This window comes from Molossus molossus, unplaced genomic scaffold (assembly GCF_014108415.1).
Source record: "Molossus molossus isolate mMolMol1 unplaced genomic scaffold, mMolMol1.p scaffold_m16_p_23, whole genome shotgun sequence".
Taxonomy (NCBI): Eukaryota; Metazoa; Chordata; class Mammalia; order Chiroptera; family Molossidae; genus Molossus; species Molossus molossus.
Genome location: NW_023425359.1, coordinates 19,482,044 through 19,770,401, shown reverse-complemented (window position 1 = coordinate 19,770,401; position 288,358 = coordinate 19,482,044). Strand labels below are relative to the sequence as shown.

Here is a 288,358-nt window from a genome sequence, read left to right as displayed (position 1 = left end):
AAGATGTTTTTCGTGTTTTCCCTTTCCAGGCAGTCACGCTGTAGTTAAGTGTCTTCTCTTTAAGGCTTTTCTCTTTCACTGAATCCACTAAATTTGCATCCTTGGGCTCTGCTGCTTTTTGGTTCTTGCTGCCTGTAACCAACTAACCTGATTGCTTTTGTAGTTCTTCAATTTAAATGTTTTAAACATATTTTCACTCTTTGTATTCTACTGTTTCGACGTAAAGCGGAACCTGCAGACACACAAGCGGGATTCCCAGGGACTGAGAGGCAGGAGATGGGTTTCCACGGTGAACGGAGTGAAGGAGGAAACACATCGGTTGCGCCAGGAAAGCGGCTTCCTGGACATGTCACGAGGCATTTGCGCAGGGCCTGTCCTCAGGCAGAGCAAAATGCACCTGCCATGTTAACAGAGAGAGACATCAAAGGACGACACTGCAGGACAAGCCCGAGCTGCGACTCATCTGCAGGGCACTGGGCAACCCCTGAGCTCCTGACACGTCTGGAGCTCCTGCCCGGGAACCTCCCGCAGCCCTTTCTGTGGGGAAAACCTGCCTTTTGTAGCTTCTCCTGCAGGACTCCCTTGCCTCCCAGTAGGTAGTCTTCCCTCAAAGGGAGAGTGAAACTACTCTGTTTAAAGGCAAATCAATTTGAATCTTCTGTGACACATTTTCACAAAGCTCTATGAGACTGCGGTCCAAGGGTAAGGATGTAAAACGTAGAGACAGAAGCAGAGGGAAACAATTAAGAGGAACGATGGGCCCATTTTGGGAGCATCAATTACAAGTAAAAGGAGGGACAGTTTCTTGGATGAAATTGATCCGTCTATAATTGCATGCTGTAATATAAAAATCTATAAATTTCAAGGCTTCTCCCTCTACCGATGCTCACATACATGAGGATAAAATTGAAGTGGGGAAAAAACGAAAGATGAAACAAATATCCAGCAAACACTACATTTGTTTATACCTCCTTCTGTTTTATAAAGCTGTTGTTTACAACATAGAGAAATGGCAAATCACTCTTTAAATGAGGATCAGTCTTGCCATGATAAAAGTTAGTCCAGGTTGGCCCAACGTACTTCTACCAATGGATTATAACTCTTTACACCCAACCACTTAGATGGCATGGCTTCAAGAGATACTTTTACTAAATAGGATCTTTCTAATTATCATACAACTATTTTAACCTTGAATCGCATGTATCAGCCGGAGAACATTCTTAAGCAGATAGTAACTTCTTATTCTGCTTTCTTTGCTCCACTTAGAAACTCTCCATTAATTTCACGCTGAAAAGATTTATAGCTAATGGAACAGAAAGTAAGTGCACACCTTAAATAATTGGCCTATTTTCTTCAATGCAAATACTAGTCACATCCCTAATGAGGAAAGTATGATATTTTTAAATGCCATCTTGCCTCCAACACATTTTTATTTCCAGAGGATAGTTTTTCTATGTATCTTCCCATCAGAATCATTGGAAATCATTTTGTTTTTATTTTAAAATATAGCCATGCATTTCCACCTAACGTCCAGGTTCCTGGTGGACAAAATAAGACTGACTCACATTTACATCTTGCTTCTCAACTGTCAGTACATTTACTAGCTGTCAGTAACAGAGGAAAAAAAAAAGCAAAACTTGACTGTCAGTTTTTTTTTTAAGAGTGAGAAAGAACGTATACCGGTAAAGGTAGAGAAAATGATTCAGAATATATTTTTATCGACTTTAGCATGAGTGTTTCTTCTGTGTGGAATGTAAACTATATAATTTGAACTCTTTGATGCCTTAAAATCTCAGATTCTAGAAAAGAGGGAAATGTGTGAGCAAATCATGTTTGCTTGGATATCACCATTTACAAGCTAGGGTTAGCCCAGTGCAAAGACAACCACCTAGTTAAATCAAGGATTCCAGAGCTCCTCAGTGTTATTCACAGAGGACGGGAGACTTATGCACATGTTAAAAGATCTATATGTCCTTTAAATTACCCAACCAGAGTGGCTATAATGTAACTAAAAAGCTGAGAATCCAGTACCTAAGAAGAATGAATCCACACCAGAGCTACACCTCCTTCAGAAGATAAATCCCAAGTCTTAATTCTTTTTCCAACCTAAATATTCGGAAATGACAACAGTTTTGTTTCATCTTATCTTACAGTGATTGGGTTTATATGTATTTTATAGTTCGAGGAAAACATTTTAGAGTATTTTTTTTTTATTAATCAGATTCATTTTAGAGGGCTAAATATTTTTGAAATGAAGACTTCTAGACCTATGCTTTGAAGAGAACCTAAATACCAACAGCAGATAAACAAATAGCGAAATGGCAAATGCACGTGGATCTATTTCCTTGGCATTCAGAATCACACATCAAATTGTGAGGACTTTTAAGTTTTCAGAGATGCAAGAATTCCCGCATCACTTGGGCAATTTCATGCTGCAGCGTTGCAACCGCTCATCAAGGAAAACACTTTAAAACTAAACACCACTGATTGGATTTAATGAAATTAGAGCTGGTGAATGCAAGCTATTTTTATTAAAACAGTGAAGTTGAATCACAACAGCATTCTGTCCAGAGGTAACAAGTGGACTGGCGAGAACATCAGCTGTGAATATATTTAAATACGGATTTACACACGCAGTATTAGGGAAAGTTAAAAACAGAATATGAAATAAACATTAGGCATCAACTCCTAGCTCCCTGTCAAGCGTACGCCCAAGCTTCTCACCACAGAGTTCAGCTGAAGGTAACTATCTGTCAAATGTAATCTGTGCAAGAGAATATGCTTAAGCTGGTGCTGGGAATCCACCAAAATTGCTTTGGTCTTATTGACATTCAATTGCAAGAAGTTTCAGCTCTTCCAGTCCAACAGACAGTCTGACAACATCAGGGGTGCTCCCAGGGACACGAAGCTTTAAACAGAGATGCAACAACCGTCAGAATACACACGGAGCTATGCTTTCTGACCCTCCGTGGCATCCTTTGAAGTGGGTCAGTCAGTCATCACCTGGTCCGAGACGCCCCGAGATCCCCTCTCATTCCCCCTAACAGTGGCCAGCTTGCTCAGTGAACAAGCCATTAGTAATCTTCAAAAAAAAAAGAACCTAGATTTGATTGGCAGGTGAAGTCCTCCTGGATTAGTGTGAGCTTCCCTGGCATTGTGCTTCACCCCACTTCTCCACTTAGCAGATCTGCCTTTTATCTCCTCTACCATTTGAGACTTGCCCCCAGTACATCTTCATAAATAATAGCCAGGCATGCATGAAGCAATCCAGAGGGTCAATTTTAGACAATGCCTGGCGGATATTTTTTGACACGTATTGAGTTTGCATAAGCACCGCATTATAGCAACAAGAGAACTAAGGTGAGCGAGGTTAGATGACGTGCTTGGAGTGGTTTCCCCTTGGGCACTGCGACCTCTCAGGCACCCTCTGCCGGTGCTCATAGCTTTTGTTCAGGTCTTAATCCCATATTGAACAAAATCCCTGTCTGTCCCTTTTTTGTCGGCGCCTGGCTTCAATCAAGAACAAGGTGTTGCCTTCCAAACTGCTCGGGCCACTCGGCTCACCCGGTAAATATCCCCCATCTCTCCGGGCCTCGGTGGTCTTTTCTGTACCTTCTGCACAGGGGCCCCTAAGATAACACATGGAAGACCCCGGACGTGGTAGGAAACAAATAGACATAGATGATAGCTTACGTTTTTCATTGTTAAGTAAGCACTAGCTGTCCCTCTCAGAGCTGTTGTCCAAGAGAAATTGTCCAGTTCAAGAGAAGTTTGTACAGGAAGTAAGGACAAGTACATAACTTTCTACTTTATAGAAAGAGGGAGGGAGGGAGGGAGGGAGAGAGGGAGGGAGGAAGGGAGAGAGGAAGGGAAGGAGAGAGAGAGGGAGGGAAGGAGGGAATCCAGAATTTAGCAGGTTCTTAAATGCTCATGCTAGTTCCTTCCTTAGCAACTTTATTTCCTCTCCTCGAATCTCCAGTACTTCCCTCAAGACCAACCTTGACCTGTGCTATACGGAAATAAATGTGTGTGCAATGTGAACTTGAAAGAGAGGAGGATGCTAGACAAGAGTATATGCACTAAGAGTGTGCTGTGGTTAGAACGATATTGAATATGCAGAGGAGAGACTGGAGGAAATTCCACTGACACCACAAATTACTGGAGGGGCTCCGCTGGGTTTGTCTTTCCTTTCTTCTTATTTATTTTCTAAGCCTAAAATATCAGTTCCATAGCGTGATTTTTTTAAAAAAATCTCTCATTTTATTCAACAAGTATTTCCTCCAAGTCTCCACTCAATATCAGACCCGGTTTCTTTTCTCCTACGTACGACTTCTTGAGAGGATGGAGCCTACAGGTTCTCTATCTCCAGTTGCCCCAAGACCTCTGCAGAGGTGCACAGAGCAGCTGTCTGGGATTCTATGCTCACAAAGGTAAACTGCTCTAGGCAAGACGATTTGACTTGTCTGCTGGGCATATGTCCACCAAGGTTCTTTTCAACGGATTACATGGAATCGCAGGAGACACACAGGCCACTGTTGACCATAACACTGGGTCTTCCCTCAAGCCCACTGTGGACGTGCATGAATCATCTACTATTTGGTGACGTGGAGGAAGACGTGGGAGGTTTGTGACATGCATCTAATGGGTAGAGGCCAGGGATGCTTCTGAACCTCCGACCATGCACAGGATGTCCTCCGCATGGAGAATTATCCTAAGATGTCAACAATGCTGAGATTGAGAAATCATGCCCCAAAGTCCCTAAGCTATTCAAGAATGTCACATACACTAATAAGAATGTGAGCACCAACAGAATCAAAACTTGGGACAATTTTGAGGTATTTCACTTATTACTTCAACTGCTCCACAGATATATATACACACTAGTGATTTGAATTTTTTCAATATCAACTACTCACAGTACCTTCTCTACCATAGTACGTTCTCCTTCACAAAGGCATAAGATGGCATCAATTTAAGAAGTATATAAAATGTTTTTATTTATTTATATTTTATAAGTGAATGAGATTAGCCAGTCTTCATTTTATTTTTTTCCTTCATTGATTTGAGAGAGAGAGAGAGAGAGATGGATGAGAGAGAACATCGATTGGCCACCTCCTGCATGCCCCCCTTGGGGATCGGGACCACAACCTGGGCATGTGACCTGACTGGGAATCAAACCGGAAACCTCTTGGTGCATGGACCAACCACTGAGCCATACCAGCTAGACTAAAATGTTTTTAATAGAAAGAAATGTAGCCCAGCCAGTGTGGCTCAGTGGTTGACCATCGACCCATGTACCAAGAGGTCGCCAGTTCTATTCCTGGTCAGGGCACATGCCCAGGTTGTGGGCCCGATCCCCAGTGGGGAGCGTGCAGGAGGCAGCCAATCAATGTTCTCTGTCATCGATTTTTCTATCTCTCTCTCCCTCTCCCTCTCCCTTCCTCTCTCTCTAAAATCAAAAAAGAAAAAAAAAAGAATTAAAAAAAAAAAGAAATGTACTGTGACTTAAGGAACCAGAAAGCCATACAAAACCAAGTCAGAGAACAAGGAAACCTTGAATCAAGGTCTGCCTGCAAAGAGATTCATTCTGGTTGTTATTCTGTGGCTTAATAGGAAACCTAACACATTTGTATTTATGCTAATTCTGAAATTCCACGTCTATTTTCTATGATGCCGTTTGCAAAAGTATCAACAGTGTGTATTTACTAGCACAAGTAATACACTTATGGGAGCTTCCACTATACATTTAAAAATTAAGTAACCTATCATTAATGCTCAGTTACATGAGTGTTAATGATTTAGCACAGTATACCTAATAGGCTGCAACAAAAATTAACAACAGCTCATAATTATAGATGCTAATTTGGATAAGCTCTCACTAATTAATAGAAGAATTTATCCTTGGTATTTATTTTAAACATGATCAAGCATTGCTTATTATTTTAATCACTACATGAGCCAGTTACACATGGCACAAATGAACGTCAAACTACATATAGTAACACGCGAAACTCCGCGTGATGAGTTCTGCAAATGAAGACAACTGCCGGTGCACGGTGATGACTCCATTTTCCCCCATTCACAGGTCAGATGCAAACCAAGGTGCCGGTGACTGCGACACGGACAGACACCAGTCGGCAGGTTCACAGGCACCTTTGCAATTATGAAGTTGCTTCCGAGAGATGTGCCTGCCGAAGGGAACTGACCAACGTGGAAAAGAACACACCCTGCGTGATCTGCCCTAGCTCCAGCCTCGTGCTGCAGAGGAAACACGAGCAATTTCTCTTTCCCTTGAAGTGTTCGTGGTCCCGTAAATTAGCTAAAGGAGCGACATGTGGATCCCAGGTTAAACGTTGCCCTCGCTTCAAGCCTGTAGGTCTGACTGGGACTTAACCTTCTGCTTGCAATGCTCTCTGCGAACAGCAGTACTGAGCATAACCGCAGACAGCAAAGGACACACCATGTTGGTCTAGGCAGTGTTTCTGCAGGTGTCGACCATGGTATTTGATTCACAATTTCAAGCTACCTTTAACTTCTGACAAAACAGTTCCTAGACAACATCAAGAGAATTTGCAATCACGAGTAGGTTTCTCATTAACCCTTTATGATTAGCCAGGACCCCTGAGCATCCCTGCACCTCATGCCAGGTTTTTGTGTGTAAACAAGACACGTCCAGCTTCATCGGAATTGACTTTGCCATATTCAACCAGTGGAGCCTCTTCTCCTTTCTCCTCCATTCAGTTCATCATACAAAGGATTCCGCCTTCCTCCTCAGCATCTCAGCCAACATGCTTTGGACGAAATGCTGAGTTGGTAACATCAAGCATTAGAGAATGGAAGACAAGGTCCTACTGAAAACACTGACTGTCGGTTCTGACCAAGCGGGCACGGTACACTCTGTGATGCCCATGCAATGACAGCATGGCCCAAGGACGCATTACTCAGAACCATCCCTGTCGCAAAGCACCGGTGACAATGGCGCAAATGCCGCTTTGCAAAAGGTAACGTGTTGCGTGTGAGAAACTGAAAAACCAGTGTGGGCAGAGCTCGGCTAAGTGCAGCCAGGGATGAAAGGCAGACGGAGCTGCTGGAAGATGCTACCTTGTAACGAGCGCTGTCCTGACCATGTTAAAATGTTTCCAAACAACAGCCTAAGTGTCCATCAGTCAATGAATGGATAAAAAGCTGTGGTACATACACACAATGGAGTACTACGCAGCTGTAAGAAAGAAAGATCTCTTATCCTTTGAGACGACATGGAGGGACCTGGAGAGTATTATCCTAAGCAAAACAAGCCAAGCAGAGAAAGACAAATACCACATGAGCTCACTTATTTGTGGAATATAACGAACATAACAGTCTGAGGAATAGAGTAGACCCAGAGACATGGAAGTAGGGTACAGACTGACAACCCTCAGAAGAGGGGGTGGTGGTGGGGGGAGAGATAAACCACAGAACTTACATGCATGTACGCATAGCCAATGGACATGGACAACAAAGCTGGGGACAGGGTGGGGGGGGATGGGGAGGAGGCTGTCAATGGGGGAAAAATGGAGAAACATCTGTAATAAAAATAAAATAATAAAAATAAATAAATAAAAATTAAAAATAATAAAACACTTGGCTTCTTGGAAAACTAAAAAAACAAGACAAAACAAAAGTGTTTCCAATGGGACTCTACTGAAATGCTTCAGGCAGGAACGGGGTGTGGAGGAGGGAGAGGACGGAGGGAATCTGTATGACCTGAGCATGTACCTTCTCCTAAAGACCAGGTTGGCTGCAGCGAAGGAAAACAGTTTGTATGAGGACGAAAGAAAAGCACTGTCACGTCACTCTGCCGGCCCAAGGGTGCGTCTACCCTGCAGAGCAGAGGCCATGGGAGGTCCGGGAGCTGCTCAGGAACGGAAACCAAAGCACGTGGTGATGGAAGAAAGGAGCAGATGAAGGCAAAGGGACTTATTGATAAATCATGGTGATCTAAGTTCATGGCAATTTAGTATTTTTTCTTCATTGATTTTAGAGAGAGAGGGAGAGAGAGGTAGAAACATCGATGAGAGAGAACATCAACCGGCCGCCTCCTGCACGCCCCCTACTGGGGATCGGGCCCACAACCTGGGCATGTGCCCTGACTGGAATCAAACCAGCAACCTCTTGGTGCAGGGTCGAGGCTCAACCCCTGAGCCACACCAGCTGGGCCAGTTTAATACTTTTTTCAGTTAAAGGTCAGAGAGACTTGAGAGTAAATTTAGGCAGCTAATTTAACTTCCCAGATGCTCATTTTCCTCAGCTCTCTAATGGAGACAACGTACACCAAAGACACAGAACTATTACCAGCTTTTGAAAATTAAGCATGCACAATGATTAATGCAGTATACATCGTCAGCACTCAATAATGGCAGCTGTCATCATCATCATTTTAACGAATTATTCTGAAAAGCTCTGTTCAATTCTATTAATTTACTTAGTGTTGCATAATTACAACTGGTCCACTTGGGTGATATTCAGCTGGCTGGGTACAAACAGGAGGCTTTGCACAAATAAACAATGTTAGGCGCACAGAGGTTCATACACACGGTTATAGTTAAAAGCAATCATGATGAACGCAATGACACGAATTGGGATTCTCATGGACGCGGGTTTGACGTGGTGTTCCCATGAGACTCCCGGACACCGTGCTCACGGAGGCTGAATGGATGTTCTATGTTCCCTCCATCAATAGGGACATGGAAATACCTTTACAAAGTGTGTACGTAGGCATACACCCCAGAGATTAATTGAGAGACATGGTTTATCTATTCTAACAAATGTAGGCTAAATTGCATTTTCCCTTTCTCCAGAACTATCAATAGTTCTCCTTCCTTCAGATTGAATACATAAATCAAAAGAACATAGTTCATGAACAAACTATGATTATGAAACTCCTGCGTTTCACCTATTGATTTCTAAAACTTTCTTTACCCGTTCATTTTTCCTTCATTGTATCAGATTCAAACTGCTTTTTTTTTAATGTCATTGTAACTAGAATCATCGGTGGCTCTCAAATTGGCAGTGTACCAAGGAGCCTTCAAAATAGCATAGGGAAGGCGAACACCCCACTGCTAACTCTTTTCTTGCTTCCACAATGGTAGGAAGCAAGATTTATCAGCTTTAATTTTAATAATTGTTTTTACTGCATTTCAGAGCTTAATTACTATAGGGTTACTGTACTAATGACTCTCTGATGATATTTGCCCTATAAAATGTGTGTCACTGGTGAAGGGAAAACAGGATTTTCTCAGGAAACTGAGGTTTTACTTTTAAATGATATGTAATTAAATGTAACACATTTCTAAGCTGTGTTTTTTTCCCCAGCCAGTTTATAATAAACTGCTCAGGTATGATCTCTTCTGTTATTTCAAACCATTTAAAAAAAAATAAAATCAAAAGAGATCTCTTTAGTACCTATAGCATGTGCTGATGCAATATAAAAACGAAACTTAAAAAATCTGCTAATACTATCAGTGTTCCCTGTTTGATAATAAAAAGAACTGAATTGATTTTTTCCAGTTTTAGGACAAAAAAATACGACATAACGAATTTCAGCCCGATATAATTTGGAATAGCCAATATATTAAACCCCAAAGTGAAATTTAAATTGGCAATCGTGTCAGATTGAAGTCCCTGAGTGAATATTAATTTAAAAAAGAATTATATTCCAGCAGGTAGAAGCTCCACCATGCAAATTCTTGAATAAAAGCTCTTGGATCCATGAGCATGGCGTCAGTACTTTTGGTTTAGGGAATCAGACCTCCAGTGCTCGGTACGCCTGGCTCTTCCTGGCTCCTCCTTCGCCCAGGATCTGATTATTTAAAAAGCACTTCTTGTTTCCAAATTTGGGAAATTAGAATTCTGATTTTACTGATAGAAAGCCAATACTCAGTGAACTGTCTGAGGTAAGGTGACAGGTCAGATCTGCCTATTAATTTTATGTCACTGTGTCTTTGTAAGTTAAATTCTGGCTTCTGAGCCAATTCCATGAGTAAAGATGTATGTTTTATTTTTTTTTACACACACACACACCATACAAATTAATTGATTTGTGGCCATATTGGAGGATGAGTAAAAGAAATGCATGCATATTAATTACAGAGTTGCGATTCGAAATTTGACTAAACTAGACTATCAGCTATGGCTTCCAAGGGCATGCCTAGCAACGATGCAAGTCTCTAATCCCCAAATCAAACAATTTTCATAGGCTTCACAGTAATGCAACAGTTAAGTTACATTTTCTATGAAAATATGTCCTTTGCAGTTATGCAGGGAAACCATCACAAGCTGCCTTTGCCCATGATCTTGGCCCTAAAACCTGCCCCCAAAATGTTTCCGTGTAAAGAGCAGACAGCAGGGTGAAGCAGAGAAACCATAAGCCGGACGTCAGCCGAGAGGCTGGGTGTCAGTCACACCCAGACACCCCCGCCCAGCAGCGTCCCGCACTGTGATAACCGCGCCTCCGCACCCCACAGCCCGCTTGCTGTCCTGCGCAGAACTCAGGAAGCCTCTTGCCATGTGCCCAGAGCAATCGTCTTATTATGTGAGTTCAGAAACCAAGTCAAGTGAATTGGTTAAAACTACACAGGACCAGGACCCAAACCAGAGCTCCCTGCTCCTAATCTCCTCCCACTACTTTTTCTAACAACATTTCAGGAACGAACACATTCCTTGTTCAATATCCATACAATGAATTACTGTGACTTTCACAATATCTTCAAAGTATTCAGACCGGCGTCCACCAAAGAAACCCTGTGCAGAGCTCCCCTTTAGAGTAAAGAAACGCTCTTTCATTTTTATTTGAATGAATGGAGATTAAAATAATGCTGGGGCCTGGCTGGTGTGGCTCAGTGGTTGAGCGTCAACCCTGCACCAAGAGGTCGCCGGTTCGATTCCCAGTCAGGGCACATGCCCAGGTTGTGGACCTGATCCCCAGTGGGGGGCATGCAGGAGGCGACCGATTGATGTTCTCTCTCATCGCTGTTTCTATCTTTCTCTCCCTCTCCCTTCCTTTCTCTTTAAAATCAATAAGAAAAAATATTTTAAATAATAACAACAACAATAATACTAGTAATAATAATGATGCTGTGTACCCCTGAATCTATCAATACACCCCAGATGAACCAATGACTGATCTGTGTGGTTTTTCTCATGTTTGTGACTGTTTAGTTCTGCAGTTTTGACATGAAGTGCAGAATGGAGAGGAAAAAAACTGACGTAAAAATAAAAAACTAGAAGACGTGTACAAATTGGAGAGGACAAGTTTTCTCTTGGTAGTCAAACAGTTATGGGGAAAAAAAGCGGTCTCATTAAATCATAAGTACTTTCACATTTTCTTGAAAGAAGGGTAAGATTTAAAGATTTATAAAGAAACGTTGCCTAAACCAGGCAAGGCCCCCCGTTTGACGTGGGTTGAGAAGATAATGCTGATGTCAATGGGCATTCTAAGAGCATGTGAGCCCCGGGAGAAGCATTCAGTCATGGTCACCTCTTTGCAAGTGGATTTCCAACATCCTCTGCAAAGCTTTTAATCTGCTGCTGCCTGCCAAAACACGGCGCAGGCCTGCAGATAAGGTAAAACAAGGCAAGTCAAAAGAACCCTTAAAAGTCATTGCTGATTCCAAAATACAAAAACATAGCGTGGCAACGGCTTCTGCTATTTCCATTCCTTTGGAAATCTCTCTTGGCTCGCTTTCGACATCCTAACTCAACGCTGTTGCACTAGTCAGTGGTAGAATGGAAAATTTCAGGATACGGGACAAATTAGGCCTCCACCTGCTAACTACTGAACAAATGAGAGGCACGTTCTGACAAATTGAACCCATCTGTTCTGTCGTCCTGGCCTGGTATCAGACACGGAGACCCCTTTGTAGGCCTTTTTAATGCCGGCAGCAAAGAAATATTGCTCCCTGCCGAGTGAATTTGCTCAACTTGTACCCAAAAGAAAAGCTGAGCAGATAAGGAGCAAAATGCTGATTGAATATCACTTTGCCAACACCTTCCTGTAGAAATCAACCAGTGTCACCTCCCTGCGTCGCTCTGTTCAATGTTCTTCCTGAGACTTTCCCTGCGCGGCTATGCAAATGCAAGGCACGCAATCAGGCACAACGTAAAGGGATGTGGAAAGTAGACACGTAGCATCAGGAACGTGTCTGTGTTGAAATAGGCTCTAAAACCCAAGCCACAGTCCCCAGGAGTCTCCAAGGAAGCCTACCCACTACCTGCCTCTGGGTGGGATGGAGATGCGAGAAATCAAAGATTATTTTCATGAAACGAGTTTGGGTACAAATGTGCCGTGTTGCTGCTGTGGTTCACTGGGTTGAGCATTGTCCTGTGGACTGAGAGGTGCCGGTTCAATTCCCGGTCGGGGCACATGTGCCGTGTTGCAAATGGGTTCACAGGACCACTGGCCGGACGCCCCTCGGAGAGCACGCACTGGGAACAGCACACACAGTTCCCTGGGTATGAAGGGCAAGGGTGACTTTCAGCCACACTGGGCCACCCAGTGCCCCCCAGACAAGAGGATAAACTGTGTCTCTTCCCAGGGACCATAAAATAACAGCCATCTCACAGTTATCTCAGCGGTTAGCAGCTTCTAAGGTTAATACAAACTGTGGTTGACAAGTAAAGTAATAATGTAACACCTTTCACGCGTCTGATGTGCAAGTTCATTAGTTCTAAGGTCAGCATTTTAATGCAACAGCCCAATTTTCTTCACCTCATCAGATGCTATCCTGCCAAAGGCAGCTGTAAAAACCAGCCAGGGGTCTCAGCACTGCCATGACCACTAAAATCACTTCCAGATGCCCCCCAAAAAGCCCTCACACACTTTTGAATGAAATAAAATATACTAACCAAATGCAACAAAAATGTCATGAGGACATGATTACTCCAGAGAGCATTATCCTGAGGTTCTGTGGGAATTTTCACAGCACTTTTGAGAGGGAAGATGCTGATATATTAAGAGGTACATTGCTGGGTCATTTAAATATTGACTTTTTTGAGTCGTCATTGATACATGCTTGACATCTAAAAGACCCTGCTTTAGATCTTGTGGGAAGATGCCTTTAAAGAAGAGAAAGGAAGCTAGATTTGGATGTTTAATCAAATTTAATATGTGTTATTTCACTCACCTGCACACTGAGATGAATCCATTTCTTCACCAGAATTCTCCCCTGTGTCGTTACTTTTATTGGAGGCTGCAAACCATTTACTGTGTGATAGTAAAACACGGTCTCTTTCTCTGAAATGGTGAGTTTGAACACAATCTGCCCATCCACCGTCTTTTCCACGACACACCTTCAGAAGCAACCAGAAGGGACACAAGGTCAGCATCCGACCAAAAGACCCGCTAAGGCATCATCGCACATATAGAGGTGCAGGTAACTCCAAACTCCACTCCAAAGGTGCCCTGGGAATAAATGCCCAAATCTCACCCTGTTCAGAGCGAGGTCTATTTTAGTTCTGAAGTCCTTTTAGTCCAATAAAAAATAGGGTTCTTATTTATAACACATCCCCCAGAATCCTTTATTAGACATTCACAGTGCAGACTCAAGTGGCTGAATCATCCTGCAAAACTAACATTTAGCTGATGGGTTCATTAGTTCCTCTGCTATTTTTTTTTTTTTTTTTTTTTTAATAGGAAGCAGTACAACACATATCCTGGGTATTGAGTCACTAGTGCAAATCTTTCTTTCTTTCTTTCTTTCTTCCTTCCTTCCTTCCTTCCTTCCTTCCTTCCTTCCTTCCTTCCTTCCTTTCTTTCTTTCTTTCTTTCTTTCTTTCTTTCTTTCTTTCTTTCTTTCAATGTAAAGAGAATTTACTGTCCATAGAGCGCTCTAAATGACTGTCCAATTCCGATGGTGAAAAGGAGAATAGGCCACTCTAGTCTTTACCCACCTGCTCATCACTGGCCAGAAGCCAGTGTCTGTAAGATGACTGGCTGGCTGACCCCAGCCACACAGCCCAACTGAGGCACAGAGACCATGTTAATAATCTTAGATGAAGGATCATCTCATTTTGAACAACACAGTGAGATAATATTTTGATAAACAGAATTTAAAAAAATTTCTAGTCTTGAGTCAGGCCAGTTAACAAATCATTATTATTATTATTATTTTAAATATTTTTTCTTTCTTTTTATTTTATTTTATTTTTTCTTTAGAGGGAGGAAGGGAGAAGGAGAGAGCGATAGAACATCGATGAGAGAGAACATCGATTGGCCATCTCCTGCATGCCCCTCACTGCAGATTTGGCCCACAACCTGGGCATGTGCCCTGACCAGGAATCGAACCGGCAACCTCTTGGTGCATGGGTTGATGCTCAACCAGCGAGCCACACAAGCTGGGCTCCAAACATTATTTTTTAAAAATCACTTGTATCCTAATCACAGTGATACTCTTTTCCCATCCCTTTCAATAGGTTTATGGCATTTGTATTATTGTTATTTTCTATAGTAGTTTATGTTCCATATAAATTGTATTCTATATGAACTCTATCAGGTGTATTTCTGGCCAGTCTGTATTCAACGAGCAGAAACAGATATGAACATGAGCCCCCTTCCCCTCAATCATATTTCAAGCTAGTAGCTCAACTTTTCAGCAGAAGATGTTACAGATGCTTGCTGGGAAACTTCTGGGTGGCTCATTCCCCAAATCTGCTGTTTAAAGAGAAACAGCCCCGGCAGTAACCATCAACATCTCCTCAAATGACTAGCTATTAACGAAGATTATCAGCCTGCATCTCACAGACGAGAACTCAGGAAGGTGGTACATCCCCGGGAGAAAAATTCCATCAGAAATTGGAAAAGCCTGGGTCGCTTTCTTTATGCAGTTGCCTCCTACTCGGCCCAGAAATGTCCACAATTGTGCCTGATCCTGGAACTTCCCTCCCCAAGACTGCTGAGGGGTCGTCTGTGCTCATTGAACACACAGTGCTACCTCGCTAATAATACTGATCTGTCTTCCCCTCAGCTCAAGAGTTTTCTGAGAATAGAAGTATAGCCTGGTATATGGTAGACCCTTCAAAAATGATGAGTTAGAGATCAAATAAAGTAGGGAACATCGAAGAGGCCCATGTAGGATCGGGCCAACCAAAAATTATTGCTAGAGATGTTCTAAAACTTTTCTTACATAGCACAAGTCGCACGGATTACTCCTTCTGATTTGTGTTTATTCTTTTCCAGGGTTTGGAGGTAAAAGTAAGATTGGAGAACACTTAGTGGTCCCTATTGTACTGACACTATTTTATAATATTTTGTACAGATATTTGGTGATAAAGTTAAGAGAGCAAGTATATATTTGGGGCAGAGAGGTGAAGTTGACATAAAGGTTTGATATAAAGTAGAAATAAGGCTTTATAGAAATTCTACTACAATTAGTTGAACTGTTCAGCAGGTAGTTATTTCTAAGTCACCGGAATGAAAGAGTTTCGCTTTATTCCCCGCCTCCAGGTCTTAAATCAGCTGAGAAAAAAAAAAAAAATGTGCCTCTCTTATTGTTTCTTGAGTTTCAGCCTACAAGTTAGCATTTGACCATTACTCAAGAATGTATTTACCAAATGCAGGCTTATTTCCCCAAGCTTACTGAAAATGCATTTCTTAATATGTTATTGATTCTCTTCCTTGCTATTTTGTTTGCTTGTAAACACGCTAGCTTCGGTAGATAATGACTACGAGAGGAAGGCAGGTAGCAAAATATTTAGGAACTGGATTTATTCGGCTCCTGGATAAACAATAATTGGATAATCCCTGTTTTGTTTGTTTAACTTATCTAGTGCAAACACCCCGAAATTCCCCCAATTCCCGTAGGCATTTTAGTTTTGAGAATGAAAATGACCTTGATGCATGAAACTCTAAAAACTGCAAACCATGTACGATGGCTTCTATAAATACTCTGTCTTATTTATACAAAAATGATGCCAACGGAAGATGAATTTGGTAGGGACGTATCCTTTGGAAAAAAAAAAAACATTTTGTCTTACCCTTATTTGTCAAGAGGCAGTTTTTTAAAACTAGATTCTGGTCACTTAAACTGAGTAGGCTGGCATTTCAAACAGTAAGAACACAGGGTTTTCTTTTAGGGTGACACGGAAATTGATATGATGGTTTGTGATCATTTTCACTCCCAACTTTTTTCCCCCCAAAATGAAAATATGCCAACGTTCCCTTGGAAAGTCAAAAACTAAACATCCAAGTCATCTAAGTCCTATTTCTTTATGGGATTGTGAGACTTTTCTGCTTTGTTTCATTAAGTGTTGAGCTATTTGGCCAATAATCTCACACAATAAAAACATCACACCGCGTAAAGCCAAACTCCGTGCAGGAAGACAAAAGATAAGAAACAAATGTCTCCAGACTGCCCTGCTCATTCCAATTTCCAGCGGGCTCTAGACACTTAGGGAAAACACATGAGATATCAGTTTTAGAGGCTACTACAGAATAAAAAACATGGCTTATGTAGACTGATTTTTAAAATGAGGATCAGGAAACCACACTCCAAACTGAAGGTGTTTCTTACTGAGCTCCATGACATATAGTTTCTGAGAATCATTCATGCTTCCCCACACATCTCCTGAAAGACAAGAACTCCGCAAGGCAAAGGGCCACACGCTCTACCTGTTCAGGGATGAAGGGTTATTCATGTATTCAACTCATCTCACTGGGCATTTTGATGAGTCAAACAAACATCTCTTTGGAAAAATAAGGATGACTGAAACATTAAGCCCTCATGGAGTTATCTGCCTAATGAAAAGTTTATACTCTAGGAGGGGCAGGCTATTTATACAAACTTCAACCAAAACTGGGAGAAGCGCAATTATGTGGATTACTAGCCCCATGTTGTAAAACTCGCTGAGCCCGAGTCCGCCTCTGACAGCCAAGAGATGGAGCTGAATGGACTTTTGGAAATCCATGGGACAAGTGTCCACATGGCTGCCTGCAAAGAAACATTTCAACCTGCTTTTTGTGAGGGCTCCTTTCCTTGTGCAAAGGAGGAAAACAATTTTAAATTGAGGGGGGAAAAAATGTTTGGAAGGTAAGCCGGAGTAGAAAAAAGGAACACAGGAGCTGGTGGTCAAGTACGTGAATTTCAGCCTCCGCCTTTCTGTCTGGTCTGGAATTCAAGTTGCCTCTTTGCTGCACCTGATTTCCCAGGCTCCTGGGAAAACCTACACTCGCTCCACTACTTACATGACACCTTCCTGCTCGGGTTTCAGCCACACAGCTAAGGTAAAAGCTGCCGCCAGCCTCAGAGGAGGAGGAGAAGAGAAGCAATTCTTGTGATTTCCGAAAAGCAGGCTTGTGGAATTGGGAGGGGAGCCGGGGTGCCGGTCCCACTGGTCCAAGGCGATGCAGCTCCCCAGGCCTGCTGAGAAAAGGGAGGTGTGGCTGGGGGGCGAGGCTCTGTGTGGACAGTCCTGAACGCAGAGCCGCTGGGCGCAGACCTGGAGACTCTCCGCAGCCACAGGGCTGTGACAGAAGGTGCTTCTCTCTGCGAGTCCGCACGTCGCTTGGGCTGGCATGACCGCGACGGTCTTGAGAGCACCCACATTCTCCAGCCGCGGGAACAGGCCCTGTGAGTCAGTCCGGGAGATGAAAGCCACCAAGTAGGCAAAGAGCAACGTTTCAATGCCGCGCAACGAGCAGCCAAGGCTCAGAGGAAGAGCCAGGGGAGTCATGTTGACCAAAATGCATTCTCCTCCTGACAAAGCTCCCCTAAATAAGCAAGAAGGCCACGGCCGCTGGCCAGAAACACCTGAAAGTCGGGCGCTCTAAGGAGATGCTGCATTTTCCAGAAGCGGCAGAACGGGTTGCACACGGAGGGAACACCGAAGACGTCCGGGTGATGGCGAAGACATGGGTAGCACGTGGTGTCTAGGGAGCAAAAACAGAGTGTCAAGTAAAAGCGGTTCCATCATCCAAACATCCCTCCTTCCTAAGAATGAGGCCTTGGGCCCATGACAACAACCGCTATGGAACTTCAGAGAACAACACTGGGAAGGACATCGTCTGGAAGAAACACTCATTGTTTGTGGACCACGTCAAGCACTCTCAAGTCCACAGTCCACCAGGCTTATGTACACACACAGAAATCTAGCTTAATTGATGCATCTCACAGTGAATTCAGATACTTCCTCCACCGCCGAGGTCAAGAACTATACAGGCTTTCTCTGCACACGCACCAGGTGTGGACACAGAGCTAACGTGCACATGTCCAAAATCAAGCTGGCAAAGCACTTTGGGCCTCTCCCCCTTAGCCCAGCGTGTGCAGCAACTTTAATCTCGGAGCAAAGCAGCTTAGACACCCGACACCATCTGTCTGTCCTGCGCCTCGGTCTTTAGCAAACGTTTACGTTCCTGTTTCCTCCTATGGCTACGTATTTGTAGGTTACATATGGACCCCGAATACTGTGTAAGTCATTGTATTGATAAATAAGCTGAGTTACCATTTCTTTATTGCATTTCAACCAGTCCTCTCAGGGTGACAAATGGCTCTTCACAGGACCGCGGTCCCTCGTTGCCTGGCAACACTGCAGTGACCCCTGGTTCCTTCCAGCAAAGAGGCTGCAATCGTATCAAGGCTGCAAGGAAGACCGAGCTGCCCATGAAGGGGTTTCTGCAACAGCAAACCCTTGGTTACCTGAAACAGCGCCGTCAGCCTGGTGGCCGGCCTGGAACTGAGCGCCCCAAGCTTACAGCAGGTGCCTCGGGCAGTGGGAGGGGCCTGAGGGGCCAGGCGTGCATCATTTTAAAGTAGCAGTACACCTTATCCTTTAGTCCCCTTCGCCCCTCCTCTTTCCGCGATCACGCACCCCCAATCCATTTAATCACGTCTTCCAAGGGATCTACCACTGGGAGTCACCCAAGGAATAATGTCCGGGGCACTTTCTCTTTTTCTGGGGTACACATATATGGATACCCTAGAGGCTTGGTCCATGAATGAAAGTTTCTTTGGACTATTCTGTTACTGCCTTCTCTAGTCCAGACACCCCCTTCTAAATACACTCTCCTCTAGATCCCAAGGAGCATCTGAGGTTAGGTAAAGAGGCTACATGGTTGATCAGAGATTTTAATGACATTGTAGAAGCCACGAGATCGAGGCCTTTTTAACAACCTGGTTGGATGTGTGTGTGTATGTGTTTATGTTTGATATCAATTCTATGGAGTTTCCACTGCATCCAAACTCTCTCTTTTCTACTGTCTGGGATCTCTCATCTTAGATGGCGAGTATTCTAAAGCAACTGGCAGTTCTCTCCATTTTTATATTAAAAATAGAAAACACATTTCAGAAAGAAATCCGTCAACTGTGGTTTTGTCTTCTGGAAGTGATCATATTTAGAGACGTTCTTAGAAGTGGCAGAGATGTTTGTATGGTGTTTCTTGATAGCGAGAGAGCTAGAGACAAGCCCAAATAGACTTCTCTCAGGTCTCTCTTTACTGTCTCTCTGTGAGAGGTCTGGAAACCACCACCCTTTTAGGTCAACTTGATCAATTAGCCCAAGATGCTTCCAGCAGAAACCTTCACCACTTGTCAAAACATCCTACTCTCTACTTGCTGATTATTACAATCTTGCATTTTTGAGTTAAAACCAACCTTAAATATAAAACCAACTAATAGGCAATTATATATGTAACATGTAAATTCTCAGAATGTGGAACAATAAGTTTTGACTTATTCTCATAGGACATGAAGGACTATATAGGACTTATAGGACATATAGGACTTATTTTTATAGGACAAGAAGGACTATATAGGACTTATAGGACACATAGGACTTATTTTTATAGGACATGAAGACTTAGACAAATGGATCAGTCAAACCTGCTCCTCAACACAAACCAATGTTTGTCTCCAAACAAGTTACTCAATGGCTGTCTTCTCCTCCTTAGCCCTAGCGAATCCAAGGACTAACGTTAATTTTTAACAGCGCTGTCTTGGTGTATCTTCTGGGTCTCTATTCTGGAGATAAGAATTCTTCTGCCACATAATGACTCACGCTTTGTCATAGGAAGTCATGACTCCAAATAGATGATCTAAGTTTAGGGACTCCACTCTATTTCAGAAACCTGCCTGTAACGTGCAAAGGCAGGTGATGGACTGACACACCCCTCGACTTCTGTGCTCAGTACCTTCCATCCTGAGGACACTTCTGGTAACTGAATTGGGCACCAACAATGCCACTACCCCGATCAGTGCCAGATAAATAAGTGCAGAAAAAAAAAAAAGTAAAAGTGTATAGGAGGAAATTTTAGTTAAACATATGTGGCTTATGCTATTATTTTTTAAAAATATTTTTCATTGCTTTTAGAGAGAGAGAGAGACATCAGTGTGAGAGCGAAACATCTGTTGGATGGCTCCTGCGTGTCCCCCACCAAGGAGCGGGTTCAAACCCTGGGCATGTGTCCTGACCTGGAATCGAACCGGCAACCCCTAGGTGCACAAGATGACACCAAAGCCATTGAGCCACACCAGCCAGGGCTCATGGATTTCTAGGCATTCACTGGGCCGTTCTTCTGGTCCAGGGCAGCTCTGCTGGGCTGGGGCTGGGCAGTCTGACTCGGCCTCCGTCCCTCATTCAACCATTGGATTGACAGTCCTGGGAATCTATTCTAGGACAAATCTAATGGACAAAATCAAGAGCTATCCCCTATTTTTCAGTTCTTAGTCTCCATGGACTTACTATGAAAATGGGCTCACATCTGGACAAAAGCCCAGATTATCAAGGCTGAGCTAAAACTCCTTACCCTACTCTAAACCTGAACCAACCCAAGGCGTCGGGGAAGCGGTGGGGTGTCCCGGTAGGCCTGAGAGCTGACAGTGTTGATGGAGAGAAAGAACCAGCATTTCCAGGGACCGAACACCGAGACCAGTTTGGAAGAAGCTTGCCCTACATACACGGGCCACATTTCCTGCAGAAACACGTAGCAGGTACCATTCAGCCCTCTAAGGTAAGATTCATTTGCATTTTTTTATTCCTGAAAACTTTGGAAGCTTTACCATGGATAATATGATGATAACTTTTCGGAGCCTCCATCGGTGATTTTGATATCGAAGTCCTAGCCAACATCATTCTATTGCCTTGCTCAAAATTCTCGCACCCTGTTCTTCTACTTCTTAAATTATGCAGACTCCCGAGGCTCAGAGCATCGTGTTCGTCTGAGGCATACAACTTCGCACGGGTACTTCGGGGGACATTGGGATACCGGGAGAACGTGACACCGTGGTAAGCATGTGGCAGGTCATCTAATTCCTGTCCGTCCTTTCTCTGGGCTAGAGCCCAGACTCAACCTGGCAGGTACATTCAAGAGGGGCTTTCTCGACCCGAGCCCGGCAGCGAAGTGACAGCTGTGAGGCAGAGCGGGACAGGAGGCGGCAGCCAAGGTCAAGGCTGGCGAGCGGGACGGAGGGCGGGTGTGGGTCTGGAAATGAACACGCCACATGTGCCGAAAGACAGCAGGCAGGCAGCGCGCATCCCCGAGGGTCAGGTTTCCCCAAAGAGCTGTGTCCCCGGAACGACGTGGGCCCCTTCCACAAAGCAGGAACCCCTCCGCGGGCCTGAGACACAGGGGGTGTGCTTTCTAGTGTGTTAGAGAAAAAAAGGGCACTTACGACAGCAGGGTTCCGGGGGTGGACGGTGCGCTAAGTAGGCACCGTTGTTCTCAGAAACTCAATCCAGTCGAATAACACCTAAGACAGTCCCACCGCAGGGAAAACAATGCTGCATTTAGAGAGACCCGGAGGATGTAAACATCATGCTGCCGAGAAACAGTTTGCTTAGGAGGAAAAGTGAACTGCCTTTGAGAGGGTGTTTCTCAATCGCAGGAAAACACGGAATATGCAATATCAGTAGCCTGTCATTCTCGGGAAGGTCTCTAATTCTCCATGTAATTTATTTATGTGGTGTATTAATATGATTTTGGGGTTCAAGAGCCAAAGGCTTCATGAAGGGAAGAGCAAGAATTGGAAAAAAAAAAGAAAATGATTAGGGTAATAAAATCCGAGCAGAACACATTTGCAGAACAGCTTCTAAGACATGTGGACACAGGACCGTTGTCAGTGTAACTAAAGCAGTTCGAGAAATAAGACGTTTTACTTGGGGATCGCACGTGAGGGAGGGACGGGGGGCCCAGTTCCGACGGGACAAGCTACTGGCTGTGCTCCGAGCAGCACCCAGGTGTCCCGTCGGTGACATGGGTGGACTGTCCACCTCAGTCCACACTCAGCAGGGAAACCGAGGCCTTCGTGAGAAGGGGGTGAAGCAACCTGTGCTTGTGAGGTGTCCTCTGACATCGCCCAGATGCGGGGACCCCTGTCCACCGAGTGCACGCGTGTGTCAGGCTTCATGTGGAAAACGCGATCTCCTCGAACCCGAGTACAGACCCCACATAGTAACGAAGGTGGCCACTGTCTCAGAGACCAGGATGCCGAGCCCTGGATATGAAATAATTTCTTAAAGTTCGGCAGTTAATATTTAGGAACAAAAACAGGATTCGAATCTAGCTCCATCGAAATCTCTACCACAATGCCAGAGTAACCCTAAAAGCAATAATCTCAGAGACATTCTAGGGCTCGACATGTCCCTATAATCTAGACGTATCCCTTGAAGTGCTTTAGGTACTAGTACACGCCGACAGGTCCACCTGGCCCTCGGCTACGCTAACTGATGAATGGATCCTAAGGACACTCTAGACCGTAAAAATTGGCCTTTTGCTTTAAGAAATAAAAGATTTTTCCCAGTTGGTGGGGCACAGTGGTTGAGCATTGACCCCTGCACCAAGAGGTCACCGGTTTGATTCCTGCTCGGGGCACATGCCCAGGTTGTGGGCCTGATCCCCAGAGGGGGCCGAGCAGGAGGCGGTCAACTGATGTTCACGCTCATCAATGTTTCTATCTCTCTCTCCCTCTCCTTTGGAAAAAAGAAAATGACTGAAACATGGAGGAATTAGGCACAGTCTGGAGTGAGCACTTGGTAAGATGGAAGTTACTGGCAGTAAGGGAACCCCTCCCAGGTAGAGGCAAATGAATGGACGATCGTTTTAACCTCAAGTACCGCCCCAGGGGCTGTGAAAGTCTGTCCACGTGGATAAACGCGGTCGATTTCAATTGCAGTTTGCACCGAGAATGTAACAGGGAACCCAACTTGAGCAGACACTAGGACCACACAAAAGGACCAGCCTCCAGCACTGACATGGAATTTGCAGACTCTCTACAAAGGACCCATCTAAATCGGGGGAGAGTCCGGAAGAATCGAGTAGTCTGGGCAAAGGCACCACGCAGCACACGGTACGTCAGGAAACAGCATGGTTGCTTCCTGGTCGGAGTTTTCCATCCGAGGGTCAAACACGCTGCTTTCTGTCCTCACTGCTGGAATCGCAGATGCTGAGGGCTCCTCCCACTTGCTCAAGGTGACTGCGTGTCCACCCTCACACCTTCCCAAGCAAGACCACTTAGAGACCAAGTACTGGGTCGAACTTCTCTCTCTTATAGTCAATACCCGCCTAACTTTGAGTCCAGTAACCAAACTCTTGCTTCTTTATGAGTAAAACTGGGAAAATAAAACAGGAATATCCACCTCGCAGAGTCGCCGGGATAACGAGACAACGCCAGGTGAACGCGTTTGGTACCATGTCGGACACACAGCAGATGCTCCTTGGAATGAGCTGTTATTACGACGTAGACCCAGGAATAACGAAGGATGTGTAAGATCATGGGAGAGGACATGGGAACGAAGGTTTGAAAGAAAATAAGAGCTTTGGCTCCAAGCTAGACTGATGATCAGGTTTCTAGCACGGCAGGTGTTCACCTTAACTTCACTCTCTCGTTCGGCGATGAAGCAAAATTCTCCCCAGCAGCTCGCTAACGTCAGAGACATCTTCTACGGCCCTGGCCGGTTTGGCTCAGCGGTTGGAGCGTCGGCCTGCGGTCCAGAGAGACCTGGGTTCGGTTCCCACTAAGGGCACGTACCTCGGTTGCAGTTTGTCCCCGGCCCCGGCTGGGTTGTGCGGGCAGGGACCACCCGATGTGTCCCTTTCGTGTCGATGTTTCTCTCTCTCTTCCTTTCTCTCCCTCCCACTCTATCTGAACACAAAATAAAAAAAATGTCCTCGGGTGAGGAGACAAAAATATATATATATATCTTCTGCGGACTCTGGGACGTTAACATGTCCTCCATCAGGCTGCTTCCTGACCTTGTAGCCGTCCCGAGTGGCCACCTCATTTCTTCCAGCTGACCCCCCTGCTGCTATTCAATTAGGCCTGGAGGCCGGAGCAGAGGCCCCGGACAGCCCGCCGACCCCGGGCACAGCACGCCGCGCACAGTTGGCCCTGGATCTTTCTGGTTCACCCTGCCCCTCGGGCCAAAAGCCTGTGCTTCGGGGTCTGCTCGGTGTCCGGATGGGGTGAGACATTCAGTCACATAAAGCAAAGAACCTCACATGTTAAATGAAACTCATTAAATACCTTCATGGACGCAATTAAGATATTACGCACAACACAATATACAGATGATGGACTGTGGAATTGTATACCTGAGACCTATATCATTTCATTAACCAATGTCACCCCAGTAAATTCAATTAAAGAAAGAAAAAAAAAAACCCAGATAATTCAGTAACACTGCAAGGCATTTATTCAACTCCTAACAAATGCTGTTGTTCGATGAGATTACCAGCCTCCTCCCACGGCGGTGAAGCGTGCATTTGTCCCTGGGCCCATCGGGTCGGGAAATGTCGCCTGTTGCAGCCAAACCTTGGCATGTTGCTAAGTATTTTGCAGGTGTTATAGATTTTAAAATCCTGGATTTGAGTTCCTCTCGATTACCTACATTGTATCTCCTAGCATTGCTAAGGGGTTTAGGGTGAAAAAACAATGACATCTATAGGGGTGCGGTGGCATGACCAGAAGAAACAATCAGAAAGGAATCAAATGATTGTTGTAAAAACTGTTTTCTAAAAATAAACAAATTTTTTTTTTTTAAATTTTTTTTCCTTTATTGATTCTAGAGAGGGAGGAAGGAAGAGGAAGAGAGAGATAGAAACATCGATGAGAGAGAACATCGATTGGCCGCCTCCTGCACGCCCCCTACTGGGGATCAGGCCCACAACCTGGGCACGTGTCCTGACCGGAGATTGAACCGGCGACCTCTTGGTGCAGGGTCGACGCTCAACCACTGAGCCACACCAGCCGGTCAAAATATATAAATTCTTTAAAAGTACATACTTGCCAATGTTTCTATCAGTTCACTGTCTCCTCTCACATATACAAGCAGAAGGGTTTCCTCTTCGCTGTTTCCAGGACATTTGGGGAAGGCATCTGAAACATCACTTCTCATTGAGTCCTGGCAGTTTTCCCAGGGGTCTTGAGAGATCATGAGTGTCAAAGGACAGGGCGGGACAGCAGGTCACTCGGGGATTCGTCTTGGAAACCCAACCACCTTGACTTCTGACCTCAGCTCACCATTTCCTAGGTGGTCACTTAACCTGTCTGTCCTCTTTTTTCTAAGTTACTGGGAGAATCGAGAAATATAAATGCCTAATAAATGGTGACTACAGATGACGTTGCTGAAATAAGTTGACCTGTTTTTCTGACCATCTCTAGTAACTGCAACTTCGTGGCCTAAACTGGTATATGATTCTGGGTTCCATTTTACCCTGGTTTCATCCAATTGCCCATGTTTTTCGTCTTCAATACCTCAGTGACATACTTTTACTTTTGTAAAAGTGTGTGTGTGTGCGCGCGCGCGCATCACAGTGAATCTATGGTACAAATGATCATAAATCTGTGAGCAAATAAAATACATTGGAAAAAATTCTAGCTGGTACAATCCTTATGAAGTAGGTGTTCCACTCTCCTCAAGGAGCGTGTGTTACGTCGTGTTCACCATCCCTCCCACCGTTCCTGAGACACAGAGGAAGCCAGAGATTGTCACAGGGGAGCTTAGGTCACTGTATTGTGTGTAGTTTGTTTTTTGCCTTGACCAGTAAGAAATTTTACAAAAAGAAAATCTGGCCGGTGAGGCTCAGTGGTTGAGTGTCAGCCCATGCACCAAGAGGTTGCTGGTTCGATTCCCGGTCAGGGCACATGCCCAGTGGGGGGCGTGCAGGAGGCGGCCAGTCGATGTTCTCTCTCATCGATGTTTCTATCTTTCTCTCCCTCTCCCTTCCTCTCTCTCTAAAATCAATAAAGAAAAAGATTAAAAAAGAAAATCTCCTGAGCTTTATCTAAAAACGACGAATGTGTGTAGTCTTCACACTGATGTCCATTCAGCGCCCAGTAACCATGGCTTCTCAGAGCCCCTGCGGAACACAGCCAGGATTACAACTGGTACCCTGACCGTCCAGTGACCTTCTCCCCACACGGCAGGACAGTGACTCCAAGTTTATGAACAGGTAACATATATTCTGATTTTCAAGAGAACAGTAGAAACAGCTTTCTAATCAGCCTCAGAAAGTAAAGAATGAGCAAACTCAGACGGGGCAGTTATGCCAGTGTGGGGGCGTTTAGACATTTGGTCCTCGTTTCAAACCCAAGCTCAAAATTCAACTAATGCTTTTAATAGAATCTACATGGACATCACTTGTCTCAGGGAGAGGTAATCAATTGGTGGTGTAGGCAGCGACCAGATTCATATGTACATTAACGTCTTCATTTATAGAAGCCAATGTGTGTGATAAGGGGGAAAAAAAGTGCCATGCGTTTCTTAATTTGTTCCCACGATCTCATTCACTGTATGAGCATGTGTTATTATTTGTAAAACTAATGGATTTCCTTTTTGCTCCACATGTTCTTCCCTGTCTTTCCAGAAGGGGCCACGGCCCGGAAATGCTGTCCCCCCCTTGAAGCTCGGTCACATGACCTGAGAACAGAGGACAGGCAGACCCTGCCACTCTCAGAATAGATCGACACCGTGTACTCAGTTCTATCGAATTTGGGGGTCTGGACAAACACGCTCTCAGGACTAGGTGTGACTCACTTGGTTTCTCAGAGGTGCAGATAAATCCCCCAAAACACTTTTCAATTGTTTTTTTCTTTGTTGATTTTAGAGAGAGAGGAAGAGGGAGAGAGAGAGAGAGACATGGATGAGAGAGAACATGGATTGGCCGCCTCCTGCATGCCCCCCACTGGGGATCAGGCCCACAACCTGGGCATGTGCCCTGACCGGGAATCGAACAGGCGACCTCTTGGTGCATGGATCGATGGTCAACCACTGAGCCACACCAGCGGGCCCAATAAATATTTTTCAAAAGAAGTGTTCTCATGTCTCTACGGCTGTGTCTCCACCTCCAACCTTCTCTCCTTCTCTTCTCTTTGGGACCCAATCCTGGCTTCTCATCTAAGTTTGCTCACGTTCTCCCTACCGTGGCGGACGTAACAGAACACCCGTGCCCTTAGCACTGCTTTGAAAGGGGCAGTGTGGGCGCAGAACTCACCTGAGTCAGTTAAGATCAAGATGATCTTACCGCAGAGAATAATGAAGCTGCTTTCTGAAAGATATCACAAAGCCCCATTGCCCCCTAAATCCTCATTAAGGCAAGTTCAATGGCACCGGCACGTTAAATCAGGTACCGAGAGCGAGCGTCGGGGCATTACGACAGGTGAAACTCCCACCTGCCTGAAAAAAATTACATGTAGTAAGTTCGATGCCTGACATCGCTCAGTGTCCGGATGTACGGATGAGAAACAGCAGACTTTCTGCCCCTTCCTCTCTTGCCTGGCTGATGTTTTGTCGTCTCCCTATCAGTGTATTTTTTTAATCTCCTCTTTGGAACTTCTGATATATTTTTAATGATCCTCCAAATTTGACCCTCAATGTTTTTCTCAAGTATCTAATGACTCCCTCTTCTATATCCTGACCACCCCCCGCCTTCCATGAGTGACTTTCAGACCTGTGTGTTCAACCACCCAGGTGACATGTCTATCGCAAACCTATGCAACTTCCTCAAGGGCCTCTACTCTGAATCCACAGCCTCCAACAGCGAATCAATCAGCAATATCTATTGATTCTGCGTTACATCTAGCTCATCCCCCGAGGACCTACATAGGAACTTAGGTGACTGTCCTGACTGGTTTCTGACCAGGAGGCCGAGGGTGTGTCTCGCAGGTACAGCTCTGAGACAGCCTAGGCAAAAAGTGAGCGTCCTCTGACTTTCCTCCCAGAAGCTAAGGCCTTTGTGAGCAGCTAATTATGATTTAAGATGCGAGGATGTACCGTGACTTCTGAGCATAGCAGCAGTAGCTGCCCAATTCTCAACCTGCCACGTCCTGAAGCAACATTCATTTTCACCAATGGCTACTCTGCACGTATTTAGAAACAATGTCCCCATGGTCCCCCAAGTCACTCAGAAGACTGACAGCAAGTTCTCCTGCCCAGTTTCTCCGTTGTCCCCCTCCCCCCAGCCCCAAACCCTTTCCAAGGGGCCGAGGTAAACGCCGGCTGATAACATTCTGTGTTCCTCCTCAGTGGCTGGTCTATTATCTCCAGCTGGGCTGCTTCTCGCTGGTGCCGAGAGTCCCCTGGGCAATTGCTTGGACCCCCTCCGAGCCCAGCAGCCAGGGACTGTGGAACAGGACAGGACAGGAGGGGCTCTCCTGGGGCACCCGGTGCATGCAGCTCCAGAAGCCCAAGTCCCTGGCTGCTGTTCATGCAAAAGTTCTTTCTTCCTCCTAAGACACACCAGGGGCTCAGCGGGGGCGCAGGGACCCAGCTGTCGGATTGCACAGAAAGGGGGAGGGGTTTTGTCCGCTGTGGAGATTTCTTTTTAAAATGTGACCAGACATTCATATCCATATATAGACTTGCACTGGAATCAGCAACATGTAAATTGCATATTCATCTGGCTAGACGGAGGACGGGCACTGTTCAGAGAGATACGGCTGCTCATTGTAGGCACAATTCAGTGCAAGAACATCTTTTTTTTTAAGTATTGGAGGTGAAAACAAACAAGTGTTGTAAAAGTGAATACAGTTTGAGACCAGGGCTTCCAAGGTGTGGATCTTATTTCTGGTTGCCTAGTAAAAAGCCAACAAATTTCTCATAATTTTTTTTTCTTTATTGATTTTAGAGAGGAAGGGCGAGGGAGAGAGAGAGAAACATCAATGAGAGAGAAAGTCCATTGGCCGCCTCCTGCATGCCCCCCACTGGGGATCAGGCCCACAGCCTGGGCATGTGCCCCGACCGGGAATTGTATCCGAGACCTCTTGGTGCATGGGGTCGACGCTCAACCACTGAGCCACATCAGCCAGGCCTCTCATAATTGTTTCAAAAATATCAGAACAAATTCCACTGTAAGATAGCATGTAACTATTTGATTCCCAAATGTTTCTCTTGGCTGCACTGATGCTTTTCCTGCAAACACCTTCTAGTTGGTTATGAATGAGTCATAGTGCACGCTGGCTTATTTTTAACAACAAATTCCAATGGAGCCAGGGCTGTTTTTGTGGATGAATGGGCTGAATGTCATTCCCGAATCTGTCCAACTCATCGGTAACGTAATGTATACCTATCATATTTAATGTTGCAATAAAATGGAGAGTATTCACTTTGAAACCTTTTGTATTCCTCATGTAATATAAGAGACGGTATTTTCATCACATGCCTTTCTTTCGTCACGATTACCTCTTTCATATCCTGGGAAGAGTCAAATGTATACGTACTCAGTCGTAATACTTCATAAGTAACGGTGAACCTACGTTAATATCGCCACCCCATGCCTACAGGCCGTGGTCATGGAATGATTCAATTTCAGTGTGAGGACAGGTACATGGAACGACTACCTTTTCTTCTGTTTTTCTTTTTCTTTTTTTCTTTATTGATTTAGAGAGAGAGGAAGGGAGAGGGAGAAAAAGATAGAAACATTGATGAGAGAGAACATCGATTGGCTGCCTCCTGCGTGCCCTTCATTGGGGATCAGGCTCACAACCTGGGCACGTGCCCTGACCGGGAATCGAACCAGCGACCTCTTGGTATATGGATCGATGCTCAACCACTGAGCCACACTGGTTGGGCCCTTTTCTTTTGTTTTTACAACCCAGAGCACCTTCGGAAACTATGGCCAGAACACAGCCAACCTCTCTTATTCCCTCACTGCATTCTCCTTCGCTGGCCGTGCCTTCTCGTCCCTTTGCGAGAAAGCCCACAAACTCCACCACCGTGAACACCCTGACCTGCTTGCTCATTAGCTATATCTCCGTAGTCCAGAATAATGAGGGCTCAGAGAGTTCCAGGGGTGCGCCGAGAAATATTTGGACAATAACTTGAGAGACACTGAGTAAATTGTTTAGATGTTTGAGCCTCAGTGATAGATGTGTTCTGATGTGTTAACAGGCTAATCGTGAAGTACAGTGTGGAATGAAACATTAAATTGCTAGCAGATGTAAATAAATGTGCAAACATTGAAATGGAAGAACAAAATAGAGCCTAGTGCTGAGAGAGAGAAAGAGAGAGGAAGAGGGAGGGGGAGAGAGGGAGGGAGAGAGGGAGGGGAGGAGGAGAGGGAGGGGGAGGGAGGGGGAGGGAGGGGGGGAGAGGGAGGGGAGGAGGAGGAGGAGGGGGAGGGAGAGGGAGGGGAGGAGGAGAGGGAGGGGAGGAGGAGAGGGAGGGGAGGAGGAGAGGGAGGGGGGAGTGAGGGGGAGGGAGGGGAGGGAGAGGGAGAGGCAGGGAGAGGAGTGTGAGGGAGAGGGAGGGGAGGAGGAGAGGGAGGGGAGGAGGAGAGGGAGGGGGGAGTGAGGGGGAGGGAGGGGAGGGAGAGGGAGAGGCAGGGAGAGGAGGGTGAGGGAGAGGGAGGGGAGGAGGAGAGGGAGGGGAGGAGGAGAGGGAGGGGAGGGGAGGGAGGGGGAGGGAGGGGAGGGGGAGGGAGGGGGAGAGGCGGAGGGACGGGGAGAGAAGCTTCAGACCCAGTTCTCTGCAGGTGCGGTCAACAAGGGAGCTGGAGGACTTCCAGGGGCAGAGAAGCAGAGGTGAACCCCTCCCCTCAGCAACCCCAGCTGCACCCCCTCTTACCCTGGCCTTCACAAGGGGAAGGAAGCCCAGAAAGAGCGCAGTTGCTCCCCTGTGGAGAGCACTGACTTCCATGAGAGAGGCACTGTTACAGCCCCCTGGCGAGATGGCCAGACCAGCACACACAGCCCCCGCCTGTCCCTCCTCTCTCTACCTCGGCCCTTTCTCCTTTCAGGAGAGCCCAGTGCTGGGGACAAAACCACCACCCTCTTGAGCCACGTCAAAGCCTGCAGCCCAGGTGTCAATGCCCGTCCTGGAAGGGAAGAAGGTGACCGTGTGTGACCACCCAGAACCCGTTCTGCGCTGTGCTCCATCCAGCCCCGAACACCTGCTCTCATCTGAGGCTGGAAAAACACGGCCTTCGTCCTGGGAGGGGGAGGGAGCCAATCCCCAGGTCAGTTGGCCTCTGTAGGGCAGGAAGGCCATGAGGTCCCTTCGGTGGAGCCGAATAAAACGGCTGAGATTCGAGGCCGGAAGGAAGAACAGCGTGTCAGTCGGGGGCCCTGAACAGGAGCAGGTTTGGGAAGAGAAGACGGGAGAAATATTCCCCCAAGACCCCCCTTCACTTGCACAAATCTTCAGAAGCCTAGAGGGCACAAGGCAATACCTCCAAATCCTCCAAAATGTGTAAGTGTAGCGATTTGGTCAGTATAGAGAAACGGGGCTTAACTTTAGAACAAAGACTCTACCAAGTACACGATTGAAGACTGGGGACCAGGAAGGACTGGAGGCGTCTCAGCCGATGGCGTCACGACAAGACACTTTTGCATGATGTTGTGTGGCCCCAGGACTTAAAAGCTACCACGAGGATGGAATAAAAAAGGGATTTTTCTTTTTCTTTTTTTTTTTTTTTTATGTTTTCTTTTAATTGATTTTTTTTTTTAGAGAGAGAGAAACATAGATGTGAGAGAAACATTGATTGGCTGCCTCCTACACGCCCCCTACTGGGGGATCACGCCCACAACCTGGGCATGTGCCCTGATCAGGAATCAAACTGGGACCTCTCCATCCATGGGACGACACTCAAATCCACTGAGCCACACCAGCCAGGCGAGAAGGGAATTTTCGTAATTAACTGAGTTAAAACCCAGAAGGACTGAGAAAGCCCAGTACTCACTAAAACATGTTCAGCCATTGGGGGGCGTGGAGATTCACTAACAAGGCTGATGGCATATGGATAAGGTTCCCAGTATAGGCAGGAAGCATTCAGATCTATTAGCATATATTATAACTCCATTTGGCAAGCTACATGCTGAGGATGACAAGCTTAAGTGTATCTAAACAATCTTTAAAGTGTCATGAATACCTGAGAAGAGATAAACACACCTTCAACGCATTTTATCTAAATTGAAGACAGCTAAAATAAAGGAGGTGGCAGAATGCAGCATGGACACAGATGTGACCCATCATTTCCTGGGAAATACAGTTGAACTCCTTATTAATGTTTTATGTCAAATGAAAATATTATGATACTATTTAAAACTAGCTGTGCCCAGCTACACCGTCACCCGGAGAGGAAATGAAATGTTGACCCACGGTGTCAGGATGCGTATGTTAAATTTCTGCGCACTGAGTCATCCCCTTACTTTGCCAAAAACATTTCTTCAGAGGCTGGGCCAGTGATGAGGAGCACAGGGTGACAGGAAGAACTTGCGGATCCTTAAAGAAAACGTGCGCATTATTTTGATGGGATTATTATTATCATGATCTCCATCATTAGCGTTGCTAGTCAAGAATCAGCATCCTACTGTGGACTCTGGACTGAAAGTCTGGCTCATTCTTGTAGCAGCTGTGTGACCCTACAGTGGGTTGCTTAACCTCTCTGTGAAGCGAGTTGCTTCACCCGTCTGTGAAATGGAGATATTCCTGAGAAGGATCGAAAGAGGTTTAACACACTAAAACACTTTGAGTCCGGCACATAGTAGATGCTATTAAGGTGTTTACATTCACATGTATTCTTACTGGTAGCAAGTCTGCTGACGTCTAAAGCTAATATGACCCAGGCCGGTGTGGCTCAGTGGTTGAGCGTCAACCCCTGCACCAAGAAGTCACCAGTTCGATTCCCAGTCAGGGCACATGCCCAGGTTGTGGGCCAGATTCCCAGTGGGGGGCCTGCAGGAGGTGGCCAATCGATGTTCTCTGTCATTGATGAGTAAATAAATCAATAAAGCTAATATGGTATTTTATATTTCAAAAAGCAAAGCTATGCACGCTTATCTGTTTGAATCTTCCTCAGAGCCCAAGAAGAAGCTGACACTGATGTGTCCATCGTTAAGAGAGAATGCAGACATTTGGAGGGGTTAGTGCCTCCCTAGCAAATGAGAGAGCAGAGATAGTAACCCCTGGCACCTGAATTCAAATACACAACGGACGCCCCATATTTGCACTTTCGGCTGCACCTGACATAAATTATTCCCAGTAGGAAAACATAAGTGAAGGTCAAGAAAACCAACACCACTCTGTCCAGAGATGCCTACTATGGAGAACGTCTCAGCCCTGGCGTTGGGTGTGGGGAAGGGCAGGGTGCACAGGAAGGAGCATGGGTGCCCTGGGTCCCTGGTGGAGGACACCAGCCAGCAGAGCCAGCTGAGGAGGCCACACCTGTCGGAGAGGTACCCTGTGCACAAAGCCCCCTGCTGCTCGGGGCTGGACGTGTGAACACAGACACCTTGGTAGACTCGGCCTGGAAAGAGCCCTCCAATCATTGTAAGTGATGTTGGGTGCAATTTACAGTGACCGGACGTCTCAGCTGGTAATTGGAACTCCTAGGACATGGGGCTTCATCGACATCCGTAATTGAAGAGAATATTTAAAACAGAACGTTTCCAAAAAACCTAAGATGCACGGTCATGGAAGGGACTTCGGGGGACTGGGGTCCGCATAATCCAGGGCATTACATGCCGGCTGGCTTTTGTCCGACTTTCCGATCAGTGTGGTCTGGGTGACCCACACTGAAAGGCTGGCTATTTAAGAGTCACGAGTCTCCACTGGTTCGATCCCGCAGTGGCTCCCTCTCTATCCATCTCTCTGCTTGTCTCTGTTTCTATTTCATTTCAGAGAGACTTCAAATAGCAGGAAGATTCATAGGGTTCTTCTATGCTACAAATGTTCTGGGTAATAGCCCGAACAAAACAATCAGCTAAGCGTTTGAGATTAGGGGCTTCGGGTGTTCGAAGAAAACAAAACAACACATTTCACCATTAAACAACTCCCACAAATATAGTCACACTGCCTCCGACAAAGGAACAAACAGACGTGGCACGGTGGAGCAGAGGAAGTCTCTCCGACAAATGGGAAAACTGGACATCCACACACCAGAAAGTGATCTAGACAGACGTTGCACTTCGCAAAAACGAACTCCAAATGGACCATATTCCAACATGTAAAGCACAAAACTCGAAAACTCCTTGGAGACCAGATAGGGGGAAACCTAGATGACCTTGGGGAGGACGGTGCATTTTTAGGTACCTCAAAGACAGGACCCACGACGAAAATAATTGATCATCTGGACTCATTAAAGTCAACAAGTCTGCTCTGCAAAAGACAGTCTCGAGGGAAGGAGAAGACAAGCCACCGACTGAGAGGAACTATTCACAAAAGACACACCTGATGGAGGACTATTATTTAAAACTAAAACCAGTCTTATAACTCAGCAATAAGAAAACGGGCAACCTCGCAGACCAGAGAGTCCGGGTTCGGTTCCCGCTAAAGGCACGTACCTTGGTTGCAGTTTGTCCCCGGCCCCAGTTGGGGTCGTGTGGGTGGCAGCCACTCGATGTGTCTCTCTCATGTCGATGTCTCTCTCTCTCTCTCCCTCCTTCTTTCCCTCCCGCTCTATCTGAAGATAAAATGCAAAAATGTCCTTGGGTGAGAGTAAAAAAATAAAATTCAATAAAATAAAACGGGCAACCTGATTAAAAAATAAGCCAGAGACATTAACACTTCCTCAGAAAAGATATACAGATGGCAAATAAAGACATGAAAAGGCGCTGCAAATCATACGTCACCAGGGAAATGCAAATTAAAGCGGCAATGAGATAGCCCCGCCTACCTGTAAGGATGCTCGTGACCCGACCACGGCCGCCTGGGGGAGGACCTGGAGCAACGGGAATTCCCGTACCCTGCTGGTGGGATGCCAAACGGCACAGCCACTTCGGAAGACCGTTTGGAAGCTCCTTATAAAAGTACGCATTCGCCTACCGTATGATTCAGCCACCAGGCTCCTTGGTATTGACGCAAAGGAGCTGGGAACTTATGTCCTGAGGAACACCTGCTCGTAGATGTTCACCGTCGCTTTCTTCACGATCGCCGACCTTGGAAGCAGCCCAGTGCCCTTCAGTAGGTGAATGGACGGATCAACTGCTAACTCCAGACAACGGAGCCTGCAGCGCGCAAAGGGAATGAGCTCTCGAGCCACGAAGACCTGGAGGAACACTAAATGCATATTACACAGTGAAAAAAGCCCGTCTGAAAAGGCTACACACTGTGTGATTCCAGCTACGTGACATTCTGCAAAAGGCAAAACCAGAGAGAAGAGAAGATCCCTGGTTGCTAGGGGAGGGGGATCTGGGGGCGGCAGATAAAGAGGCAGAGCACAGAGGATGCTTAGGGCAATGCAGATACTATTTCCACTGCATTTCAGGGTCTGCTCTCCTAATTACGGACACGTATTATACACTTGTCTAAACCCGTAGAACACCCAACACTGAGAGCGAACCGTATTGTCAACTGTGGGCTCTGGGCAATGACGCTATGACGTAACCCTAAAACCGTGCTCTAAAAAAGTCTTTCAAAAAACTTTTCAAGAGCAAATACTACTTTGAGTGATGTCCTGAGAAATACCCAAGGTTAAACATCTGTCCGGTCAAAGGCATATGGAAGCCAATATTGACAGAGATCGTGCTGGTAGGTCATGGAAATAATCCTCCCAATTAGGTAATACATGTTAACGTAAATGATATTTAAAAACTGAAACATTAAGCCCTGGTAAGCATAAGCTCCAATATTAATGGGGCACATAAACAGACAAAAAAAAAAAAGGTTTTGTGCTATTTAATCTCAAAAAATGGTTTAATGACCCTTATCTGATTATGAAAACAGCGTAAGCAACTCTATTAGATAAATAGGACACTAAAAATACTGCTAACTGGTAAGCAGCTTGGAAACATCCAAATGAATGTATTTTTAAATCAGATTTAATAGCCACGGAAGGAATATTAAAGAGATGCCCTGGATACAGCTGCGGCTGTGGCCAACGTGAAAGTATAGGAGAAGGAAAGTCACAGAAAATCAGCTGGGGGACACACCACAGAGCGACAGGAGAGAATGTGGTCAAACCAGGTTAGTCATGGTTCTGGCTGTTCAGCTGCAGGTATAGACTCAGAACAATAGAACTGGGGAATAATACAGCACGTTTTTAACGCATTATCACACCATCCTAATACTGCACACATGTGACATGCTTTTCTCTGAAATTTGGTTGGTTTTACGTTAGGGGTCAGCTCTTCCTTTGAAGTGGGGAGAAACCTCTGTCACGCACCACAGTTGAGGTTACCTCTCTGCTCTACCACGACTCATCTCGACAGCAGCAGTCATGCCCCCTAATGAACGGACATCAGTAAGCCTTCAATATGTGAGTATCGCCCTGGCCAGTTTGGCTCAGCGGTTAGAGCGTCGGCCTGCGGTCTGGAGAGACCCGGGTTCGGTTCCCGCTAAGGGCACGTGCCTTGGTTGCAGTTTGTCCCCGGCCCTGATTGGGTCATGTGGGTGGCAGCCACTCGATGTGTCGCTTTCACATCGATGTTTCTCTCTCTCTCCCTCCCTCTCACTCTATCTGAACAAAATATCGAAAAATGTCCTCGGGTGAGGATAAAAAAAATAAAATAAAATAAAATAAAATATGTGAGTATCAGTGGCAATAGGGGGATGTAGTTTGGGATGATTCTGGTTTCTATGCTGAAGTGCTCACTCCTCTGCCCTTCTTTCTTTGTATATATGTTTTAATTTTTATATTTCAATTATAGTCGACATTCAATTACTTCACAATAGTTTCAGGGATACAGCAGAGTGTTAGACATGCATGAAATGTCTTTCTTTCTTCTTAGCATTAGCATCAAGAAGAAGCATCCTCGCCTAGGAATCAGCTTACCAGGCGAAGGATGCAGCTAAGCCTCAATCCCCTAACTTGTAAACAGGAGATAATAGTATCTCATGGGTGGCTTCGTGATTGGAGAGGTCACTGCATGCCTGATGGGACCAACAAGGCCAGTAAGTGTCACTGGCTGTTATTATTTCACACCACAGCTCTGGTTCCTGAGCTTCTCCATCTGGCTCCGCCCCAAGGTTTAACCCTCTACTGACCGCCACCTGAGAGCATCCTAACGAGAGCCATGGAACACGCAACTGCTCGCCTGCTACCGCAACAGCGCATCTGAGATGCGTATGTCAGATTAATGGCTGGAAATGAGAAAGAATGCAACGTCAGAGATGGTCCCAGAGAGCCAAGGTCATTACCCCAAAGCACGCGCCTCCATCCCGAGAGCAAAATTAGAATCACTAGACAATCTTAGACCCAAACACGGAGGCCCTGGAGCCAGAAGGGAAATCTGACTTGCGTCAGCTGGTCAAAGCCTCTGTCTATTGCACTGGCCACTGCACTGTGGTTTTACACGCGTGGTCAGTGCTGAGGGGGCACCCCTGGGACCTGGTGGCTGAGGCAGCAGAGAGGTCGGAGTCAGAAAGGGCCCAGATGCCCCCTACCTGTCATTCAATGACATGACATGACACTCCCCTGCTTCTTACTTCACAAGGGCCCAATCCCTCCCCATTGCTCGTGGTCTAACATGTTGAACTGTCATTTGGAGAAATAGACCCAAACCCATCTCTGTTCATCAAACCTTGGTCTATTGTGATTTGTTTTCTCCAGGGAGCTGCACGTGTTCTGACATGTTCCCAAAGGACATCGTTGTCTTGACCGGTCCGTTTCCCAGCTGGAAAACAGAAATGAAGCCAAGAAGAAAGGAGGAGGCAGTAGAATGGTGTCACATCACCTGCCATCCCTGCTCTGGGTGCTGGGACCTCTCCTGGGAAATCCCAGCCAGCACGGTCAGCTGCCGCCGCCGAGTGGCCTGTGGCACGTGTCAGAGCCAGCACCGTTTGAGCGATTACTCCTCCTTTTCCTTAGGAGCCCCGGAATCCCCCATCACCCGCACGAGTGCTCGTGAGCAGACGCAAGGTTGCTGAGTATTTACCATGATGCGGGCGCAGCCCTGAGCCAGAGGACAATCAGAGAACACTGTGGTGGGCCAGCCCATGAGCCTCTCATCTGCACCTTCCTAAACTACACCATGACTTACATACAGGACACGCAGCAGCCTGTGACGTCCACCTGACAATTCTGCGAATTCGTCTTTTGCTTGTTTGTTTTGTTTTTAACCAGCCTCTGGAACTGCTCCACCACATGACTGTATCTCTTCCCTTCCTTCTTGTTCCAGTTCTTTTTGGAACACAGCAGGCTACAGAGAAAAAATCCACTTTGCAAATCAACACTATTCCCCATAACACCCTTCGCAAAAGGGAGAAATGTGAGCCAGTTCGGCAAACAATAGTCGGGTGTGACACGTTCCCTTAGACAAAATTTCCTCCTTAATGGACAATTACAGACCGTGCACTGAGTAGTGATAAATACCACTGCTCACTTGACCTACCAAATATATTTGTTTGGGAAAATATAAATGACAAATTGACCTGCAGATTAATAGCCACAGTATTGGTAAAGTACAAATCACTTTTAACGGCCACATTACGTTCGTAAAGAGCAGCTTGCTAACTTCTCTTTAATTAAGTACACTTAATGACCTTAAGGGGATTAGGAGTCTTGTCTGATAATCAATAAGCATGGCGAGATTGCTACCTCATAAACTGGGGTGGGAGGGCCAAATTAATCTGCAAAGATTAGCTCCCCTCATTTTTTATTTTTTTTTGTATTTCCTTTTAGTTTATTGCATCTAACCCAATAGGAAACATAATCCCCGGCGAGGACATACCAGTCATCTATTTATTCTAAGATGCATATTTATTTTCGCAAACACAGTTTAAAAAATAATGCCGAGAACCCAATAGGTCTTGTCCTGCACATCGCTGCTTGAATGATGCTCAAAATATCAGCCACCTCATCTTCCAAGTGACTGACTAATGAGTTATAACTAAACGTGCCACTGTGGAGTTCTGTTTCCTCATCTGTAAAATGAATGAGGAGGCCCCCAAGATCTTTTCCAGTGTCCACATTTTATATTTTCCGTAGATAATCATTCTTGAGTTACTTTGTGAAGTACCCATGTTTTAGTGGCCGGTCAGCCTTGTGCACTCAGAGACTAAACTCTAGACGAGCTCTCGTCTTCATTTTCCTCTACCACTGAGCGACAGCAAGCAGAGAAGGCCAAGGAAGAATATTTGAAATGCACTATCAAGGCAAAACAGGGCAAATAAATAAAAAATGCATGCAGTGTTTGATGCAGGATGGCGCAAGGGAGACAGGAGGAGAAGGGGGATGAGGTGGAATGGGGAAAGAATAGCTTTGGAGCCCCAGATGTTTGGCTCAGTGCTTATGAGATGCATAACCTTAGACAAATGCCTCTTCCCTCTCAACCCCAGGACGCGTGTACAATGGGAATGAGAGTGCAGGCCATGAGAATCATGGTCTGTAAATACCCTGTGTTTGCATCACATTCTTTCCAGCTAGAAGTTGGCTTTCCCTACTGATATCACATGCAATTTTATATGTATGTATGTATATGTATGCACACAAACAAATATATAATTTTACAGAATATATATATATATTACATGCAATATAATTAGCTGTGATATATAAATTCCATACTTGTATTTGAGTACCCATCCAACCCTTTGAAATAGGTCTGCATCTTTAAATTTTTTTTTATCTTTTATTGATTTTAGAGAGAGAGGAAGTGAAAGGGAGAGAAACAAAAACACCAATGAGAGAGAACATTAATTGGCCGCCTCCTGCATGCTCCCCACTGGGGAAAAGGCCCACAACCTGGGCATGTGCCTTGACTGGGAATCGAACTGGCGACCGCTTGGTGCAGGGTCGACGCTCAACCACTGAGCCACATTTGCCAGAGGACTACACCTTTTTATGTGTTTTCAGCTCTAAGTCTAACTGGCACAGAAACACACATTGATGAATTGAAGTAAGTACCTTTTGTAATAGTTTACTGGGGGTAGTCCATTTTAAACCTTCAATATCTTTTTGTTTGGTTTTGTTTTCTCCAGTGAACTGAGGGTCGCGGAGCAATCAATCTACTCGCTAAAACGAATGCTCAGCATCTGATTTTTTTTTTTTCTTTAAACGCGTGTTATCAATTTTATGCACATCTGTTTACTTATACAACAATTAAGCCCTACTATGTCGCAAGGATTGTGCCAAGTAGTGTTAAATATTCAATGATGTTAATCACAAAATTATACAGGTATTTGATATGTGCATTCATAGTAGATGGGCTTTATCTCAAGATCTTTTCCTAGTTACATTCAATTCATTGTTATAGACATGTGTCAATTACTATCCAAGCCGTGCTGGGAAGACTTCCTGATGCAGAGGCTGGAAGTGTCAGGCAAAGCTGCATCCCCGCATCAGATAACCTCCTGTGTACTAGGAATGTGAGCGTCATATACCGAGTTACAATTCCCGATCATCTCAGACCCTTCAAAAGCTCAAACAATACAGACAGAAACAAAAAAAACCCACTGAACTTCTAGAAATACTGCTGGCGTTCCAGAGACCCCTTAGGAAGGGGCGGTTGTTTAACTCCTTGAAGGCTAATCACACAAGCGACCCCTCTGTGCGAGGACACTGCAGAAAGGGTCTTCACAACATCTCGGAGCAGAGAAGAGAGGCCTCTTCCTCCAGGTACGGACACTGCCGACACGCCCCGTATCCTGACGGAACGTGGTAGCAGGACGTTCCCACCGGAGAGTTGCGGCAGCTGTGGCCCTTCTGAAATTCTCAGGAGAGATGGCAGGTTTTCGGCTCTGCTGCTCAACGTCGTGCTCCATATTTTTAGATGCCGCTGCAATTCAGTTTTTCCCACTTCTGCCAAAGCAGACAGAAAGGTCAGCCTGCCCCCAGCACTGCTGGCCTGTAGATGCTTCAAGACTATTGCACGTGTCTCCCGACAGCTTGTGTCCAGACAAATGTCTCTGAAGCAGCGACTCAGCTTGCTCCCAGGTGTCCCGGTGCAGCTGACTACCGGAGGGGCTTGGACTGCTGCCCTTTCTCCAAGAGCATACTCCGCAGTACCTGTTCTCATGGGCAAGGAGATGCCAGTCTGAGCCCACGGCCCACGCTCGGGGACCCACTGTGTTCTAGGAGGTTGCTCTCTTCTGCTCTGATCTTCTCGTTGATCTTTAAAATGCAGAACTATCTAGACGTAGGGGGTCACTTAGGAAGTCCTGTTCTCAGAACCATGAGACACCACTCTCCTTGAAGTCATCAATTGAATCAAGAGTGTCATGATAGCCCTGGACAGTTTTGTTCGGTGGTTAGAGCCATGGCCCAAGGATCAAAGGGTTGTGGGTTTGATTCCCAGTCAAAGGCACATGCCTGGGTTGTGGGTTTGATTCCCAGTCAAAGGCACATGCCTGGGTTGCGGGTTTGATCCCTGGTCCCAATCAGGGTCATGAGGAAGGCAACCAATTGATGTGTCTCTCTCACACCAATGCTTCTGTCTCTCTCCCTCTCCCACCCCTCCCTCCCTCCCTGCCATTCTATTTGAAAAATCAATGGAAAAAATCCTCCGGTGAGAATGAACAACACACAAAAAAAGTGTCTTGATAAATCTCAAAATACTATGCTTAACGGTCTCTTCATGGACTTGCTGACCTCAATATCCATACAGTGTAGTAGGTCCTGAGCTGGTCTTAATCTAGTCCTTCCTGAACACATGGCCATTAAACACACACACGCTAACCACTCACACTCATAAAGAAGTTCCTCAAAGCCCCCCGGCAATGGGATAAAATAACCGCATTTATAACATCATCCTACATTTCTGCTGCATCTCCCAGGCCAGTCCCACAGCATCCAAATGCCCAGGGGGCAGAGTTACTGCCTGTCACAGCCCCCCAGGGGCAGCTAAGAGAAGGAACTACTAGCGAGGCCAAGATCTCCTCCTTGACACAGGGAAACCGTATCGTGACGTGTTGTGCAATTCTCAGAGGTTGATAGGCTAGTGTAGGGTGATTACGCTGCGAGATTCTGTAGGCAGGGACAGGCGAACAAGGATGGAACATTCCAGAGTGGTTGCAGTTGAAGAGCAGGAGACCCACCGAGCATCTCTCCTCCTTTCCCATGCTTGCCCGGGGTCTTCCTGACTCTTGAGAAGCCTACAGTTTTAGCACCATCTCCAATGGCCAGGGCTAAAAAGTCATGGGGAGTCTGGCCGGTGTGTCTCAGTAGTTGAGCGTCGACCCACGCACCAAGAGGTCGCCGGTTCGATTCCCGGTCAGGGCACCTGCCCAGGTTGTGGGCCCGATCCCCCGTGGGGGGCATGCAGGAGGCGGCCAATCGATGTTCCCTCTCATCGATATTTATATCTCTCTCTCCCTCTCACTTCCTCTTTCTCTAAAATCAATAAAGAAAAAAAAAGTCATGGGAGAAAATGCAGAGCAAGGGGAAATCACCTCCCACCGAGTCTCCGGGGTCTCAAACCAATCAGCTGTCCAGGCTGCCCTTTCTCTTCCCCTTCCTCTTCCACAAACACCCAGCTCCTGGGGCTCGAGGGAGATTCAGATGTCCTCTCTCTACAGCATCTAACATCATACTTAGTTCAGAGCACCACTTTTCAACAGCACTTTAATTTTCAAAAATTAAAATTAAAAAGGCAAATAATTCAATGCCTTGAATGGGTGCGCATGACCATTCACATGGAATAATTTTATTAGTAGCAAGTAAGGCCCAAGGAAACCTAAACGGAGAGCAGAGGCGGCTCAGAGAACAAGACTTGTCCCCGGGGCCACTGGGAAGGGGACCTGAGAGAGACCAGGCAGCAGGCACGCGTGGAGGGTGAGCAATGGGGAACCCCCCGGAGGAGTGTTCCGAGACACCCGTTTCTTCTATAGTTTGGCTCCGGACTAGCTCTGAGCTTAGGCAAGGATATTCAATCAGAACGCAGTGAAGTGTCACCAGCATGAAATTACAGATTTTTACTTTGCAATAATCTAGTTTTCATGTCCGTCTCCCTCTCTCAGGAAAACACGTTTCTCGGCGTTTTCTGGATGGGCATCGTCCTCTCTACTCGCGTGGTGTCGGAGGGGCCAGTGATGGAAGACTTGCCCTGAGGGATGGCGGAGGAGTGGCCCTGACTCCTACATCTCTGTTGGACCTATTGATACACTGAACTGAAATCCAGCTGCTGATGCCTCCACCATAGATTATAAACCGGGCACCAAGCTTGTGAAACTCCCAGCCAAGAGCATTCGTCTTATGTTTTTATTGCCTACAAAATGCCAGGAGAGTTTCCAAGTAAGAGCAATCACTGTTAAAGAAAATAGGACATCAAATAAACTGTTATTACCTGCAAAATAGCTGTATTTCCTTTTCTTCCCAGAGGAGCACATCAACCCTCTGTCTGCTCCCACGTGAAGAAATGTGAGAGAACTGTTACTTCCGTAAACATCAGGTGTTTGCCCGGTGATGGGCAACATCCAGATACGAAGCCGTTCTCGACCTGCTGTCGGCTGTCCCCTGACCTCAGAACGGAAGACAGGATCTCACACATCGATCTGGTCCATTCTTGGTCTGAGGCAGGAAGTCGTCAAGGTCAAGAGCAAGTGCTTTGCACCAAGTCCGACAGAGGTCCGGCCTCAGCTCTGCCTCCTCGTATAGACATGACCTGAGGGGAGAGGAGTCACCTCAGCCCCACAATCTTCAGCATCCTCATCGTCAAAGTGGGGACAATAATAGCACCTACCTCGTAGATCTTGAGTATTCACGAAAATAAAAGCTGTAAAGTGTTAAATATAGCCCTTGGCCCATTGGAAGCACTAAGTAAATGGTAGCTATTATGGCCAAGCTGCCCCCAGCAAACGGTTCTGTCCTATGAGATCTAAGGGACCGCAAATATAATGTAAGGCGATGAGAGAGTTTTTTGTTTTGTTTTCAATTTTCTTTTCTTTATTGATTTTAAAGAGAGAGGAGGGAGGAGAGAGAGAGAGAGAGAGAGAGAAACATCGATGAGAGAGAACATCTTGGCTGCCTCCTGCATGCCCCCCACTGGGATCAGGCCCACAACCTGGCATGTGCCCTGACAGGGAATCAAACCAGTGACCTCTTGGTACATGGGTCGATGCTCAACCACTGAGCCACACCGGCCGGGCGATGAGACAGTTTTAATGGCATCCTTTCTGTTCCTTCTATTTAAACCCCGTGTTTTCCTGACTGGCTTCTCTGAACACTATGAATGGTTTCTCAGCACCCATCTTATAATCATCCCCTTACATATCTAGAAACACAACTTACCAGCTGGGAGAAACCTCATGTATAATTTAATGCTACTCCCTTGTTTTGTACATGATGGAATCATTGTCAAGAAGATGCTGTGACTTGTACAAAGTTATAGGCATAATCATCAGCAAGACTCCAGAATCTCTCTCAGGTAAAAATGATTAAATTTGAACATAACCCTTATCCTCCCCTGGCCTTGTCCGCTGACGGGGGATTTTTTCCCACCTGTTTTCTATCCCTGTGATTGCTTAGCCCGTTCCAGGTTCTCGGACCCATTTTACAATTTGAGGACTCCACATTAGATGCATTTCCCCCACTAGTGTCTGAGTACAGACAGGGGTTCTTCCCTGACCCCTCACTGTCCGTACCGCAGCGCCAACTCCAAGGACCTCCCTGACACCTTTCCCCAGTCGCCCTGGTGAAGGTTATGTTAATTTCTGGGCTCTCACGCTCCAAATGCCTGCGTGCGTTTGCTCCTTCTTGTTGGATCCTAGGTCCCCAAAGTCTGGGTCCCTGCACTGATCACCCAATAGATCCCTGTGGAAGAATCCAGAACCATCTCTCTTCCCTTTGTCGAAAACCAAATCCCAGAGCCCAATCGGGGCTCACCAGGGCCAACCTCCAACTTCTAGGAAGTCAGTCCAAAGGCGAGAGAATTTGAGTGTGAGTCCCTCCACCCATCCAGCCCTGACCTGAGTTTGCGTGGACATGTCACCTCTCCCGTGGCTTTGCCTATTGGCCACTGTCCACTTTTCTGCCACATCCCATGGACACAACATTCGAGTGCACTGCTCGGTTGAAAGAAGGGTCCACTGACATGCTAATTTGATGCTTTAAAGTAAAACGTGTTCAATGTCTAGCAACGTTATATTCGGAAATAAAACACTGGTTCCAGGATCGAGAGCAAAGAATACCGTCGTAGGAAGAAAACATGGAATTAGCCACAGTAGTTCAATGAAAGCTTAATAGGGAAGAAAGGAATGACTGCCCCTCTTTTTACCCAGTTTCTCTTACTTTCCTCTCGTCTTCTTCACGCCTTGATTTGTTCTTAGAGGCTCCTTGGCATAATGGATGAAATACAGATTTTAGGGGCAGGCTGGATGCAAGTCTCATTATTTGCCATGTGCTCTCTACATGATTTTTCCCCCCCTCCGTTTTCTAATCTAAAAAGTGAAGATAATCACAGGTTCCTACAAGGGCCATCCTAGGAAGATTAATTGAAATCACTATTACTTTTGTTTTCCTTTTTAAACAATTTTCCTTTCCTTAACAAGTCTGTCCCCTCTCTTGTGATTAAACATATTCTCCTCCCATTTGCTGGCGGCTGGGGCAGCGTGGCTGCGGGGTGGACGGTTTGCTACATTGACTGTGTCACTTGACAAACACGGATGTGACGTTTCGAAAGTGACTTCTTACAGAACTGCGGTGCAGCTGGTCTGCAGCAGTCATTCAACCCCTTCCAGCCCCACTGGGCAGGGCTGTGAGGGGCAGACAGAGCACCAGGTGAGGGCAGAATCAGAATCACATTCAAGAAAACCACCTCTGCTTCTATTTTCTTCTTAATTTTTTTTCCTTTATTGATTTTTAGACAGAGAGGAATGGAGAGGGAGAGAGAGATAGAAACATCGATGAGAGAGAACATCGACTGGCCGCCTCCTGCATGCCCCGCACTGGGGATCGGGCCCACAACCTGGGCATGTGCCCTGACTGGGAATCAAACTGGCGACCTCTTGGTGCAGGGTCGATGCTCAACCACTGAGCCACACCGGCCAGATCTACCTCTGCTTTTAAACCCAAACAAATGCATATAAACCTTAAACTGGAGGGAGGGCAGTGGGCAGAGGGTGAGACCAACTTCCCCATCCACACGAAGCATCTGGCGCGAGGGAAACAGGAACAGTCCAGGTGGTATCCAGCTGACCCAGGCCAGGGGACACGCTGTGGACAGATACACCCCACAGAGTTTGTGAGAAGCACAAAACGCAGTCTCCAAAAGTTAACGACAGGACCGTCCAGGGCCCGGTAGAGGGTGAGAACCATCACTTCGGCGACATGCTGGCGGGGATTGCTCTGGGAGACCTTCCCTTTGTACTTACTCCATGTTGCTGCGTCCTTCACGAGGGAGGCATGGCGCAGTCTCAGGCTGGGCACTTACACCCGCAAGGTGCCAGGGTTGTTGGGGTTGACAGACCAGTCGCAGAGGCGCGCAGTTATTGCGCCCAACTCATGTGTCTGCCATCAGATACGGTTTAAGGGACACCCGCGAGGTCATCAGCTGGACTCTAATGTGATCACTCGGCCTATATCGAGCGCCTCGCTCTAGGATCTCCTGTATCAACTCATTTCCTCTTCCTTCCCTCTTTCCTCGGGGCAGCTAACAGCTAGTTTTTCTCAGTTCAAATGCTTCCTATTCAGGGACGCCTTCCTCATCCCAGACAGGCTACATCCTGGCTCCCATTTCTCAGCCAGCTGCTCAGATTTCCATCACCCGCTCAAAGCCTCTCCTCCCTCGGGCCAGGACGGTGAGCACAGAGCTGCCTCTTTCTCCACACCCTTCCCCGGAACCACAGCCCGCACAGGATGCTCCGTCCACCTGTACGCCTTCGGCCTGTGGGGCTGGCCCTGCGCTAGGCACCGGTCCTACAGTGAGGAGCAGACAGACACACACCCTGCTTCATGGCGCGTGCCTGCTACAAGGGGACATGCACAGCGGGGTGCTCTAAGGAGAAAGACTTGACGGTGACCACTGCTCTGCAGAAAAATAAAAGGGGTAGTGAGGCTGGGAGGGCGTTTCTGGCTTAAATGCAATGATTAGGAAAAGCCTCATGGAAGGTTTGAACAGAAAACTCAAGTTGGTGAGCGGGCCAGGATCTTGGTCAGTAGAATGTTTATTTGTTGCGTAAACAAATGGAGAGGAGAGAAGGAGAAATAATGCCACTTGCTGGTCCAGGGGCCCAGTCATGGGCACAACACCATCCCCTGAGCTGGGAGCACTAAGCTGGGTTCAAGGATGCACATTAAAACCTGAGAAAGCTGCTCTGGCTTGGAGTTATCTGCTTTCTAGTCGGAAATACACAATACAAAGGAAACTCGATCACGTGGGCAGATCCACAAGAAATCAAGGGAAACAAGCGTGAACACAGCTGGGCCACCTTCATGGAAACCAGGGGGGAAGGACCGTGAGCAAAGGGGGCACTGAGGGGAGGAACAGGAGACCTCCATGCGTTGGAGACACACGGGAGGCTTGGAGCTCTGGGACATTTGGCGACAAAGTGGGCTTGCCAAGGTGGGTCCGAGATAGAGAGCACTTAATGCCCAAAAGGAAATGTTGTGGCCGGTGTGACAGGCAGTTGTATGAACTCGCAGATTTTATGACAATGAGCCTGAGACCCAAGAGAGATAGACAAGGAGGAGAAAGGAAACAGAAGTCAATTAGCATATATACAGCAGTGTCCCTCACAGCATGGACCAATCAGAGTGCAGCACCAAAGAGGAAGAGGTCAGTTTGCAAAGTGAAATGGCATCGCTTTAGTCAAAACAAAACCCAAAAAACAATTCACTGATCCAGGAGAAAATATGAGCCAATTTTCAATAGGCACAAATCTATAAAGCATCCAGAATTGACTCAAGGCAAGCATGAGACCTTATGGATGTAATTTAAAAATGGTCTCGGAAAGAATAAAGCAGAGAAGAATAAATGGAGAACTATACCAGGCTCATCGGATTGGATTTGTAAAAATGTTAACTTTTTCCAAGTAATTTTTTACATGAAATATTCGAATAAAATTTCTAGAAGGATCCTTTTGGGAACTTGCAAAGAAACATTTTTAAATTTAAGGGAAAGACTAAAATTCCCACCCAAAACTAAGAATTTGAAAAATAAGACACTATATGAGGGTAAGTGGAGATATGTTCTGTCAGCTATTAAGACAAACTAGAAAATGATAGCAATAAAATATTATGGCAGTGTGGAGTAACAGATAGATTGTCCAAAAAGCCAAAAAAAAAAAAAAAAAAAAAAAAAGAAAGAAAGAAAGAAAGAAAGAAAGAAAGAAAGAAAGAAATAGACATCTCTATACACGACTGTTTGGTATAATCTAGATGTGACATCATACATTGGTGAGGATAAAAAAAGATTGGGGGGAAAAAGTTGACTCTTATATTAACAATCAAACTGGATTTTAAAAGATGTAAATGTGAAATTTAGATTCTAACAATGGCAAAAATATTTAGAGATTTTTCTAACTATGAAAGCATGATGGTGAAATTGATGAATTATACTCTATAAAAATTAATTTCTAGTGAACAAAGCAAAGGTCAAGTTGCTAGATGCATGACAGACTAAGAGAAGACATTTGCAAAGCCTAAAACTGACCAACTCAAAATCTAAAATATTCTAAGAACCCCTGCAAATGAAGAAGAAAATCATAGGCAGCCTGATAGAAAAAAAAAAAAGAACAAAGACTATGAACAGACAATTCACAGTAAAGAAAGCCTGCCCTGGTACAAAAATAAGAGCAGATATTCAGATAAATGAGGGCAAAATAATAATATACCATTTTTTTTAAATAATGCTAAAAATTTAAGAGCAAAATAAAAAGATATGCTTCTATGGAAAGAGGCAACCTCAACACTCTGCTAGAATGAGTTCAAACTGATCTGATTCTGTAAAATCATTTTTTGGAGTGAAAATAAACATATAAATGGTCAATAATAACGCTCTCCTGGGTATATAACTTAGAAAAATAATTACATTGGTCCATAAAGAAAAACATCCCAAGATGTTCATTGTGGCATTGATTGCATTGAGAAATTAAAAGCTACCTCATCCCTCATCACAAGGGGAATGGATAAAAGGGGATATGGTTTATTATGCAGATTTTCTCCTAAAACATGGACAAAAAACTAAAAATCTAGTGAAGAGTAAAAAGTAAAAAACAGAACGAGAGAGTCAACGCAGCACTATTTCTGCGTATTAAAATTCTTATGTACACAAACCAATATTGTATTTTCTCCAAGGACTCACAAGGAGATTAGGGTGGAGGAAGGAAATGAAGGTCCTATCAGCACATGAAGAACTGTATTTCTGAACCTAAGCATTAATTGAACCCTGCGGTCCATATAAGAAAAAAAAAAAAAAGATGTCATATCTAATTTTCAAATTTGAGAAACTGTTAAATACTGGGTGGATATTTTCAGATATCGGGCTCAGGAGATACACATTTAGTTGCAATATCTACTAGCAGTATTGTCCTTGGACAGGTCATTTGCCTTCACAAAGCCTCCTTTTCCCATCTATGAAATGGAGAGATGAATAGTACTTATCTCATGAAGCTATTATGAGTATTCAATTCATCGTGCATTCAGGGAGCCGGCTTAGCACCCGGCACAGGTGGGCCACGGCTTGGCTCCCAGCCTGCATTGCTCACGGCCACATCCCTGCTGACTTTGTGGTACTTTAGCTCTGTCCACTCAAAACAGGCGACCGACAGCATTCACAGGTTCCTATGAATGCTGTGATCCTATGAAACTTTCCATAAGCGGAAATGCCATCAAGTGAAGAAGCCATTATTAATTTACGCGGAAACATCTCTGAGTGTCCCCAGGCCCCAAACTCAACTCACGCACGTGAACTTTGTTCACCTCCATCCAAACGCTCAATGAAGTGTCACTTCAGGTGGAGAGTGACAGCCTCCCTGGCTCGGCCAGGCTCCCGGACACCTTGGGACACGTGTTGCTAACAGAGGCACAAAATCGACCAGGACAAAGCACAGGTGCTCCCAGACACAGCTCTGAGCTCTGGTGGCTCAGATGGAGCCGCTGTGACCGTGGGGTGCACGCTGTCCTAAAACAGGCACCCACGAGAGTTTCACACTGTGGCTCTTATTGTAAAAGGGGAAACCTTCTCAGGATTTCTTTCCATAGTGAGAACAGGCACTCGTGTAGGTCTTTCGCAAAAGCCAAGGGGTATAAGGTAAACTTTCTCTTTTTTTTTTAATTGAATTTACTGGGGTGACATTTGTTAATAAAATCATATAGGTTTCAGGGATACAATTCTTTTTTTTTTTTTTTTATCCTCACCCGAGGACATTTTTCCATTTTTCGTTCAGGTAGAATGGGAGGGAGAGAGAGGAACAGAGAGAGAGAGAGAGAGAGAGAGAGAGAAACATCGACATGAAGGGACACATCGAGTGGCTGCCACATGCACGACCAACCAGGGCCGGGGACAAACTGCAACCGAGGTACGTGCCCTTAGCGGGAACCGAACCCGGGTCTCTCCAGACCACAGGCCGATGCTCTAACCGCTGAGCCAAACCGGCCAGGGCAGGATACAATTCTTTAATACATCATCTGTATATTGTGTTGTGTTCTCCACCCCAAGTCAAGTCTCCTTCCATGACCAATTATGCCCCTTTACCCTCTTCTCCCGCCCCAAACCCCTTCCTTCTGGTGATCACACACGGCAGGTGCTACAGTCTGTGTCTGTGAGTCCGTTTTGTTGTTGTTTTGCTTGGAAAAGCAAGGGATGCTTGTCCTATGCATCTGGATAGGAAATGCAACGTATGTTTTGCCTCATGACTTTTTTGCTCAGTCTCGATTAGATTATCCTGGAGTCTTACCTATCCAGCCTCTTTTGGAAAAAGAAAGAAAAAAGTTAAAAATAAAAATCAGATAAAAGCATGAATTCTCACCATGTTGAACCAAGTAAGGTGTTTTCATTAATGATCTCATTTAATTCTAATAACAACCCTCCGATAGGATGTTTATCCCCATGGCTGACATTGACTGGCCTTGGGTAGCAGGGGAACTCAGCTAGTCAGTGGCAGACCTGGAGGTTAAAGCCAGGATGACGGAATCAAACACGTGAAACGATCATTTATCATTTGTCATTTTCCCCAGACTCCGTCAGCGCCACCAAGTCTCAGTAAGGTACAAGGAGGAAGTCACATGCCACCGAATTCCCTGTGTCACATCGAAACGTCATATCTGAACAGCAGAGCCAGCCTAGAAATTACTCTGAAGTACACACCGGGGAGGGTAAAAGTAGGCTTACGGTTGTGAGCATGCGAAACACAGTCTTTATTCTTGTATTATGTTTTATTAATTCTTTTATTATTTTTATTAGCTATTATACTATTTTCCATACAAATAACTGTAAACCTACTTTTTGTCTACCCCTGTATTTATTTCTGTGGAGAAATGGATAATTTTTTTTTTTCAATGCATACATTTAAAATAGTAGCTATGTATCTGTTTTGATTTATAAGAATAAAGTTGCTACTTTGGGCCTGCTCAACCCACTTTGTTCAACAAAGGAAGCCCAAAGCAAAATGAAACTTTAGTGGAAATCATGAATTTCAGAGAGATCAATACAAAAATGCCCGGCCTGTATGGCTCAGTGGTTGAGCATCAACCCATGTACCAAGAGGTCACCGGTTCGATTCCTGGTCAGGGCACATGCCCAGGTTGTGGGCCAGATCCCCAGTGGGGGGGCATGCAGGAGGTGGCCAATTGATGTTCTCTCTCATCGATATTTCTCTCTCTCTCCCCCTCTCCCTTCCTCTCTCTCTAAAATTAGTAAAGAAAGATAAATGTAACAAACAACAACAAAAAGAACAAAAGTACCTGCAGGATATTTGGAAACATTAATGTGCAGTATTTTTCATTTGTAAAAATACTTAATCACGTATTTAAAAAGACAAAAAGCAACCCCTGCAGAACTCTAGACATCATTTTGGAAAACGCTTTTGTGGCTTGAGTTTTCGATGTCTTTCTTTTTTTTTTTTAAGCAGCCAGCTCCTCACTTCCCAACAACACTGTGACACTCCGCCGAGCCTGGCGGGTTGAACTGGAGGGTGAAGAGGAGGATTTAGGCTCGTGTTGGTTTGGGTCGCTTTCTTGTCCGCTCCTCTTAGCGACCTCTCCCAACAGTTCGTTTGTTTTTCCTAAAACCAGCTCTCCAAAGTCCAGTCCCTTACGAATCACACAGGTCACTGGGATTTTCACAAAGAAAATGGCCTTTTTCGGGGGGTTGGGGGGTGGGAATAGGTCCAGTTCTCATTGACTGCCAGCAACAACATTTGTATTGAGGAACCCATCACTGCTTCGGAAATTTTGTCAAAGCCGCGGTCTAGGGCCTTGAGCAAAATATGATCCAAATACTCCCATAGGGTCTAGGACATTCTTTTCATTTATTATTTATTTATTATTCTTGTTACAGATGTTTCTCCTTTTGCCCCTATTGACACCCTCCTCCTGATCCCTCAATTCTTTTTAAAGACAATATTGAAAAGTATATTTATGTTTAAAGAGCATTTTCATTCATGGCTTGGGCTTCTGTGGTTATATGGCTACCATGGTGCTGGTTAAAAATAGTTTTACACACACCGACACACACACAACACACACACACACATTTGGTTTACAATCTGAAGTTTAAAAACCCTTCCTACGTGGGGCAAATGTTTTCATGGGCAAGTTCTTGTGTCATTCCAGGGCACACGTGGGTATGTTGGGACAGCTTTCCTTTTGTAAGGTGGCAGCATGGATGCACCAGGTAAATAACCTGGCACTGAAGAAGGAAGTTCTCTTGCTTTTAGGCCGCGGACTCAGCATGTAAATCTCTTGTGGGGATGTCGTCATGATATTCCTACAGCTACAGCATCACCTACTCTACTTCTTTTGCTAATAGACAAGTTTGAGCCAGCCAGGAACCCCACAGTTTGAGGCTAGTTGTTTTTCTCAAACACACTTCAGAGAAATAGTAATGCGGTTTTTCTGTGAATGTAATTTAAACAGGAACAGGCCAGACAAATCTCTATGGAGGACTTTTGACAATAATAAAATATTTCTCCCAGCGGGGGAGCGGGTCGAATCGCATTGTTGCGATCCGAGATCAGGTTTCGGTCGGTCATTACCATCATAACAAGCCCTTGGACCAACTGGGTGGGACATGCAACATTGAGCCCCTGATGGGCACATTATTTCAGACCTTTAACTTCATGGAGAACAAGACAAATACTCCTGGGGGAGGGGGATTCTAGTTTGAAATTCCTTTCTTTTCTATTTTGTTTCATAATAAGATGTAGTGTGCAATCCATCGACTGTTACTTGCCCGGTTTTATTTTTTCTCCTCGCTACCAAAGAACACGAGGCCAGACTTAGAGGTTTGAAAGGGTCGGGGACGCTGATTTTAACACTTCTGTGTCTGTGGGACTACGGGACTATCCATTCAGTGCGTAAACCACTGTGGATGAAACAGAAACCTACCCAAGCGTGCCTCGCTTGTTTTTTACAGATGAATCACAGAGTAAACTTCACACTTAGCAAAGTGTACCTAGATTTTTGGCACGGGCCCGAGAATGACGGAGCCTGTCTTATTTCTACCTCTTACCTAAACCAGCACCCTGGAAAATACAGGTCAGATAAGTCCTTCTGAGAAACCAATTTTGTTCTCATTTTGTTGCTGATTTTGCTTTTGATAGCAGGAAAACAAAAACAAACAAATAGGTATTTTTGAACCACACCTAAATCCATTTTAAAGCAGATGAAAGGACCAAAAGCATAGCATTAAAAGTTTAAATAAAAATAAGATTGTGATTATTCTGCAGAAGTTTCTAAACAGGTGTCTCCATTTTTATATGGTGCGTGACCAGAAGGTGTGGCTTGAGGTCAACAATAAGACAGCTCTGAGTGTGCGGGAACACCTGGGGATGGGCAGGGCAGCGAGGGGGTGGGGACAGTGGAGGTCAAAACAATCCCAGTGGCTTGCGTGGCCTTTGGATGCGTGAGTTAAAAAGACATTCTTTTGTCTCGATTGTCTATAAATGGTCTAAAACCCTCACAAAAATTCAGAGCCAATGTATGAACAGTTTAAAAAACAAGTTAGGATGCTCGTGGCTGATTTATGTGTAACATCAGAAGCAGTGCTGTCGCCCTGGCCAATGAGTCGCGGGTCTGAACTGGTCAAGGGCACGTACCTCAGGTAGCAATTTGGTTGGGATCCTGGGGGAGGCGGCCACTCCATGTGTCCCTTTCACACCAATGTCTCTCTCTCTCTCCCTCCCACTCTATCTGAAGAAAAAATGGAAAAATGTCCTCGGGTGAGGATAAAAACATAAAAATAGAATAATAAAGCAGTGCTGTCTTCACCTGGAGGGTTTTCATTCCATTATCCCAAAGCCTGGGTCACGCCTGGGACCAATTCAACCCCAATCTCAGGGGCTGGGGCTACCATGGCCTTCTTAACACTGTCCAGGTGACTCCAACTTGCAGCCTAGTTGGGAGCGCTATGTTAAGAAAATTACTTGTAAACAACAGGTGCGAATAAAAGTGACCCTTAGCCCTGGCCGGTTTGGCTCAGCGGTTGGAGCATCAGCCTGTGGACCAAAGAGTCCCAGGTTTGGTTCCTGCTAGGGACACGTACAAGAAAAAAAAAAGTGACCCTTAAACAGAAGAACCCATTTGTCCCAGGACTGGCTGGCTGTGTATCCAGAAACACAACATAAAATGCCCAAATGGGTTGTTACTTTCTTTTACCCCTGAGGCATTCCTGAGTGACAAGGCAGGACCAAGACAATGCTCGTAAAAATCCTAAGGCATAGAACGTATGGGACGTCAGCAAAAGAACTCCGACAACTAAGTTCTTGAAAGGCATCCACATGTAACCTATTTTTAAACAAGGACGACCTGGAAGGTTCCAGGCAGGACTTTATCCTTCCAGGATTGTCTGTTGCTCTGTCCCTGTTCTACCCGAGCGCGTCCGATTCTATGGGCCCTCAGACGAGGAGGAAGGAAGAGTTCTGGGGCTGGCTCCCGCGTCTTAGTGACTCAAGCCATCTCGTGTCCCTAAAACCGTGTCATCAGTTTGCTTCTCGAGAGAACCGGCACCTCCGGAAGGTGAGAAATACAGCGGACCAACACGCTGACAAAAACTCACACGCCAGGCAGAGAAGGACGCACATATCAGCACCTTGGTGATGGCTCCAGGCGGGTCCAGGGGACGAGCGCGGCTGTGACCTCCGAGTGGAAAGGCGAGGGGAGGCTATTTGCTGTCAGCACCCTGCTGACCCTCTGGAGCCGGGAGACAGCTCCCCTCCCCCACGCTGGCCACCTGCAGGCCCGTTGATTTCTCATTCAGGAAATCTGGGCAGCGAGGACTCCACGCTCCTCCCTGAAGCCTGCAGCTGGGCCAGCCGGTGCACACACGTGACTTCACTGTGGCTGGAGGGAAATAACAGGCACCTCTAGTTTTAACGTGATCCTAAAACAGGGGGAAAGTTCTCTGTTATGACACTGCCACAGAGGAGATAATTCTGAGTAACGCAGGGTGTGGGGATGCTGGAAGATTAAGTAAGAGCTATATAAAGGCTTGTCAGAATGGATTCTAATGTGCCAGGAGACACTTTGCATCCTCTTAAATATGCAAAATGTCTCTTGGCACCCTCGAATTCATTCCGACAAGCCTTTATATAGCTCTTATTTAAACTCCTACTTTATTTTTAGGGAACAGGTACTCAGAGACACTCTTTCGATGGAAGCCACAAAGGGCAGTGTTGATGGATCGGCTTCTTTTGTGGGGGAAATAAAGAAACACCACGGAGAGGAACAATCAAAAGTGGAAGTGTGTTTAATATTGCTCTACCATCATCCTGAAAGGCATAATAATTTGAGTTACACATCTGAACTGATTGGGAGTTACAGAATCATATCTCCTTTTTGCATTTAACAATATATACAATATAAAATAAATACATTTACACAAATGGACATTGGTTGGAGCACACGGTATGGTACACATCACAAAAATATACAGTTAATTGCTTTAGAGATGTGAAACTCATCTACAGCTATAGACATGGTTTTATTATTATTATTATTATTCTTTTTACTACTGGCTATAATGCAACTCCTGGATTATTATAAGCAGTTTAAATTTTTTTTTTTTTTGTCCTTTTACGATCTTTGCACATAAGACTGCCATAAAATGTTTTCCTAGGCAGGTAAACAGAGACGCTTAAATAATTAAAATACAATCACCAACACCCATTTTCTCTTCTATAAGAAAAATAGCAGTTTTAAATTTTTTATATCTTTTATGTTATCATTTAAATGCAAAATAGTGGCATAAATACAACAATCTGAGCTGATTGAAACACAAGTGTAACAGCAGGTAGTCACACAATCATATTGCTTTAAATAAGAACAAACTGAAAAAGAAGCAAAAATCAAAATTAAAATCATATGGCTAAAACATACACCTTTGTAACTTCCCAGAACTTCACATTAAGTAAATGGTCTTGCTTGAAATTCGCAAAGACTTACCTCCAGCGAGGTGCAGGATGAGCATTTGTCCTAAAGCCTGTGCAGTCCTGTTACATCTGCATGTTAGCTGTGTTTCCTATTTATGGGATACTTGTTCCACTTAAACTGAAAACAAAAAAGTGTATCTCTTTTTATATCTCTCCATCTCATGTTTTCAGTTAGTAGGCTCTTACTTCTGAAGCCCAAGTACTTTAATGTGATACAGTTAAAAACGATGTATCTATTGTATATATTTTATTTATACCTAGTGTGGTTGAATAGTAGCAACTTAAACCCTGCACAGACTTTCTGGAAAAGAATCTTTTTCAACACTTACATATATAAATAATCTTATAGAATCAGCACCTTTTTATTTTCCCAGGAGTTGGATTTTTCTCTTGTTAGTTTTCAAGGGATGTGCCAATTTCTGAACCCCTATCAGAGCTATAAATTTCAAGTTATTGACCATCTGAATGAATTGCTAATGATGATTTATCTAGAATCACATTACAGACACTTCTCTACTGAGAAACCACGATCTACATATAGTCCCATATAGCTAATGATAGATACACAGTATTTCTAGCATGAGGGTGATGGAACATCAACCCAAGGTATTTTGTTTAAATCACACAAAGTAGCAAGAGTTTTGGAAACGTATCCGCACCAAAAAAGTTTTGCAAAACACAGAGCGAGTTAATAACAACGTCGGAGAGATGAGTGAGTGAAAGCCATATATACAGCGTTTAAAAATTAGACTTATCTCTATTCTTGAAATAGTCAAAGTTTTATTTCTAAGCTATACATTGGTATTCTATAATAAACCATTAGAGAAATTATTCCTGTTTTGAAAATATTATTATGATTTCGATGTGTATCTGTTCATAATGAATACTTGTTTGGAGTTTCAATCTCTTAATTATTATTAGGAAGAACCTTATCACTGGTAAGGAATCGGATATACTACGGTAGTCTCCTGAGGAATTGTACATCCAATAGTGTCTCTAATTCTACCCTGTGTCTAAAAGCACACACCACAAGAATCCAAATACCACAAGAAGAACAAGACAGACAGTCTTTGAATGCAACATAAAAGTCAGAAAAAGCACAGCAAACATGAAACATTGAAAAGCTGAACTACACTTCTTTTGTTTGTTAGGATTACAATTTTAATTACATCTGTGTACATAGAGTAAGACTTCACAAAGTACAGGGAGCAGTTACTAACACTGGTCCATTGGTATAGCATTTGATGGAGGTTACTGTTTCTTGGTTATTCAGCGACTGTAGATTTCGGGGGCATCTAATTGATTTCTTCATTAGATTTCACCTCTGAACAGTCTGGAACCTGACTTTCTTGCTGTGACAAACACTGGTTGAGAAGCAGATCTATTGGCTTAGCTCTTGGCAAAAAACTGCAGATTAATTTAAACAAACATTCCCAAATGAATCAACTCCGACAGACGGGTTTCGAATTTGGTCAGGCATCCGTTGTCTTTGACGATGTGCAGTGGTTGAAACCCTGGCATTCGCCTTAGTGCCTCTTCAATGGCTACTGCTCACAGCTCCTTCTGCAGCAAGGTCTGGAACTTGGCAAACTGGCAGGAACTCATCCCTAACACCGGGACAGCCAGAAATCACGTGGCAGCTGCACCTCCCAGGGGGGAGAGCGCAGTTCTGAAACTTCTAGCATCTGCATCCCATGTGCAGCGCGGGTAGCGTCACCACCCAGAGTCCCTGCAGGTACATCGAACCCTTTGCGTCAGAGGACATTTAGGTAAACTGGAGCTCATGTTAAGAAACTGATGTTTGGGACCAGACTGGCACACAACATAAATTGCATCCGTGATAATATGCACCTTCCCTTCAACTATTGCTTAAGTTAAATTCCCATATTAATAAATGGCTGAAAAGTGGTAAAGCTGGTACAAAAAAAATCTCCATTTGTAAGAACAAAACGCTTTTAAAAATCTTCCTTCAGGATTCATTTGTCCTTCATTTATTGTCCGTAATTGTTCAAAGCCAGCACGAAAATTGCAGTATTCTTATTTCTCTTTAGTATTGCATGAATGGATAAAGCTTAAACTATTCCCTGAAAAAGTTACATAGTAGCTAAACTAACAAATACCTGGAAGACTTGAAAAAACAATTAAGGAATCAAATGGCTGTAACTGATCTAGATGGAAAAGCAATGATAAGAAGCAGCCGATGCAAAGTTGCTGAAGAGGTTGAATTAGAGGCTGCTCCCATGAAATCTAATACTGCACTCAGTCAGTTCGTGTATGCCGCACTGTGTCTTAGGTGCGTGGGTTCTCTCTTTGATTCCTTAGTCATTGGGGACGTTATGGTCCATAACAAGTTCACTGGCATCCATAATATGGATTTCCATCCTTTGGCAGGGCTGGCTTCCACCTCTTCAATTAGAGACCACTTTTAAAAGTTCAGCAGCAGAAGGGAGGGAGGGAGGAAGGGAGGGAAGAAGGAAGGAAGGAAGGAAGGAAGGAAGGAAGGAAGGAAGGAAGGAAGGAAGGAAGGAAGGAAGGAAGGAAGGAAGGAAGGAAGGAGGGAAGGAAGGAAGGAAGGAAGGAAGGAAGGAAGAGAAAAAATTTTTCTTACATCTAGCGCTATTAAAATTTAGAAGAAAGGGAAAGGATGAGAAGAGAGAAAGGAGAGTAGAAGAAGGAAGGAAGAAGGAAGGAAGGAAGGAAGGAAGGAAGGAAGGAAGGAAGGAAGGAAGGAAGGAAGGAAGGAAGGAAATTAGAGAGGGAACCGATAATCAAGAAATGAGAGAAAGGAGGAGTAAGAGAGAGAGAGAGAAATAATAATAAAGAGAAATGAGAAAGAAAGACGAGACATCTGAAAAGCTGCTTTATAGTCTTGCTGCTAAATGATCAGTGCAGTCTTTGCTGATTTTCGATGGTGTTAACTACGCTCTATGTGTCTTCGACATCACTCTTAGGTTGTCCCCTTTCGGCGTGCAGACGGCCCAGGGCGCCTTTCGTCAGACCTTGGCCTCCAGCATCTCCAAGAACAGTTTGTGCATGGGGACCTTGCCTTCGAGTTTGATGTTGTAGAAGTGCTGCACGGCCTTGGTGGAGGTCTGCCTCAGCAGGGGCAGCGTCATCAGCATCTTGCCGGCCCTGCGCGGGTCCTCCATGTGCTGGCCGGCCTCGTAGTCCTGCAGGGCCTCGTGCAGGACGTCCTGCAGCTTCTGAACGGCCTCCACGTCTTCGATGTGCATGGAGTCTGTGCAGCAAAGCAGAGAATGGAAACAACACGATTAGCCAGCAGGAAAACCCGTGCGTGTGAGGGTCATGGAACTCAGATAGGATTCGTGAACTCCTCTAAGCTGTGACTGGCCCAGAGTCTCACCTTTCCAAATCTTCTATGGTTTGGGTCTCAAAGTCCCTGGAGATGATAGTTATCAGTGCTCCAGGAGAACATAGGAATCATTACGAGAGAGGTATGGGTTTGGCCCTGCTGGTGTGGCTCAGTGGTTGAGCATCAACCCATGCACCAAGAGGTCACCGGTTTGATTCCCAGTAAGGACACATGCCCAGGTTGTGGGCCCGATCCCCAGTGCGGGGCATGTAGGAGGCGGCCAATCAATGTTCTTGCTCATTGATGTTTCTATCTCTCTCTCTCTCCCTCTCCCTTCCTCTCTAAAAAATCAATAAAGAAAAAAATAAAATAAAATAAATAAAAAGTATGGGTTTATTGTTTTCTTTCCCTCATAAGACTGAGCAAGAGAAACCTTTCTTTTAACAGATTACGATCTTGGCTATTTCATTCATTGCCTCATGCACTATTTATTCATTCATTCAACAATTAGGGAAGACCATCTATTCCAAGTATTACTTTCTGTGCTAAAGTTGTTTAAAATTCTGACCTTGCCCTGAAAAACCTCCTAGTTCCCAGAAGGAAAGGAAAATGCTGATGATCAAGATTTGAAGAACTCCGTGTAAATACCCTGCGTGTAACACTGTTCCGTGGTAGACTTTTTAGTTTACGAGTCATGGTTCCTTCAACGTGCCTTACATAGTCTGTGTCTCTGCTGAACGAGCCTTTAGATCAATGAGTTCCAGAATGTAATTTAAAAATCTAATTTGATCAAGCAAGGAAAGGGTTAACCGTGTTACCACACTGATTCCTCTGAGACTTGTGCGATTTGGGGGAGGGGAGGGGAGAAGTTATAGCTCTAAAAGTTATAGCTCTAAAAGAGACAGTTAATTATGTACAAGTTTTAATCATTTAGCACGTTTTATTGATTCTGATGACAGTTTATCTGTTAATTATACATAATGGGGTCTTTGGGGGAATTCTGAATGTTTAATAATTCTGGTTCTCAGAGAATGCAGAGTTCTAAGATATATGTAGTCAGCCTCATCCTTCCTATAACTCACATACCAGATCACATGCACCAAGAGGGGAAATGTAATTTAAAATCAAGTGGCTAAACATATGATAAAAAAAAAAAAAAATTATGGCAAAGTAATTAAAAGACTGCACTGTAAGTGGCTACGTGTTTTTAAACGGTCTCTGCATTTTGTGTATTGTTTTATTCTTTTCCATGGTCACTTATGGATCATTTCACCATGTGATTGGTGAACTGACCCCTATTTGCATTAGGCAGTTAATGACATATTTCTTGGAAGGAGTTCTGAATAATCTGGAATAAGTTGTTTATAAGTGTTCACTACTCAAGACTTGATTCCTGCCTGAAGAGGCCAAAAGAAAGAATTCTTCCACACTAGACATGATGATAGTGGCACTCAGGCATTCTGCAGTGTACCCCCCGTCCAGCCCTGCACCTTCCCCCCTGTACCCCCGGTCCGGCCCTGTGGACTGTTTCTCTCCTGACTTCTCTCCCATCTTGTTCCTGGATGGACATCAATCCCATCCCTTCCTGTTTGTCTCTCTTTAAAACAAGCACATGGTTTTTTGAGGGCTGGTAATGTTACTGAGGGGAACATAGTCACAGAGATGACAGCTATAAACTCTGACCGTTTTCTCTGTTTTGGGGTCAGATGCTGTTTGAAGAGAAACCGGCGGTCTGCTTGGCCGGTGTGGCTCAGTGGTTGAGCGTCGACCCTGCACCCAGAGGTCGCTGGTTTGATTCCTGGTCAGGGCACATGCCCAGGTTGTGGGCCAAATCCCCAGTGGGGGGCATGCAGGAGGCGGCCAGTCGATGTTCTCTCTCATTGATGTGTCTATCTCTCTCTCCCTTTCCCTTCCTCTCTCTCTAAAAAATCAATAAAGAAAAATAAGAGTTGAAACTGTCCTCTGAGCTCATTCCGTTCAACTTTGCATCTTCCTGGAAAATCTTCTCCCCCCTTTGCAAGAAGATATTTGCAGTTATACGTAGAGCACTCCACTTGATAAGGAACAGAGCTAATTATCAGAAATATCTTCTTCATATTTTCCCAAATCTGTCTCCAAGGTCCAGACTTGGGTCCTGGTCCCAGCTATGGGAACCCCATTGGGTGATTTCCTCCTTCTCCACGGTGGACCTTCAGATGCCTGAAGTCAGCCGCAGTCTCGGCTGTGCCCACACCCAGGCTGGCCTTCCCTCCCACCCAGGCCGGCAGGAGATATATTCTAGGATGTCACAGGAAATGAGGCGAGAACAAATAGCAGAGAGATATGCTCACAAACAGCAATTAAGACTTCAAACTATTCTTTAAAGGCTGTGATTTAGCGTGTGAGATTTAAAAATGATTTAATCAAATTACTATGATAATTTAACTTCCCATTTACAGAAAAGATTCTAACTCATTTTAGCTTTACCCATTCTCGAATCTGCTAATACTTTAAATGCAAACTCACTAAATCTGAACTGTTTAATTAGACCATGATTCAGCTGGCAGACTGTTGAAGAAAATATTAATCTCCATTAGAGATCCTAGTTCAAATTCTGGCTCTGTAGCTTTAATCTCCATTCTGTTCTTTGGGCTAAATTTATACATGCATGCCAGGGTCAACAGACCCAGGATTAATTTATGTGATTATTTAGCTTTGGTGGTTGGTGATGGTTTCTCTTTACTTAATATTTTTCAAGAAATAGTCCCAGTATGCATGCTAATTTGAGCCAGCTAAACGTAATAATGAAAACCATAGATTTATGAGCTAACTAGATGAGGTGCGGCTATACTTTTAAAATAATGGGTAAGATGGTACAAAAACAAAACAAAAAAACCCCAAAAAACTATCAAGTCATTCAAGAAGATACCAGCAGCTCACCCAAGACTGACCCAAAGTAGAACTTGACCAACACTAAAGAAAATCACCAACTGTGACCCAAACTAACTGACCCCAAATGGACAGTTTGAGCTTCAAAAAGGCATACAATTGCAATTGATTGAAATCCACTGAATATGTTTAAATGCATGTGTTTATAAATGACATTAAAAAAAGATAGAGTGCCAATTCTTTATCTCGAAAACATAAAGAGAAAGAATCAAACATTTAGCCTATCTTTCCTACAAATGTATCACTGGTAAACAAATAAGGATGAGAAAAAGCACCACTTTATATAAATATCCTAACTACCGAATGAAAAAAAAATTGATAAAATTACAAATCACCATTTTGCAAACTCCAGTGATTAATAGATTTGGTAATGAGCATCAAAGAGAGACAACCAGACATTACATGCCTCCCAATGAGCAGCACACCATACCTTTGGGTGCTACAGGAATTGAACCCGAGTCTGATTAAGTCTCTGGATGAAGCTGCCGATTGGCACGTAATGTAAAGGGCACAGAAGTTTGCCAAACTGCACCCAGAGTAGGCAGTCTTCAAAGTCCAGGCTGACTCCTCCAACAGAGAAATTGTAAAACGAAAGAGAAACTTTCATATTAAAAGAGACTTCGAATCCCATTAAATTTTTTTTTCTAAAAAGGTTTTAAATAGACAAAACGATTGTGTCAGGATACACATTTAGCATAAAAGCATCACAAACCACAAGGACTTCTCTCTGTCTCTCCCTCTGGTAGCTTACACTTTCTAAGGAGCTTCTAATTGCATCTACTGGAAGAGATAAAGACAATTATACTCAGTAAGCGAATGTTGATACCCACTTGAGTGGTACATCTTTCCACCTTCCACAAATCACAAATGGTCTGTGCCATGCTAATGACCTTTTGCAACAGAATGCTCATCATCTTAAGGCCTGTGAATGAAAATGATGTCATGTCACTCTTTAGGAGTAAAGCAATTACAAACTATTGTATATGCTTATTACCCAGGTTGGAAGCACAGGTACACTGGAAGCAAATATTTCCTCTCTTATGCCAACACAGTGATCACTGAGCACAAACACACTGAAGAACCAGTTTTTATTTTTCTACATAAAAATTTGAAATATACTATATATGAAATTTAAGGGTTGCCTTAAAGTGAAAAAAAAAAAAAAAAAGCCAAATATGCTATCTTAAATAAAATTAAAATAATCCGAATAGTGATGGCAAATCTGAGCAAAAACCAAGGAGCAGCAGACTAGGAGAAGCGATGTTGAAATGTTGATTTCTTATTTACTTGATAGTATTCATTATGGTCTGGTCTGAGTAGAAGTGAAGAATAAATCTCTACCTGCCACAAAAAAACTTACCATATTTATTTCTTATAAAATGCTACAGTCTGGTAAACATCTGGTCTCCAATTCCTTGTTACCTTCTTGGGTGGTTTTGTACCACTGTAATGCCAAGGAGACAGCAAGATGAAGGAAATGGGCACAAATTTCTCAACTAGATAAAAAATACCGATTTAGGTAGCAGACGTGAAATTTCAATGGCCAAAGCCTTCTGCATGGACCCTATTAAAAACATGCTATCTTCATATTTGTGGGACAAGACATAGGTTATTGATAGCAAGGGTCCACCCCTCTGCCTCAGGGCTGAGTGTCTTCATCAGCTCCCCTCAGTGACCTGTAAAATGCAGTTGCACAAGCCCACCTCCCACGTGTGTTGTGGAAATCAAATGAGATTCCCGAGAGAAGGCTAAAAAAAAAGTCTCCGGACAAAAATTCTAAAAAAAGACACTCTATTGAGCAATAGCCACAACCATCGCCAGAATATCCAATCAGCCAATTTAGCCCAAATTTCAGTAAAATTGCTTGATGGCCCAGTAGATACTAAAGGAGAGAAGAGGTTTTACACACTTATACTAGTTGTTTAGATTTGTGAATATGTTCATAGTCAGCACAAATACAGGCCACACTCGAAACAGATGACCAAACTCACCGCTCTCACTTAAAAGCACCTGACATTAAAATGTTAGGCCGATTGGGAAATTGCAGGCGTTTTGTTTAATTCGCCTGCCTCGTTTTACAGAGAGGAAAACTGTTGTATGACTACACCATGCATTCTCAAAGGAGCTGAAATATGGATTTTGAGAGTAGAAAAAAAACCTCTCTCTTTTCAGATAAAATGCATACATATATACACACACACATATGTATATATATAAAGTATATAAACAGATACATAGTCTTATTTGTGCTATTACTATTTCACTGGGGAAGACAGATCTAAAAAGGTTACCCTAAAAGAAGAATAATGAAAAAAGAATGAGAGGCACTAATTCAAACCTATAAGAAGGTCCGAAGGGCCTGATTAAATATGACCCCATTTTGATCTCCTGCAGCAATCGTAAACTTTCTATCCTTGAAATTACGCCGCAGTTCCACACATATTCCATCTGTCCTCAAGAACCAAATACTGTCACGAGGTGGTTACAATTACTTATGATTTAAAAATGATGACCAACATATTACTTGCGGCTTTATATCAATAGATGCTATTATTCCAGAAATACTACGTAGAAGTAAAATCTTAAACTGCTTTAATCTTCTACTATATAAAAATGAGTATATTACCTTGGGGGCAGTACCGCATCAAACAAATTCTTAGACATAAGGCACAATGGAATCCCATGACAGAATCATACCCAAAATGCTTGTAGTCGTATTTAACTGTATTTTACAACAAAGACGTAAAATTAATTACAGCATCATAGAATTCCCCATACGAAAAAGAATCTACGCATGAAAAAGACTGGGCCTAACATCTGCAGTGTTATAACAGCGACTTTGATTTTACTTTTAAAATTCCATCCCACTTAGATGTATCAGGTCGCTGACACTGAAAAATAAGACACTGCAGAGTATAAGTGATCCTCTGAGTTCTTTTACCTTCAAAATTCACTGAGACAGTTACATAGAGTTTCCAACTATTGAATGGGAGAAATACAGTATTAGTTTATGATCTACTGCTTTGTTGGTTTTTTTGGGGGGGGTCATATACCTGAAGAGAGGGACTATCTATCCACCGGTGTTCTGGTGTTATAAGTATTCCTGAATTCGCATGACAGAAACACAGCCACAAAAAATATGACAGCCATTATAAGGAAGCCAATTCCCTGTTTCCCAGGCATGAGCACAACATTTATAATTATTGAATAAAGACAGATGTTTAAAATAAGCTGAAATTTAGATTAATGAGACAATGGTTGTTAACACCTACAGCCATACAGGGAATGCTAAGATACCTATAAATTGAATAACACTGAAATAGATTTTTCCTTTATTTTTGCACAAAAAAGTCATTGATCTGATCTGAAATTTCTAAATACCAAAAAGAGAATCTATGAGCTTCTTCGGGAACCTAGGACTAGAATGAAAACATTTTCATATTGATGCATTTATGAGCAGTTGAAGAATCACTGGGTTTAAGCAAGATCAAATCTATAACTTTATCAGTGGCATCCCAATAGTAGAAAAAAAATAAAATAAAATGAATAGCATCATATACAATATCAAAGAAAATGACTTTGAGTCTTTTATCCCAAGTTAAAATGTGGGAGATGCCAGGTTAGCCTCTCTTGGTATTGAGAAGATAAAGACTGTTAAAATGACACACAGGAAAAATGTGTGACATGGAGACATTTTCTTAGAAAAAAATGCTACTCAATACTATAATAGAGGGAAAGGAATGGGCTTGTTGATTATTTCCTGCTTTCAACAAGAAAAACAAACCAACTAGTTCTTTAAATACTCTAATCACCAGTCTTGCATCTAAAGTAGGTCACTTACTCCCCATGACAGAAGAGTGTGTGGGAGTCAACTACTTATCTACAAAAATATTAAAGATCATATTTCCCCACCACAGAAATGCTGCCATGTTTGGGCTCTCTAAATTAGAATCCATAGCCATAAAGGACCCCCCCCTAACTTCTAAAATTATAAAAATTGCAGTAATTTTGATGATAAAATCTTAGCCCTGCTCAGCATTCATGATTCATCATCGAAAAAAAAAGAAAAAAAAAGCCATTTGAAACATGAAAGACACAAAACAGGCTGTTCGTCCCCAAACAATCACGCAAGGAATTGTTCGCATGTGAATCACCATGAGATTCCCAGATAAAAATTCTTACCCCAAATCTTGCATCTAATTACGAGAGGGGCTATGAAGAGAAGTCTCTGCAAACTCATACGTTCTCAGAAAATATCTGACCCGTTTCCCACTCTGGCTTCTTAGAGAGCAGGGCCAGGGAGGGGTCCTTGAGGGTCTGCCCCAACAGCCACGCCATTTGTCATCACGCATCATCATTTACAGTTTCTCAGGGAAACGGGACAAGAGGTTGGGGTGACGAGGAAGAGGGCCGTGTTCACCATGAAAAGTGCGAAATGTTCGATTCCATTAGAGCGCCAGAGAGGAGAAAGTACAACTTCATTGTTGAAAACAATTTCCCTCCTATCAGTCCACGGATGCACGCATCAATATTGTAGATGAACTGTTAATTACAAAATCAATTAAAAATTATTTCTAAAAACAGTCACGCGTCCCCGGCTCTCAGGGGGGCAATTTGGGCAGACGGGCTCATCTCACGAGGACCGCGCCAAATCACAAAGTCGTCATCCCCAACTCAGCAAAAGCAATCTGGTTTTTCATTTTTCAGCGCGGCTGAGCCCAGCCTGAGATTGATCGTCACATATGGCCCCAGAAAACAAACTGTCAATACCTTGAATGCTGCAGAATTTGAACAAATAGCCATCCGCCCATTCAAGCCACTCATTGCATCCCATTTAACAGATTTTATTGACAGTTTCCTTCTTGTAATTAAAGGGAAAACTACTGGCCGGCAACCAAGATAAAGTTCAAAGATAGGGTCAAAACAAAAGCAGATGGAGGGGCGCCCTGTGGCTGTCAAAGGCACATAGCATCGGAGCGTGTTATTGACACGCAGGTATCTAATGATCGGCACGTCATTAAGGAGGGATCTATCCGGGACTTTATGCAAATACTGCAACAGACTGAAGACCACAATAAAAGCCTTCGCTGAGGCATCCAGGGAAAAAAACACAAAGGGCCAATGATTTTTACTTATCAGAGGTCGCTCCCTATTTTAGTCCCTTGGAGTTCAAAGGTAAAGACTGTGTATTCCCATCATTCTTAACCCTTCCTGCATAGGTGAGTCCTTGGAAGGGTCTACTCCCTCATCAGAATTTGACTTCTAGAGAATCCCACAAGGTAAAGAAACAGAGTGTGCACTGGTGACCAAAATTAAAAGCAACACTAAATATGCTTCTTTTTTACAACTGCAAACTATGCATTTTTTTTTTTTTTTTTTGGATGGGAAGGAAATAGTTTGTGGGTATTGGTAATTCACACTGATTTGCACTTATGCACACGAGACAACGGAGCTAATTTTGTTCTGAGAATTCCATGTGCACTACAGGTTAGGGAGGGACTCAGGTGAGCAAGAGCTCACAGCTTTCAAAAGGCAAATACAGCCCTGGCCGGTTTGGCTCAGCGGTTCGAGTATCAGCCTGCGGACCAGAGAGACCCGGGTTCAGTTCCCGCTAAGGGCACGTACCTCGGTTGCAGTTTGTCCCCGGCCCCGGTTGGGGTCGTGCGGGTGGCAACCACTTGATGTGTCTCTCTCACGTTGATGTTTCTCTCTCTCTCTTCCTCCTTCCTTCCCTCCCTTCCGCTCTAGCTGAAGATACATGCAAAAATGTCCTCGGGTGAGGGTAAAAAAAAAAAGCAAATACAATAAAAATAATACCCCTGAAGTCGATCTTTCTTATTTATGAACTGTTCACCAGAATACTGTAATGATTCCCATGTTGCTGATTCATCCTTACAACGGGGTCTAGCAACTCTCTGGAGAAGGTGAGGGGAAAGTACAACGGACACGTTATAAAAGGCAACAACGAGCACATCAGTATGCCAACCTGAATTAGCGAGAGCTATTGCTTTGAGGGTGACAAATTCTTCTTTCTCCAGCTTCATGCTCTTGTATTTCTTGACCAGCTGCAGGATAGCGTTGTTGAGGTCAAGGAGGCCTGCTAATTTGGACTGGTCTTCATCCATGATATAATCGTCTGCATAGACAAGTTCATCCTCAAAGGAGAGAGATCGGTAGACGACACCCAGGATCAAAATTTCCATCCAAGCGCTCTGTAGGAGGCTCATCTGGTCGGCCAGGGACAGCGTGGAGAAGCCTAATGGGAAGAAGAGCAGATCAAGTCAGTCCGAAGCCATAATTCCGTCACGACACCTCAGTGCGAGTGGCGGTCAGCCTCTGCGTCCAGGCTCAAAGTTAGGCTGCGTTTCCGTCAGATACTCTTAAATCCTCCCTTGATCCCTCTGTGAAGGGCAGAGTAAGAATCACCAACAGCTTCAACACGGTGGTGTTTTCCCACGCTTTTATAGACTGGGCCTGAGAGGGATACAGTAGAGAATTCTGTATCTCTCACTTGAGAAGAAAACACGATGTAATCGTTAAATATGCTTGATTTTCTGGCTGAAGTCTTAATAACGCTCTCACTACTACTGATAATCACATAAATGTTTCTTTTTGAAAAGCCAAAAAATAAAGGAAAACAAATCATTTAGGTTAGGCAGCAGAGGGAAAGTTGGAATGTTTCTCTATAATAATAGGCACAAACACAGAGATCGATGTGTATACTTACGCCCCAAAGAGCCTTTGGTAACTGGATATTTGTCCCCACTGATGTTTATCCCGAACTCATTTTTAAAATAGTCACTATTGGTACAAAAGCGAGTAGAAGACTCAGCATCCTGGCCTCCTCACCACATAGAAAAGCAAGTTTACTCTTGGGATTAAGATCCAGTCATTTAGAAAGTTACATATGAAGGCAAGGGGGTTTGTGGAGAGGATATGAGCAGAGCCAGACCTGACTGTAAATATCGGCTCCACTGAGACCCTGGCTCTCTTGAGCATGACAACTTACTTGTAGCTTCATATTTTATTGAAAAATATAAAAACCATCCAATAAAACATGAATTTGTAATATGCATTCAATAAGCGTAGCTACATTAGATATTATTTTATTCCAACATACCTGCATGACTGTTCTCAATTCTTTACTAAAAATCTGGTCTACATTTGCACATGTATGTCGACAGTTCCTTCTGAGCTTGACAAAACATATGCAAATATATATAATATTAAAAAGAAAATGAGGTTCAATAGGAAATAATGAAGTAGTACAATTAAGCCTACTTAGGAGTAAGGAGATATATTTATAGTTTAGCAGGACTAGATCACAATTCTGAAACAAAGTTAAGGAATAAGATCTTGATGAATATACCTGATCATCAGCCACATACTTTGCCAACAATCCTAAAAGAAGCGTCTCTTTTGAAAAACTTCACTCTCTTTTCTAAGGTTATGCCTAGCGATCCCAAGTGTAACCCGCCACCCCTGTGACTTTTGAGGACAACAGCACCATGATTTAGGTACCATCACTAGTAATTCTATAGAAGGAAAATTGTTGGATAGTGCAACTTATAAAATTGATTTTTGCTCCCCTTCTAGACCCTATTACCCAAATCAAAAACAGACAGTTCTGCCCAATCTTCTTAGGCTCTTGCTAAGGTCATTGCTTCATCGTTTTTATTCACCTAAAATTGTTCACTTCCGATGTCATATTAGGAACGACAGCACAATAAGGAGGAGAAAAGATTTCCTGGACTGTTGGTGGTAACTAGTAGTTGGCCATTTGGAGCCACTAACTAGAAGTGTTTGATAAAATCGTCAAGGGGGACTAGTCAAGCTTCACTTAAGACGTTCTCAGGCACCTGTGAAAAGCATTTCTTTTATTGTTTATCAAGCTGATGACACATTGCAGGACAGATTTCCTTGGGACCTGGCAGTGTACATCATTTTTTCCACTTTTTTTGGTGTGTGTGTCTTTGCAATGTGGATTAAATGAATAAATATCCTCATCAAATCAGCTATACAATTGATACCACCTGAAACACGGATTCAACAATAACACTAACAACAATGATCTGACCCGAGAAGGTTTGGCTCCATTTGCGTTTGATTTTGAGCAGGTGAGACTCCCAACCAACAAACAATACCGGTCCTTTTTCTGCCTCCTTCCCCCCTACCCAAGGGGGAAAAAAAAAAAAAGATGCAATGCACATTCAAAAAGCTCTCTCAAGAAAAAAAGGCAACGTAGGAATTTCTTTTGTCAATTAAACGCTGAAACAATACACGGTCCTGCAGGAAGTGATGGGCAAAAGGCGTTTTCCGTTTGCCGAGCGCTGCTCTGCCCGGTCACGCGGCCGCGATGGCCGCAGCAGCAGATGGACAGAGCACGTAGCCCCGAGCGCCTTCCGTGACAGCCCCGTTCTGCCTCCCAGACACTGCTGTTAGTAAATAGATTTACACATTCTCCAATCTCCACACATCTTTCTGCCGAATAATTAAAAGCAGGATGATTAGTTTATTGAGTGGAAGGAGGAACTTTTTTATTGAGGTCCATCCACGATTTTATCAGGGCCAGCACTTTGCTGACTGTCAGGAGGGTGCAGCATCCAATTTTTCTTATCTGCCTGATTAATACAAACGCTGTTTCAGGACGCATTAATTAACAGATACAAATCTACGTTCTCATGGAAGGATCAATACGGAGAAGAAAAGAGGCATCAATGTGAATTTAGTGCTGATGATGGAGAAGCCACGCTATCGACATTTCCGTGCCCGGAAACTCCAAAGTTGCACCGGGCCCCTTTGTCCCTGCGATTTACAAATGAACAATTTTTTTTTTCTTCCTGCCATAACAAGGTTTCACACATTTCTTTGGGGTTCAATCAAGCCAAAGAAACAATTAAACAAATACATAAGTAAATAAATAAATCTCAAAGTTCTTTTTTTTTTCTCTAGGTGGATTCTGTAATTTATTTTCTTCTATGGTATTGGCTCTGTGTGTGTGTGTGTGTTTGTGTGTGTGTGCACCCTTCCTATAAACCTAACTTTCCCCCCTCTCTTTCCCTTCTTAATGAAATAAAAAGAAGGGGAAAAGGTAAAGAAAGAGTCTACTTTTTTTTTTTTTTTTGGTCAGGGAGGAGGAGATGATTTGACAAGTTTTCTTGCCTTCTTCAAGTCGATTTCAGCTGATGTAAGGAGGTATAATTTTACCAAAGGACAGAAAAAGAGCAATCCACAGTTTACGCAATGTAAATACAGGTCTGACTGTTCTCTAGAAATAGCTGGATCTCAACCCGTTAACCCTTTCCTACCTCACCTCTGCGATCCGCCCCAACGCGCTTCCTGCCCAGATGCCCAGGTAACAGCCTCATCACGAGGTGGTTGTGCTCACCTCGTCCCTGAGGAAGCCGAACACAGAGCAGACACGGTACCTTCCTTCCCCAAAGTTCTTCTCCCTGCCCTTTGGAGTATAGTTTTATTCCACACACACACACACAGACACACAGATACAATCCTATATTTATCAGCAGATCCGAGCCCTGTATAAAAACTTAACTGGCCAAGATCTAAATGAAAAAAAAAAAAAAATGCGTGTCTTAATAAACCGAGTGCAAGACATTCTGTAGGAACACAACTGCTTTCCCGGCAACACCTACGTGGACCGAAGGGTAATTACCTGTTTGTGCTCTTACCAGCATTTAGTGATGTTTTATAGCCATTGGGCTGGAAGTTAGAGGTCCTCACCATCGATAACATTTAGCCAGCTTTGGAGAGAAACCTCTTTCCCCGGCGAAATAAAATACGCTGTGGGGGCGGTGTTTACACTTCGCGCTGTGCACATCCCGGGATCTTCATCTTTGGTGTGTGACAGGTTATGGTTTTAAATGCTCAGCCGTATCACGGCTTTAGAAAACGCAGAGTCTGCCTCACATTCTTTTCGTCCCCAGCCGCAGCCCAGGGCCTGCACGTCACGGACAAGCCCGATCTCCCTTTATCTCTGTCCCAGAGTCAGTGTCATTTAATGCATCTCGGGCGTTAGGTAGCAGAGGGACTCCCTGCCTTGACCCTCAGCTAAATGGCGTGTTTATCTGCAACCCGGCGTGCTCCAAATAAACCAGATGACAGCTGGGGACAGCATCCTTGGGAAGGACTGAAAGCTACTCAAAAGGCAGGTACCCCCAAGTAACAGGCTTGAAGTAAGTATGTTCTGTGCCAACTCTCTTGCCTCTGTGACCTGGAAACTTCGGAGCATGGCAGTGGTGTCCTGGGTACTTGTCACGCACTTTTATTTATTTTTTTCCTTAGCCTGGCAAACGGGTGCACTTGGCAGTCAACTTGGGAAAAAAAAAAGAAAAGGCTAAAGCATTTGAAAGTGTGAAGGGCAAAAAATATCTGACGGCGAGTCTTCAAAAATACACTCGCATTTCAGAAAGCATAAATGTTTATTTCCCGAACGGAGCGGTGACAGAAGTAGGCTGCCACACGGGCACTCTGGGTCCCACCCCCGCCGGGCATCTGCTTCTCGCTGTTCCCTGACACAGAGAGCAAGCACCCTGCCTCTTCGGGGTGTCTGCGGATTTCGGGGCACCGTGGCACTGACTCTGCCCGCTTGCCGCTCCTGAACCATGGCTCCTCTGTCCCGCAAGACAAAGCAAACACCGACCAACACACTGGCACTTTTCAACACACAGCGGGGCATGCGAGAATTCTCCTGATGCCCCGATGGCTCACTGAGGACGCCGAGTTCATCCAGAGAAGCTGACTGAGGAACATGGGAGAGGCGAGGGGTTTTCCTGCCCATAAAATAAACCTGGTGTTGCAGGAACTGGGGAGAGAAGAAGAGCTGGGGATGAAGATTTGGTCCCAGCTACCGATCGGAGCTCAGATGTATAACGCTTGTTGAAGATAAACTTACTCTGTATTTTTCCAAATGAGCAGACATATGTTCTATGATTCACAAAACACACAGCGCTGGGGGTTGGGGGGACAGAGACAGAGACAGAGAGAGATGGGGGAGGGAGGAAAAGAGAGAGAGGAAGAGAGAGGGAGGGAGAGGAAGAGACAACACATGTGTACATACTATATGTATGAAGACCTTTTTTTCTGTTTTCTTCATTTTCCCATAGAGATGGACTAAATGGACCAGATCTCTGAAAAGGCCCAAGTTAAGCATCTACAAATGGTCAAGTGCTGAGGTGAGAGCTCCAATATCTACCTGCTGCTATCGGAAGCATTTTATGTAACAAAAGATGCTGTCAGGGATGGTCATTATTCTCTATTTTATTAGGGCGTCAGCATCAGATTCCTACAGCACCACCCTTTGAATCTCTTCTTCTGTCTCGGACTGTGTTCCAGATTCCAATGGTTTCGAATCTGTCGCGACTGGCTGGGACCACGGGGAGGAACACAGAAGAAAACGTAAGAACCGGCAAACACGGGACCGCTCCCTTGCTTGCTAATGCAGTCACGTGTTTCGACCTCTGCTGATTCCTCAGGAGATCTGTTTCTTTGGTTCTGTTTGGATCTTCCAAGCGGGGCTCATGGGGATTCGACGCAGCCCTTATTTTTCAGGATACATGTGAAAAGCGGGAAGACACAAGTTGTATTCCAAATGCACTTCACGCCTACGGGGCAGAACTGACCATGACCACCACCTATAAAAGTCAGCAGATGAGCTGGGGGGTGGTGATACATTAAAAGGAGGGAGGACGGAATTGTAAAGGTGATACCTACCCGTTCAAAACAGAATTACGCCTCCTCTCTGGCTTCACAAGTGCAGCTGGCAGATGACTTTACAATCTGCCTACTCTGGGCACAGAAATGGAAACCGTCCTCCGTGCACTGGGGAAAAGCTTTGTTTAACAACTGTCCCTTGTCTCCCAGTCCAGCTTGCTGGAGAAATTAAAAGTATAACAGCAGCTAAAAAAAGGAAAGTCTCTCGTGGCAACACAGGAAAGCCACAAAATGATGACAAGGGTTTTTTTGTTTGTTTGTGTCTGTGAGTGGGCGGTTTTCAACGGCCAACCTTCTTTGAAAAAAAAAAAAACAAGAGGCCTGGGTAGAGGGCAGATGGATGTAAAATCAGGATGCAGAGAATATGGTGCAGAGACGGTTTCTCCTGCAAATCTCACTTTCCTACCGCTTCCCGATGACTGCAGAGGATCTGAAATAATCCCCTTCGCTTTTCCCAAGCTCCCTCCTACTTGACCTCAACTTAACTGCTTCCTCCTTTCATCTAAGCCAAGAAGAAAGAGCATGATTGTTGGAAGGCAGGGAGGCAAGCATGGGCTGAGCCAACGACCTTTCTTCCTACCACCTTTATTGTTTACCCGTCAAAAACAAGAAAGTTCTGCCTGGAAAGGTCTCCTTTTTGATGTGAGTACATCTTGCCCCTCAAGAATAAGGCAGTGCCGTATGCAACAGGGCTCTAGAAAATACCTCGGAAAAGGGCATTTTCAGTCTGACTTTAGGATTAGATGGATGCTGGGAAAGGCATTGTTTTGAAGCCATATTTCTGATTTGGAAGAAAACGAACCTGTGTTTGAACCTGATTTGCTTTTATCACTGGTAAGAAGGGGTCAAGAAATACTAGAGGCTGTCACATCCGCAATCCAAGCAAAACCAGTCCAGCCTGGCCATCAACCATGTGGGCATCAACCTCTTTGGGAAAGTCCCAAGCAGTCCGTATCCAAGTTAGCCTAACACTTGATTTGAAATTCAAGACTGCAAAATGAATGCATCCTGACTCTATCTTATATTTGGGGGATTTTAAAGCTGACAGACATGCATTGCCAAATACATTTAAAGAGTCTGTGGGAGCCCAGCCAGTGTGGCTCCGTGGTTGAGCGACGACCCATGCACCAAGAGGTCGCTGGTTCGATTCTTGGTTAGGGCACATGCCCAGGTTGTAGACCTGATCCCCAATAGGGGGCATGCAGGAGGCGGCCAATTGATGTTCTCTCTCATCTAAGTTTCTCTCTCTCTCTTCCTCTCCCATCCTCTATCTCTCAAACCAATAAAGAAAATAAATAAATAAAGGGTCTGTGGGAAACATTTAATGTCAAATACCCAAAAGCGAAGGGCTTACTATCCTTGAGGGACACAAGACAGAAGAAGCTAATGTGGGGAACCTTTGAGGTCTGGAGATCTGGGTTCTAGTTTCCTCATGTTACAACCAATGATGTCAACTTGGCCCCTGTTGGGGTCGAAGTGTGTCTCTCCCAAGATTCTGGAATCCCACCTCCCAGTACCTGAGAACGCAACCTTACTTGGATATAGGTTCTTTGAAAATGATGACGTGAAGATGAGGTCATCAGGGTGGGCCCTAACCTAATACGATATAACTTTACAAGAAGGGGACAGGTAGACAGGAACTGAGAGGAACCGATGTGAAGATACACAGGGCGAATGCCATCTACATGCCAAGGGGTGTTGGAGACCACCAGAAGCTAGCAGAGATGCTGGGACAGGTTCTCCCTCATGCCCTTCAGAAAGAGTCCACCCTCCTGGAACCATGATCGCAGACTCCCAGCCTCCAGAATTATAAAATAATAAGTTTATATTACTGAAGCCACCCAGGTGGGGGTCCTTTATAGCAGGGCCAATGGACTGATGCAGACTCACAGTGGATCCTCCTCCACCAAATGAGACCTCTGCAGGACCACCCGTTCCCAACCCTGTATCATGAGCAAACAGAAATGTTTGCATGGAGCGCCTCGCTGTGTGGGCAACGTGGGCAGCTGAGACGAAGACCACTGGACAGGGAGTGAGGGGACCCAGTGCTGGGTGCTCCCTCTGGCCACCACGTAACTGTGTGACCCTGAGAAATGACTCCACCTCCCTGGTTCCGATTTCTCGTCTATGAAATGGGAAGGTGAGGAAAATGTTCCCAAATTATTACGTTCCCAGTGGTTCCACTGGGCCACAAGTCCAAGCAATCGGTCCTTCGTGCATCTATGGTAAGTGAAGCTCTACGCTCGGAGCCACAAGAACAAACGAGACGAGCAGGATATACCCTTGCCCTCGGAGACGCTACCGCACAGTAAACGCACATTGGACCCCACAGAGGAAAGCGAGGGAGGGGCCATGAAGAGGACAGCTGAGTACACACACGCAGAGGAGGAAAGGTTGCTGTTAGGTTGCACACGTCCTTCTCAATGTGTCCCTCACTTTCTCTCCTTCCCCCCTCCATAGTGTGCTGCAGGCCTCCGCCATCTCTTTGGGGGTAAAGGAATACCCCAATCCTTGGATCGGCTATTTTCCTCTTCTCTCCTACTTGTGGTGATTGGAGCTTCCTTTTAACTAGGGGATCACAGTGTGCCATCGGCCAAGCGGAATGCCTCCCTGGCTTCACATCTAAACCGAACCTCTCCAGCTACCCGGGAACAGCTTGCACTGGTCTGCATTCTTCTCCTCTTCCTGCCGTATTTCCCAGAAAATCTCTCCCCTTGCAACTTCTCCACAGAGGGTCTAACATGCTGAAGAGCGAGCTCATTACCCCACGCCCACTGTCTAGCCCCACAGCTCATCAGCTTCCCGGAATCACCGCCTCGGTGTCTGCCAGCGGCCTCCCCTAGCCTTTCAGGGATCTCTCACCAGTTCTTCCCCTCCACGCCCACTGACATTATCCTTGTTCCCACGCAGCATCTGGGGGAACTGACAGCTGTAAGTCCAGGTAAAGACATAAGCAGCAAGGCGTGGACGTGCCGGTCTGCCACCTAGCAGACCGTTCTGCATCCTGCTCAGTGGGCTGCCACGTTCTCTGAGCTCTGAACAGTGAGGCTTCCTCTTCCTGTTCCTTCCTGTATCCCCAGCCCCGCCCTGTGCCTGCCACATAGCAGGTGCTCAATTAAATACATGCCAAAGGAATGAATGTCTAATCCCTTAATAACGCTTTGCCTGGCTTTCAAAAAAAATGAAGAGGGTATTCCAAATATCAGCCTCTTCCTCAACCCAAACATATTTGATTATATAAAAGAAAAAGTTACCTATTTTTTTTCATTTTCATTTTTTTTGGTAATTCAACAAGTGTTTAAGGCACCGTTTATATGTAATACTCTGTGCTTGTAAATGCCTATATTGTGTAGGGTTTTCGTCGAAGCCACTTACAGTCTGATAAACTCCAGCCTAAATTTCTCCACCTTAGCTAGTTCCTTTTAAATTTGTAATTAAAGTAGACATTTTTATCATAGGGTCTGTTTTCCCTTATATTTACAAACGGCTATTCACAACAGACCCCACAATAAGGTCACGATGACATTTTTATTATTCTCAAGTATCCGTAATTAATTTCTCCACTCTACTCTAGCTGTATAATTATTTGACAACGTGCAAATTTATTTTCTGCAGCTAGAATTCCAAACCTCTGCAATCCTAAACTGGCCTGGTCAGAAGTGGAAACAAATGCTCATTGCTTCTTTCCACCTGCAGGGATGAAAACTCGTACATCTACATATTTTGCCATAGATTCTTAGCAGATTCCACATCTAGTTTCTGCAAAACCCAAGCAACTGATAAAGGCACTTTCTACACTTAAAAATATAAATATAAATATACATATAAATATAAATATATATATATGCAAGCAGACTCAGAAACTCCGGGTTTTCATCATTATGGGTTCCCCTCCCCGAACTAAAGAACAACAAGGAAATGCAATAAAAAATGCGTTCATATGGCATCTCCCTCAGTCCCTCTCAGAACAACAGTCTCAGTGAGTAAACAGTCACCTGTCAGAAGTATTTGTAACCTACTCACTGAGCAGCAGAGGCAGTGAGGTGACTTCCCATTTCGAAGGCAGCGAATTAGACATTCACAAACAGGGACAGTGGTGCTTGCTGGCTGTGGCCTTTCGCGGTGTCCGCGCACGTACATGCCAGTGTGATTCGAATGCCATGCAGACACGTTCGCGTTTACCACGCTGCTCTGTGTACCTGTTCTTGTGTACGCCTAATGGAGGGGACCCGTGTTTACCGGCTGCTGAAACAGGCGGAGCTAGAGAAAGACCTAGGCAAATATTCTGGGCAAATCCCGGACGATCCATTTGGGTTTGCAAAAAGTCGGGTCGGACCTTGAGGAAACCGCACAGGGGACCAAAAAGAATTTCGATAAGCTGGGCGGTTGGTCCACATTACTTCTGTATACACTCTGTTTCCCATTTCTTTGTATGTACTTAGCTGAGAAGATGAACCAATGAACAAACAAATCATGGATGCTGGAGACCATAATTTTTCACTTAAAATAGAGATATGGAGAAAAATATAAGAAGATTAATTTTGCTCACATAAATTTTAGAATCAAATATGTTTCTTTAAATCATACAAAGTTCTAACCGGTAAGTTATTAACAAAGCATGTTATTTGTCTGACTGCAATAAGAGATAAATGTGCCTTTATTACACTTTTTAGCTGTTGGAGAAACAACCCAACTGTAATTGCGCTAGTAGCATTTTTTTAAACAACAACAAATGATTGGCATTTTATTTTTTATTTTTTATCCTCACCCGAGGACATTTTTCCATATTTTTTTTTGTACAGATAGAGTGGGAGGGAGAGAGAGGAAGGGAGAGAGAGAGAAACATCGACGTGAAAGGGACACATCGAGTGGCTGCCACCCGCACGACCAACCAGGGCCGGGGACAAACTGCAACTGAGGTACGTGCCCTTAGCGGGAACCGAACCCGGGTCTCTCCGGACCGCAGGCCGATGCTCTAACCGCTGAGCCAAACTGGCCAGGGCATGATTGGCATTTTAAACTCCCCTTTAAAAATTCTGATATTTGTTTACTTTAAATTAAAAACGCAATTTTTTTTTTTTTTTGGCGAATTTTTCTTTTGCCCACACCTGAAGTTTAATAACATTTTTTACAAAGATGAACTGCTTCTCTTGGGAACATTGAACCATTAAAGAAAATCTATAAATAATAAGTTAACCATGGCTGCTTTCTTTCTGTTATACGTGACCAAAGTAATATTCTGATGTGGAAGAACCTAACAGGACATTCCACGCATTGCAGAAACGAGGAATACGCTGTAGTGAAGGAGGTCACACACGCACACACACGTATAATATATACAATTTCCTGAGACAGAGTTGCTAACGTTAAGAGCACAGTGTCTTGTTACAGGAAACTTTTTGTTATCCTTCTCCCATTGTGAAGGCCACACCTACACCCGAAGGCACAGAATGATACTGTGAACACCTGAGCAATTTCAGGAGCTCACCGAAAACTCTGAAAATTTTATTTCAGCCGCCAATTACAGAAGAACGGACAGGGGGCGGGCATCTCATACACCTTCGCTGAGATGACCAAGAACAGATTCTATCGGGGGCCTATACGAGAAAACCACTTACCTACCATTTCTGTATTCATTTTAAACAACACGCCTTCAAATCTTTTCAAATTTACCTAATTGGTCCCTTGGTGTAGATACACAAATTCCAACAAGAGCACTAATTATTAAAGACCTGGTGTCTTTGGCGTTAATATTAATATCACCCCTACCCTCACTTCGCATTGTTACAAATAAAACCGGAAAAAAAGGAAATCCTTCAGGTGTGCTTTGCTTGACTTTTCTTCAAAAGAAAGACACTGTGACTCAGCGTCGCCAACATATGGCCCAGAAGCAGGAGAGGCAGGGAAAAATGAAATCAGGAGGTCTTCAGCAGAGATGCAAGGTAAAGGATTTATAGCTCAGGCCATGAGAAACAAGGTACCATCTGTATTCATGAAAGAACGTAGGAGAAATATGTTATCCATGAGATGCATGCCGCAGACATGGAATTATGGCGTGCTGACCTGAAACTCACATTCAAATAACATTAGAAATTCCCACCGTCTGTGCATGAAGGCCTGGGAAGACTTCATGCTCGAACCGTGGGGCCAAAACAGCAGCACCTCTGAATTTTAGCCTCGAGATGTCTGCGGAAAGTCAGTGCCCAGCATCGCTTTCCTCTGCAGCTGGTGGGGATCTGCTCACGAATATTTACTCCCAAGTTCAGGGCTGGTGTTTGCTGGCTCCAGAGGAGCGAAGTCATTACAGCTTGGCATCCGCGCCGCTGGGGAGGCCAGCACTCATCTTATTGACAACAGGTCCAGCCCCGTCGATTGCTCCCTGCCTCCCCTTCCTTCGCTCTGCACTGGCCCTGCTTTGGATAACCGGCCAAGTTAAAAGGAAACAAAAGCACACACACGAAACCACAGAACTCTCGGAATCCCTCAACCCCGTGGACGCAGCAGCTCATTATCAGCCGTGAAAGCCACCTGGTGTTCCGTAGCCTGGATCTCTGAGGCACAAACCGAATCTGTGCCTCTCCCCACAACTTGCAGGGACGCTCCTCCATTCAAAAGTCGAATGCAAGGGGGAACCTCCTCCGTGGGGACAAGCTCCCCGGCTGCCATCCCTCTGCTCCCTGAATGAACACGGGCACCCACAGCACCGCTCAGGGCCCCCGCTTTGATCTCTTACAAAGTACATTCGGCTTTGTATCCCCTGCATCCTCTTTGCTGCGACCGGTCCCTTTCATGTCACTGAGATGCTGCAAAGAGATGCAAGAAATCCTAGAAATCCTCGCATCCGGCAAAATGAAGGAAATAAGGCCAGAGACACACGGGGGGACCGTGCACGGATGCGTCTATTCGGAAATCAGTTCCCTAACTAGACCGGAGTAGCATGCGCACGACTTCTGCAGTCAGAGACTCTTAACATCTGCAAGAGTCCAAAATAAAAGTGAGTGTGTGTTGGAGGGGGAGAAAGATGAAAGAGAAGAAAAAAAAAAAGGCTGCCCGATTCTAATACACCTAATTAGCCATCGGCAGACTCTTAATTGCATACATTAGGATGATTCCATAGTGGAGATTAATTCTAAATATACCCAAGCAGCTGGTTAAGACGCCATGGATTACAGTGTGGACTGTACTTTTCCACTTAATTAGATATCAAAATTAAGCAGCAACAAGCATTTTGACATAACGGGGATCAAGCCGCCGCTCGGTCTCCCAGAGCTGTACTAAAGTGACCGCTAAACAGAGCCGCACAGATGGAGAGATATTAACTGCCTCACTGGAAAGTAATTTCAAATAATAAAATATCAATATTTACATTTTAATTACCCCTACTGAGAACAGCTCTGTCATCTTGGCGGTCGCCGGCGCAGCGAGGGGTAGTGAAATGACATTGCCGCTCGGCCTGCAATGACTATTTTGTTTCCATTAGAGAATGACAAGTGGTTTAGAGGCAGTGACACTCGGTGTGTGAACAAGAATGACAGCTGATCAGAAAATTCCTATTAAGGGGCTAAATGCCTCAACAAGAGAATTCACTCTGAGCCGCCGCTGCTCCTGGACGCACATAATCCTTTCCAAATTTTCTGCTGAAAGTTTATTATGGGGGATGCCCAAGGGGAGCGCGAGTCTCCCATAAAATATTTAGATCCGCAAAGTGTTATCCGATGATGGTCAATTTAAAAACAATAACACCTGACGCGCGCGCGCGGATGGCCAGGGGTTACGTGCGCATCAGGACGAGAGGAGGAGTTTCTTTCCTACGGTGATTATTTTTCTCCCGTTTAAACAGACAATGCCGTTGATGGCGTTTCCCTGCAACATGTCTCTTTCCTATGGAATCCATGGACGAGGGCCTGGAACGGGGCTCGGAATTATCATCATAAAATGGCTGAGTTTGCTTTCACTGTTTTCCATTAGTGTTTTATTGCACGGAGCTATCTCGGCCATAACCGCCTGGACGTGGAAAATAAAGTGAAGAACGGGTCACCGTCCGCACGTGGACGCACCCGGCTACGTGGACGCACGCCGGGTATGTCTCTTCAGCGTGTTATTATCGAAAGAGAGCCAGTTCCTCACTCAACTTAATTACTCTTTACGGGGTGTGAGGATGAGATTATGGAAGAAAAAGTAAATAAAAGGTATATATTCGAGGTGACACGCTGCGTCCACAGGATAATCATAAAGGAAACAGTCAAGTCTTCCTTTGGGGATGTCTGTCAATCCTGGAGAGATCTTGAAAGAATGTTAATGCCTCAAGGTAGGAGAGTGTATAAGAGAAACTCCACAGTCAGTATCCTGGAGTGGGCAGTTAACTGACCCCCCGTCTCTGAGCCTGCATTTATTTAATGGGTAAGATGAGCAACCATAAATGTGATAGATGGGCCCCAGCAAGAGGCGGAATAGGATTTTTCAAAGAAGAGGAAAGAGAAGTCAGGGCATTACCTAGGCGCTGAACGTTCTTTGACTCCTATTTTTTATTTTAAATACCAGTTTTGAAGTTGGAATACCAACTTGATAATACGCAGGATACATGCATGCTTGTTTTCTAAGTAGGAGATGTTACTCTTTGCAAAAAAAAAAAAAAGGCAAAACAAAAACATGCAAGGGCCTAGGATAGGATTTCTTAAGCATCCCTAATGCTTTTAGGACAAGACAGGTTCCCATTTCTCAGCGACTAGCACCTTTTAATTTCTGAAAGAGCCACGGTTGAAAATCTTAATTAATTGTTCCATACTGCTTCAGGATCATTATGCAATGTAATAAAGGCCGTGTAATTATGAAATTTTACAGCCATTACCGAGGCTGATGGCTCGTATTTCATCCTCAGCTGGACCCGATAGCTTTTAGGCACTGTGCTCCCCTTTGATGAACTACAGACAGATCTATCAGGCCCGAACAGTATCCAGGCGAGGCAGCTATAATAGCTACCTACAGATGAAGCCACAGATAAAGATAAACTATAAATCTACACACACAAATGCAGGCCCTCGCCTGGGGAGGACAGAGAGGGGTGAGTCGCCTGGGACCCACGCTGCTCCCACGGAGCCAGCCTCCTGCATCTCTGCTCACTCACTCCCGAGTGGGCTGGGTTTCATAAAAGACAGAGAAACCCCAGTGAACGTCTCATTTATTCTCTGTATCTCGACATCAAACAAGAGAAGAAAGGGGTGTGTGTGTGTGTCCATGGAGCATTGTGTTTACTGCATTGTTTAAAGGGCAGAAATGACTCAACTATCCTAACATCTATTTCAGTGGGGAGGGGAGAGCATACCTGGGATTTTTTTCCCCTGCACATAGTACGTATGCAATAATCCAAAATAAGTACTTTGAAACTAATCTGGTCATAGCCCATGATATCTTTCCTATAGACCTTAATATTAAAAAAAAAAAAAAATTAGCCCAGCTGGTATGGCTCAGTGGTTGAGCATCAACCCACACACCAGGAGGTCACCAGTTTGATTCCCGGTCAGGACACATGCCCAGGCTGTGGGCCTGATCCCCAGCAGGGGGCATGCAGGAGGCGGCCAATCAATGTTTCTATCTCTCTTTCCCTCTCTTTTCCTCTCTCTTAAAATCAATAAAGAAAAAAAAATTAATCCGAGAACAATAAACACCCGTCCTGAAATGTAGATAGGAAAAATAACACCATATTCTCGTACAACTAAAACGTTTGTAGCTCACAAGTATTTTCATTTGGGGATGTAAGAACACATAGAACCTAAGAAGTGATAAAAAACAAAACAAAACAAAACACTAAGGTTTGTTTAACGTATTTGCAACATGTCTCCCTTCGCGAGCTAAGCGTTTGTGGAGACCCTTTGAAACATCCAGTCGAGTGGAGAAGGACCGTCCGGGACCTTCCTCTGACAATGACAAGTGCTACACTCCAGAGAACATGCAGTTCAACTCTGCCTTTGGGGCACGGCCGTCGCTTCACAGAGCTCATGCCTTCCGTCCTCAGGATGGCATCAGCCTCACGCTGGCTCGTCGCGTGAATATGACCCGACAGGCAGTCGGCGGCGGACTTCTCTGGGAGAAAAGAACCATCTGAGGGTCAATCTGATTCAGGCTGTGAGCTGAGATGGTGGACCACGCAGAGCAAGACGGAAAACACGCAGGATGCGCCAGGTGACCTGGACATTGAAGACTGGCCGGGGGGCACCGTGTATGTGTGAGTAAGGGGAGGAGCGGGTCAAAAGGGACGTGATGCTGTTTTAAGTGGCATTCCGTCTCTGGAGGGCACAGCTTGAGACAGTTCACTGAAAGTACAGGTTAAGAGTGAGACACACTGGTTTTAGTACTCTCTCAGCTGCTAACTAGCTGTGTAACTTTGAGCTAGTCACTGAATCGCTCAGTTTCCTTTCCTGCAAACGAGGTTGCTGGACAGAGGTACCAGTCCACAGTCCGGTCCACCCCGAACTTCTCAGCATCTCTGCTGCTCTTTGTTTTGGGCAGAAGACACCTTCCCTACACGCACAGGTGGTCACTCTGCCCTAATCCCCTCCTACGAGTGGCTGCGATTTATTCTTTCCATGTGATCACACCTCCCGTTTTTGTGAGAGATGGAGAATATTGGGTACAAATACCCTTACCCACTTCCCCTTCTTATATGTATGAGGATCAACTCCTAACACCTTCCCACTGGTCCCTGGAGAAAATAAATTGCTCCTTCTCCCCAGGGAAGGTCTTTACTGTGTTCTTAGGCCCCCCTGCTCTGGCCACTGTGATGCTTTTGTCCCAACAATGTTCTGCTCAGCCCCAGTCCCTTCCTGGGCGTGTTACTGTCTCCTCCTCCTGTGGTCCTATTGCGTCATCAAGCTTTCTCCTAAAAGCATCGCTGCACACCCACAGCGAGCTCTCTGCCTGTGTCTGTCTGTCTGTCTGTTTCCCTTCCCACTCGCCCACCCTCTCACCATCAACATTCCTGACGAAGGAGCCTACTCACACTCGTCTGCGATCGTTCATGTCGTCCAGGGGACCTGGGGTCATGTCTCAGCAGCTCCACCAAGGTCACATGCCTGCCTGCTCCATGGCCCACCCTCCCTCGGATCCTGTTTGGGCTTTCTGAGATATTTTGTCCCTTCTCTTCCTCAACACCCCCTAACCCCTAATTCGGCTCCTGAACATCTTCTCCTGCTCTCCCATCCTTTCCCGCTAATCCTCACCGTGCGACACGCTCAGTGAGTCTGCCTTGGCCTCCTGGCTTCTCCCTACCTGCGCTCTGTCGCCGTGGCTAGAAGCCTGTGACACCAGCAGACACATGTCCCCGAAGACCCAGCTCCCTGCAGGCCATTCCCATCAACATGCACCATAGGCAACTCAGCTCCAAACTTCCGAACTTGAACTCACTGTCCCTGAGAACGTATCCCAGTGTTTACCAGAGCACGTCACTTACTAAACAAGGGCATCAACGCATAGGGGTTATCCCGGGCTCCTATCCGACGTCCGATTTTCCGATGACGTCTCTCTTATTCCACCTCTAATTTCCAGTCCCCCTGCTTGATCCAGTCCCTTGCTGTCGGCCATCTGAGCCAGACTCGTGGCTTCCCTGATTCCGCCCGCACCCCTCCCAGCCCTGGACCGAGCAGGGCTCACCTACCCCCGGCTCCTTCACCACCAGGGCCCAGCGCCCTGTTTCTGTTTCTCGTTAAGAATCACAGGGAGCGTCAACGTTTCTAAAACCCATTCAGGGCTCTGACTACCCGCCAGGAAGCACACTCAGCACTTCCGTTGCTCAGGAGCCATCCTGAGCAGGAGTCAGGGGTGCAACAAAACACAAAGTCCTGGCCCTTTGGGGTTTACCTACCGGGGGGTGGAAGACCATAAACAACAGTCCAACAGGCGGTAATATGACAGTGCAATGGAGACAACATACCCCGAATTAAGAGAGAAAATCAGCACCAGGAAGGGGCGAAGGGAACGAGGATTTTAAGGAGGGATGTCAAGGTAAGCTTCCTTTTAAAAAACAAAAACTGTTTTTATTGCTTTTAGACAGAGAGGGAGAGAGTGAGAACCATCAATGAGTGAGAAACATCCATCGGCCACCTCCTGCACGCCCCCTACTGGGGATCAGCCAGGAACCGGAATGTGCCCCAGGAACTGAACCGGCGACCTTGCGGTGCAACTGATTGAGCCGGAATCTGTTGGCTGCCTACTCAGCTGAGCCGCACCAGCGAGGGAGGCCTCCTGATGCAGGACCGCTGAGCAGAGACCGGAAGGAGCCGAGTGACAAACTCTGCCCCCATCTATCTGCGGAAGGGCATTCCACGCACAGGGAACAGCAAAGACACACGTGGCGAAGGCGGAGCCCCCTTTCTGCCGCTCAGAGAACTGCAGGGGTGAGTGGGGCTGCAGAGGGAGCAGAGGAGGTGGGGTTGGAGGACTGACGGCAACAGGCATGTCCCAAAGGCTTTGCAACCCTGCAAACTTACGTAGCTTCTACTCTGAGCGAGTCGAGAAGCCACGGGAGCTCTGAGCAAAGAGGAACAGGGACTGACTTACATTTGGTGAAGATGATGGCGTGGAGCAAAGAAAGGAGGTAGATGCGAGCATGTCATTCTCACTGAAAGCTTGTGGAGCGTGGACTCTTCCCTCTCCCACTGGACACGTGAGGAAACTGAGGCATAAAGCCATCGCAGGTCATGTGATGAAAGGTCATAGAGCTAGGACCTGCGCCCATGCTACCCGAGTCTAGACCCTGTCATTTAACCACACGCGGCAGGGTTGCTCCTTAGCCTCCGCCCACCTTTCATCCTCTCGGAACAAGCCAGGCTGGTTTGTACTCTGGGCTGTCGGTCTCCCTGTACCTCTGTGTGGATGCTCTTCCCTCCTGTCTGCAGGGCACACGCCTCCTAAACCATCCGTACACCATCAGGAAGATTTTCGTGCATGACTGTGGGAGATGTTTCCTAAGTGCCTCCCTAGTGACGTCAGGCAGGGACGCTCCGTCTCCTCTGCTTCTCCTCCACGACCTTGCCCTCTTTCTGTTATGACACGGAACCAACACATGTCCTCCAGGACATCAGATCACGCATTCATCTTTGCATCCCCGGTGGCTGGTAAATAGCAATGTGTTCTTTAACTCAATGCGTGTGTGTGTGTGTGTGTGTGTGTGTGTGTGTGCGCGCACGTGTGCCCACAGTGTGCATGGTCTCAAGAACCTAAATGGCTCTCATCCATGTTCGGGGAGTGAGAAGTGCGTGACTGGTGCGCAGGGAGTGTGAGGGCAGCCTGGGTAAGGGCAGAGCAGCTGGAGAGATTCCTGGGACCCGCCCCTCCCGTTCCTGGTCCCACCTGCTTCCTACACCAAGGGCTGAAAATCCGGGCCCAGTGAGGAGGTCCCCGTGACTGCTCAGCCAGGTGACAGGTGGCTGGGTGATTCCTCAAGGGAGACACTGGATAAGCCTGAGGAGCTGAGGGCCTTTGTTTTTTGTTTATATTTAATTTTTTTTTTCTCTATTGATTTTAAAGAGAGAGGAGGTGAGAGGGAGAGAGACAGAAACATCGATGAGAGAGAACATCGATTGACCGCCTCCTGCACGCCCCCCACTGGGGATCGGGCCCACAACCTGGGCATGTGCCCTGACCGGGAATCAAACCAGCGACCTCTTGGTGCAGGGTCAGTGCTCAACCACTGAGCCACAGTGGGGGTGAAGCTGGAGGACTTTGAAAGAGCAAAAGCAGCAAATGCATTCCTTAGCCCCAAAAGAACATGCTAAAAGCTATTAAGAGGACCCATTCCATCCTCATGTTCCCCACCTTAACACCAAGATGCAGCTCCACGTTCTTGGGTGGCGTTCTCCAGTCGGCCAGATGCCCGGTTCAGAGCAAAAGTGCTGTAAGGAAACTCCGAAAGTCTGAAGGCCACAGTGTGATGAATTTACCAGGTCTTTATTAAATGAAGTCCACACAAATACAGGATAGATGTAAGCCCAGGGACTGGATTTTTAAATTATCATATTCAAAATGATCATTTAAAAATGTTATTTATTATATATATATATATTATGTATTTCTATCCTCACCCAAGGACATTTTTGCATTTACCTTCAGATAGAGCAGAAGAGAGAGAGGGAAGAACAGAGAGAGAGAAACATCAATGTGAGAGAGACATCGACTGGTTGCCACCCACACAACCCCAACCGGGGCTGGAGACAAACTGCAACCGAGTTATGTGCCCATAGCAGGAACCGAACCCAGGACTCTCTGGTCCGTGGGCTGACACTCTAACCGCTGAGCCAAACCGGCCAGGGCATGGATTTTTTTTTACAATAAATACTTGCATTGTGTTCTATCCATAGTTGGGATGCAAAGGGAGGTCTGTATACATTGATCTGTGACATTTTATATAGGAGACTTGAGTATCTATAAATTTTGGTATCTGAAGGGGAGAGGAGAGGTTCTTAAAACCAATCCCCTGAAGCAAGAGACAACTTAAATTTGGGAGGAGTCAAAAGTTATACATGGCCCTGGCCGGTTTGGCTCAGTGATTGGAGCACTGGCCTGTGGACCAGAGGGTCCTGGGTTCGGTTCCCGCTAGGGGCACATACTAAAGGAAAAAAAATATTATACATAAATTTTCAGCTGCACAGGGGGTCAGTGCCCCTCACGCCTGGGCTGTTCAAGGGGCAACAGTACTCTCGTCCCCCACAGTGCGACCTAAACATTTGTGGTTACGATATATGCGAAAAATGGATGTTGATATGGACCCTGAATTCCTGCGATATAAGCCCAACATTCCAAACGCAGCCTAGAAAGTGAGGATGAACATCCTAATCGTCAAATCAAGTCTAACTTCACGTCTTTGGAGGAATCCCTGCTCTGACCTAAGACAGGGTGGAGTCGGCACAGACAGTTTGGGCTAAGCCACATGCTGCAGAATGGTGGCTTCTGACAATTTCTCTCTCCAATGAACTGAAAGGATTTTCACACATGGAATAAACCTTTGACAAGGATGGCATGTCCCTTGCATCACTTGAAAGTGTAAAATTTGCCTGGCCAGTGTGGCTCAGTGGTTGAGCGTCAACCCTGCACCAAGTGGTCGCCAGTTGGATTCCCGGTCAGGGCACATGCCCAGGTTGTGGGCCCGATCCCCAGTGGGGGGCCTGCAGGAGGCGGCCAATCTATGTTCTCTCTCATCGATGTTTCTATCTCTCTCTCCCTCTTCCTTCCTCCCTCTCTAAAGTCAATAAAGAAAAAAAAGAAAGTGTAAAATTTAACTTAGTTGCTTATTGAGGATATTGACATAGAGGTGATTAGATTAAATTATATACTTGAAAACACCATGACAGTCTGATCCGCACCCCTCCCTACCTTATTTTCTACTACCCTCCCCCATCCCCAGCTCATTCTTTTCCAGCCAGTTGATCCTCTTCATTGTTCCTATAATATTCAAGCCCTGCCTCAGGACCTTTGCACATACAGTTCATCCTGTCCAGTTTCTGTTCCCGTCAGTAAAGTCTAGGTCCTGCAAAGGCGGGGATTTGGGACACTTTTGTTCACTGCTACAGTACTAGTATTTAGCAGAGCTTACCCAGACTATATGCTTCATAAAATACCTGACTAAATAAAGCTGGGTGTTCAGCACTAGCACTGCATTGTGAATTCAGCAGGTTTTTAATGGAAGGTGTTCAAATGCATCTGCGTCTCATCCCATCTCCAATGCGAAGGAAGGCCAATTAACTGAATTGGAGATTTAGGAAACACATACCGAAAAATGATTCTTTCACAATATTTCTTCAATCTGCTCTCCGAAGAGCAGTTGTAAAAATGCTATTTTAAATTTTAATTAGATTAGAAGAAGACTTGAGGTGAAGTAAGAAACCAGAAAAAATACCCTCATTTAACCAAAGGAATTTAGAATGGTCCCTATTCCCCTTGCCTGCTGTTCTAGGAGGAGCGGTCTGGCCACGCCTCACGGAGACTGCGTGGACTTCAGGAGTTAATATTTCCAGCTCATCGCCTACCTAAGAGAGGCAGCCTTGTGACCTTCCTCTCCGATTAACACTTCCCACAGGTTTCAGATCCTGACATTTTCATGTTCTAAAGAATCTCAACAAAGCCAATGGACTCAACAATTCATGTTATGAAATGGGCGTAAACTTCCATAGTCCATGCAGTAAAAACTTTACAGGTGATTCATCACCCGTATTTTTCATGCACATTTTAAATTAGAGGAAAAGGTCTGACACTGGACTCTTAATTCCTGCCTCCCACTGAAGACTGTGGCCACACTCAAAGGACCGCCTTGAATTTGTTGCAGATCCGGCTGTTACATCACCAAATAAGTGCTCACAGATGCACTAAAGGCATAAACGCATGGGAACCAGTTGTCTCTACCAGTACCCATCAGGTTTAAAGTAATGATGTGTTTCACCATTTCCATTTCTAAATCCAATTATAGTTTAAACAAAAACATTCAAGTAAAACCCAGCTTTTAAGCGTCAGCCAAAATGTGGCTAAACTCAGTTTCAGTTTCTCCAAGTTCAAGGCCTAGAAGTACTTGAGTAATTGAACTCGGGGAAGAAACAATAGCAAGAAATAAAGACTCATTCAAAGCCAATTACATCCCAATAGGCAGCTTTCTTTATGCGGGTGCTTTTAGGAAGGTATGTTCTTTAGACAGAATAATTCCTTTTGTGCTTGATTAGGATTTTCACTACTTAAAATTCAACAGTTGAATAATTTCTTTAAAAAAAAAAATAAATCAAAGAATTTGCTTTTGTATTCCTGTTGAAAACTGGCAGTTTTTCAAGAGGTTCCTTTAGATCCCAGGAAGATGACATTACTAGTGTGACGAGTCATGGATCTGTTTCAGAGACAGGCAGCACTAAGAAAAAGATGTGGTTTAATGTGCTCTTCTTCCGAGTTTTATTAATTAGGTGGAAAGTCTTTCCCACCGGAATAGCACAAGGTATTTATTAACACTTCTTCCCTCAAACAGAACAAATGAACAGCAAAGGAGGTAATTATGAAACACACCAATCCCTTTATCAAACTTGGCAGGGGCTACCCAAAAGACGTTTTCTGATTATGATCTTTTTCATGATATTTTAATTGTGCTTCTTAACCTGCTAAATTAAAAACTACAGGGCAATCTCCCTTAGATCACAGACAAAGGAGATCATATCAATTTGCAACAAAATGTATGAATTGCGCCTATCTGCTTTAATTACACCAAGAATTTAACGGGCACATTCAATAGGATCACAGAAGGATGGAGAGCTAAATGTTATCTCTTAGCCAATGGCATTATCATCTCCCGTATGTTGTTACACATTGTGGAGTGTGAACTTCTGTTTAATAATAAGTTTCGGAAATAACGGTATTTCAAGAAGAGAGTCTTGCTCCAATATTTCTGAGTCCGTTGGTTATTTCGTGATCAGCTACTTTATACACGCTGATCATAAGCATAAGATGAGAGATATGGACACTATCTAAACCTTCCTGCCTCTTAGTCAGGATCTACATTCCAAGTATGTTTTTGAATTTGTATTTCATTCTATGTCTGAATCATCTTTACAGTGAAATCCTGCCAGAATTTCTCTCAAACTTTGAGTTTTTCTCACAGAGTACATACACCTTTTCCCTAAAATGCTCACCCCAAACCTCCTGGTCATCCCCGCGTGTAACCACGGGCTCCTGAGTGTTCCAGCGTCTAAGGATTTGGGTTTTCTTTCTGTCCACAGCATTGGAAGCCGAACCCAGGCCAATTTTCTGGCAAGAAATTGACCTAAGACATACTCTTCGGTGAGATTCACGAACTGGATATGCTACATTCTGTGGGTATTTTACGTGTGTGTGTTTATTTTGGGGGGGAGGGTGACAGATGTTTCTGCCTCTACTAATCCTGGTTGATCAATTCCCATCCTTTTTGTGCTACTAACACAGGACATCCCTCCTAATGCTCATATTCTGCTGAACTCCATTTGTTTTTCTTCCTTCGGAACTTTTTTGTTTTTTGTTTTTGTGAATCCTCACCCGAGGATATTTTTTTCCCATTTATCTTCAGATAGAGTGGGAGGGAAGAGGGGGGGGAGACACTGATGTGAGACACATCAATTAGTTGCCTCCCGCACGACCCCAACCACACCACAGCCGAGGTATGTGCCCTTGGCTGGAATTGAACCCACAACGCTTTGGTCTGCAGGCAGATGCTCTACTGCTGAGTCAAACCAGCCAGGGCTATTTTGTTGTTGTTTTTTAATCCTCCTCCCAGAGTGGGAACTTCTTATTTAACCAATTCGGCAAGACTCAAGTTTTTTGTTTTCCCTGGCGATATACTTTTTAAAAAAATTCCTTATGAATAATCCTTAAAATTAGATCTTTTTTTTTGTCACCCGAGGACATTTTTCCATTTTTTTGTTCAGATAGAGCGGGAGGGAGAGAGAGGAAGAGAGAGAGAGAAACATCGATGTGAAGGGACACATCGAGTGGCTGCCACCCGCACGACCAACAAGGGCCGGGGACAAACTGCAACCGAGGTACATGCCCTTAGCGGGAACCGAACCCGGGTCTCTCTGTACCATAGACCGACGCTCCAACCGCTGAGCCAAACTGGCCAGGGCTTAAAATTAGACCTTTTAAATACACAGAAAGGAGACATCAATATACAGTGAGGTGACAGAGAGCACATCCAGGCAAGGACGGATGCTGCATCACCTGTATCCCTAAAGGTCTCTATAGTAACCAACGTAACAGAAGAGAAGAGATGGAACCCCATTTAGAAGCCTACACTTCAAAACGATTAAGAAAGCTACTGCTTTCCCCTCCTGAGTTGAAAAACATTGTAGCATCTATTCCACAGGTATCTTCAACTGTCCTTGGAATCACTGGTTTTTTCAAACAATCCTATTTTTATACTGTTTTTCCAAATACATTTTAATGCATAGATGGTATTTTACAAACAGTGCATTCCATATAAAAAAAAAATTCAGTGCAGGATTGAAATTTTTTCTATCTCGTTATTTGTCTGTTCATTTATGAATATAGGTCTGGCTCCACACTGTCGTGTGGTTCGTACAGTCCCGCATGTGTCCTGCATGAAAATGCCCATTTTCCTTTGTACCAGTCTGAGTTTAGTGTTTATTTCCACTCAAATTATTCTCCAGTGGCACTACCCACCCTGCCCCCCTCACCAACCACCAGAAGGCAGTTGGAAATACATGCGAAGGGTTTTTTGAAATGAGACTTTGTGTGGGAGAGCCAGAAAAATGCTAAAAATTCTGCAAACACCGTTTTGAACTCAAAATGACAATAACACCCCATTGAAAAACGCATGGAGTTAAGGCCCTGGACACATGCACCCAGAAACTGACGACACAGCTGCCTGTGCAATGACACTCAGGAGACCATCTCCAGCCACTGACAAGACACTGTGTGAGCCCACGGCCCTGGACATCCATCCCACGTCCACAGAAGTATACCACTTTTCAGGTTGTAGCTTTTTACCAAATCTTCTTCCAAGTATATCACGAGTAATATGAAGTTCTCTATCACCATTAAAAAACAGTTTAGGGCCCGGCTGGGGTGGCTCAGCGGTTGAGCATCAACCCATGCACCAAGCAGTCGCCAGTTTGATTCCCGGTCAGGACACATGCCCAGGTTTTTGGCCCAATCCCCAGAGGGGGGCCTGCAGGAGGTGGCCAATCAATGTTCTCTCTCATTGATGTTTCTGTCTCTCTCTCCCTCTCTCTTCCTGTCTCTCTAAAATTAATTTAAAAAAAACTTTTTTTTAAGTTTGAGGATAAAAATATATTTCTTTGTTTAGCACAAACATCCAGGAAATTTCTCCGTTGCCTCTACTGCTCCCCCACAGTGCTATAGAAGCAAAGAACCGCTTTCCTTGAACCCCAAAGCTGGGAGATCATCTTGGTGACTCAGCTTATGTCACATTAGAATTCTAGTGACCTTCTAATTGTATTTTGTTATCTCAGCATTAATATCTAACGTCGCCTCTTGGAGGCTGACAATTTGGATTAGAAATACACTGCATTTCAACATGTATTATTACCATTATTTCATTTATGTCCATTGGTTCACCATCAAAACTATGATTCTACTTACTGTGCATTTTCTCAACCTACTGAACAAAACCATAGTGCTCACTATCAAGTGAACAGTGTACAATACCATTCTGAACTTTGCGGGACCCCGTTCGTACTTAACATCACAGTGACAAACGTAATCAACACATTTTTCAGAGAGATAAACCGCTTTGGGGAAAAACAGAGAGAAGAGATCCTAGAATCTAACCTTTTTGGGGTTGACGCTCAGCGCCTGTTAAAATACAATGCAACACAATACAATACAACGTAGTCAATTAATTCAAATATCGAAATAACAGAAACGTGAGCTGCCTTGAATTCATGGCTCTTGCAAGATGGGAACAGCAATTACCTGAACACTATTCAGGAGACAGATGTGTGAAGGGAGTCGACTGTGAATCCAAAGGAAACCACTTAGTCTTTCTTTCCTCACCGGAACCAAGTAAGAGCGTGACTATGACAACCTCCAGGGCTCTGTAGGGTATCAAGTGCCAAGGAGCATCCAGTTTATTTGGAATCACGGCGTAACCTGAACATCACTGTGCATGCGGCGACCATCTCATTACTGTTTCATTCACAGCAAAAACTCACAACTGTAGAGAAAGGCGGTACCTCACCTCGGTGAGTTTCATTATATAAAACTCCAAATTATCTTTTTCAAATGTGAATCGTCTCGGGGAGATTCCTTTAAAACACGATGAGGTATCTCTTGGTCTTCTTAAACGAGGTCTATTCAATACATATTTCATGTTGCTGATGACTGAGAATCAAAGGACCAGACAGAAGCAGAATCCCGGGATCAGGAGCCCACGGGGCACAGAGCTACGTGCAGAGGACCGGGGGAAGGGGGGCTCCCACTACTTGACCTGCATGTCATATTTCTGTGCGCAGACTTTTATTCTCTATTGCTGCCCCTGAGATTCCCTTTGATGTCACCCTCCCCTCAAGTTTGCTCAAACAGAAGAAGCAGGGAGCTTGTTGGACTGGTTCACAGAAAGGGTTCACATAGCCTAGGAGTGCGAGGCTGAGGGGCTCCCTCACAATCACAGTACCTATGGAGGTTACCAGAAAACTCTCTCCTGTTCTTTCTCAACTACACTGTAGGGAATCGGACTGTTGGAAATTCGATACATTATCCTTTAGACAGAGAAACTGAGCTGAAAGACAGTGACATCATATTCACTTAAGTGGAAATTTCTGTCTAAATAGATGGTAATTATGGCTTGTTTTTCCGCGTAAATGGCTAGAGAAACAACGTAAGAGTTAGAAAACGCCAGTAAGAGTTGAATTTTATAGCTTCATAGATGTTTGCACGTAACTGCCAAAATAGCAATGCAACGTGGCAAGAAATTTACATATAGTAGTTTTATATAAACTTTATGCAAGGCAATGACAAGCTCATGACAAACCCAACTGAACTCAACATATTCTAAGACTGTCCAGATTCATACTGACGTACTTAGAATTTTTCCGATGGTGTGTGTATGTGCTCATACTAGAGATTTCTCTGCCCCAAATTCAAATGTCTTTAAATACACACAGCATCCACCTGAGTGCTTAGAACATTTATCACATTTAAATGTTTACAAACATTTACAACCAAATCTCTAAGAAAATGTTTCTGCCTGATGAAAATGTATATATATGTATATATGTATATGTGTATATATATGTATGTGTGTGTGTGTGTGTGTGTGTATGCATACTGCTCACTCACTGGGCTGCAACTCCTTTGTATGTGAATATGTAATTAGCCACATAATAAATATCTCTATAAAATTTCCAAGAAAGCTCTTAATTCAAATGCACCATGGTCCCTGTTCGGAGCTGACTAACCTCTCTGTTCGCGAAGGGCCCAGATGACACGCACGGGCCACGCGGTGCCGGTGAAATGAGCCGGGATGCCGGCTGAAGATTTCCTGGTCTTGTCAATGTCAATGAAAGGGCTTCTCGCGAACGAGGCCTTCTCATTGCTAACAAAGCTGCCATAGTATTTATGGATTAATTTATGAGATTTGCAAAACTGAATGCTAAACTCAAAAATACCCCACCAGGGAGCCCGGCCGGTGTGGCTTAGTGGTTGAGTATTGCCCCATGCACCAAGAGGTCGCCGGTTCCATTCCCGGTCAGGGCTCATGCTCAGGTTGTGGGTCAAATCCCCAGTAGGGGGCGTGCAGGAGGCGGCCAATCAATGTTCTCTCTCATCGATGTTTCTGTCTCTTTCTCCCTCTCCCTTTCTCTCTCTCTAAAAAAAAAAAAATCAACAAAGAAAAAAAAAAAAACTCTTAGAAGAAGACATAGGTTTATATCTTTAAAACACACACACACACACCACCAGGGTGGTGGTTTATGACAGCTTTCTCAACCTCAACACTACTGATATTTTAGGCCAAATGATTCTTTGTTGGGGAGGAAGGGGTGGGGGCTGCCCTCTGAATGGTTGAATATTTACCTGCCTCCCTGATGTGACCATCGACATGTCTCTAGACACTGCCAAATGTTCCCTGTGAGGCAAAGTTGCTCCCGGGAGGGGGCACTGGTTAGGGCTGATGAAAAACATCTTTTCCTTCCTAAATGGATTATTCATTATTGAGAATGAGGGTATTAAAAACTCCTTGTCTTGGCCTATGCAGCATTTTTCCACACCGCACCACACACAGAATTCAACAAGAAGGACTCCTCTATCGACTAAGCTTGTCCCCAAGCACAGTGTCCGTCCCTTGGGGCAATAGCCGGCCATCTTCACAGTGTGCGGCCTGGGCGGGAGCCACACTTGACTTAACGCTCTGCTGCCGCCATCTTGAAATTCAAGATAAAGTCAACGATGAGTTTTGCTTTTTCATTTGTCACTGGACACCATCCGTTAGGTAGCCTGTTCTGTAATAACTTTCCAATCAACATTCATGAGATGCACCGATGAAATCTATGTTGTAAGATCCCATTGGGCTAAGAAAAAAAAATCAGGTTGGAAAAAAGGCGGGGGGGGGGGGGGCTAGTCTATATCAATAAGTTGGATTAGTCTAGTAAATAAAAACCAGGGTTTGGAATCCAGTGGATCTGAATTTAAATTTCATCGTCACAGCCTTTCTCGCTTTGGGATCTCAGGCAAGTTATTCGACTCCTCGAACCTTCCATTTTCTCCAATGTAAAATGGTTTCAGAGGTGATTCTCAACTATAGGGCTGCTTTGAAGAATAATTGGAGATAACAATGAACACGGGGCTGTCGCTCCATCAGTATGATGATGTTGCCAAAATCCATTCTGGATGGGGATGAGAAATAGAACTCAGTTTCAAAAGCTTCACCATACAGTTCTAGAGGTGTGTTTCCAAAGTTCGAGGGCTAGTTCTTTAGACTGAGTCATACCTGTCCAATATTTTCCAATCACGATTCATAAATAAAGTCTCCAATCATCCGGTCAGTGTGGCTCAGGGGTTGAGCATTGACTCATGCAGCAGGAAGTTGCTGGTTTGATTCCCGGTCAGGGCGCATGCCCAGGTTGTGGGCCTGATCCCCAGTGGAGAACATGCAGGAGGAAGCCGAATGATGTTCTCTCTCATCGATGTTTCTATCTCTCTCTCCCTCTCCCTCCCTCCCTCTCTCACTCTCTCCCTCCCTCCCTCTCTATCAATTAAGAAAAAAAAAAAGTCTCTAATGAAAAATTTAAATATGTGGCCAGGGACTTCAAACCTGGCCCTGATTTGCCGCACCCAGGTGTCCAGGAAAAACATCAGAGCGGGGCTGCCTGTGCTTGGCTGCTGAGTTGAGGGTGCAAGTGTGCGAGCTGACACATTTCACGCATTCAAGATGTAAATGTCATCCTTCAAGCCGAAAGCCAGGGGGTTAATTCCCAGAGCATCCTGATCGACAGGTGCAGGTGCTCACCTGTGTTCATGTTTGTTTACGTGCATCCGTCGCGGGGGCGCACCGATAACACAGGTGTCTGCCACCGCGCCACACAGCACTCCCTGTAGCCGGCAAACATCGCAGATCCGTAGTCAGGTTGCACGCGGCACTGCCAATTTTTTCAATTAGACCCATTATTGATTTGATGAAAAAGCAAATTAAACATACCATGGTGGTATGTAAATCGGTTAGAGAGAGCATAAGGTTCTGGTGGAAAGTGTCAAAGGCAGGAGCTGTGTACCTTTCCACAGCTGTAACTCATAGGGTTCTTGCCAGTCGCTGCTACGGACGGGGCTCCTTGAGGTCCGCTGGCTGGCTGGCCAGACCAGCCCCTGGAAATGCCGGAGCCGTGTTTGAAAAAGTCACAACCGTTTTTGCAGAAGGGAAAAACATCCCGGAAATCTAACTTCAAGTGGATGCTGAGATAGGAGCGGGCACAGAAGCCACGTACAATGGTTTTCCTGAAGGGAGGGTGTATTTGGTCTGCCCACACGTCTGGCCTGTAGTACACACGAGGCATCTGAGAAACCCATTACCCTGCTTCCAAACGTTGTCTTCACCTCCACGGCAAGCTACTGCAGGTTTGCAATGTCTAGATTTGAAAGCTCCCGGCCAGTCATAATCAGAGTCTAATCCAACTTCTAGGTTGTAGTTTCTTAAAATGTGAAAGATTGTGCGTCATTCTCCAAAGAATGATATTCTTCAGTCCTGCTAACAGTGGGAATGATATATTGAAATGGTCCAGTTTAACCTTCACTATTGGTTTCATTAACCGAAGGAAGTTAATGTTGAACTCAAACTTCACCTTGCTATTGCCCATACCTTTATCCTCATTGGATTCCCACCCAAGAAGCCTTCCCTGACCCCAAAGTTAGAGTCCCCACCACTATGCACCCCTGGTACACTCCACTACCCCATCAGTGTACTTAGAACATTGTTACAACTGCCTCTTGGCTCACCTGTCCCCACTCGACCCTACCTTATAATGACGGTGCCATTACATCTTTCCTGGGTCCTTTTGCATCCCGCTGCCAAGCAGAGTGATTCGAGATGCCAACATATTTAAAATAAATAAGTAATGCAGTCGAAAATCCAACTCTGACAACTTTAAGTAAGTTATTTTTCATTAAATAATAGTCCAAAGAATTTGCTTTCCGCCCGACTTACTTTTCCCTCGTTGGCCAAAGGATTGGCACTGCCACAGGCTAAGCTCTGAGTTCAACCGTAAAGAATATGATCAGTCTGTCAAGACAAACTGGAACCAGCCACCGAAGACTGGAAATGCCACCAAAATAAGGAGCAGGTGCACTAAGATCATGGAAATATGTTCTTCACGTGCTGTTTAGCAACGCACACTGAAGAGAGCAAAGAGCTTTTGCAGAAAGGGAAGGAGCCAGAGAGATGTCGGTAACTAGCGAGGGCAGGAGTGAAAAACAAAAACGTTGCAAATTTTAAATATCATCCTCTCAGTGGTTGAAAAGTGGGGTTTATTTCTTGTTAAAATGTTAGAACTCACAAAAAGAGAAATAGATCGACGAGGGACAAATACTGAGTTCAGGATGGTAAAGTCTGAATATCGATTGCATTGAGATCATCAAATAGAGCCAGGAGATATTGGACGGGATTCTCCATTTGTGAGAATTCTTGCGAATGAATGAATGGATCAATGAATCGATGAATCAATGAATGGGCAATTGTCACAGTTCATCAGAAGATATTGAGCTGCCAAGCAAGCAAAATTTAAAAACATTCAGATCAGCCCGACTGGTGTGGCTCAGTGGTTGAGCATCTACCCAGGCACCAAGAGGTCGCCGGTTCGATTCCCAGTCAGGGCACATGCCCAGGTTCTGGGCCCGATCCCCAGGGAGGGGCATGCAGGAGGCGGTCAGTTGATGTTTCTCTCTCTCTCTCTCTCCCCTCCCCCTCTCTAAAATCAATAAAGAAAAAGAAAAAAAAAAATGAAACATTCAGATCAGATATTCCATCCAAAACTTTCCTTTCTTGTTCTGCGAATTATACCATTTTATGCATATCAACATTTCACTGCGTGCCAACAATGAACACACGCTCCCCCGCCGCCCCCGGCCACGTGAAGACCCTGTATTTGTGCACAGAGAGCGACTTCGGTGAAAAAGAAGACACCCCCGAACAGAGCGCCACTCACAATGTGAAACTTAGACACATAAAAACGTCTGTGTTCCCTGCTCCCCTTGGGGAACCTATTCTGTCCACACAGACGAGGATGAAATCAATCATCCGAAGAGTTATTGGTTTGTTTTTGGTTTGCTTCACTTTTACATTTTGTGAGCTCCTTTTCTTTCTCATGGAACATACAGAAGATCGGAGCTGGCAGTGCCCAGTTCCTGATGGGCGGAAGTGGATCTGTGCCCCGTGTTGGCATCGGCTGCCGAAGTCCGTTCGAGTCCTTCCATCAAAGTTTGGGCCACTGGAGGGACAATGTTGGAAGTTGAAAACAAGGCAATGTCCATTTGAAGCTCGTCTGTGAACTTTGCATGAACCGCTAGGAATAATGTAGTGTGATGACAAGCCAGTTATACCTTCCACTAAATTTGCTGTCTGGAATGAACTGAAATAGTGTTTGGTTTGTGTAATTACGTCCATCTATCTTTATATTCCAGCGGCATATCGCAAATTGAAAATACTAAAAATTGACTGTTGGTTCTGATATTTAATGATTGCCGAAGACAAGACGATGATTTATTGGTTACTTACCGATGTGACACATTTGCATCTTATTAGCCGGAGATTACTATTCCTTAAAATGCGGACGAGGCCTGATCATGTCTGATGGATTGATTTGATTTGCAAATGTAATCAAACTAATAAGAGGGAAAAAATGAGCAATAATGCCTTGTTTTTCAACTGGCAATCACCTCGCTGCCAACTAAGCTGATATCCCTGACTAAGCAGCCTCGACTAGGGCCTCCTGTCGCCTCGAATAGACAAAGGACTGCTAAGAGCTTGCGGACAGGATAACAGCCAAGTAGGGGTGCAAGACGCAGGCCGCGCCTCTGAACCTGCCTGGGGGCGCGGACAGGAGCTGACAACAGAGACCCAATGCGACCCTTACAACCTCCAGCAAAGCCGGAGCCGCAATCGGTTCTATTTTCCCACGTGCATTCCGTAAATGAAGGGGCTTTTCTTAAAGGAAGGGACCCCCACTCCCTCGTGAAGGGATTCTGCTTCTGAGGTGGTTCAACCATGTCCATACGGTTCAAGTCCGAAGACCCTCTCTTTAGCCCTTGGAATAGCCCAGGGATGGGGAGCTGTGCAGCCGGAAACTGGACCCTGAGGCGTGGCTGACACTCGACTGAATCTCTCTCCAAACACATCTGCTAAAGGCTGGAGGACATGTGACAGGCGCGTGAAACCCATGATCTTGAAGGAGCAGCAAAGCCACGCTCTTGAAATCGAAATTCGGAAAGTATTTTGATAGCCGATCGATGTGGCCTCATTAATCATACGGTAATGACAGAGGTGGCCTCCTAAGAATAACTTTAGTGGACGGCCTACGCACGGTGGGCTCTCGCTATGTATTTTGTTTCGGTGCGTGAATGAATAGGTATTAGCTTGCTACAAAAATATATTCCACGTGATATTTCCATCGGGGAATTGAAGACGACGACGTGTTTAGGAAAATGTCAAACTGAATTTATAGAGCTCATTACCATATTCAGATACCTCAAATGTTATCACAGTTGATGTTTGGAAGATAACCCATCACCCATTCTCAGCCCATATAAAATTTATTCAACCATGCCAAGACACGACGGTCAGATTCAAATTAAATAATAAATAATCCCATTCTAACTATATAAAATTGCCTTTAAAGTCTGAGTTAGTTTCATGGCAAACACAGACATGTTAAAACCTCAACCCCTACTGAGTATAAATGGGTCAGATAAGTGACCAGGTGAACTGAAATCCATAAATTATCCACAAGCTAATTTTAACCAAAGGATATATACAGATCTGCCACAGATATTATTTTCAAAGACCAGTGTTTACATAGAAAGTATTTCCAGAGATGCTTCGTCCATATCATGTTGCATGTATTTGTTTTCTTTTATCCTTATGTTACCCAGACACTTAGCTCAGCAACAAGACACTCCACTGAGCATAGTTTTGGCCACTTGGGGCTGTTGGCCGTGTTGGTCAACCTTCAGCCTCAGCCAGGGATTTCTCTCCACTGCATCTTCAGATCTTTAGCATGAATTAGAAGGATGCTGAGCCAGACCTATACATACGTCATCCTTCAGGGAGGGCTCCGATCTGACACACGAGATATTACACATCCAGCCTAGATCCAAGATTAACAAAAGACGGGTTTCTTGCTTCTAATCTGTGGTATGAAATTTTTAAAAAATATACCACAATAGCCCTGGTCTATTTGGCTCAGTGGTTAGAGTGCCAACCCTTGGACCAAAGGGTCACAGGTTTGATTCCAGTCAAGGGCATGTACCTGGGTTGCAGGTTAGATCCTCAGCCCTGCTCAGGGTCATGCAGGAGGCAACCAATCAAAGTGTCTCTCTCACATCAATGTTTTCTTCTCTCTCTCTCTCTCTCTCTCCCTCCCACCCTTCTACTCTCTCTAAAAATCAGTGGAAAAATATCCTCAGGTGAGGAATAACAAAAAATAATAATAAATAATAGTAATAAAAATGGACCACAATACTGTTTTCTCTAACTTTCTCACTGCTAGCTTATCTTTAAGAAATATATTATCTGTGTAAATATATGTGCATTTGTACATAGTGTAATATCATGCGGTAAAATACAGAAAAGAGCTGAAGTTAAAATGAATTGCTAATATTTAATACCATGCATAAGAATGTACACACTTTTCTGGTAAGCTGGTAGTGACCATGATAAATGTCCATTGGTGCCCAATTGGTAATTAAAAGACCTGAGTTTTAGTCTCCACTAGCTTCTGACTTTGGGTAAGTCATTCAACTTTCCTGGTCTTAAGTGTCTTTATCCGTAGGGGAACGTTCTCGCAAAGGTATTTAACGTTTACTGAACACCTAAATCACAATGACAAAGATTGGACTGGGCACTTCCTGTACATTAGCTCATCCCATTGTCCTAGCAACCTATAAAGTAGACATCACTCCCCACCTTACACATGCACAAACTAAGTTCACGCAATACAGAAACACCACAATCTAAACCAAGGTCTCCAACGCCAAAGAGGGTACACTGCCCACTGCAACAGGTTGTCGTGCCTCTTCTGAAGATGCCAAGTTCCAGGAAATGCTCTCTAAGGTCCATTCTGGCTCAATCATCTGAGAATTTTTTGTGGGAGCAGAGGAAGGGTTCTCTCTGTGGTATTATTCCACTTATTTAAAAAGGGTGACCCAAAGCTTCCTCTAGACATGAGTCTCAATAAGCAAGCATATTGGAAACACCTCAAAAACTCGATCATAAAGCACCTCCCATCAGAATAACAGCAACAGAACGGAATCTGAAATGCCTTCAGTAATAATCCCATGTTTCTCCCCAAAAGGTGAGCCCAGGAAGACGCGCAGTTGAAACAACCTTCTGGGGTGTATTCCATTATCAGGTATACAAGATTGTTTGCAGACCCCCGCCACGTGGTTCTGCAGGGACACAGAAAACCACCAACGTAAGTACGGTGGGACTTTTTCTCCCCTAATGTGCTGAGGACATCAGGAGGAGCCAGTGTTTCCGTGAACCCCCAGCTGCTCCTTCCCCCTGTCCCCCTCCTTGGCCCAGGTCACCGTGTGCCCTGCCACAAACATGCTGACTGGCTGGGAGGGCTGGCACTTCAGGTAATTAATCCTTTCCTAATGTAGGTTAAACAGGTGTGGATGCTCCTTCCTACGGAGAGGAGGGAGCCGCTCTTCAGAGACACCCCTGCAGTTACGCTATTTAATTGGGCTCCGATGACTCTGCAGCTGGGTAGCTGGGCCAACCCAGACGCCAGCTCTCCACGGGCTTAATGCAGACCCAGCTGAAGAAACGGTCCTTTCTCCTCCTTGATTTTATAATGGAAACTGTTTCCAGTTAGACTTTCATGCGTGTTCGGGCATTGGGAAGATCATTTCCGTCCTGGAAGCAAAGCTGTGTGATCAATGGACCCCAGTGAAGTTTCGGGATTAACTAGTTGGATGGGCTAGCCAGCCAGCCCTCAGAATCACCCAGGAGTGGTCTTTATCTCCTTCACTAGATTACAATGTGCCAGTACCTTTCAGTTCATACAGTCAGCATGCTGATCTGCACCCAGAGACACCCAAGTCTAAAACGAAAGCTGAGCCCTGGCCGGTAGACCTGGGTTCAGTTCCCGCTAAGGGCGTGTACCTCGGTTGTGGTCTGTCCCCAGCCCCAGTTGGGGTTGTGTGGCTGGCGGCCACTGGATGTGTCCCTCTCACACTGATGTCTCTCTCTCTCTCCTCCCCCCTTCTCTCCCTCCTGCTCTATCTGAAGATAAATGCAAAAACATCCTCGGGTGAGGATTAAAAAATAAATAAACAAATACATGAATAAATAAATAAAAACAATAAAATGAAAACTGAGTGTCCTTTCCACTTGGAGTTTGGACACTTTGTGCATCACTCCGGACTCTTGCTGAAGGGACAGAAACAATAACCTGGTACAAGGAAAAACTGTTGATTGCTTCGGAAGGAGGGAAAAAAAAACATTCTTTTCCTGGGAAAACAGGAAATGTTCTTCCTAAGAGAAATATCAAGGTATTGTTTTTAGAAATGGAGGTGTTTTTTCTGCTTATTATACAGCACACCCTTCCTAGAGAGCTTGGTCAGGCAAGTGGCTCAGGCAGGTTAAAGAGGGTCTTCTACTGGATTCTTCGAACTGATGTTCACCCAGGAGGTCTGCAGACTGGCCCGAACTCAGAAGGAAGGGGCTGGTTTTAGGAAAACATAAGCACCTGTGGACATACCTGGGCCTGTGGCAACGTGTCACCTGGTTTGTAAAAGGCTACTGATACGGAGAGCGTGGTTGGTTCAGGACACAGATTTGCCAAAATTAAAGGAAAGCGAGTAATAACCTACATAGTTAAAGGGAGGACAGAGCCTTGACTGTGGAGACTGACGTCGCTTAATAGGAAAATCCATCCGGAACAGGAACGGGGTGAATGGACGTTACATTCCAGCTCCCCTCTGCTCTCTCGGCCCTCAGGAGCCCTCAGCAGAGGAGAGGTGACAGTCTGTCCGGCCCCAACAGCAACACCCGTCCCCCGAGACCGCTGGGCCCTCCCTGCCCCCCAGGAGCCCGCAGAGCGCTCGGGTCAGTGCTCCCCGCTGCTTCTCCCCCCAGCGCTCATCGCAGCCCTCGGCACCCTGGACACGACGGGGACTGTCGCACGGACACTTGGTCCCACAGGAAGGCAACTGGCTCCGTCACATTCAAAAAGCAAAAACAAACAAAATACCCACAGCCGAGGCCGGTGTTCTTGGGGGGAAAGTCATAGCGCAGAGCAAAGGTACACGGCTTTTCCGTACTGACGTTGGTGATCCAAATTAATTCCGATGCTCCTCTTGGCAGAAAGCTTCGTTCTTTCCAACACACAGGCACGCACACACACGCGCACACACATGTGCACGCACACATGCATGCACATTCATGTGCACACATGCACACGTGCACACATGCATGCACACCCATGCACACACGTGCGCAGTGCACGCATACGTGCACGCGCGCACACAGGCACACAGCGCACACATGCATGCACACACACGCACACACACACGACAAGCCCCAGCACTTTTAAGTCCACCATTCCATTTTGTGGGAGATGACTTGAATATTTATTTTTCCCAAGTAATTAGGTTACTTCCCCGGTTTCATGAACTCATTTTGATGTATACAATCCGGCGCGAGGCAGTTATTTTTATCTACGAAAATATGAATTGTACCAGAAATTCGCAGTTCCGCTGAGTAATACTTACACCCCTCTTGCAAAAAGAAAACTCAGCAGTTACCGTGTTTCGTTGTTTTTGTTTTCTTGTGTGTGTGTGAAGAAATCACTTCCCTGTGTGTGTTTCAATAGCGCTTGTCAGTTGCTCTGGATTCTCCAGAAAACTGTGTCTGATGCCTGAAGACTCCAGCTGCCATGCGATTTATATCTCTTTCCTCTGCTCTTTGTTTTTCAGCCATTTTCCCTGAATGTCAAAGTCAATTTAGTGCATTTCACTTTGCTGAATAAATCAGAGGCGAAATCCTTGCTAAAAGTGAAAATTTGATTTGCTAAAAGGAGCTTAGGGCAACTATTAATCAATATATCCAGAGTGTCAAAACCAAGGCCAGGAGAGACACGCATTCATTTGGAGATTGGCTGAGGCAGATAAAGGGGGACATGGGGGTAACCGTGTTACCAGCCCACAGGAGGGAGGTGGGATCGGGGTTGAAGACAGGGTCAAGGGGGAGCAAAGTGAGAAGCAAAACATGTTGGAATCACTCTGCTCTGTCCTCCCTCCGATTCTTTCGGGGGGAGGGATTTAATTAAGCACTGAAGCGTCTACGGGTGATACCAATCATACCAGCTTTTCATATAATACTTTTTCTCACAAGACACAAAAGCCTTTCTCTCTCTCTCATCAAGTAGGCTTGGGAAGAACCTAGAAGTCGGAGGTGACAAACAGCTCCCTTTACAAACAGAACTCCAGAACAGGACATGAATGGGCCAGGTCTAGATAAGTTGCCAATATTTTGATAAGCCTCCGCTAGACCCAGGCTATTTCTGGCTTCTGAAAGATTTTGATACATAGTAAACTGAATGACTGACCTTATCATTCCCAGGAGCTTAGCGATTACCAAGATCCTGCTGAAAATGATACCATTTTAAAACACAGTACGTAGACATCTGCAACACTCGGGGATGTAACGTATTTTCAAAAGTACCAGGCAACCTTTCTCTGTATAAGTCGGCTCCAAAGCGATGACCTTGTTATTTATAAGGCGGTTCCTTCAATGAAAAATGTCAATGGCTCCCCATTGCCTTCAGTATAAATGTTATTTCCTTGGCAGGAAATTTGGGATTTTTCACAATGGGGCCTCTGCCTATGCCTCCGGGCTCATGGCATCCTGCCCCGCATCCTGTCCCGTCCCTTCTATCCGTCCACGTGACTCTGTGTGAGAGAACTATCACAGCCCTCATCCCGGGGCCATAGTTGTCACTCCGTCTTTCTGAATCACCTACTACGCTGTGAGGATCTTACAGGCAGAACCTGTGCTTCATCTGTGTGTGCCCCTCTCGGGCACAGAGTCTGAGAGCCCACTGGGTGCCTGTGATAGGGAGGGAGGGAGGAACTGAGGAAGGAAGGGAGGGAGGGAGGGAGGGAGGGAGGGAGGGAGGGAGGGAGGGAGGAAGAGAGGAAGGGAGGAAGGGAGGAAGGGAGGAAGGAAGAAAGGAAGGGAGGGAGGGGGGAGAGCAGGAGGAAGGAAGGAAGGAAGGAACTGAGGGAGGAAGGAAGGAAGAAAGGGAGGGAGGGAGACAGGGAGGGAGGGAGGAAAGAAGGAAGGAAGGAGGGAGGGAGGGAGGGAGGGAGGGAGGGGAGGGAGAGAGGGAGAAGCTTATTCCAGGCTAAGTGGCGGGGCTGAGGTCTGTGACATCTGGCTTGGTGGCGAGCACTCAGCTCACTTCTGCCCAGTTTGCCCAGAATTCTCAACCAAATCCCATGACCCGTGAATCTCAAGAGTCAGGGAGGGGACGCATCCAGCTGCAGCCACCTGTCACAGAGGGCTTCTCCAGCCCCTCCAACGAGGGACAAAGCAGAGACCACCTCATTTGGTTAAAGTCTGTGGTCAGCGCCTCTGGGGTAGGCTCTCCTCCCAACACCTGGGCGTTCCGAGTTGACGATGGGTCGCACATTTCCCTTCTTGTCCCTCTTCCTCTCCTTGAACCCTTCCTTTAGTAACTGCATAGACGCAGGTTTAGATGGGACCAGCATGCTCCATCCACGCAGACCCCTTAGGAAAGGAAGTCAGTAATGCAGCACAGACGACAGAACCAGGGGTGGGGGAGGGGAGGGGAGGAAGACACAGTGAAGCTGCCCACACAAAGTCACCTAGTGGAAGGTCCTGTGGGTTCGAGCGACAGTCCTAACAATGTGAGTCAAACTTCCTGACCCTCCAGCTGGCTCATGCATCACGGAGGACAGGAGGAACAAAACCCGCTACGGAGTACCCACAGGACACCAAACGAAAGCGTGCGCGGTGCTTCGTGAGCCACGGAGACACAGGTGCGTGACTCGGGGTGAAGATCGCGCCCCATGTCTTGTGCACCTTCCGCAGTACGGGACTGTGCTGGGCACCTGGAGACAGTCAGCTGCATGACTGCATGCTTCCTCCTGATCAGAGCTACACAAGGGCCTGGCTGTGTACGGAGGGCAGTGGATGTAGGGATGGATGTGGGGAGACCTGGTCATGGAGCAGCAGGAATGGGGAGCAGCAGTCACAAGAGCACAGGTAACTCAGCCAGGTGACCGCCGGTGACTCCGATCACACGAACATGTCACCGAGCGGTAAAGACAGATCCCTGTCAGCATCTTGAACGGCAGCATTTCGGTGTCTCTTGAAGCTGGGTGGGTGTCTAAGCAACCGAAAAACTTGTTATTGAAATTTGTCAACGTCTTTTTGTTTCTGGCAAGTTATCTGTGGAGCATGAATTAGTCCTCAGGAGATACTTGAGATTCTTCGTTTCACAACGTATTTCCTAACGTACTCATTTCTATTTGTGTTTCACAGCTGTAGGAGCAGAAACCTATGAGCATTCAGTTATTCTAGGTTTGGTCGAGAAGGATGGACTGAATCACTTGGGACAGGACGACAGCAATGTCCATCCATGCTCCTCTCGGGGAATGAACTGACCCCCTTTCTAGTACAACCAATATTTATTCTGAATTTTTTTGGATCATTTGGTTTTAATTGCAACCCAATGACAATCTTCTTGCAGCATCTTAGAAACTAAAACGAACACTGAGTATTTTTACGTCTAGAACATGCTTTATAACTCGCAAATCATTACACGCATGTGTATGACTTACGTGTCTATTTTTCCCCTCATTTGATTTTTATAACATAACTAATGGCTACAGCAATTAAGTAATGCACAAAAGAAAAAATGACTCCTCTCATGCAACTGAGTTTTTCTGATTTTACTTGCAGAATCACTCTACCCTTACACACCACAGCTGAGGTCTATGACTACCAGATCCATGAAATGTAACCTCCACGTACTGGATCATTGAATATACTTATAACTTATAATAGCATTGGTGTTATTAAGTTCTAGGGCTGTGATCTTAAATGTGTATTTTTTTCCACTTCTCGAAAAGACTCCACTACGTCCTGGTTCGGAAACCATGAAGCCGTAGGCGCCAAAGAGAACTTGGTCCCGAGGACAGAAGCTGTTGTCCGTTCATGTCCACAGCAAAGTAGAAATTACACCCCCATGTCAACGCCACTACGCCGTGCTGATTAACAGTTCTGCGCCGTGCATTTTTTAAATCAACAAATCAACAAATCAATAAAAAATGTATCAAGTGCCAATGATACAACCCCAAGCAGAGTATCTGGTGCTCTTTATGAATACTCTGAGTCAGCGATGCCCCGTTTCCTACACCGCAAACCGTAACACACTTACACACATGGAAGCAGGCTTTGTGTTACAAATAGCACTGGAATCTCACGGGGATTCTCTCCACCACACTTTCTTGTGCTTTTGCACATATCATAATCACTCAGTGTGCTACCAGTTTAAGATATATAGTGAGAATTAAAAAACAACAAAAACAGATCTTCCACAATTTTGGTTGGAGGATGATTCAATCTTAATAATTGGTCTCTACATAGAATGCCTTAGCCCTGGCAGATTTAGCTCAGTGATTAGAGCGTCGGCCCACGGACCAAAGAGTTTGAGTGTGATTCTGGTCAAGGGCACGTACTTCGGTTGCGGTTCAATCCCAGGCCCTGGTCAGGGTCATGCGGGAGGCAACCATTTGATGTGTCCCTCTCATGTTGATGTTTTTCTCTCTCTCCCTCCCTCCCTCTCTATCTGAAAATCAATGGAAAAATATCCTCAGGTGAGCATTTAAAAAAAAAAACACAATGCTTTAGAACAATAAATGTATCTTTACACAGCATTATTAGCAATAAATGTTCTAAGTTATTCTCCCACGAATTTATATCCTAACGTAGAACTAGTTCGTCCATGTTCTTGAGAGATTTCTGTCCTTTCTAGAACAGTCCGAATACTTCTGTTGGGAAAGATTTAAAAAGCCAAATCCACGAGCAATTTTTGATACATGCTTCCAGTAAAGTTTTCACAAAACACGTTTCCAATAAACGGAAACACTAGCTTCTGTAGTTCCGATTTGTTTCCAACATGAATAGCTGTACATAAAGACCGTTTTATCACATTATTTTCCTGGTGTGGCTTTTCTTTTACAGTTTTCTGTTTCCTGCTTTCACTTGGTATGAAGCAAAACTACAGGTTGTTTATTTATTTTTTTCCTGTTTGCTGTCATTACAATGACACAATTTAAAAAAATGTGACTCAAGGCCCCCAAACTTGACCAGTAGGTAATTATTTAATTTGGCATGTGAAAAAGAAACAAACCTACCCAGAAGAAAAAAAAAAAAAATGTGCCCTATTTGCAAAAGAACAAAGGTGTCTAAAATGTTCCAATGCCTCCCTCTGCTTTTCAAGTCAACTGTCCACATCCATAAATATATTTACGCTGCTTCTACAGGCTCAGCTGATATGGGTTATGCTCCTTTGAGCCCCGTCGGACGAAGGGCACTTTGCATTTCGCGCACCGAGTTCGAGGACACCGCAATATTTTAATCAACAGCAGAGAGACAATAACAGGTCTAACGGTGGGGCTGATCATCGTCTTATCACACCCCGTGAAACCTAGCTCTGATGTGGACGGGGCCTCTCTTCCTTGGCAGCCCACTCTGAAAAAAATAAGGCCCACAATGGCCAGAGAAGGAAGTGGAGTGTGCCGAGCCTCCGTATCTACATAAAAGAGATTACAGACGACAGCGCCCCGTTTTACAGCTCAATCATATTGTGTTAGCACGCGCTTATCCGAGCGCGCACGGAATTGAAAGAGAAATAAAAAGGAGTCAGCCAGATAGGAGGCAGAAAAGCGAGGCAGGAGCAATTTCTAAGGATATAAGAGGATGCTAATGGCAGGGCCCTGTCATTCTTAAAAAGGGCTATTAGGGTACCATCATCTGTTCTCGTGCCCTTACCCTCCTCCAGCTAAAGTCAAGCATTTTCTAAAGCACTTGTGTGTGTGTGTGGTTTTTTTTTCCTTGTAGATAAAGGATGGTCATGTTTCATAACAATCCCCTTTTCCATGTCTGTGATTTATGTAAGAAAGTCAACTAATTCTATTTACTGATAAAAAATAAAAAAGGCCCACTTCATATGTATTTTTTTCCTTTTTTTTTTTTTTTTGTTGAATGCGTCCCCTTTTCATGGAGCCAAAGCAAGTATACGGAATAGTACGTTCCGAGTGGTGCAGACACTACCGATCTTATCTTAGATGTTACACTTGATTTTTTAAAAGTGTGTGTGTATGGCCCTGGCCAGGGGGCTCAGTTGGTTGAGTGTGATCCTGTCACCGAAACGTCACCTGTTCAATTGCACCTCAGGGCACATACCCAGGTGTCCGGTCTTACATCGATGTTGCTCTTTCTCTCTCCCTTCCTCTCTCTCTCAAATCAATAAAAACATGTTAAAAAGTGTGTGCATCTCCCTGTGTGTGTTTGTGATATTTCACACAATGAGAACACAGTAGGATAAAGCGAGCAAAGGCTTAAATTTGAGTATATTAAACAAAAAAAAAGGTTTGCCCGGCCGGTGTGGCTCAGTGGTGGAGCATCAACCCTGCACCAAGAAGTCGCTGGTTCAAGTCCCGGCCAGGGCACATGCCCAGGTTGTGGACCTGATCCCCAGTGAGGGGCGTGCAGGAGGCGGCCAGTCCATGTTCTCTCTCCTCGATGTTTTTATCTCTCTCCTCTTCCTCCCCCCTCTCTAAGATCGATAAAGAGACGATTTAAAGAAAGGTTTCTCTAGTGTTACAAAATAAAGAGTTCTGAAGTTAAGACTAACGCTGGTGTCATCCCAGCTCTGATCCCAGGTAGCAGGTCTGGGTTACGTGATCAGCAACTCATTTTACTTCCGTCGAGGCAGAAATGTGACTGTAACCTGCATATTCCCTCTGCCATCACCCCTCCCACTCTGCACTGCTGCTGCCCCCCGCGATCGGAACCCAGGTCTACCAGCACTCTGGAGAGCGGAGCATCCTTCTAACCCAAAGCGCCCCGTGGCACCCCTATTGCTAAAAAGGTAAAAAGCATTCCAGTTAATTCTTGTTCAGCTAATCCCTTTCTGAAAAGCCAAGATACTCCTTGCAATCATTGAAAGCGCCCTCGGGGTATCACAGAGAGCACAGCTGCGAGTCATCGCTCCACAGTGACCTGCGCCGGCATTTTCCATGGAGGGAGAATAACGTCAGTGCTCACCAATGCTAAGCCTCGGTTTAAGTCTGAACACATAATCGTGCAGTCATTGTTTCCAGCACTGCCACGGCTGTTACCCAGAGTTATTTAAAGTTACTGTCTTCACAAAAGTCACTCGAGTCCCCATATGGTGACAGGTTCCTTTGTAAGCTGACATTTCTACTTGATGCACAGGGGACCCACACATTCGTCGCTGACTTTCTTAGCGGAGCGCGTGGAAAAGAGGCGCTGAGCTGTATTGGTCCTCATTACGGAATGTCTGTCCCAGCTCCGAACATTGGCTTAACCACTCCCTTAAACCAGGGAGGACTTGGGGAGCATTCTCTGAAATAATGGATGGTTTGGAGTCCTAGTGACTTAGCCTTTCATGCTGTCATTATTATTATTTTTTCTTTATTCATCTCCAGAGAGAGAGGAAGGGAGAGGGAGAGAGAGACAGAAACATCGATGAGCGAAAACATCGATTGGCCGCCTCCTGCATGCCCCCCACTGGGGATCAGGCCCACAACCTGGGCATGTGCCCTGACCGGGAATCGAACCGGTGACTTCTTGGTGCAGGGTCGATGCTCAGCCACTGAGCCACCCTGGCCAAGCATCATGATGTTGTTATTAATAAGTATATCATCATTATTATTTTGAAAGAGTTCTTTCCAGTGCAACCAACCAGGGCACTAAACTATCCTGATTCGACTGCAGGAAGCAATGCTGAGGATGTGCGTTGAAGGCACCGGGTACCGTTGTGAATCTGGGCCCCTGTTTTCACCCTCTGCTCAAATCTCTGAATTAAGGGCAATAATAAGCCATCCCTGGGTTAGAACAATGGTTCTCAGCTGGGGACGGGCACATCTACCCCCAGAGGACATCTGGCAATGTCTGAAGACACTGTTGCTTGTCACAACTCAAGGGTGCTGGTGGGCAGAAGCAAAAGGTGCAGATAACATCCTACCAATAACAGGACAGTCGTCACAACAGAGGACGATCTGGTTCCACATGTGAATCGTGTCAAGGCTGAGAAACTGAGTTGCTCAGAATAAAGAATAATGATATGTTAGTCCAGCTGGTGTGCTCAGTGGTTGAGCGTCGACCCATGCATCAGGAGGTCGCCGGTTCGATTCCCGGTCAGGACACATGCCCAGGTTGTGGGACAGATCCCCAGTGGAGGGCGTGCAAGAGGCGGCCAATCAATGTTCTCTCTCATCGATGTTTCTCTCTCTCTCTTCCTCTCCCTTCCTCTCTCTCTCTCTAAAAAGCAATAAAGGAAAAAAATAAAAGAATAATATATGTTAAACATATGTGTGTGTGTATAAAATGATAAAGTATACAAATATAAATGACAATATATATTGATTATCTAAAAACGTATCTCTGGAGATTTCAACCAATGTTACTTTTGTTTCTTTTGGCTCTAAAACCCTTCATAGCACTTTCCTTCCAGATAAGTTTATATTTATTGTTCAAGCAAATCCTAAGTGTTCTCACTGCCAACATTCTTAGTGTTGTGGGGCATATTCTTCTTTCTTTCTTTTTCTTGAGTCGCACATGTGATTACAATCCCAATGCAATGTCAGCCACTCCTATGACCCAGGTCTCATACTCTTTGTACGTGCAGTGACCCTCGTCTAGGTATCATCTGAAGAACACACTCAAGCTCACCTATGTAACTAGTTTTGACTTAATTTGGGGTGCTTTATTAGCAAACAGTGTAAGACAAAGTAGCTGGTATAATACAGAGTGATGTTTAAATTAGTTTACAATTTGCTTGGCCTCATCTAGAACAGCAGCGAACAAAGCCATTCAGAAATGTCAGCTGTGTTTCTAACCACTGTAACAAATTGTCGCCTGAACGCCGCACACCTAATGACTTCAAATTAGCTTCACTGCGATACTGCCTGACAGTTCGTTACGACTGTTAGCAACATAGCGGGCGTATCATGACCAATAAATTGGTTTCAGTGTGGGCTGGGGAAGGGACTTCCATCAATTTCATTAAAGAAATTACTGTAGCATTCAAAGCATAAAGACAAACTAGTTTAAGGAGACAGAAATAAGTTAACTGTACCAGAAAAATATTGCCCATCCTTCAAGAATCGTCTTATAAACTATTTGAAGATCAAGATGCAAGCCAACAAAAAATAATAATTCTAGACTACTCAGCATCTCACAACATGTGATTAGACATAGGTTTGATATTATAGGATCGGTCAGGAAAGGGAAAGCAATAGGCAATTTTTAAATGCTACGTTTAAGTTACCACATGAGAAAATTTCTGATGTCAATTTAACATTTCCAAATTTCTGTATAAATCCACGGTAAACATCTAATTGTAAACCAAGCATAGCTTATGAATAGGAACAGTATATGAATGAGTAGTATAAATGGCCACTATGAACAATAAGAAAAGTTATCCTTAAAAAAGAGAGAAAAGGTACATTAAACTACTCTTGACAGAAACATTTTTTTTAACATGAAAAGAAAAAGCAGAAGCATTTTCTTAGGAGAAAGCTCTGAATTTTAAAAAAAATACCCCCCACATTTTTTAAATTCTATTTCCTTTATCTTACATGGGCAATAGCACCTTCATATGAGAAAAAAACATAACTGACAAGAGTCCAAGTTGGCACAGACACAGAAAGGTTTACGGTTCTGTGAAGTTCAGCAAAGCGCTAACTTAAGTATGATAACAGCAAACGCAAAGGTTAAAAACGATCCTAACGAGAAAATGTAGACTTTGCCTAAATGTACATATAATACCTACGGAATTAACTGAACCTTTTCCTTATTCTTTTTCCTTTCTTTCTTTCTTTTTCTCAGAAAACGTACCTGGAATATGTTTCGCCCATCCAATGATAACCACCAGCTCTCGGTCGGCCAGGTCGCACAGTGTCGTGAGGGCTTTGATGTCACTGTCCGGGACGGTGGGGTCAGGCATGGCATAGATCTTCTCCGGTTCAGCCACCAACAAATGGGAAACAATCTTGTTATCTGCGGGATCAGACCAGAGCACTACACGGTCACTAGTAGCATCATCTTTCTTTCACAAACCTCAAAGCATGTTGTGTTTTGAAAAAAAAAAAATAATAATTCCAATCGTCTACAATAAACCCAGCATATTCTACTCGTGGTTCAATATCAGAACATGAAACGGTGCTCCGGAAGACTCCTAGCAAGACAAGCTCCCGCAGTAGCGTAACAGGGTGCATTCCTCTCTTCCTTTGCTCTGCCCGCCTGTGTGGGCATGAAGCATTGGTCCTAGAATGAAATTTTTTATAGCAAACAGATAAGAGACGTTAGAGGCTCTCCAGGTTCCCGCTTTGATTCGTAAGTGGGATTTGGGGAAGCAGATTAAATAGTACACAACAGCTTGAAAATAAAACTACACAGCAAACCACTGAAATCTAGAATATAATGTAGAAGGCTTCTTACTACGAATGCCCATCGTCCTAATAGGCATGAGCGTCGTTAATTGTCTTAATTCCTTTAAAGAAGAGTAAAGGCCAGAGCCTTCTGCCTGGGTGAATTACAGACGAAATCACACTCTCTCTGTGGGATGCATTAAACAGGAATTTCTTTTCTATCACCCTCTCCCCACATCCTCAGCCAATCTCTCAAATATAGCCAATATCGGTTTCCAGAAAAATACTCCTACTTAAATGTTACACCATGTTCCCTGTGGACTGTCTAATTCCTGAATCCCCTATTTTCATCTGTTGTCTTTAGTTCATTTTCTGGTTCAGATTTATCTGCCTGGCATTTATGATATATGTTTTTAAAAACCTTCATAAAATAAACACTAGAGACAAATGAAAAGCATCCCATCAAACGTGTTTTACTGCTGAGGGGCGTGACGGGGTTTATGGAAGGGTTGTAAAGCTTTGCTAACAGAAGGGTTTTTCTTCTCGGCCTGATTTTCCATTTCTGTGTGTAGCTTTAGACGTTACACTTTCTGCTAAGTGAGGCTCTAGCAATGGGTAGGAATAAACCGGTGTATTTCAATGTTCTATGTACTACTGCTCTGGAAAATGGAGTATTAGACGGGATTCTGTGTGCAAAGCTAACGTTCCCTGTTCACTACATCATTTTTCTTTCACCATAAGATCTTAACTTTTTAACCCAAATTGGAAGACTTCTGATACATTAGAACGGAAAACATAGCTTTCTGTGCCTCTCCTTTAACACAATCACAAGGAGACTTATCCAAACTAGAAAGTATTTTTTTCTGACATATTTTAATATTTTATTATTATCGCCGCCAGAGGGAATATATTTACTGCAAATAATCAACAGATAACCATTCATTGGCAGAGATATTCAATTATCATTAAACTGCGGCTACGGGAGAAAATACTCCCCCAAATGCCATATTTTCTAGTAAAAAGAGAAAGTCAAATAGAATTTTTTTTTTTTAATTTGCAGGGACCGCAGAGAATGACAGTTGCTTCTTGTAGGGGCCATAGAAACAACACCCTGTGTTTTCAGTTATGCTGGGAAAAGTGTCAGCTTTCATTGCTCTGACCATGTAACAAAACCTGTCAGCAACCCCCAGATTCTCAGGATTAGAGGAAAACGCAAGGATCAAGTGCACAGACACACAACCAGAGAAAACCCTCGTTCCAGTTCTCGCTGAACACAGGAGACGTGCTACCTGTTTCCACCAAATCAATGAGAACTTGACTCGGGGTCAGAGAAATTTGGTAGAAGCCGGGAAATTCCCATCATTCAGAAAGAGGAACAGCCAGCAGCTAGGTAAATCTTATTTAATGTTTCCCTAATTAGAATCAATAGGACCCAATCTCCATGCTTGGGCTTTGGTGGTTCATAATCAGTCAGTGTGCAGACATCTCTCCCAGCCCTTTCTGTGCAAAGCCTGGGCATCGTCTCTTGACACTTATCTGACAGTATCTGAAAATTAAGTTTTATAAATGTTTGTTACAAAAACACACTAATTGGATGGACTCAGGAAAATTAACACAGGGGCCTTGAGATAATGAGTAATGATTTATTAGGAGTCCTCTTTATCTCGGACAAAGGAAGCTCCCTGAAATTGCTGTAATTTCCTTCAAGGTACTTGACGAGACACTTCCAATTCCTCGGGTTTACTCAGGAAACCGGAGAGACGTTCCTTTGTCGCGGGCTGGTGCGCATTTTTCTCTCAATAGAGGAAAGTATCAATGGTCTTTGTCAGTGTTTACATTAAAATGAATGAGCGATGGGCACTCCGTGTATTACTGAATCCAGGAAAACGAGACCTCTAATGAAATTAAGCATTCGTGTTTATTGCATTTTATTGTATTATCAGAAAGTTTTTTATTATAATGTGCAAAATCTGCTTAGTGCAGTCCGAGACTGCCTTTGCAGAATGCCAAACAGCTAATGCGGGCTGAGGAGGGGATGCCAGATTGGACAATTGAAGGTATAATCAACATAATGTTTTTTGGAAAGGCAAAAGGAAACTATGCCATATGTTCACTTAAGCTTTAATTTTATGTAAAACTGGTTGTTTTTCCTTTGACATAGCTAAAATGTCCTTTCGTTTACAGTTCAGGGTCTGTTTTATTTATTTAACGGATCCCCATATGCTCACTGTAATGGTGCACAGCAGCGACCCCTCCTGGAGACTCTGAATTAGAAGTGGACACTTTCTTCTCTTCCCTTGAAAGCCGATTAAAAACAAAAACAAAAACACAGAGGTGTCTTTTTTGGAACTGCTGGTGAGGGCTGGCTGTGTCTTCTGAGACGAAGACAGCTGAACGTGAGAAGTCCCTCCACAAAGGCGCTTCCCAGTGCCTACTGTGAACCCTTTGCATCAACTCCCTAAAATGCACAGCAGCTGGGAACTGGTTTTTCAGAAAATGGGATACAGTTATTGCCTCAATCTATATTCCAGCTCTTTTACTTAATGGCAAAGAGAATGGGGCTTGCATTTTAGCAACGTACCATCGCCCCTTCAAATTGCAACCTGGCGTTACGAAACCATGGGCTCTTTAAAAACAATTCATAACGCCCATAAGGGCGCCGGAGACGGAACCATCAACCTGTGCTTGTTATTAGTAGGGCCCATTCTTGTTTTAATCTATTGCTAGCTAGTGTGTTAACCTTCTCTAGCTCCAAATTAATGAGGCTCCTAATGTATTTTCATTGGGAGGTTGAGCAGTCAAACTCATTTAGTTAGTGAAAACTACAAAAAATCACTTTCTTGTGAAATCTGAAACTAACAGCTCCAATGAACTAATGATCACAGTATGATCCATTTTATGTACCTCTGAAAATACAGATAACCAGTAAATGTGAAATTCGCACTATATAAGCGATGCCTTAATATGCGTAGGCTTCCACAAAATGACTAGGTGAAAGGAGGTAGCGGGGAGAAAAACCACAGGAGAGAACACAATAATTAGCTGAGTTGCCGTTGCTCTTCACAGGCAATCCTTGGGAATGAAGCCATGACCCCCCAACCAAGACCAGACTCCTGGGAGGCGGAAGGGATGGGCAAGAGCCAGCTGGGGGGGATTCTGGGTGCCGGGAAGCCAGACATGTCTGCTGTACTTACATGGCTTCTTGGCTGGCTGAACCAGCTGAGGATTCAGGTAAGGGCTGTTCTCCGCATCTATTCTGCGCTTGTACTTCTGCCGGCCTCCGCGTACTCTGTCGAGGCGTACCCCTGTGGGCGAGACGGTCACAGCTTTACTATGGAGCTGGATGTCCTTAAATTCAATGCAGCACATAGAGAGTATCACCCTTGGGTGCTAGGGAAAAGGACAGCTGATGCAGAATGGCCCAGTGGTATTAGGGGGAATGTAAAAAAAAGTTGTGGCTACGCCAAGATGGCCAGTGGTTGGAAATCAAATCTAGAAGAGAATAAGAAACCTGATTGACATTTTATGCAAGGCCATCAAAGAAAAGGCATGGTTTCATGGGAATTCACACGAAGAAACTGTTTCTCACGTGAAAGACAGTGGCAGTTTGTACCATCAGCCCCCCTGAAAGCTCAACGCGAAGGATCAGGTAGACCAGTAGACTCGCTCTCAACCCCGGCACCTACAGAGGATTCAATATGGGTCTGTGGAATGAACTGCGTTGAAAGCACACACGTGCCCTTGGGATGAGATGCAAGGATTGTTCCATATTAACATGTCTCAGACGGAGAATGGTAATACCATTTGGCATACCTCTGTGTTTTCTTTCAAATGAGAGGAAAGTGCGAGTCAGGGTGGACTGAACCCAGGACAGAAAAAGGAGCTTCCGGAATGAATTCAGGCTAGGATGTCAAAGAAGGAGTATGTTAGTAGGGCAGAGATGAAGGGTGAGTTAGGAAAAAGGCAAAAGTAGATGGACTTTTGTAAAACTTTCTCCTAAAGAGGGATGGGCTGGGTCAAGATCTGGGCTGGCAATGAACGTAAAAGATAAGGAAAAAAAGAAAAGAATGGGGTTGAAAGCAATGTTTTATTTATATGGGGGAGTGGTAGGGAAGAGACTGTTAACAACCTGGCTTCTGGAGTGTCATGGTCAAGTTCAGAACAGGAGCCCATACGCCGTTACCAAACAAAGACAAGATCGCTCGGGAGGAAGAGCCACTTTTTGTGGTATTTGGTTGTACCGTAATTGATGAAACAGTCACACATGATCCGTTAATAAATTCAACCAAGCAATGCATTGCACATATTTTGGCCTTTTTCAAACTGTGTTCAAAATAGATTTGGTTTAAAAGCACCCTCAGTATTATTATTTTACTGAAGGGCCTCTCAGAGCCTTTAATATGCAAATGGCCCTGTGACACTCTCAGAGGAAGACATAGCTGAAGCAACGTTTTTGCAAACCGATATAACCGAGGGTCCAGTCTTGGGAATATCATTAATATCATGTGACACATGAGTCGTGAGTTATCCGAAGTACAGGAAACAGTTTGGGAAAGGTTGATATATCCTATGTGAATCCTGAAGGTGACTATATACACTCAAATGGTAAGGATTACTGTTGATCTACAAAATAAAAATAAAAAAAACCCAAGTTTTCACATTATCTTAATAATAAATACTACTTTGAGAGTTGATTATCTTTTAGCAAAGCACGCAAACATACTCTGGATTCTAGATACAGTCTGAAATGCCACACTAAACCACCAAAGCAGAGTTTAACCAAAATCAGGAGACAATTTCAAGAGCAATTAAGTGGGTTTAGGCAGATAAACATCAAAACACAGAGCAATTAGGTCCACTAAGTATTCACTGAAAATAATATTGCATGTCACAACAAAACTATTTGCAGTGACATAACACAGTATTCCTAAGTAGTGTAAGAAGAATATGTTTTAAAAAATAGCCCTGGCCAGTCTGGCTCAGCCATTAGAGCGTTGGCTCGTGGTCCAGAGAGACCCCAGTTCGGTTCCCACTAAGGGCATGTACCTCAGTTGCAGTTTGTCCCTGGCCTTGGTTGGGGTTGTGTGGGTGGCAGCCAGTGGATGTGTCTCTTTCACATTGATCTTTCTCTCTCTCTCTCTTCCTCCCTCCAATCCTCCTACTCTATCTGAAGATGAATGCAAAAATGTCCTTGGGTGAGGATAAAATAATAACAATAATAATAATAATAATAATAATAAAGCATGCTTTGCAAGTCAGAATGGTTAAGGTGTTTTTTTGTTTGTTTTTGTTTTTTAATGACTCTTTTGTTAACTAGCTCCATAAACTTCGATGAGTTCCCTAACCTATTGGCTTTTCCAAATAGAAAATGGATGGAAAAACAATATCCTCCCCAAAGTGTTTCAGTAATGGTCTAATGTTGTATGAATAGATTAATACAATTGGATATTATACAAATGTATTACTAAAATATTTCATAAACCTTAAAATGCCAAGGAAAATAAGGAAGTTGTCACTATATCATAATTTTGCTGAAATAGTGCCTATTATTTTTATTTAAATGTATTTTACATCATGATTATTTATTGAAAATCTAGCCCCAGGGAGTTTGACAGCAATCTGTAAGTAAACAGATCTGGGGTATATTGGAGTGGTAAGAGAATTCAAAAAATACAAGCCAAATAATGATCCTATTCGATGTTGAAGTGATTTATAGGAATATTTGGTATCCCATCCTGTTTACTGCTCATCCCTGTCACGAATGATACCATTCATGTATGTGATCGTTTTAGAATAGACAGAGAAATGAATCCAAATCCCATCAAACAGAAGAACGCTATTCTTGACTTTGGCTAGAAGCACACAACACAAATTTGAGTCGAGAGCGATTATCCAATTAACCTGATACACGTCAAAAACCTCCACCTGGCTCTTTTAGCAGACGCAAACCAACACCACGAACAATATTTACAGTCAGGACCTGAGAAATCCAGATGGATCCCAAACACACACCAGTCTAATCGAAATATCTCCGCTGACGGTGATGGTGATCCACCCTGCCCCCTCCCAGCCTTACAGTCTCAAATACAAAAGATTTCTGTTTCCCCGTCAGTTCTAAAGTCAGTTTCGAAGAAGTTTAAAAATAAGCTCTCTCCCAGGAAATAAGATACCTTATCCCATGCTTGACAGGACTTGAAGTTAATGAAGGCAACCGGCTTGTCTATGCACCAGGAGACTGCCATTACCTTTTTTTTTTCTTTACTAGAGGATTTTAATAGTTGGCATTACCTACCAAGTAGGACGGTTCTCAGCGCAGTTCCCCTCAAACGCTGAGTGTACCTACGCTGCCCCCCGGGAGTCACAAATCTCCTGCATTGTCAGAATTTACGAAATTGAGAGCCTAAGACTGAGGCGAGGAGGGAAAAAATGCTGGGAGGCAAATCAACGCCGAGAAATGTAAAGCGATTCAGCACTGGGGATTCTTAAATCAGCTAATTTTAAGTCGACATTTCCTGCCCAGATGCAAATTTCTACATGATATAGTCCACAGTCAGAAGTATTGGCAGCTTCCACAGCACAGAGTTGAGGCATTTCAGAGGGTAACAAACCAGACGCCTTCCCCAAATTGGAAACATGCCCATTATAATGTCCCCGAGCAAGGGTTTGCTAAGCACACAAGTGACCAAGAGCCCTGGAATATTCGAGAAAGATGCAGATCAGCACATTCAAGTGAAAAAATAAAATTCAAAGATAATGAAGTTGATGACTACTACATGAAAAGTTGTATTAAATAAATGTGACCAAACGTGCCTTGTGACTGAGCCTGGGGAACAGACTGGAGAAAAGCAAGACCTCAGCCCGGCCGGTGTGGCTCAGTGGTTGAACGCTGACCCATGCATCAAGAGGTCGCCGGTTTGATTCCCAGTCAGGGCACATGCCCAGGTTGTGGGCCCGATCCCCAGTGGGGTCTCTCATCGATGTTTCTCTCTCTCTCTCTCTCTAAAAATCAATAAAGAAAAAGAAAAAGCAAGACCTCAACCAATAAGGTGAAGAGAGTGGAGACTTTCTCGTCTACCAGGCGTCTTCCTGAAACTGCAGCGTCCTTTGCTATGAAAACAAACCTCACTGCTTGGAGCACCTAGCAGGACCCTTGACCTCCCCCGAGAGTTCTGTGAGGGAATCGCCGTGAACAGAGGAGAGAGAAGTTCCTTCGAGGAGCTGCAGGAGCAGAAGCAAAGGAGAGGAACAGTGTCAGACCCCACGCTGGGGATTCTAGGGGCCACCTCTGACGGGTTCCCCTTCGGGACGATGTCCTGACTCAGATGAGTCTAACCTGAGGCAGTTGTCATGTCCATGGGCTCCTGAGGAAGGGGGATGCCTGACAGTCATTTGTGTATTTCCACACACACTCCAGGGAAACCCTGCCCACACCACATTCTGGAGGAACACCTGAGACAAGAAGCAGTCGACCCCTGCACAGCGTCTCTGCCACTGCCCTCCAAACAGGGACACCGTGCAGCACGGCACCAGAGTGGGTCCCTCTCTCCTGTCCCAGCAAGTTGCCTCCTCCCACCCCACCAAGGTCTTCGTGGTTAACTGGGTGACAGTCTCTACAGGGAGCGCCCCGGGATAAACCGGAGTCTGAGCCCGCTACTAGCAGCCTCTGTTAGGAAGACCTCGTGCCACTCCAGGCAATGGGGAGCTGTGTCTGTGTGCACATGGACACGTTGAACCCTGACAGCCAGCCGAAGGGGGAGGGGAGCTGTTATTACCCCTTCGCGCAAATGAGAAAACCGGAAACAGCGAGGCAGAGCCGGGAGGGCCAGCTAGGGAGGATGGCCGTGGGTCCCACGTTCTTTTTTTTTTTTTTTTTTATTAATTTATTTATTTATTTAAGCGGGAGGGGGAGAGGGAGGGAGGGAGAGAGAAATATCCACATGAGAGAGACACATGGAGTGGCCGCCACCCACACAACCGCAACCAGGGCCGGGGACAAACTGCAACCCAGGCACGTGCCCCCAACGGGAACCGAACCCGGACTCTCCGGTCCACGGGCTGACACTCTAACCGCCGAGCCCAACTGGCCAGGTGGGTCCCACATTCTTAAACACCACATTCTACTGCTTCTCTGCCATGAAACGCTGTTTGGGGAAAGAGCATTGGGTCTATACTCCAAGCTCAGATGCACAGGCCGACGAAACCCGGTTATCGTGGTGAACAATGCTCACCCATCATGACACGGGTGCGTGTGAAGAGGTCAACAGGAGGATGGACTTGTCGGGGGAGATAAAGGAACACTTGGATTCAGCTGAAGGGCTAGTCATCTCACGTGCCTCCCTCCATGAGGGGACTGTGCTCAGAGAAGCGTATGACCACAAGGCCGTGGGCCAGCCCCTAGTGACGAGAAGACTCAGCGACTCTACTTCTCCACTGCAGTGGGGACCCGTAGGCACTCATGTCCTTGCCCTTGTGTCCCCTTAAAACATTACTGCAGTGTAGACAAGGCCCGTGTTGCCCAGGCCCCAGAGGCTGGTGACAATGACAGTCTGGCTGAATTTTCCAGTTCAGAAGGGAGACCTAGGCGTTTCCATGGACACCGCGGGCCAGTGGTTCCGTCACCCCTGCTGGAATATCATGACAATTCCGGAACCTGGGCGATGCGCAATCCCGTGCGGAAACACTGTAAGATCTGAACTAATAGAGAAAAAAAATCGCACGTGGAGAAAAGGCGCATCCGTTAGGGGAGCGTATCATTGTCAACTGAGTCCTCAGTCACTGAGAGAGATCAAGTGCGTGGCTTGCATTAAAGCTCCCTCGCTCCACAGATGAATTAACAGTTCGCAAGGGGAGTCTAACTCCGCAGCCTCCTGAGGGCTCTCAGGGCTATTGAACATGCCAGCCTTGCACAGGAAACTGCCAAGTCCTCCCTCCGTTTCAGACTCAAGTTGCATCCAAAATACATCTGTAGATTTTCTGTGCATAGGACATAACCCCACCAAAGTTCCCCCTTCTTTTTGTCAAGGTGTGGCTCCCTGTTCTTGGCTAGCTCAGAGGCATACACCTGGAATGTATAATCTGGACTAGGGCTCAAATCAAAATGATTGAAATTTGAAATAACCACAGACAAAATATTTGGCATGTTGTTCCATCGGGGGTAAAGTTACTTCGTCGGAAGGACGGCGCCCTAATCTATGACACCTACGAGTACAAATTAGGTCCTTGCAACAGGTGACAAGTTTTAATTGAATGTCTTCTGTCTTCAATTCTGACAAAAGGTGAATGGAAATAAATGAGTCCAGCAAGACGGCCCTGAGCCGCACAAGACCCAATATCTCATTATTTTTAAACAGCTATCTATAAACTGATGCTGACAAGCCTTGAACCTTTTATTTCTGCTCAAGATGCGGTGGCCGAGAGGGGGCGGAAAAAAAAGAAAGGAAAAGAGGCATTTGGAGCATTACATTAAACATGCAATACCTGCTATTATCACCTCCCCGGTGTAATTAAAGGAAATCTCCTATTCAAAGGCACTATTTCTTACTTGGCTTAATGTCAGAAAGAATGAGAGAGAGAGAGCATGCTCGGCTTGCGTTGGCTCAACACAGAGACTTGCTTTTTTAAAAAAAGAAAAAGAGCCCTGGCCGGTTTGGCTCAGCGGTTAGAGCGTCCACCTGCGGTCCAGAGAGACCCGGGTTCGGTTCCCGCTAAGGGCACGTACCTCGGTTGCAGTTTGTCCCCGGCCCTGGTTGGTCGTGCGGGTGGCAGCCACTCGATGTGTCCCTTTCGCATCGATGTTTCCCTCTCTCTCTCTTCCTCTCTCTCCCTCCCACTCTATCTGTACAAAAATAATAATAATAATAAAATAAAAAAAGAAAAAGAAAGTCTCCCGTTTCCTTCTCTTTGCCTGTGAAAAATTCCATGAGCTGGCGGCAGAGAGATCTCGGGGACTCACGCCTGCCTAAACTCCGTCTTCTCTTGTTACCACTGAATACTGGAGACTCGCCCCTCGACCCTGCTGGGAGCTGCCTTCTCCCTTCTCGTGTGAACACAGTGAGGAAGGAGCAGGTGGCGACGCGAAGTGGGCTGGAATGTCCGCAGCAGGCAACGGGGCTCCACTCATTCACGGGTACACGTGGCAGCAGCGGCGGTAAGTGTAACACAGTGATACAGTCAGAGAGTGCACGGCACCCCACGGGGATGCCCTGTGCACACAGAAGCACCAGTGTCACTTATGCAAAATCCAGTGCCCCGTGCAAATGAATTAAATACGACATCAGCCCAGCGGGTGTGCAGTGGCCGGGCTGAGAGTCAGGCTCACTTTGCTTCGGGACGGGGAGCAGGACGCTGGAGTCTCGTGACCAAAACAACAGGCGCAGGTTCTAGAGAGAATACAGGTTTGAAAAATAGAAAGGGGCCAGGGGGCAGGGACAGGTGGCGGTGAGTCTGGGGACTTTTGGTTCAGCATGTGTGGGTCTGGACAACACAGAAGAGCTCAGGAAGCTGAGGGGGAAGCATATGGTGGGTTTATGGGGGGAGAACGTGGTGTTCTGGCCAATGTGTCAGTTACTCAACAGAAATGTGTCACCAGACTCATTCGAATTTCAAGTGGAAATTCGGGGGACTGATTGTAAGATACCAAAGTAATCCATGATGTTTAATCATATCTGTCCGGCGATTACCATTTGGCAAAATTGAGATTTAAAATAAAACAAATCTGGTACAAAGACCAAGTCCCGGTCATGTGAAAAGAGAGTTATACCTAACTCATAAATTATGAAGGAAGAAAATCAGTTTAATAGATTAAATGGTAAGCCCAGCAGGTGTGGCTCAGTGGTTGAGTGTCAGCCCATGTACTAAGGGGTCGTTGGTTCGATTCCCGGTCAGGGCACATGCCCAGGTTGTGGGCCCGATCCCCAGTGGGGGGCATGCAGGAGGCGGCCAATCAGTGTTTTCTCTCATGGATGTTTATCTCTCTCTCCCTCTCCCTTCCTTTCTCTATAAAATCAATAAAGGAAAAAATAAAAATAGATTAGCCCCGGCTAGTTTTGCTCAGTGGTTAGAGCATCAGCCTGTGGTCCAGAGCGACCCAGGTTCGGTTCCCACTAAAGGCACGTACATCGGTTGCAGTTTGTCCCCAGCCCTGGTTGGGTCGTGTGGGTGGCAAACACTCGATGCGTCCCTTTCACGTCAATGTTTCTCTCTCTCTCTCCCTCCCATTCTATCTGAACAAAAAATGGAAAAATGTCCTCGGGTGAGGATAAAAAAATAAAGTCAATGTTAACACAATATTAGTGCATACACAGCCATGCCTGAATCTTATACCAGTAAGAACTTTTCCCAGACTCTGTGACAAGCATTTCTTATTTCTGCGGCCCTGGTAGTAGTAAGTGGAATACAGTAACAGTAATAACAGGGCGCAGCCCTCCATGGGGATGCTCTGTGTGAAAAGAAGCATAAATACCCTGTATTGCAAATGTCAATGCCTTGTAAAAATGAATCAAAGATGACGTTAAACAAGCTGGTTTAATTTTGTTTCATTCAATGGAGAGGAAGACAGTCGCGTCTGGTAGCTCCACTGTCAGTGTTCGGGGGCGTGGAGAAGTTCCAGGGACTGTGTGTGTCTCCCCCAAATTCCACGGTTGAATCCTAATCCCCAGGGTGATGGGGTTTGCAGGTAGGGCCTCTGGGAGGTGACTGGGTCATGATGGTGCCTCCTCGTGATGGGGTTAGTGCCCTTAGAAAAGAGACCCCAGAGAGTTCCCCTGCCCTTTGGCTACGAGAGGATATCAAGTGGAGGGCAGCCGATGAGCCAGGACCCTCACCGACACTGACAGCCAGCACCTTGGTCCTGGACCCTTCTGCCTCTGGAACCGGGGAGAAATACATTTCTGTTGTTTAAAAGCCACCTGGCCTATGGGATTCTGCTGTAGCTGCCTGAGAGGACTACCACAGGAGAAGTAAGGACGATAAGAAAGGAGAGAGAGAGACTCGGCAACGGGTCGGTTCAGAGTGTGCTGAGAGGTGAAACACAGCGGTGTCCATCCCTTCCTCTCCCAACGCGATACATGTCACCAGCCTCGCTCCTCTGCCAACTGTGCTGTTGAACACTGGCGAGGACAAGTTAATGGAGAAGAAAAGGACAAGAGAAAGTAGGGGAGAATGGGTTAAGCCTTGGAGAAAACATACACGGAAGCGTCATAGTCTAGTCCCAGTTGCCCTGAGTCCTGGGCACACAACCACAACGGCACACAACCACCACGGGCACATTTTCAAGCTAATTAAAATATAGTTTTCCACCCGGTCGATGTGGATCAGTGGATTGAGCATCATCCCAGGGACTGAGAGGTCCTGGTTCAATTCCCAGTCAGACAACATGCCTGGGTTGCGGGCTCAATCCCCAGTACGGGGCATGCAGGAGGCAGCCAAACAATGTTTCCATCTTTCTCTCTCTCTAAAAAAAATCAATAAAATCATATTAATATATAATATTAATATATATGTCTTCCCCAAAGTTGACAAGTTAGACTGATGAGGAATGTAAGACTTAATGAGAAACACCGGGGTAGGAGATTTTGGTATATGTTTTAATTGCATATTACTCATCATGGCACATGCCTACCACATAGCAGGCGTTCAAACACGCTAAGTTGAAGAATAAATAAATAGCTCTGGCCGGTTTGGCTCAGAGGTTGAGCGTTGGCCTGCGGACCAGAGAGTCCCGGGCTTGGTTCCTGCTAGGGACACGTACCGCAAAAAAAAAAAAACCAAATAAATAAAATAAATAAATAATTAATTTATTAATTTATTTACAATGTACTTTAGCCATGCACACATCAGGTGTTTCTCATTGGATCATTTTTCTTTGGACACTTCTAAACCTGAAATGTACACACAGAAAGGTGTAAACGAGTAATTCCTGTGTCATGTTTTCCTTAAAGTGCTAGTATATTCTACCTTCAGAAATTGATAGAAAACTTGAAGGCAACAAAATAGCATGAAGCACTGGGGAAAAAAAGTTGGTGAAAGGTGCACAGCAGACTTTAAACTTTTTCAATATTCATCCTACACAATATAAGAGGAAGCTGCATTTGATTTTCTGGGAAACCCTCAGAGAGATCTTAAAAAAAATTTAACTAGCCCAGCCGGTGTGGCTCAGTGGTTGAGCATCGACCCCTGCACCAAGAGGTCGCCAGTTCGATTCCCAGTCAGGGCACATGCCCAGGTTGTGGGACAGATCCCCAGTGGGGGGCACGCAGGAGGCGGCCAGTAGATGTTCTCTCTCATCGATGTTTCTATCTCTCTCTCCCTCCCTCTCTAAAATCAATAAAGAAAAAAATACTTCTTAAAAAAAGAAAAATTAACTAATAAGAATTAAATTTAGAGACTGAATATTGAACAAGAAAGACCACAGGTCCCTATCCTCGGGAAATTTGACAGATGAAGGAAACTGTCCTCTCTCCCAGGCATTTTTATTCATCTCCTGCCTGGAGGCAGATGAATGGGTTTGATCGTGCATCGAGCTCCCTTCCAGCTCTGAGATTCTATGAATGAAATGCTGCACTTAAAATGATGGAGTGACCCATGGACTCAAAGTACAACTGCTTTGGCAGTTGGAAGCATCAACACACTTCGTATTTTAAACCAGGAAAGACCAGAGCCAAATGGCCGGCACTAATGAAGCAGAAGAGCAGACGCTTTTGGCACAGGTCTTCGCGCTCCCCTCCCACTGACCTTGGCCAAATGCGCTTCCTTTTGTTCTCCATGGTAATCACGCAAACACAGTGCCCGTGTTTGAAAAAGGCTGCTAGCTTATTGCTGCATTAGGAAAAGATCAATACCTGTTGCACCTTGCTGTGGATGCTGAAGTATGAGAAGTCTTTCAAAGCTTCAGATCTGGATAATTTGAAGACAACCAATGAGTAGCTAACAGCTACTCTGTTACATAACCAAATCTCCTCTGGAGTTTAAAAATGAAAAGGCATTTGGCGAAATACGATCAGATTTCAGTGAATCTACCACAATGAATAATCTTTCTTTTCAACATCTACAGTCACCCTCTTTTCAGAAATGATAGGGTACAGGTAGGTACATATGTACTGCACGTAGAAACACGAATACACACCTGCAGAGATAGATGCACACACATATCATTTGAGACCAGTAAGACTTAATTCAATTCCTTTATTTTCCTGAGAATGACTTGGCTGGCTAAATGATTTTATGAGACTTATTGATTTGCAAAATTTTCCCATCCAAAGAAAATGACTGTTATGCACATTGATATTGATATTTATAGCAGGACTTGCACATTCAAATAGCTACAGGGATTAGCAATGGAAAGTGAATGAAGGAAATGGAATCTATGTTTGGAGAAAATGAAGGTGTATGGTGTGGTGAAGCAGAGAGACTTTACCCAGCAAACAGTGATGTCCACTGCTCATGCCAATGGAATGCCACCATGTGGGAACGGGGTAGACCCCAGAATGTCAGTCCCATGTCTTCAGAGTCCCCATTTCTAGATGAAGCCAGAAATCTGGATCTTCCTATAAAATCCCCCCATGCTGAAATGTTCACACAAGTTTTTAGCTAATCGGTGGCCCCCGGGCTACTAGTTTGTAGCTTTCGGTCCACATTCTTTGACACAAGGCCAACTGTGAGAAGGTCCCTGATAGAGGCCGGGCTTGGCAGTTGGCTGGTTACGTTGATCACATTACAAGTTGGTAGCTGTTTAGAAATTATCCTTTTTGTTTATTTAGGCCCTCATTATACTTGCACATGGTATAAATTAAATTGCCTAACCGCTTAAGTGGATCTATAGGTTACATCTTAAATTCTAATTTCAAAATGCTATTTAGTAAGGTTTTAGGTATAATGATGATAATGTATAAAAGGTAAGGGTTTTCATTAGAAATCAAACAAGAATAAATTCTAAAAAATAATCATCTCTGCTGATACTCAGCATCTGTCTGTGAGAAATGTTGGCATGCTTTGTCCACTTCAGCCTTCTTAAAGAGCACAGGTCTCCACTGATATTCAGTCCATGGAAATAAAGGCTTTCTTCAAATGCATTCATTGTGCTTACCAACTGTTTACTTTTTCTTTATTGATTTTAGAGAGAGAGGAAGGGAGAGGGAGAGAGAGAAACATCAATGAGCGAGAACACGGATTGGCCGCCTCCTGCACGCCTCCCACTGGGGACCAGGCTCACAACCTGGGCACGTGCCCTGACTGGGAATCGAACTGGCGACTCTTTGGTGCCTGGGATGATGCTCAACCACTGGGCCAGACTGCCCGGGCTGTTTTCACTTTCTGAAGGAACATCTTTCTGCCTAGTGAACTCTCTCAGAACCTGCAAGCCAATTCGTGTAATAGAACGAGCATATTACCAGAATTATTCATATACACCAAATCAATCATCATCGAGGATCCGCTGACAAAGAGTCACTCTGCAGTGGGCCTGGATTTTCCCTCCCAAATCCCTGCATGATGCGAAAGGAAAGGTCTTGGAGGTACCAACAGAAGACGCCGCCCCGAATGCTTTGTGGAAGAGTGCTGGGAGGAGCTGGGTTTGAACAGTGCTCCCCTCGGGCTAGCGGATCATAGCGTCCCAAGGACCAGAAGAGGCTGCACCAGGGGGAAGCTGGGAGGATGGATGAGGTGGGCATTAGTGTGACTATCAAAGAGATTTAGAAAAGAAAGGAAAGGGAAAAGCATTTAATTTGCAAAACAACAACAACTCTGTGCTTAAGAAGAAAAAAAAAAAGCCCAGCCAGTGTGGCTCAGTGGTTGAGCATCAACCCATGCACCAAGAGGTCACTGGTTCCATTCCCAGTCAAGGCGCATGCCCGGGTTGTGGGCCAGATCTCCAGTGGGGGGGGGGGCATGCAAGAGGCAGCCAATCGATGTTCTCTCTCATTGGTGTTTCTCTCTCTCTCTCCTCTCTCTCCCTCTCCCTTCCACTCTCTCTAAAACCAATAAAGAAAAAAGAAGTCAAAAGTTTTTTTTAAATACGAAATAAAATGTATACATTTGAAAGAAGGTGACCAAAAAATCATTCTTCTATTCATTGTTCAAGAATATGCAAGCCCATTGTAAAAAAAATCCCGCATATGCCACAGGGTGAACAGCGAATGGTTAAAGGGGCACGACACGTCCTGGACCTCCAGCTGCAGGTCCTAGACCAACACACCTTAGCAGCCAAGGTTCGGAAAACCAAATGTGTTCACCTGCTGGACTAAATAATTGGTTATTCTGCAATTCCTATTAACACCAAATCTCTCCAGCAACGTGGGTCTCTGAGTGGGAGGCAAGGACACCTTCCACCTGTATATTTCTCTTTTCTAAGCCTCTCATCTCTGGTGCCGCTGAGAGAGCGCCATAGAAATCACTGGAAATGCTCATCACTGTGCGCTCCCCAGTCATAAAGGCCGTTGTTGGGCGGTGAGGCATCCCCTCCATCGGCAGCCTTCCTGGTTGTCAGCTCGGCCCTCAGAGTCCTTCTGGCCCAGGACATGAAGACTGAAACTGAACCCAAGTCACCCCCTGGAGGGTCAAAAAAGCAGAGCAGCTGAGCCCTCAAAGCAGCCCAAGAACTTACTGTTACACTTGCAACATTGTGTCCTGCTTACGGCTTCTGTATCTGTGGTCCAACCAAAACCCAGATGATGATGAAAAGTTTAATAAACAGTATGTACTACTGACACTTCCATATGAATTAGGTGTCCCAGATCTCCTAACGGTATATTCAATGTAGATCATTTAGACATACACTCCATGGAATTCTGAATCATGAAATCGTTTCTGAAAAAGTATCACTTGTTTCACAATCCATAGTTTTGCTTCAAATCAATGCTTTAGAGCAAAATAAAATGACATTCAGAAACTCGAATGCATTTAGGAATAGTCAGGCAATCGACACCTCAATTACAATGTGTGCCTACTTTGAAATTTCTAAAAGAAAGCAGTACCTATTTTATTGTACTCTGCCAAAGTAGCATTGGGACTTTGGGGATGGAAATAATAAATTGTAGACCAGAAATCACATTCCAGGGATTCTCTGGGAACTTTCCTTCCAATAGTTAAAGTACATGTCTACCAAATTGCTTATGAGGACAAATTTATGGAAAATAACAAAGAGTAGAGCTTTGTTCTTATTAAGAAACATGAATATGTATGTAATTTTAGCCCGACTAAATGAACCCAAAAATGAATAAATAAAAAAATAAGGACAATAATTGTCACAAGAGAAGCCTGGTCTCTCTTGCAGCTCTCTGGAAGCAGTTATGTTTAGAGTTTCAAAACAGAATTCACATTTTTTAAATACAACAACTCAGAAAGAGACAAAAGGAAAGGAATCTGAAGGAAACTGCTATGGATCAAGAAGCATGTCCCGTGACCCCCTCTTAGTAATAAACCTTTTGAAAGCAGAGATAGTTGCCGGCTTGCTATGAACACAGCCCATGATAATTAGCGTTTGCACAAGCAGTGTGTATGGCTGAGTTGTGTCCATTGCGTAAGCATGACTATTTAGAAAGGTTCCATTGAGCCACTGATCCTAATTTTGCATCAAACGTCTTTTGAAACTGGCTGTTCTTCAGGCGTATTCTTTACAATAAAAGTAATAAGTGAGGTGCCTTCCTGAGTTCTGTGAAGATACTCTAGCAAGTGATCAAACTTAAGGAGCGGGTACAGGGACCTTCAATGTATAGCCAGTGGGTCAATGTATAGCCAGTGGGTGATTGTGATTGGCTGTGGGACTTAACTTACAGGGTCTGATGCTAACGCCCAGTAGTTAGTGTCGAACTGAACTGAATTGCTGCGCACCCCGTTGGTGTCTGGAGATTCAGAGGACTGGTGGCTGGTGCTGGACAGGCCTCCAGGATGGCGGACACAACAAGAGCAAAGGCATCTAGGCCTGGGTTTCCTAACACCATCCTGCACAGCAAAGAACTAAGCTCCCGGGAGAAACAGCCGACTCCAAGACGGCGGCATGCAAAGTAGAAAGGAAACCTGCAATGCCTTTTTGTGCCAGAAAAGCAAGAAAGTGAGCCATTGCCTTGGCTGGTGTGGCTAAGTTTGTGGAGCACCGTCCCATGCACCCAGTGGTCGCCAGTTCGATTCCCAGGCCGGGCACATGCCCAGGTTGCAGGTTCAGTACCCAGTTAGGGTGTGTACAGGAAGCAACCAGTCGATGATTCTCTCTCACATTTATGTTTCTCTGTCTCTCTCTCTCCTTCTCCCTTTTTCTCTAAAATCACTAAAAACAGTTGTTGTTGTTTTTTTTAAAAAGGGACATGTCACTAACTCATGAGAAGCCATTTAGAAGTGGCCCTCACTGAAAAAATCTGGGACAATTTGAGCATCAAAATAAATTCTGATATCAATGGATTACAACTCGTTGAATAAAACAGGGATGTATGAGTCCATAGTGACATAAATAAACAAATGGATAAACTGAAGGATGAATGAGGAATAAAATATTTACATAATTCTCCAATGATCACCCCACAAAGTTCTCATTACTCTCAAAGGGGAAAAGAACAACCTTATAGTGAGGAGCCCTAACAGATACTCTCAAGCAAGTGACCAAGCTAATGCCAACGGTAATGTGACAAGAGGGACTGGTGTGCCACCTGATCCCTGCATTACTTCTGTGATATTCCTGCCAGACCCACAACCTGAATCTCATCCTGCAGAAACAGCCAAATAACCCAAATCAAAGGACATCCTACTAAACGACAGGCCTGAAATCCCCCAAACTGGCAGTCACGAAGGTCAAGGAAATAATGTAGTAAATTTCATTATAAAGCCGTATTTTCTGACAATGGAAATATACAGGCTGGGGCAAAAGTAGGTTTACAGTTGTGAGTACGCAAAGCAAAGCTTATTCTTGTATTATTATTTATTATTAATTACTGTATTATTTTCCATAGGAACAACATAAGCCTACTTTTGCCCCACCCTGTATTACCTCAGTAATCCCTTGAGCTTAATGTTTTTATTTGAATATATGGTTCCCTCTCTTTTCTGTCTTTTCCTCTCTCGTGTCTCATCTCTCCTTTCCCTCAGACTCCAATATTATCCAAATGCCTCATTTGAAAACTGATTTCAATTTACTTTTTCAATATCCTGAACTTGTATTGTCAATCGATTTTAATGACATTAGAGTTAGTGCAATTTCAGGACGGTGTTCCCATCTTGGCAAAACCATTTGAAAAATATCTGTGTTCTGCTTTGTGGTGTATAAAGCACATCATCGGATTCTCACAATATCCACTCTGAGAGACAGGAATCGCTATTTCCCATTTCACAAATAGGGAAACTGAGGCAGGTTCCATGCATTACAGGCTCCTGGGTGACAGTGACCACACTCGCAACAGTTGCACATGGCTGCCTCCCTTATATGCCAGGACTGTCTGCATTTCAGCATTATAAGGTAGGAGAAGACATCAGTCAGACAAAGAACTGCCCCTGACGTAAGTTGCTATTGTTCTGGTTGCTCAGTGTGAATGAATAACAGTCACCATACCCTCCCCATTACTGCATGGAAGGCTGCAACAATGTATCTTCTTTGCCATTGTCCCTTAGCTTCTTAACGGAAATGGACAGTCCTTTATCGTTAATCGTGAGTTTCTTTTTGAAAGAAGTAAAAAGAAAATGAATACAATCAATTATAGGTGTTGGTCCATTCCATATATTTGAGGCTGGACTTTACTGTTTTAATTAAATGAAAGTATAGACCCATTGTTTTAAAGACATTAAAAAGACAATTCCAACCCCGATACCGCATAGCCCCACCCCTGCACCTTGTCTTTTCTGTTGTTTTGGTCAATCCTCGCCTATGGATATTTTTCCATTGGTTTTTAGAGAGAGTGGAAGGGAGGGAGGGAGGGAGAGAAAGATGGAGAGAAACATCAGTGTGAGAGAGATACATCGATTGATTGCATCTTGCACGACCCTGACCAGGGTCAGGGATCAAACCTGCAACCCAGGTACATGCCCTTGACCGGAATCAAACCCGCCACACTTAGGTCCAAGGGCCGACCCTCTAACCACTGAGCCAAACCAGCCAGGGCCTGCACCCTATCTTTGAAACTGGAATGTCTATGACAACTAGGCTAAGCACTGTTTAGACGATTGGATGCTGATCATGGTCAACTGTAAATCACTATGTTCATTCTCATTATTCCTCTAAAAATCCTACTAATTACAAGCCTACCACTTTGTACATTTTCATAAAGTTTGAATAGTTATCTAGTTTCAAGTTAATTGATACAGTTAGAAGATTTGCCATCAAAAGGACCTAGATATGAGTTTAAAATTCTAGGATTCACTCCATTCACACTGGCAGAATCTTAATAGCAGTATGAATCCTATTATAGCGGGGAAACCTCTTACAACTGGTGTAAAGGAAACACTTAATGGTGGCGTTGTAACTTTAACATTATGAGACAGGGTCAAATCTCTGCTCCTGCACTTTCCAGATGTGAGATCTTTATCCCCTTGGGCTTTAGCTGGCTCATCCTGACTAAAGGAGAGGAGCTGTCCTGGTATTGACCGCTGCATTACAAATACACTTTATCATCCTTTACACTTTGTTTCCGTTTCAAAATCGTGTTCTAGAAATTAATGCATTTTACAAATAATGTTGTTCATACATCCTTGAATACTATTGCAAGTTGCAACATCTGAAGGAAGGCAGAATATCCACGAATATCTATTTGCCCAGTGGTTCCATCCAGTCTAGAGAGAAGGCTTTTCGCAAACTGTCTTCTCTCATTCCCGCCTTTAAGAGTGGTCCTCTGCCTCCATCCCAGCAGCTGACCAAAGCGCTCAGCATCCTGAAACCAGCTGATGAAATCTGATCACTCAGTTCACAATCAAGTCAGGGGGGAAAATCACTGGTTTGAGTTTGAATCATGGCTCTGCCCCTTCCTCTCAGTGTGACCTCTGCACAATTCATTAACACCTTTGAGTATCATTTTCCTCCTCCCCTGTCGAGTAAGAGTGAAGAATTAGATAAAGAACATTTCTAAAAGGCTTCACACTGTCCTTGGCACACAGCCGACGTTCAGTAAATATAGATTCCTTCTGGCCTTCATTTTTCTTCTTCCCGGAAAGGATGAACTTGCAAAGTGGCAATACAAAGAAATGAGTCTCGGTTGGGGGTATTCCAGGACTCTATCTTGGTCGAGAAGATATTTGGAGACCTGGGGCATTTCTAGCACCTGTCACATCACGAGAGACAACCACTTAATCCACCCTGCAGACAGCAGATGAGGGCAGAGGCTGTGCTTCCGTAAACTCCTCCAGGGAAAACCGTGTGAGTACTTATGTGAGAATGGAAAATCTATTTCCTCTCCTAAGAAAGACGAGAGTGATGTCGTATTCCAGGCAAGTATTTGAAACACAAGTTTGAAAAGAGGAAATCAGTACGATGAAAACAAACCATTATGCAGCACGTTAAACAATGTTTAATCATAGAAAACATAGCTTGTGGTTCTACTAGTGTTATTACTTGGGAAGGCTTACATGATGCCTAAAATTCTCTAATCCGCATGACACGAAGCTCTCACTACTTTTTTTTTTTTTTAATGTGTTTTTGTATTGATGTTTTAGAGAGAAAAGGAAGGGAGAGACAGAAACATCTATGTGAGAGAGAAACGTAGATCAGCTGCCTCCTGCACGCCCCCTACTGGGGATGGAGCCCGCAACCCAGGCAGGTGCCCTGACTGGGAATCGAACCAGGATCTCAGTCCACGGGATGATGCTCAATCCACTGAGCCACACCGGCCGGGCCAGTTCTCACTACTTAAAGAACTCAACTTTCCTCAGAAATGACAGGCCAGGACACATACAGAAACAGGAAATTGATATGGCACACTGGTATAGTCCAATGTGATCAATCATCATTGGCCTTATTTATTATCCCACTTGATAAAATATATTCAGCATATTCATTGAGAAGAATGTATAATAAGAACCTGTTTCAATTATTTCAGAGAATTAAAGTTCAAATATTAAAAAAGAAATAGAATTCTTGTGTCGAATGTCAAAAATGCATAAAATGTGAATTTCTTAGAAAGGGTGCAGCCCAGATGTGATTTCTGTTAGGCTTTTAGTACCTTTCCTCTATTTGGGGAGACAAATAAATTTTAAGAGGGCCGAATTAGCTATCTATTCAAGTACAACTCCGTGGAAAAGCTAAGGGTATTTCTGGCTGTTGTTCCCCAACTCCTGATTTTGGGGGATGTGAATTTCCACATAAACCGCCTCAGAGCTGTTAAGATCGAGCGAAGATTTTATTTTCTACAACGCCAGATTATGAAAACAATCATACATAGCATTTGTTCTCTGCATAATTTAGGTACAAAAATTGTCGATTTTTTTTTTTTTAAATCTGCAACACGTTGGCGGTTTTAGCAGTGTAGAGGAAAGACAGGGATTAACTGCCCTGTTTGATTTGCATTATTTTGATGCCGGCTGCCCCGAAGGCAATTCGAAGAGCAATCGGGCATTATCCGGGGAGGCACAGGTGTCCTTCCATTGCTCTCAGCCTGTACCAGCCCCTCCCCTGGGGTCAACAGGCTGACCCAGCGAGGCCAGTGAGGAGCCCCGGAAGACGGGATTTCTGCTCCGGGTCTCCCTAAGTGCCCACCGCCTCCCACTACGGCCCCAGTAAGGAAGACTCGGTGGCGGCCAGAGCTGGGCGTGCTCAGAGAGCCTCTCTTCTCCGCTAAGACTGCCGCTCCTCTCTGGACATCGCGCTCAGGGGAACACTTGGTTTTCAGTGAAAACCAAACCCAAACGGGCCATCGCCCAGCTTCCCGAGGGAGGTGGGGGCGCCTGTCTTCCGAGCCCGAGGAGGGCATTTGACAGGGGTTGAAGGGACCAGGGGGCCTGTCTCAGAAGCAGGAGGTGGAAGCTGAGCCATCCCCTGGACCACTGGCCGGACTTCTCCTCTATAAGGCCTCCCGGGGGGCCTGGGAGTGGAGGGAGCCCGGGATGGGGAGCCGGGAGGAGGGGGGACAGCGCAGCCAGCTCTGGACCAATTCCTGTTTGTGAACGTCAAACACATGCATTCCCTTTGGCCAACTCCACTGGCCAATGTCAACGCCACCAGCCTGTGTGTGCTGAGTGTTTCAGGCGCGGGACAGACGGCCGCCCCATTACAAGGCGGTCGGTTCCGAAATGAGTGAGCCATGGCTTCGGCTTCCGCGTCCAAACAGTAACTGAATTTAATTTCTTTGCAATCAGGGGCATATGTTTGTATCTGTCTACCGTACGACCTGGACCAGCTCTGACCTGGCCAGGGCATCCTGAGGACTAAGGCTAGATATACAAGTCCTAGTGCTCAGCGTGTGCAAGCACCACAGGGGGCAGGCTGCTGATTAAGAAGAGGGGGCAGGAGGGATGGATGAGATAAACCGAAGAATTTATATGCATGTAAGTGTAACCAATGGACACAGACAACAATCCTGGGGGGGGGGCGGGGGGCTGGGTTGGAGAGGAGGGTGTTGGGGGGAGAAACATTTGTAACAAAAATAAATTAATGAAAATTGAAAAAAAAAGAATATACATTGCTTTGTGGTGTTGTTAATCCTCACCCAAGGGTATTTTTCCATTGATTTTTTTTTTTTTTTTTTTTTTTTTTAGATAGAATAGAAGAGAGGAAGGGGGAGAGAGAAGGAGAGAGAGAAAGAGAGAGAGACATCAATATGAGAGAGACATATTGATGGGTTACCTCCCCCATGACCCAAACAGGGACCGTGGATCAAACTTGCAACCTAGGTACATGTTCTTGACCAGGAATCGAACCCAAGACTCTTCAGTCTGCAGGCTGATGCTCTAACTGCTGAGCCCAATGGGCCAGGGCTGTACAATTGCTTTCTGACTCTTGAGTATCTGCCAGGTTTGTGATAAAGGTAAGAGCTTCCAGAGGATCTTCTCTGTCGTATTTCTAAAATGTTTAAACTGTTCCCATCCAGTCATCATCATCATCATCATAATACTTGATAATAATAAGTGGAACACACATTTAATTTTCTATTACATCTAAAAGGGATTAGTCTTATCTCTAGCCTTGTATATTTACCCAATTCAATTTATTCAAATATGTACAAAGTGCTGATTTTGTATCAGTCTCCAGAGTGGGCATGGGGTGACATGAATGTATTCTGTCCAGGGCTCACAGTCTGGGGGGGCAGCAGGCATACAGATAAACATTACAGCCACATAATGCTGGCGTGGGCCAGGCCCCAGGAGGAGCATAGGAAGAAAATGGAATTTCTCTGGCAGTCAGGAAAGTATGGGGTCACGTGGAGTTAAGATGCGAAGGCACACAGAAGATGGAAGGGTGTTTCAGTCTCGGAGAACAGCATGGCAGAGAGGCCAGTGTACAGAGGGTCTGGGACTTGCTGTCTAGTACGCAGCATGTACATTGCGGAGTCAATGAATGGAAACAAAATCAAACATTCGGCATCTCAGTCACGCTAGCTATATTTCAATTGCTCCATCATCGCAGGTGGCTGGAAGCTACCACACTGGATGGTGCACTTACAGAACACACCCAGCACCTCGCCAAGTTCTACTGGCCGGTGCGGACTGGGGAACCTAGACTTTTGAGGAAGGGCACGCAACAAGCTTTGAAATGAAGGGAGGGCCCTGGTTCTGTCCATCCTGGGAAACCACTCAAAGAAACAGAGGCTTTGGCTTATAATATTTGAACAGCCACAGATGAATTTAAGCAGAGGAGTAAATAGTGTAGGTAAGTGGGGGAGAGGGAAATGGATGACAATCAGATTTGTGTTTCCGAGAGAACGTCATTCAAGCTATCTGCCTCTTAATTTTCAGTGAGTAACATTAATAATAATAATAGTTAACATTTATTGAATATTTATTGTACCAGGCGCTGTCCCCAAATGTTTCCCATTAAGATGAAGGGGTGGAAAGATACCTTAGTGAACCACGGAAACTTCTCTGGGCCAACTTTTCTAGTTACTTGTTCATATAGATAGATATAGACATAGACATAGACATAGACATAGACATAGACATAGACATAGACATAGACATAGACATAGACATAGACATAGACATAGACATAGACATAGACATAGACATAGACATATTTTATGGGCCTGGAAATGAAGCACTGTGAATAGCAGCAACCACAGAAAAAACATGTGGGCAGGAGGAATCGAGGGTGTAATTCATTCCGCCAACCACACTGAAGCATTAAGCAGGTTAGCTGGGAACTGGGGGGCTGAGTTGACCGTACTTGCTACATGTGTTTGCAAAGAGGTAACAGGGCATTCATGAATGTGCCCGCAAAAGTCTCTTGAGTTGCATAAGTGGGAACTTCTCTACATAGAACATTCAACCAATGGCCCTGATGAAACTGTTCCTACTGAGAACCTACAGTGTAAGACTTTTAAGAAATGGAATCAACAGCTATAAGCAGGGACTTCTCCAGAGACCTGCATCTCCCTTAAACCACGAATTGAGGTGGAGGGACTTCTAGCCAGATCTCAGTTTTCCACATTTCCTTGGGTAGGGTGTTTTGCTCACCATCCTATTTACTTAAAGGCACACTGTGCCCCGAAAGCTAGCAAACAGACTTTCTTCTTTCATCGCCAAAATTTGACCCAGGTTCTGATGGGGAAATAAAAGGCCTGATACAACCTGGGGCCTGGGTCTCTTTCCCATCGCTCCCCTATAACTCATTGAATGGATTAGCCAAAAATAAATAATTGAGCCTAGACAGTGTGGCTCAGTGGTTGAGTGTCAACCCATGCACCAAGAGGTCGCTGGTTCGATTCCGGGGCAGGGCACATGCCCAGGTTGTGGGCCTGATCCCCAGTGGGGGCATGCAGGAGGCGGCCAGTCGATGTTCTCTCTCATCGATGTTTCTGTCTGCCTCCCCCTCTCCCTTCTTCTCTTCCTCAAATCAATTTTTTTTTAAAAAAAGAGCTAATTGAATAACTACTCTGTGCAGAGAAGAGGTCATGGACTAGAAAGAAACTCATAATCCTCACACTCAATGTTTTAAAAATCCAGTTACAATAAATATAATGTGCATTTAGGAAATAATATAACAACAATGAAAAAACAATGAAGAGTCAATATTTAAAATATTACGTTATAGCCACCTGAAAGAAATTAGTTATAGATCACGTCATGAAGAAAATGTTGGGGAACTAAACACATTGTAAGTTTGGATATTTATTATGGGTCCCGATGATTTCTTTTATAATAAAACCACAATCTGCTCGGCCGGTGTGGCTCAGTGGTTGAGCACTGACCCATGCACCAAGAGGTCGCCAGTTCAATTCCCGGTCAGGGCACATGCCCAGGGTGTGGGCCCGATCCCCAGTGGGAGGCGTGCAGGAGGTGGCCAATCGATGTCCTCTCTCATCGATGTTTCTCTCTCTCTCTCCCCCCTCTCCTTTCCTCTCTCTCTAAAATCAATAATAATAAAAAAAAAAAGTTACTTTAAAACAACCACAATCAGAGGTTTTAAAAATCTGAAAACAAATTTAAGAGCTACAATAAATGAAAGCCGGGCCTGTATTGCAGGACTTCGAATAACATTGTTTCCTTGGACACTGTTTGGTCATAAACGTTGATGAGATGCGTAGGACCTTGACTCTTATTTGTATCAATGAGTCTATGGCAAAACTGGCTTCGGTATTCGTCGTTTCATTTAAAGGCACAGTACCAGCGACAACATCAAGCGAGGATTTACTGGGCGAGTTCATACGTTTTCAAAGAAAAAAATAAAATAAAAGCACACGAGCAAGTCCAGGCCTTGAACACGTCACAATAAGAAATAGAACTTTACACCAAGCCCCTTCCTTATAATTTCTTAAAACTTGGCTGTTTACAATTTCTAATATAATTAATGGGGTGTTTATAATGCTTAATGCTGAAAATCCTCCGATCTCACTAATTTTTAAAATAAATTATTCCACTTAGCAAGGAGAAGAAATCCTTTCAGTTTTCACCCACACGCTACACTTCTGCGGGCAGCCCACAGTCCCAGCTATTATCCCTTTCTTACAAAGAACCCACTTAATAATGTTCGCTCTAACAACCTCATTTATTTTCCAGAAAATTAACTCAGTTTCAACCCTGATTAATGATTTCATCTAAATGAATCAAATTAAAAATTGAAAATTATATTTCAAAAGCCCCAGAAAAAAAAGTTGACCATTTCCAGTTAACAAATGATCCTTTCAAATATTAAAAGATGACCATGAAGAGTGCGTGATGGTAATAAAATGAGGCTCGGGCCTGCTGCTGAGCGGAGGTTCGGGAAGGAGGAGAATTCGAGGAAGCAAAAGGGAAGAAGGAAGGAACAGGAAAAGGTACCCTAGGCATTTTTTAACACTGAAATCCCCTGGGATACCAAACTGACTGCTCTAGGCCTTGCCTGCAATCAGTGTACCAAAATAATAGCATTTCCCTGTTAATTAACACCAGTTGGGCTGGAGATGTCCTCAACAGAGGGGGGTTAGGAAGTCACACACACACACACACACCCAGCCTCCGCTAACAAAACATGACCCATGAAAGATGCTCCCTGCTACAATGTCTTCTCTAAGAGGCGGAAACAGTCCACACTCGTGACACAGAAACTTCTCATCTGACACTGTAGCTTTAAAAAACCTTCTTGTGTTCAAGGCTCCCAGGGGAGGGAGGGAGGAAGAGGCAGAGCATGGAGGATTTTTAGGGTAGTGAAAACTATTCTGCGTGATCCTGTAAGGGTGGATTCATGCCCTAACCCATTTGTTCAAGCCCACAAACGCCAAGGGTGAACCCCCATGAACACTATGAACTTCGGGGGACAATCATGAGTCAGTGCAGTTCTATTGAAACAAAGGTACCACTCCGGTGGGGGATGCTGATCCTCGGGGATCCTGTGCCACGTGGCAGACATATGGGAATGGCTTTCCAGTGGGTTTTCCTGTGGACCTAAAACTGCTGAAGAAATGTCTATTAAAAAAATAGAATCCACCCTTCAAAGTTCCACGTTTGTGGTCCACAGGATTAGTGCCTTTTTGCCCAGTCCTGTGAAAAAAACTTCAGAATAAAGCATCCTGTGGTTTTTAGCTCGATTCCCTTCTTTGGCTCAGTTTTTTTGCATCTACATCCATCCAGAGGATAATTGGTCTTCGAGCGGGTTTGGGAGCACAGAACGGAGAACGGGCTTCTGGCCGGGTACCGGCCGCATCCTGCGTCCCTGACGGATCCGTCCACCCCGAGCTTGCCCGCCTGGGCAGACTGTTAAAGATAAAATAGAATCTCAAACTGCCCGAAGAGAAAGCGCTCCTGCCTTCCTCCCCAAGTCTCTGCGGGGCTCTGGCTCACGTGGGTCGGAAGGGCTTCAGGGACCTCTGCAGTCTGCAGCTGCGGTGAGGGGGTGCCCTGCTCAGAGTGCCCACTCCGCCCCCGGCCACCCACACGCTGCCCACCAGCTCCAGGTGGGCACTGGGCCAGGGGCTCTGCTCGCAGGGTGGGCAGATGCGGGGGAGGGGCCCTGCACAGAAAACCTGGCCAGCAGCCAGGGTACCCAGGGCCCCCCGGGGGCTCCCCTCCAAGCAGAGTTCCAGGGACGGATTAGTCATCCAGGACCGAGGGCAGAGGGAAAACAGAGATGCAGAACATGTGTCTCGGTGAAGGAGGGTGGTCTCCCCAAAACCGAGACACTAAGCTCTAAGGAATGCATCTCGAGAAACGGGGAACTAAGTATTAATTCGTGTGGGTTGTTTGGGTTCCGACAGAGAAACCGAAGTAAGTGAGCAAGGGATTCAAAGTAAGGGAACAAGGATGCACCTTGCTTCGGGGACGAAGGGGGCGTGTTCAGGGTCATGTTTAGTGCAAGGTTGTCTGTGCCTTCCACCCCTGTGGCCTGTTTCCATGTCCCATGACTTCGCTGATGTGCCCGCAACCCTTTCGCCCACGGGCCAGATCACTCCATTCATCACCACAGCAGGAGCCAGGTATTATCACCGACGATTGACAAGGGGAAATAAAGATACATGAAAAGTGGCATGCATCAGGACCAAAAAAAAAAAAAAAAGGATCATGTTCTATGGCTCCTTCACTATTATTCATCTGCCAGACTTTCTATAGCATACTTCCTAAAAGTCTACAACCTTTGAAAAACTACAATCCATTCAAAGCCCTTTCTACTGAAATGGCCTCCGGGGGCATTATTCAAATGCCTCCATTCGGATGGTTGAATGACTGTTCTAAGGTCACGCGGCTAGTAAATAAGCATACGCTAGAAATATGCGAAAAAGTCTGAAAGAAATCCGAGTCTTTGCGTGTGCCACTTAAATTCCTGGTGCTTTCAAACAGAGTGATTGTTTACCATACATTTCGGGATTTTTCCACATCAGCCCAGGGAGAGCCAGCCTGAGGGAGCCTTTGACATCTGTGGGGAGTGTCTGGTAATGTGTGGGGACAACGACGAGGACCTGGCTATTCCGTATGGAAGATTCCTCTTCCACTAAATCACATTTACCCGAGGAGGCTAAAGCTCATGGACCCCAGCTTGTCACGGGCTTGACAACACTCTGTGGCTATTCTAAGTACATACAGTTTTGTCTATGAAAATAAATATCCATCAATACCACATATAATCTATTTCTTGGCACTTTTCAAACAACAAGGCTGACGTTTTAAAAAATCAGAACTAGGGCCAACTATAACAGACGCTAATAAAATTTTCCATGCCCAGCCAGAGGGGCTCAGTTGGTTGAGTGTCACCCTGTGCACTGGTTGGAGCACATACCTGGGTTGCAGGTTCAATCTCCAGTTGGACCACGTATTGAAAACAACCTATTGATGTTTCGCTCTCACATTGATGTTTCTCTCTCTCTCTCTCTCTCTCTCTCTCTCTCTCTCTCTCTCTCTCTCTCCCTCCCTCCTCCTACCTTCGTTTCTGAAAAAAAAAAAATCTTTTTCCATGAACCACTGTGTCTGTTTAATACCTACTCTGACCAGAAACACTTTGACCATTGAAAGGCCGGGCCTCCCTACATTATCTATTCCAGGTTAAATATTCCCAATGGGACTGCTGATCCAGACAACAGAGAGAAGGTCTGGAGGGATCAGTCTAAAATGTACAAGAATTTCTCTGACATACAGTCTCAATGAACCAAATTGTCACAATTATGACAATGAATTTCCTGGGCCTAACACAACACTGACATGATTATTTTCCTCATGCTTAAGGTGCAGAAAATAAATGTAAACTTGCTGTAAATTCATTTAGTCTTTAAAGAAACCCCTGATCAATAATCTGACATTGTTTTCATTACTTACATGAAGAAAATTAAGACAAAATAAATTTTCAGCTACATCATAACTCAGTGTTAAACTATATTTATACAGCAGGAAGGAAAGCAATTGGTGGAAATACTCTGTTTAATTTGATTTCTATAGACATTAAAATCTGATAATAATGATTTCAAGGCATTATTGTTTTGCTTGATTTATTGCATTTAGCTGTTATCTATATTAATCACAATAAAACACTTTAATTTTCTTTAAAAAAATGTTTTTTCCTTTATTGTATTTTGGAGAGAGAGGAATGGAGAGGAAGAGAGAGATAGAAACATCGATGAGAGAGAACATCAACTGGCTGCCTCCTGCATGCCCCCCACTGGGGATTTGGCCCACAACCTGGGCATGTGCCCTGACCGGGGATCGAACCAGCGACCTCTTGGTGCATGGGTCGACGATCAACCACTGAGTCACACCGGCCGAACTTTTTTTCCTTTTTTTTAAAAAAGAGTTTTTAAAGTTGATTTTTAGAGAAAGGGAGAGGAGGAGAGAGAGGCAGACAGACATAGATATGAGAGTGAAACATTGATCAGCAGCCTCCTGCGTGGCCCTTGCTGGGGATGGTGCCTGAAACCTGAGCATGTGCCCTGATCAGGAATCGAACCAGCAACCTTTTGGTGCACAGGGCAGCACACAACCAACCGAGTCACATTCATTTTCTTGCACTTATATTTGATATGACTTAACATCCCGTTTTAATCATTAAATGTACTGAATGACATTTTAAAAGTAAATCAATCTATGTCATTTTAAAATATCATTTAATTTTCACTCATTTCTTCTCGTGCCTTTTGACACAAAACTCCTTTGCTTCCTTGAAAATAAAACCCCAAACCCACACTCTACAAACTTTCAAAATTATCTTATTCATCCATTCTCCACAAGATTGACACCATCCATGGATCAACCCTCCTTTTCACTGAAGTAGTTTGCAAATATTTGCTAGGACTTTATTTACCTACCTGCTTTATCTCGTTTGCCTACTAGCTGGATGAAGATAGATTTCTATTTAATCCTCACCATAAAAAGACGCTACTGAACACTAAGGAGCCCTGTGAATAATTCACCAAAGATTATTTACTGCACATCCGTTTAAGTTATAGACATACCAAAAGAAAAAAAAAAGGCAGTGATTCATCGAGTTCAGTAAATTTCAAACTACTTTATAAAAGTCTGAGCTGTCCCGTAAAGAAAGAAGGAAATGTGTTTAATTTATGCCTCCGCCACCTAGCCACCCCTGTTCCGTGAGGGAAAAGGATGTGACATCAAAAGAAATGACATCTATGAAATGAGGACGTCGTTGTTCCTCCTGTGGCGAAGCTGAGACAGGGAAACAGAAACCACAGCAGGCATTTCAACGGGGGGAGGATTTCAGAGGGGAAACCGATTCCACGGGTGTCGGAGAACCGCAGTGACAGAACTGGAACACGGGCAAGGACCGCAGGAGGCAAGGGTTGCTTTTGTCCATTGTTGGGACGAAAGGAAGAATTCGGAGCCACGTGAACCTGGAAGCCCACCCAGCCCTGTTGGGCTGCGACTCAGACCGCTCACGAGCAAAGCCAGCGGCTCACGGTGGCTCTTCCGAGGTGCCCTGGGGGGCTGGGTTGGCAGTGCCAGGGAGAGCTGGAACCTGTGCCAAGTGTCCATGCCAGGGCAAGGGCCCTTTGATGGGGTGGCACCATCGGGAACAGGTCAACAGGAAGCAAACATAAAGATCAAATTTCTCCCCCGGCCTTGAGCCTCAGCCCTCGCATCACAAACAAGCGTACGTCTCAAGCTGAAAGACAATTGCTTAATCAAAGCCAGGAAGGCTCAGGAGGGCTGTCCCCACTGGGTCATCAGCCTCACCTCTAAGAACAGCACCCTTTCTACAAAAGTGCACCCTAGGCCATTAGGAAGGGGCGGGTCCCTTTCACGAGCCAATAATTTGTTGCCAATACCTAACGCCCCCCTCCCATTCTTTTCCGTGGCCCGTATCACCTAAAATATTTATCTGTTGCTCCTCCATCAACATGCTTATTCTTGATCTTTTAACCATAAAAAAATAAAATAAAATAAAATAATTATATCATCGTTTGTCACCAAACACACAGTAGTATTTTCGTGCAGGGTGAATACATCTTTGGAATACATTGAAACCCTAGCCCTGGGGCCTTGGGGCTGCTTTGGCTGGTTACCAGGTGGACAGGTGGACGGCGGGGGGAGGGGCGATGGCGGGGGGAGGGGCGGCTGGAGGCGTGTGTACAATGAGGTTGCCATTGTCAGGACACGCACAGCACAGAACTAGGCCAAGACACGTAGGCGACAGACAGAGCTCAAAGCAGAACTTGAAAAAGGAGTTCTGTGTTCCTTCTTTATTTAAAATTTTTTTTTTTTTTTTGCATTCATGTTTTGGGTCAGACCCTTAATGTTATATGAAAACAGAACCGTGGCCCGCGAACCAATTTACTAAACAAACAGCAGCTGCAGTAAAACATCTGTTTGGGAAAAGGAAATATCAACTCATAAAATCAAATGAAGGCGATGCTTGTACTCGCCCGATCTGGGGGCGGCAGACATATGGAGCAGCTTGCAAGAGATGATCCATCATTCCATTAAAAACAAAGTGCGAATCAGGTAACAGTATCATCTCCGCGCCCCAGCATAGCCAGGATCTGAAGGAGAGGTTAGAAAATGATATGCGGACATTTCTCAGGAACGAGCAGTCTTGCACAAAGTAATTTTTTTAAAAAAAATGTAAAATAGCATTATATCTCAAAGTGCCTATCTTTTCTATCCTGTCGTCAGTAGTAGAATGACGAGCATGATGTCGTCGGACGAGGCTAAGGAAAGCAAGGAGGACGACAGGAAAGAAGAATCGTGTGTAGAACGTGGGCAAGACACCAGCTCTCAAGCATGGATCTGCCCCACAATTCATCAGAGCCAAAGTGATCTGCTCTCTAAGATCAGTCATTAGAGGACCTCTCAGAAAAATTTCAACAAAACTACGAGAGAGAGAAGTAAACCCAAGACTGGGGATCCCCCTCTGCGCCCAGCATAGAAGACAAGCGAAAATCAATCAACGGAGCTGAAATTAAAAAACAAAACCAGGCGAGAGAACACTTTCTGAAGAAGCCGGTGCTCTCTCCAGAGTCACGGGAAAGCGGATTTCTGTTCTTTGTAATACTCGGCCGCCCTGGTCTCTTCCTCTCTGATGCACAGAGTTTGAGTTAAAACCAAAGAAAGACATACTACAACCACCCCCCTTAAAAAAAAATCACTCCACAAGTATAAAGCAAATCTGAGAGCAGTAATAAATGTCAGTGCTATAAAAGCAAAGGCAAAGCTAGGTTCCTTTCTTTACCTTTCCAGACTTAAAAGTGAAATACCTAGCTGTTATCAGTGCCCACAGAGCCTCCCTATTGTAGATTCAATAATACAAGAGGCTTCTTATCAGCAGCTGGGGTGACTGATTAGAGTTGTGATATGCTTAGACAATGCACTGTATTTAACTGAATTTACAGATGCCCCAACTCAGACGTGGTAGTAAACACCAGAGACTAATAGGAAATTAAACATGTACAATGGACTAACTCCATTTACTCTCACACTGGGTAATATGTTTAGTTAACTTACTCATACTCCCACTTCATCTTTTTCTCTGTGGATTCCCCGGGATATGTTTCAAATTGGCCAGAGATTAAATCTTCTTTTCAATTTTTTTGTTACCGTTTTATTGCCATTTTCCCTTATTATTGGCCACTCTTTCTCTTGCAGAGATAAGCTAAACAAGATGACGGTAGGTATGCACGCCACCCCCGCCCCCAAACCCAATTATCAAATAGTCAGCAAGGAATGTAAAGATACAGGATTCCATAATATAAATATTAATATAACATGAGAGGAACAAAAATCAGTCACTTATTTGAAAGTGATGGTGTATGTAACTCATCTGAAATTTAAATGTGAATTTTAATGTGCCCGGTGTGCGACACGCACCCGTAAGTGTGGGAGCAGCGCTCACGGGTCAGTCTGACAATGATTTTCCCTCTTCGGTGTTTCCTGGATTTGCTCACAACCACAGCGGAATGGAGTCATGTGTCCACATCAATCCGCAGCCCAGCCGCTGCGGGGAAGGAGAGGTGTCAGGGTGCTGGAGGACTTTTCGTCCAGTCAACAGAGAAAGGTGATGTATCATCACATACATCCACGGCTGGGCTGCAGATCTGTGGAGAGAGGCTGTGCACAGGGAACGTCCCTCATTATCACACAGCAACTGAATCCATAATGGTTTGGTTGTCCTTCGGAAGCTACGAAGAATTTCTGCGTGCATGGGAGTAGATTACCTAGAAAGTAAAACAGAAAGCTCTCATCTGATCTGAGCGGATCTAGACTGCCCGAGAGAGTTCCCGCGAGTTCCATCTCCCTGTTGACCACATCCCCACACCCCCACGACCCTGTCCTTGAGAAAAGTTCATGGGGTCAGATGCCCCCAAACTGGTGATGAGGCTGGACCAGGGAGCCCCTCTGGTTAATCTTGACATTCCTTACATAGAGAAGCCGCAATACTTTTACAGCAACCTAACTTACAAAATAAAAGTAAGACAATCCAGCCTGGCCGGTGTGGCTCAGTGATTGAGTGTTGACCCACGCACCATGAGTTCACCAGTTCGATTCCTGGTCAAGGCACATGCCAGGTTGTGGGCCCGATCCCCGGGGGGGGCACGCAGGAGGCGGCCAATCAGTGTTCTCTCTCATCGATGTTTCTCTCTCTCTGCCTCTCCCTTCTTCTCTCTCTCAAGTCAATAAAGAAAAAATCCAGAAGAAGCACAACAGTGCGGAAAGTACGTCAGATTGGCAGCTACATGGCAACACACGTAATTCAGAGTCTGAGCATTTGAAACCAAACAGACAGGTGTGGCAGCATGTACTCGAAAAGCACACATTGACACCTGCTTCTGAGCTACCTGCCCCTGGACCCCACCACAGGAGAACCTCGATCTGATGTCCTGGAGGACCCAGCCTGGCAACCACGGTCTCAATATCACCATTAATGCTGAGAAAGGTTGCTTCCATTTTTGATGTTCTCAATTGCTATTTTTACTGAGTACACAAACTGTTTTATTCGAATTTTGCATCTAATAAGATAGCTACTTACACAAAACAGGGGGAAAAAAGTGTGACTAAGTGGATAATATAAGTGCCAGTATTCAAATTTTTTATGGATGTTTTTAATTTTTTTTTTTACCCTCACCCGAGGATATTTTTGCTTTTATCTTCAGGTAGAGTGGGAGGGAGAGAGGGAGGAAGAGAGAGAGAGAAACATCGATGTGAGAGAGACATCTACTGGTTGCCACCCACACAACCCCAACCCGGGCTGGGGACGAACTGCAACCGAGGTACGTGCCCTTAGCGGGAACCGAACCCAGGACTCTCTGGTCCACAGGCCAACATTCTAACCACTGAGCCAAACCGGCCAGGGCCATGGATGTTTTTTGCACCAAAGGAAAACACTAAAAGCACAAGGAACCATACAAAATCACTAATAAGCAAAGCTGACATAATTAACCATCCCAAAGGATTATTCCCCCCCACCCCCAGATCCAAATTCTATTCCATGAAAAGAACAGAGAGGTATGATCTCAGGCAGTCCTGGTGTCATCTGAAAATCAAGTTATAATCGAACAACCATTAGCCTGTAACATGGACTTCGTAGCACTCATTTCTTTCTCTGTCTGAGTAGTCCAATAAATGTTACTTCTCCTAATCAGTTCTGATTGGTGTTTGCTATATGACACACAGACAAATCTTTGACCAATCTTTAATTAGTATCACTGATGAAATATTTATTCTTTTAATGTGAATTTGGAAACCCAATACAGCCATGTTTGCATCTTTCATCAACTTAAATATGACCCTCCTTTGTTGCTGTTTTCATGGCCGGGGAACCTGAACTCTCTCTCCTGAAACAGTGAGGGTTTTGCAAGGGCCGAGTAGCCCTGTTCTCAGGGCAAATATTAAAAATAGGTGTCCGGGTCCTAAATTCATCTCGGTCCTCTTTTGGAGGGGATCACGAAGTAGATTTCCTCTAAGTGTCAAAAGACAAAAGAGGGATATTTTGAGACACCCTGAGACCTTCATAGGGAACCATGAATTCACCAGATCATAACTTAATCCTCCCCAGAGATCCTGGTGTCCCGTGTACAGAGACGGCGGGGCCGGACGACGCTGCTGGGCCCTGGGTGGTGGAACGTGAGGGATATTCTAGCACCCAGACACTGGACTCAGAAGCCAGCGTGCTATTTTCGGCTCTCCAGCTGATAATCTGCCATCTCCCAGCCAGAGGCACAGTCACACCGTCCCCAAGTCTGACAGAGCCCAGGACCGGAGCTCATTTAAAAGAGACAGAGATCACCAAGCATATTATTATCATCTCATGAAGCCATCGGATCGCATCTTGTTATAAAAACACTTCTACAAATGTCCTCTTGTTCACAAAACACCCCTGAAATTAGTACATCTGGGATAATCTGGGGGGTGGGGGGGTGGGGGGAGGTGGGATTGCAATTTGTGAGTTACAAAAAGAAAGGACACAGGTATCTGTATTGTTTAGAGACGTCTCCAGCACCCGGAATTGGGTCCTGGTTATTGGGTTTGAATTCTCTTTCACTTTCTCTTTGGCACTTTATCTGCGGTGTGAGCCACCTTTCTGGAACAGCGGTCACAGGAATGGGTGTTGGGGAAAGTGTGGAATATCAGAAGCGGGCGTGTACCCTCCTTGTTTCTCCGACATGCTCTTCATGACAGCACCCACCTGGGCTACGCAGCCCTGTGTTATATCGACCCATCAGAGCATTAGACACCAGACTATAAACTTTTCTAGGGCAGGGGTCATCCCAGCCTCGGTTTAGGATGTGTCCTCAAAGCCAAGCACAATGGCTAGTACATAAACATAAAAACAAAAAAAAAGAAAGAAAAGAGGAACAGAGACCTTCTCTGAAAGAAGTCAACACTTACGCTGGTCTCGAGAAAGCCTTGGATGGAGTCACACCTTCTCTGCCTGGAGAGCTCACTTCCTCCTTGTCATAGCATCTGCAGCTGAGCCCAGAATCCAGGTGGGCACAGCTGGGTCCTCCCCACACCCCTGTTCCTTCCCAGAAATAACAAAAGCAATGGCCGAGGGGTCACGGTGTGGCACTCTCTAGTTGATGAAAAAAATGCAAAATCAGCTCCTTAACGATTTTAATCAGATTCAGTAAAACAACATACTCTGAGACTCATTAAATAATCTTAGCTAAAAAAAAAAAAAAAAAAAATACTTTAGAAGTCATAAGTCAACTTTTTCTCTTAAAATAATCTGCCATGAAAGAGACAGGAGACACAGATATAAAAATAGCGCGACTGTTGACACTTTAGCTAACATATATGATGTACACGTTGGCATTGCCTGTCAAAATCTCCATCAGGAGTTAATTCTGTCAAACAAAATCTTGACCTACAATTCTATTTGGTGGTGGCTGTCAGCTCGGATTTGGCATGTTTCAGGGTTATTTAAAAGTACTTTTCCATATTTAATATATGATGGCTTACTGTACCTTTCCACTGGCGTTTATCACTTCTCAGGAGTGATCGGTCTCCACGGGTGTGAAGCTCACTGTCACAAGGGCCTCGCCCTCATTTACTTCCCTATATAGTACTCGGTGCGGAGCCGAGTGTACAGTAGCAAGTACGCCTTCAACTTCGAGGTCACACATTGAGCGACAGGCATATAAGTTATTAAAGTAGACTTGTAATCTCAAAAAACACAAAGTGCCCTTAGAGTAAAATCTAGATAATTGCCCCCAATTCAGTGTTTAGGTTTTTCTTTGCTCCGGGTTCCAAAATGATCCTAGAGATGTTGCTATTTCCCAAACCAGAATTTCTATTGTTGGCAGAATCCAACGTTGCATTTAAAAATATATAAGCTTATAATATGCCCATCACCCCCACTTTATCCTTGTTAATTTTCCCATCTCTGTAATAGGTTCAGTCAACACAGCTTACAGGGTTCGAGGCATTTGAAGAATATTTTGAGGAATTTTTTTTTTTCCTTTGGCATTTAGTTTCAGCATGATAAAACCATCTTAATTTTTTTTCTTCTGAATCTTTTCACCAATGATTGGAACAGGCTCAGATCATGAATGTTGCAGAAGGAGGAATTCGGCAGTGGAGGAAAAATACTAAGTGCAAAACACGGTAAATTTGATACCCCCGCCCCAGCTCTGCTACTTACTAGCTAGTGACTTTCTTTTTTTGTCTTTTTTTTTTTAATCCTCACCCGAGGACATTTCTTGTTGTTGTTGTTTGTATTTATCTTCAGATAGAGCAAGAGGGAGAGACGGAGAGAGAGAGACACATCGAGTTGTTGCCACCCACACGACCCCAACCGGGGCGGGGGACAAACTGCAACCGAGGTACGTGCCCTTAGCGGGAACTGAACCTGGGACTCTCTGGTCCGTGAGCCTAGCTATGTGACTTTGGGCGGGACACCCCAACACCAGACTCCAAGCCTCAGCTTCCTTATCTGTAAGGATATGAGACTAGAAAATGCCACCCAAACGTGCATTTGTGATTTGTGTGCTAAGCAATGTCTTAAGTGCTTCCCATGTGTTAACTCATGTCATCCTTACAACAGGCCTGTGAGGGGAAAACAAGGAAATTACAAGTGCGTGGTGGTTAAGGAACTGCCCGGGTTTGCTCAACCCAAACTGGCAGAACCGGGATCGAGCTATTGTGCAGCCTCTGAGAATGATCAAGACGGCAGAAAAGCATCTAGGACTTTGGCACACAGTAGGTCCTCGACACAAATGACAGGTTCCTCTGTCTCTCTCCGACTCTCTGCTTCCGGGGTCTCCTTTTCACATAAACCGTCGTCAGATTCTCTTAGAACAGCCTGAAGGACTCATTCGGTTGGTATAACAGATCCCTGTAGGGAGTCCCTAGATACAAAACTTATCAGAGTATATATAAGTATTAAACCGACGAACAGACCCAGCATACGCGTGTGCACGCATCCACACACATGCACATGCACACACACGCAATTTCCGTACACCTCCAAAGAAAGTCCTTAGAGTGCTCACTGCTGATGAGTCTATTGTCAATATAGATAGAACGTGGACTTGGGTCACAAGCCCTACGTTGGATTTAGGGGCTGGAGGGGAGAAGGTCATACAAGAATAAAACATACTGTCTGCCCTCAAGGGCCCAGAATCCACTGGGGGACTCACTGTAATAAATTAACATAACTCAGTGTAATGTATTTTGCACTATGCCAGAGGTACGTGGGGGGAAAAATTCTATGAGAGTGTAAAGCAAGAAACAATTAATTCTGCCTGAGGATTCAGGATGTCTCCAGAAAACGACAGTGATTTCTTCTAGCTGTGGAACTTGTCCAGCCACGAGGAAGGGGAGAAGGGCATGCAGGCTGAGGACGATGAGGCTGAGCTCTGGAGGCAGGAAGCTGGCTCTGCTCAGGCAGCCTGGAGAGGGGCACAGGGGCCAGAGCACAGGGGGCCTGAAGGCTGGGGAAATGCACCGGTCCCCATGGCACATGCCCGCGTGTGCAACTGCTAGGGATTCTGGAGTTTATTCTACGCAGTGCCAACAAGGGTGGGAAGAGGTGGCACTGAGGACACAGACCAGTGGCCTGGCCATCCTGCGTGTAGCCTGAGTGACAAAGGAGAGTGCCCCGCACTAGCGTGGTGGCAAAGGGGATGAACAGAGACATGAGAGCATCCGTAGTAGGTAGACGCCACCTGGCTCAGGAACGAAAAGAAGTAAGCAGATTAGGAAAAGGATGAACCCCAGGGTGTGTCCAATGATAATAGTCTATACACTTGATGCCCAGCCAGGGTGGCACAGTGGATTGAGCATCATCCCAGGGACTGAAGGGTTCTGGTTCGGTTCCAGGTCAGGGCACATGCCCGGGTTGCAGGCTTGATCCCCAGTAGGGGGCGTGCAGGAGGCAGCCAATGGATGCTTCTCTCTCACTTTGATGTTTCTATCCCTCTCTCCCTTCCTCTTTCTCTAAAAAAAAATCAATAAGAAACTTAACTCATGCTCAAAAAGAAAGGAAAAAAGGAAGGAAGGGAGAGAGGAAGGAAAAATTTGCCTTTGAGGAAAAGGCAGATAAAATATTTTTTCAGTACCTGGGTGCCATAACATTGAAGTAGATGCGTAGATCTCTTGGGCTACCGGGAAGGGCACCAAAAGGAGCTTGTCCAGGGCCCTTTGTCAATTCCCGAGCGTATACACAACACTGTACACTTCCTCTCTGTGTCCTCTGTCTTCTGCCCTCCCCCCTCTCTTCCTGCGTCCCTTCCCTCTGTGTTCTTGCCGGGCACCATGCACCAGCGGGCTCAGCCCTGCCGGGCAGGAAGGACCCGTGGATTCCGCTGTACCATTCCACTCACCGAAGTTAGTGTCTCAAGCACAGTTCTTTTTTTTTATCCTCACCCGAGGACAGTTTTGCATTTATCTTTAGATAGAGCAGGAGGGAGAGACAGAGAGAAACATGGATGTGAGAGAGACACATAAGTGGCTGCCACCCACACAACCCCAACAGGGGCCAGGGACAAACTGCAACTGAGGTCCATGTCCTTAGCAGGAACCGAACCTGGGTCTCTCTGGACCGCGGGCCGCTGAGCCAAACCGGCCAGGGCACTAGCAGAGTTCTCGTCCCACTCCTCAGACTCCCATCAACAAAACCCAGGCTCTCCCCGAACTGATTTGCGGGACTGACTTAACCCCAAAGCCCAGCGATGTCCTCTGCAGTGTCCGGACTCACAGTACATGGAGGAGTCCCGGACACCTCCGTGTCTCCCAGGCAGACCCTGCCTAGCAAAGCCATGATGGGAAGGACGGAGGGGTAGGCCAGCTATGGACAGGGGCCGGAGGAAGCCCATGACTCGACCTCCAGGGGCCTCCAGGCGTCTTGTCCTTGGCTGGCAGCGTTATCAGACCGCGACCCGTGAAGACAGCCTAGCACTGTGAACTGTGTCTGCTCTCCAAGGCCTCCTAAAGGAATTTCTGGGGGAATTTTTCTCTAGTGTGTAAAACGATTCCCCGTGGACTGGGGGAAGTCTCTTGGAAATTTCTGGGTTCCTCTCGGGGATTTTTCCTGAAATTAATTCTTTAGAAATAGTGTGATGATCAATTTTAAAGATACACCAGAAAATTTGTTTTGTCTAAAATGGGTAGCATGCCACCCCACCGAGTTCCGCTTTACTGGATTCATGAAAATGCTATCATAACAGCAGCATCCTATAATGGTACTAGAGTTTCTACGAAGTGTCCTCAAACTCTGTATCCCTGTTTTAATCACCGCAGTAAGAAGTCCTCATTTTTAAAGGCTACGAAATACAGAAAGTGTTTTTGACAATTCCTCATTACCCAATTCACTTTTGGCAGAAGTGCTACCAAGTGTTTCCTTTTTATTTATGAAAAGATATTATTTGTGATTCTGGGAAATAAACTATGAAATGATCTGGAAAACACCTTACAGTGATGATGACTCTTAAAGGCCCACAAGAACTAGTTGGATGCCATGTTTCCTGTGCTCAATCCTCACGTCACGCATGTCACCTAAAAGCGCACGCCTCCGTACACATCCTGATTTTTTTTTTTTTTTTAATCCTCACCCGAGGACATTTCTCCATTTTTTGTACAGATAGAGTGGGAGGGAGAGAGAGGAAGAGAGAGAGAGAGAGAGAAACATCGATGTGAAAGGAACACATCGTGTGGCTGCCACCCGCACGACCAACCAGGGCCAGGGACAAACTGCAACCGAAGTACATGCCCTTAGCGGGAACCGAACCCGGGTCTCTCCGGACCGCAGGCCGACGCTCCAACCGCTGAGCCAAACCGGCCAGGGCTACACATCCTGATTTTAACAGAAATCATCTTTTCCTGTCCGCGTCCTCCCTGGAAAACTTCAGACCACATTAATAACGGGGCCCTTTCCCAGTGGCAACATTAAAACTCCCTTCTGACATTCCCCTGCGTTGTTTCTCTGGCGGCCAAAGTGCCAACAGTAACAACAGTAACAACGGCAGGAGCTTGCGTTGCAACATTGATGAGCCTGAAGGCAAGGACTGTCTGCGCTCGCTGAGAACAACGTCTCACTATGCTCACCCGTTTATATTTCACTGCTAACCTTTTCAACACAAACAGCCTTCCTTCCGCTCTCTCCCGGCTCTGTCGAAAGTTTCAGGAGCGTCTTCCCTGGGTTTGCAAACAGCGCCCTGGGTGTCTCCGCGGGGCCACTGTTACCCAGGCATCACCGAATTTCCAGTCCCTTCTCCCGGATCCCACACCCTGCTTTGCAAAAAAAAAAAAAAAACACACCATTTTCAGATCAAAGAGAGACGATGTATGCTTTCATCCAGTTGACAGACGATTAAATGAAAACAGATCGGCAGCGCTGTGCCTGGGAAGGTGGCCCCCAACACCACTGTCGGCCTCGGAGCGATTAAATCGTGGCGGAGATGGAGGGCCTTCCGCGCCCATTCCCGCAGTTACAGATCACACAGTGACAAATGAGATGTTACTACTCTTGTAAAGCAAGGCTACAATCTGTCAAAATCCAACATAATTTGTGACCCTCTGTGACATCCTCTTTCTCTCTCTCTCCCTCTCTCTCTCTCTCTCTCTTTTTTTTTTTGACATTTGAATACAGTGATTGTACCAGAGTCAAGTCCATTTAAGTGAATATAGTCAATTCTCTCTAAAGGAGCGCAGCCTGTTAGCTCCAACATCGTAGCTGAATATACATCTGGTGAGCACTCCAGCGACCCTTTGAGTTAAGTACATACCATTAACAATGAATTCTGATTTTTTCCCCAAGTTATATAATTTGATATCTTGACAGCCCAGACACTTAAAGCACCACTATTTGTTTTAAATGGCTTTATTTTATTGTTTAAATGTCAGTATCAAAATAAAGCAATGCATACAGGCTTGTCAGTTCCAGTGCAGGAGGGGGTGTTCCTGTTGAGAAGAGTCTTAAAAGAGTTTTTTTTTTCTTTTTTCTAAAAATGGACTCAAAAGTCAGTTGCGATGTCTCTTGGCTGAATCCTTAAATGACTCATGAAACATATTTATACCGCATTTTCGGTTTAGCTGGTGCATTTAATAAGGGCACCGGAGCAGAAACAGCAAAGGAAGCAGAGCATCTTAACTTACTGGAGTTGACATCGTTGCCAGGTTTAAAAAAGAAAAAAAAAAAAAAAAATACTGACTCTGGGAAATAATTGAGGGATGCTTGATGGAGCCCAGATAAACGAGCAGGCATCTCCGTGTTCTTTAATTGCATAATCGGCTGGATTATTTGAGTGGCTTAGTCTTAAAGGAAGAAAATAAAAGATTTAAGAGACGGGTGGAGGATAATTTCTAGTGTTTTTAACTATGAGAACGGCAGGGGAAATTGATTCTCTCCTGCCCCCGCTCTGCTCAGACCTGTGTGGGGTTTACGAGCCTGCCACGTTTCAGAACAGGCATTGACTTTCTACTTCAAAGTGGCTAAAGATCTCTCCCCGAAGACTTTTGTTGACCACAAACCTTGAGGCAGGGTAACGCCAGCCTTCAGGGAAATCACTCGGAAATAACTTTGTTTACAGAGAATAAAAGTATCTCTAGACTCTTTGAGCACTTTCTTTTCTTAGGGTTATCCTTTAAGGTGCTTGGGATCAAATGTCTTTCTACTGTGCAGTTCACTGTGATCTACCTTTGTGGGCACCCTCAGCTTGGTTTAGTTCCCAAACTCTATGCTTATTTGCCCACATTTTAAAGTGACCCAGCCCTGGCCGGTTTGGCTCAGTGGTTAGAGCATCGGCCCATGCACCTCAGAATCTTGGGTTCGATTCTAGTCAAGGGCATGTACCTCGGTTGTGGTTCATCCCCAGCCCTTTTGGGGTCATGCGAGAGGCAACCAGTTGATGTGACTCTCTCACATCGACGTTTCTCTCTCTCTCTCCCCCTCCCACTGTCTGAAGATAAATGGAAAAAAATATCCTCGGGTTAGGATTTAAAAAAAAAAATTAAAGTGTGCCCCAAACTGTCCCACTTGATGGACGATCCCAGTTGCCCACAGGGCACACCCCGGTTTATGGCATTTCCGAGTAATCAGCTGGGACAGAGAAGTCACCCCCATTTTTGTGGCCCCTGACATCATGATCAAGACTAATCTACTATGATGAACCTTTATGTCCCCTCCAGGCTTCTATGCTTGTCATCACCGAATCGTTACCCCTTCGTGGAAAGTGTGAACATGGCCACAAAGACCTATGGACCTTGCCTATGAGAGACAGGATCTCAGCCTCAGTCTGAACACACCACAGCAGTCATGCATCAGCTCTCTATGCCGGAAAGAGGCATGTCACCCCCGTAAAGGGGCTCCAGGGACTCTGGTCAGCATCTCCATGCGGTGAGGGGAGTGCTGCTAGGGATGCTCACACAAGAGGCCAGCTGGGCTTTGGCGCCAACGCTGTGTGACCATGGCTACAGGATGGTAACACAGAGCTACCCTGAGCCTCCGGGCGGGGGCGGTCCTGTGATCACATGAGGCCTCCCAGGAGGTGGGGAGCCCCAGAGAAGACCTGTATGTCCCACTCTGAACCAGGTGGGGAATAACTGTGACACAGAGAAACGCAGATCTGACCAGTGTCCTCCTCACACGAGTCCTTCCCAAGTCAGAAAGTGCTCCGTGAAACATTTTCCAAGGGTTGATTTGTTTTTTCCTTTCATCTTACTATTTCTCCACACTGTCTATAAATGCAAATATGTGACATTCGTTTGTTGACTTGTTTGCACTGTGATGACTAAGAGCCCACTGGCCGGCCCTTGATAACAGAATTCTTAGACTTGTGGGGTACTGCCTGCCTCCTCGGTCTGTTGAACTCTCTGTAGACAGAGGCTGCCGAAGACCACTGAGCTGGTCTCTGCCTCCCTGTCCTCCCTCTTCTCTCCATCTCCTACTTGTGATGTAGATTCTCTATCAGGCACAGGGGAGACAGGGCACGCTTTCTCCTTTGCCTGTAAGCACATGGGGAGGGAGCAGGAAGGTCGAAACAATAGTATTAATTTTAAAATCTTCCCTCTACCTCCAAGTGGAGCATAAATGCTCCCCAAAGAGTCCCTGAGACACACAGAAGGCCCTGTCCCCACAGGAGTCTCCTGTCACCTCCATTTCCCCCCTTCTGTTTCTTCTGTAAACGGAATATAAGACTCTCCGTGTAGAGGGAGACCTTTTCAAATAAAATTTCTGCACCTGTCAAACGACATTGTCATAGTATGAAGCTCGCCCGATCTGTTTCTTGTCAACGTTTTCAATGTTTGTTATAGGATGTCGATTCTTTCTTCACTTCCCTCCCTCTGCCAATTTCCCTGCGTTTCGTTAGGCGGGTTAGCTAATGCTCCCCCCCCCCACCCCCCACTCTTCAGGCACAGACAGAAGTGCATCTGAGCGGCTGATGTTATCCAAACCAAAGGCCACTTGAGATACCACCAAAAGAATAGTGGCTGAAGTTTATGAAGAGGTGACGCTATTTATAAAGCATCAACACAATGTTTCATGCTGCGGAACATAAAGCCTGAGCCCTCGTATTGCTAAAAACCTGTCTGTCTATCCAATGTCTCCATAAATAGCAACATGAACATGGTATCATGAGCAGCCTGGCTTGGCATCTAGCTAATCACAGCCATAGGGGATAAAACCCTCCCCACTAATTGCTGGGCTGCCTCGGAAAAAAAAAAAAAAGTTTTGGGGTCAGGGAGACTTACAATGTGGGGAAATAGAGCATCACATACAAAGTTCGGAAGGGTCCACATGATTTGAACATTCAGCAGTGCTCATACATTCTGGTCCTCCAGCCTGACAATAGCGTTTTGATAACAGGAATTCTAGACTCTTGGCCTGAACCTCACCCGACCAGCACTTGTTATCACTGAGAGATTAATGTTATCTCTCTATTTAAGTAACCCACATAGATGTCCAAAATTAGACTGCAAAGCAAGAGCCTTCTTAGCTAGAATAAAATGGATTTTAACATCAATTTATAAATACTCTGGAAAGGCAAGTCACGTGGTCTCGGCTGGGTGACTAATGCATTACAAGATTTTGTGATCCCCAAACCTTTGAGTGTCAGGAAGATTTAAGTTCAAATCAACATGCATTTATTCTATGGTACAGCAATATGGAAAGCTGATAGCATGAATATATTACAGTAATGTTTCAATATTAAAATCCCCATATTGAGATTCTGGAGTAACATACAAATTATATTTAACCATCAAGAAAAATTCAATGAAGTACTTATTAGAGTATCAGTAATAATAGTCATTAAAATTTTATGATCACTTAAAAGGACACTAAATAAAGACAGTTTAGCAAATGCCCTATTTACATATTTTAACAAGACGTACAAAGTAATATCAGAATCACATTGAACTTGTGAATAAAATTAAACTTGCCCTCAAAAGAACAGATACATTGTGGATCTACCCTAATAAATCTGCTTGTTTTCCCAACAGTGGGGTGAGCTACTGACTCATGTATTATGCTTTTCTGGACCAGTTGCAATATTATAAAGCTATGCCCAAGGGTCAAGGTTCAATCTATGGATTAAGATCAGAATGAACTAAACAAGACGAGTTGGAAGTGAGTCCACAATCTTTGCCTTAGTACCATGTCTTGTTTTGCTCAGCTAAACACTTACACCTAATTTTACACATATGTATGTAATATGTGCATAAGGTTTCCCACATGTGTATACATACATGACTCGCTTTCATGTAAAACATTTATGATACCTATACAAGTTCATGCCCGTAAGCATTTTGATATACAGGCTATTTAGTCGATTTTTCACAGTATTTTGGAATACTGAAGACAATAATTTTGAAAACTGTGACCCTCACAATATGCACAAATCAAGTGCAGGACATAAAACTAGACATACTGGCGAGATTTGTTTTTGTTTTTTGTTTCTCTTATATGTTTAAGGTTGAGAATGATCCCTGTAGTTTAATGACCTTGAGTAAACACTAGGCCACTAGAAATTCTCCAAGAGAGATAGATACTGGTAGGTGCTCTGGAAAAATGGGTGGCCCCGGAGTCGACAACCAAGCCTTCTGAGAACAGTGTGCCATTGACACAAGTCACTTTGGTTCACTTGGGACCAGTGATTTGTTGGCAAACACATCTACTAGATCCCTTTAGGTGGTGTCAGAGTAGAGACTCATGGATGGTAAACATTCCGGGCAAGGCATGGAGCTCCACAACCCGCAACGAGGAATAAATAAATAAATAACTCCAGCATTTGAGTCCCTTCCTATTTTGCTTGTTCGGTGCATTTACAAAGTATCTAACACTATGACATCACAGAAGCAAAAGCCTTGCTAATATCATACAATCCTAACTGTGGGCGTATGTGTGTATAGGCACGTGCTCCTGTCTGTGAGGGAGAAAGATCATTACAGAAATTACAGAGAGTTTGGCCATCAAAAATGTGTGGGAAAATATTAAATGCAAAACGTCAAAGGATGTTTTCAGAAGTATTATCTAAATCAATACAGAACAGAGACCATCAGAAATAGTGAGGGCCATCTTTGATCTACTGTGGCTGACAAATTCATCAACAAGTCCATGACGGTCATTGTTCTTGCTTTTCTTCTTCAAAGAAATAGGAATTAAGGTCTCTCATTTTCATTGGCTGTCAAATTAGTACGACTGAGCAGCAAGACATACAGTAGCTATATGAGCTCTACATTCAGGATGTTAACTATTTTCCCCCCGCAAAACTGTAGCTAACACTAACCTAGAAGTTCTATATCCTGAAATATGTGCATTGGGGTTGGCCAAAGGCTGCGAACAATAACTTACAATGTAAGATGGGCCATTCTCCTTAAATGGGATTACCTTCCCATTCATACATATTTTAGGTTAATATCAAAATCTGATCCTATTTCTCACTACATCGAGTGGCTTGCTTTGTTGAAGAGTGAACAGAAACCCCGGAAGCTGACTTCATAGCTGAATGATGCATAGGGTACATTCAATACATGCAGGTAGCTGAAAGTCAAGTTCAACCAGAAATACCTAGTGAAAAAAATACCTAAAAATGTTTTGAACTGAAAAGCTCATTCAGTGTGCACGAAAGAAGCCCTGAATATACAACAATGACTCGAAAAGACACAACTGCTGTATCGCTTGGTCCTTCCCAATGGTTCAAAAATTCAAGAGTAATCCCTTTTGATATTAAAATGCTTTTTCACATAATTCACATTTTTCATATAACTTAGGAGCCCTCCACTCTAGAATGGTGGATAATACAGTCTTTAAAAGTTGGGCTCAAAAGTCAATTTCAGGATGTTAATCCCAGCTCGATAACTGATCAGTCGTGTGATCTGTACCAGTTATTTATACCAATACTCCCCAATTTTCTCATCTACAAGATGGGATACAAATAGTAGTGCCTCCATAGTGTTGTTCTGAGGATGAAACAACTTCGTACACAGAAGGCTCTAACTGCAAAAGACGATTATTATCTAATACATTTTAGATTTGTCCATTACAGAGCCAATTCACTAGTTTAAATGCTATGCTTCCCCCAGAGAATCCTATTTACCTATTCAGGCCTTTATTTATGCATTCGTTCAATTGTTCATGTTCTCAAAAAGAGTATGGAGAAGGACACACCACTAAAGTGATGGCAGACCAATAACAAGAGTGAAGAAGGCCCACTCTTGAAAATATAAGCACGCATTGTGGTGGGCTGGAGTAATTATTTGAATCACAGAAGATAATCCTTTCACTAATTCTAATTCATTCACATTACACCATGAGCACGACATAAGTAAGGGAGTCAATCCCTTACATGCAACCCAGGAAAAGGTTTATGAGGTATTTTATCTGACCTCAAGACAAAAATATATAGATATTTACCAGAAGGAACATCCCCGTGTGGTGGTAATCTCCTTTCATCCTGGTCCTTTGATCTGTGTTTGTACTTACCAACTGGAGCATCTATCTACTTATATATCCTTCCTTTTCAGAATACAGTTAAATGCACAGCAGTATTTTGAATGAGGAGGCAAGGGGACTCACCTCTAAATATGTTTGGCTCACCAACCTGAAATCTGCTAGGCCTTGAGATCACATCAATATCAACATCAAGTTTGGACACTAGAAGTCAAGACGCAGGGTGTTTGCAATGAAGTCCCCCATCCCATTCTGCTTTTCCATCAGCCAATGAATATGAATAAGACCCTGAAAGCAGCCCTCGGTATGTATCCACAGCAGAAACTTAATGTAAGTGGAATATAAGTGATATTTATGTATCAAATGTTGCTTACTTATTCTAGGCTAAAGCACTCAGTGCACTAACCTTGACCTACCCTATCAAGACGGGCAAAAATCCAATTTATTATCCAATTAAAGAATTTTCCTTTCCCTATGTTTCATTGGAAAATTATGCCTGTCTACCTCATGGTACTACTAAAAGAAAAACCAGTCTAGTGATATGTGCTTAAAAGACTTTTGACAAAGAGGTCCGATATCGAGGGTCACACATGGTAATTGTTTTTGTCAATTCCATCCATTCAATCAAAAGGGAGCCATGGGTTGCAGTCTTGCATTTTACTTCTAGGGGAGGGAAAGGGAGATGGAGAAAGGTCTTAACTCCCATGGTGAGAGTATCTGATGAAAAAGCCACACTCCTATGAAGAAAGGATTCCCTTGGGTATTTTTCATCTTGAGTCAACATTTGGTAGGTTCTCAACGGTGTCATTCACACACGGTAATCTTGAGGGAGCAGAATGTCCTATAGTTCACCAAGCCATTTTAGGGCAGGTCATCAACTACAGAAGACAAAATTCCATTCCACAGGGTTATCTTGGCTTTGCCGTGCAGAACTACAGATTGGTTAGTGCGCCGTTCAGAATACCCCTAGATGCAGTCAGGCACAGGGTCAGGTTAGTTCATCCTTTCAAGTGTTTCTCAAGCCCATCTCTTTCTTTGTATTCCCACCACTACCACTCCCCTGGGGACCTGCATTGTTTGGCACCTAAATATCTGCAGTGATGATGCCCGGCCAGTGTGGCTCAACCCATGTACCAAGAGGTCACGGGTCTGATTCCTGGTCAGGGCACATGCCCAGGTTATGGGACCGATTCCCAGTGGGGGACGTGTAGGCGGCAGCCAGTCGATATTCTCTCTCATCGATGTTTCTCTCCCTCTCACTTCTTCTCTCTCTAAAATCAATAAAGAAAGAAAGAAATATTTGCAGTGATGTGCTCTCTCGACTCCATGCCTGTCCCTCCCTCAATTCCTCCATCATAGACACATGGGAACCATGACTTCCTCGACGCGCCAAAACCTTAACTGATGTTTATTCTCAACAAAATACAGGGCATGTCTTGGGCCTGGAGTTCAAGAAACACCTTCCATGATCTGGGCCTTATCTACCTCTTCATGCTTACCTCCAAATTCTCCCTCCCACGAGATCTGACTCTAGCCAGAAGGATACTTCCTGCACCTTGCAAACACCCTTTAAGTTCAACCTGTGCGACTTTGCTGACAACCATGACTCTAGGGAGGAAGGCCCTTTCTTCTGACCTCCGCAGCTCTAAGAACTGACATTTCTTTAAGAACAGTAGCGAGTTCACTTCTAAAGGACTTCTTACAACACTCTGGTCATCTTCAGTCAGTTCAGGAACTGAACTCTGATAGCTGACGTCTGCCGCATTTATGTGGGACCTCTTCTGGGCTCTCATGAATTGTTGATTTTCTTCTAGCTTTGATCTTTCACAACCAAATCATCAGCCCCTTGGGGGCACAGACTTGACACTTGAAATATCCTGTACATATTACAATGACCTATACATCATGGAAAATTTGTTCACTATGATATTGTAAGAAATGTGGGTTTCTCCCTTTTATTAAATAGCTCCAATGGAAAACAGATAAAAATCATACACACACACACACACAAAACATTATATACAATTAATATAAATTATATATATTTTCCCCCATAAGATAGTACAAATAATGATTTCATTGGTAGGCTATGCTTTTTTTTTTTTTTTTATCCTCACCCAAGGACATTTTTCCATTTTTTGTTCAGATAAAGTGGCAGGGAGAAAGAGAAACATCGACGTGAAACGGACACATCGAGTGGCTGCCACCCGCACGACCAACCAGGGCCGGGGACAAACTGCAACCGAGGTACATGCCCTTAGCAGGAACTGAACCTGGGCCTCTCTGGACCGCAGGCCGACGCTCTAACTGTTGAGCCAAACCGGCCAGGGCGGTAGGCTATGCTTTTCATCAGTGTTTTCTTTCTTATGAGCTCAATTTGTAAGGTCAGAATCTTCATGAAGAAGACATTTTGATGCATATGAGTCACTCCGGCTACAGGTTTCTTTTTTCAAAACACTCTCCATTGATTTGAGCCTTTTGAAGTCTCACAATAAATAAATTACCAGTGTATTGAAAGAAAATCTGTATTGCTAGATGAGCTTGGCATTTTTTAAAGATACAGAAATAAAGAAGCAAGGGGTAAAGTTATGTGAACTCACCTAAATGCTTCCTATAGAAGATATCATCTGTTTAACAATATTCTTTTTTTTAAAATGTGTGTTTTTATTAATTATAGAGAGAGAATAAAGGAGGACAGAGAGAGAGAAAGAGAGAGAGAGAAACATCTATTGGCTCCTTCCTGCATGCCCCCTACCAGGGATTGAGCCCACAGCCCTGACATGTGCCCTGACTGGGAATCGAACCAGCAACCTCTTGGTACATGGGACAAGGCGCAACCAACTGAGCCACGCAGGCCAGGGCAATCTGCATTTTTGTCTAGGAGTTTAAAATATTAATTTTATAGTTACAGTTCTATCAACTTATGACTAAACGTGGCATCAGTGAGCATCAATAAATCCTACCTTTTAAAAATGGGGAACAGGAAAGATCTTTTTGCAGCATTATAGAGACTGGCATGACCCCCTACAGGACATGCGTCTAGCTCAGTCCTGAAGCCCATGAACAAGGTGCCCACATGTCGAGGCCAGAAAGCACTCCTGTGAATACCACCAGCCCTCCCTTCCATCGAGGAAGGCAGGTGCCAGGGACAAGCCCTGCTACGGTGACTAAGAAAACTGAAGAGACTGACGACTTTGGAGGGTTCGGGAAGGGATGAAAGACAAGTGAAAATGAGTCAGAGGCTTGCAAACCCTGGCAGAGATAACTAGACCATGTAGCACTAAAAATGTACCCATGTCACACTGAATGAAGGACCTATTCCAGAGGCATGACCCTCTGAATGATGTCCAAGTTAGCAGTAACTCAATATGAGATCTGCATTGAGGATTTGCTACGGTTTTGCACAGGCTGTGACGGGCATACATAGCTTGTGTGTGCATGCAGAGCAAAATAAACAGAAACAAAAATAATCATCTGACAAAGGCAGACCTGCACAGACAGTAAGTATGTAAGGTGCTCAAGGGTGTACATCTGTGTATCTCAAATGCACTGTTCTAGCAGGGTCATCCTTTATAACTTAAACTCTAACCACCAAGTCCGTATCCTCACACCAATATTATTTGGAAAAGATCTGAAATACTCTCCTTCTCCCCAAAACATGCTACACCAATATCATTTCCACTAAGACCAAGAAGAAGGCCCGAGAGGCACAAAACCCCCAGAAGGACCCCCAAATTCTAGCCTTGGTCTCTTTCTCCCATAAGTCACAGGCAGAAGGGTGCTGAGCACTAAAAATCGGGAGAGAAACACACTTCCAGAACTATGACTAGGACTCGCCTCTGCTCATTTCCAGCAAAACTGGGAGCTTCTGTTCCTGTGTTCACTTATCACTGCAAAGAGGCAGAAGCATCCAGATACTTAACAGTGCCTAATAATAGGAGACAGTTTAGAGTGGAAACAATTCCCGACCTCTGAGAAACCTGTCAAAATTTCCCAGAGGTAAGAAACCAGGACCTACAGTAGACTGTGGTCATGACCTCGGGGTCCAAGAGCTAAGTCTAAAAAGAGATGCTTGATGATAGGTGATCAAGACATCATTTTTACACCCTCGGTGGGCCAGATAATATGCTCCGAAATGAATATTCAGCACACCCACTTTCAATACCACATGGAAATTCATAGAGACATAAGAAAAAAAGACACTGATTTTCAGTGTAGTCTCTCCTTAAATAGACATGTGACCCAACTCCTCAGTTAATATCTCCATCCCTGAAATTCTTACCCAGGTTGCAGCCTCATCGTTTTGTTTGTTAGTTAATTCTCACCCAAGGATATTTTTTCCATTGAGTTTTAGATAGAGTGGGAAGGAGGGAGGCAGGGAGGGGGTGAGGGAGAGAGGGAAAGAGAGAGGGAGGGGGTGCGAGAGAGAAATATTGACTCCAGAGAGACACATCGTCAGGTGCCTCCCACACGACCCGACCAGGGCCGGGGATCGAACCTGAAATCCACATAAGTGCCCTTGACCAGGGATGGAACCTTTGACCCTTTGGTCTTTGGGCCAATGCTCTAACTACTGAGCCAGACTGGCCAGGGCCAGCCTCAAAGTTTTAATGGCTGTGAGTTATCTTGATTTGGAAACTCCGATATTACCTGACACTCAACACACACCCCTGAACTAAACTCATGATGAATCTATGCCCACACCCCATTTCTGCTTAGTTCTATTTCGACTCTGCTCCATCTAGTGGAATTCTTCTTTTTACAGCATGGTGCCAACTTAGAAAAAAAGAAGACTCTGCTTTGGTGTGAAGTGGAGAAATAAACATAGGAAACAACACCCATAAAAAGGTATGGACACTTTTACTCTAGTTAGATAAATCACGTCCCATTTCCCAAATACCTGGGCATAAGCCTACAATTCTGACAGCTTATCTGAAGTGGAGATGCATTTAATCCAGTAAGAGCATACGCATTACCTCTGTAAGGGCTACTCTGTCTGGAAATAAAAAGACAACCCAATTATTGTTTTCTCTACTACAGAAGCATCGCACTGCTAAATATAAATTATCATTTGATAATTGTGAAATAAGTTCTAGAGGTCTTTAAGGAGTGTTTTATTTTTCTTATTCTGGGTAATACACTTCACCATATCAGAAAAATCAAAATATCCCCACGCTATGTTTTTGATATTTATAGAATATAAAGTGCGCTGGGAATCATGTGGAAATTAATGTCATCTCAAAGGCATGGCTGTGGTTCTCTGGAAAACACGTTCTGTATCCCTTTAGGAGTTCAGTTCTTTAATAACGTTCATGGCAAATGAGCTGCACCATCAGCCTGGAGCCCAACACTGGCCCTTTTTCATATTCTCTGATGAACCTGCGTATGACACCCTTATGAATAGGATAACGGGCTTTAGGGTTCGAAAGGACCTTAGAATCTAGAGCCACAGTGTGAATTTCCTGCCCTTTCCGCCTTCACGGTGGATGCTCTGTTTGTGAATACTAACCACCTCGTTGGGCCTGACAGGATCAAATCTTAAAGTTTCCAGCTAAAAAACAATTTGGAGTAGGCTCCCTGTGGTCTTCTGGAGCTGAGAAGCTCATGAATGAACATGGCCTGATTTTGACCATCACATAAATAAAAATCCCTCCCTTTGAATGCGATGGGGGAAGATCACAGAAATAAACTGGAAAGAAAAGTGAATGCAAGTCCTACTGAAAATGACGGAGGGTGTTGCTCCTTCTTCGTTCCCCGGGCTGTCGCCACCCTGTTGTCCCTGAGACATAAATCGAATCCTACCCCAAACGAGAAAGAACCGAGCCTTCCACCCGCTTCCTGAACTGCAGGCAGAATCTCAAGTCCTTGAGTGGATGCCAAGATCCTTCGTTACCAAGTCCCTGACCCCGAACTCATCACCGTGAACCTGACTCTGCACCTCCCATGTCCTTTAGCCACACTTACTTGTCACTTCCTCGAAGGAACAAAACTCTCCCGGGCCTCAGAGCTCGGGCATCATCCAAGCTGTCCACGTGGCCTCTGCCCTCCTCCCCTTCACCCCCTCCACCCCCTCACCGGGTGCTCATCTTCGGTGCCATTCCCTACACCCCTTTCTCCCAAACCCAGAACTGGAGCAGATGCCCCCCCTGGGTGCTCCCCTGCCACCTCTTCTCACCTCCAACTACACAGCCAAGTACTTCGCCTCCTCTCATCCTCCACCTCAGCACCTACCCTCCTGCTCAGAACAGAGCGGGTGTCAGGACAGCTCTGCTGAGTGATTCGATGAATAAACAAAGGAATTATACGAAGATCGCAGCAGATCTGGTACATAAACAAGGACATTCCTGGGTTCGGTTTCATTAAGCATAAAGATAGGAAGGTAATAGCTCCCCTGCCCCTCCCCCCACCCCCACCCAACATCATGTTTGGACATCTGATGACTGTGCTCATTGAATGCACACGGAGAAAAGTAAATTTAGGGCACAGTGAGCCACTTCAGTCAGAACGGGAGGTTAGGTCAAATTTCCCTGTCGGACTTATTAGCTCCGATACATCTAAGCCACTCTCTGGGGAGGGTTTGGCTCTTACGTAAGAATGTCAACTTTTTTTTTTTTCCACCAGAGCAGCGTCGAATCAAGTGTGTTCACGCTGCAATTCAGCAAATGGCAGAAGAGAAGAAATGTTCCTCTTGTGAATTCCTGACTTCTCTCCACCGGACGTTACCAGGGATCATGGGAAACACTGATGCAAAACTTAGGAAGAGAAATACCCTTGCTCTGTGTGGGCGTTAGAATTCGATGATTTTTTTTTAAGTGCCCTTGGAGTGGAGATTTAGGGGAAATACCAAGACTTGCCCAAGGCACATGGCTCCAAGTGAGGGGGGGCGGGGACGGCCAGTTTATAATTCCTGTGGTTGTCTGTTGTTGGCTTCCAACACTACTTGGATAAAGTTATCGTCGATAATCTCCTGAGTTACTTCTTCTCTCGTAGAAAGAAAAATTTTTTAAAAACTCCAGAAACACACAGGTACCCTCAGAAACGAGCAGTCAGACATCATGACGACAACGTGGTCCTGGTGAGGTCACTGAAAACACGTGAGAAGTGACCTGGCTTTTCAGCACACACCAAAGTCGGAGGTACTCAGTGAGGAACGAGGGGGGGCCCCACGGAACACGATGTGCTGCCCGACGCCCACGCCTGTGAATTTGGGGGCAGAAATCGTCAGATTCTTTTCATTCCCCGCGGTCAGAGAGCCTTGGACGCCCCAAATCACAGTCACGATTTCCAGCTCGAATGTTCTTTTCCCTCCAACACAGAATGATCACCGGTTTCTAGCAAGAGCTTGGAAGTCCCGTCTACCTGCTCATCGAACTTCATTGGGGCAATTTTTTGAAAACTGTTAGTAAAACTCACAGACACACACACACACACGATTAAGTCATAGAGGAACAGGCTCTTCGAATTCTTCCAAATTTCAGCTGGGAACAAAATTTTATAAGCTAATAAACCTGCTGCAAATGGGGTTGATGATGGAAACCTCCCGAGTCCTTAACTGCAGTGTGCACGCTATAATAAAAAGAATTAATGCAGTCAATTTGTGGTCCTGCTCTCAGAACAAAAAACCCTATTTCAACCCCCGTCTTTTGAACAGCTGATTGGCAGCCCTGTCCATTTTCCCTCCACAGTGTTGTCAAGCCTCTTCAACATGATAATGAGCCTGTCACCATATTCAAATAGCCCTGTGACAGCAAGTTTTGTGAGTGTGACGTCCACAGCAAAGGGTCTGTCAAAAAGCAGCTTTCAGAAAATGAAAAGAGAATGCTTCCCCGACGATAAACCTAATTTCTCCCCCGATTAAAGGGGGGGGATTTTGTATCAGATTTTGTCAGTGTTGTGTTGCATTGATCTCTTCAAAGGTTCCTGTTTTCTTTTTCTTTTTTTTTTTTTTTAATGCACATACATTTAGATTTGTCAGTGACGGGGGATAAATGATGATGAAACACGTTTTCTGGTGGATGATGTCGAGTCTATCAGGGTGCCACAGAGGAAAAGGGGGACAGACAGAGAGAAATCTGAGGTCGTGTTGTTGTTCTTGAGTCCCACCAGAAAACAAGCAAGACGAGAGGGAGACTAGCCTGTTACTAGTTGTCTAAGAAACTTCCAAGTGTGGGATCCAGTTCTGTGGGCTTCATGCATTGAGGCCAATTGCTTCCCCCCCTAAACCCCCACGGGGAGTGGCTGTGTGAACTGTCTCCCCAAAGCATCACTTCCTCTGAGCACCAGAGACCCCGTGACGTGCTCGCCGCGGAGAAGCAGCCCCCAGATCGAGGTCGGAGGGTTCCATTCCCTTGGTAAGTCATGTTGGTGGCTGAATACGGGGACACTGCGTTTTCACCTCATGTCAACATGTTAAAGGACGTCGTGTGTCACTGAGAAGCCAACAAGCACTGTTGCTAAGGGGAGGATTTAGTTTTTCTTCAGTTATGAAGCATTATTTTATAAAAAGTTCTCTAGAGCCGCGATTTTCAACATTTTCATTTCATGGCACGTGTAAGCGAGTTACTAAAATTCTGTGGCACACCCCAAACCTGTATTATATTCTTTACTGATCTGACATACAAAGTGGGTATAACTTGGATTGGTTTGTGACAAAAAAATAATAATAATGGTAATTACCTACCCTCTTTGCTCCAAAATGACTTTTCAAAAAATCAGGCGCTTATACTTGTATATAAGGATTTCAGTACCAAGAATGAACCAATCAGATGCAACCTCATTGTGTGACATGACCAATAAGATGCAACCCTGTTATACGATCTATATATATGTCTAGCTCAAGACAGGGCATTCACACTGGACGGCTCTTGTTGTGTTGGCTGTTGTCATGTTTTTATTTGACAGTCTAAGGGAAAAGAGGTCAGTGTCCCTGACTAAATAGTCAGATATTACATGTTTTAACAATTCTTGCAGCTCACTGGTTGAAAACCACTGCTTAGAGCCCTGTGTAACTCTGCTCCCCATCCACCCCCTGTAGACAAAAACCTCAGTGTGGGCAGCCTTGATATAAAACCGAATTCAGTATTTCTCAGGAGTACACATGCAGGTACATATATGTGTATATAAAATACACAGGACATACTAAGTACATGCATTATATGTGTATATAAAACCCATGTTATATAGATGTACTGTGTATGCATATAAATGCATGTACATGCATTGGGTGTATACGGTGTACACGCATGTAATACACATGTACACGGGTACATATGTGATACATATGTGCACATACTGCGTGGAAAGAATGTCAAAGTGTGACTCTCCTTGAAAGTTAGTGTATCAGATTTTAGTAAAATTCACTCAGGTGTGTGCCCACGGAAACTGGGAAACACTCTGCTCTCTGGAAATGGGGTCACACTCACTCCTGAGGTGCCAGAACACCAACTTCACACACATACAAACACCACGGAGGCGCTGTGGGGGCTTTGAAGAAAGAAAACCTATGCAGACATTTAAATCCAATGCCTCCCTTACGTCAGGCTCTGCGACTGAACAAAAACAACTTACATTTCATGTAGAAAGCACACCGTATATCATATGATTGAATTCATCAACATTCCTGTATTAAACTATACTCAAACATTGTCAAAGAGACTCTGCACCAACACACATATAAGCTTGTGCTTCAGCACCCTGACTGTAGCCGATGGCGCACGCGCCTGAGTGTCATTCTTAAAGCCATATGTCCTTGAGTCCTCTGACCTTCTGGTGACTTGCGTCTCTATATGTGATGACAGCACTGAGAAGTCCTTTTGCTGCTCGAAAACAGGGCATCCCAGCAATTTTCATTCTCCTGATTTCAAAAAAATACAGTCCTAATGATGTCTCATTTTGGTTGAGGTCTGCATAGGCCAAAGAGCCAATGAATGAAAGAAAATAATCATTTCAGGTTTCTGTACATATTTTATGTGTGTGTGTGTGTGTGTGTATATAAAATTGGAATGACTGGAGAGTTTTATCAGAAATTAAGACATAGTGAGGGAGGGGGAACTCAGTCAACCTTTGCAATAGAGGTCATTCTAAATATACAGCAAGGATTCAAATACAGAACACAAAAGACAGAGGTTTAGGGTTTTGTTTTGTTTTAAATCATGATTCACCTTTTACTAGCCAACAATTAGTAAAGTTGAAATCATTGAAGAGCTTCTAGTTTTTTAATTGCAGAGAAAGAAAAGGAAGCAAAGAGGAAAAGCGGGGGGGGGGGAGGAGGACGGTGCCTCCCCAATATGGGTAAATCCAATCCCTGAAAGAAGATAAAAGTAACTAATTAAGGATCAGCAATAAATTCAACTGATTTTAAGTTCGTCGGCTGGAGGGAACTATTATGAAGCCAATAAATAGAGCTGTAGGCAGCTGGCTTTGTGTAATACCCGGCTCCTTTGCCTAAATGTTTAAACCATTGATTTATTTGGGATTTAAAAAAAAAAAAAAAAAAAAATGAAATCTCAAACTAAGCCATCCCCAACACACAAAGCAAATTCCAGAATCTCGAAGACTTTCATTGTCTCTGAAAGTCATTGTCACCACCCTAATCCCCTCATTAAAGCCACAGCAATGCTGGGATGGTATTAAAATGAATGCAAACCATTTGCAGCCATCTCCTGCTCACGCCACCTCCAAATGAAGGCAGGCGCATTGCATAATCCAGGCAGCAAGAGCTCCTGACAGGTGGATGATTTATGCTCATAGTCAGAAGAATCGGAGGGCCTGCAGAGGAGACAGCATGAGCCGGGCGCTGGCGAGACAGATGCTCTCAGTGGGCCTGCAGGGACTGGCAGCTCCAGCTAGTCCAGGTGCAACCCGGACACTCTAAGTGCCGAACTCCTATTGCCTGGATTCCAACACTCTGATATGCCACTTGCAATCTTCTATGCAACGTACACAGTGAATAAACTGCCAACTCCAGGCAAGCGCCGTATACAGGCGCAGACCCCTTGCACATGTCGAAGGCATGTACACATGGCCCAGCACCAGAGTAAACCCACATTGGCCCAAAGACTCTTCTGCTACAGATGCAAATATGATGTCGTGAAGAATCTTCAGTCCGGAAAATATTTAGCCCAGGTAGCGTAAGTGGAGAGTGACAAAGTTCCCTAACAATTGGATCAATATTAAAGATCGCACCGTGGGATTAGAAGAAACACACCTCAGCAGAAAACCGACATCCCTGTCAATTATATTAATTATTTTTCAGATACGTGACACGCTTTCGTGGCATTTTATTCTGCAAAGGCATTTGAATATCTGAGAGGGAGACGAAGAAGGGATGGATGAAAGGAAGGATCCCCTAAAGGGTTGGACTGCTTTGAAATCCATCTGCAAAATAGTTTTTCAGAATGTCTCTCAATGGCCCCAAACAATAACAATCTGGCAAAGATTATGGTATTGGTTAAAAGGGTAGATAAAGCTAATTACAGCTATTGATGACAAATTACTGCTCCTCCGATCTCTAACAGAAGGTATTAGCCAGCACTTGACTGGTCAGCAGTAAACCACCGATGGACAGATAAATTCACTCCATAGATCTCCACAGATCACTGTTTTCCTGCTCAGCCCGGTATCAGAGGTTCAGGCATCAGTGAAGAGCGGGAGCATCTACATGTACAAGCTTCAGGTTATTTTGGATGAATGTGACTTTCCTTCCAACCCCCAGATACCGCGGGGTCAGAGGTAAAACTGCCAATGAGAATTAAAGACACAGGCATCCCTTTAATTAGATACCAGTGTTCAAAGACTTGTAAATTCCCAAGAAGCCACTTTGCAAAGCAAGAGTTACAGTGTTCTTTATTCTTTCCTCTTTTAGGGGGGCGGGGGGAGAGAGGGCAGCGGGCTCTCTCAGCGACGCACCGCCAAAAGAGGAATTTTTGAAAGAACAGAATGCAATCCACTGTCAGTAATTCATACTGCCTCCAGACTTCCCAGCTCTCCCTGGAGAAAAAACTCAAACAATCTGAAGTCTTCACAAACTGTATCCAAATCCTTTTTCTAACTTCATTAAGCTCCAGTGCTTAAAAATCGTTCCTAGCAAGTACTTTAATTAGAGAAAAGCCAGTACAGAAATCACTGGCAGGGCAGGGCGTCCCCACAGTCACCAGACTGCCCGGCGGGGAGACGGACTCTTACACAACCATGCGACTCAGGGAAGGGACAACCTGAGGGTGGGGGGGGACCCACTCCCTCCTTGTCCAAGAAGATCCCGGGGTGTGGGTGAGTAGCCCAGAGAGAGAGAGCTTCCAACAGCGTTCTGGCCTCATCAGTATTCGGCCAGTTCACCACCGTATGTACAGAGAAGGAATAGAAAATGTGTTCGAGGAAAGCAAGGTTTTTAAGAGAAGCAGAGAATGAAGTAAGTCGTCTGTACTGTGTAAGTGTAATTTTCCTTCTTCTGTTTCCCCTCCCTGCTCTGCCCTCCCCCCTCTCGTCTGCTCTCTCTTTCTCTCTAGGACAAAACTTCCAACCCCAGAACTACGGGACTGGGCCCACTGCTCAGAGACCGTGCTGTAAGGGACAACACCCGCATGAAAGCAGGCAGGCGCCACACAGACCTCGGAGATGTCACCTTGGTTGGATCTCCGGTCCATCCCCGGGGAGAACCTAGGAGATCCAGTCCCTGCAGGAGAAACACGGGCCTGGAGGCGGAGCCTGAGTCAGCCGAAAAGGCCCCGCAGGGTCCAAGTGATCACAGCCACTTTAAACCCAAGTTGCTTAGACCTGAAAACACACAAACCTAAAACCAAAAGCAAGTGTTTGAGGGATCCATACTTGTCAACGCTTCTAGGTGGAGCCCTGGCTGGGGATCTCAGTTGGTTCAGAGCCTCATCCCGATGAGCCAAGGTTGCGGGTTCGATTCCCCGTCAAGGCACACACAAGGAATGCATAAATGTTGGAACAACAAACTGATGTTTTTCTCTCTCTCCCCCTCTCTTCCCTTCCCCCCCCCTAAAATCAATCAATGAAAAAATAATAAACGAATGAATTAAAAAGGGCTGGGGGAAGCCCTTTCTGTACCCCTGACTCCTATCTGACTTATCCTGAACAATGCATTAACACATCAGCATCCATGTGGATGCCACAGAACACACCTGGGGAAAAGTTAGCAATGACCTGAATGAGAAGTGATCCTATGGAGTCAAGGTCATTTGTTTCTGGTCCGTGACAGACTTCCCTGCTGTCCCCCACAGCCCACGGAGGGGCCTCTGTAATTCTGGCAGGTCCTGCTGACCCTGCCTGTCACCTCCAGCTCTCATGAGCCCAGGAAAGGGTCTTAGGCTGGAGTCACGCAGAGCTTGATTGGGGACCTCTGACCCCAGGGAGTCACGGAGCACAGCGGCACGAGGACAACCCTGGCCTGCTGCGAACATCGCGCTCGGTCATTTTGGAGGGGAGAGAGAACACTCCGGGAAGATGACATCTGAGACCAAGCAGAACTGATCTGTTATTGGTTTCGCTAGGCCGTGTCCTAACACCTGGACAACCAAATAATAATCACGCTGATAATAATAACTGCTCACGTTTACCGAGGACTGGCATTGTGCTAAGTATTTTAAACACATCCTCCCTTTCGATCCTCACAGCAGCCTGTAGAATATGAATGGCTGTTACCATCACTGTTTTATAGACAAAGAAACAAAACGGAGGCTAGAGACATTAAGAAACCTGCTAGTAATTGTCAACCTAACAGCAACTCCAGACTATTAGCAAATCCCACGACCTTAATAATGCACTCGGTAGAACAGTATGTTTATAATACAGTTCCAAATGCATTATCTTTTTTTTTTTTTTTTACTATTATTATTATTTTTTATCCTCACCTGAGGACATTTTTCCACTTTTTGCTCACGCAGAGTGGGAGGGAGGGAGGGAGGGAGGGGGGAAGAGAGAGAGAGAGAGAGAGAGAGAAACATCGATGTGAAAGGGACACATCAAGTGGCTGCCACCCACACAACCAACCAGGGCCGGGGACAAACTGCAACCGAGGTACATGCCCCTAGTGGGAACCGAACCCGGGTCTCTCTGAACCACAGGCCAACGCTCTAACCATTGAGCCAAACCGGCCAGGGCCCCAATGCATTACCTTCATTTAGCAAATACATACATCAAGCTCGTGCCTTTGGAAGGTAGTACGCTACCTCACAGACTTTGGCAATAGGAGAAGAAACTAACAAGTCACAACCTCCCTTCCACTTCCCATAGGCCTGAATGTCTGTAAAATATCCAGCCAGGATGAAAAAAAGGAAAGCAAATGTAAAATAATAATAGCAACAATAATAATAATGATAATAAGGTGCGGGTGCCTTAGCACTCCACATTACAAGAGTTCTTACCAGTGATGTCTCTCACTGGGATGGGAAGGAGACAGAGCGCAGACCCCACGGCTAACCTCTGCTTCCCTGGCCCCATTAGCTGTTTTCCGATGTGCAAACGACTCTGGTCTCCCAGGACTGTTTAAGGGTTCAGCTGACTACAGCATTGTCCCCGCCTGGGCTCCACGTAATCAATGCCCTCACTGAGGCTGCTCGTTGGACTCTGTGACTGCGAGTCAAAGAGGACAGGAACCAAGAAGTCCCTCTTTCTAAGCTTGGGAACTTCCCAAGGGGCCAGTGCCTCAGTGACATTCAAATAGAAGTAGAATTACTGGCCAAAGCTAGGGGATTTTGTTTTTTCCACCTGAACAAAAACTCCTGATGGGTTTTCACTGATGGAGCACATAACCAAATAGTGAGAGATTTGTGAGATCACCAGGAGATTCTCGAACATGTCTCAGGCGCACGGCATTTGAATTGAATTTGTGTTCCGTCCGCTTAGTCACCGGTGAGCCAAGCTTTCTTCTTTTCCTCCACTGTCCCCTCCAGATCCTAATTAATGACTCCTGGAGAGACTTCCAGACTTACACGGAATCGTGGAGAAAATGCATTTGCTCACAGACCGCAAATCTGGACCTGTTGACTGCGGAGCGTGGCGTGATGGCACGAATTGAAAATGAAATAATCAGACAATGACCCGCGCTGCCTCTCGGGGACAGACGCTCCGGTCCCTGCCGCCACACAGCAGCCTCTGATTGTCTCCACGGGAGGGGCGCGGCCCAGAGATGTGAGCAGCTACAACATCCAAGCCGTGTCTGAGAAAAGATAGAAACATTCTACGCACAAACTTGACGAAATCATGCGGTGGCCCTGCAGAGAGCCATGTTCACAGAAATGGAAAGCCACCCCAGTTCTTGCCTGGCCCTGTTGTTTTGGAGTATGGCCAGGGAGGGATGACTCCGGAATGCTAAGAGCTCTAGTACCAGACACTCCCTGAAATAAAGGTCTCTTGGCTCATAAAAGTAAGTCATACAGACCAGTAGTCTCCATGGGACGGGAATAACGGATCACCCCTTGAAGCAGGTGACATTAACTCATGAAAGGGAACACCACGAGACATCATCGGGAACAGACCAGCGCAGGATACGGGCTCAGAGTCTGCGAAGTCCGGATTGAATCCTGGTCTCAGCATTTACTGGGTGTCTGATCCTAACAAGCTACTGATGCAAGTTATTTAAACGAGGCCTTAGTTTTCTCGTTTCTATTCACCAACGTAGCCAATGTCTAAGGAGAAGGGAGATACAAAACAAAACTATGTCATTTCTCTTTTTCTTTTCTTTTGTGGGGGGCACTCAGGATGCACCGACTGCGACATGGGCAGGGGATTCAATAAAAACCCAACACGACATGACTGCTGAAACACAATTCCATCATGGTCACACACGTATCATTTATATATGATGACAGCTCTTGAATTGTGTCTAAAATCGTTGTGACAAAATTATCCCTGCGTTGAAATTTGCATAGCACCTAAAAGCTAAAAACGAAAGAAAGTAAACGTCATGTTTTAATGAGCACTTACTATGGATGTGATCACTATGCTAGGACTGAAACATGAGACACAGTCCCTGCTCTCACGTTGTTTATGCTTTCTTCCGCGAGGCGTACTAGTGACTAACAGAATACGACACAGTAATACCAACACAATCTTTTCTGAGGGCTGGTTGTGTACTGGGCACTGTGGTGAGAACATGGCATCTATTATCTCATTTAAACCTTCAAGCCACCCTCTGCTGGACTTCGAGCCGCAGCCCCCATTTGACAGGCTTAAAAAGTGCCACGTCACTTGCTTAAGGTAACACAGCAAGTAAGAATGTTCGGGTTGAATCCAGCCTCCTCCTCTGCGCCATCCAGCCACGGGGGACCATTCCACTGAAATCAACAACGCAATCCTTCCGCTGTAGTGGACACATTTCAAGGACTCCATCCACAGCCACAGACCATCTGACCTCCGCATCGCTGCGGCCTCCTTTTCCCTGTGGAACACTTGAAGTTCCAATGCTCCATCGTATGAAACAACATAAATGCCGGTGAAATCCAGAAAGGGGCGACATCTGTATAACGGCGAGTGATGAGGCTGGTGACAAACCCCATGGGAGCAGACAGCTGTCTGGCACGGTCGCGTTTAATCGCTGGCCCCTGCCAAAGCGAGTGGTATGGAGTCATGGCAACAAGGATTCACCCAGAGGATGGATAAAGGGTGGATGAATCTACGTGTAGAGATGGGCTTGACGAACATGCATCATCTGGATCCATAAGGAGCTACAGAGTTCCTCTGGGGCGACTAACCTGACCCCAACTAGAGATGTTATAAAGAACAGGGCGTATTTCTTGAACGATAGATAAAACTGTTCACACAGACGAGACCATGAGGCAAGAATCCACTTTCCTTCCCAATATTTCCAAATTATGCACGAATTGATAATAACCTAAGGCTGGCTAAGGTCAGAGCAATTGCCATTTAATTGGCTTCAAATACACTAATGATTATGATAATGTTGATACTGAAGAGAACTAATAGCCCCGGAGATAAATGTCGAAGCCAGCAGGGAGGTGACTGTGTGGGCGGACGGGGCACGGGGAGGGTCATTACGGAGGTCGCAAGCCTGGGAACCGCCAAACGGCCACTCGGTACCGTTGGGAAGACACTGCTTTTGGAAGAAATTTTAGAACAACAACAACAAAAAGTTTGTTATAAAGGGGGAAGGGAAGAGGGGGAAGAGGAAGTCGTGTGTCCCAAAAAGTTCTATGTGAGAGAGAAGTTCAGCTGGGGAATGAACAGGACAGTCCAGGGAGAAGCCAATAAATAAGGGCTCAGGCAGACACAGGAGCTGAGATCAAGAAGCTGGCCAGGCCCAATGGACTAACCCTCCCGAGGGGTAGGTACCATGCTCACTGAGAAATAGCACAGATCCAACTACAAACACCTGCTAAATTAAACTAGGAAATGGACATTCGAATACATTCTATTCCGTAAATTCCTCGCATCCCCGATATACCTAAAAACCCTCATGAAATAGCCCAGGCATCTTACAGTTATGATTACGCAGCCTTTGCAAAAAAAAAAAAAAGACATAATAATTAAATGGGATAGTTGAGAAAAACAGGGCAGGGATTCTGACCTCTAGATTCACGTAATCTTTGGACAAACACGTTAACTCAGGGTCACTGCTAAGAAACCCACCTTTCGGGGTGTGCCGTGGGTCCCCTTGATCACCACAGCCGTCTCTAAAATAAGAGCTTGTTACAACTGGGGCTGTAAAACTGCAGAAATCCTACACCCCTGCCAAAGGTCCCCAACGCTTTCTGCTTCCCCAAACATTTCCACGTTGTGGTTCAGATTCAGGTCGACTTTCAAAGCATCTCCGCTGTCAGGTAAAAACAGACGTGTGATGTGGAGAATCCGCTGAAAGGCATCGGACCTCAGCATCCCTTCCTGTGGTACCCGGGCTGTGCAGTCCACCTGGGTGCCATGGCTGAGGGAAGTGGCGGGTCCCTCACATTTGCTCCAGTGGTCACAAAGGCACATTGGCTCTCAAACCGCACAATCTGCCATTCACTGAGGTCCGGCTTGCCAGGAAGCCCAAGGGTGGACTCCCCACCGGTACCATCAGGCTCGGGGAATTTGGCTAGCACCAGGCACCTCAGACTTCTGCCAGCTAATTGGCTTTGGGGAAGCCGCTGACCTACTCTCTGCTGAGTGGTTTTTGTGAACCTGGAACCTGGCCTGCCTCTCATCATTGATCAACCTTGGCCAAGCCAGCTGGCCTGTTCCTTTGCAGACAGCTTGCCTCAGGGAAACTGGTTGGTGGTTGTACAACCTACCAGGAGAGAAAGACACAGAAGTGCATGCAGAACAGTCCGAAGAAATGACCAGGGCTGGTTTCATCCGAGGGCGACTTAGGAATGAACAAAACCATGGAAGATACCAACACAACATGGGTGGAGTTGAGTCTGAACAAAAATGGCGACTAACAAGTTAAGAATGATGCAGAAATGTCATACACCCGGGATGCTCGCTATTGAATGAGCCTGAGTCACATGTCTACCAGAATTTCTTCACGTTAAATGTAAACACGGTGTCACCAACATCAATGTCGCATCGATGTGGGTGTGCACTGGTGGGAAGGAGCAAACACCTATTGTCCTGCCCTGGCCGGTTTGGCTCAGTGGTTAGAGTGTCGGCCTGCGGTCCTGAGAAACCCGGGGTTCGGTTCCCGCTAAGGGCACGTACCTCGGTTGCAGTTTGTCCCCGGCCCCAGTTGGGTCGTGCGGGTGGCAGCCAGTCAATGTGTCTCTCTCACATCGATGTTTCTCTCTTTCTTTCCCCCTCTCTCCCTCCCTTTCCATCTGAAGATTAAATGCAAAAAGTATCTTCAGGTGAGGATTAAAAAAAAAAAAAAGAAATCTCTTAAAAGCTCAGTATCTCAGTATCCACAGCCTCGGAAGCACCCCAAGCAACTATATAATGGAACATTCCTACGGTTCACAAACAGAAACGACATTAAACACAGAGAGAGCACAAGCCTGTTGCAAAGTCCAGTGTCCATCCTTCCAATCCCTGTGAGAACCCCGGCAAGTAACAGTTCCCCCAAGCACCCCCGCCCCGGCTTCCTCTAGGAAATGATGGGGGAACGCCCACCCCGGGGGGTCACCGAAACGATGAGCCAAAGAGAAATGTACATAGCCTAACCCCTAATCAGCTCTCCAAACTATGTCATTACTTTCACCTGCAAAATCTTTGCTATTCATTTCGAGATATTTGATATCAACAAAGCATGACAAGGAAAAAAAAAAAAACATCACCAGCCGGTATCTGTACATGAAATAACTTCTTTGCGGCACCTTAAATATACTCCCCAAAGGCTCCGTGTCAAGACAGAGCTCATGCAAAAGGCACTCTCTGCTGTTGCTTATACTACAACTTGGGAGTTTTGTTTAATATTCTGCATTAATGAGGGAGCTTCTTAGGATAATATTACAACAGAGAGTGTAAGAATACAGGGAGGTCAGCGCAGTTCTATTAACTGTCATCTAACACAGAAATATTTTCCTTGAATACCATTAAAGCTTCCTCGTTCCCTTTGTTCTGCTTTGCGAAGGCAGTAAGGACCCAGATTTCCCCACCGATAATTTCTGTTTTCAACTTGGCAACATAATGATAGTCAACTTCAGGGGAGAAAAAGAAAAGAAAATTCACCTTGGCAATGTCTTCCTCGGAGGTTTTTACCAAAGATATTGTTGTTGGGATCAATTTATTAAGCAGGTTCTTGAAGTAATCAAAAACACAGTCGCTTGCTACTAAATGACGTGAGTAGCTTTATTATTATTTTTACTTTTAAAGAGAACCTGCCTGGAAAATGCTCCATGTTGTTGACAATGGAAGCCATGAGGCAGAAGGGTAATTAGACAAGTAAGTTGCTCTTTGCTACTCCTGCTAAGGTGAACCCCGAGGACTCCGGGTCCAGCTGCCATATATAAATGTGGGAGCAGCAAAAACAGTTCTGGGACCATTTTTTTTTTAATATATCCTGGGGGCTCAAGACAACGGATTGGAGAGATGTCATGGTAGCCAAAGGAACCTGTGCTGTCCATGAACCAATGCTCCTCGACTTCTGATGGGGTTGCATCCTGAAAAAGTCAGGGTATGGTAGCCTAGCCTCACTCACCAAACCTGTGCTCAGAAGAACACTTACACCAGCCCACGTTGGACAGATTACCTAAGGCAGTGACCTCCACCACAGGGTATCGTGGTCGACCTGACCAGGAGCTAGCCCCTGGCCACTGCCCAGCATCACGAGAAAGCATCACACTGCCTGTCACCAGCCTGGGGAAAGATCAACACTCAAAATCCCAAGTACCATTTCTAGTGAGTGTGTATCATTTCTGTACCATCGTCAAGTCGAATAATGCTCCGTTGAACCACTGCAAATCGGGGGGTCTTGTGTGTGTGTGTTTATCCATGGTCACACACAGAGAACGCCTTCTCTAGACTGAAAAGTAGAAACAGGCAGTGACCTATGGACTGTGATGAGACAGCTCAGCATAAATAGTGTCTCGGGACAAAGAATCCTCTGAGGAGGAGGAAGAGGAGAACCTACCATCACTTTACTCCTATCATTTCTTTCCCAAAGATGTCCCAAACATCAGGCCACCTACTAATCTAGGAGGCAGGGCAAACAATGAGGGCCTCCACCCTAGAGAGACTGGCAGCTCATAGTGGATTTAAGACGATGTGTCAAGTGAAACCTCACCAGGTAGGTTCTATCATGAATCCCATATTGACAAATCCATAGGCTAAAGCCAGTGAGTCTTCGAGGCTATATAACATGACCAGGAGGTGGCGGAGGCAGGCCTTGAGTCTAGGTCCATCTGACCTTAACGCATGACCCTTACGGTGTCCAGCAATGACAGCTAATGTCGGTCTGGTCCTTCCTCTATGCCACACTGGATGATGAGCACTTAACCTATAGTATCTTACTAGATATTCCCAACACTTCATTGGCAAACATTATTATTGCTATCATCAGTTTACTGAGGATGACACTAAGGATTAGAAACATCAAGGAGCCCAGCCGGTGTGGCTCAATGGTTGAGCATCGACCCTGCACCAAGAGGTCACCGGTTCCATTCCCAGTCAAGGCACATGCCCAGGTTGTGGGTCCAATCCCCAGTGGGGGCATGCAGGAGGCGGCCAGTCAATGTTCTCTGTCATTCTCTCTCTCTCTCTAAAAAATCAATAAAAATGTATTTTTTAGAAACATTAAGGAACCTTTTTTTTTTTTTTTAAGGCAAACTACACTTTTTTGGCCTGAAATGACTCAGCTGGTCCTCCACACTTGGGCACGCAGGAATATCATACTGTGCATAAATGTGGTGTCCTGTCTTCATTTACAAGAGTCAAAAAATAAAAATAAAAAATAATTGAGTTGCCAAGGTGAAACCCATCACAGCAACAAACAGCAAAAAGCCCTTCGTCCTTTGATCTGTGAATTCTATACCGAAATAAAACAATTATTGCTTTCCCAATAAGATGTCTCCGTTTGCCACTGACAGAGAGAAAGCGGACGGACCCAGTAAGCCCTGCAATCGTCTTTAAATAACCAAGGGGAGAGATCAAAATAAAAATAAATCTTGACCAGATTTATAGGTGCACTTTGATTAGGTCTTATTTTTCCCTTCAAATAAACAATACCTGCAAAAAATGAAAGGCGGATGTTGAGGCCAGATATCTCGTAACAGATGGGTTTTCGCTGACATAGAGTGGGGGATGATTCCGAAAAAATAATGCCGGCCCATCATTCTGAGGCTTACCAGCAACATAGAACAAGAAATGGGGGCTTTTTTTCAGGAGGCGGATTGGTGTAAACACTCAGATTTGAAGCAACTATCATTTTTTAAGTGTAAGTTCTGGAAGTTTCGTTATATTGTAGCCTTGGCTGTCCCTCCACGCAATTGTTTCGCTGCTTCAGCTGGTAACAATTTTTTGACTCAAAAACTCTGACCTTAAAATCAAATGTCATTCATTCAGATACCATTCTGGTGCTGGCTCTTGGAAAGACACATCTGATGAGAACTGAATGATAAACAGTGTCTATGGCTGGAACTGGTCGCCCACTAAGCCATTTTTGCGCACCACATCGTTAGCAGAAACAGCGATCGGGAAAACTGAAGCTTCTTATTTTTCAAAGAGTGAAAGTCTCATGTTCCTCCATACACCGCCCTTTTAATAAAAACGTCCTTTTCCTCAGGAACGCATCTGGCTAGTGGACTCAAAATACCTGTTAAAGGAGAGACGGTCCCCATCAAAGCTGCTGAAATCTGATTGCATTTCAGAGTCTAGAACTAATGTTGTTTTTTGTTTAAATAGATTTGGTCTGTCAATTTCCAGACCCGCTGTGCCATCGGCCTGTATGGACTGCTGTGGCCAACACAGGGGTTGTAGCGGCAAATTTTATTATGGACTGGTAATTGAATTGAACAGGTTTACATTTGAATAGATTTACTACATCATGATCTCTGACATACTGCGTGGACTGAAATCCCTCTCCATCCATAAAGATACATTTAAGACGGCATCATTCTCTCCGGGCTGAGAGGAGACTGTTGAGCCAAGGAGATGGCCGGGTGTAATTCTGCATTTATATGCGGGGTGTAATGCTGTGTGTCACTGCGTGTTTTTAAGTACAAAAGAAAAAGAACATTCTATGTTGACTCATAACCATCCTATCCTTTCTCTTTGGGGCAAGGGCCTTGGAGAACGGGTATTTGCCCATCAAAGTGGGCAGGAGGGGTGGAGGAAAAGTAATTAGTACATGAATAGATCAGCCGAGCAGCAGTTTCGCTGAAAACAGACCCTTGAAAGGCTTGATCACAGCATCTGAAGAGGTTTGAGGTGAGCATCAGCCCCATCACCTTTCACCAACAACGTTTAATTAAACAGTGTTCACAGCTCTTCAGTTACTCTAAACACCCTTCAAGGTTGCTCCTGCTCAGAAGCCACAAGGGGGAACATTATTTAGGGGAAACATTTTTTTTTTTTCCTACTTCCTCCTTAAACCTGGAAGAGCACACGGCCGCAAAAATGATAGTAGTAAAATCAAACTGATCAAAGAGGGTCTATCTGCCTGAGAATGGAGGCATATCTCAATGCACCCCGGATTCGGGAAATCAAGTCGAAACCTAGAACACATTGATGCAAAGCTTGTTCATGAATATATTACTTTTATAACATTTATTTTAAAAATTGATTTCCTTTTAGAAATGAAGGATTTCTCGACTCCCCCCTCTTTTTGAAAAATATGTTTTTATTGATTATTTAGAGAAAGAGGAAGGGAGAGAGAGAGAGAAACATTGACGCGAGAGAAATATCGACTTGCTGCCTCCTGCACGCCCCCTACTGGGGATGGAGCCCACAACCAGGGCATGTGCCCTGACTTGAACTGGAACCTTTCAGTCCACGGGATGATGCTCAATCCACTGAGCCACACCAGCCAGGCTCAGCTCCTACCTCTTAAATAAGCCTTTTGAAACGAGCATACTTTTGTATTGGTGTCTACACCTCAAAGAAATGACACAATAAAAACAAACATTAACTGTCCGTCGTTTACCTTGATATGCTGAATTAGGTTTTGTTTCTTACACGGATATGGGTTTTAAGGCAATTAAAACCTATCGAATGAAGATGATGTTTTTCAACTCAAAAGAAAAGCACGCTATTGCCACCATCCTAAGGAGAGCCCTTTGCCCTGTGGGCGGGGTCCTTACCACTGGGCTTGCACTTGGATGTTCTCCTTTGCACAACTGTCCTCTGGGTGTTTGCACAGGAGCTGTCTCCAGCCAGAGACATCTGCCTGTCTTCTCCCCTGTTCCGTCACTGGAGCCTAGGACAGTGCCTGGCACCCGGGAGAAGCTTAGTGAAGAGTCAGCAAATAGATTATTAATGTAAAACATGTTAACTGTGAAAAATCCTGACAGGACCAAAGGCTATATAGACAGTGAAAGAGAGTACATATTCCCCAATCCTTTTTATTCAAGAGTGTAACACTACCACCTACTGCTGTTGAAGTATCCATCAACTTTTACCAATTTTTCTCCTCTCTCTCTCTTCCCCTCTCTCTCTCTCTCTCTCTCTCTCTCTCTCTCTATATATATATATATATATATATATATATATCCTCACCTGAGGACATTTTTCCATTTTTTGTTCAGATAGAGTGAGAGGGAGAGAGAGAGAGAGAAACATCGATGTGAAAGGGACACATCGAGTGGCTGCCACCCACACGACCAACCAGGGCCGGGGACAAACTGCAACTGAGGTACGCGCCCCTAGTGGGAACTGAACCCGGGTCTCTCTGGACCACAGGCCGACGCTCTAACTGCTGAGCCAAACCAGCCAGGGCTCTCTCTATATATTTTAATAATTCATATTAAAATATACATTTAAATAAAAAAATTTAATATAATTTTATATAAAATATAATCAGATCAATTACATCATACTAATAGATCATTTGTTTATTTTAATTTTTTTTACTTGGCAATATATTTTGGTCATCTTTTCTGAAGGGTTTAATTATAAAGTTATACACTTGGTTTTTGTTTTTGTTAGTTTTATCCTCACTGGAGGACTTTTTTTTTTTTTTTCCATTTATCTTCAGATAGAGTGGGGGAGAGAGGGAGAGAGAAACATCGATGTGAGAGGGACACATCGACTAGTTGCCTCCCGCACGACCCCGACCAGAGCCAGGGACGAATCGCAACCAAAGTACATGCCCTTGACCGGTATGGTACCTTTGAATCTTTGGTCCACAGACACTCTAACCATTGAGCAAACTGGCCAGGGCTACACTTGTTTTTGTTTTTTTAAATAATTTATTTTTGTTACAGATGTTTCTCCTTTTCCCCCCACTGATTCCCCCTCCCCCTCCCTCCCTGCCCTGCCCCCAGCTTTGTTGTCCATGTCCAGTGTTCATGCACACATGCATATAAGTTCTGTGGTTGATCTCTCCCCCATACACTTGTTTTTTTACAGCTGTTTTCCAGCTGAAGAGAAGAGGAAGAATTTGAGAGAGACTTCTGAGCTCCTACCGAGGAAGGCGTCTGTTACGGGTGGACAAGCAGCAGAGAAATGGCATGAACCCCACTTCCTCAGATCTGATCTGATCCGCTTAACCTTCCTATCAAACAAACTGTTCACAGTAAAAATCTTGGACGGAAACAAACCAGGCAAAGTGCTGAGGTTGGTAACACCACACCTAACTGAAGCTCTGACTCGTTCTTGGGGCGCAGACTTGGACCCCTTTCCATCGGGAAGTTAAAAGCCAGTCAGCTCCAGGACCAACAGCACAGACGAACCCCAAGAGCCAGCCCCGGGCACAGGGCACAGTCAAAGGCTACACGGCAGCCACATGTTTCAATAGGGAAGCAGCCAAACCTTCTTGCAAACGCCAGGGACCACATTTTCATTTTGCTACTTTATAAAATTATCATATTTTTTCTAAATTCTGGAGAGTTTTCTGAAGAGAAGGAGATCGAATAACCTAAACGCAGTATGTCAAATGCACATTTATGAGGCACAGGCATGAACAAAGATACACTTTAAAAAAAAAAAAAAAAAAAGCTAAATCTAGGGCTTCCAAAAAAAAAGAAAAGGTATTTGTCTCGGAGCTAAAATGTTGGTTTCACCATATATGCTGAGATACACAAATATTCCAGGACCGTTGATATGGGTGGAGCGGAGTGAATTTTAGAATCTGAATGCCTGCTTCCAGCCCCAGCGGCGGGAGCCAGGCCAATCTCTTTAGCTCAGAATACACACTCATGCTTATTATTTTACGTTTGTTGCTGTGACACCCCCCCCAATTGAGAGAGCAACAATTTTAATATCATTATTACACGCTCTTTATGATAGAAAAATCAATCCAAAAGGTAAGATTAGAAGAGAATAAAGAGTGCTTTAAATCTAAGATTAATTAAGCAGAAAGGAAATGATAACTCTATGAAGTGAGGGATGTGTTCATTACCTACACGGTAGCTACTGTTTTAAAAATACATATATATCAAAACACCAATTCATGCACATTAAACATATACTTCGTCAGTGATACTTCAGGAAAAGCGGGAGGAAATCGCTCTGTGAACCTAGTCCAGGGAAGAAATGCAGACAGACAGTAGCAGTAGCCTCCTGGTTGTTCTTCATTCTCTGCCTCTGGAAGTCAGAAGGATGGAAAGAAGCCCAAGGGCCGAACGTACCTGGTGGGTGGAGCCGCACATCAGCTGAGCCCTACCCGGCCCCTTCCTGGGGACCGACCGGTTAGCCACGGGAAGGTCAGAGAAAGGAGGGGCAGGCCGCCCTCAGGTGTAGGGTACCTGCTGGGACCCCATCTCTTCCTGGTTCCTCTAACAGTGTCGCAATCCCTTGGCACCCCACCCTGCTCCCAGCCGAAGCTGGCAAGGGGCCTTACCTTCCTTCAGCATGCCCACTTTTAAACACTTCATGAAGCGGCACGCTTGGCAGGATTTGCGCCGACGCTTTGTGATTTCGCATTCGTTCGTAGCAGGACAGCTGTATTCGATGTTACCTGGAACACAGGGTGGAAGGAAAGGGACTGTGAGATGGGCCAGACCCGGCAACCGCGGCCTCCCAAAGGCAAGGCCGACCCTGTGATTCCTGCCCCTACTTTCGGAAAAAAAAAACAAAAAAAAGGAGGGGACACATGGGCTTCATGAAGACGTGACAAGTGTCATGAGGCTGGATGGTCTGCCACACCCGTGGAGATGCACTGAGCAATGATAAGTTTTCTGGTGAAAGTTCTTTAAAAAAAATTCCCTTTAAAGTTAGCCTTTAAGCCCTGGCCGGTTTGGCTCAGTGGTTAGAGCGTCGGCCCGTGAACCGGAGAGTTCTGTGTTCGGTTCCCGCCAAGGGCACGTATCTCGGTTGCAGTTTGTCCCCAGCCCTGGTTGGGGTTGTGTGGGTGACAGCCACTCGATGTGTCTCTCTCACATCAATGTTTCTCTCTCTCTCTTCCTCCCTCTTTCCCTCCTGCTCTATCTGAAGATAAATGCAAACATGTCCTCGGGTGAGGATAAAAAAATAAAATTAGCCTTTAAACCAGGATGCGTGGTTCACCCAGGCCATGGCCCAGTCTCCCTGGGTCTTTGGATCTGAAAGAAATTTCGAGGCGGATTATTTCCAAAACACTACAAAACTCAAAACTGTCTTCTTATATCATCAAGCCTAGATTTCTTTTCTTTTATTATTTTTATTAAAGACTTTTCATGTTGACGCAATTGCAGGTGTCCCCCACTTCTCCCCCTCCCCGCCTCGCTCCCCCTTGGCCTTCCCCACACTACTGTCCCTGTCCATGCGTGTGCATACATGTCCTTTAGCTCACGCTGGATTGCGTTTGGTGCGAATGCTGGGATGCTTCAGGTTTACTTTCTTTCTGATGTAAAGTATCAGCAGGCTAATTTGGGTCCTCACAGGAAGCTTCTACAGAGCAATGACTGAAGTGACGCTAACCACAGTCCCCCAGAAGAACCCGGTAAACGCTTCCTATTGCTACATAGTGTTGGTCGCCATCATCATCATCGTCGTCGTCGTCACCACCGTCGTCATGCTTGTGATACCACGTGCGTAATGAAATCCAAAGACGCCAGCCCCGTCGAAGTGTTAGAAGTAAGAATACACCGCGATGAAATTGCATTTCATGGGAGAGGTTCATCCCTCGCAGTCGGACCCCCGCATTTGAAATGACACGCAAGCAGAAGATCCCAACTGGATCTTGAAATTTTTTTTTTTAATCAATTAGTGGCAAGGGCCGCGTAGGGGAAGTGCCCGGTCCTGCCTACAGCTTTGTAAAGAAGCTGCCTTTAAAATCGAGCCTCTCTCCCCATCAACTCGGTCACATAGCCCTGGAAGGTCTTCTGCTCCTTCCTAACCCTTTCCCCTTGTGATTAAGTGCATCAGTATCTTAATGAAAATGCATTCTGTTTATTGCCCTCTTGGGAAGGGGGAGGTCATCACACCAAATGCATAAATTGTCATCAGAGACGGTCCGAGCATAATTGCAATTTTGCTGCTCCGTGTTGGCAATGCCCAGGGTCTGTCCGAGTCCCCGGAAACATGCGCAGAGTCTAGTAATTAGCATGGAGTCTGCCTGGGACCGCGGCATTGATGAAATATTTCAGAGTTAATCACACTTTGTAAACACTGATTTATATTGACTACCTTTCTCCAGACTGATGTCTCCTCAGTAAATATCACATTAGTGGATTGCAGGATTGTACAGGCTCAAATCCTCAGCCACTGCTAATTCAACAGGAAGTAATACCTAACCACGTCTAACCACTGAAAATTGGTTCAGTATGCATGACTTGAAAAGAGAGGGGTGCATTATAGCTTGAGATAAGCCTATCCAAATAGTCTGACTAAATTAGCATTCTAATTCAGAGTATTTATAATAATAAAAGCCACTACTTTTTTTTTTACCTAAGAGGTTAAGTAATAAGAGTAATATAATTGCATCCACAGAAACAGACCCCATCACCGTCTTCAGAAATACCACTGATGCTACAGTCAAAGAAAATCAAGGGTACGTACAAGGAACCAGACTGGCCGGGTCATGTCTGAGAATAAAGGGATTTAGAATATGAACTATAAATAAACCGTTGCTCACTGCAGAGTTTCTTTCACCATCACTGAAAATTTATTTGGCATCAAGAGAGTGTTGCAAGTTATTTCCTAGGGGTTAATTAGTAGTTACTACCTTTCATCCTCATGGCCCTTCCTATCCTTGTTAAAAACAACACAAAACAAAACAAAAACAAATCTGCTTTCTTAGGTAGAGCTCAACAAGAACTAGTGAGAAAGGAAAAGAAAAAAAGAAAGTTTCCAAACAGCATTTCTTTCCTTTTCAATGCCTGAACAGTCGGGATGAAGACAAACTGTGCTCATTTTCCAGTACCGAGGTATGAGCGCCAGTCCGTGTTGGAAACTTCTCCTGGAATGATCTACCATCTGCCCCCCTCCCCCACTCTCCAAAGGATTCTCTTTCCTTTCAAGCTCATTCCTCTTTCGCTTTGGAAAGTATACCCTCATCCTTCACAATGGCAACACTTCCGACCGGAACCTAGATCAAGCGTGTGTGAGCTCATCGTTATCATCAGCGATCCAAACTGGGCATTTTGCCTCCATTGGGTCCCCATCTAATCCATGCTGCATACCTCTATCAGAGTCCTGTTCCTACGACTGCTTTGATCACTCACCACCCTAATTTTTTTAGAAGTCAATAGATTCCTCTGGCCTCCTAGGTTAAATATATAATACGAGACTTGCCAACAAAGTCCCCGCCCATCCAATGCTCATCTGATTTCCCAGCGACATAACAATTATTGTCTCACGTGAACTTCCCGGTGCAGCCAACTTGATTTATGCTTTTTGGCTCTGTCTTTCAGGCTGCCCTCCGAGAACGAGCTAGCTGGGCCCCTCTTTCCTTCTGAACACGACTTGTAAGTCTCAATGTTCAACTCGAATGTCTGTCAACTCTGTCATGAAAATGTCTCAGCCCATCCCAGCGGAACACGATGTCTTGGTTCTCCTATCTTGTCGGGTCCTCTCATCATACCCAGACCGGCCACAGTCTGTTAGACCATTCCCCAGGCCTCTCGCCCATCTGGTGGTCAAGTCCCGGAGACAAGGACCACTTCACAGGCAGCACAGAAATCTTCCACGAGAAAGTACCACATAAGCAAAGGGACACCCTTCGGATAACTTAGTCTTTTCTTGATGGCTCAAGGTCATTTTTATGAACAGCAACTACAGTGCTGGGCAATGCAGTCATGTCTGCAAGGTCAAATGAGCTGCGTATCCTATTAGAAAGTGATACTGCGGACTCTAGGAAAAACCATCCCCCAAATCAGAACGCGTAGGAGAAAATTGAGTTCATTTCCCAAAACCTTGGAAAGTGGCTTCGACAAAAATGGAAATTCATGGCAAACAGGGAGAGATTAGCGAGAAATAAAACAAGAATACAATACTAAAGTTCCTGGGGAGTATAGGGTAAAAAGAAAAAAAAAATTTATAAGAGGCTTTAAAGGAAATAAAAATGTGTCCAGCCGGTGTGGCTCAGTGGTTGAGCGTCGACCCTGCACCAAGAGGTCGCCACTTTGATTCCCAGTCAGGGCACATGCCAGGTTGTGGGCCCGATCCCCAGTAAGGGGCATGCAGTAGGCGGCCAATCGATGTTCTCTCTCATCGATGTTTCTATCTCTCTCCCTCTCCCTTCTTCTCTCTAAAAATCAATAAAGAAAAAAAAAATTTTTTTTTAAAAAAGAGTAAAAGGTTTAAAAAAAATAAATCAAAATGCATCTTGATATGAATAGGATAAGAATTTTAAAAAAGAAAATATAAAATACAGATAGATGAGTTATTTAATTTTTATCTAATTATAATATTTATTTATTTATTTATTCATTACAGAATAAATATTTATTCATTACATTTATTTATTCTGGCACTGTCAGAACTGTAGCCACGTTGGGGAACACAGTTAGGAGTGATTCAATAATGGTAACTAAATCTATGAATGGCTCTTCTATGAATGACTGTGTAAAGATTTTAAAATTCCTTCAAAAAATGGAATTGTCAAATTGCCACAGGAGACTTTTAGACCGCATTCAAAGAACCATTCTCGTTGCCTTTCTCGTGGTTACATTTCAGGGTTCTTCAGTGACAAAGAGAGAATGTCAAGACAGGGACCTTTCTCTGGGTGCCTTTGAAGGAATTCTTGAAGGAGGAACTGTCTTAATCATCGCTGAACACCCTCCCCACCCCCCTGCTCATCACTGAGCCTGGAATTTCGTGACCTGTGCTGGGCTGGGACAGACAGATGCAGGTCCCGCTCATGAGGAGTCCACAGTCTAACAGAGGAGACACAACGTGTCAACAAATAACACTACAGCCGAGGGTTTGGTGCGCCAGCCCTGGGTCAGAATGAGCACACCCACGGACACACACGCCCAGAGTTCCTGCTCAGGAAAGTCTGCGAATTCACAAAGGAGCAGACGCTGGGACTCTGCTGTGAAGGATGAGCAAACGACTCTATTCGGGTAAGAGCCTCTTCCCCAAGCTGCAGGAGACACAACATTCTTGTAAGGATTTCACCGTGAATGGATGAAAAGTATAGTGGTCCTGAGGGCTTTCATAAATCATGTATTTTCAGCGTATGTATGGAACTGTTTACGATGGAATCAGGTACCCTTCAGCCAGTGTCCTGTTGCAATAAATTGGTCTTGACATCCATGGATGCTAGCTAACCTTGATTTCGCTAAGTAACACTGGTTTGCTTGAAAAACAAAGCAACATCATTCTAAAAAACTTACTTGCTGGAGGAAACGTCTCTCATTTCCGAGCCCTCCCATCGAGTTGTTTAGTACATTGTTGTTGGCTATGATCACCCACCCCACCAAGTCTTTGATCCATAGGAGAGTCTACAGAGCTGCTGCCCTTGAAAATCCTTCCCTGGTGCTTTTACTACTCAATAAAGAAAGCATTTATCCAAAAAAAAAAGTGCTGCCCCAGGAACCTAGGTAACAATGTCCTATCTATTTTGGTAATGGCCCAAAGACATGACTCCCAGGAGACCTACGATCTCCGTGGGGCGCTTGTTCTCCCCGCTTCATGAAAGAGAAAACGAGATAACAATATTTCCAAGGGCAGCGGTGGGCACCAGGATTGGTAGCACCGGACCAACACTCAGGACGAGGCTGAAGTTACTTTCACAGCCTAGGGTTCTCATTCAGACGCAGAGTTGTCTTCGATTATTGCTTCCTATTTTCTGGGACACATGTGTTAGATGGCACCAGGGACCTAACTGGGAAGCTACTGAGGACGGGACAGGGATCTTCCCAGTTTTGTCAAGAGCTGAGAGGAGACACATCAGCAGGGGAGCTGTGGGGTTCTCACACCTGCCGACAAGGATCACGGTGCGGTTTGTAACAGCTCCACGTGGCATTTCAGAAAGTCCTGGCTCTCGTGCCTAACTTCAGTCTTTTGTACAATTAGTTTGCAGGCAATATAATTTTCTCACTTACTGCTTAATAGCGTCTTGCAGCTAGCTGGCGGATGGAATAACAGGGTGTGTGTAAAACTCCAGCCCGAGTGCCCGTGGATAATTTATATCTTCCTTTCAGTCACTTAATGGACTTTTACAGTTTGGCAGTGAAAGGGCTGACTGATGTAAATTAGCGTGGCACCTCAAAATAAAAATATATGTCAAACCTCCTCTCCCGACTCACATCACCTGACTCCAGTAATGACGCGGCGGGCCCGATGGCGTTCCTGAGAGTGGCCCTCGCGTTCTGGCCTCACAGTTATCACGCCCATTGGAAAGCGCTGGCATGTCCCAAATCGCTTTAATTTTATTAACAGAACCAAATGCTTGGCAGTGACCCAGAGGACACTCCGAGTGGGGTGTCTGCAGTGGTTTCCCAACATTAAGCGATTTAAAAATAATGGGATTTGCCTCCGCACCCAATTACAGAGCATTAAAGACACGCAGGCAATAATCTGTAGTATTTTTGTTTTAAACGCCGGAAGGAAAGGAAAGAAAACCCTCTGTCACATGGTTGCAAGGGCTTCCCACACCAAGGTCACGCCCCTCTCTCGCCTTCGCTTTCTTGTTTGTCATGCGCCTTTGTTTCCAGCTCCTTTACACTCATCCCACCTGAGGTTTTAAAAAGACAAGAGCATCTATAGCTGGGACTATATACTATATAATAGGGAATCATTGGTTCCATATCGGTAGCAAAAACAAAGTCATAATTCCATCAATGTGCATGTAAGTTGAGGGCTGTACTTTTCGAAGCATGCACCCAAAGTGAGATTTCAAACTAAGTTACCGAGGGACACTGTCTCTTTTCCCAAAGGGCTGCTCCAAACACTTGTTGAAGCTTTCTTCAGAACGGCGCGAAATCAAAGTACACGTCATTCATCTCGACCCACAGCGTGACGGCCCCCTTCCCCCGGAGACTGGACGCCCAGTGATGTGGGTCCGTTAGGAAATTTTAAATCGACCTAAAAATGTCAAAGATCTCCAGGTCGTGGAAGAGATGTCAAGAATCGAGAATCGGCCTCCAGTTCTGAAAGAGGGTGCCCACGACGGTGACAAAGAATGGCAGTGCCAGACCATGGAGGGACCCGGACCACCAGTGCGATGTAGGCTGTGGCATGTTTCCGTGGAGGGAGGGGGCCATCACTTCTGGCTCTGATGGAAGCAACCGCATGCACAGGGGTATGCTGGGTCCCCTCTTCACCCTTTTGCTCCCCTTCTAACCCCTAAAAACTGAGGTAGGAGATAGGCAGGTATTGGAAAGAAAGGTCTCTTGATATTTCCCTCTTTACGTTTCTACAGGATTAGATTCTGATCATCACGAATGTCCTACATAAGAGTCATAATAAGTCAATAGGCACAGATATTCTGCATTGGCTCAGAGGGGCTCGGTCCCGGATCATCAGTGGGAACAGGTGATGCTTAGCCTGCAAGGAAAAGGGGACCAGCAAGAAACCCACAAATAGACTTATAAACCCTGAGCAACGTCTAGTGAGAGGGGACCAAGACCACACACTCTGGTCTCATCGCCCAATGAACGGTGCTGGGGGGCGGGGCACAGAGACTACAGTAGGTACCACCTTCCCCCGCCTCCCTGTGCTATACACCTGATCACAGGAGTGTATTTCCCTGCTGCCACGAACAAAGAAATGGTTCCGCAGAAAACCCATGCTGTAAAATGAGGTGAGATTAATTGAGCATTGTTTTTTTTCCCCCCAGTTTAAATAAAACATAGTCTGCCTCAGTTTCCCCCAAATTTGTAAACACGGTCATTCCTTTATCTCTTTAACTCTACAGCTGTTAACTAAACGCGAGGCACTGTGTGTGTCCACCTTAAAGAAAAAACAGGTGGAAAATGTTCTTTATGTCCATTTTTAGCACCTGTCTTGCATATGGTTCAGGAAACTCCCTGGCGAGGACGGGGCAGGAGGAGAGAAGAGAGAAGGAAAATGATAGACCTAACTTCAACCCCAGCTCTGCTCTCTATTAGCTGAGTGAACTTGAATTAGTTCCTTTACCTTTATTCCTCTCCATTTATTAGATGACAGAAGATGAATTAATCAGGTCTGCCTGATACACTGTAAACATTAAATATTGGTATTAAAATCATTTCTACTTGTTCCCTCTCTTCTGGGAAGAAAAGGAAGAAACATTGTAAGAATCCGTGGTGATCAAACACTTTGACTCGAAGACCAAAATCTGGAGTTTGGGAATCGAATAAAAACGACCTTCCCGGGATTTATGCAGGGTTATGAATATCAGTATGCAACTCGCCCGGAGAAGCTGAAAGAGTATTTTGTGCTGTCTGCAATTCCAGCCTCTGGAGCTATTTCACAGATACTAGGAGAGGAAAAAGTATAGGAACCAACGTCATTTTTTAAAGCACCAAGCTGTCTGAGAAGTGACTTTCTGAGGCATCCACCATGCCTCCTCGCAAACACATCCTGTCCCCCTGCCAAGCCCACAAACTGCCTGTCACTGGTGAAATCAGACTGTAATTGATCAGAGTCAAGCATCAGCAAAGTTCTTCAAAATCTCACCCCAACCTTATCTTGTGCCACAGTCCCAGGTCAATTTCTGTCCCTCTCTCAAGCCCACCCCCCCTGTCTGACATCCACACTGGATTACTCCAAGTTCATTTCTTCAGTGAATCTTTCCAGGGTCCAAAGACTCAGTTAGGGGTCCTTATGTTCGGGTGAGTCCTTCTGTTACCACTTAGCATACTTTGTTACATGTCTACTGAACTACCCACCTCCTGTCCCCCTGTACAGTCCCTGACGGCAGGGCCTCACTCCCCTTGGTGTCCCCTGTCCAACAGGGTGCTTAGTCAAGTCCACGACCCACAGGGAACACTCATTACCTGTCAACTTGACTTTTAGTGACCCTATTCCTCATTACCTCATTGTAATGTTTTGCCCCGATTTATCCATTAAAATAAAATTTTAAAAAAGACCTAAGCATAGTCAATTACACAGACTAAAACTGCAAGCAATCCACCAATAATGTATCATTTGGCATAAAGCAATGTCAAAGATTTATAAGAAATCAGGCTTCCAAGCAATCCTACATTCCAGCTAGGTCTGTGCCCCCGTAGGGTGTAGACCACAGATGTGAATACGTACTGACTCACCTCTGACCCCTCGAGCCTCTTTGCAAAGATAGGGGCTAGCTAACTGCAGAAAAAACTGTGATTAAACACCCCGACATCCGTCTAGTGCTCCTCGAACACACCCATGAAAACTTACTTATCAATTCCTATGATAAGAATGAATAGTGCCGGGCATTTATCTCTGTGCTTTACATCTTTGAACCCCCATTCTGCAAATGAGAGCATTAGGGCACCAGGGCAAGAGGTAACTCACCCAGCATCGCCTGGCCAGCAAGTGCCTGAACCAGGATTGGAACCCAGACACGCTGGATCCCAAGTCTGTGCTCTGGACTGAAAGTCACCAGAGGGGAGGGGCATTAGGGGTCGGGAGGAAAAGGTAAAGGGATTAATGAAGAAGAACAAATCAGCCCTGGCCGGTTTGGCTCAGCGGTTAGAGCGTCAGCCTGTGGACCAGAGAGACCTGGGTTCGGTTCCCACTAAGGGCACGTACCTCAGTTGCAGTCTGTCCCAGGCCCTGGTTGGGGTCGTGCGGGTGGCAACCAGTCGATGTGTCTCTCTCACATTGATGATGTTTCTCTCTCTCTTCCTCCCTCTCTTCCTCCCGCTCTATCTGAAGATAAATGCCAAAATGTCCTCGAGTGATGATTTAAAAAAAAAGTATAAATCAGTAGCCACAGAACAGTCATAGGAATTGGCAAAGTACTGCGTAGGGAATATAGTCAATAATATTGTAATAACTTGGATGGTGTTGGGTGGGCACTAGAAATATCGGGGGGACCACTTTGGAAAGTACATGACTGTCTAACCATGATGCTGTCCACCTAAAACCAAGACAAACTAATTCTGAATGCCCACTGTAACTGAAAAATGAAATGTGAAAATCTGCGCTCACAACTGTGATGCAATGCGCCAGCCCCGTCCCTGCAGAGCAGTGGAGTGTCCTTGGGCGCAGGGATGGACAGTGGCGTGCCTGTCATCCGAGAGGGCGCCTTGGGTAGCTACGGCTTTGTGGAGTTGTTGCCATTACTGCCGGTTGGGGAAAAACCCCCGCGGCCTGACCCAAGCAGGCTGGGGGCGCATCTTGGCATCGTCCTTTGCTGTTGTCAGACTTATGGTTCGGGGCAGCTGCGGGACAGGATAGGGTTGCTTTTAAGAGAATGGACGCTCTCAACACCTCAAAACGAAATCCCTCAACTCATCTCTGTCCCACCATGGTGCGCGGCCAGTGTGACTCCGCAGAAACCAAACAGACCCGTCGCCAAAGCAACGGGCGTCAGGTTGTAAATGACGCCTTGGAGAGATCCCCAAACGGTGCCGTTGTTGTTGATAGAAGAAAACAGTCACACCCCGTCACTGGGAAGCTGTGTTCCAAAATGCATTTAAAAGAGAACCATGTGTACAATAGATATACGCTCGGGGATGAACACGACGGAGCATGGACATGTCTGTCATCAACGTTCTGCGAAAATGCAGGATTTTTAGCTTTGACATGATGCTCTCTTCGTGGAAAAGACACCGCTGTCCTGCAGTCTGACACATGCCCTACGCGATGTGTGCAGACACGTCCCCTTCGTTCCCGAGTTCCCGGAGTTGGGACATCCTGTCACAGGAGTCTTCCAACAAGACCCCAACGGTGAGCTGTCCCAAGAAGGCGTCAGATCCGAGCTCACCCTAACGCCACCGCTTTGCTGTGCTCCGTCCCCAACAGCGACTTCCCAGTGTCCTTCTGCCTACACATTTAAACACTCTGAGATGAGCTTGCCTGTGTCTCTTTTAAAACATATGACTAAAAAATAAACAAATAAGGAGAAGGTGGCAATAAAAAAACTCTCGGTGAAAGAAATACACGCTAACTAAGTCTCACGCAGTCCCTGTTTTGGGAGAGAAAACCTTTCCACGTACACGTTTTGTAGTGACAGCTACCAAGTGGTCCAGTAAGTCCTGACAACCGTGGGGGGCATTTGGACCCTACCCTGCGTGACAAAGGCAACTGACTCTTAACTGGAAACTTGACTTCCTTCCGGTCCTCAGGTTTTCCTTGTACGTGAACAAGCAGAAACAAGCCCCTCTTCCGTGCTGACCCCAACGGCTCTGTTCTTGAAGGCTCTCAATGGGCCTGAGCGTTGCCAGAAGGGACATGGGCATTCGATTCTGCCTTCACGATCTCGTTCACGTATTCAACGAGTCCCCGTCTGCATCCTCCGAAGTGGGCAGGATTTGGGGAAAGCCTACTTGACACCGTGACGGCCGTGGGTCTGGACTTGAACTCTAGGAGGCGGTATATCAGCCATGACCAGCGGAGGTGCTGGGTTCAAGTCCTGCCCCACCATTTTCTGTAGGAATTGGAGAAAGCTTTTCAACCGGACGTCCCTTTCTTTGTGAACGAAGTGGACGAGACGGGCCCTAACGATGGATACCGGAGGGGCTGCCGTGAAAATCAAACGCGATCATGGATTTGAAGGGAATCTCGTACAAGGAACGGAGAGCTGTTTGGCACAGAGGGGAGCGGAGCACCTGATTCAGGGACAGCACGGATCATCCGCGGTAATGACAACATTGTAGCTGTGCTCAGGGGACTTGGAAAGCAGGAGGCGGCACTGGGCAGGACTGCGGAAGAGCCCTGTGCTGGTTCTCAGCGCAGAAGAAGGAAATCGCAGTAGGCATCGCAGGCTGTGAAATCACAGGCAGGTTGGGAGGGGCACCGGCAAGCAGATGCTCAAGGAAGAGCAGCGATCGCTCACTACCCCCAGGGCCAGGGACTCGGACGGGGCTGCGGGCTAGACGAGAGAGTCAAGCAAAGGCAGCCCAGTGGAGAACAAGGGCAGCTCGGACCAGGCCGTGCTGCTCATGCCTTAAGATGTTTCTCTTGAAATGAAACCTGTGCATCTGCTGGTGTGGCTCAATGGTGAAGCATCAACCCAGGCACCAAGAGGTCGCCGGTTCGATTCCTGGTCAGGACATGTGTCCAGGTTGAGGGCCTGATCCCCAGTGGGGGGCGTGCAGGAGGCAGCCAGTCAGTGTTCTCTCTCATCCATGTTTCTATCTCTCTCTCCCTCTCCCTTCCTCTCTCTCTAAAATCAATAAAAGAAAAGAAAATTCAAAAAAAGAAGAAGAAGAAATGAAACCCATGCACCTAAGTGGTCCATTCTGATGGGGATGGCAGGAAGGTGCTGGCATGTCCTCAGGGAGGAGGAGCACAGAGGAGACCTTAGCAGGGGACAGCGGGGCTTCAGGCTGGATGACAGTACAGGGGAGGTAGGGTCGGGCCGCCTCCTCCACCGAATATTGTTTAACTCTCCCTCTTCAGACAACGGCCAGGGCAGACAGTACATGCTTCAGCCCGCAGGTCACCTGGGCTCTCTGGTGACCCCTCGGCTCTCTGCACAGCAGAGAGACAGCCGCAGACCACAAGGGCACCTGTGGCTCTAGTAAGACCCTCTGCAGCCAAGTGCAGGTGCCCTGAGCCTCGGTTTACTGATCTCTGGTCTGTGGCATGTGGACTGAAGGTGCCCCAGTCACAATCACAACCTGCTCCCCGTTACGTCCTGGAACGGAGCTTCCCCCACGCCAGGTACAGACATTACAAGAACATCTCCGTAAGCTGGGACGTCTGAGCAGAACAAAGGGAAGAAGGAGTTGGAGGGCTTTGGCTTTGCACAGCTACAACATTTGAAAGTGTTCTCCCTACAAAACACAGTGTGGAGACCCTGGGGCGGCCAGGGTGTCCCAGAAGCCAAGGGGAGCAGCGAAGATGCTTTGGAGGAGGAAAAGGTGCAGTCAAGGGCGTCATTTCGAGCTACATTCATTCCTTCGAAGATTCTTAGACTCGCCTCTGCCATGGGTATCAGGATGTAGAGTTGGGGTTTCTTTGCAGATTCTCTCTAAAAGTGCATTCAGATGTCAAGCTCTAAACTCTAAATTCATCAAGATTTCCTGGTACTACACTCTCTTCTTTCTGCTATTACTCAGGGATGACATGATGAGGAAGTATATAAACCTGTGGCTGAGTCTTTGAGTTTTTCCAACCAAAATATAAAAAATGTTTAATCCAAATATTTAACTTTCACTCTTTAAGAGTACAGATCCATTTATATTATCATTTCCTCTTCTGACTATTATCATCATAAGGAACAAAAAATCGATTCTGAGCTGTCCTCTGTTGTGGTGACAACATTTATGCAAGTGGACCAGCATCTTCGCATCAAAACAGGAGGAGAAATAGCCTCTTTCCCCTTGAAATAAAAAATTAAAGAGCCCAGGAATTGTTATCAGTGGGGGCACAATTCTAGGGTCTAAAATGACAACTAAAAACCCGGCGTTGAAATGAGGTTCGCAGATAAAACCCAGGGAACCGAGCCAGAAAACTGCTGAGCTCTCAGACTTCCTATTTTGGGGATTTCTGAAAATGATTTATAAAAACATTAAATACTTTTAAGACGTATTTCTGACTGCCTCCTCTTTATAAACCTTTACTATCATCTAATCATGACTTTGGGAATATTTTTAATTCCCCATGTTTAACAACTGAATAAAACATGTTGCCCAGGGACTAAAATCGCTCAAGAAAACTTCATTCTAAAAGTATTGAAAACTTGAAAAGCTATTAAAATATACCAGGCAGGGTGAGGAGGGGTGAGGAACACAGGCTCTGGGTTCAGACTGGCTGAGACCCAATGGTGTTGGGCAATTACTTCTCTCTGCCTGAAGTTTCACATCTACAAGTAATATAACAATGTGATCGAAGAATTAAATGAGATAGTTAATGCCCGGCCAGTGTGGCTCAGTGGTTGAGAGTCAACCCTGCACCAAGAGGTCACCGGTTTGATTCTAGGTCAGGGCACATGCCCAGGTTGTGGGCCCGATCCCCAGAGGGAGTATGCAGGAGGCAGCCAATCGATCTTCTCTCTTATTGATGTTTCTATCTCTCCCCCTCTCCCTTCCTCTCTCTCTAAAATCAATAAAGAAAATAAATAAATGAATAAATAAATAGTGATAGTTAATGTAAACATTTAGAACAATGTGTGGCACATTCTCAAAGCTAATATATCCATTATGATGATGATGATGAGTGAACAGTCTTCATCTAAGGCAGGTATAAAGGCATTACAATAAGCTCAAGAGAAGGAAGAGGAGGGAGAGGGGGAAGGAAAAAGAAAGTCTGAGGGAGGACGCAGAGAAAAGGGGACCCGTGTGCCATGGGTGGGGATGCGGAGAGGTGCAACCACTGTGACAGACACATGGCAGCTTCTCAGCAATTCCGCTCTTGGGCATACACCCCCAAAAATGGAAACCAGGAACATGAAGAGCTATGAGTACACCCATGTGTACCACAGCATCACTCCCCAGAGTCCCGGGGGAGAGCAACCTACTGTCCACTGACAGATCCATGAGTCCAGAAAATGTGTTCTAAACATACAACAGAATATGACTCAGCCTTAACAGAAAGAAGAAAACCCTCTTTCCTGCAACAACATGGATAAACTGAGGACATTATGCTGAGTGACATACGCCAGTCACAACAAGACAAATACTACATGATTCCACTTACAGGACGAGGGATTGAAAGTAGTTAAAGTCATGGAAGTAGAAAGATGGGTGGCTGCCCGGCGGCGGGGGGAGTGGGGAATGGGGGTTGTTATGTAATTGGTACAGAGTTTCAGGTGTGTGAGATAAGGGTCTAAGGGTCTAAGGGTCTGTCGCACGGCACACAGTTAACCAGTGAACTATACCCTTAAAAATAGTTCAGACAAAAACCCGGATGCTAGGTGTCTATTAAGTACTTTTATAACAAATACATTTCAAAACATAAACAAATGCTGACACATCGTCTGTTTCAAATAGAAACTTACATGTATTTTTGGTATAAACTAGAAGACTTACCAGCATCCTTTACCTAAGTTTGCTGTCATGTAAAACTTTGTTGATTCTATGAGAGAATTCCACTAACCCTCCACATTGTTGAATCCCCTTATCAGCAACTTCAAAAGAAAGGCAATTAATGCAGTATGTAGACTTTACTAGTTCTAGGATATTATCTAAGTTTATCAAGTAATATATCAGAAGAATGGATCATTGCCCTGGGTGTTCACAGTAAAGAAAAAGAAATTCTCACCCACCACACTGCTGACCCCACCCCACACCCCACCCCCATTCCTCAGCTTCCAAAGCCTAAATGTCAATAAACACTCATGTTGCCTTTCCTTGGGATTCAACAAATTATACTGAGACAAAAACTCCTGAAACTGATTCCCCAAAAACATGATGATATAATTATCAAAAAGAACTTCAATAAACAAAACTCTCTCACCCATTTTTCTGTTTGTTTGTTTTCCTTTCTTACCTTTGGGTTAAACATCTAATCGACCCGGATTTAGCCATGCCCAATTCTGAGGTGATTAGAGGGAGGGTTTTGTCACATAATGACTTTAGCACATGTATAAACACATGCTTTTTGAAAAACAAAACACAAAGATCGTTGTACTGAGGCATTCACCATGGTGCTCCTTGTGGCTATTCTAACAAGGGATTGATTGGTTGTGTTTCTGAATGAAACAGCCGTCCTTCTCAGGGGTTGGTTCTGGGTTGAGCACAAGAAGGGAAGAAGGAAAGCTATTAAAATGTTCAAAGAGGCCCCGATAACCTGGCTTGGAAGTTTATGTTGTAATCAAAGAACCACTAGTAGCTCGTTCCTCAAAACAGAGATCAGGTAATACTAGGGTGGGGAGAGGCCAGGTCCTGAAAGTCAAGGTGTCATCCACAGCCCAAGACCTAAGAAGTGCCATTCCTGGCATGAAATTCCACCTTGCTGACAGACAGGGAAGTCAATGGCATTTGTAAAGAAGTCACTGGAGCTGATCCATGACGTCCCTCAGATGTGAACATGTCAACCATGCCAACTACCTCCCGGAAAGGTCCTTGACAGGAGGTTTGGGGTGGGGTGCTGGGACAGGTCTTAATATTTGATAAGACGTGGGCTTGGGCAGGCTAAGAGAAGGGAATGTCTCCCCAACAAAATCCTTGGAAGTAAAGGGCACTGCACAGACTTTCTCTTCATAGTGGTTGGATGAGAACAGGTGGGTCAGGACGTGGGAGGGACAGGTAGGTGGTTTGGATGGCCCAGGTGAATCAGGAAGAGGGATGTCACCACACTGCAGCCAGAAGGCAGGTGTCTCAGGCCAGCTCCACCCACAGCATCACCTGAGAGCATCTTCCCATGTTGTTTCTGAGGCCAAGGGCTCAGGTGAGCCACGGGAAACTTGATTTTATTTTCTGAGTGCAAGGGCGGGGGGGGGGTGTTATTAAAAAAAAAAAACGGGTAACAAAAGTAACAAAAAAGAATATATATGTAACAAAAGAATACAAAAGAATAACATTATCTTTTCTGATTGCAGAATGGAGGCCACATCAGAGTAGAACCAAGGAATGCTACATACTAATATATTGTCATACTAATGTGACAGACTTGTGAGAAGTTCAGCTCAAATATGAAGATAGAACTAAGTTTTAAAATTTACTTAAAAGCTTGTCCTTTTATTAATTGTAACTATTGTACATTTAAGAATTGGTGATATTGCTACTACAAAATATCTTTTTTCAATCAAACAAAAATAAATGTATTATCATTTACCAGACAAACATAAAATGCATACCATAATTCTTTCTAACCACTGAGAAGTAACAGCGACAGTAAGAGGTCACTCATTTTGTAAATATACTGTGAGGAACGTTAATTTTGTCTCATTTAACTAATTTTCGAATTGTACTAATTTGATAATGGACTACAATTGGACATTTTACCATGACATAAAAAGTTACATTGAGGCCCTGGCCAGTTATGCTCAGTGGTTAGAGTGTCGACTTGTGGACCAAAGAGTTGCAGGTTCGATTCCAGTCAAGGGCATGTACTTCAGTTACAGTTTGTCCCCGGCCCTGGTCAGGGTCCTACGGGAGGCAATCAGTCAATGTGTCCCTCTCACGTGGATGTTTCTCTCTCTCTCTCTCTCTCTCTCTCTCTCTCTCTCTGTCCCCCCTCTCTCCCCACCTCCCTCGCACTCTATCTAAAGACAAATGGGGAAAAAAATTATTCTTGGGTGAGGATAAAAAAAAAGTTACATTGAGGCCCTGGCCAGGTAGCTAATTGGTTAGAGCGTAATCCCAGAACGCCAAGGTTTCAGGTTTGATCCCAGGTCAGGGCACATATAAGAATCAACCAGTGAATGCACACATAAGTGGAACAACAAATCAATGTCTCTCTCTCTCCCCCCTCTTCCTCCTTCCTCTCTTTCTCTCCCCTTCCTCCTTCCTCTCTCTCTCTCTCTAAAATCAATCAATCAATCCATCTTTTTAAATTAAAAAATAAATAAATAAAAACAAGTTACATTGCCAAAGTGTTTCCTCCCTGAATGCCACTGGTATATGTCCCTTACCTGGGACGAGGTCCTCATCTAATCTAATGTCATCAGAAGGAAAGTGTACCTACCCTAAGAGTGAAAGTTAAAATGTGTCGACTTTCACAATACAGTGACATAAAATGGCATGTTTCATAAACATGACAGCAGAGATTCCAGGGTCTCAAACTTGAGCTCCTAGCATCTGAAGGACAAAAATATGGTGAGGATCATTCAACCTTTTTCTATTTTCTTTTCCTCGATTAAAGATCAACTGTGCCATTTAATCTCTGAAAATAATCACTCGTTTTATACGACCCAAGGTCCAGCTGTTGGTCAACTCCTCCCAATGCTGCTTTGTTTGCATTTACATTGATTCTGTTTTCTGATTCGCTTTTGGATACACACACGACTATGTCATCATGAAGAGGGAAAAAGACTGGAAAATTCTGATCCCAGAAAAAGTAAAAATATTCTGAAAACTGAGATGACAGACTAAGAACATCATTATGAGCAAGAACTTGCTTTCAATGTAAACAAATGATTTGTCCCGCTGCCTCGAAGTCTTCTGGACTGAAAACCTTGGTCATCAAAATCGCTTACAAGGACAGAAATCAAGGGTATTTGGGTCCAGCAGTTACTCCAGCCACGGCAGCAATCACACGGAGCCCTGGGCGTGTTCTGATATGCCTCCCCTCTCTGCAGGGGTTTATATGACTAAACAACCTCCAAAGGAAAACAAAGGAGTATGTGACAGAGAAGGTGTGTGGCCAACAGACCCTAAGATATTTACCATCCATCTGATTCACCATCTGTTCCTTCTACAGAAAAGGTTTGCTGACCAGTACTTCTTTTATTTTTATTTTTTAATCTTTAAATTCTTTTTCATAAAATATTTTTCTCTATTGATTTTAGAGAGAGGAAAGGAGAAAGGGAGAAACATCAATGAGAGAGAACATCGACTGGCCGCCTCCTGCATGCCCCCCACTGGGGATCGGGCCCACAACCTGGGCATGTGTCCTGACTGGGAATCAAACCAGTGACCTCTTGGTGCGTGGGTCGATGATCAACCACTGAGCCACACTGGCTGGGCTGACAGTATTTCTTAAACAGCCTCAGTAGTGATGACAATTTAAGTCAATTCCTAAAAGTCAGAAAAGACCGTGGAAAATGGGGTACATGAAGTGGGCCTGCTAAGTTAAAACTAAGAGAAATAAAACTGTAAATCATGCTATTTCCTAAGACATCCATTCACATGATATTCATTCTCCACCAACAAAGGAAGTCTGCAATACTGAATTTTACTATTGAAATAAGCACTGAAGATAACTGTTAAAATAGCAATAGAATAATATTTCTCATTTATAATTCGTCAACTTTAATGCATTTCAAAAAAAAATAGATATAATTGGCATCAAATGCCAGAAAAAGTCAAACTTTGAACAAAAGCAAGCTCTGAGTTAAAACAAATGAAGTCTAGAGAATATTTCTTTTGCAAATATTACCTCGATATTTAATTGAATACTGCATCGACACGCATAAATCACTGAACTTCCTCAAGTCAATTTAGACATTTCCACAGTATTTCGGATTTTAATTTTAGAACATATTAGAGATTTAAAGCTCCTATTTACAAACCAGAGTAATTACTTTCTCTGAACACTCAGTTAAATAGAAGCTAATGTATTATGCTTCTTTGGAAGGTTCATATGATGTAACAGACAAGGTCTAACTACCTCTTCCCTCCTGCGTTGCTAACATTCTATCCTCAGACCAAAGCACATGATGGCAGAGCACACACAACATCTAGGGAAGGTCCTCTGGTACTATCCCCTGTTCAGGAAAGAGTCAGCGGTTCAGGGTGGGAAAGAAGTCAGCAGCATCAAACCCACAGGCTATGCCCACAGCCTTGAGCACGTGACTTGCTGGCAAATGCCTAATCTAGGGTGAGCTTCAGGTTCTTATCGGTGCCCCCTTTAGACCTGGCAAGAAGAGCCCCTATCAGGGAGACCTAGGTTTTAGAAGGCATCTCTAGTGCAAGGGATCCATCAGCAGGCTAAGGGGACCAACCCAGCAGAAGCCAAGCCCTTTGAACCCCATGATCCCGAGTACCTGGGGCCCTCAAATGACCTGGCTCACTCACGACATTGCAGACCCTTAACTTGGTCCATTCTCTGGAAGGTGGGCTGCACAGGTACCAGGGCTGGGGTGCACTTTCTAGGCCAGTGCATAGCCACAGGGCAGCTGTTTGAGGAGCCAATGGGCCTTAGTCATGTGGGCAGGGGCATCCACACTATGGTCGAGACGGGGCAGGAGCCAGAGGGAGGAAGAGACAGGGGTGGGCTGCTGGCAAAGGACTGAATCTCCTTGTCCTGTCCCCTTCTGAAACAAAACTCCTGGAGCCTAAGGATTAAAAATGCAAATCGTACTGGTGGGAATGCAGACTGGTGCAGCCACTATGGGAAACAGTGTGGTGTTTCCTGAAAAAATTAAAAATTGATCTCCCAATTGACCCCGTGATCCCACTTCTAGGAATATGTCCTAAGAAGCCTGAAACACCAATCAGAAAGAATATATGTACCCCCATGTTCACAGCAGCACTATTTACAATAGTTAAGATCTGGAAACAGCCCAAGTGTCCATCAGTAGATGAGTGGACAAAAAAGCTGTGGTACATGTACAAAATGGAGTACTACGCAGCTGTAAGAAAGAAAGATCTCTTATCCTTTGAGATGACATGGAGGGACCTCAAGAGTATGTTGTGGGATATAACGAACAAGGTGGGCTGATGAAAGAAACAGACCCAGAAACATAGGAAGGAGTATGGCTCAGACCAAGGAACTTCAGAGGAGTGGAGTAGGGAGGATGGATGAGATGAACTAAAGAACTTACATGCATGTAAGCATAACCAATGGACATAGACAGCAATGCAGGGGTGGGGTGGGCGTTGGAGGGGTGGGATGGGGAGGAGGGTGTCTAGGAGGGGAAAAGGAGAAACATCTGTAACAAAAATAAATAAAACTTGAAAATAAATAAATACACAATAAAAATGCAAAGCTGGTCTTCCAGGCCATTACGCCGGTAACGTGTGTGAAATAAGGCAACAGAACGTACTTGACTTGGCAGCTTGTTATCTTGATTTAGAAACGTTTTCAATATTCACATGCATGGTGCGTGAGTATCCAGTGTGCTCCCCTCCCAGGTCCTGCAAACGTCCAGAGTGGACTCGGTCCTCCCAGTGGTTAGTCCCACGTCTCATGGTGCAAAGACCTTCTCTTCTATCATTTCCTGAATCCCACAGGTGAGGTTTAACTGGGAATCTGGTGACCGAGGCACGTTCTAGATGCTGGCTCTTTTTCTGACTTACCCAGTTTCCCACCCAGACTCGGAGGGGAAAAGTTTAGTCATCACCCTAAAACTAAAGAAAACCAATCTAATTTCCAGGCAGCCCACCTAAACACCTCCTGGAACAAAAGGATGAGGACTAAGAGAGAGAGGGTTTATCCCCACAGCAAAGGGTGGGTAGCTGGGAGCTGAGGAAGGTCAGGCGACCTTCTGTTTAGCATCAAGGACATCTCTTGGTGGTAGAATATTCGACTCACCCAGAGCTTGAGTTCCCCAGTCCTATTGCCAAAATCAAGCAAAATGGATCATTTCGCCAGCCCTCAGTATGGGCTAGGCATCTGGGCATTCCCTCATCTGACGGCTCACCAGCGGGGAAACACAGCATTCAGAAGTCAAGGTCTCTGGGCTGGGAAGCAGCTGAGACTCAGGGGCCTGGTTTTATAGGGATCCAAACCCATGCTATAAAGTAGTAAACATCTCGAATAAAATAAATAAATAAATAACATATATTTAAAAACATACAATGTTCTCTTTTAAAAGTAGGGGAGGGGGGCCTGGCTGGTTTGGCTCAGCAGTTAGAGAATCAGCCCCTGGACCAATGAGTCACAGGTTCAATTCCGGTCAAGGGCACGTACCTCAGCTGTGGTTCGTCCCAGCCCTGGTCGGGTCGGGCAGAGGCAGCCAGTCGATGTGGCGCTATCACATCGATGCCTCTCTCTGTCTCTGACTCTCTCTCTCTCCCTTCTTCCCACTCAATATGATGATAAATAGAAAAATATCCTCCAGTGAGGAATAAAAATATAATAATAATAAAATAAATAAAAGTGTGTGTGTGTGGGGGGGGGGAGAATGCCTATCTCCAGCACTAGAAGGAGCACTTGAAATATTGTATTAACTATACAACTACATAAAAAATGCACAGATATATGTTACTTTCCCTATTCTTATACAGAAATAAGAACTTCAGAAAGTGTTTTTTGTATTGAACAATGAAAAATGTATTGACATTTTTAGGTATAAAGATATTTTTCTTTTCTTGACTCCATAACAAAGGTCCAGAATACATATATATATTAAATATCACTCATTTATAAGTTGAGGCCAAAACTAGAATTAGACAAAAATATCAGAATAAATTAATAAGTCTAGAAAACAAATTTGAAATCATTGCTTCTATTGTAACCCTGTTAGATAATAGGATAGAACTGTCCAAGTCTTCTCAAAATGTTTGATCAACAAAAAAACAAACAAACAAAAAACCTAGCAAAACTTGATTTTTACCTAGCTAAACACTGACCCAATTCAACAGTTTTCCAACAATAACTTGAAAACAGTCAGTACATAAAACGTGCCTTTCTGGTTCACTTCCACTGAAATCCATGATTAAATGCCGCTCATGATCAGAGTATCACATTCAGCTTCGAAAAAAAACAATTCTCAAGACTTTCTTCAAGATGTGCTCCGGGTGTATGTTCTTTTGGCTCTAAATGTAACAGGCATTTTTCCCAACTTTTTTTTTATCCTCACCTGAGGACATTTTTCCATTTTTTGTTTAGATAGGGTGGGAGGGAGAGGAGAGAGAGAGAGAGAGAGAGAGAGAGAGAGAGAGAGAAACATCGACGTGAAAGGGACACATCTAGTGGCTGCCACCTGCACGACCCATCCAGGGCCGGGAACAAAATGCAACCGAGGTACGTGCCCTTAGCGGGAACCGAACCTGGGTCTCTCTGGACCGCAGGCCAATGCTCCAACCGTTGAGCCAAACCGGCCAGGGCCCAACTTTTAACGTGTATTTGTATTACATACTGTATAACCAATCTTAGAAATCAACCACTGTAACAAGAAATAAAGATTCTAAAGAGGCACTGTTCCCCGTGACTGCCCCTTTGGCTGTACAAGTCCCTTGGTCAAGTGGATGAGAGCAGAGACCACACTGATGTAATGTCCTGGCCATGTAATGTCAGGGCGGAGGGACAGTGGAAAGACGTGGTCTGAAGGCGAGTTGCATAATCCCGTCTGGTTCTCTGAGCCTCCGAGGGAAGGGAGAGGCTATGATCTGCCAAGGAGAGTTTGGCTGCAATGCTCCCGGAGGCTTGGGAATGGATTCTAGGGTCCTCCCAAATCTGAATAAGAATCCACAATGATGCAAGAGACTGGGCCCGTCCCAACATCTTTGGGGTTCAATTGCTATCACCATTTGGCCACCGAGAGGAGGGGCTGTTCCAGGCTTCCTTACAATCACCACCCTAATTATTACATTATACGTTCACACTTTAATCCCTTTATTTGCCTCACTGCCTTTCCGGGGCTAAGCGCACCCCACGGTGGGCTGCCTGCTGATGTCCCTAGCAGCAGAGACCTCGCCGAGTGCCCCCCAGCTGCCAGCCACAAGCACAGCCAGGTGGGCAAGTCCGGAGTGCTAATCTGGACAGTGACATCTCTGTCTCCTGCTCGGAATCCCTGCAAGTCGCTCTCTCCAAGGTGGAGCAGCACCGAACATATACATCAATGCCAAGAGTCACCCTGTGCTTTGCTCTGTTAAACTCTTGGTCGCGTTTCAGCAACCGAAGGAATCATCAGGCAGGGAATTCCAACTGTTTTATCCCAGTGATTTTTCAGTAAGTAACGACTGCACAGCTAATAATATCTCCGCTGGGTGATTGGTGGAATCTGCTGTCGGGAAACGGTTTCCAATACGTGTTCTCTCTTGAGAGATACATCCTGAGGACCAAAGAATTTAATCCTTCCCCCACTCCCAAAATTTGGTTTGCCCTCAAGGCAGGAATTTGTGCTTTTTTTTGTTTTTGTTTTTTTTAATCTTCACCCGAGGATATTTTTTCTATTTATCTGCAGATGGAGTGGGAGGGAGGGAGAGAGATAAACATCAATGTGATTGGGACACAGCTACTGGTTGCCTTGTGCAAGAGACAGGCCAGGGCTGGGGGCAAACTGCAACCGAGGTACATGCCCTTGACCGCAATCCAACCTGTGACTCATTGGTCCGCAGGCTGACGCTCCAACTACTGATAAACTGGCCAAGGCTCAAGGCAGGGATTTGTATGAGGAATGCACCTCAACCTATCAACCTTTGGAAATCACATTTGAATAAAATGTAGATTTAAAAAAACAACAACTCTCTTTCCAGCAAGTTGCCTGGCTCATGGTAGGTTCTCAGAAAATCCTTTTTGAAAAAGCGGGAGTGGTTTTCATACTGAGAACCCCCTTCTTATGTCAGGGTACATGGTATTTGTTGATTTAGCTCAAAACATTTGCTTGTCTTTGTGTAGGGAGACCCAGAGCTGTGTCAACCGAGGTAACAAAATCAAATTATGAACATTTTAAATGTTAAATCCTCTATGACTCCAGCTAATACTGTTGACAGTGGCTGGTAGAAACCCAAGTTCTAGGAGTGTGTTTCATTCCCAAGTTTCGCAATTTTATAGATAAACAGCTTGAAGAGATGTTTCCAATGTTCCGAAGTGAAGAGAAGCTTTGCATAGAGACTACTGTTTTCGCTGACTTTACGTGTGATTTTATATTTCATTTTATCCTTAGTATTCAATATATAGATGAGAGGAAAGAAAATAAAGAACCATGGGTGGCCCTGGCCGGTTTGGCTCAGCAGTTAGAGCGTTGGCCTGTGGTCCGGAGAGACCCGGGTTCGGTTCCCACTAAGGGCACCTACTTCGGCTGCAGTTTGTCCCTGGCCCTAGTTGGGTTGCGTGGGTGGCAACCACTCGATGTGTCCCTTTCACGTCGATGTTTCTCTCTCTCTCTCTCCCTCCCTCCCACTCTATCTGAACAAAATATCAATAAAATGTCCTCGGGTGAGGATAAAAAAAAAAAAAGAACCATGGGTGAAAGGTTTTTATAAGAAAATGCTAATAGCTCAGCGGTGTGGCCCAGTGGTTGAGCGTCGACCCCTGCACCAAGAGGTCACCAGTTCGATTCCCAGTCAGGGCACATGCCCAGGTTGTGGGGCCTGATCCCCAGTGGGGGGCCTGCAGGAGGCGGCCAATCGATGTTCTCTCTCATTGATGTTTCCATCTCTCTCTCCCTCTTCCTTCGTCTCTCTCTAAAATCAATAAAGAGGAAAAAAATGCTAATAAAATATGGTGATGAGAATCCTGAAAATGTGAAGACGCGGCTAGGAAAACATTGAGTCACTCCCTGCCAACCCCCACCTGGTTGTGTTAGTTAAAACTATGAAAGTCTGTGAAGAGGTGAGGTTGAATATCCACTCTATTACATAAGGGTTACCATCCTGAAAACCCTTTAAGTAAGGGCTTTAACCCTGTGTTCATCAGCCACACGTCCGGGAAGGCGTGTACAGACAACACAAAGTAACAGGGTGCGACACGGTCTATTCCACTCGGGCCACCAGAATCAGATGGAGACACCCTGCCTTCCCAGGTGCTCTGCAAAGAGGGGCAGGAGACGACGCCCCGTGCTCAGAAAGCATCCCTAAACCTTTGGTGAAAATATTAAGATGGATTTGCGTTCCACACACGTCATCTCATTCACACTCTAACAACCGGTACATCGCCAAGTTCTGAGACTGATTTCCGCTGTGTCCAACAAGAGACCATGAAGTGACAATGGTCAGTGGGCAACCAGTGGCCACGTGGGATAGAGAGAAGATTCTCAAACTTGGGTGAGCATCAGAACACGCGGATCACCTCGGGGGCTTGGCAAAACCCAAACGGCTGTCCCTGCACCCCAGGATTCTGATTGAGGTGATCTGGGTGACGCCTGGGTGTTCGCATTTCTAACACGTTCCCGGGTGACGCCAATGCTGCGGGTCCAGGGCCCGCATGCTGAGAACCTGTTATTGAACCCGGAACAGCAGGGTCCTTAGCCTCAGCTTTACACAGAACCTGAACTTGGAAGCTTCCGGAATCCACCCTGTTCTGGTCACACACAAGGCCAATCAACTCAGAAAGTGTGAACCCTGGTATCTTAACATCTCCAGGTGTGTCCAGGGAGCTAGCAAGACTAAGAATGACTGATACGGGGCGGGGGGCCGGGGGGAGGGCACAGTTGTCATAACTGTATAAGAAGATACATTTTGCAAACCACTGAGCAGAATGGAATCACTGGTGGGCTGAGGATTCTCAATGACTAATTATTCTTTCCTTCCCCTATTTTCTCCGAAAGTTCATGACAAAGGATCGAAAAAAGTAAAATATAATTTTTGTTAAGAATATAGATCTGTAGCTTTCTAAATGAGCTGTATTTGTGGATCACTAGTTTAGCAGCACAGACAAATGTCAGTCATATTTTTGACTCTTTTCTGTGGGAAAAAAATATTGTCATTTCTAAATCTGGAGCTCTATAAAGGTTTGGGTATGCCTTGTATACACTGGAGGTGTACTTTATAATTTGGTATAATTGGGAACACTTTTCAAATACAAATTCACTGAAAAGGTGGAGAAAGTATATCCAACCATAGAGACAGAAAGAAAGTAGCAGATAATTAAAATTGTCCAGAGCAGCAGTTCTCAAAGTCTAGTCCCTGGACTAGCAGCATCAAACCCCCCTGAAATTTTGTTCAAAACATAAATTTTTAGGCCCCCTACCTACCGAACCAGGTCTGAGGAGTCAGAACCTCTGGGATGGGTCCCAGTGATTTGCATTTGAATGAGGTCTCCAGGTGTTGTCATGCACCCTCCCATTGAAAACCACCGGCCTGAAGTATTTATTTTTCCCCTGCATCTACCTTGCTGTACTAATAGCTGTGCTCTTGGGTTTCTGCCCTGCCAGCTTCACTCTGGAAGCACAATTGACAGGGGGCAGTGTATCCTATAAGCCCACTATTGATTTCACTCTATCTCTATTTTGACCTCAAGATAGAATTAGGCAGCGAAACTAACAAGGATCAGGACGAGGGAAACCAACCGAGCCACCACCGCCTGAAGTCGGAAGAGGGTAGGGGATGCCCAGGTCCGAAACTCACCTTGAATCGTCCTCTTGAAGAACGCCTTGCAGGCTTCGCACGACGCGACCCCGTAGTGGTACCCAGAAGCGATGTCGCCGCACACCAAGCACAGTCTCTTGGGCATCGAGTTGAGCATGTACTCGCACTTGGTCTGGGGGTCTTCCACAATGGTGCTGGAGCAGTCGTCATACAGTTTCCGAACGGGCCCACTGCCTCCCAGGATAGGACCAGACGGGTAGAGAGGTGGCGAGTCAAGTCCGTTCTGATGGCCATTCATGGTTGAACTGTAGCTCCCACTCGCGTCGGAGGAGCCACCGGGGCTGTGGTGGTTGACGCTGTCCGTCAGGGAGGCCGGGCTGGAGGGTTCCGTCTTGATGAAGGACGAGCAGCTGGAATCAATGTGTCGATCTTTGTTTGACATTCTGCAGAGAAGCCTGGATTCAGGGACAGACAGAGGGAGAAAGAGAAGGAGAAAGAGAAGGAGAGAGCGTCAAACATGGAGACCAAAAGGCGTAGAAACAAAGGGAAGGCAAAAAAAAAATTGAGAACGTGAAAGGAAGGGAACAAAAAAAAAAAAAAGAATTCATATGTCAAAGACATTGCTTTTGAAGAATGCTGCCTAAGACTTAGGGGCTTCCGTCATTTATTCTGCAGTCAGTATCTCCTGTTCTACAAGAAGGGAATCACCATAGGCGCTTGACAGAGCTACATAAACATGCCCACACAGCCATGAACCAAACTCTAATGGGTTCCTCTGCTTTCATCGTACCTTTCTCTTGGAAAACAACAGTCAGTATCTAAATCAACCCTCTAGCTTCCGAAGGCGCCCATGGAGGAAGCATGATCTGCAAAGTCCGCACCATGTTTGAAATTGTACTTCCTCTCGCTCCACTTTTCCCTCCCATCTTGGGATCCTGCGATCACTTCCTCATGAGCGGAACCAAACTCTGATTTGCAACACTGAACAGGTGAGTCCACGGCTCTGTAATTAGCATGTGTCAGCGCACCTCCGAGAGCATAGCTGTGCCTTGTATTGATCAGAGACACAGGAAATGCAGCCTCAATCACTTTGCTTCTTTATTCAAATGGTTCTGTGTGATAGACATGGACCGCTGTAGAAAGATACCAAGGATAAAATTCTAGCTGGTATTTAAGGATTACTTCCTGGAGCTCACAGAACTTAGTGAAACGATCACCAGCCCTATTTCGTGTGTGTGTGTGTGTGTGTGTGTGTGTGTGAGAGAGAGAGAGAGAGAGAGAAAGAGAGAGAGATCTGCCACCGTTGGAGAGACGAATCTGTAAAAGCCATTTGAGCCTACCATATACCTGTACGTCCATAAATCTGATACTTTATATTCAGCAAACTAAGAAGGTATCAAATTTTGTACTGGAAAAGAAATGACATTTGTGATGGTTCCTTTTTTACCCCATCTTGTGGTCTTTTTTTTTTTTTTTTTTGGTACGTGCCCCTGGCAGGAACTGAACCCAGGACTCTCTGGTCCACAAGCCAACGCTCCAACCGCTGAGCCAAACCGGCCAGGGTCATCACGTGGTCTTTTAACATGATACCTTCTGGGCCCTGTCCTGTATGGCGCAGTGGTTAAATCTTCAGCCCATGCACCAAAGGGTCATGGGTTCAATTCCTGGTCAAGGGTATGTACCTGGGTTGCAGGTTCAATCCCTGTCCCCAGTTGTGGTACGTGTGGGAGGCAACCAATTGATGTGTCTCTCTCACACTGATCTCTCTCAAACCCCTCTCTCCCTTCCACTCTTTCTGAAAGGCAATGGAAAAAATATCCTCAGATGAGATCAACAACAACAAGAAAAACCACGACACCTCCCGAAAACAATTATGTGAACAGAAATTGTGACTACCTCTCTTATCTAGAAGGAACATACTGCCTGTCTTTCTCTTTGGGGCCATTAGGGACTCAGTTTCTGCGAAGGTAATTAGACGAAAAGGTGTCATGGGTCCTGTGTCCTTCCCGCTCAGCCACAGTGCAAAACCCCTTTTAGCAAAGTCCCCAAGAACGTCCTGAGAGCCCACTACGGAAAGAAGAGGTGACAGTTGAGAAAGAGACTTAGATAATTGCTTCCCAATGGGAAGCTGATTTATGGGACTCCCCCAGGGAATGGTCACTCACCAGAATTTGGGGGAATAGTCACAGCGTAGCCAAATGGATGCAATTATCTCTTTCACTATAAATCTAGTGATCTTTTATCATTGTACAAATGCCGTGCCCTCCTCCAGGTCGCCCTCCCCGCACCGAAGAAAACTCTGGAACTTCCTACGAGAGAATGTTCGCCGTTCCAAGGAGAAGGTCTCCAGAGAAAGGATTCGCCTCATAAGCAATATACTGCACCGTGGACACGGTGCCCTGCCTTCTCAAGTTAGGCAATATCAGGGTGTAAGAAAAGCAAAGGAGGAGAAAGTCCCCCGCAGAGGTCTTGCTGGTGGCCCACCCACCTCGGTCGTCCTTTCCACTGGAACAAGCCAGAGGAGAGCATGGCCCTGGACACCGGTGTCCTCTCCCGCACCTGCAGCGTGTCCCCGGCACTGTTAACGAGCACGGTAATTAATAGGTCGCTCTCCTCCCCTCCTCGGGCTGAGCTCGTCCCTCCAGCCAGCGTGTGAAAGAAAGCGGGTCCCCCTGACTTACAACAGCCCTGCAAATCCCTTTTAATTTAGAGCACTTACCCACCACACTTCACTTATTACCTTATAATTACTGGACTCCTCGCACATACATTATGATCCGAGGCTCCGGCGAGAAGTTATTAGGGTGCTAAAACGCGGCTGCCCCCTGCCTCTCTCCGGCACTGAACTGCTCACCGCGAGGACAATTAACTCTCTCGCCTCGGCCCGCAGGCTCCTTGTCGTCCTCTTGTATTTGTACTTTTCCGGGCAGAGCTGCTGTGAGTTCCCTTCATCACAAACCATACCCCGATTTTTTTCAGACCCTCTTTCTTTCTTTCTCCCTTTTCTCGCATCATCTATGGTCAGTTGTTTTCCACCAGTTTTCTCTCTCCTGGGCTTGGGCTCCTAGACTTCCCCAATGTGCAAAACTCTCCATTAAGCGACAAGGTCAGACATGACCCTCCCCCAAGAACAGTGACTTGTTAAGTCACTAAATGCTTATGTGTCTACCGTATGCTGCTCGAGTGCCTGAAAATTTGGGAGTCTCCAGCCAGCTGTCTCCTCCAAAACCTCTGTCCGCAACTTTGCAGAAACCTAAATGCACGCGAGGAAACTGCAGGGTGTCCCGGAAGCCGTTCATCTGCGGACTGTTTTCCCGACCCCAGTTCTCGTCCCTTCTGCTGGAAATGAACCCGAACAAACCACATTTGCGTTGAAGCCTTGCTGCAGTTGCTTTTATTTTATTATTATTATTTTTTTAATTTTCTTTATTGATTTGAGAGAGAGAGGAAGGGAGAGGGAGAGCGAGATAGAAACATCGACGAGAGAGATCATTGACTGGCCGCCTCCTGCATGCCCCACACTGGGGATCGGGCCCACTACCTGGGCATGTGTCCTGACCGGGAATCGAACTGGCGACCTCTTGGTGCAGGGGTCGGTCCATGCTCAACCACTGAGCGACAACGGCCGGGCTTTTTATATTTTAATTTCAATGTGTTATTTATTTATTTTTGTTAAGCCTCACCCAAGGATATTTTTTTCCATTGGTATTTAGAGAAAGTGGAAGGGAGGGAGAGAGGGAGGGAGAGAGAAACATTGATGTGAGAGAGACACATCGATTGGTTGCCTCCTGCATGACCCTGGCTGGGGCTGGGAATGAAACCTGCAACCCAGCCCTGGCCAGTTTGGCTCAGTGGTTAGAGCGTCAGCCTGCGGTCCGGAGAGACCCGGGTTCGGTTCCCGCTAAGGGCACGTACTTCGGTTGCAGTTTGTCCCCGGCCCTGGTTGTTCGTGCGGGTGGCAGCCACTCGATGTGTCCCTTCACATCGATGTTTCTCTCTCTCTCTCCCTTCCTCTCTCTCCCTCCCACTCTATCTGTACAAAAAATGGAAAAATATCCTCGGGTGAGGATAAAAAAACAAAACAAAAAAAAAAAAAAAACCTGCAACCCAGGCATGTGTCCTTGAACAGGAATCAAACCTGCGACCTTTTGTGCGCAGGCTGATGCTCTAACCACTTAGCAACACCATCCAGGGCTTTCCTTTCGCTGTATTATTTTAATTTTAATTATTTTAAGTTGTACACGTTTCTTTTCAGACACGGACAACCTCCTTAATGAATACCTTTGCCCCAATTAATATAATAATAGCCAAGTTGCCATTTATCCAGTGCTCATTGGGTGTTAGACTCTAACCTGAGCACTTTACAAAGTATTATGAGATTTACTCCTCAAGACAACCTGGGGGAAGGTGGTATTACATTTTAGGGCATGGAGCCTCAGCAACTTCCTGGAAGTCACATAGCTGGAGAGTGGAAAGGGTGGGATTCGAACTCAGGTCTGACTCCAAAGTCCAGTGCACACATCTTGAAGCCAACAGAGAGATTTTAAAAGTGTTCACTGACTTCTTAAAAATGGCCAAGCAAGCAGGGATGCAGGTGTTAGGTACAGAGATCTAGTCCATCCACAGCTCAGTCACGAACAGAAAGTGGCCAAAGGGACCACCCCGCAGGCTGAAGGTCGCCCCGTGGAGTCCCCTCTGCAGTGTGGGAGCAACACCTAAGCAGAATCTCTGAGAGAATACAGTTGTCTCCTAATGGCTCCTTAGCTCATTATACTGAACATTTCTTCGAAAACCATTCCATTATACCCTAAAACTACAGCGGGTCTTAATTCTCTCCCTCTCTGTCTCTGGGATTCTATAGCTCTATTATTCAAGCCTGAAATATTCACAACTATCTATAAATTCAATTGTCAGCTGGTGGTTTTATTCTAGACTTCACTTCAATCTAAAATTAGAGGCACTAAAATTCGCATTAACTCTAAGAGGAATGTAGTGAATAAGACTTTATTTCAAAAGAACACCTTTTTGTCAGAAAGAGCCATTTTCAAGATGATGGCTTTATCTGTAACCAGAGAGAATAAGCCCAATTCCGCACTGTGCTGTTAATACAGGAATTTCAGGTCACATTGGATTAATAAAAATCTGAATTTAGTTAAGAATTATGAATAGAAATAACGTGCTGAAAACTGTGGGAAATATTTATTTTAAAGCCTTAGTATGGTTGCTTTTATTTTAAGAGAAATGATGAGCCCTGGTTGGGTAGCTCAGTCAGTGGTCCTGATACATCAAGGTTGCGGGTTCGATCCCGTCAGGGCACATACAAGAGTCAACGAATGAATGAATCAATAAGTGGAACAACAAATCTCTCTCTCTCTCTCTCTCTCTCTCTCTCTCTCTCTCTCAAATCGATTTAAAAAATGAAATGATGAGAAACACAAGGAAGCAAGACTAATTTTCCCAAAACCTTCTTTGAGTGAGGACCCCGAAAACAAATGGGGTGCAGGGGATAATTATGTCAAAGAAAAACAACATTTAGTTTCTGTATAAGAACTACAGTTGAGGGGTTTCACAGTCTTCCCGAGACCAGGGACATTTCAGTGCTTTGAAAAGCATTTTCAACAGTTTAAAGTGTGTCCCAGATAATTTGGAGGTTCGTGCTTCATCCCAGGAGCTTACTGCCTAGCCTTGCCTAAGGGTCAGCAAGACTAAAATGTATCTTTAATGCTAGATATTAATGATCAGGCGAATAAAACTTCTTGGTTGCTGGACTACATTAAAATGTAATTTTTGAAAGTTAATTTATTGTGTGTGTATCTATGTACCTGTATAGAAAGAAAAACAAAGAATAAGAATCAAAGATACTCTGAAAGTTAATATTCAAAGTGTATTATAATTATCAAGCAAGTTTAATTGCCGTCCAAGATTCTAGCCAAATGCAGTTAAACGTGTGATCAAGCGAACTGCTGTGAATTTCCACCCACAGGTGTACACGCCCTGGTTGGTCCCTGTTTCCCAGACGGGACTTAAGCACAGCCAATATTTTAATTATTAAATGCTGGTTTAACAACAATATTTCATAGGTTTATATATTATTAGCCCATTCATCAAAATATAAAGTCTTAGCACACAGCTGTATTCCATCTTTTGAATTTCACACCAGACTCAAATGCATTTGCTACTTGAGTCCCTACTTTAAATGTGGTGCATAGAATTCTCCGAAGAAACCTGCGTGTACAGGTCTTTCGTCTTCCTAAATTTTTGAAACATTTATCATGTCAGTGGCAACACTTTAGTAGGCTCAACAAATGGCAACTAAACACGTCACTATGTTTTTCTTCCTGTCATCCTTAAGAGCCCCCCCAAAAGTTACCCATCATTATAAATTCAAACATATTATCAATTTATAGCTAACATTTTTAGGCAAGTTTACAAATACAAGAAGACAGAAGGGGGGAGGGAGAGGAGAGGACCCCTTAGGCACTCATGGATTGCAGAATATCAGGACGAGACACCAAGTTATCAGATCCCACACCTAACCATCCTGCCCCTGACCACCCTCCTATTCACAACAGGAGCAGACCTAGGAACACTGGTCAGTCTTCTACCTTCTCAAATCACCAGACTAAACACTTAAGTAATTGTGTTTCAAAAAATTAAAAGCTTTGCCCTGGCCGGTTTGGCTCGGTGGTTAGAGCGTCGGCCTGCAGACCAAAGAGTCTCGGGTTCGGTTCCGGTCAAGGGTACATACCTCGGTTGCAGTTCATCCCTGGCCCTGGTTGGGGTCGTGTGCAAGGCAACCTGTCTCTCTCATATTGATGTCTCTCTCCTATCGATCTCCCTCTCTCTACACCTCCCTCCCACTCTATCTGAAAATAAATGGAAAAACATCCTCAGGTGAGGATTTAAAAGAAATAAAAAATAAAAAGCTTGTATTACATATTTGGGTCTTGTTTTCTCTTAATGCTTTAGGGGAAGAACAAAAACAACCCCCCCTCCCCCAAGACTAACGAGGCCTGGGCTGCAGCACCCAGCCCCAGCAGCTCATCACAGCCCCGAGACAACTTCGAGCGGCTCCTCCACGAGCGCGTGTCCCCTGCTTCAACTAATTGCACTCGAAAGTGGCAAAACGCGGTCACTTAGTAACAAAATGGGCACCAGCTGCTACCGTTGGAGAACGAGGACGCGGAAGAAAGGGAAAGCCAGCGAGTGGAGTGTCATGTCAGAAATCAACTGTGCAACGTGTGATTTGAGAAAACATGACTACTTTACAGAGACAGGGTGTCATTACGGCATCACAGTAATACTCTGCTTTGACAGCTGTTGGGTCTAACATATCATCATTGCATTAAGGTACACTGGCTTAGTTGGGGAAGGGAGAGAAAGGAATTTTTCTTTTAATAAGAAATATCTTAAGGTCTGCCTGGTTAACCTCGCGGAAGGAGATCATTAATTTTAAAGAAAGAACCGTAGATCCGGACCCCATGCTCAGAAAGATTAAAATGCACACGCACACGTATGGATACACACTTGGCTGTCATAGGAGGCCTTTTTTTAATACGCGTTGAGGCCCATCTATTGCAACAGATTTCTGCAGAACAGGATCGCAGTGCTTTAAGCAACGCTGCTTGGGATGCTTTGGATGCTTTGGACGCTTTGGACAGGTAACTTGTGCGCTCGGTCTTCAAGTCTCTTTCCAGCGACTCCAGCAGGAAGCAAAGGGAGCAAACAGCTCCCACCAAGCTGGTCTTGAGTCTACCAAGCAGTACAGCTAAGTAGTCTGGGGACAAGGGACCGGCTCCCTCCCATGACAAATCAGAGCATCTCTCTAAGCGGAAAGTTCTCCAAATTCTCTGAAACGCTGTGTACTACTCACCCCCAAAAGGAAAATTTGAACAAATACACAACAGACTGGCAACACGTTTCTGCTCAGTCACTGAAAGTGCCCCTTGAATACAGGTTTACAGTTGTGAGTGCGCGACACCCCAGTGTCGTCTGGCATTGCCATGTATTCATCACTGCGTTATTTTCCAGACCCACAACTGTGAACCTACTTTTGCCCCACCCTGGATAATTTCATACCTAACAACTGTACCACAACCAGAAGGATCTTTCCTAGACCCTCTCTGCTTTGAGGGTTCTGGAGTTCAAGGATCTCAATCCATTTGGTTGTGACCTTAGGCTGGTCGACGGTCTTGGTTCAGGCCCTAAAATCCAGGGTCCTGGGGCCCTGTCTCAGGCAAACCAGGATGGTTGCTCATTCAATCTGACACACAGAGGGACCTACAGATCTGACTCCATCCTCACCATTATATCTGACACAAAGGAAGGGGAATGGAGGACATTCATTTCCAGCAATGAAAGCCCAGAAAGACAGAAAGAGAAATTCACTGATAAAAAGCATGCACCCTGCCCTGGCCGGTGTGCTCAGTGGTTAGAGCGTTGGCCTGCAGACCAAAGGCTTCTGGGTTTGATTCCAGCTTGGGGTGGTGCAGGAGGCAACCAATGTGGCTCTCTCACATTGATGTTTCTCTCTCTCCCTCCCTCTCTACCTTCCACTCTATCAAAAAAAAAAAAACATCGATGGGAAAATATACTCAGGTAAGAATTAAAAAAGCGTACACCCTAACAATACTGGGGGTGCAGTAAGCATGTATGTCCTAGAGAGTGCCTCTAAAGACATGGTCCTATGCCCAAAGGCCAAGGCCACTGCTGATGACCTTGCTAAGTGACCCAGACTATTTTAGATGTAAAAACTGTGGCCATTTACATTTGTATGGCCAGGTGAATTCTGATGTCTCCTGGTTGATCAACTTAATAAACGAGGGGGTGGTCCTGGGCTATCACAACGTGTCAGTGTACAATGGGATGGTTGACAGTGTCTGTGTTTAAGGGTTCGATCTGAGGCTCAGGTGCTTTGTAGTGTAATTCACCCTCAGCTTGTTTCCCTGGACCCTTTTCAATCTGGGGGTGAGCATCCCTGCTTATAGCTCTGAAAACAGTAAGTGAGCGCCTGCCAGATCAATAAAACTATTAAATGCATAATAATGCCGGGTAATTGCATGCATGATGTTTTGCATAATTAACTGTCTGAGCTTCTCTTTGCTATAATGGGCACTCATGTAATGTAGAGGAGCTATAAGTCTATAAAATATACACAGTTTACATGCACCACGATTCTGCTTAAAACTCCTGCTAATCATCTACTTCGGCTTTGAAGGGAGAGCGCTCCTCCACTGCCAAGCTCAAATCAATTCTTATGACATTACTTTATAACTAACATGATATTTAACTGATGATGGCTATTAGCTATTATACAGACTGCAGTCGAGGACTGGAACAGTAGGGGGAAAATACCATTTAGTTTAAACCAACTTCTGCCATGTAATCAATATTATTGAGGCACATTAAGTGTTTTAACAAGTGTGTATATTTGTTAAATATACAACTTAATTAACTATATCCTCACAATTGCCCAACGCCAGGACACCAGGGGATGTTAAAAGAGAATGTCAAGAAATGCCGAGTCAGAAACTCAGATGCCCGGCAGATGTAAAACCAGCATTTCCTCTCTGAGCCCTAAGAAGCGTCCTTCCCTTACCCAAGCTCCTCTCCTGGGATCCAAGGCCTAACCACTGCCTGGTAAATGCCCAAACGTTGACCAGGTCACTACCCTGAGGGCAGGATGAAATGGCCCCAGGCACAAGGTGAGGACCACTGCTCCAAGGGAAGGTTAGCAGGGGGTAAAAAACGACGAGCTAAATCATCCCAATGAAACTCACACTGCATGCTGAGTGTAACATTTATTCGGTCTTAGAGATTTACTAGGCCATGGGCAGACCTCCCCGGCAGTAAGCTTTCTCGAGAAAAGAAATAGTCTCCCACTTCTACAAATCTCTGGTCTTTCAAACAGAAATATGGATCAATAAAGTTCGCTTGTGTTCAGACAGTTTTGTTTTCAAGCAGTCAAGGAGGACTCGGGGGGGAGGGGGGACCCAACATGACAGGAGAGGCTCAATGAAGACCTTCTCCCATCACCTCGCTGGAGGAGACAGAAACAGACGGCCAGCTCATAGGAAGTCTACGCACCGGTCTTTCCAAGGCACAATCAAATACAGATGTGTGACACTCTGGTGACAGAGTTCACAGATGAAATCCAGGTCAATGAAAGCCCGGGCTGCCCCCATCCCCCCTTCCTATTCTGTTCGCTACACCAAAGTGGGAAGTAGGAAATGCTACCAGGCATTGATGTGAAGCTATGGAGATCGGAGCATCCATGACACCCTTAACTCATTAAGAAAACTTTTTGCAAACGCAGTTACAATGACCCATCAGCCGGCTGCCACCATCAACATAGGCCCGCGCACTTGGGTGTAACTCTGAAACGTACCCTAAACCTAGACGAGATTCAGTGGTGAGACCATCTAAATGCTGGGGAGGAATCCCCGTTGAAATAAAGGGGCTTCCCATCCACAGGAACATTCTTTTGCAGGGAGGGAGTCACAGAACAAAACAGACGATAAGCCACACCTTGGCCTGTTGGACAGTGTTCAAACTGCATTTATACGTTTGACTTCACAGTGTAGTCTGCACCTGTTAACATCTGGGCGCCATGCAACCGGTCTGGGCTGAGCAGCAGAGGTTCCGATTAGATTCTCTTGCTGTCAGGTATTGTTCAGCTGAAGCAGAAGTGGGGGGGGGGGGTCAGCTAATTATTAATCCTAAAACTTCTTCTTCTGATCTCTCTTTTTTTAAACATTGCAGTGAGTTACACAAACCACTCCTTGCAGGCCAGGGAGCCAGCATCTCTCTCTCTCTCCCCCTCCTCCTCTCTCTCTTTCTCTCTGTCTCACGCACACACACGCGCGCACACACACACACACACACCAGCCCTGGACATGACAAGGGTGTGCTCTGTGGCTGACTGGGTTTTGTGAGGAGGATGATTCATTCAGCCGTGAAACAGCATCCAGGAAGCCAGTGGGGGCCACGAACAAGTGGGGAGCTCGGATCAGAAACAGTTGCTTCTTGTTTGTCATTTAAAGGCCCCAAAACAAACATGCAGAGACAGATTTCTAAATCTCCTCTGCAATTCGAAGAACTGATTAAAGAAAACCCAAGGGCTGCCCCAGAGCTCCCCGGCTCCCACGTCTTTTCTCCCTTCCCTGGGAACAGCCGCCGAACAGCGCGGGAGGGAGCAGCAGACCGGGCGCCAGCTCCGAATCCGGCTCCGGGGACCCGAGACGAGTCCCCGCACCACCCTGACCCTCGGTGTCCTCTTTTGCACAATGAGTAGATTCGCCTACCCCCTTTCTAAAGTCATTTTCTGCCAGTTTTTAAAAACTGTATTTTGGCCCACTGGCCTGTGATTTACATTAGACCAGAGAGTAAGGGCTACGGCTCCCGTTTCCTTAGGGGCCACTGCACTCAGCAACCATTCGGGACCACGGCAGAGAGAGTGTGTGTGTGTGTGTGTGTGTGTGTGTGTGTGTGCGCGCGTGTGTGTGTGCGTGACTGTATACACATGTCTGTGTCTGCATGTGTGTCTGCATGTGTGTCTGTGTGCATGTGTGTCTGTGCGCATCTGTGTGTGTTTGTGTGTGTCTGCATCTGTGTGCACGTTTGTGTCTGTGTCTGCCTGTGTGTACATGCATGTTTGTGTCTGTGTGTGCATGTGTGTCTGTGTGCATGTGTATCTGTGCGCATCTGTGTGTATGTGTTTGTGTGTGTCTGCATCTGTGTGCACGTTTGTGTCTGTGTCTGCCTGTGTGTCTGTGTGTACATGCATGTTTGTATCTCTGTGTGCATGTCTGTCTGTGTGCATGTGGGTCTGTGTGTGTGTGCATGTGTGTGTCTGCATGCGTGTCTACATGCATATCTGTGTGTTTGTGTGCATGTGTATATGTGTCTGTTTGCATGTGTGTCTGTGTGTGTGTATATGTGTATGTGTGTGTGCACTACATGAAAGAAATAATTATGGAAACACTTGCTACCTAACGCAACTGCAGCAAACACACTGACCTGAGGAACCCCCCAGTGGGCTGCAAAAGGACAGCCAGAGCCGGAGCAGGCCTCATTTGTGGGGAGTCAGGGAGCAGGCCTCTTGGTTTTTCCTAGAAATGGTTCTCCTCGTGCTCATTACGTGGTTGTGGTGGGAGGCGTTTGCAGAAAGGGCAATTCCCTGCAATCAGTGTTTAAGTGGATGTTTGTCCCCGCGTGTGACACCACGCTGTCAGCGAGCAGTGGGGAGCCAGTGAGCTGTTACATTTGATTTGAGTGCCGGTAGGAGGCCTCATTTCTACCAACTGTTAGTTGCTCGCTCAAAGAATCTTCTCTTCGTTTCTGGAGTGATTTTCCCATCTTCTGTTCCCGTTCCCTTGATATGTCGTAAGTGCGAATGCCACGTGGATTTGTAAAGGGGGCACCTCAGTTCTTGTCTTCAGAGCGTCTCAGACCGGAAGGCCTGGACGTGAGGGTCCAGTGCCCCCTGAGAGGCTCTGCACCCGAGCTCCGATGTCCTCAGTCGTCACAAGGTCAGCACAGACAGACTGCTCCTCCCACACTGTGCTCCCGTCTTTCTACTGGGTGGAGCTTACTGTTTAGCTGATGGAGCAGATATTTCTATAGACTTTATTAACCAAAAAAAAGTATTACCCCTCACCTTTTTTTTTTTTTTTTATCTTCACCCGAGGACATTTTTCTATTAATATTTTGTTCGGATAGAGTGGGAGGGAGGGAGAGAGAGAGAGAGAGAAACATCGACATGAAAGGGACACATCGAGTGGCTGCCACCCGCACGACCCAACCAGGGCCGGGGACAAACTGCAACCGAGGTACATGCCCTTAGTGGGAACCAAACCGGGGTCTCTCTGGACCGGCCAATGCTCTAACCGCTGAGCCAAACCGGCCAGGGCACCCCTCACATTCTTGGGCAATTTTGTTGAAATCACAGCTATTTTTGGTGACAGCTCTGGCACCTTTAAATTTGTTCCTGATTTGATCATTTTATCAAAGCCCATGAAAGCCCTCCTCCTTCCAAATGATGATTTGGGTCATCAGAATTCTCAGAGTGCCTTTGACAATTTCTGACAATGAAAAGCATCAACCCATGAAAAGCAACAACCAAAGGATATGCATGAGTAAAACCTGTTGGGGAGGGGGGAACCCCTCGGAGATATTACAAAAATTCAGGCTGGATGGAAGAGTCATTACCACCAAAGAGCCAAAACTGTAATTAAGAGAAAGCATTTCACTAAGGGGAGGCGGGGGCTCTGCCTCTCCAGATATGACAAGGCGTGCAAATGAAATCGGAGCAGCTCCCGCACCCGGTGAGTGGCGCAGGGAAAGCCCCGTCTTTAACCAGATCAAATTCTCGAAATTGGCTGTCAGGACCCGCGCGGCGGTGATTTATACCCGTCGATCAAGAGTGCGGACAGGAGAGACAGACAGAACGGGGCAAAGCCGCCCTCGCTTCCACTCGCAAAGAACCTTTAATTTCCATCCCACCATCTGTTACACATCTCGTTCACATTCCCCCTTAATCTGGTTTAGTTCCACAATACTAATTCTCCCCCAGCCCCTAGGAGCACAAGCCACCGAACAACAACAAACACAGCCACCAGGACAACCAGGCTTTGGTGCTTGGGGAGGGAGAGGTGGGACACGGAGGAGGGTTGAGGGGCAAGGCGCTGGGGACTTGAGCGACCCTGGCCTTCTTTACTAGGATGTTTTCCCGGTAAAGGAATCTGTTTTCCACTAACGCAGAGATATGAAATTGTTCGTATTTGGGGGTAAAAAAAAAAAAAAAAAGCTGATCTAAAAGTAGGCCAGGGACATAAAAGCAGAAGTTGTTCTAAAAAGCCAATTGTTGTCAAATTTAGTCACTCTCAGAACTGGCTATAAAATCACTTTGTCATGGCTTTCACCTAGAGAAAGGCTGAAATTGTATTTTTTTGTGAAGGAAATTCAAGAGAGTGATGTATATATTTAGAGCAAGGGGAGGGAGGGGGGACCGAGGAGAAATGGGAATGGGGAAAAATCACATATAATTGAAAGTAAAGAGATGTATAAGGGTAAACGCAGGTTCACCTTCTCAATCTAAGATTCTCTTAGCACATTTTTGTTCCTTCACTTCTACTCTGAGCCAAGATGCTAACTGGCACTCACTATAACAAGACTGTGCAGCTATGAAATTATAAAGAACTCTCTGCGTCGGACAAAGATTAAAGGATGCTCAGTATAGATTTAGTGGTAAATGCATTTTACTGCTTTCTAACTCTGTGATTGTTTGTTGTGTCTAAAGGCAATAGCAGTACATACAGAGACACAGGCATACCTTACACAAGAGTGGGAAGAAGATGTCAGAATGCAGGGTGAGAAGTTTTGATTACACGTTTAGTCAGCTGGCTCACTACCTAATTCTTCTGTGAACGCTAGAAGAAATGTCTTTGCGCTCCCTAACACTGGCTGCTAACATAATATAGATGCTTCACGTATCGTAGATGACTGGAGAGGCTGTGATCAAAATATTTACTTGCATGCTAGGAATGATGATCACCCATAAATACATTTCTGTAGAAAAAAACCTTTAACACGTAAACTCCAGCAACTGGTAGTCTTATTGCCCAATTTAAAAATGTTCTATATCTGTTATATAAAGATATATATATCTTCAGGAAAGAATCTCTCATTCGAATGATGAAATCTTTCAGTTAAGTAGTTATAAAGATATTTTCAACTACTGGCAACAATAAAGCTTGATTTTTTGAAGAGATATGGGAGATTATATAAACTGTTCACAACACTGTTGCAAAAAAGAGAATTTAAGACTATAAGAAATATGCTCATATACACACACAAAGTGTTATATACACATCACCTCTAAAAACATCAGTGGGTGTCAGAAACAAATAAAAGTGACTACAGATAATAAAGATGACAAAATATAATGCAACAGCCTGGCCAGTGTGGCTCAGTGGTCGACCTGTGTACCAAGAGGTCGCCAGTTCAATTCCGGGTCATGGCACATGCCCAGGTTGTGGGTCTGATCCCCAGTGGGGCATGCAGGAGGCGGCCAATCGATGTTCTCTCTCATCAATGTTTCTATCTCTCTCTCTCTCCCCTTTCCTCTCTCTCTAAAAATCAATAAAGAAAAACATAACAATAAATAAAAGTATAATGCAACATTGTTGCAGTTTTCAATATTCCTTAAGGAAGATGCTCATTTTGATATCCCTAAATTATAGGTGGTGATTGGCACTGCATAATTTTTAGAGCTTTTATTACAGTTGTAAGTTAAAAAGAATTTTTTATGTTCTTCACACTTAGAAAAATGGCCAAAATTCAGAAGACTGAAAACATCAAATGCCGTTGAGGCTGTGGAAAACGAACTCATACACGTGCGGGTATCAAACGGCACAACCATGGTGGGAAAAGCAGTCTGACTTCTCCTCACAAAGTGAAAGCAGACACCATATCACAGCAATTCACTCCAGGTATCTCCTAAAAAGTAAAGCATACGTCCGCATAATGATCTCTCTACAAATGTGTAGCACAGCTTTCTTTACCACACCCCTAAGCAAAAATCACATCAGAGAAACAAATTGTAATACACACACACACTCGTCAACAATAAAAAAAAGAAATAAACTGTCACAAAGGCAATAACAGGACTGAATCTCAAAGACGCCCTTTGGAGCTAAAACAAGGTAGATTCTGAAGAGCAACACACTCTCCGCTTCTGTTTGTGTGACGCCCTGGAACGAGCAAAGCTCTTAGGGACAGGGATCCCGCAGGGGTCTGGAGGAAGAGCTACAGGCACGCGGGCATAAGGGGCTTGTGTGTGCTGACTCAGCCACATCTGTCAAGCCTCGTCACCTGTGCACTGACAACATGCATGTTGCTGTATGTAAATTTTCTCTCAATAAAACTGATCTCAAAAGAAAAGTTTGAACAATAAGTTAGCTAGAATAACTCTGTGTCCAGAAGCTTCCCTTGATTCCTATCCGCTGGACCGGGTCTCAGAAGCAGACGGAGACGACTTCATCCACATCTAGTTCTACACACCAGGACACGGTGGGTCAGGGAGCGAGACAGATGACTTAGTCAGGGACACACAGGATTCCAGGTAGAACCTAGTCCATTCCAGCTTCCCATCTCTTAGGCTAAATCTTTTTCTAACCTACTAAAGAAGCAAAGGATGAAATCAAAATGAGAGCTATAGTGAATACGGATCTGGATTTCGGGTCCGATTCCAGTCAAGGGCACAAGCACAGTTGGGGTCATTTGGGAGCAACCAATCAATGTGTTTCTCTCACATCAATGTTTCTCTCTCCCTCCCTCCTTCCTAAAGATCAATGGAGCAATATCCTCGGGTGAGAATTAAAAAAAGAAATTTTGGATTTATGAAGCGAATATAAGAGAAAGAGAAGAATCACCTGACTTTTTATTTATTTATTTTTCCTTTATTGATTTTAGAGAAAGAGGAAGGATAGGGAGAGAAAGATAAAAACATCAATGAGAGAGAACATCAGTTGGCCGCCTCCTGCATGCCCCGCACTGGGGATCAAGCCCACAATCTGGGCATGTGCCCTGACCGGGAATCGAACTGGTGACCTCTTGGTTCATGGGTTGATGCTCAACCACTGAGCCACACTGGCCGGACTCACTTGACTTTTTAAAATAGAGTTTAGACATAAGTACAAGCAAAGTAAAAACTGTTCGGGGGAAAGGTACACCATATACAACCCGAGTAAGTGAAATCATACATTTCAAAGGAAATGCATAATTCCAAGAAGCTTCTGGGAAAGAAAATTCTCATCCTTAACCAAATTGAAAAATCACTTGCTCACCAATCCGCCCGATGCCTCTGAGGCAGGGCTGTCTAGATGACTTTCCTTAGCAGCAAAGGGAATCGATCGCATTTCCTTCCTCTTCAGCGTGTGCAACACGAAGCTCACAGCACTGAGTTCTCGCGGAGGCGACACAACATGCTTACGCGACTAATCCGTGGGTTCCTGTAAAGAGGGCTCCGCAGAAAAGGAAGGCTCTGCATTCCTGAAGACAAAGCTGGCCAAGTGCAAGGTCTACCCTGTCAGCCTGGCCGGTTTTCTCAGTGCTTAGAGATCAGCCTGCGGACCAAGGGGTCGTGGGTTCGATTCCAGCCAAGGGCACGTATCTTGATTGCAATTCGTCCTCGGCCCTGGTCAGGGTCATGCTGCAGGCGACCAGTTGATGTGTCTCTCTCACATCGATGTTTCTCTCTCTCTCTCACTCTCCCCTTACCTCCCTCCCCTCCACTCTATTGAAAGATAAATGGAAAAAATGTCCTTGGGTGAGGATTAAAAAAAAAGATCTATCCCTGTCAATAGCTCCACGCACTGTACAGGCTGACAACCAAGCCCCTTAGCCGAGGAGTCCAGAGCCCCCCTCCTTGCACTGACCAGGCAGCTTCCTGAACCCCACGTCTCATTCCTCCCAGGCCTGCCCCTCCTAGGTACCCAATGAACGCATCCCCCTTCTTTCTGCCCCATCATCTGGTTAGCTGGCACTCATCAGTTAAAGATTCTACTGAATTCTTAAGTCTCCAGTACGTTTTCCTGAGACCCCACTTCCCCTTCGTGTTCCCACAATTCTATGAGCCTGTTTGTACAATGGCACTTAACCTGTTTTTATTTGTATTTTTTAATTTTAATTTTCAATTACAGTTCATATTCAGTATTTAATTTTGGTTTTAAGTGTACAGTGGTTAAATAATCATATGCTTTACAAAGTGTTCCCTCGACATTTCCAGTACCCACCTGGCCCCATCCACAGTTATTACAATACAACTGCCTATATTCCCTGTGCTTTACCTTACATTCCTGTGATTATTTTGTAACTATCAATCTGTATGGCTCAATCCCTTCACCTTTTTTACCCTGCTCCCCAAAGCTGCCCCCTCTGCCAACCATCAGTCTGTTCTCTGAATCTGTATTCTGTTTCAATTTTGTTCGTTCATTTAGTTTGTTCTTTCAATTCCTCATATAAGTGAAATCATATGATATTTGTCTTTCTCTATGTGACTTACTTCATTTAGCATAATACCCTCTACCAACATTCATGCTGTTGTAAATGGGAAAATCCCATGCTTTTTTATGGCTCAGTAATATTCCATTGAATATATGTACCACCGCTTTTTATCCACTCATCTATTGGTGGACACTTGGGTTGCTTCCATATAATGGCTATTGTTAATAATGCTGCAATGAATATAGGGTGCATATATTCTCTAGAGATAGTAAACCACCTGTTTCAATGTATACACTTATGTTTGTGCCCTTCCACTTGAGGAGGACCATGCATTGTTTTTTAGTTTTAAATTCAACCCTTTGTCTGGGTTCTTGAGTGAGGCAACAAATGATGAATTCACACACACAGAAGCAGTGCACTTCAATGTCAGGAGACGCATTTCCTAAATTAACACATTGTTCGCGACAATCTCGAGAATCTGTGAGATAAAGTATTAAGCATAGAACAGCTACTTTTATATCTCTTAAGGTCCCAGTGAACCTGCCAAGAACTTTGCTGTGAAGCCCTGCAGGGTGAAGTAGTCAATGGTTAAAAGTATTTTAATGAGAGGACAAAGCTCTGAGTTCCCTACCACTTTCATTTCCTAACGATGGGCTCCAACATAATACCTACGACCTCAGTTGTTCAATCTGTTAAATGGGAAATACATCTCATAGTGAGCTGTGGGAAGATTAAATATAGATAATTTGCAAAGGCAGCACTGAACTCAAAAGGATGTCAGTGACCAAGAAGGAAAAGACTATTTAGGATAACGGACGATGACTCAAGGGCTAGAACACAGCGAGGCCCAGAGAAGGAAGAACCACGGGAACCGTTGACTGTGGTATGGTGTCTGAAAGGGGCCACACTGTGAAAGGTCTGAAATTCCGTGGTATGCAGGTTAGACGTTATTTCATAAGTGATGGAAGCTACTGGTGGTTTCTAAGGAGAAAAGAGACATTACCTAATATGTGATTTTATTAATCACAGTTTTGGTTACAGTAAATGTATTCATTCCTCTATCCATCCATCCATCCATCCATCCGTCCATTCATCCCTATTACATTTTAGGCAAATAACCCAATAAAGTAAATGGACCAGATTCCTGAACTCATAGCGTTTGATGCCCAACTAGGATGCTATTATATCCATCCCGATAAACGATGAGGAAGAAGAGGGAATGGCGGAAGGGGTAGTGAAAATAAAGGAGGTAAACAGATGAGCATCATCAAAAGAAATTTTTGCACGCCTGGTGATGTATAAATAATATATAAGAATCAGGCAAGCTCTCATTTCTTTGACAAATTGACAAAGTATCTTTTTTTTCCCCCACAAAGTATATTATAAAAACAAACTAACGCCTTGTGATAGAACCATTCTTTACCTCGACTGCGGCGCGCGTCCAGGGATCTGCATATATAACAACATGACACAGAACTACACACGTGGAAATGCATATAAGACCTGTGAGATCTAAATAGGGACTGTGGGTTGCATCAATGCCAACTTCCCGGTGGTGATAATGCACAAGAAGTACGCAAGAAGCTGGGTAGAGGATCTCTGTCCTCTGTATTCTTTCATTCCACTGCAGGTGAGCCTACAATGATCCCAAAGTAAAAAGTGTAGTTTTTTTTTTAATTAACATTTTCCTTGAAGACTATTTGGCTTGGTGTTCCTAGCGCTTTGTACGATGCTAACCTCTCATCAGCTACTTCATAAACCTGTCACTTAAGAGATGTTTGTTGAGTGAATAAGCAATCAACTGCAAAGCATCATGTCAGCCGAACACATCATGATTTTTACGCATGTTATTGGGAACCTGGTCACATAGGTCTTTAGCTCTGGCTTAGCTTTCTAACAGGACATTAAATACCCAAACCTGGACTCCAGCACAAGTTAGCCATGGTCAGGAAGATGATGGCACAGCTGGTCCTCTATTCTGCTCTTCAGAGAAGAGGGTGAAGTGTCAAGATAATGTTATTTAAAAATACTGATATGATTTCATGGGTCCCATAAAGGTATTTGGGACTTACTTTCTTTCTCTCTTTACTGGTGGGGAAAAAATGAAGTTACAGTCATATCCGGGTTCTCGACAACCTGTGAGACGAGTTTCAGCTCCATGTTACAGGGGAGGAAACAGAACCATGGGGAGCCAGGATCTGCACTTGAACTTTCTGTGTCTGAATTCTGCATTCAGAACGACAGGAGGCTGTGCCACCAAGACAGAATAACAATACTGTGTAACGGCCCACCAAATATGCCAACCGTAGTCATCCCTACAACGGCCAACACTGAAAACTTCTCGAGGTTTCATTTTTTAGTGCTTTCATTTTCTTAAACTACTGTATACTCAGCAAGTGGCATGACGTATCTGGGATGACGATCTGAGCCCATGGTAACAACAATGAGACCAAAACAAAACAAAGAGAGAAAAAAAGGAGCTTAGTCCTGCCCTGGCCAGTGTTGCTCTGTGGTTAGAGTACTGGCCCATGGACTGAAAGGTCATGGGTTCAATTCCCAGTCAAGGGCACATACCTGGGTTTCCGGTTCCATCCCCAGCCCCTGTTGGGGTTGTGCAGGAGGCAACCAAGCAATGCATCTCTCACATCGATGCTTCTCTCTCTCCCTCCCTCCCTCCCTTCCACTCTATCTGAAAATCAATGGAACAATATCCTCAAGTGAGGATTAACAACAACAAAAAAGTAGCTTAGTCCTTAGGTGACCGAGAGAAAGGAATAACAGTGCTGAACATCAACATCACTGAGCAACCTAGACAATACTAGATTATTTATATCATAAAAAGAAAAAGGCTGAAGGATGCTTTCATTTCTTTGGTACCGTCTTACAGCATTCTGAAGGGGGAAATTGACTTACTTCATGTTCTGAGATGAAGAAGTTATGCTAGTTGGTTGTATCAGCTCTAAAGGAATGAATTTGCAGCTCTTCGGTGAGTATTTACTATGTTCTAGGAACGGAGCTGGCTCGGAAGAGGTCTTTGTCCAGGGGCAAAGGTGGCGAGTGTCACAGAAGGTCAAGACGTCTATGCTAAGAATTAAGGTTCTATGGAAGTTTGCACGACGCTCACGGGGACAGAGCCCGCCATCAGATTCCGTGCGGACAACAATTAATTCAACACAGGTCTGGGAGAAATAAGTAGCTGGAGATAAGTTCTGAAACTACCTAACCACATTCAGCCATCTCAGCCACTAAGCACAAGGAGAACAGGACAAAACAGTGTGAACACACCTATCTATGATCACTTCTGGGGGGGAGGCGAACCCTATGACTAGAGCCATGGTATTCATGCACGGGAGCCTTCTCTACGGAGTGACTCCAACAATGCACAGTATTGGGTCCAACGGTGCCCAGCCTCGGAAACTGCTGGGCACACACTCTCAGGACTAAGTGCCCAGTCCCTCCGCTTGCCCTGGAGACAAGGTTCTTCAGGGACAGTTAACCTGTCCATCCAGAAGGCAAACACGGCAGGGAGATTTCTTGTTCTTCTCCAAAGCGCAGGTGGGAACATGGAGGAAAAAATGACTATAGTCCATCTCATGACCCACTTGTCCAGTGTTATCAGCAGCTACCTACTTAGATAGATAAGATCTCAAGCCTCCTCTTGGAGCATATATGTGGTCATGCAAACTCCACACTCGTAATTGAGCCTGTGTGTTCACTGGGAAGCCACAAATATCATAGTGATGGTCACTGCATAGGCATGAACTGGACCCATAAGGAAACTAAGTTTTATAGTGAGAACTACACCGAGGGTGGGGAGGGTCAGAGAGAGAAACAGGAAATGGGGTAAGCAGTTTGGTTTCATTTCTCCAGATACTTCTACGCAAGCTGGAATAATGCCTCACCCCCAGGCCAAAGCAACCAAAGGTTCGGTGACTCGGGAAGTTGAGGCTTGGAAAAACCAAATCTCTGCAGAAACGACCGCTTCTGTCTAGCCTTCCCCACAGGTCCACCTTCCTCGCCACTCTCCAAAATTCAGCTGATGGATGAGAAGTCCGGATAATAACCCAGACGGATGCTGGGAACTTCATTCATTCATCCATCTTTCTATCCACGGAAGCTCGGGAAGCCGAGGCCGCCTGTTGAGGTGACAGCCAGCACACAGGTAAGGTCATCTGCTTACTTACCTGCACTGATGTATCCAACACACTGTCAAACTGAAACCGGGCCATCGAGTAAAATTTCTGTCGCGAGCAAACAAATAATGACAGCCCTGATGGAGTGTGATCTGGCTGACTATGCTGAGTCTAGGGGGTGGTTACCCTAGTAGTTTTATTGAATATGAAAGCAAAAGATTTATGTTATGGGTGATAAGGGCGCAAATGCTCTAAAAGTGAGGAAATATGGCAATGGCGTGCTGTATATCACCAACGGGATAATTATTTATCTAAAAAGTTGGCATTCTTAGACTTCCAACATGCAGTGCATGAAATTCATATATTCAAAGGAGACATCCTAATAACCCGCTGGCTGCTGGTGATGGATCTGTTTTTAACCCAAATGGCCACAGGCTTCCGTCTGCCTGTCATGGAGGGCCAGGAAAAAATGGAATTTTCCTTCCATAACTCTTGATGTTGAAAGAGGGAAAACCTAGAAGTGTGATGAGTGGCTCATTCCAATGGACAAATGGACACGATGCTGGGAGGACGCGCGTGAATAAAAGTCACCGTTCCTGAACTAATGCCGTTGTCACTTGTTACCCTTAAAAAAAAAAAAAAAAAAATGGAGCCAGGAATGATGACTGCCTCCTTCAGGTCTGGAAGGCCCAAGTTCAAACTGCAACTAATGCTGGAAATTTCTCTACCCGGGATGAGCCCCTTTACAAATGACCCCTTGATGGACAAAGTCGGGGGAAGGCCGGGGTGATATTTGTCTATTAGCTAAAACTTACTGTACAAACAGCGAGAAGAGGTGATGCTTTATTGACGAGAAAGGCTCATCTATGGATTTCCTCCTTTGAGGGTTAAAGGAGTTCCTATTTCTCATTTACAGTCTATCAGGAAAGGTATATGGCCTGCATTTTTTAATTTATATAAATCCACTCAGTCCATCAGCCTGGGCTGAAATTTAATGGATGTATCAGTCATCGCTGGTCCAGGGAGAGAGAGGGTGCACCCCCTCTTGGTTTCTTCCATTCCACCCTTCCTTTTGCTCTCTTCACTCATCAGCTCCGACGTGCCTCCACCACAAGGCGGGGGTCTTTGGGAGCTGTTGTTTTTCAAGGGAGGAATCGGAGTAAAAATAAACGGGTGGAAATATAGGAAGACCCTCTGGCTATTTCGGTTGTTAAAAATCGTCCTCTCCCCATCTACGGTATGGCAATTTTATTACATATTCAGCAAATTTACAGTAACAAGATGTTCCCCTGACAAATTAATCACTTTCCAAGGATTTTATCATATAAATAAAATATCACCACAGGAGAGTAGAATCAGTTCAACTAGTTGATTTAACCTCCTTCAGGAGACTCGCCTAAAATAGACTGAGGAACACCTCCCAGGCGCGCACACACACACGCACACACAGTACACACACACACACGCACAAACACACGCACAATACACACACACATTCTTAAAATAATATGAGCTGGGCACTCACACTACCAGTAACAAGCCTTTTCGGGGCTTCTAGCTTCAGAAGCCAAATCACGCTGCTACAGGATTATTATCAAAGAGAGGTATACCTATGCGTTTCAAGTGATGGGAGAAACTGAGGACAAGGGAACCTCTTCAAATATCTTTTTTTTAAAATCCTCACCTGAGAATATGTTTTTATTGATTTGAGAGGGAGAGGAGGGTAGTGGGTGAGAGAGAGAGAAAAACATGGACGTGAGAGAGAAACATCAATTGGTTGCCTCCCGTACACACCCCAACCGGGGATTGAACCTGCAACCTTTTGGTGCACAGGATGATGCTCCAACCAACTGAGCCACTCAGACGGGGCCTCTTCAAATATCTTTAGCCTCAGAGTCATCTGCCAGAATCTACATTTTTCCCGTTGCAGGTTTATTTCTACATTTCCTCTAACAACAGTAAGTAACGTCATGTTTTTCTAGTCCTAGCCTTCCCCTAACTTTCTAGGCAGGGTAGAAAGCCGGAGGGGCAAGGTTTCTGTCTTTACCCGGCTGTCCCCTTGGCTCACTCCAGAAAGCTGCCAGCCATTATAAGCAGGACGGGGTGATACGGAGTCACCCACCCAGCAGAGGTAGGCGCAATTCATGTTCCCCGACTGACCCTCATCATGACTCATTCCGACTTCCGATTGGCCGGTCGAGGTAAGAAGCCAATTTGGCGTTGAGAGGTGACATTTCAGTTTCATACTTTCCTTCTAATGCTACCAACGACTCATTAAGAGCCCAGCGGGAGGGGCAGGAAATACGTGTTGGGTGCCCACTCTTGCCAAGCGTCTTTTTGCACGCTATTCTATTAGAGCATTAACGTTGACATACTAGAGGGAACGGCATACACTTATCTCGCTTCCAAACCCATAATCTGCATCATCGGATCTCACATCCTGAAATGAAGTGCATTATTTTTAAAACCTGCACCCACGGTGACCCTCAAGCGAGGGCCCTGAGGAAGAACAGTAGGACATCCGGCCAGCCCCTGGCAGCAAACAGGAGCAGAAAAGGCCTGGAAGGTTCCTCCTAACGGCTTCATCCCTCTGTGCACACAGAGGATCCCCTGCCGGTTACACGCATCAGCTGACCTGTCTCCTCTCCTGCCCTGGGTTCTCTCCCACCAAACACAACTGAGTTTTAATCTCTGTGTTTTGACAAAATAAAGACATCTGGCATCACACCTGGGCCAGTTGTGACACCCCAAAACAGAAGAGGACCTGGCTATGTTGTCTTCAGTGCCTAAGTCAACCCCACAGGGTCACCTTTCCCGATGGGCCCATAAACGTACCTGTGACTCCCTCCCTCATCTTCCCCATGAATGGGGCCCAGAGTCCATTGTGGGAGGCTATCCACGAGCAACATGAATGCTCCGATTTGCTACTTTTATGATTAATAACATCGTAACTGCTATTAGAAGGCATATATCAAACAGCTAGCCTTGCCCTGGCTAGTGTGCACTGTGGTTGAGCATCAGCCTGGAACAGGAGGGTCTCGGGTCCCTGTCAAAGGCATGTGTCTGGGTTGCAGGTTTGATCCCCAGCCTCAGTCAGGGTGTGTGGGGGAGGCAGCCAGTGGATGTGTCTCTCTCCTATTGATATTCCCCTCTCTCCTCTCTCTCTCTCTTCTCCCTCCCTCCCTTCCACTCTATCGAAAAAATCAATGGAAAAAACATCCTCAAGTGAAGATTAACAAAACACATAATTAAGCAGCTGGCCTTCCATAAACATGGCTGCCTGGATTAAACCGCCGATGGCAAATTTCAAAAAGAACCACTAAAAGGACGTTTATTTTTGAAATATATAATGTGCTCCACAAAGGCTTATTAACGTTTATGTTATTATTATTATTATTATTATTATTATTAGTGTACTTAAATCATCAGACTTACCAACTGAATGATTACAACGTCGGCATTAACACCAATTTCCTTTGGGGTAGTACCCGGACAAACTATAAAGTTTCCCTTTTAGAATTCCTGACAAATATGTGGGCACCTAACTTTTCTGAAAAGTTAATGTTCGTGCCTTTAGATAACACTTTCAATGAGAAACCCATCAAATACAAATGAAATTAACATCCGGGGCACGGGTCTGCAGGTCTTAGAGATAGATGGTGAAGGAAAAAGTCTGGAACACGGTCAGAGGAGAGGTGTGTTAGCTAGTCCGGTGTGCAGAACAGGTTAATTTCCTAAGTGTCGACTGTCATGTTATGGAAATACCCAGATATATTTCTATCGTGATTTTAGGAAAGAGTGAATCCATATTCCAGGCCAAGTTCATACTAGAATGTGATCTGATGGAAGCATAGGCACACATGTGTATTAGTCAAAGACAATATAAAACCAGCCCTGTCCAGCCTACATCAGAGACATCCTGACACCCAGCATCAGAATACAAAGGGAGATAAAACAGTGCTCAGGAGGACTCCTGCTGGTTAAGTCTTAAATAAAATAAAAATGACACTTAATGAGCCCAATGAGTTGTGGTGGATAAAAACAATTTAAGGCAACACGTGAGAAGCCTACATGTCCTTACATAAATATGTTAAAATTTTTTCTAAAGCATTTCATTCCTTTGTACATTTATACAGTCTCAAAATATCTCGGTGTGTTTCCTGAAGTGGCCAATTAAACACGGAATCAACTCCTGTTCTGATGGTTAATCATGACCACTAACAAGTCCATGTGACTTCTAACTAATTCGAGTCACTGTGACTCTGTCCTTCTCTGCCTGTGAAGAGTAGTCATTTCGTCAGCAGCAGAGTATCCAAGGGACTCGAGAAGAAAGACACTGTTTCCCAGGAAAGGACAATGTAAGAAGAGTAAGTAAAATCCTTGGTATTAATTCTGGAAAAATATTACCTTTTTGGTTTGGGGGTGGCCAAGCGGGGCTGGGGACAGAGGGACCTAGGAGGACACGTGGGACGGAAGAAGACAGACTGGGTGAGGGGTTGAACTGGGATTGCCTAACTCTCGTGAATTTTTCTTCCTACCGTTCAATGTTACGGACATACTCAGCTAATGGCAAATATCTCATTTTATTCGGTGTGGGAAAAGCTGTCAAGTGCAGATAAAAAGGAATCGTGTCAAATACTTTTTGGAAAGGGACTGGTTATAACTAAATTTTCTTGCAACAACAGGTATTTTATAGGAACAAATAGGAAGTAGGTAACTGGTTTTATTTTGAATCGGCGATGAGATACCAGTCGCTTATTTAAGTGCAGGCTGGTGTTTTACTGGCTTAGAAAAGCAGACCCTTTCAATTTCCTTGGCAACCAAACGGAGTCGGTGGGATGGCGTAAACCCATGCTAAAGAAGCTAGTCTAGCCCTGGCCAGCTTGGCTCCGCGGTCGGAGCATTGGCCCGCAGACCAGAGAGTCCGGGGTTCGGTTCCCACTAAGGGCACATATGTCGGTTGCAGTTTGTCCCTTGTCCCTGTTGGGGTCAGATGGGTGGCAGCCAGTCAATGTGTCTCTCTCACATTAATGTTTCTCTCTTTCTCTTCCTCCCTCTCTCCCTCCCTCTATCTGAAGATGAATGCAAAACATGTCCTCGGGTGAGGATAAAAACATAAAGAATCTAGTCTATTCAAGAACACCAACATTCACAAACACATAGGTCCGTCAGTGAAAACATAAACAGGCTCCCTATCACGTACAACATTACCCACATGTCTGTAGAAATCTGTTAAGTAAAAACAAGAAGAATGCATAAAGAATCATAAATTAAATGAAGCTCCTATCCCAGCCCAATATCACATTATCTTCTAAATGATTCCCAGGAAAGAAAATGAGTCTGGCTACTACCGATTCCATTCATAGTTCTAACCCTCCATTTACAATTTAGAATCATTTTATAGAAACTAGACCTCGCATACAATGACAGGTTTGTAAACCTAGCTTGTTAGCTACAAAATGATATCAGAAAGTCTATTAAAACCATTTTTGCTTAAACTTTCCTTATTTCAATAGAATCTATTTCAGTATCAATGACTTGACTCTGGTTTACCACTTCTTTTAAGTATTTTGTTTTTACATTAACCAGGTAATTTCTAGGGTATTTGTCCCAGTCCATGTGGCTTATTTATCTAGACCCCAAAACACACAAAGCCATACCCAGATTTCTCTGATTGAAGGTTTTCATTTCCTATTTAGTATAAATTAAAGTGTATGCTGAATTCAGTAACTTTTGTACACGGCAGCTCTCTAAAGTATTTTTGATGGAAGACACATACGAATAAAATTAATTTTTTTTCTGTTTCCTAATAGAAAAACAGGACACCTATGGATTCATAATCCACTAAAAAGTCAAACGTGTTGTCTCCACCAAAAAAAAAATATATATATATATCATCTATTACAGAAAGGACACAGAGTCATTTCACTTCTGCCAAATCAATGCCTAAATGTATCACATTTCATTGGTTTCCCTTAACGCCGAAAGTCCCCAAGGTTCCCTACCTGAAGCTGGCCATATTTTAAGTGCAAAACAGGCTGAGCGCTATCTAAATCTAGATAAAACCCACTGGTTTGTAATCTGCGCCATGATCTATACATCTAAATCTATATGCAAATCGAAGGCTGGGCAGCTTTGGAGCAGACCCCGGGACCCCAGGGCTAAGGGAGCAGAAGGTCCTTGCAGACCCTCCTCCTCCTCCTCCTCGTCTCCTGCCTCTCTGTGTATTTCTCCGAGCTCCCTGAATAACGCACTGCCTGCTTCCCAGCCCGAATGTGCCCCCGAAGAGGCCTGCAATGAGCTGCGCAGTCACCAGATGGACGCCTGGATGCAGCAGGTGGGGCGGATGGCGGGGCGCCCTGTCTGAAGCTGCTGGCTCCGGCGAGGGCTGCCTTGGCTCCAGGTACATCATCATCATCCGACACAGCGCTGTGCATTTGGGGGCGGGGCGGAAGTGGGGCGCTGGCAAACCCCTTTCACACACAACTAGGGGCCTCATCAATTACCAGGCCCCCGACGCCCACCCCCAGGAACCCCTGATGTTTTAGGCTGTTGCTTTGTTAGTGGGTTATTTATTTATTTTTTTTTAAGACTATGGGGCTGGTTTCCCAAAGCGTTTTGGCATCATGTATAAAAAAGGATGCATCCGTTTTAAAATGCCACCTCAGCGCAATAGAAAGCGAAGAAAAGAGGATTCCAGAGGAGTGATCCCAGAAAAGTCAGGAAGACTATGGGGGGGGAACTTGTATTTTCACAAAGAGTTTACAAGCCACACACATGAGGTGAACACACAGGTGGGATGACTCAGCCCCTGGCTGCGAGGCTCTTACGTAAAGGTGAGCTGCGCTCTGCATCTATGGGGGGAGGAGAGGAAAATGGTATTTTTCTAGCTTTCTCGTGGCAGAACATATTACCTGTACTCTTGAGTTAGTTCTTGATCTCACACTCTCCTTTCCAAAAAGTGTGGCAGGCATTTTCTTTCCAAGGTTTGTCATTCTATAGCATATATATTTTTTAAAAAATGCTTTGCATTGTCACTCGAAACTGCAACTTTGCAGCATCGTGATACTGATCTATCCTGAGAGCTGCACCACTCTGGAATATGTAGCATGCATTTTGTTCGAGCATAAATACGCGACAAAAACTCTCTCGAGACATTCTGGCATGTTCACCTAGCACAGGGGGTACCGTCATGCCATGATTCTATAAACTTAACTGGGGCCAATACAAACTGTATTGCCTAACTTCACTAGTCATCGAATGATAAACATCTAAAAACGCAAAAGACACTCATTTTAATTAGCGGAAGCAAAGCAGTAGGTATCTTGAAAATACGTAAATACAGAAGTGAAAACAGTGGACAACAGATGCCACAGAGAGACAGGACCGCTCTGAATTCTGTCTCCCAGTCCTCAAACACACCGAACTCCCAGACTTTGGGGAACTGTACCAGGCAGTTTTTCAGGGGTACTGGACAAAGGCAGTAGCTGGGAGACCATCTCAAGAGTAAGAGCAAGGGTTCCTTATAAGAACCACCTTCCAATAATCATTTACCTCGATAAGAATGAATTTACTTTCACAGTTGAGCCACAGTAACCTTCTAGGGTTCAAATAAATCCTCTTTGCTTTCTCTACAATCTGGGAAATATTTTTTTTTTCTTCCATGATCTTTCAAAGCATATTCTCCCCTTTCCTTCTCTGTCTGAAAAACAAACCATACCCAAATTCGGCTACTTAGCCAGGCGAGCCCACGCTAGCCCAGTCCTGACCCCAAGCACACTGGGACAACATTCAGACATCAATGTATGATTCCGAATTACGGTCAAGGTGCTCACTTCCTATTAGCTCTAAGAAGCCAACACCCCAAAATCAGGATGGGCTCCCCAGTTGGCTCAAGTTTTATGCAAAACCCCTGCTACCCAAATTCTTGAAATCATTTTCTGAAGATGGACCCAAGTTTACATCAGAGGCTTAGGGACAAAACATCCCATTTTTTAAAGTGTGTGTCCTTTTTTTAATGCACTCAAGATAATTTTATAATTTTATTTTTTATTTAAGGACCTCAGTGCCCAGGACAGTCCTGCCTGCTCAGAATCAAATATTTTTGAATAAATGACAAAAAAAAAAAAAAAAAAGTAGTTTAATGCACTAAATTGATTACTTTAATGATTTAAAAAATTGCAAAGGAATGCATGTAATCATTTTGATGCGACAGGAGAATTTACTATAAACAATCAATTTGACTCCAGAGAGTTGGTATAAAAAACTACACGTCAAAACTCAATTTTAAACTGGTATCTTCTAAACTTGATTTCATTAACTATCATTAATCTACTTGCCCACAACCTAATTAATGTACATAAATGAAGGCATTTAATAATACTAAACTGAAGGGTATGGGCATTTCTTAGAGAGAAACACATAAGCAAATGGTAAGAAATTAACATTGAAAGATAGTAACTGTGGAATTACAATATAATTTTAAGAATTTATATATTTCATAATGACTTGGATATTCTTGGTGTAGGGCTGCCACAATAAAACTGGCAGACAATATTCTGAAATGAAAGAAGTAGCAAAGTCTACAAAAACAAAAAAATCATATAAAAATAAAATTAAAAAAACAGTAAGCATTAGCAAAGTTTGACGGAATGGGTAGGTAATTTCAATTTAAATCCTGGATAAAAGATAATAAAGGTCATGTTTGTTATAAGACGCTGCTGAAAGTGAACAGTGCAATTTTGATTTTTGATATTTCAAAATTCTTTTAGTAAAGTCTCAATGATATTCTCAAATTGATCCATCTTATGTGAACGTCTCTCTTTGCACGTATTTTTGGAGCATAGGAATCAATGTGATGGTATTACATACAAATGAAGACAAAACCCAATTTTTGCAAATGTTTGCATATGTTTAAAAGAGAGTCAGTTCATGTGTGTGTCTGTACAGGTGTGTATCTGTGTGTGCGTGTGTGTGTATAAAAAATACATTTTTTTTAACTGATTGAATTATTTTCTCTTTTTAGATCCCTTTCTAGATGTAAACAAATCTTAAAAGTTTCAAAATACAAGTTCGTCTAACCTTAATAAAGAAGGCGCAGTTATCTGAATTTTAATCTGATATATAGTATATACTAGAATTAATATAATTTAAAGAAACATATTTTTAAAATGCCACCTTTTTCTTTCCTAAACAAAATATTGATGAAGTGACTCAAATACCAAAAATTCAATACAATGCCCAGTTTGTGCAAGGCACACAGTCTCCTGTGATCACTAAGTGGTTTTTTTTGCCAGCTTTCTTGTTTACTAGGTAGGTAGCACCACTATCATCTGTAAGAAATAGTTGATTTTACTTATTTATGGTATACTTACCTCGGTAAAATAGAAATCGAGTCACACAATTCAGCACACACAGAAACATAATCTTAGACTAAACCAACCAATAACATTTTTTTAGAGACGAGAAATACGGCGCACTGGGTGACTGTCAGCTTAGAATGTGTAAGTATCTCTGCAATCGTAACTGGCGATCCTGGGTGGAGATGCACCCCCACCCTGGAGGTCTGGGGAGAATTTTCTCCACAAGTTTGGAGTTTACAGTTCAGAGAGAGAGAAAGAACAGGAGCCCTCCCATGCCTCTGGGCCCCCAAACAGGGCGGTTTGCATAGGCCGTTGAACACCGTTTACTAAACATGCCGTGTCCAGGGCCCGGGCGGCTCCTCTCCTCCAGCCCTGCGTCCTTCTCGGGGCGGGGGTTCTGTTTTTAGTACACACTCCGGTTCAGCGTTAATCCTGTTTTATGTTGTTCACACCTGCTGCTGACTACCAGCCTGCTGCGGAGCTGGGGCTCACGCTGCCCAGACAGATCCCACTGACCAAGAGGCTGGACAAAAGCGACCGTCCTGACCTGGGAACAAAGCCCGAGCAGGGTCCGGCGCACGGGAGCAGCCGACCCCACAAGAGCCTGTGTCTCGTTTGCAAAGAAGACTCCGGTGCCCCAGGTCCGCCGCCCAGGAACAAATGCAGCCGATTGTTCTTTTTAAAGAGAGTCTGAACCCCCTTGGCCTATTTATATTCCTCAGCCTTTTATGTTTTGTTTTGTTTTTTGTGAATGTAACGCCAGTACAGTTTAATAAAAACAAAAACAAAAATCGTTCTAACCAGGGGTACGTGCCAGCCGCTGTTCATGTCTTCAGCAAAGGAATCTCTACCTGAAACAAACCTGATGCCTAACGTTAGATCCTCTGCAGCTCTGCTCTCTCTTCGTAGGATTTTACATCCAAAATAAACAGAGATGCAAACGACATGCTCTGCCATCAGTGGCCACTGTGTGACCAGGACAGTGGCTTGTATGCTATGACAGCTCTCCCTGCCCCCACCGCCCTGTACCACATGGACCTAATAGCAAACATCAAAAGGAATGACTTCTTTTTTGATCTTAGTACCGGCGATAAATCAAATTCAGGGCCAGGGACGTCGGGTTGGTCGGGGGGCGGGGACGACGAGGGAGACCGACCGGGTGGGACCAGCAGGAGGCTTCCACTCAACCAAGTTCCAGGCAAGCCTGGCCATGTTCCTTTCCTCTGAGACAAGGTGTAAGCGGTCCTGCACCTGCCCAGAGGGGGAAAAACGTACCCGGTCCTGACATGACCCTAAGTCAAGATGCACTTTCTGCTGACATTTCTAGTGGTGGCACCTACGCCCCTCCCTCCTGCCTAAGGACAGAGCCAATCCCTGTCCCATCTGGAGCCCGATTCTGCCCGCAGGTGGGCACAGCAAGCGCCCACTGGCCGGCTCAGCACACAGCTCCCTCGTGGGGGGTCAAGTGCAACTCTGGGGTCATTTTGTGACAGCTCCCAAAGCCTCGCCTACCTGCAGTCGCCAATGAGGCATCACGGGCTCCCCTGCCAACTCGGGGCGTTCCGCACCTGCCTAGCCCACAGTGACGCACAGATTCAAGGGAGCACGGACTGGATGCTTCTCTAGGGGGAGCATGAGACACTCGGGCCAGCGCACTAAGGTTCTGTTAACGAATGAAAGTGAGGATGAAATACTGGAAGTGTTGGCATCATTTTTCCAATTGGCTTTCCCACTATTCACCCTTCGCCATGGTGCTTTGGGGAGGTCAGAACTTGAGTCTAACCCCAGGGGAGGACACACCCTTCCCCAGCAAAGGACAAATTTACCTGGATGCTCAGAAACACTGCAGCTGCCACCGGTAAATAGCCAGACAAACGCCTGCTTTCCCAGTGTACATACTGCTGTATACTGGGCAACTGTCTAATGGTATTAAAGAAAAAAAAAAAAGAATTGTTAAAAATGATGCTATAATATACTTGGCGTAATGGCAGGTAGAATTCACATGTCTCCCAAAACCTCACACAGCTCATCATAAAATTAAAAAAAAAAAAAGACACCAGTTGTCGCTTTCAATTTGTTTATGGAATATGAACAGTATAGCGATAAATTCGATTATTATGTTGAATCACATAAAATTGCTGATTTTTTTTTTTTTACCATTTTTTTGACCTACAAAAATGGCATTTTCATGTGTCTCGACCTAATCTAATTAAATCCTATCACTCACGTCCATGCAAAAAAAAAACACCTGGTTTTGTCAGGGCCATGATTCCTAACGTCACCTGCCCACATTTTCCCTCAGAAAACCATCTCTAGATTTGTGGTGTTCCTTTTCTTCACTAGCAGAATGAGGGAATGCATCAAGCATATTTCAAGACTCAGGTTAAGATTTGGGGTACCCAGGCCCCGGGTCATCACAACGCGTCAGCGATCAAGTGTCGCACACGTGACAAGTGAGGGTTTGCGTGCATTCCACGGGGTGTTACTGGAATGATCCCCTTTTGCAAAGCAGCTCGTCGATCCCATACCAACGGCAGAGCTGAGACTGCACCGGGTGGGACCTTGCAGCAGACCTCATCCCTGAGCTCCTTCCCCGAAGGACCTGGAACACAGACGCCTTTTTCCCCGGTGACTCCTGAAGTTTGCTCAGGACACAGACACTGCGGCGCACCAGCAGCGCTAGTGGCTTTGAGATCAGAGGAGACTCGGCGTTTTGCATGTAGGGCTGGAGCAAGATGCTCACCCTCAGGTGAGAAGCAAAATAAAAAGCAGCAGTTGTGCTCTGGGTCAAGGTGTTCTCCCTGCACCCCGCGCCCCGCCCCCCCGAGCATGCCCACTTCTGGAGAAAGTTAAGACTTCAAGTGCTTTCCTCCGGCAGAAATTTTTATTCGCGTTGGAATCTTAAACCATTACATCCCCAGTGATGCATTTTTATGTCTACAGCTGACATCTTCGTAAGAGAATGAAACCTTGGAGCAACAGCTCCGAGCATGAAGGGTGTCTGCGGTGGGCACTTAAATTATTTTCCACCTAAATGGAGCCCAGTTGTTTTTAGTTAAAATTTGATAAACCTTAAACCGGTGACCTTTCTTCCACAGAAAGGGCTAGAGTTGCAAAAAGCGAACTTTGCAGTGAAATATATTTTAAGGACCAGCTCCCGAACAAAGGCCTATTTAAAGCTGAGGGCTTTGTCAATTTATCAGCTTGTGAACATTCTGCTCCCGAGTCCCCCGCGCTGCTGAACGTATAGAACCGTGGTGCTCGCTTAATCGAATGCTATTGATTCGAGTGTGTCACAGTGATCTCATGGAGAGTAATCAATAGTAATCCAAAATCAATCAATCTCCTCTTGCACTATCATTTATCAAATCTGAATACGCCAAATTATTTGTAGGCGTCAAATTACAAAAAGGAGAAAGTGCTATAGAAAGTTCATGGTTTATACTGACGATCAAAACCAACACCTCTCTCTCTCTCTCTCTCTTTTTTTTTTTTAAGCGGGGGTGCTTTAAAAATGGACTGACTTGGACACATCCGTTATCTTCTCATCAAAGGACCTCCAAAATTGACAACAAATCTCATTCCATTCCTGAGGGGGAAAAAAATATATGACTTCTTGTACAGGAGTTTGCTGGTTCGGCACAGACCATATAAACTTACAGATGCTCCTAACTTCGTGAACAACTGCACCCCAACTTCTACAAACCTGTCACCCACCTGCCGGAAAACAAGGAGACTCCGCTGACACGGGACATAACTGCATCTTCTAACATTAGAAATGACGCTTAATAGAACTGGAGCAGGAAAAGAAATACTTAATTTCTCCAGAGGACGCACGATCCAGCGCACCTGCTTATCAAAGGAGCTGCTGTTGACAAGAAGGTTCTTTTATCAACATCATCACCTGTAACTTAGTCAAGGTAATAAATCCTCCTATTCATTACAGCTCCCTCCAAAAGCACCCCTACTATTTAACTTGAATGAAAGAAGAAGAAGAAAAAAAAAAGAGGCTCGGAGTGTCTAGAACATTTACTTCTGCGAATGTAAAAGTGTTGGCATTTTACTTCATTGCTGATAAGCTGGTACCAAGAGAAGTGATTATTCTTTTCTTATTCAAAGCCTATCAGCGTTTAGAAAAGCTCTCTCTCAATCTTATCTGGTGCTCAAACAGCAGTTACTGAAAACAGTGTGTACTGCCTCGCTCTCTCTCTGCCAAGCTATCTGATCGACCCTCAGCTAACGAACTGTATTTACACACAATCAAATGTAAGTTGTATCCTCGGAGCCCGCCAACCAGATTCTAGTTTGTCATAGGTTTCTCTGCCAGGACATTAACTTCAGCAAAATGTCAGCAGCGAGCACCCCAAACTGACAACGATCAAGAAAACACATAAAAGCACTCAACTAGAATGTATAACAAACAGAAACAAAGGAAAAACAAATATGAAAAGTTGAAGGCAGTCTCTTTGGAATTGGGGGGGGGGGATTCTGTGTATGCAAATGAGGATGAAGATCAAGCACCTGTCTTTTCCCAAAGTAACAGATTCTTTAGCAAAACAGGTGAATAGAATAGAAATTAAAAATAAATGCTGCTGGGATGGGGGTGGGAGGGAGGGGCCCAGGAAAGTTTTTAAAAACTAAGTAGGCAGCCTCCCCCACGTCAGGTTATCTCAACGTGGAGGGAGGAGTTCTATAAGCTCAGCAAAGACAATGGACAGGATCACCGAACTTACCCCCAAAACTGAAGACAAGGGGACAAGACAGAAAGCAAGGTGATCACATAGGGTGACAGGGTGAGCACCTTCTCAGGACAGATTGGTGAACAATTTAAAAAAACAAAATAAAAAAACCCTTATAAATGCTCTACATATGAAAGTTTTGTTCACGCTAAGAAAATAAACATAGTAGAACATAAATGCAATCTGCATGTTGGACCTCGTTCTTTTTCTCCTTCTGCAAACTTAACCAGCCGGTTCCACAAAGAAGTAGGAAGAAGGAGTCACCATCCAGACCCCCGTACGCAGGGGACCCCTCCATGTCTATCGATGAGAAAAACTGCCGCAGCCAGTCCGTGGTTCAGACGCGCGGAGAGACAGACCTGTTCACGTGTGGGTAGGTCTGTGGAGCATGAAAGACAACCGTGGAATTTCTAGAACATGGGAGGAAGCTGAGGTTGACTTGACTAACTGCATAACATTCCTAGGGAAGAACCTCTGCTGGGCTTCTGAGCACAGATTGTCTTTTTGGTTCTCACCTGTCTCTGCAGAATGGCTGGCGGGGGGACAGGAAAGGCCACCATGCGCTCCCACAGGAACCCAGCTCCCGATTCTGTCCAGACTCCAAGGGCACCATGAGCTTCCCTGCGATGTGCCGACCAAGTGGAGCTCAGTACCACTCAGCCCAGCTGCTTCTCCAGCTGTGACACTACAATCCCATGACTGAGGAAGCAGGTCTCACGCAAGGCTGTGGTGTAAAGGGACGTTTCTGTCATTTCGTGAGACCCAGCGCCAACTGTCTATGGTCACGTTCTCATAGGAAAGAGACATGTTTCTCATCGAATAGATCGGGTCGGCAAAGGTAGACTTACAGTTGTGAGTAGACGAAACACAGAGTTTATATTCTTGTATTACCACTTATTTGTTAATTATTGCATTGTTTATTTGTATTACTTGTCTCATTCTTATTAATATTATTGCTCTGTCATTTCGTAGCCTGACTGACGTAGGATTTGTCATTCAGGTTAACGATGGCTGGTAATTTAACCTACGTTTGCCCACCCCTGGAAGTGTTTAGCTTTCCCTTTCTTTGGCCATGAACAGTTGGTTAAAAGTATAACATTCCTCCTCAAAATACCTGAGTTGTTGTAATAGATTCACGGATGGAAAGAAAGCATTGTCAGAGTATTTTTTTTTCACCTATGGAAAATGAATACATGGCCACCTGACATTTTTGGAGAAGGTAAAGTACTACGACAATTCGGAATTATGGAGGGCAAAGGGCAAGCAGTTGAAAAACCTCCCATTTGAATGTTTCCTCAGACCCCAGTCTCTAGAGCTGTTCTTACTACCCACCATTTCTGCTAACTCTGAATGTAACTGTAGACCTTCTTTCCAAAGCAAAATACATTTTAATAAAAATAAAATGGAACAATATATCAACTGAAAAGTACACCTTTCGAAACATTTTAATTCACATTATAAGTATTCAAAGGAAGTAAGTCTATTTACGTAATGAGTCCTTTGTTTAAATTCTCAAAGGCCATTACAGAGGAGTAACATCTCCCTAGAAGAAACGAGAAAGAAACTGTCATGTACAAAGTGACCATTCGGATGGTGGAGGAAGAAAAGAGAACTTAGTGGGCTTCTGTTTCCTGTGCATAAGTTCTTGCTTTACTTTTGAAAATTTCTTTCTTTCTTTTTTTTTTTGCATATTAAATAAGCCATACCAAAAAAAGAAAAACAAAAACACTATTTTTTTTTTCTTTCTCAGAAAACGTATTTCAAGTGCAGCCCCTGTGAAAAACGGACAGGCAAAGCTCCCTTGGATTCTGCATCCTTAAGTCTGCGTTCCCCCCACATGTAAGAACACCTGAGGTTTGCCACTTCGGGCTTTAAAAAAAATAAATAAGTGCCACGATTACTTCTAACGCAGCAGAAAGATTTGAACAAGCCTAAGTTATACTCCTTTTTTTAGAACTCATTATGATCTGTTAAAGGGAAGCAGGCAGCCTGGTTCCCATCACACTCTTGGTAGCCATCAATCTCGGATATAATGCGAGCGTGTACTGGTGGCTTCTCTTTATTTAGTACCATCTTAACCAACTGTTTGCGGAGAAGCTGTATGATGAAGCGAAGTTAAATTGACACGTCTGCGAGATGCCTGACAGCCCTCCGGATGCCCAATATTAATTTGTTTTCTTTGGCTACGTAATTGCTGCCAAAGCATATTACACATAATGTGTACTTCCAATCAAAATGATGGAAAGTATAGATGCTATTTCATTTCACTCAAAGCAGTACCAGAAGGCACAGAGGAATATATACGACAAGGACTGCCTTTTATGATTAAAATAGACTTTTGCTTTTAAGCTTTGTTTATTTTTACAATGGAATCTAATCTTGGGCAGGTTCCCCATGAGTTTCACACTTTAAATAAGTATTTAATAAATGTTAAATGTCAAAAGCGAGTGTTGTCATTTATTATACCGTGAGAAAGAATTCCATAGGTTATATCTCTAATGGCTAGTACTGCATGTTATATATCTATATTCAAATGCACATACACATGTGTACCAGGATATTAAAATGGACCTGAATTGATCAGTGAGAAGCCAATTTAGTTAAAACTGTATCTTTTCTTTTATTGCTTTGCCTTAGTGGGGTCTCTTCCAAATATACATGCATTGTCATAAATTAAAGAGGCATAACATTCGAAGAAATCAAAACATAAAAAGCAAGTTTCCTCCAAACATTTAAAAAATATTTTTTTAACTAAAAGAAAAGATAAACAGACTTACGTATATACAACACACACAAAACCTAAAGCTTCTTAATTCAATGGCTTTGTGTAATTGATTAGGAAATACATTTAGAAAATACTGAGAAATATTGTCAAATCAGAGGAAAAGAAACATCTGGCCTTTCTATAAAGAACAAGCAGAGACAAAAGATGTGTTCCCTACAACTCTGGATGAAAATTATTTTTATTAGCTGAGGTTTCGTAGGAGACAGTCTAAAATGAACTTGAAACAAGAAAAGGCTGCCAGGTAAATCCTTCATGAGGCAAAAGACTGTCACTTATCACCCTTAGATGATAAAGGAGCCAACTTTGACCTGATGGGTTGGCAGAAAGAAACAGCAGACTTTTTTTTAAAACACAGAAACATCAAATTTGTTAAAGTGTTACACAGACAAACAAAGGTAGGAGATGGATCTAGGCGTTTAAACAAGAATATGAATTAGAATAGAAAGAGCATTTGGTAAGTGTTTTCTCTCGGCACTCATTCAGATTCACTAAGCAAAATCACAGACTTCTAAAATTACCTCCTGGGAAAAAAATTCAAAAATCCCTAAACCTATGATGTACTTTATACAAGTTATAGTATTTATTAATTTTCTATATTTCCTTGTAGCAGAAAAAAATTAGCTAGTGACGTATTTTATACCGTGCAGAAAAATGAAATTCATAGTTTGCATTTATTTGGGGAAAAAAGTCATGTTTACATTAAAGTATATTTGTCAGATCCAATTGTAGAAGAAAACAACGTAGCCACAAGCTAATTCGAAACTCTATCTTGTGTAGGGGCCTGACGATTAAAGCATGCATTTACTATCTGTAGTGTAATTCCTATTTTACAAATAATTTATGATGACTAGATGTTGAGTTTAGGATTGAGAAAAATTAAAACTTCATAAAATCAGAAACAAGTTTACTTATTAGGCTACCTGGTAACTTGTCTTTTATACAGTAATTAAACCAACTGAGGTTAAAAATCAGACCTGATAAATACTAATACCAGGTTAAAATCCTGTCTGGAAAATTTCACTGCCAACTGATTAGAAAAATACTTGAGATCTACTTTGTAATATACATGTACCTGAACACTCCTAGCTGCAGTCCTATAGCCTATACATACATCTATTCCCATCTATCTGCACATTTCACGTGCATATTACATACCACACACACACACACACACACACACACGTGCATTCTATCTGCTGAATTGGATGTTAAAGTGCCTTATGAGTATTTATGTTTTTACATTGGCACACACCACATATATCCATATACACATGGCTATGAAAATAATAATTAATGGCAAAACATACAAAATACAGTCAGAAGAATGTCAACGGCGGAGATGCTTGGTGTCATGCCTCCACAATCAAATATACACATAAGTATGATTGCAGAAAGAGAGCCTAAATATTTCACTGTCAGAGAATGAGGCGGGCTGCAATTCATTTCTATCTCCTGTGCTTTAGGACAATGACAATTTAATACAAGGCCAGGGGATGTAAAAGAGATAAAAACTGAACAAGCTGGACCAGTGTAATCAAAGATTTTCTCCAGAGAGCTGGTGAGGGCCGGAGCTCATATGCACTTATAACACATCAACCCTGCATTGTTTCTCTCTTCCACAAATTTGCTATGAAGCAAAAAATCAGAGCAAAGCTTATTTGCCCCACGACTTGAAAGTTCTACGGTCCCCCAAATGCTCTCCTCTGATTTCTACATGCCTTCTCGCTGATTCTATAAAAGTTTATTTTATATTAATGCATTGCTTCCATAGAAGCCACTGCTATTAATTGCCATTGCTGTGACAAAGTATCAACCCAAAGCCCAGATTTTCATTTGTTTTATGGAATCACGTAAGCAAAAACCTTCGGAACCGAACAGCATTTTAGGAGTAATACAAAGAATTATTTTGTTTGAATCACTAGGCTAAAAGAAACGTGGAGGAATTTTTCACAAGTGACACGGACTTGAGATTGGGCATTGTGCCTACCTTTCAAAAGAATGGTCTCTTCTTTGTCTGGAGTTCTGGCACGAGAGAGACTTCTCGTGAAACTATTGTTAAATAGACTCATCGAGAAGTTACCTGCCCTGTGTGATGAATAGCGCCATGAACCTAAAATTAATTGCAAAAGTATGACCTGGCTAATGAGATGGTCCTTATCTTTTTTCAGCACAGGGATTTTTCTGCTGGCTCAATATTTGACAAAAAAAAAAAAAAGCCTAAAGTATTATTAACTAAGTAAAAATCTGATTAAAAGACCTCAGAGACACAAATGATCATCCATTCTGAGATCTGGGGAAATTTGGAGTTAAAACTGATTTCCTGCATTATTTTTAAACCTTGACTTCTTGTCTTTTTGACTTTGGGATGAACTATATATATATATATATATATATATATATATATATATGTATACATATATACACACACATATATATGTATATATATACATCCATACATACACACACATATATATTTTTTTTTCCTCTGGCTTCTATTAGCATTTTTTAAGAATGAATTACAATACCATTCTTTATAAGATGGCCAATATATATTCCAGGTCAGATTAAATCAAAGAAATTTATCAAAGGCCGTCAATTTAGAATTAAAGGGGAAAAAAAATGACACCTTATTGGGGAGAAAACACTAGAAAAATGATCATCCATGCAAGAGAATTAATGGCTATCCACAAGGGCTTTGCTAATAACATGGGTTAATTACCGCTGTAACACGCTAGGCTCAGTAAATAAAACAGCAGTGCCATGGACACATTAAGACGAGAAACCATCACTATAAGAACCGACCAGCACCCTCACCCTGGCCTCTGCCCAGGCAACTGAAAGCTGTTTTCCAGCCCTTTCGGTAACAGGAGGATTTCTGAACTTACCACCAAACGTGGAGGGCGACACACAAATACAGTCACACAAAGGACTGGCAAACACGGGGTCCCATCAGCGACTCATCACTCCCATTTCAACCCTTATGGCATGAACTCAGAAGCACTTTTTTTTTTTTTTTTGCTTACCCCAAGGAGAAATCCTATATTACATAATCCACACTGTCTGGCTATCTGGACTATATATAGCTTAGGCTACATATACAACTAGCAGAGGTTATTTAATTTTTAGGAAAAACAGAATGAATCTGTTTGCTTTAGAGATGCGAGGGTCAAGATTACTAGACCACAGCTCAAGAACACTCACCCTTGAGTGTAGCTGGTTGTCACTGTCAGCGATTTACAAAGAAATGATCTGAAAACCCCTCCGACACTGCCTACCTTTAAGGCTGCAGGTGTTTTCAGCAGATTTAAAGAGAAGAAACAGGAAGAAAAGTAACAGAAGCTGCAAGTCTGGAGTTGAAGTATTCTTTCTTAGAAAAATAAACTTAAAGTGGCTGTTCATAGTTCTCAAATAATATCACATCTAAAGTGGCTCAGGCAAGCTCCTACTTAAAAACAAACAAACAAACAACTGTATCCACTCTGATTTAGGCTCAGTGTTATTGGTGATACTGTATACATTTTTCCAACCTGCCTATATTTATCCCATATATTCTGACATTATAGTATTACTTTTGGATAGCTATATTTCCATTTACTTTAGCTTTTAACTAGGACAGAAAAGGCCGAGGGGAAAAGAATCAAAACCCTGGAACAAAAAGAGTAGACCATACAAAATAAAACTTGCAGAGCTCCCAGCAGGAATCTTCAAACCCAAACCTGTTTCATTTTCAACGTCTGGGTTTCCATTGATCAAGCTGAAATTTACTGGACGGTTCCCTCCTTGTTTTGGACTGTTTGAATTGCCTTTCCTTTTTCCAACAGCTGTAACAACTGTTACAACAGTCAGTAAAATGAAGTCCGCTCCCTAATCCTGTAGGCAACGTTACATTTTAATCAGAGGTTGAAAGGGATCCGTGTGATGAGCACACTCATTTAGAATGATTACATTGACATATGTCAAAATGAGCCAAGATATTATTTTCATCTATTTATGCTATCAGTTATTACTGCTATTAAACATGAAACCAGCTTTCAAGTATTACATTCTTTCATGTGCCGGCAGATATCCTAAAATTAAAAAATACATAGTTCTAAGTTAACAGTTTAAGCTCTCCTAATGGTGGTCAAGAAATTGTACGAACCTTTTGCAACAGTCTCCGGAGCAGAAATGGTCCAATATTTCCCTCTGATGCTGCGTTGGTTTCATTTCTATGTATACACACACGTGATGGGGTTTAACCCAGTGCAATTACTATGAATATTAATAGCATGTATAAATTCTGTGGTTTATTAATTGAGACAGAGAGGCAGATGCGTTGCTTAGCATTAGATCTTTCTGTCTGTCCGGTGAACCACGTAACCATCAGAACTGCACCCAGACAATAAATCTGTATTTTTTAAAGATGACTTTTAATTGAGCCAAAAAAAAAAAAAAAAAAGCTAGTTTGAATCTTGCGCCAAAGCCAAAGGACATGTGCTCCGATTTCACATAAATGCATCTGTTTTAAGAGGCTTATCTAGACGAATTATTCAAATTAGCTACCCGAAGTTAAATTCGAGAAAACTACTTTAAAAAGAAGCCTCTGGGGATTTTTAAAGTTTGTCTCTTTATTTAAGAGAGAAAGTTCAGAATCCGGGTGAGCTGATAAGGCATCCTTCCTGCCAGGGAGACATTTTAAACCCTCAACTCTCCAGCCCCAGGTCCACGAACCTTCCAATTCCACTGGGGGCGGGGGGGCAAAACTACCTTTGTTTAGTTTTCATTTTTATTTTCACGCCATTTAAGGTCGTTTCTGCCTCTGAGTGTTTCGAACAGACATCCACACAGCCTTCGGATCTTTTAGTTCTTCCTAAGTCCTACTCTTGGCTAATACCCCGTGTGAGTGTGCGGGTGAGTGTGTGGGTGTGGGTGTGAGCGTGCACACACACACACACACGCACACGCACACTCATACATACGCTGGCAGCCAAGGAGACTGCAAGTCACTTTCATTTCTTTCTTAATTACCAAGCAGTGCAATACGCAGGCAGTAAGGACAGCTAGTGGGCATTCACCTATAGTGCACTGCCTCATCTTCTCGACTTTTATATTTTCCTCACAATCCACAGAGAGAGAAGCTTGCCAAGAAGCACGCTTTTCAGAGTCCTAACAGTTGGTATTACGGTAATGAGAACGCACAGCCACAGAAAGACGAGCCTGTGAAACCTCCTGTAATAGACTAATATTTTATCTTCGCCGTGGATTGAAATTAAGTTTATGACCTATTCATTTACACAAGAATGCCTAATTTACTTCTCCTACCCCCGTCTCCCTTCTCCCCCATTTCTGGCCACCCAAACATATAGATCCATGCGCATCAAGATATTCCTAAATACGAGTTAAACCGCACGTAAGAACAAAAGTACTTTTTCTGTATTTTCTTCTGGACATGATACATGAAACAAATCCACACTGTCTATTCAAGGGGAAATTTCAAAAGTCACTACTGTTTCTTCTTCTTCTTCTTTTTTTTTTTCCTTCCCCTTAAATATTTATAATGTGTGAAAATCTCATGTTACTTAATGGACTGATTTGTCCGTTAAGTGCTGACTTAACGCTAACCATGCAAATAACATTATTCTAGCCTTGAATTGCAAAGGGCCAGTTTTGAAATTGTTCTCTGAAGGAGCATTAGTAAATGTGCCATTTCGCCTCTAACTCTGCCGGGTAAGAAATGACAAGGAGCTGAAAATATCTGTCACACTGCAAATACCTAAGAAGCACTCAATAGTATAAATCATTTTGAATATTGTATTTTAAAACATCTCTCCTCGGAAAATGGGTCCTCGTCAAAGATGCATTTTAACAGTTCACTAAGCATTTGTGCCAACTGCCTATTCTTAGCACCTGAATAAGAAGTGACTGTCACACAGCTGTTTTACTGACAGTCACTGAGCTTTGCGTCAAAGGTAACATTGTAGTCAAGAGAACAATTCTCGACTTAGTGAATTAGGAGATCACCCACCACACAAAAGGCACAAGACAGACACAAACAAGCACTCGTGCACAGAAAACACTCGGGCATTACCTGAACAGGGTGCAAAGACCCATTCTGTCCACCCCCTCCACCCTCGCCCCCCCCCCCCACGCACGCACCCCCACGCCGAGTTTTAAAAAGGAAAGAAAAAGGTACCTACTCTTCCTCGTAGTGCAGGGGAAAAGATTCAGGGAGGCAAAGTTCTACCGAATCCATGTGCGGCCGGCAACCATTATGCGCGCACCCCAGCAATAAATCAAAGTTTCCTTGACACAGCACAGCGCAATTAACACAAATGTTCTCCTAGTGACAAGCCTATAGGCACAGCCAGTTGGGACCAAAGCTCTCACACTCTCCTAATCAAGGACTTAAAGCCCCGATTGGAGCTTATTAATATGAAGTAGGGCTTTACATATGCAGTCCCACCGGCCCAGCCTCGCAGCCGATTGGGGGGCCTCTGCCCAATCAGGACGCAGCGCCGGGAGGCTGCTGGAGCGCGCAGCCAGGCAGGTAGCAAGTGTGCAGACGAGCCACGGGGTGCAAGCAGAGTGGGAGAGGGGAACGCAGCCCGGACGAGCTGCAAAGGCTCCCGTGCATGCTGGGCTCGCCCCCCCCCCGACCCCCTCGCTTGCTTGCTTGCCTGCCTGCCTGCTTGCTTTAACCCCCCCTTTCCCTCCTGGGAAGCTGCCAAACAAACCCCAACTAACTTAACTCTCTGAGCACTGGAGGCCTGGGTCTCTGCCCTCAGCTGCGCTGCCGGGAACAGAAGAGCTCACGCAGACGCAGCTAATTGGGGCCAGGCTCCTGCGGAAGGTAGAGAATGGAGTTTGTCCTGCTGTGGTCTGTGTGTCCTCCACGGGGCGGGCTGGCTGCTTGTTGGGTGCCCTCGTGGCTCGTGCGTTCGTCAGCGCGGCCCTTGCTGTGTTCCTGCCCCACAGATCCTGGGCGTTTTAAAGGGTCAGAGACATTCTTCTGGGTTGTGGGGCAAGTGAATGGAGATCCTCTCCGGGGAGGAATTCAGGTGTTCACAGCTGCAGAAGGGGAACGGGAGCCTCCGGATAACTAGGGAGAAGGCTCGGGTCTGTTCTCTGCGTACACATTGCTGTACCTGCTGCCTCTCTGCCGATGGCTCTCAAACTGCAGGGCCGATGGGCCTGGCCAGGTTAGGGGTGGGAGGCCCGGGCTGCACGGTCAAGAGCATGTCAAAGGTCCCTCCGTGCGTGTGGACAGAATACAGACTGCATTTGGGGTCCCGACAGCCAGCACTCAAGCTGTTTTTAATCATATACTTATTTCAACACAAGCTTCCAAACTGGGAGACAGACGCAAATATACATGATGTTGCCCCAAACATCAGCTTGCCAATAAAATGCAGTTTACCTATTCGTTCTAACCCGTAACACACCCTGAGTGTTTTGAAAAATCAGCTCAGAAACATTTTGTAAATCACCACACAGTCGGGTCAGTAGAAAGACGACTTCCAAACAGATAATAATTTACAAAACTAAGAATTCTCAAGCAAAAGTTGTACTTTTTTTTTTTTTTTAAGAGGATATAGGAAGAGAGGATGTTTTTCCTCCAATGGCATCTAGTGTGTTTCCGTATAACAAAGAGTTTTCTTAGGTCCCAATTTAAAATACAGAATTTGTTATACAAGCACATGTATTTGGAATGGATATGAGCTATTTATAGCAAAGAAAGAACTGCTACCTGATTGGGAGGGGAAGACCCATGATTTTTATATAATTCATCTCTACTGCTGACAACCTTTTGTATCACAGGTCTACATAATATTAATAGTATAATCTTTGAGATCAAAATCAACTAATTCAGATATACAGTGTTATTAAATCCACTAAATCAGAATGTGACTCTTTTTCTCAATCCTCTCAAATTTTCTAGGTCTATACAAAACAAAACAAACAAACAAACAAACAAACAACAACAACAAAACACTCCAATAGAACTGCCGCATTTAAGTTCAGAATTTTAAAATGACAGACATGATTTGATTCCCTCCACAGAAGACAGCAATTTTCCTACCATGTATTCAGCCACATCTAAGATTTGGGCCTGATTCCTTTCATTTTATTTGTGGCCCAAATGCATACAAGTTTCTAGATGGGAACTCACATAGCAAAAACTGTGCCTGAGAAATCTGTATAAAGGCAGGTAGTAAAAGCTTAATTACCAGTAGCATTATGCTGTCTATATTGTCAAATGTGAACTCTGCAATTAAGATGTAAATTTGGTTGTGAGCAGTGAATTAAAAGAGCTTTGAGATGTGGAAGAAAATCCAAGCGTTTTGCAGACACCAAGAGGAAAAAAAAAAAAAGATTTGTCTATTCAGTCTAAAACGAGACATGTCATCATTTTATAATTAAAAAAATAAAAAGCCATTTGAGAAAGAAACACTTTTTTTTTTCTCTAATACAATATAAGGAAGATGGAAGCTAATAGTGCATTAGAAATACAGTGTTAAAAAGATATTGCATTGAGACATGACTACCTTGATTTCTGAATAAACCAAGATGTTCAGGGGAATGAATAGATCCCATTGTACATATTTTTAAAAGATATGTCAAAAAAAAGTTTCCTTCTCATTTAGTCCAGAGACCTTTTAAAAAATGAAAATAAACATTGTTTAATGTACTCCATGCATTCAGATTTTCCACCTGAGTGGAATCCTGTACTGTGGTCAGTTTCTTTGCATTAGCATGCTGAGACAGAACTTGTTTATTACTCCTCCAAAATGGCTTTTTAAAGACAAGATTTGTAGTCAATTATTTACCAATGCACCTTCAGTCACCACGCTGCATAGGAGTTATCTTTTATTTTCTGGAATTTCCTTATTCCCTTTGGGTACTAATTTGACCCATTATGAACCATTTGGTTGAATTAGTATATATTTTTAAACATCTTTCGACTCAGATTCAGGTGCACATCTTTTTCTGCACTCCCAGAGATCCGTGTAGTAGCACACGTGGCGGAGTCCCCACCGACCTCCCACGAAACATATCTCAGCCATGCAAGGTGCCGTGCTCACTGGGCTGGCTGCTTTCTGAATGACCAGAAGTACACAGGCTTGTCTAGCTGTGTTCTTCCCTGGGGATCAATGTGTCACCTCTACGAGTCAAGGACCAAAGACTACACCTACTGTCCTGAATCCAGTTTAACCAATTTAAATTTTAAAATAATATCTCCGGCACCAAACTTGCCAGACAGCTTCCAGGATATTTTATACACACACAGCTTAGTCATCTCAAGACTCTCCCCCTGTCACGGTGCTTTCTCACCTTGAACGAGGAAAGAGTGGATAATCACAGGACATAGACCTACCCTGAGCAATACTGGGTATAAACCTTTAAGAATCTCAACTCAAAGGATTTGGGGGGAAAAAAACAAACAAACAGATAAACAGCTTAGAATAAACACCTATTGCTAATCCTTCTATACACTTCACAATCTTACCACAAGGAGTCTACCAAAAGCAGGATAAATGGACCAAACAAAAGGACCTCTTAGGATTGTTTCACAAAGAATATTCATAAATTAGTTAATATCAGTCTATTATGCATCACGCCCTGGGTCCAAGCATAGTTTCAATTTCTTCTTTAAACAGCGCAGTCACAAATACCCAGAAGACTTCATTCTCAGGCCCCCGATAACAGTCACCAAGCAGAAAATATACATCATTTCCATTTGAAAAAAACCAGAATGGCAACAAACAAAACGGATGTGGAAATAAAAGGTAGACTCCTGTTGTCTGTTCCAGAACTTTAAAACATTCTAATGCATTCTCATGTTGCTAAAAAGAGATGAGAAAATGCATCCTCTTGGTAATTATTGCAAATTTATGGCTATTTTTAGTTCCCAACTCCATTTTCTGAAAATTAACAAGACTAATCTGTATTAAAGGGAGGTTATCTGTCATACTTTCAACAATAAAGATGAAAAAAAAAAATTTTTACAGTTGCCACACTCTTTTGGAAGCAGATTTTGATTCTGTGTGGCACATAGACCATTTGTTCGATATTTACAACTCCACCAAGGCACCGCAAATGTAGATTTCCAAACAGCCACCTTCGCTGGCCATTTCTCAAGATCATAACGCCTCTGAAAAGCTGTTTAACTTTCTTCACTGCATGGAGTGTAATATAATAGACCACACTACAGAACGCAGACCAAGACTCTTCCAAACTCCGATCTTTAACTCCAAAAGAAAACGCACAATGCACATCCCTGGAAGAGGAGCCTCGAAGGGCTGACAGGAGAACTAAGCTTCAAGCTCCCCTCTGACCCCACGTGAGCTGTGTGGCCTTGAGCAGGCCACCGCCCTGATCCGTCCCCCATTCATCCTTCGGTCTCGGGACTCCCCTGACGCTGGAAACCGGCTGAAGAACACCTTTCCCACGGAGGACACGAAGACTTCTTTCGAAGTCAGTCCGACTGCTTTCCTGTTACCGCCAAACCTCTACCAATTCATCATGCCTCATTTTCTGCTGCCTTTCATTCCGAGGGCACAGGCTTTGATATTTAAATGATTGTCTCCATTGGCAAGAGGCAATCACCTTTACAGCAAGTGATCACCTTCCAAGGGAGCACAAATAAAAATCCTTTCCTGTTGACAAACCTCTTGTCCTATAAATCCACCCCACTCCCAAATTACCGAAACTGTGTAAAAATTAATATATATATATATATATTCATTCTCTGGGGCACAATTATATCACCTCCACAACAGATCAAATTATTTTCATTGTGTGTTTGTAAAAGTGGGGGGCGGGGGGGTGGAAATCAAAGGAAGACAGAAACTAATAGAAGTTTCTGTTTAATTAATTCAGGATTATTTCACTTTCATTGTGCCAAGCTAATAATATACATGGCAAAATGTCAGCAAAAAATTAAATTATGAACTACAGTATCTCCATTGGGAACCCTGCCTTCAGCTATGGTCTGTTTCCAACATGCTTGCCAGGGTAAACTACCAAATGCATTTCACAGGATCCTCCAAGATCTCTGTTGTCTGCATGGCATGTATTTACAGAGCAACCGTTAACATGGGGAGATTACACATTAATAAGTGAGTTGCAGTTATATTCTTTCCTGAATGTTAAGCACCATGAGCTAAACGCAGAAAACACTCAAGGTCAGCGTGCTACCCAAGACCTTTCCCGGCAGCTGTAGTATTATGATAATCAAGCTTAAAATATTCCTATAGAAAGAGTAAATTAGCCTTTTCACTTGAAAGATGATTATGATAAACAATAAACCTGAGAGAGGACAAAATCCCTATTTTTAAAAGCCATAAATTGTTGACTCAATCATGTGTGTGATCGCATTGTCCAAAATAAAGGGCGTCTGAAGAGGAAGACGGGGAGCAGAGGAGACACAGAAGGGGGGGCAGTAGTGGAACCAAAAAAAAAAAATGAGAGATTTCAGAATAAGCAATACTGGCTTTGATACCAGAAGAATGATCAAATTATCTATTGAATCACCCCATTTAATGTATAATATATTTGAAACTAAAAATGTGTATATATATCCATGAAACATGAAAGAAAGCACGAAGTTTTGTTTTGTTTTGTTTTTTCCTGATGGATGTAAATATTCAACACTATTTGAAAATGCTCTCTTCCTTTAACCCTTTGTCCAAATTTTCAAAGGACCGGTTTGGGGGAAAAAAAAAAGTAAGATACAGCACCTGGTGTCCCTATCAACAGGCTGACAGAGATGATGACGTTGTTGGTTTTGTTTTGTGTTTATGTCAGAACTTGCTGACACACTTCTAAGGTTCCTTTTGGCACATGACTACTGCTCCCCCCAACCGAGGGAAGGAATGAGGGGTGGGTGGGTGCTTGTCATGCGCAGCAGTCAGGAGACCAGGGGCCCACAGGAGACAGCAAGGGCAGGTGACAGCTGCAGCCCTGCTTCGGACTAGAGTCACTTCCCTCCTCTGTGTCAGTTTCCTCCTCTCTTAAATGGGAATAACAACCCTAACAGTCTGGTAAAATTGTTATGGGGATTAACTGAGTTAAGCCAATTTAGCACAGTGGCTGGTCCTAGTTGGGGGAACCCCATGACCACCGGTGGGCCGAGGGGTTCTGACGCATACCAGTTACCCCAGCCTAATGATGTATGGTGTTTCCTTCTCATACTCTCAAAAGTATCTCAGTTTGGATAAAACATTTTACTGTCATCCTACCCATAGTGAGCCTTCTGGTAATGATAGGCATAGCATTTTTATTTTTATTTTTTTAAATATGTTTTTATTGATTTGAGAGAGAGTGGAAGGGAGAGGGAGAGAAGAGAGAAGCATCAATGTGAGAAAGAAACATTGATCGGCTGCCTCCTGCACACCCCCTACTGGAGATCAAGCCTGCAACCCAGGCATGTGCCCTGACAGGGAAATCGAACTAGCGACCTCTTGGTGCATGGGACGACGATGCTCAACCACTGAGCCACACCAGCCAGGGCAGCCATATTATTTTTAAATCTCATTAAATGAAAGAGGAAATATTAAAGAATGGTGTTGTCCATCCTTTGGCCTTCATCTTTGACTTGGAGATCAAAGTATTAATATAAAAACAAACAAAAAGACAAAGTATAAGTAGCCTCCAGTGAAAACACCAATGATTTGTACATAAAATAATGTGAAGTGCTTACTACAACACTGCCTCCTGCCCAGTCAGGGTAGCTCAGTGGTTGAGCATTGATTTATGCACTAAGAGGTCGCTGGTTCGATTCTCGGTCAGGACACATGCCCAGGTTGTGGGCACGATCCCCAGTGGAGGGCATGCAGGAGGCGGCCAATTGATGTTCACTCTCATCGATGTTTCTATCCCTCCCTCTCCCTTCCTCTTGCTCTAATATATTAATAAAGAAAAAAGAAAAAAAAATTAAACAAATACTGCCTCCTACGCAGTGTCTCAATGTAATGACAGAAGAAAATACAAGATGTCCCCTGAATGCCACCATCGTGTTTTGTGGATGAGCATGAGGAACGCAGACCCAGCCAAGTGCTTGGATGCCGCTGACTCTCCAGAATAGGCCATTAGTTACCAGAAAGAAGGGGAGGGAGAAACCGCTCAGACTGCCTCTCCCTTCCTTGGAGACACTCCTTCCCCATCCCTCTACCCACCATTCGGTTGGCACCGCTGTCGAATTTATTATTACCCCAGCCCAGCTCATTCATCCAGGAGCTGCTTCCATCAGCTATCCCCAAACCCCGTATTTTCACTGGGCTCTGCTCTTGTTCCATCGAACGGCCACTAATCTACGGCAGAAGGACAGTCTGGGTGACGTGAATCACACGCAGGGAAAGACCAGGGGAATATGAGTCCGACTTGGTTACCTTCCGGGTGAGGAAAATAAGATTCCGAGTGATTAAGAGTCTTGCCCCGGTGACACACCCGGGGAGTAGAAAAAGTCCTATTCGAAGAAAATTGCATTGCTCCCCTTTCCAGGGCTTACTTAGTAACAAGCTACAATGGTTAATCTTATAATTGTTGACAATATACCAGTGTCTAGGACTCCAGCTGAGAGCTGAGCCCTCAAAGGACAAAGGTCCCAGGTAAGAGCCAGGAGGCATCTGATTCCAAGAGCTAAATACCCAAGTGTACACCAGACTGCCCTCTACCTTCCCCGAAAGTGTAGAAAGATAAAGACGGTCACTTATTAAACACGAAGTGGGGGTGAATTAGATACAAATTCGTTCTCTTCTGCACAGCTAACTTGTTACCTTTTCTAAGCACATTGTGACTATTGTTTCTTATACAAATTCAATTTGTATGGCCACTGCTTCCTTTACCTTGACCCCCACCCAGCTGTGATCTGAGCCTCTGCACTAGATCTGAGACCATGGCCAGGACCAGTAATGGATCGTGGTGACTATTCCTGCCAATGTTCTAGGAACACAGCGAACGCATTGAATAAGTGAATGAAGGAATGAACTAATGACAAATGTTACTACTCAGTGTATTATTATTATGTTTCAGGGAGCTTGCCAAATTTAAACAGTATGACTCCGTTGGATTATTCGAGTAATATAGGGGCATTTAAAAAGATACGATGATTTAAAAAGAGAGAAGAGAGAACCAGGCTTGCTTGTGCTAAGATACTCTAGCACTTCACTTCTACATATTCTCTTATTTCTTTCTTTATTCTGCAGAATACTTTCAGAAAGAAGGTGGTTGTCTCCTCTTATAGGACAGGAAGAAGGGAACGAATTAATCAGCAGAAAAAGACATTTGCCTTCGGACCACTCTCTACCTGTAAGTCTTTAACCACGTCCTGTATGTTCTGGTTGATGGTTTCATCCTCAGAGCAAGACACTGGAGAGAACATATCTGATTAGGGAGAGCCCCCAAACTTTCTAGAAAAGCCACACTTTGGGAGCAAAAAAAGAGTGAGGCAGAGAATGGCTCTCCTGCGGCCCTGGGAGATTAAAAGAACAGAAGGAGGAGGGAAGCCTAGGGGGACAATACCAGGCATGACACCTGGGGCTTCTTATCTCTCCTGTCATTTGTCACTAAGTGCTCAGCTATTTGTTTGTGTTTGTGTGTGTGTGTGTGGTTTTTCCCCCCAGCAATGTTGCTTTTCGTTTTTTACACAAATCATGTCATACTGTACATGTTGTTTTCCAATTACTTAAACACAGTAATACCTATTTCAGATTTTACAGAATGAATTACATACTTTTCGAATGCATTCTTGATTTTTCAAGTATGAATTTATTAGGATTTATGCAACTATTTTCGTACTGATGCACACATCTAGTCCTAGTTTTTCTCCACGAGAAACAAAGCTGCAATGAGGATCAGAGCTCATGTGGATGATGTATGTTTCCACGTGGACCTACTGGGTTAAAAATGTGTGGGCCACAGGTCCTGGTGGCCCGAGCTCTCTCCAATCAAAGCTGCTGTTACAGAACCGCAAATAATATAAAGAAGGCCCGTCTTCCCCTAAATTCAGTGACCGCTTGAATGACAAAACTGAGTAAATCAAAGAGTATTTTTGCTAGTGAGAAAAGAAGTAAATTACTTCAGCCTTCAATAAATGAGAACTCGGAACAAAGCAGGTAAAATTTAACAGAAGGGTAAGGTTGTTCAAACTTTGGATGTGAAAAATACAGCCAGAATGTGAAAAATACAGGCGGAAAAGCTCGGCTGTTTAAAAAATCTTAAAATTACAATTAATAAGTAGAATATCTAACATTTTTTTTGCAATAAGTTTACAATAAAAGAGCAGTTTCACACTTGTCTCTTTTATTCCTCACAACACCTGGGGGCAGGGAAAAGCTATATTATTATTATCCCCATTTTATGGATGACACACTGAGGTCCAAGGAGCTGACGGCCTGAAGACATTGGGTTGTTATGCTGCAAAGGCAGAACCTGAATTTCTCGTTTGTTAAGTTCTGCATCTCTTGCACTCGCAATCTCAAGTTGTGCCCTATAAATCTTTTCCGTCCTCTGTAAAAGACACTCAGGGCACATGGGAAAGCACCCCCAGTGTGCCTTTTTGTGCACCCCAAATTGTTTTGCTTCTAGCAGTTACACACCCTATTCTTCCTTTCGGAGGAGATGTTCATGGTTTGGGTGCCGGCTCTGAATCCTATGTGTTCCTGGGCTACACACATACAGGCGAGAACTTGAAATACAGACAGGAAACCTGAGGTCTGTTTCCCTTCTCTGTAACTGATGTCACTCCGTTTGGTGTAGTGCTCCGTCGACTCGTTACTTTTCCCCAAGTTTCGCAGCAAAGCGACCATGGTCTAAATCTTAAATATCTCGGCCAAGGGACAAACACACCCAAGGCAGCACAAAACCATTCTTCATTAGAACAGAAGCCATGATCAGTTTTTTAAAAATTTAAATTAAAATTTAAAATCACCATATTGGCCTGGAATTTTCCCAAGATTTCCTCCTTAATAAAAAGGAAACCATGAGCAACTCATATAATGTAACAGCTTTATAAACCCCACCGTTCGCTTTATAATGAGTCTGTTTTATCTTTCAGATCTTTCTAGAATGCTGTACGAGGGGACTGTGTTGCCCAGCGCCAGGTGCTCTGGGGCCTGGGTGTATGATTGCTAAGATCTTGGACGGAAACACGGCCACAGTTTGTTTTCTCTATTAGCAAAGATGATTAAATGAGACAATATTCGCTTTAATGGGCTCTTTCTGTGGTCAGAGCCTTCCCGTTTGGCCCCACCAACGGCCTCATTCCCATCGATTGAGCAGTTAGTCCTATTCAATTATTCAATCCCTATCAATACTTTGAGATGTACAGAATGTAAATGTAAACATTTTGTTTATTTTTACAGACTTAATTCGTGGGCTCTTACTGGGGCGTGGGGGAGGGAGTTACATTTTATAAATAAACGATACAGTGTTGCAAACAAAGGGCCCCTTTCCTTGTAATCCTGGTTACAATGTTTCACAACTCCCACTGGGTAGACAGAATTCCCTTCCAGTACTAGTTCCTGGCTGAAATGTCTCCTCCAGGGGTCTCCAGGGGGGACTGAGGGCTCTCTCTTGTGTCCCATAATGCTTTGCATTAGCCGGTTTACTTGGTTTTATCAAGGAACGTTTTACTACTTCTCTGTGCGCTCCCTTCAGCAAGCACCTTGATGGCCTTTAATCACCTGGGTTGTGCCTCATACTGTCACCTGGACATTTTAGGCCCTTGATAAATACTGCCCAAGAAATTGCTGATTTGTGCAAAAAAAAAAAAATGTTATATTCACACTGGTTTTTTTGCAGATGAGTTTCAATATTTTGCTGAAGAAATCCTGTCAGTATCTTAACGGGGCTGATCTATTCACTTTTTCATAATTAACAACTCAGTCAACAATGGTCACTGTCGTGTCTCTTCCATCCAGTGGATAAGAAGAAAATGTTGGCGACACTTTTTTAGGGTTCATTTTGTTGCACAGTGACGGTGAAACCCAGCCCTCTCCCCACCCCTCCATCCACGAGAGAACCTCTAGAACAACTGTTTACTAGCTTTGAATACATTAAATCATATTCGTGCATGCATCTTAAGACCATTTAAGGGGCCCTGAGTAGTCTCCACTAACTGAATGGTTTGCTCAAGAGCTTGATTCTCAGGGCCAATATACTCATCTTTCCTGAAAGAGGAACATTTGGACAGTTCCTGGAGCATTAGTGAGTAAGCTCTCTAGGCTGTGCAATTCACCCACAATCCAATCCTTCTAAGACGTTAAAGAGCATTTTAACCCCAATATTTACACCCCCAAGTTAAACGTCAAGCTGAACTTCAGGGTAAGGGTAAAGAGAACATCTCTGAGGTTCCCTCATCTGGCCCAGAAAAGCGAGATGTGGTAGCGAGGACACGCGAGGAGCAATGGTTCTGTCGTCTGCGACTGTGGAACTGGTGCCTCATCTCGTTGGGCTTCAGTGAAGAGCCAGGTAGAACCCGGGCAGGGGCTCTCACCGTGTGGGTCACAGACTAGCAGAATCTGCAGCCGCTGGAAACTGGTTCAAACGCACATTCTCGGGCCCCACCCCAGACCTGCTGAATCGGAAACCTTTGGCCAGAACCCGGCAATCTGTGTTTTCACAACACTTCAAGGTACTTGATACATGCTTGCCAACTAAGAGCACCGCTGGGCTAGAGGGTCCCCATGTTTCTTTCTTGCTCTAACATTCTACAGTTTCCTCATCAGGAAGAGACAGAACCTCTATGACAGGACTTTAAACCATGGTTTGAATGGTTTTCCAATGAATGAGGATGGTTTTTATAATAAATAATAATCGTCAAACAGAATCTAGGGTGGGGGAGTAGAATGAGTGGGAGGGGGAGCAAAGTACTAACAGAAATACCAGATACCAGACCTGATAGGTTAAAAAAAAAAAAAAAGTGACTTGATTATATGTTAAAAATTCTAGAACTTTCTAACTCCTGGTAGATTCCTGAATATACCCCCTCAGATTTCACTTCTTTCTCCTTGTCCCTGTTTCTTCTCCTGAGCAAAATCCTGCTTATCCTTAAACTTAGTCCACACTGTGGGGTCAGAAGAGTCCGATGGGACAGAGAGTCCAGCACCCACTGTGGTCACCCCTAACCAAATGCTATGGACGGTTTTCCTCTGCGTGTTTGACTCCCCCATGACTACAAGCTTCTCAAGACTAAAACCACATCCTTCTCATCTTTGTAACTAATCCCAGCTCTCAGGACGAGCGCACAAAAGATGATCTCTGCAGAGTCATTGAACAGGACAAGAAAGCCTCCCCGTGGGGGGAAGGATGCAGGGGATCCTGCAGAGGCAACAATAAGATGTCACACCATTGTAGCTCGATGTTTTAAATAACACCTAGAAAGAAGACGCCTGTACCTAACTGTCTTCGGTGATCTTTCGGACTTTCTACTGGAGGTTAAGTAAGAGCTGCCTAGGGCTCTGGCCCAGTGGATTGAACTGATAGGTTCTTTGAAACGCTACTGTATGATTCTCTGGGGGTGGCCCCGAGTCTACACATGTGGTTCTCAAAGCCAAGCACCTGTTACCTGGAAACTGTGCAGAGTACCCTCCATCCCCACCTGGAGAAACCAGGAGGTGCCCCAGACACCTGTGGGTCATCAGATCGTCCAGGTAATGTAAATGCTCATTCAGGGTTGAGACTCACTGGTCCAGACTCAAGGATTTAGGAAAAAGGCAGGGAAAAGCAGGCTCAGTGTTCAACCTCTTTTCAAAGTGAATTTCCCTGATACGGCTCCTCTGTATGGGCCAGGGAACCCCAACACCTGCTAAGCAAGTATTTCAGACCAAACCAAGACACGGCTACATTTGAAATCCTCACCTCATGCCCCTCAGGAGAAGGAGATTCAAGATGCAGATGACAACCTGTCCCTTTGCTGGGTTCTGTCCAGCCAGGTGCCATTTCCCCGGGAGATGGTCTTAGACTGCAGCCCCGGCCACATCCCAAGTCCCCAGAATGACTCCTGACCTCCGAAATCTGAGCCCCTCGCCTGAAAAACAACCCTCTGCTCCAGTGACCTGTTATTATTTGATGTTTAACAGGCCTGACCGGTGCAATTTTTTTTTTTTTTTTAATCTGGCGACAGTCCTATCTCTAAATTCTCTGTTCTGAATGAATCCCGATTTTGTGACATGAGGGCTGCTATATAATGAAATGCAAACAATGAAAAGGCTAAATCAGTTTACAAAAAATCTATTTGTCAAACAGTGTGGAGACGTTCCCAATTTAGTCTGTGCGGCCCGTGCAGCCCTTGATAAGGGAGTTAAAGACGTAGCTGCTCACCGAGTGAAAATAAAGGCATGTGCACCACAGATATATTTTCCTTTCAAAAGTCTTTGTTGTAACTTGTAGCTAATTAAATGTCCTTACACAAGGGATGTACACACACAGCAAAATTGGAGCGCTCTCTCTCACTCTTTATTTATTTATTTTTTTCCAAGAGAGCTTGGATCAGGGGAGAGAGACACTAACTTCCCACATACCAGTCTTTATGTTACATTTACATTTCTATACAGCTTCATCAGCCTGACCAAAAAAAAAAAACCCACCACAAGGGGAGGTCTTTTCTTGTTCAATTGTGCACTAGAGAGGTTTCTAAGCCCCTCAAAGAAACATGCTAACCACTAAATAAAGAAGAAGAGGAAAAAAGAAATAGTCATTGCCCTACATGTCTGCAGAAAAATAATGCTTTGCACACACCTTTCTATAGAACCCATAGAGTAACTAAAATGATCAAGAATGTAAAGGGCTCCCAGTTGGGTCTGTACCGTCTTGCTCACCCCTGGGTCCAGGCACAGGTGTCTGTATTAAACTTGACACGGACCGAGTGGCTCTGAACTGACCACGTCACACTTGTCAATATGGGATTTAAGACACGTTGACATTCTTTAGTTTTCTGCCTTCTGAACTGGACAGTTTCATTGGGCAGAATTTAAAGTGTTCATTTTCAGAGGGTGCTTTTTTAAAAAATCACCTAAGAAATTGATTCTCAAATGTAAGTGGCACTGAGTTATCACGGTCCCTAACCTGTGTCTTCCTCTTCATTCACAAACCCATCGTCACATAAGAAGACTGTCCAAGCCCGGCCGGTGTAGCTCAGTGGATTGAGCATCACCCCATGGACTGAGAGGTCCTGGTTCAATTCCCAGTCAGGGCACATGTCCGGGTTGTGGGCTCGATCCCCAGGAGGGGGCGTGCAGGAGGCAGCCGATTGATGTTTCTCTCTCCCATCAATGTTTCTCTCTCTCTCTCTCCCATCCTCTCTTTCTAAATAAAATCAATTAAAATATATAAAAAGGACTGTCCAACATGATAGAATCTCACTGGATACAAAAAAATGAACACCCTCTACACAGAGGTGCCATTACTACAGAGTTCAAAGGAGTTCAAAGCTCTCTGGAGTTCATATAATTTGTAGTGTCCTTGTTTCTTTATACCTGTTCACAATCCTATGTCACTACCCACGCGGAGCCCTCAGGCTGAAAGGCCATCCCAGCCCACCTGCACACCCCCACAAATCTCTTTGTCACCTGGAAACTCAGAAAGAGCACCTCTTCCCTGGAGACACCTTTTATCACACCGTTGTTTTGTGACCTCGTATCAGTGTGGACATCGCTTTATTACTCCCATTAAACTGTGAGCTCCTTGAAGGCGGGAGCCCGTCTTATTCATCTCGAATGCTTGGAACACGACTCAGGGCCTGACCGAGCGGAGAAGTTTGATAATAACAGGGCAGCCCTGGCCAGTTTTGCTCAGTGGTTAGAGCATCGGCCTGCGGTCCAGAGAGACCCGGGTTCGGTTCCCGCTAAGGGCACGTACCTCGGTTGTAGTTTGTCCCCGGCCCTGGTTGGGGCCTGCAGGAGGCAGCCACTCGACGTGTCCCTTTCACATCGATGTTTCTCTCTCTCTTCCTCTCTCTCCCTCCCACTCTGTCCAAACAAAAAATGGCAAAATGTCCTCGGGTAAGGATAAAAAATAAATAAATAAAAATAAAGTTTAGAATAACAGGGCACCTACCTTCTGAGCTTTGAATTGCTATGAGAAAGATTAATGTACAGTCATAAAAAAAATAAAAAAAAAACACCACATTTTTGCAGATAAGTGCGCAGGGGAAAAAAAAAAAGTAAGTTTCTAAGACCTATTGGCCCTCACCCTAAGTCACCTCTATGTTCTCCGAGTTCAGTTCCAGCTCCCTGCCTCTCCAGACCAGCAGCCGTGCGGGCCTCCCACCCTCCTCTTCCCTGATTCCTCCTCATCCGCTTCGTGCGCCGCTCGAACACGTGACCCTGTGTGCTTTCAAGTCTCCGGGACAACATCGAGATTTTTTTGTAACCTGAAATTCAAGTCTGTTCACAATCTGACCTCAATCTTCCTTCCTAGCATATTTCCCCCCACGATTCTGCTCCAAGCAACCCAAGTATAATAATCTCCACTTATCTTGAAATTTTTGAAATGCACTCTTATTTCCAGGATTTTTGCACCAACTCTTCCCTCCATCAGATATGGGAAGTCCACCCATTTGCAATGTTCTTCATGGAGGTGGCGTGTCTTTACAAAGAAGGCAGAGCCTTCAGAAAGGACGTGGCCAGTTCTGCTTGGGAGAGGGGAGAAAGGAGGGAGGTTTTCTGGACTGAGTCTTAAAAGATTGTGGGGGGAGGAAGGGTCTGGGTAAGTCAAAGAGTCTTCAATGACAAGAAGCATAGGATTATATATTTCAATGAACTGTAAGTTACTTGAAGACAGGAGCTCCCCAGCTTATCGTCACAGTACTAGTAGTACCTGTGACAGGGCTTTCGCCGATAGGTATTTCTTTAATGAGTCTTTTTTGTGTTCTTCTGCTTCTTCCCTCCAAATCGTTAATATGGGATCTTGCATATAGTAGATACTCAATAAATACCAGTTACATAAATAAATTTCTTAATCTTTCGGTTCTTTGAAAAATGCAAAAAGTAGGGAGAGGGACAGAGTGAAAAAAAATTTTAGTTTCTAGGAAAAGAACTCTTAAGAAGGAAAATGAATGGCTTATGAACACAAAATACGCTCACGGTGCTTACAAAGCAAAACATCAAATCAACTGCACAACAAAATTAGTTAAAATGTTGTATTCACATCGCCCTCTGGTGTTGGGCTCTCCCAGTCAACAGAAGACAAGCTGAGAGTTTGGGGAGCTTTTACCTCCAGAGAAGAGGGATCTCTCTCTCCCCATAAGCGCAAAACGAGGACAGCCCCGGATGAGAAGCGCAGTGTGTTTCCATCCGCGCCCGCGTGTAGAGATTGAATTCTTAAGCCCAGGGCTGGAGCTGCCGGCCGATGTGCTTACTGAAGTGACTCTCCTTCCGTCCAAGGCACAGGCTCACCCTGAGAGTCAGCAGAGACCAAGGGCCTGAGGCTGCTGGTTGGAGTACAGGTCTTTGTGGAAAAGGTGTGTGTTAAAACCCAATGACTCCCGGCCGGCGGTGTGGCTCAGTGGCTGAGCATCGACCCCTGCACCAAGAGGTCGCCTGTTCGATTCCCGGTCAGGGCACATGCCCAGGTTGTGGGCCCGATCCCCAGTGGGGGACATGCAGGAGGCAGCCAGTTGGTGTTCTCTCTCATCGCTGTTCCTATCTCTCTCTCCCTCTCCCTTCCTCTCTATCAATAAAGAAAAAAAATTAAATAAAAATAAATAAATAAAACCCAATGACTTCGCAACAGAGTGGACAATGCAAGTCTACCCCTTGGCCGAATCCGCTACGTATGAGTCAAGTTATCGAGTAGAAAACAAAAGTCACCGTATGGGCACACTCTACACATCGGCAATCAGCGCAGGAGTGTGCCAAGGTGGCCGGCAGAGAACAAGAAACCGTCCTCGAAGTGATTCTCAGCGTCATGGAGAGGACACCAGAATAAAAACCTCAGTCATAAACCCATTTTTCTGGCTAGGCATGGAATACTGATTTACAAAGTCCATGCTAAAAACACAGAGTCTTCAGGGTCATGTCATTTACAGTGCGTTTATGCTTTCTAAAAGCTAAGAGCATCTCTGACGGAAGTCTGAGCCCCAGAAACAGGAACTAGAAACAGATCTTGGCGTGATGCCTTGTCCGAGTTTGCCGAGCAAGCTGTTGGGCACTGAGGGTGCTCCCCATCCTCTTCGTCACCGTCGTCCTGACCGTCATCGTCACGGTCAGCATCACGGCCGGCATGGTCAAGGTGGCTCAGCGGCCCCAGCGCACAGCGTGCTGCGACCGTGCCCGGCATTACCCACACCGCAGCTCAGCTGAGCCTCCCAAGCTCTTCATCAGATCCCAGTTTTACTGCTTAGGGAACAGACTTCAGAACTGACTACAGCTTCCCTGGTGGGCAACTTGCTCATGGGACACAGCCTGTGCCCGTCACCATTTCTCCCCGTTGGGGACCACACCTCCCTTGACCGCTCTTGCTCCGGTGCGGGGCCGCATCGCGCGGTTCCTTTACTCGCTACATCCCTCTTTGGCTAAGGCGCGGACAGGAAGGCTGGAAAGGGTTAAGTGCTTTAAGAGAACAAAGCCAAAGAGATCAATCTGGGCTGGACAAGGAACCGCCAGGGAGTCCGGGACGCACTGTCCGCTCGAGTCTCTTTTACTTTGTGTTGAAACAAATGGCAGTAAAGAATGCCAACCTTCAGGGCATCGAGTGAACGTATTTATTTATACTATATCTGGCAAGCATTTATCACATTGTTGTTAGCACCGCAGTAGGCGCTAAACAAAATATTTATACGCAAGAGAAATGCCAGCCCACATCCTTTCCTTGGGAAGGAAACATCAGCCAACTGCACTCTCTTCGGAGAGTGGCTCATCTGATGTTTCCATCACATCTTTGATCTCACCTGAGTGTAGTCCTGCACACTTGGGTACGTACACACACACCCACGCCCCTCCCAGCCCACTCCTAAAAGCAAAGGTTCAACAATGTCTGCAAGCCGCAGATTTTAGTCAAAGATTTGATAAATACGCACCAATAAAAAGAACTGAGTGCAAGAACGGCACACACACAGGACTTCTAGAGGTTATTCCCACATCTCACCGTCATCACTCCCGGCCACGCATGCTGTGTTACCTACAAGTCACCTCTTTTTGGCTACGAATGTGTCCTATTTCCATCTGTTCTCCTAGCGACGCTGCTGGCCCACCGCCACGGGAGCCCCAGCAGCCTGCACGATGCCCTTCGACGCGCTCGTCTCTAGTACCCATTTGTCCCCTCTCCAGGCCAGATCAGGCAAGTCGACTTCTCTGTCGCTGCCCGGGCAGGTTTTCACTGGGGCTCCGTATCCGCGAACGTCTGTGTTTCTGCTCTGTTTGCCGAAGCTCAGCCTGCTTCTGGGGTCAGAAAGAGCCTTGTCTCAAGTCCCTCAGGAAATCACTGGTGAGCCACCGGAGACCTGAGCCGGGGCCTTCGAGGTCCTTGCATCACCGGTGTCACTGACAGGCGTGTCTGGTGAAGCTGCACTCTCTCGGTGTCCCCTTCTTCCGAACTGCTACGTTTCCCTCTGTCATTTATTTCAGAAATCGTTTTCTCGCACCTGCTCTGGCCCAGACCCGGCACAGGAACCTCGACTCTCCTGAGCTGAAGGTTGGGTCTCTCCCCCGACTGTTCCTCTGTCAACTATGTCACGACATCAGCCATGCAGGCTGGGTCACCTGCATGATGAGGAAGCTGCTAAGTTTCCAAGTCATCTCTGTCCCTTGCTAGGGGTTCGTCCTCGGGAAAGTGACTTAACCTCCCTGCACTCGGTTCCTCCATCGGTAGAGGACCCACTTAATAAAGAGCAGGTATTCTTTTCCATTGTATCAGGGTGATTTGTATTGATACGCCAGCCTTCCAGACAGGGCAGTCACCTGTGCAGCAAACTCATTCTGTAAACTACTCGGCAATCTACAGACACGAGGTGGTATTATTACTTACTGTGGGGTTTAAAAGCAGTTTTCCTGTAGATTTGTATCGAAGGAAAACAGAAAGCATTTGTCGAACACCTACTATGTCTCAAGCTGCCAGGTTTACACGTTTGGTCCAAAACACGATGCCTCCCTTTGTTGCGTAATTATCTAATTTAATGTAAATAATATATCATGATGTCATGATTCCATTTTGGGAAGGAATAAAAAGAAGCAGAAAGAAACTTGGATAGGAACTGAGCCAAGAAAACCCAGTGGATAAGTGACTGAACCAGTATATGACCCCAGGAATTTCTGTCACCAGAGGTTGTGATGACATGTTTTTCTGGATGACAGGAATGTAAGCCTGCCCAAGGGTAGACTGAAGAAGAGACAAAAGAGACCAAACCAGGAAAGCATTGATACTTATAGGCAAAATGCTCCAGTTGGCCAGACCTCAGCTTCAGGTGGACAGCTGTCAGCCTCCTAGGCCGGTACCCACAGAGCGACCGATTGCAGACATACCAGAGACAGCTTTTAAAATAAGAATTCTTTGCTTCAAGTTCTTCATTTTCATAGCGTTTTTTTTTTTTTTTTTTTTTTATCCTCACCCGAGGATATTTTTCCTTTTTTTTTTTTTTGTATAGATAGAGTGGGAGGGAGGGAGAGAGAGAGAGAGAGAGAGAGAGAGAGAGAGAAACATCGACGTGAAGGGACACATCGAGTGGCTGCCACCCGCACGACCAACCAGGGCCGGGGACAAACTGCAACCGAAGTACGTGCCCTTAGCGGGAACCGAACCCGGGTCTCTCCTGACCGCAGGCCGACGCTCCAACCACTGAGCCAAACTGGCCAGGGCCATAGCGTTTTTTTTTCTTTCCTGATCATAGCACAGAAACTGTGTCACATTTAAAAACGTAGACAGCTTTATTAATGTTTAAAGATGTCCCTTGCAACCCGATCGCATTTATTTACGTTTTGTAGCTGACAAACAGACCTGGGGTAAACCGACAACAAAAGAATAAAAATACACACTGACTCTCCGCCCCACCGCAGAGACCTCAGAGAGCTGACAGATACTAAGGAAAGAAACTTTGGGCCCTGATTCTAAGAACTGTCTACTGATGCCCTGGCTGGGTAGCTCAGTTAGGTAGAGCGTTGTTCTAATGAGCCAAGGTTGCAGGTTCAATCCCTGGTCAGGACACATACAAGAGTCAACCAATGAATGCATCAATAAGTGGAACAACCAATCAACGTTTCTCTCTCTCTCTCTCAACTCAGTAAATGAAATACATTTTTTAACTGTCTACTTATCAAATAAACAGTGTATGCATTTACACCTACACATGCATGCTAATGGACATACACACACCCCCCATTCTTGCTATTCCTATTTGTATAACATTCTGAAATGTTTCCTAAAAACAGCCTAATGTAACTTAAATGCTTTTCTTCGACATATTAAAAAGCCCCTGGGTTATTAGCAGTGATTATCAGCACGACTTCGCGAAGGAACCGCATCTAAGAACCCGTAACACAGACTTCACGGAATTGATCCATTTCATAGGTGTCATGTTCTCGTCTTCATTCCTGGCACAAACATATGCCTTTAAGACGGCCCAAATCCTTGTTCACACATAATCTCACTGAGTCCTTTCCCTTATTTGTGAGAAAAGTAACGTTAGTTTCCCAGGTTTAGAGGTTCTGACGCGGAGATTCTGAGAGGTTATTTAAACTGCCGAGCAACTCGTAAGTGACAGAGGCAAACTCGAAAGTAATGACCCCCATCCCACCAGGTGTCCCCTCTCTGTGGTAGCATTCCTTCCTTCTTACCCTCCCTGGGTGGCCCTCGCATGTGATAAAAACACCCACGCTCCTGAGATACCTGCTGTCCCAGGCCGGGTCCTCACAGCTCATGCACACAGCTCGGGTCCCCACTCCTCAGGTCATCACCAGGCTGACAGGAAACAGCCGAGTCTCTTCCCTGCTCTCCACCCCACCCCCACTGTGGCTTCTGCAGATCCCCCTGGTCCAGGAATGTAGCAGAACTGGATGTCTAGGTGCAAAGACTGCACTTCCTTCTACACGAGATGTTCTGATTCTGTCAAACAGTTTGTAAACATTCACACCGGAGGACCTCTGGGTCACGACTCTTCCAGGCTGGTTCTGCGGGGAACTCACGGGACTGGGGGCAAACCCTATGATCTCGTTAAGCCTCCGTTTGCTGATTTCACAGTGAGAGAAACAGGCCAATGTACAGACACGCAAACCCACAAATATTATTCCACTCTAAAAACGGTATTTGGTAATGATTCAAGACACTCGGGAGATCACAAAACATGATTAATGAGTGGAGTGCAATAAGTTTTTGCCCTTATTTTGTGTATAATGTTGCCTAATCCATCAGCTCTGTGTTGCTTATTTGCTGCTACTGAACTAGAAAAAGGGGACCATGCACAGTTACATCTGTGATGTCGATACATGTATCTCCAATAATAAATACTACTGGAACAGAGTCGTTGCTCCTAAAATAAAAATCTTAACTGTGCGTGTTCTGTTGAGACTGTATTGAGATATAATCATTGATTTGCAAATATTGTTTGGAAGCGCGGGGAACCTGTCATAGAGAGGAACTCTTAATTCACCTGGAAATGTACATCCTCGGTCAAAGCCTGCTCAGAACAGGTTACAAGTCCCACCTTGTTCAATCCACCGTCCCCAGACAGGGACGCAACGGCCATTCTGTGCCACCAGAATGCCCAGCTACCCTAATTGGATGGCGACCTCATTTGTTTATCCAGAATCGGCTGAATGAGAAAAACCTACAAAACAGTCAAACATTTCCCCAACCGCAGTGGCCAACATGTTCCCAGTGATTTCAAAGAACTAAAAACATGGCCCTGTCTCTCTTTCTCTTTCGCTATCAGTACCAAACCAAGAGTCTGGCTTTGAATAGAGCTATTCACACGGGCTGTTCCCACGGAGCGTGCCTTCCCACACTGCACCTGCAACGTGCCCTATCTAAGCACACAGGGTCCTCCCCCGTTTTGCTCCGGTGCCCGCTCGGGGTCCACGTGGGAATTTGTGAACTCTGTGTCCGTTCACAGTTCCTTATTCCTTCTGGGGCATACCAGCCACCCCTGTATTTGTAGAGTGACAGGATTTGGAAGGGTGTTGTGGGGGCAGTCACCTGGTGGAGCTCACTTTAATCAAGGGATAGTGTCCAGGCAGGTGATTCATGCACAGCGAGGAAAGCAAACCCACGTGGGAACAGAGGGGGCCTCGCCACCTCGAAATGATCATGAGATGAGCTATGCGAGGGGGGACCACAGGGCTGCGGCACAAACCTTGCAGACAAGGACAGAACGGGACACTGACCTGTCCCTTGATGTCGACACCTTTGTGGCAGCTTTCTTCAGTTGCCTATTTTCAAAATAAGCAGGCTTCCATGGACTCCGTCACCCATCCCTTGTATCTGACCAGGTGCATGCCCTGTATTCCCATCCATCTGTTTCTGGCTCTGTCGCCACAGGGCATCCGGCAGAAGTCAGCTTGCCGGGGCCCCGCACAGCTAAGGTATCTAAATTTTTTTTTTTTTTTTGCATTGTTAGGGCATTAGTTAAGGACCCATTAGCCAGCCCCCGTGGCCAACTGCTACTCAGTGGCTGGTGCCATCCTGGGCACTGGGGCACACAGATGCCGCTGGTCATTGGTCCCCACTGTTTGTTGTGTCTCTCAGGTTCCCTGAGACCTTACCGATGGCACCTGTTAAAGCCTCTTCTGTTAAGCCAGGCTGCATTTGTCTGGCTAGATTTGGACTTCCTGGATCCCGGACAGCACACAGAGTGATTAGAAAGCTCAGTGCTTGGCAACAAGAGTCATGGGGAGGACGCTGTGGAGGTTTAAAGGAACCCCGTGTTCTTCAGACGCCGGAGCAGGGGACACCCGGCTGGGTCCCGGGCTGTGGGCATCGACATGGGCCTCGGCATCGTCAGCTGTGTAACAGCAGCTGTTCGATGTAATTCCAAACGATCTCCTTGAATGAAGTTGTCATCCCTGCAGTAATCTTTCATTTAGTAAAACACATAGCTGAGTGATGTGCGTTTGAATGTCATTTAGTATTTTTTTTTAAAAAGGTCCCCGTGCCTGTAGTTCCCATGCCGACAGCAGAGAGACATCGTTGCTGAGAAAAACAAACCGTGTACAGAACCTTGGACGTGAACGGCCGTGTGTTTCTCTCCAAGGTCAAGGCCGATGGGTAAGCAGAGGTTCACAAAACCAAGAAAGGAAGCCCAATGAGGTGGACAGAACGTGTCCTTTACGGAGTCTGTCTTCTTCGTTACTAAGTTTAAACAACAGCTTTCTTCCCCGGGGCCCGTCTTACGTTAACGAACGCAGATAGCGAGGAGGGATAAACACATGTCGTGCATTTCATGTTTTAGATATTTGGGCAATAGCCCTGGCCGGTTTGGCTCGGCGGTTAGAGCGTCAGCCTGCGGTCCAGAGAGACCCGGGTTCGGTTCCCGCTAAGGGCATGTACCTTGGTTGCAGTTTGTCCCCGGCCCTGGTGGGTCGTGCAGGTGGCAGCCACTCGATGTGTCCCTTTCACGTCGATGTTTCTCTCTCTCTCTCTCTCTCTCTCTTCCTCTCCCTCCCTCCCACTCTATCTGAACAACAACAACAACAACAAAAGGAAAAATGTCCTCGGGTGAGGATAAAACAAAAACAAAAAAAATAAATAAATAAACATTTGGGCAATAGAGCTCAAATAAAGTTGACCACGAATTCCTTAATTCACTTCTTTCCTTCCTTCCTCCCTCCCTCCCTTCCTTTCTTCCTTCTTTCCTTCCTTCCTCCCTCCCTCCCTTCCTTTCTTCCTTCTTTCCTTCCATCCTCCTTCCTCCCTCCCTTCTTCCCTCCTGCTGACCATCAACCACAATCTGCAGAGAAATCTGTCTCCCAGGCAGCCCTGCAGTTCTCCTGTGGACGATAGAGGGCACTGGTGCCTCTAATCTGGCCGCCGCTCCGCAGAACAGAAACTGCGGCTGTCCCGGTGGTCCTGGCCTCCGGCTTGCCCACCTCCAGGCCCAGGTCCCCCTGGCGTTAGGCAGTCTCTCTCCTGAGACGGCTGCCTTGACTCTCCCTCCGCGAGTCTATCTGCTCCTTCCAGTGTTCAGAGCACTGCCTGAGAAAGCTGGGCTCCAGCCCCAGCGTGTGATCTTCGTTAGCATCTCCTGGCTTTTCTGATTATGGACCGCTGTCCTCCCAGCGTTTCTTCCTCCTGCGCGGCATTCCAGCCTCATTTCAAGGCCCATCAGACACTGGTCTTCTGAGCCTCTTGGCCTTAAAAAGGGAAATCTCTCCAGGTGTCGCCCATTCGGGTACAGGTCCCAGCAGCCCACGGTCCGTGACCCGGGAGGACCGAATATCACAACCTGATCACATGACAGGCGCTGGGACTCCACCTGTGGACAAACAGCGCGCATCCCGTGCTTTACTGCAAAGAGCCATTTACTTCTTGTTTCAACGAAAGCTTAACAGTGGAAACTGCTCCAC

At 44.8% G+C, this 288,358-nt stretch overlaps 2 protein-coding genes across 2 annotated transcripts in view; both read right to left on the bottom strand.

Annotated features, from left to right (window-relative positions):
- Positions 1 to 18,050, bottom strand: part of USH2A (usherin) — a 534,168-nt gene extending 516,118 nt beyond the window's left edge. Inside the window, exons 1-2 of the mRNA XM_036277426.1 lie at positions 17,216 to 18,050; positions 13,161 to 13,326 (exon numbers count right to left, since the gene is read on the bottom strand). Coding sequence (XP_036133319.1) covers positions 13,161 to 13,326; positions 17,216 to 17,703 — 654 coding nt within the window. The 5' untranslated portion in view covers positions 17,704 to 18,050. The remainder of the gene's footprint in view (positions 1 to 13,160; positions 13,327 to 17,215) is intronic.
- Positions 18,051 to 56,153: 38,103 nt separating this feature from the next.
- ESRRG (estrogen related receptor gamma) lies at positions 56,154 to 264,274 on the bottom strand. Its single transcript, XM_036277516.1, has 7 exons — positions 264,065 to 264,274; positions 218,903 to 219,318; positions 192,460 to 192,576; positions 119,914 to 120,024; positions 116,187 to 116,348; positions 69,084 to 69,353; positions 56,154 to 60,094 (listed from the first exon to the last, which is right to left on the bottom strand). Exons 1-7 carry the CDS (start codon positions 264,118 to 264,120, stop codon positions 59,850 to 59,852), a joined length of 1,377 nt encoding a protein of 458 aa, XP_036133409.1. The 5' UTR covers positions 264,121 to 264,274; the 3' UTR covers positions 56,154 to 59,849.
- Positions 264,275 to 288,358: the final 24,084 nt, after the last annotated feature.

Coding starts and splice junctions, on each gene's coding strand:
- ESRRG (XM_036277516.1), bottom strand. CDS start 264,120: ATGGATTCGGTAGAACTTTGCCTCCCTGAATCTTTTCCCCTGCACTAC. Junction 120,025..192,459: donor AGTGGGCATGCTGAAGGAAG/GTAAGGCCCCTT, acceptor TCTCGCCCACAG/GGGTACGCCTCGACAGAGTA. Junction 60,095..69,083: donor AATAGCTCTCGCTAATTCAG/GTTGGCATACTG, acceptor TTTGCTGCACAG/ACTCCATGCACATCGAAGAC.